The 224,904-nt window shown below is 40.5% G+C and overlaps 3 protein-coding genes across 7 annotated transcripts; 2 read left to right on the forward strand and 1 right to left on the reverse strand.

Annotated features, from left to right (window-relative positions):
• The first annotated feature begins 31,533 nt into the window (after nt 1-31,533).
• PPP1R9A (protein phosphatase 1 regulatory subunit 9A) lies at nt 31,534-174,095 on the forward strand. 4 transcript variants are annotated; one of them, XM_030511039.1, is made up of 20 exons: nt 31,534-31,726; nt 33,268-34,950; nt 107,089-107,221; nt 107,706-107,826; nt 112,701-112,805; nt 127,302-127,437; nt 134,807-134,962; nt 140,003-140,056; nt 142,440-142,669; nt 144,079-144,175; nt 144,303-144,471; nt 151,545-151,702; nt 152,265-152,565; nt 157,185-157,272; nt 157,375-157,452; nt 160,605-160,803; nt 163,369-163,488; nt 165,337-165,360; nt 166,560-166,742; nt 167,685-174,095. In XM_030511039.1, the coding sequence occupies exons 2-20, from the start codon at nt 33,484-33,486 to the stop codon at nt 167,895-167,897; spliced, it is 4,032 nt and encodes a 1,343-aa protein (XP_030366899.1). In that variant the 5' UTR covers nt 31,534-31,726; nt 33,268-33,483; the 3' UTR covers nt 167,898-174,095. The 4 variants fall into 4 exon arrangements, with proteins under 4 accessions (XP_030366899.1, XP_030366902.1, XP_030366894.1 ...); XM_030511042.1 differs by having other exon boundaries at nt 31,541-31,559; XM_030511034.1 differs by having other exon boundaries at nt 31,599-32,120.
• Nucleotides 169,797-193,706, reverse strand: LOC115619038 (serum paraoxonase/arylesterase 2-like). 2 transcript variants are annotated; one of them, XM_030511057.1, is made up of 10 exons: nt 193,563-193,706; nt 189,581-189,651; nt 184,867-184,922; nt 183,809-183,977; nt 182,514-182,640; nt 181,518-181,718; nt 180,789-180,870; nt 180,131-180,259; nt 179,053-179,220; nt 169,797-171,170 (listed from the first exon to the last, which is right to left on the reverse strand). In XM_030511057.1, exons 1-9 carry the CDS (start codon nt 193,634-193,636, stop codon nt 179,062-179,064), a joined length of 1,068 nt encoding a protein of 355 aa, XP_030366917.1. In that variant the 5' UTR covers nt 193,637-193,706; the 3' UTR covers nt 169,797-171,170; nt 179,053-179,061. The 2 variants fall into 2 exon arrangements, with proteins under 2 accessions (XP_030366917.1, XP_030366921.1); XM_030511061.1 differs by lacking the exon at nt 169,797-171,170 and adding an exon at nt 175,507-176,085.
• An 18,785-nt stretch (nt 193,707-212,491) lies between these two features.
• Nucleotides 212,492-223,602, forward strand: ASB4 (ankyrin repeat and SOCS box containing 4). Its single transcript, XM_030498907.1, has 5 exons — nt 212,492-212,705; nt 216,410-216,709; nt 219,499-219,989; nt 221,660-221,773; nt 223,414-223,602. The coding sequence occupies exons 1-5, from the start codon at nt 212,492-212,494 to the stop codon at nt 223,600-223,602; spliced, it is 1,308 nt and encodes a 435-aa protein (XP_030354767.1).
• Nucleotides 223,603-224,904: the final 1,302 nt, after the last annotated feature.

Raw genomic sequence — 224,904 nt, forward strand, 5'->3', positions numbered from 1 at the left:
TACATATTTATCTTGGGGCAAAAAGTAGTTCCAGAATACCAGAACCATTATCTGAATCTCTTAAAATGTCTGCCTGTCTTACTCAGATTAGACTACTTAGTCCAGTGTAAGTATCACTAAATTTTTATTTCATCTTTCAGTAAGTTCTGCCATTTCTAAATCTCTAGATTTGAATTTGGCATAATTTCTTGTAAATTCTGAATACAGAAGTTAGTCTAATGACTAAATTAGTTAAAAATTCTGAACTAACTCTTGAATCTTCATTGTTCATCAATTCTGAAGTTATCCACAAAAATTCCTTGTTTCAGCTCTTCTTGTAATCCATATCAAGACAAACCTCCCCCACCTGGGAAGGTAAGAGTGGGTGTCTGTTCAAAAGCATGTGTGAGATACAGTTAGCATAGTTAATGGCTGAGAAATGAGAGCTTCTAAATTCTGCTAACATGTGGCTGCCCAAAGCTGCTATGCACCTTTTGTGGATACTGTAATGAGTAAGGTCCTCTGTACTTCAGAGTCCTGCTTGTGGAAACGAGACTATTTATACTTTGAATTATTTAATTGTATTATTTTTTCCCCTCTTTTTAGCAGAGCATAGGCCCTGGAGTTCAGCTGCATAATGATACACTCCCCGGATGCATAGAAGGAATTATTAGAGAAAACAATGGGCTAGATGAGCACATTGGGAAATGCAAGCTAAGTGAGTAAATCCTCATCTCTGGCAAGAAGATTTTATTATTTTTTTTCCTGTGTATGAATGTCCATCTCTTCTCCCTTGACCAAATAATTTATTACAAAATTTACTGAAAAGGGCTGACATTATCCTAGAACCAGCACTTGTAGCAAATGTAGCTCCTGGCTCCTGGGAAATGTGATCTAGAGTGAATTTTGTGCGTTCTCTTTAGGGGTTTCATGCGCATTGTCATATATAAGTGAGACTGTGTATGTCTGTGAACTGAAATCCTTTATTGTGTTCGATGCAATAAATCATCAGTGCTTTGGAGAAGTAGTTTCTGTGTCAAGATGGAGTCTGTGAATAAATTGGCGGATGGAACACACCTAGCCGGAACTCTTGCAGGTGCCAAACCTTTGATGTCAGCATCGTGTTGGCCAGGTTATGCAACACACAGATCCAGCTTCATTATGAATTCTCAGCCCAAAGAAGTGGAAACACAGGCCAACATTGAACGAGATGTAGCTCCTCAGAAGGGGGTTGTCAACACCCAGGGCTTAAGGCAACAACTTTGAAAAAAAGCAAGTTAATAGCACATCCTAGATGATGAATAAAGGAGGGTGTTGGATTTGTACCTGGAGTCAGTTCTTGCCAAGAGTGTGGGAGTTGCAGAAACACCTCAAAGGAGCAGAGCAAATACTTGTGACAGATGTGAGTGTTATGTGCACATTTAAGAAAATGGTTTGATGAAAAATTGAATGTTTTCAGCCTGAAGGCATGAAATTTAAAGTGATGCTAGGAAAAAGGGCCAAGGTTTTCAGAGAGCAAAGAACAAGTTTTCTTTCTGTTCCAGAACAAGGTTTGCTTGGAGGAACAGTGAAATACTTTCATGTTTTATTTTAAATAAGTATCATGTGCTCTCCAGTGTGTTTGTGTGAGGTATTACTTTATGTGGAGAGAGACAGGTCAAAAGTAGCTGTTTAAGGGTTGCAGTTAAGAAAGACTAAAAAAATAAAGAGCATGCCACAAAGCACAATAATCAGGTTTGTAGCAAGAAAAATGTGGAGGCCGTAGTTTCAGGGCTGTTGAATGTGGTTCTGTCTAAACTGAGATCCAAAGGCGTGCCTTATCTAAACATATCTGAACTAGTTTTGATGAGTGCGCAGTTCATAGCCAGGATCTCGGGCTACTTTTGTGTCTTGTATAGATGTGGTTTTGTGAGATGTTTATTGACTGAGAGCAGCAAACATTAACATTTATTCCCCAGAGAATAAGTACCAAAGCAGCCAGATGTGTTTAGTTTTCAGGAGAAATGCCACATATAAACAAGATTGTGCTCAGGTGGCTCTTGTTTAACTGTCATGCCTTTTCACGTGGAGAGCTTACATCTTTTGGCAAGTAAGCCCTATTTTGTGTAGGAGAAGCTAATCATGTATCATTGTGTTGTGGTGTTGTCTGACTGGCAAAGTAGATAATTAACAGTTGCCAAACCTCTCAGCTTATGAAATATCACAGATCATGAGGGGGAAAAAGTAACATAAAGAGTTATTGAAATGCAGGATTTCATCTGGAGAGGTGGAGGACAAGCTGGCTAAAGGCAGGTGATCAAAGAAGATAGAATCTAAGAAGGAACAGCCTACACAGGGTCTTGTCCTTTACTACTCTCATTGACTTTAGTAGTAATTGAGAATCTAGCACCCTGGAAAATTAGATTATTTCAAATTTGGGGGCCCAAACAGTTAATGCATTAGTCTCTTCTGGGCATTCATGTTTCAATATTTTCACTTGCCAATCTTGGACAGGTTGTTTGCAGCCCTCTGTTTTTGCCTTCATACACATGCAGAGGTTTTGGATTATGTGAACCATATTATTATAATCTTTCTAGGTTTTTTTTAATGCAAAAAGCTGAGTATTGTATATTATAACAACATCAGGCTAATAAATCTGACCACTAAACATCATTAGTACCTACCTGACAGTCCTGGTTTCATAAGTGGTGTCATGCAGTAATTCCAAAAAAGATCTATAATGGATTCCTCAGGTTTCTATAAGAATTCTTTTAAGAATTTTCATATTATTTTCCAATAGACCATAGCTGTCTCTTGTTTTGAAGTCATTTTCAAAAGGTTGAACTTTAGCACAGCATTATTACAGACTTTTAAGTCAAGCTGTGGTCGTGATCTGTCATTTCCATCGTTTTTGCATTGTTAGCAAATCTGGATTTTAAATGTGGTTGAGCTTCATTGTTCTGAAGTGTTGTTCTGCACAATGAAAATCTCGATCTGTGCCATTTTCTCCTGCAAAACAAATTCTATGCCAAACAAAGACTATAGATATAAAGCTTCTTGATTTAATATTAGAGATTGGTTTTGCTGGCATTCTGAATGTTTTGCATCTTTTACTTGTAGAGTAAGACCTCCATTTCCCACAGCAACTCTGAATTATTTTGAAATTTGTTTTAAATCTCTGTTTAGCACACACACATCTTCCTCTCCCATCTGATAAGAACTTTTACCTTTAAATCTCTCAGTTGCTCTCAGTTGCTTCTCTTCAAATATTTAAAACGCCACCTTAATTTATGCATAAAATTTTAGTACAGAAAGGTTCAAAATAATGTTCTAATTTTTAATTATAGGTTCCTTGTCAATCTCTTCCTTCTTTTACTCCGCAAGATAATGTATGCATTGTATTTCCTTAAATGTATTAAATATACCCTGCTCTCTTCAACATGTTCCTGCAGAAATGGTTTTGCTCTTTCGTGTACAGATTTGCAAAGAGTGTGGAACAGTATTTAGACCTCTCTGCTTGTCTGTCTGAAGTCTCTCCTGCTTTTTCTTGCCACTACTCTGCTTTCATTTTAAAGGGACATTATTGCTTTTGTCTGTGTTTCTCTGATGTGTAGTATGGTAATGCTGTCCACTGAAGGGAAATCAACATGGTGCTGTAAAACTTAATCCATTCTAGCTACATTCTACCATGTGATGAATTCTTACAGTGCTTCTGGGTTTAAATCTTGCTTCTGTGTAACTGGCTGAGTACCCAGTTACACAGAAAGGGGCAGGCAATCCAACCAAGAGTCTGCACAACAAGCACCTCAGCATAGAGTCTGGGCTGGACCATTCTGGCCATCTTCAGTGTGCCTACAGGTCAGTGTTACAGGCGTGCACACACCTGGTAGTGTTTGACCCTTCACAGTTACTTGGTCATAGCCAGGACATGATTTGGCGTGTCTCTCTCACCATGCTTCGGAGGCCAGCTCAGGTGACTTGAAATGGCGATAGCATACCTGCCTCTGGTTTGCAAAATTCCAAAGGCAGAGGAGAGAAGCAGAAGCTGCTTTTTTTCTTCTTTTTTCTTTTTTTAATTCCTCTATAAAATGTTTCCCGGACCACAGTCTGGCACCCCAGCCTGCCTTTCCTATCTGCGAATGACTTCCCTCCAGGCTGCTTTTAAAAGCTTGTTTATTTGGGTTGGGGTTTTTTTCTCTCCTTGCTCTTGGTCCCCCTCTCCCTTCTTCCTTCTCTTAGAGGTAACCAAACCATCTTGCCACATCAAGATTCCACAGCGAGATTGGAGTTTCTTGGGCTTGTCATTGAAATGTCATGTTGAGGAGAGACCTTTTGACAGCACTGTGCTAGCTCCGACCTTTAATGAATGCCTGCAGTAAGCAGGTAATTGCTAAAAGATTCTGTTTTGGGTTTTTTTTTGTCATAGGGCAGGGGAACACTCCTGTACTCCTTGTTTTTTAAACTTGTTGGAGCCTTGCCAGCCTTCCCAATCATGGGAGGTTTGGGGCAGTGTCATATACAGAAGACTTTTGTTGGTTTGTTGGTTTGTTTTGGTTTTCTGGTTTTGTTTTCCAGTAAGGCACAAGTTTGATTTGAAACTAGAAGCTTAGTTAGAACACAGGAAGATCAACTTTTATTTTGTTGTGGATACACAATTTTATAAAGGCTAGACCACTTCACATTGTTGATCTGAAGAAGAAATTTGAATGTTTTCCCTATGAAACTAACATTCCATTTTAAGCATGTACCATCCCCTGGGCTGTAAAATTCTTGCCACTAGGCAAGCTAAGTCTTTTAGTTTAATTAGAGGTTTGTTGATTAACTTCTTTTTTTTGGGGGGGGGAGGGGCGAGAGAGGGAGGATAGTTTGTGTTTTCGGAAGAAAGGAAAAGGCAGGGAGTTATTTTGCTTTTACAAGGAATAAACATCATATTATATGAACTAAAGACATATGTTCTCAGTAAATTGTCAGAACAAAGACAAAATCTCTGCATGAGAGAGCTTACTGTGTAGGAGGACCTTTATGTAGTAGATCAGCTGTATTAAGCTAGAAATTACAGTATTTAATTCACTGTAAAGTTCTAATGTGAACCTGTCACACAGGCTGTGTAGAAAGCTGTGTGTGGAAGTTCCTGTTGTTTGGTTCAGGGATACTCAAACCCAACTTTTCTTAGGCAAAAAATATTCCTAGAAGAAGGTATGTAGAATAATGATATGTGTGGTATTGATATGTTTTGGGAAGGAGACATTGGAAGTTTGCTGCAGGGGGAGGACGTGACTTTGCATTACCAGTGGAGAATGGAGTCAGATTGGAAGTGTCAAGACAATTGAATATAGGATCGAAAGAAAAATAGGCAGTATTAAAAAGAATAGGATAAGCAAAACTGGAAATATTTGCTTGCTAGGGTGGAGGAAGCTAGTGAGGTGATTCATGGTTTGTAAGAGTGAATGCTTTTGTGGGAAGGGTTTATAGCAACTGTGGGAGTACCAAGTAGGAATTCGAAAAAGCAACAGAGGAGGTAGCAGTAGCTTAGGAACTTGAGAAGAAAGACTGTCAAAGCTCAGAGAAATGTTCCAACCACAGGGAGTAAGAGAAAGGACTTGCTTATTTTTCAAGGACAAGTGGGAATCAATAGGACTTAGCAAAATACTCAGAGTGGGGGGAGAGAGGAACAACTACAAATGATAGATGTGTTGTTCTGAAAAACAGGAGGATGCTGGAGCTGTAAAAGCACAGGAAAGTGTTTTTGAATGGGGATAACTGCTGTGAGATTATAAACATAGTCAGGTGGTAAGTATAGTTGAACAGAGCTGAATATTCTCATCCGAATTGCCAAACTGAGGATCCTGATGTTTAAGTAGGTGTGGCATAGCAAATGATGGCTCTTAATCGGCATTTCTGTGCCTTTCTCTATTGTTTATGCTTTGGAGCTAGGTGCAAAGAACCCTTAATAATCATGTAACATAAGAGTTTGGCTTGTGCAGACCAAGTGCGTAGTTTTTGTGCAAGCAGAAAGTATAGCATATTTGCCTAAGTGCAACAACACAGGCCCTAGCTTGCAGTAAGAGCTCACATATCACTGCTCAGTAATAGAAACACCCAACTTCAAGTGCTGGTAGTGTGACTGCCACAGTATGGCTGAGCTTTGTCTTAAAGCTTTAAATATTGGAATAGGGACGTTCACAGAATACAGGTGTCTAAAAGATCTCACTGATCTTCTAAAATTACTAAAGAAACAAAACCAAGGAAGCTATGTTTGGTTTTACTTCAGCTGCCTACCTTGAGTTCAACGAGCCATTATTCATGAGAACATTTAATATTTTTTCATGTTAAAATATTAGAGAAGACATCTCATGAGGAGCAGCTGAGGGAACTGGGGTTTTTTAGCCTGCAGAAGAGGAGGATGAAGGGAGACCTTATCACTCTCTACAACTACCTGAAAGGAGGTTGTAGCGGGGTGGGTGTCAGTCTCTTTTTGCAAGTAACAAGCAATAGGACGACAGGAAGTGGTCCTAAGTTACACCAGGGGAGGATAAATTGGATACTAGGAAAAATTTGTTCACCAAAAGCATTGTGAAGCATTGGAATAGGCTGCCCAGGGAAGTGGTGGAGCCACCATCGCTGGAGATATTTAAAAGACATGTAGCTGTGGCACTTGGGGACACGGTTTAGTGGTGGACTTGGCAGTGCTAGGGTAGTGTTGGTCTCGATGACCTTGAAGGTCTTTTCCAACCTAAACAATTCTATGATTCTATTCTATGATTTTTGCTAGTGACTGAAGACTTTGTATCACCACCACCTTCTTAATGTCTGTAACTTGAATTCAGCCTTGAAACAGTTTAGCAAAGCTTTGGCTTTATGAGTTCATATCAATGAAAAGAACATAAATTATATTACAAAATGAGATTCTTTAGAATAATCTTGGGCAGTGTGCTGCCAGTGAAGTTGTCCTTTGATTTTAAGATACCACTAAATCTTGAATTGATATTTATGTTTGAAAGCCTGTGTGTTGGTTTGGGGTTTTTTTTTCCCTCTACATTTATTTATGAAGAATTCTACTCATTTGTAACTACTTCAGTGTTAGGATCACTAAGACTATTTAGTGAGTAAAATCATGCTTAGATATGAGTTAAAGTTGCTGAAACTGAAACTAAATCCTGCCTGCCTCTTACCCCCTCTTCCACCCATTCAAAAAATAATGAAGAGATCTAATCTTTGTCAATGGTGCAGTTACATTATGATAAACTTACAAAGCATAGCAAGCTCCAAAATGAGATCTATCTCCTTTGAGTAGCCCTGGAGATGGCCACTGTATATCCACAAACAGGTTTTAGCACTGTTCCTACTGAAATTCAAATACAACTTAAAGTATTTCCAGCCTTTGACCAAGATTTTGCACATCATTAAGTGAGCAAGCAAGTCCTTCTTGGCAATCACCACAGATGCTTCTTTTTTCTGAGAGAATAGTAAACACTTGTTCTCTCTCTGCATGACTGAATTTCACAACAAAGAAACAAAAAGTTCTCTCTCACAATCTCTTCTACTCAATATTAGCTGCAAATTGTGTAGGACACTGCACAGCTTTGGTCAGCTTGTTGGGAAAAAAACTCATTTTTCTCACTGCCATTGTGTAACTTTGTTATATTGAAAAGGCAGGATATTAATTGCATGGCTGTATAAGTTGTTAATCACAGACTGTTGGAGTTCCATATTTTCTGTATCACAACAGTTATCCATTATTACTTCTAACAGACTGTTTCCTCACCCAAATATAAATGTCAAAATACTGAATGCCATTTACAGGAGCACTTAATTACCAGAACTGTTGGAGTTACTCTAGTAGTACTTTCTCAGTCCTCAACAGAATTTTAGGTTATCGGTGATGTTCCAATATTGTCTAAGTTACAAAGCATTCAAGTATCTTTTAATAATGCCTAAGCCAGATCTTAAGCATGTTTAACTGAAACTCAAACAGCTCAGTTGAGTGGCTTTTTCTGTTTCATAGCAGCTTTACAGTCTGTGATGAGAAAAATGGTTGTTTTCCCAAAAAGCAGAGTCAGTGCACAACAAGAAGTAGATGCACACTGGAATCTCCTCTCAGCTTCTCTGAAGAAAGACTGCAAATAGTAAAGCATAAACTTGTAGCTAAATCACATCACTGATGTGTTGTAAGAGATCTGATCTTTTTCTCTGCCATTCTTTGGGAAAAAAGATGGGATTTTGTCCAGGCTATGTAAATAAAATCGTCAAAGCTAATGCTTACTGATGGGTTTGTAGATTCATGTCTAGTCAGAAGGTCGTCTTTTTGCATAATCTCAGCTAGCTAAATTTTATGTCTCTATGCTCCTTTTCTAATAAATGAAGAGAGAGAGGTAGATCATACTAGGCTGAGATAGATAAGTCTCTTGAGATAAGCGAGATGAATGCCTTGCGGATGATGCTTATCTGTCTTTCCCTGAGGTCTCTGGCAGTTAAATGGCTAAACTTAAGTGAAATGTATGTCTTCCATAATGAAAACCTACTTGAACAAGGATCTAAAAATAAAAGTGATAATGTACTTTCTTAAACTTACATCAGATCAGTTTTACTACTGTTTGCTTTTACCATAGTACCTAGGTATGCATAAAGTGCTTGAGGCTGTATAATCACAGAGCAAAAATCCAGTCCTATTCCAAGATTTTACACCCTAAGTATAAAACAAGGTGACAGAAGAATGCAGAAACACAGAAGGATCAACATCAACCATCAGGTTTTGCAGACATCTTAGCAAAAGGGCTTTTCAGAGTGAATTGGAGGTTGGAGAGGATTGTAACTTTGAGGATGTTGCAGAGGAGTGCCTTTGAGGGGGAAAAAGGCATGGAGACAAACGTTTGGAAAGCAAATACAAGGTGCTGTGAACTGGTGGAAAGTTTAGACCCTGGTTTAGAGCAGGGTCATCTATAGCAGGATGCTTAGGCCGTGTCCAGTTCTGTTTTGAGTATCTGAAATGGTGGCGTTGCTTTGTACAGGTATTATTTATTTCCATCACTGGAGTTGTGCATATGACCTTTGCATAGTATCTTCAAATGAAAATTTCATTGGGTTTAGGAACAACTCCTGTTGAAATTGAGGAGCAGAACTGAATCTCATGATTCTGGAAAATAGTTTAGTTAATCTGCTGACAGTTTATGGATCCTGAGCTGGAAAATTGGCTTCTTGGCCAGGAGAGGAAACAGGCTGCCTGTTATCCCATCTGCTGCACACTGGATGAGGGAGAGTGAAGATGGCACCTTCTGTGAGCGCAACACAAGCTGCACAGTTAGGGGAGACTGGAGTGTGGGGTGGGACATGCAAGGGAGTAAGGGTGGTAGCAGGAACCCTATACCAAGTGAGAGGTGGGAAAACTCCGAAGTAAACAGCAGTGGGCCAGCTTACCTCCAGGATGATGATGATGACAATTAACGAGCGTGGGGACAAGGGGGAGAACTGGGTGGAGGTTAAAATTGAAAACCATTCCATATGCTCCCCTCAAAAAGTAGATAATATTGCATTTCCATGCGCAGGCTGATTTGGTATCCTTTACACTGAGCTGTAGAACCATTATTGAACTTACCTAGGTGATGTAAGTGCTGATGACAGGAAAAGCATGGAAATTTCTTCTGAAGTCAGTTGCTACTACTGATTAAAACACTTTGAGGTGAAGACTTTTTAGCAATGTATGTGGTTTGTTTGATCCAAACTTTCTTTCACTAAGCTACTGCCATTTCCTGACCTCATGCAATGGCACTGTTGAGAGCTGCACACTTCACATGCAATTCCAAAAGATGGCAACCTTAGGCTTCCAAACCAGGGCCTCTGCTGAACACCTCTGCAGCTCTGAACCACACACAATGGTGAATGTTAGAAAATTCTGGGTTCTCCCAGACTGAGCTTATTTTATCCATATATCCTATTTTTCATATTTTCTATATATTTCTACTCAGTTAAAAAATGGGCAGCTTCCCAAATGTATTTCTGTGCCTGAAGGAAGGGGAGGTTAGGAAACTTTAGATCTACTATCTCTGCATTTCAGCCCGTGACTTCTGTTATCTACAGGAGGGAGGCTCTGTTATCAATCTGTGCTGAAATGATGCTCCTGTGGCACAGTGATAAAGCAGAGGCAGCTCAGCAAAAGCATCAGAAAGTAACTGTTTAATTTGCTAAACTGTAGTGTATTTGCTCTTGTCTTCCTGAAGTATCAAGGCTTTATACACAGAGTCCACTAATCGTGTCCATATCAATGTATTTTAAATGGCAATGACTACCATTTTGAAACCCTGTATAACTCTGGATAGATACACTCTTTCACCTGAGACGTTATAAGGTACAGAGCCTCTTCATACTACATTCATTCTCATGTCTTCAAAATTCTGTCTTTTGGGTTTTTTTTTTTTATTCTGTTGTTAGTACTTAATTTCTACGTGGAATCATAGAATAGTGTTCAGTTCCTGCTTTTTTGTGTTTTTATCTTTAATTTTACTTGTGAGGACGTAAGAACAAAAACTTCACAGACCATTTCATCAAAAAAATGCAGGTATTTTAGAATGTTTTATCAAATCATGTCAATTTGACTGAAGTTGCATTGACAAAAAAAGAAAATTCTGATGGTAAAGTCTAAATTTTGTGTTCTTATAACAAATGCTCCTTTTATTGTACAGGATCATTATTTGATGGAAAATTAAGCATTTTGCTTATTTTCCGAAAGTCATGTTTGGAAACCATTAGCTTGGAAAATTTCATCTTGGTTTGGCTTAAAGCCAAAGATTTTGAAATCTCAGCTTTCGTGAAGCAGACATGTCTGTCCAGGCAGCAGGGTCGAAGTCTGAGCCCCACTCTGGTTTATGCCAAAGCTTTTCATTTCTGCAACTGTTCAGCTGCTTCCTCCTCTCCCAAATCCAGAGATAAAAAATTATATCTCGTTTTGGTTGTGCCAGTTCCTTATGATTTCCCCTTCCTTACTTGTGCTGCACTGCTCTGAAGGCATAAGTACTGGCCTAAGCTATTGCTGTCTTTCCTTCATGTAGGCAGCAGAACCGGGACAGAATTTTGAGGGTGGTTTTGCTGCTTATTGCTTTTCTGCAGAAAGCTTGTGATTTTAGTATAGCCTGTAGGGGTATTTTCCTCCTACAGTGTTGGTTGGTCAGTCTTTTTTAACCAACTCTATATCCTAATCATTTGGTATTGCTGCATATTACTCTCTTCTTTTCAGGTTTACTGCCTGCATAGGTAAGATTTCAGACAGAAAATTCATCTCTGAGGTTTATCCTGTGCTACAACCCTAATTACTATAGTAATGAGTATCAGGATGTTCAGTATATTTATCCTTGCTACCCCTGTGCAACAGAAGGCTTATTTTTTAATCTGGTTTTAGCAAATGGAAAACAGGGGCCTGCAAAGGCCGAAGGCTACATGAAACAGAGTGAAGAAATGGAAAATGGGCTCCTGTGCATAACTTTCAAGTGTTTGTCACCCTAATTACCTCTGTTAAACAGTTGGAGTGATAGATGTTGCATATGGAGAAGGGTGATCTGAAAGAGTCGGCACTCAGCAGGAAGCCACTCTGAGCCAATTAACGAGAACAGGGACAGCTCTGAAATCCTGCCTCCTTCTGCAGCTTTGGCATTTAGCTTCTTGTGGGCAATAGGCACCTCCTTCCCTTGGCACACCGCCTCTCCTGCCAGTTCATGAAATGCTTGTTTTCTGAGTTCTGGTCCATGCTTTTATTATTCTATGTATTTTATGAAAAACAAAACTACAAAAAAAACCCCACTAAACCCATGGTGGTTCTTCCTCAGACCCATTATACATGTATCGGTAATTTACAAGCATTAACCTGAGAAGTTTATGTGGGCTTGCTGCTCACTTGGGCATGTTGAAGTTGCATGTCCGAGGTCCTGAGGGAATGCCCAACAGAGCAGGCTGCCCCGGCGGGAGGCTGGAGCTGGGGAGGGAGCGGTGCTGCCAAGGCTGTGTGAGTAGGCTGGGAGGAATGCGGGAGTCCTGGGGCCCAGAGGAGAATGACTTCTGGCCTGGCTCTCCCGGCAGGGAGGGGTCACTTCTGGACTCCACTCCAGCTTCCAGACTTGTTTGTGCATTTTAAATGCAACTCCAAAACTAGGCTGAGAGGTGCAGTCTGTATTTTTGTCATTCAAGTGACAGCTCTAATTACTCAGGGGACTTCATGTCTTCTGTTCCCCACCCCCTGCTTAGTCTACCTTCCAGCTTGGTATTTAAGCATAGTTTTGAGGCAGGAGATGGAGAGGAGGCAGGAGAGGAACCTCTTCTTAATGAAGAGGCCTTTAGCCCAGGTGTCTCCTGTTTTTTCCCAGTGAGTGCTGTAACCAGCAGGATACTGTGTGAAAATGAACACTTGCAATAATTTCTTCCTCTCTGGCTGTGTTTTAAAAGAAAATGTTCCGTCTCTTCACTTTGTGAAGTACTCTGGGCTCCTCCTGTAGGCTGGGTATGTTCTGAGCACAGGTATTGGGCTCCTCAGGAGTCAGGGTGATACCTGGGGGTTTTGGGTCTTCAGGTAGAAGAGACAAGTGACAGAGCTGCTGAGACGCTTCATTTTCTGCTTGCACAGAAGCAGAATTTTTAGAAAACTTCCTTGTTTAAGTGGGAGGTGCCCCTGGAGCAGGTACTTGCAACTACCTGGTTTATGGGTTTGGAATTGGTATTCAGTCATGTAGGTGTTTTCAGTCCTCTGTTGAATGCAGCCTTAACTGAGTAGGGCCCCATGTTAGGAACCTAGCTCCTTTTCCTGCCTCTTTGCCTAACCTATTTCCAAATCTGTAAAAATAAAAAATATATAAAATAGTTGCTAGTCAGAATTTATGTAATACTTCACCTGATAATCATGTCTCTGCAATATTGTTCATCATTATAACTGCTTCTTTCAATCATCTAGCTTGTTTTAAATCTGTATAACTTCTTTCTACAGAAGATAAATAGATTTAATTTTAAGCATAGGATATTTTTGGTGAAGTATTGTCATTATTGAACCTATTGCTTTTCATTCATCAGGGATCAGAATTTAAGAGAGTGTTTATAAATTTTACAAAATTTTGTATTGAAGTGAATACTTGTTTTCCTCTAAGTTTTTTATTGTATCCCTTACCTCTATTTTTCTGTTGAGGATGCTGGGCCACTTCCAACCGTTATGTATTACTTCTTGCTCCATCAAATTAATTTATAGTACAGGTTCAGTGAAACATTCGCACTGTTTCAAGGGAGATTGTAGATGTACCTCTGCTGACAGATTTTTATCCATAAATTTAGACACAAAATCTCTCAGAAAACATTGTGTATTACTAGACTAATATCAGCCTAGTAGGGTACTCTTTATTTTATGCTGATTACATTGGTCTCTGTTCAGAGAAAATAACTTCCTTATTCCAGTACCCTTTTTCCCTCAAAATCTCATGAACTAAAAATCAACATGGCAAAGTACTCATTTCTACTTTTTTATTTGGCAAAAATGGAACTAGCGGATGATTTGCCATCCAGGGCCTGCATAACATTTGAAAATGACTTAAGATTTTCCCCTGCAGAAACTTAATTCTCTCCATTATTATCGGCATTTCTGCTGCGCACAGAGCCCCTCTCAAACTTCACTGGGGATCGTTTCCATGGGAACCAGAGAATGAGAACTGATGAGTCTTGAAACAGTCAAATAATAATCTTGCTTTTTACCAGTGGGCAAAGATTTACTTCTTCAGTGTTTAATGGGAGGCACTACAGCTTATTATGTTTTGAAGGAGAGAGAGAAAAAAAAGACATCTGGAAGGGGTCCAAGTCTGCTTTGTGTACCTGCTTTGTGTAGGGTTCGTTCTACCTGTATTAAAAGGGAAAACCACTATATTCTCCTGTGCTTGTAGGCTTCCTGAATGATAGAAAGGGAAACTGTGTTAAATCTAAATACTCATAGTCCACAGAAGATAAGGGGGGAGCAGAGGTCACAAGGAGGTTAGTTGCATGTATGCGTGGCAGAGGTACAGAGCCACCTCGTGAATGCAGCATTTTAGAGGCTACTGAATGATCCTGCAAGAAACGGCCCTGGAGATGGCATTCCAGGTGTTAGCATTGACTTGTCCAGAATTGACCTGTCCCGGGTTTTGCACAACATTGAGTATATCTTACCATGACTCAGTATTAGCTACAATGGGGGTTGTTTATTGTGATTCTGAGGGAGGGAGTTACCTAACACCTCCCTCAAGGGTGGTGTTAGGTAATGAATAAAGTCACGCTGAGGTCCAATGAGATGATCTGCTGAACTGGCCATTACTTGGTTGCCATAGTCATTGGGATTATCTTCCTGAAATACTGAGAAGAGATGGGGATACTGTGTTTCATTCTTGTAGAGAAAAAATGTGGAGAGGATAGAGCAGTGTTTGCCCTTTTTTAGATCTGTGATATCTGTTATGAAAGAGGACCTCCAAAAGGGGAAGAAAGCAGATTCCACTAATCTTGCAGCAGAGTTCCAGTTTTCTGTAAATGCTGATGCACAGAAAAGACCAGAAATGTATTCCTTACAGAGAGTTAAATTTGACCATTACCTTGTAGTTTTAATGTGGTACGAGTCCAGTTCGAATTATAAGAGGGTAAATGGCAAGGTATGGTTTAAAAAAAATACATTTTCTCTTAAACTCTTTTCTATATTTTTTTACCATTATCTGATTTTCCAGTGGTTTTGAGCTTAAGTATTTAATATGCACCTTTGTAATTATTTTGATCTCTATTTCACAAACATAAAGAGAGAACAAAGTAAAATGCATATATAGAGCATATTATAGTGTTTGGAAAAACTCCCCTCCCCCCCCCCCCTTTAGTTGAAACAATAGGTCCTGAGGGAGAATAGCTGTTCTTATTTCTGCACTGTATAATATATCAAACATATGTGATTAGTGATTTAATCCAGTGATTAAATTAAGAAATCCCATTTCTGTCTCTTACCAGTAATGAGTATGTTATAAACACTGAAGGCAATGACTATTTAAAAATGAGGGCTCAAATGTTAAAATATTTTTTCTTAGCTTGTGGATGAAGCAAAAATAAAATGAGATGCTTGCATTAAAATATCTGTTAAAAGGCTTTTTCAGCATTAAAGAAGTATTTTGTTGGGCTTATGAGATAAAAACCCAGTTTCATTACTGCCCGTATCAAAGAATAGCTAATGCAGGAGGAAGATGGGGTGGCAGATGAGGTGCAGTTAAGGAATATGTGAGGTTGACGAGGTGTTACACTCTGGGTTTGGGTGACCTTATTTGGGCACTCTTAGCCATGTGCAAAGAAACCCTGCAAGCAAGAAGTGTGCAGTTTAACAAGCAAGAGTAGCGCTCACTGTGTGCCTGAGTTCTAGTATCATATTTCCTACTGTATGTTTTAAAATGGCTTCATGTTAAATTACTGCCCGGTACAGGTGTGGTGGTCAAAGGTAAACACACATGAAGAATATTTCTATATTTTTAATGCCTAGAAGAGTTTATTCACTTCTTACTGCTTGGCTGAGACAAGTGTTTACCCAGTTCTTAAATTTGCTCTATGCAGCATGCCTGCCTCAACTTCCAGGCATGAAGGACATCAGTAAAATTCCTTATTCCTGTGGCCAGCTGACCAAACTGAAGTCATGCTGGGAGAGACCCTTCCTTCTCTTTCCTACAGTCCGTAAAACAGGGTCGTTGTGGATGTGGAATATAACAAGCCACCAAATGTTAATATTGGTAGATTGCTTAACGCTGTGTTCCCTACTGTTCTCTGAGTTAGGTCCCTAATTGCTGACCACAGACATTGGGTAGGATGACTACTAGAGAAGAAACTGAAGGCTGTTACCACTGATGAATCATAAATCTCAAGCACTTATTCTTTTGGAGAAAAAGGCATCAGGGCTGTTGCTTGTCTTGAAGGTCTGGGTGGTGCAGTGAGAGAGAAGGTAATGATAATCATATAAGAACAGCTGATAAACATCTGATAGGAGACAGTGGAACAAAGGACAGGGCTGATCCAACTGCCATTTCATCACAGCATGCCCAAATCAAACAGCATCGTTTCCTGGGAGATCGAACAATGCTGCGTGCTTATTAATCACGAGAGAAGCTCTCTGCTGTTCTCACAAGTCCTCCAAAACCTGTCTAACTCAAGTGGGCGAGGATCAGCCCACCCATGACAAACTGCTGCAGCTTTATCCTACGTACTGTATATTATCAAAAATGTTATGTCTGCTCTGAACAAAATGTCCAAGTGTGATAACTGTGGGCAGTGCTCCAAGACAGTGGGCTTGTCTTCATGCGAAAATTGTACTTAAAATCAAACTTTAAGTTGGTTAATTCATTTTAATTAGAATAATCTACAGACCTGCATGAGACACTCATTTTTTTGTAAATGTTGCTGTCACACTCACTGAAATAAATGTTTTGTGCTGCTAACTAAATTGGCCTGAAATCACATCAAATTTACAGTGACTTTCTCTAGCAGCTATGATTATATGCTGTGGTCTTCTCTACATTGGACCTTTAGTTCTCACTGTTTATTATACAAATGAAGGTGCTTTAGGAAAGCTTTCACCAAAGCAGCAGGCATCTTTTTCCCCCAAAGAGAGACTATATTTCTACTAGGTTGGAGAAGAACTTGTGTAGTCCTGGCTGTTGAAACAGCCACACTCTTCTCAAACTGCTGGAATTTATCTTAGTTTGATGTGGCACAAGTCAGGGTTAACGATATAGTTCTTCTTATTGCTGAAAATCTTTGTAGAACAGTACTAATATAAAATTCACTCTTTTGTAAAGTGTGCTGTCCCAGCAGGAGGCAAAACTATCAGATATACGTTTTTTTCCTGCCATTCCAAGGAAGGAATGTATTCTCAGTAACTAAACTTTTCTTTGAAGAAATACAAGCATCAATGAATTTAGAATCACTAAAAATCTGTTTATTCTGTGCTTACTCTCTGATACGCTTAATTGTCAGTTTTACTATTTGAAACTTCATTAGGAGATGAAAAGCTGTAAGTAGCTTTTAAAATGAAAACTAGGTTAGAAAAGGCACTGTTCAGAATGTTGCAAGAGTCCTTTAAAAGAAGGTTGTTACTGTGACATTCACGTCTAACATCAGTAAGCTGGGGCAGGTTTTTATCTGCAAGAATAACAGTAGTCATTTTAAATAAATAAATAAAACAAAAAAGCCTGATTCCCAGTGAAGGGTAGAAGCATGAAAGCAGAATTATTTTAATGACCTTGCCAGATAGGTCTGCCAGCAAATTTTGCATACTGGTTCATGTAGTCTTGTGTAAACCAATATTATTTTAATTGTTTATTTAAAGCATGCAATGTACAGTTTATGTTGTCTCTTCCAATTATGCATGCCAAATATATTTTACCTTACAGAAACCTTTGAGGCAATTATTCAAGAATTTGGCAAGAAGTAACTTAATGACCATTAAGTAGTCCTTCAAACAAGAAGTCTCTATGTTTGGAAGTTGTTAAACCTATGAAATGCAAACCTAAAAGTGTAAGTAAGTAAGGTTAGGTAAGAGGAGAAAAGAGTAGACTTAGTCCCAAAAGAGTTTGACTTCCACTTCTACAATGGTGGGAAGCAGCTCAAGAATTACAACCCATTGATCATTATTCCAGCTACTGCTCGAACTGTTACATTCCTCATTTGTATCTTAGGTAGATATTACAATGTGTGTGATGTATCCCAGGATTATTTTTACTACATAAGCATCATACTGTTTGTATCTGAACAAATATCAGGCCGTCCCTTTACCATACCACTTCTTGAGTTAAACTCACTGAAGTCTCTTTTTTTTATGAGGAAAGAAAGACTGCTAGATCAGAAGATCCTAGAGCAACCGGCAAGTAATTTGTTCAGGAGCAAGTAAAAGCAGCACCCAAGCAACAACTGCAATTTGATATGTTGGAAGCATAACCTTCCCCAGGACTGATCTGTTCCTGATTTCATGGAAATTAACGGCTGTCTTCGTGGCAGAGGAGTTAGGCTCACAGGAACTCAGCAGATGTTCTGGTGTTATGCTAGTTAAGCTGATGCAGAGTGACTCAAGCAATGCCGACTTAGGCTAAAAGAGGATCTAGGCTAATAACTGGGGTTACGATTTTGTCCTTGGCAACATGGCTGTGACTTATGCAGCAGTCTGCCAGGGATTTATACTGTGCTCTTTTCAAGAGGCAAAATGTTCCCACAGGTACTGGGTTTGCATGGCAAGGTTTTGGTAGCTGGCGGGGGGCTGCTACAGGGGTGGCTTCTGTGAGAAGCTGCTAGAAGCTTCCCCTGTATCCACTAGAGTCAATACCAACTGGCTGCAAGATGGACCCACTGCTGGGCAAGGCCAAGACCATCAGCTGTGATGGTAGTGCCTCTGGGTTGACATATTTAAGAAGGTGAAAAGACCTGCACAATAGAAACTGCAGCCAGAGAGGAACAACCCTGCAGCCACCAAGGTCAGTGAAGAAGGAGCCGGAGGTGCTCCAGGTGCCAGAGCAGAGATTCCCCTGCAACCCATGGTGCAGACCATGATGATGCAGGCTGTGCCTCTGAAGCCCATGAAGGTCCACAGTGGAGCAGATATCCACCCACAGCCCATGGAAGTTAACAGTGCAGCAGATCTCCACCTGCAGCCTATGAAGGACCCCACACTGGACCAGGGGGATGCCTGAAGGAGGCTGTGACCCCATGGGAAGCCTGTGCTGGAGCAGGCTCCTGGCAGGACCCGTGGTCCCATTGAGAGAGGAGCCCAGGCTGGAGCCAGTTTGGTGCAGGAATTGTGACTGCACAGGGGACCCACACTGGAGCAGTCTGTTCCTGAAGGGCTGCACCCATGGAAGGGACCCACACTGGAGCAGTCTGTTCCTGAAGGGCTGCACCCATGGAAGGAACTCATGCTGGAGCAGTCTGTTCCTGAAGGATGTACCCATGGAAGGGACCCACCTGGAGCAGTTCATGAAGAACTGCAGCCTATGGGAAGGAGTCATGTTGGAGCAGTTCGTGGAGGACTGTCTGCTGTGGGAGGGACCCCACGCTGGAGTGGGGTAAGAGTGTGAGGAGTCCTCCTCTGAGGAGGAAGGAGCAGCAGAAACATCACATGATGAACTGATCACAACCCCCATTCCCCCTCTCTCTGCACTGCTGAAGGGGAGAAGGTAGAGAAAATCAGGAGTGAAGTGAAGCTTGGGAAGAAGGGAGGGGTGTGGGAAAGGTGTTTTAATATTCAGTTTTTATTTCTCATTATCCTACTCTGATTTGATTGGTAACAAATCAAACTAATTTCCCCATGTCAAGTCTGTTTTGCCCATGACAGTAACTGGTGAGTGATGTCTCCCTGCCCTTATCTTGACCCATGAGCCTTTCATTGTGTTTTCTCTCCCCTGTCCAGCTGAGGAGGGGAGTGATAGAGAGGCTGTGGTGGGCGCCTGGTGTCCAGCCAGGGTCAACCCACCACATGCAAGCACTCCCACGCGAGCTCTAGGAAAACTGAGTCCATGACTCTGTTTTGGGAGACATGATTGTACCACTGTGTCAGGCCTTCTTGACCTCTCTAAACAGAGGTCCCAGGGAAAAATGCTCTGATTGCTTCCCCTCCTTGTCTGCTTACCCCTCAGTGGCCCTATGTACCTAACCCTTGTCTGTGTGCATTGGTAAAGAGAAGAGAACAATACTAGGAGCTCTGCTCCCCCTTGTATGAGCAAGCAAAGCTTTAGACTCTGTAGTCAAGGGGCATGGAGGTGACCTCCTCCTTGTTTTCTCTGTATAAACATGGCATCCCAATGTGGGAGGTGCAGAAGCTTTTCTCATGCTGCTCTCTGCTCTGTAACCATGTAGAGCAAAGCCACTGCATATGCAGTGGGATAAGATTATGCCACAGGAGGTGCTTAGTAGTTAGCTTTCCCCTGTGGTTTTACTAGGAGCTGTGATTAGCTCAACTGAGAAGTAGCAGGGAAAAAAGAGAGTTCCTACACCTACCTAGTGCGAAGAAGGTAATGTCTTTTGGTGGGTATTTGCTACCATAATGTAGCTATCAACATGGGCACAGCCCGCCAGCAGAACTCCTGATTTTGGTCTATACCCTTTTCCATTCAGGAAGTTTGAAAAGAGTTAAAAATTCAGGTAGGATTCTGGTCTGGACTTCACTGAATTTGTTTGTACAGGCTTGGTTAAACAAGAAACGAGCACAGGAAAATTAGCACCATCTCTGTAATTTCCTACTGTCTGACATTGAGTACACATACCAAGTCAGCTTTCAAAGTGTACCTAGAAGTAATTATGGCATTGCCCAATACTTAAGACTTCTGCTTTCTTAGCTTCCATCACCGTGTTACTTTATACACTTAGTTTTGCACAGGTTGAAATAACAGAATCAATTACACCTAAATAAGGTATGTAAAATAAATAAATAAATAAATACAAAATCAATTCCCTTCTCCAGAAGTAACACAGAAGAAGCAGTAGTGTGTGAGACGTGAATAGCTTTCTAATTAACGCGGATCTGTACTTTGAGAACATTTTAAGGCAGTACAGTCTGCAACAATTGCTCTTACTTAAAAAACAGTCTCTTCTTTGGTGATGAGTTATGGTCTGCTCTCAGAAGGCAAAAAGTTTAACAAATATTCTCTTAATCATGCCCAAGATTAGCACACTAATTAAAAAAATCCAGTTCTCCTCTGGGACATCTATTTTTCTTCTCCAATTTTGAGCCTTCCATGAAGAACACAGACTGTTCTGTATGTGTCCTCTTTAAAATTTCTTGTGTTACAGATGAATCAGTTAGTGAAGAATTCATGACTCATTCCTACAAAAAAAAATTCTTGAACTTCCCCACCTATGTGGCCTGAGGATCATACCCCTACTGACTTATCTCCTAGCGAACTTTCTCATTTCTTCAGCAACAAGTTCTTAATCTTCTTTTTGATGTTGTATCCATGAGGACCTTGTTACTGACTTACCACTGAAACGGATGGCATGATCAAACTCAAGATTTCTAGCTCTGCTGACTCTGACTACAAGGACGGCTGGTATGTATCATGGGTAACTATATATTCTGTGGTACAAGGTATTACAGGTAGTTTCAGCCTGAGAAATAGTGTGTATCTATCTCAGTACTGGTAGTAATTGCAGATGGTTGGATATTTGAGTTCAAGTTTATGCTTTTCAAGCTCACTACAAATGTAATGGAGAAGGCAAAAAGTTAAACAAGGCTACATGGTCAGTGATTGCCATTCAGTGCTGGATCAAATGGTTTACATCAACCAAGACAGTTTGAGAGGGAAGGCAAAAGCAGGGAGGAGAGCAGAAGGTTGATCTTCTCAAAAGTGCAATGTAGCAGAAGTCATTCTTTGCAATAAGTTGGTTTGATAGAGCAAAGGTTTTAGTGAAAGAAGGCAGATGAAAATGAAGGCCTCAATCTTGAGATTTGAATACCTGAAATTCCTGCTGGCATTGGTTGCCAGACTGCAGACTACAAGGGTAGAAGCTGTAAGTGCCATGTATGAATGAATGGAAACAGTATAAAACAGTATAAGCTTGTTTATGCTCAAACTAAGCAATTTTTCTAAAACATCACTATGAACAGACCCAGAAAAATTAAGGGGGAGAGGGAAGGATTTTAAGTGGACTACTTGCCCTTAGAGATCCTAAAGTGCCTTGTCCAGCCTGTCTTTTGATCATAATAGTTTTTTTCTCTTTTTGCTTCACAGTAACATGTAATGCCCATTGTCCTTTGAGGGATGCTTTACTTACCCTTTTGTACTACTACTGAACCTCAGTTTTACTCAACATATTAAAAGAAATGTCCAAGTGGTAATGTATACATCTGTATTCCCTAGAAATCTCCTTCTGCTTTCACTATTCAACAATCTTTCCCATTTTTTGTTCTATCACCAACAGATAATTCTGCTGGATGTTTAGTAAGTTCACTATTATAGCAGCACTGAAAGCAAGCTTCAGAAAATCTATTTAGAAGAAAACTAAGTGGTTTGGGCATTTAAGAGCAATAGGAAATGCTCTGCGCAACTATCAGAAAGCTTGCCTAAAACCAAGTAGTTTAGCTGTATGCACGTACTGCCCACACTTCTAGCTTTACAGTATAGGTTCAGAGTCATAAATGTAACTTTCAAACAATTCAGTGTTTTCACAGTTTGGGAGGTTTACTGACATTTCCTTTTCTAGTGATCAGGATGATTCAGTATAGTCAGAAGGACATTCCTCATTCTGTTTATCAGTTCACAATGTTACTGAATGTCCCGTATTTTTTAAACATAATGAATTCAAGGAAGCTGTAGAATAATTTGATGACTTAATAATCTTCATCCTGATAAAACCCAGAATTTGATGCATTGGTACAATGTAAATTTACAGTGGTTAAGACAGAATTTAATTCAGTGTTTTCTCTTTGCAATGGAAAAGATTTTTTTGCATGATTTTTTTTCTGGGAATTTGTCTCAGCTGTCCTTTTAAACTTCAAACAGTTAATATACAAGACCAACCTGGTGTGCCCTGTGTGCTGACAGTGAAATGATTCTTACACTGTGAAGTCATGAGAAGATCCTTGTTAACAAATAATCCATCCATGATAATGCTACCATCTGCTGTCTGGGGAGGAGGGAGAGCAGTGAAACCCAGATAAACCAAAATCTCAAGCTCCCTTACTTGGTGCAGACTCCCTCCAGCATTCCACAAATCTTATTCAGGCATCTGGCAGGGACTTGGCAGCTTTGCAGTTGTGGGAAGTGAAAAATGAACGTAGTTAAACTTAGGCCTAGCATTCTCCTATTTTTTACAAAGATAGTAAAATAGTAATGTGGTACCCGTTTGCAGGCATACATCTATGTATAGTTTTAGATGGCCCCTCCAAAGCACTTACAAATGGCTTAGAACATCATGCATGGGCGAACTGGAGTGCTACGTGAATTTAGGTTTGATCTAAACTCCCACTCTCTCAGCTGTTTCTGAAGACTTGGTGCACTGTGTTCTTTTTCCCTCTCTGAATGGCACTGTGCATTTACCAGTAGTAGCACCATGAGTTACTACTATCTCATACTATATTAAATATCCATTTACTTTTTTTCTTGCAGTGAAATAACAAATTTCTTTACCTGATGAGATTAGTCTCTTCACTGCCTGTATATGCTCTTGTAAAGCAGTTGTGCAAAGCTGATTGAGTAGGCTCTCAAATACAAGAGACTAGGAAAATGGTCTTTTCTCCTCCCCCTCTTTCACCCCGGTTACTTGTCTGTTGTTTCTGGGGTTTTGCCCTTTGTCGTTCCTCTGTGCAATCTGGGAGGAGCACTGCCATGCAAGCTAATCATTCCCTCGTTGCTCTGCCTGAGCTGCTTCCCTCCTTTTTCTTCTTAAAAACTTCTTTATCTATTCCTCATCATTATCAATGATGAGGCAAGCTGGAGCTCCTGAAGTACAAAGCAAAACTGTTTATCTACAGCTGGGATTTTGGGGCACTGATTAGATGGTGTCTTTACCGTACAACCTACCCCAACTGGAGCCGATGATTTCATGTCTGATAGGAAAGTAAGACACTGGAGAGAACATTTGTGCTCTAGACAGAGCTTCTGTAGAGATACAAATATATATAACTTTTTTCTTTCATTTTATTGGAATCTGCATCACGTCAAGACACTTACGAGCGAGTACATGATGCATTCCAATATTTTATTGTTCATATGCCATTGCTTGTTAGCCTGGTTTTCATCATCATAGTCAAGGCATTGGGAGAACTCTTGAAGCTGCTTGTAGAGAGGCATGGACATGCAGCCACCTTATCTTCTTTTGTTTCAGTCATTTTATTCCCTGTCTGAAAATTCCGCTACATCCAAAAGAGATAAACAAAACCGGTCAAGTTCCTCCTCATGCACTCCTTACGACTTCCCTCTTCTCAGATCTGACAGGTTGTTGTCAGTTTTGTACCCATCTGCATTTCCCTTCTGCCTCCACCTCCTCACCATCTATTCCTAAACACTGTTTTCTCTTTCACGTGGCACGGCATGAAACTAATGCAGACGGCTGGGTAGAAGGTCCACACTAGCTTAGACCCCTGTAATCTCACTTTCCTTCCTTCAGCCTTCAGTCCAGCCCTCTCTCCCCCTCTCTCTACAGCCATTCTTAGATTACAAGATAGTGCTTGGAAGAGAGGTTGGTCATTTGTAAGAGGTGTATTAGAGCAATGCCAACACAATACAGAGGAAAAACTACTTATATGACCTTATTATAAAGAATTTTGCTGTAAATGTTGAATTTATGCAAAGCCCTTGGAAAATCAAGGGCTTTGCATAAATTCTTTGCATCCTATTTCTTCTTGGTCCTGCATTCCCTCCAGTTCATTTGTAGATTCTTGATTTTGGTATGTTTATGTCTAATGCTTCTATTGGACTATCAAGCAGCCTGCTTGCAGTACCTGCTTTTGCTGCTCAGACACTAGCACATACAAACATTTAGGTCCAAGCCTTACTATCAGCTTAAGTGGTCTTGTTATTATGCTAAAGTGTGCATGACTGAATGCCTGACTGAATGAAAATGGTCCCCCTTAACGGGGGCACTTGAATAATCAATGGCCCTCTCAGCCCTGAGTGCCATTCATCAGATGCATCCTGGAGCTCTTCAGTCTCTTTGTCATTTCACAGTAAAGCTACAAATGACCAGATCAGACATAACTTGTTTGGTGACAAAGGATGGGTGGTTTGTGTGTAAATGTACCTTTCCTTGGTAGCAAGAATCCTGCTTGCCTCTGATTTAGACAGAAGCTTCTCCTCCTGCAGAACCAAGGATCCATTGCCTAAACCCCTTGTGCAGGCCTATTCTGACACTTTCTGATAGAAGTTAGAGCTTCTCAAGTTCTTCTACAGATGGATCACTTCCCTTCTGAGAGAGCATGCATCTACTTTGTTATTACCAGAAATATGTATTGCATCAGACTAATCGTAACAGAATGCAGCTTTCCAGAATGCTGTCCGTTTTTTGAAGCATAGGAAGTGGAGCTTCTAAATAATGGGTGTTTTCATTTTCCAGGTATTTTACGTGGAGTTAGCCACTGACTTAATAGTCAGAGGACAAGAGGTTCCCTTTGTCTGGTGATGCACTTTTCATTTGTACTTAGAGAGCTAATGGAACATAACTCTTCAGAGCAGTAAAGAAACTCAGTATTATTTTCCATGCTAAATTGTTTCTCAAAAAGGCAGTGAAACCACAAGGGGAGCACTGCCTCTGTCACCCAACAGCAAGAGCCAAAGAGCTTCTTGTCACTGACCTCGATGGTTGCATTTTGATTTTTTTTTATATATATTAATTACACACCTGAAAGTTTAATATTAGACCAGTTATTTGGCATGTAGAGCTGTGCTGTTTCTTTTCTCTCTTCTCCTGGTGGCTTGATGGTTTTGCTTGTGCAAAGCTGGCTACCTTATAGCAGCTATTCCTGGGTATTTTTGTCTTGGGCAATGGCCTGAATCCTTCAAAAGCTTGTCTCTTCTGCCTCATGCAATTACTTGTTCTGTTTTGTGCAAATATTTATGTAATCCTATTCCTCTATAATTCTATGCTGATTGATGTGAGTGTTCCTTCCCTTTCTTAAAGATGTTGTAAATTTGTGGACTTTTTGATTCATTAATTCTAATGTTTCGTGTTTCAACATAGAATCGTAGAATAGTTAGGGTTGGAAAGGACCTTAAGATCATCTAGTTCCAACCTCCCTGCCATGGGCAGGGACACCTCACACTAGACCATGTCACCCAAGGCTCTGTCCAGCCTGGCCTTGAACACTGCCAGGGGTGGAGCAGTGTTCTCATTTTTCTTTTCCATGGTGTGATGAAGTGGTCACCCTTCTTGATTTCTCTTTCTCTTTACACAAGTACTTTATTGTTAGCACAGAGCTCTTATTTATAGACACCTCTAACTGATAACTTGTATTTCTACAGTGACTGTGGCATGGTGATGTGGTTTCTATGCTTTGTCAAAAAGCACAGCTTTTCCAAAATCATTGAATATTTTTAGCTGGCCTGTGTTCATTGTTTGATGCCATACAGAAGACAGTAATTACATATTTAATGCTCTTTTGCGCTATATTAAACTGACTACCAAATCTAGCTTGAGAGAATTCAGAGGGAGTTTTCAGTGACGGTGTACTAGCAAGACAGTACCTGTAAGGTAGGGGGAAACACAATCCAAGTACGTGGCAGGGAACCAAAGTATGGGAAACTATGCTTGGTTCTACGCTCTCTAAGTAACAGATGATTGTTTTGAGCTAAACACCTATTTTCTCATTTGTGTTTACTCTAATTACTAGATTTTATTTTTTTTTTAAGGAAAAAGGAGAAACAAATTTCACTAACATAACCACAACCAGCCCACAGTCATGTTACTAGGAGGGCTTGGGATACAGACTACTACAATGTGAGCTCAAATAGAGGCATATAAATCAGCTTCATAGTGGAGCAATCCAGGCAAACATTTTTCCCACTTGCCAATAGATTGCACACTGCAAAGCAGCAGTAGAGTGCTGTATTTTGTGAACTCCAGCCTCTATTTCTCTCTCTGAGAAGTCACCTGTTGCTGTTTCCAGAATGGCTCCAAAGTGCCACTGAATTCAAATAGTCAGTCAGTTGGAAAAGGTGAAAGCTGAACTTGCCGTCTTCTCTTCATGGCACAAAACATTACTTGATTTGGCAAGGTAATGATTGCTGAAGTCAGTAATCAGATTTGTGTGTTATATACTGACAGTATCAAGTACACTCGTAAGCTCTGAGCATCAAGCATACTTCTCTCTCTTCTGCCAGTTTTCCTCTGGCTCACTAAGTGTTCTTTAAGAATAACAATGGATATTTACTGCACAAGAAATACTCTTGAGATAGTGCTTTTGCACAAGCTGCCAAGCCCCATTACTTTCTGTATTCTAGATTCTGACTGTTAAGAAAAAAATTCTTTTCAATAGAAAATTAATTTTGTTAGAATAAGAAAGTATTAATATTAATTATTAAATTATTATAAGGCTCCCAACTATCCATTATTTCTGTTTTTCTGGTTTGGAATAGTTGTATTAGTAATATTTCCAAGACTACATCTTTCTCATTGATGCTGGAGAGTTTTCTATACTGTATATGTATCTACATATGATACTTATCTAATGCATCAAGTATGTGACAGGTACCGTTCACCTTGGAGTATCTTACTCATTTTGTCAACTAATCTGTTTTCGGGAACGTTTTCTAACAATTTCCCCACCTGAACAGCTTAATATGAAATAGGAGTTTTGCCAGGATTTGACTCTGATTCCTAACAGACTGAACATTTAGCCTTTTCCTTTCCCATGAGACCATATATTTTCTGCAACTATCTGGCATCACTCTAGCTAGGCTGATAACTCAAAGTTGTCTGTGTTGTGCTATCAATTCAGACTTCAGTGTTGAGGGCCCATGGGAGAAAGCTGTGTGAAACACAGCTTTTTTGACCATTCTTAAGATTTCTAGCTTTTATCTAGGCAAACCCACTATTTCATACACTGTGCTATGAAAAAGTGCTTACAGTAATAGTGCAATGCTATAAGTAGTTGTATGCATACATGTATATATGAATTATACATATATTTCCCTTGTGAAAATTCTGTTTTCTTCTGGCCAGAACCATGCATTTCTTGAATAATTTAAAAGCAGAATGTTTAAGAATGGATGTGATAGTCTCTTCACTGTAACTGAGAAAAGGCTATTACAAGTCTGAGTTTAGGCCTTCACAGTGCTAATATTTGCCTTTCTGATAAACTACTAGAACATGCAGTTTTGTTATCATTAGCAGAGGTTTTCTTCAGATCTTTCAGGACAAAGTTATTTTTTTAACACCGTGCTTGAGCTTTCAAGTAGTTTGACACGTTCTGTGTAAAACCAGTACAATCTTCTGAAGGTGCCAAATCAGTGATACTAATGAGATCTCTTTTTCAACTATTAATGGCTTCCTGTAGAAAAGAATTACACTTAACTGCAGTCCCAGATTGCTAGTGTTTGAAACTAAAGGTTATCAACTCATCATTACAGCTGTTTGCTGTTTACTTTTAGTCTCCTGCTACTCTGATACAGGGGAACCCTAGCTTGGACATTCCTCGTCTGCCAAAATGTATGTATCTTGTTCAGACAAGACCTTTTTCTTTAAATTGGATTATGTAATAAGAATTCATGGCTGAGTGTTAAAAAAGAGAACTCATTTCTGTTTATGCTGTGATATGTATAAAGAAGAAAAACCTCCTCTCCACCAGTGGTTTGGCGGGATAGCAGAGAGAGGCTTTCTTAGCCAAAGATCTGGATAAGTAAATAGTTTCCATTTGTACGTGTACGTACAGATATTATCTTGGAAGACTTGAAAGACACTGACAGGAGACACATGATGGAATGACGTTTTCTTTTGCCCGAGCCATGTGGAAAAACTTGTGTTGCTGCTCTGCTGCGCAAATAAATCCCTATCTCAAAACCTGAGTGGCTTAGAGGCACAGAAGTGACTCAAAACAACCCATCAGTGACACCCAAACAGTCACGTTTGTAAGTAAATATAATTCACACATCTCAAAATAACAGAAAATCAATTATTTTCAGTGGTGGAGGACTGCCTCAAAACTGATTTTAAAAGATACTGGGTGTAATTTAAAGGAATGCTGTCACGTTAAACACCTTGGGCCTCTCTCCGTCATATGTGTGAATTCAGAATCATTTGAATGGAGTAGCTACACCGGTGCAAATAAAATAACAGTTGTACTGTATCCTATGTAAATCTTCAGCTGAAAAGATTTTAAATTCCCAGTAGGTGGGAAGCAGAGTTAATTTTGTAACTTCAGTGAGGTTACTCTGAATTTATACTAACATAGTAGGAAGGCCCTTGGTCTCTTATCTTCCCTGAAGTATGCTGTGCAGCATTTTAGTGTTGTTCGGGAATTAACAGAAATGTCAATCATGCTTTAGAAGAGCCTAAAAATACCTTCTAGTCAACTGGATTGTCACAGAAATACTGAAAATGTAAAAGGCCACACAATTCTGATTTTTACAGTTAGCTGCATGGCCATGCTCATACATGAAGAGTCTTGTCTTGAAAAGTGACACATCAATCAAAACAAAAAATATAATTTATTATCCTTGAGATTATAATAATATTCTTTAACATAGGAGCTGCGAAAATGAGGATGTAAATTGAAAATTTTTCTGTAAGTGATTAGTAAGTTTGAATATCTTAGATGTCAGTGACCAAAGCTGAACCTGTGTCAAAGCTGGGTATTGTCTGCTTGAATGTCTATGCAGTCTACTTAAAATGCATTTAAGGAGAACATAAATGTAATATATTACAAGGGCAAGGGGAAATGACTTTAAACTGCCAGAGAGTAGATTTAAATTAGACATTAGGAAGAAACTCTTTACAATGAGGGTGGTGAGACATTGGCACAGGGTGCCCAGAGAATCTGTGGCTGCCCCATCCCTGGCAGTGTTCAAGGCCAGGTTGGACGGGGCTTGGAGCAACCTGGTCTAGTGGAAGGTGTCCCTGCCCATGGCAGGGGGTTGGAACTAGATGATCTTTAAGGTCCCTTCCAACCCAAACTGTTCTATGATTCTGCGATTATCTCTCATCATGGAAAACTTGAGATTTCTTGTGTGCTTCTGCTGTCACCATCAGTGAGCCATCTCATTGCCTTACTTTCTACTGACATATACTGCCATGAAATGAAACAAATGTTTCTTGGGTACATTGTCTAAAATATATATTATGGGTAAAAATGGCCACTTTGCAGAATTTCTGTTAGAAAAAGGATTTAATATTTCTGGCTCTGGTTATGTAGATATGGTAATGAATACTTTCCTAATTATCTTTACATAATTGGATGTGAATTAGTCTCTTTAAAATTGCTTCAGTTGTTTCATAGATTGTTTAATGTCTGCTTGTGTCCCTTCTTTTGCTTGCGTATGTGAATTATCAAACTCTTCCTGCTACATACCTGGTACATGCTAAGCTCTTCAGCCACTCTGCATGCTTAGCCTAAATTCACAAAGGAAATAGAATGTTTAAATTTCTGCTTTATGCCTCTATTCTTCAACAACACTTGAAGTTCTCTTAATGTATTTTTATCGCCAGAAATCAAGTGGCTCTCAGAGTGTTCTTACAGCTCCACGTCTACAGAACCACACACCGGTAGAAAGGCACTGCCAGGAAGGCTGGGCCTCAGATCTGGCGTATCATCTGATGTTTAGAATTTAATAGGGAATGTCCTGGATAGTAGCAATATTTTTAGTCCTTGTATGGGGAATCACCTGCAGGACTCCTCACTGCAGGCAGCTGGGAAGCAGTTGTTCCCTCATTGTTCTGCTTTGGGAAAAGGTCGCAGAGGGGGAGCTTTCTGCAACTGCTTTTTAAATCTTGGGGGATGCCTGTATCCTCCCTCATTACACACCTCCTCCCATTGCCTTTTCCAGTGCCATGGCATGGCAGTGCTCAGCAGCCCATGGGGCACCTCGAATCTCCCCACGATCCTCCTGTACCCCCGTTCTCTGCCAGTGACAGCCTATGTAGAGACTGTGCCCCGTGCCAGGACAGGTGTCCTGCCGCAGTGGGAAATCTGCTCCTGGAACATCCTCGCTCTGTTCCTGGCCTCCTGTGCAGGTACTCACCAAAATGCTGGGGTTTGGTCTGCTGTACAAGGTTTGCTGTTTGCCTGTCAATATTAATGTGCTGGTTATTTAAGCTTTATTGAGGCAAAGAGTTTGAGCTGCATACCTTTGGAGCAAATTAGATTAACCAGACACTGACACCTGCGAACGCTTGGACTGGTGTATAGTACTTGTGCTTCAGCTGCATTTAAAACTAATGAAGTAAGCTTGTGAACCTATACACCTAATGTCTTTATTTGCAGTGACTACTGTCTTCATTCTGTATGCATAATAATTAGATTTTAGAGTTTGCAGCATACATCCCCAGGCCATTTTCTGGATATTTATGCAATTAGCTTAATGAACTTTGCTCAGGAATTACTATGTGAATAACAGCCATTACCTTCTCGCATTGCCAATTTCACAAATTACCTAGAGATTTCATGTTCCGCAATTAAGTTTTCTATTCACCGCATCAAGCCAAAACATTTTTGTGGCGAACTCGCCCAGCTAAGGAACAATAAAGGCGTTTCGGTGGTGCTTGTACTCTGAGGCCAGCCCGCTGTCGCCCGCCGGCTCTGTCGGCAGCCGCGGAACCGGGGCTGTTCCCGGAGCTGCTCAGCGGGTTACCTGGGGTCGCTACCAGCCCGTTAACCTCCCATGTGGGCCGGGTTAAGCGACCGAACACCGAGGGCGGGAACACGCCGGGTCCGAGCCGCACCGAGTTCTCGGCGCGCCCTGCGCTGTGTGGCGCCCCGCGGGGCTCCTGCCGCGGGAAGAAGCGGGGCTTTACCGGCTGCGGGACGCGGGGCCCAGTCCCCCCCGCCAACGGCTGCCATCCTCGGCAACGGGCGGGCGCCCAACCTGCGCGGTCCTCGGGGGTCAGGCTGCAAACACGCGTTCCCGGGGGCAGGACGGGGGCCAGCCGGAGCTCGGCGCTGGCACCGCGGTGGCGCGGCGCGGGTGAGCCCTTCGCCCGGGCGTGCGGGCGGTGCTCACCGCGGCCGAGCCCAGCCTCCGCCGCTCGGCGGTAACCGCCCGGGGCCGGACTGCCGCGGGAGCGCGGCTCGCGGCCTCCCCCGCCGCCCGCCCCCCCCCGGCGGAGCGAACCACTGCGGCTCGCCGAGGAGGTGAGGCACCTGTCACCCGCCGGCGGCGGCGGCGGGCGGCCCCGCGGCGGGCGGCGGCGGCGGCTCGGGGCGCGTCCCGCGGCGGGGGGGGCGCGGCGGCCGCGGCGTGGCGGAGGGGCGGGCGGCGGGCGGGAGCGCGGCTGCGGCGGGGCGCGGCGGCTCTCCTCCCCCGCGCTGCCGCCGCGGGTGTGCGCGCGGAGCCGCGTCGGTGCCCCGGCCGCTGCCGTTGCCTGCAATGGCGTTGAGGCGCCGCGGCGGTTGGTGCCTCCTGTCAGGCGGGCGGCGGCAGCAGCGGCCGTTCCCCACAGAGGCGCCGAGCCGCCGCGGGCCGGAGGAGGAGCGGGGTCAGCGCTGAGGCGGGAGGCTGTGGGAGCCCGCCGCGGCTCTCGGCTGGGTAAGGCGGCGTGCGCGCTCGGCGGGAGCGGCGCCGGGCTCGGCGGGGGAGCAGCCCTGCCTGTCACCGGGCTTTTGTTTCCCGGGGCCCGGCCGCGCGGGGGCGGCAGGCGCTTGCCTGGGCTCTGACCCGCCGCAAGGTGCTGCCGCCGGGGCCCCGCGGCTCCGGCCCCACGGCGCGGCACAGCCGCGGAGCAGCCGCCGCCCGGGCTCGGGTGAAGTTTATCGCCTCCGGCACGGCCGGCAGGAGCGGCGGGTCTGGCCGGGAGCCGCTGCCGCGTGGCCTCTTCCCTCGCCCGCGGCGATCGGCGCCCCCCACTCGGGCAGGGGCTGCGGGACGGGCGCCCCTCTCCCGCCGCGGCGGCGGCGGCGGCGGCGTCCCCTGCGCCGGGGCGAGCACCGCGTGGAGCGGCGCCCGGAACGAGGCGTCCCCGGGGCGGCGGCGGCTGGCGAGGAGGAACGGGCGGGAAGGGAGAGGGGTTCGGCTCTCGGTGAGCCCCTCGCGGGGGTGCGGGGCCGCGGAGCTCCGGCACGGCGGCCCCTGCGGGCACCCCGGGGTCGGGAGCGCATCCAGCCGCTGGCTCCGCATCTGCAGCCCCTCCTTAGGCACCCCCAGGCTCCTCCAGGTGCTAAAACCTTTGCCCGTGACAAGGGGCAACTTTACCTAACGGAATTTCGCTTCCTTTACCGTGTCAGTTGAGGGTGTTAACTTTGGGTGCAGTTCTTCTTCTTCTCCTCGAGTGCTGTTTAATTTGCCTTTTCTAAATATACCATGTTTAATGGTATTTCTGCCATTATGTTAATCTGAGGGAGCAGGGGTTGTCTTGCAGTGCCTCCGTTTCTCTTGTCACATTGCCTTTCCTTTGCGTGCATGTTTGTGGCATCATATGGTAGTTTTTGAAGGGTAAAATGTGATAATCCGTACTTTCACTATGGAATATTATAGATTGCAAATTATGCAACAGTCAGTTTGAAAAGTTTGTAATGACAAGTTTTCATGTGTCTGTGCAGTGTTAGGTTCTATTTATATAATTTTTTTTACTTTTTTTTTTTAGATATGTCAAATAATGGTAAATGGAAACGATGGCTTAGACTTAAGGAAGTACAAGTAACTGACATGATTCAGAAAACCCTCCTTTTTATTGCAGGTTAAATCCGCTGTTGTTCTTGAGTGTCCTTGGTTGTGCTGCTTGGTCAGAACTGGCCGCATGTGTTTAGATCTTTGCCTCCAGATCTGTCAAGTGGGGCCCTGCTGAAGGGCAGTGCCCCCTGAGAGCACTCCTCAGGCAGAATCACAGCTGAGAGACCACTGAGAGCAGTACCTCAGAAACTATGTAAGCTGGTTTTGCACTCCTGGAGTAAACATGATGAAAACGGAGTCTTCAGGAGAAAGATCAACCCTCCGAAGTGCCTCTCCTCACAGGAACGCTTACAGAACTGAGTTCCAGGCGCTGAAAAGCACCTTTGACAAACCGAAATCAGATGGAGACCAGAAAGCGAAAGAGGAAGGAGAGGCCTCGCAGAGCAGGGGAAGGAAATATGGCTCAAATGTCAATAGGATTAAGAACTTATTTATGCAGATGGGCATGGAGCCCACTGAAAGTGCTGGGGTTACCCCTAAAACCAGAGGAAAGGGTGGCCCTCCATCACCTCAAAGACGAGTTAGGCCCAAAGAATTTGTAGAAAAAGCTGATGGTTCAATTGTAAAACTGGAATCGTCCGTCTCAGAAAGGATCAGTAGGTTTGATACGATCCACGATGGTCCTTCCTATTCCAAGTTTACCGAAACTCGGAAGATGTTTGAGCGAAATGCTCATGAAACGGGACATTCCAATCGCTACTCCCCAAAGAAAGAGAAAGTTGTTTCCAACGAGCTTCCTGATGAGTGGTGCAGCGCCAAGTCTCACAGGGGCAGCACCGATTCACTGGACAGCCTTAGCCCAAGGACAGAGACCGTCTCTCCAACCGTGAGTCAGCTCAGCGCAGTTTTTGAGAACACTGACTCACACAACGTGATCGTTGTAGAGAAGTCGGAGAACAACGAAGAGTACTCTGTAACTGGTCACTATCCGCTAAACCTCTCTTCCACTGTTGCAAATATCTCCTCCCCGGTTGCAAACCTTGAGGGTTTCAGTCCTCTGAAAGATGCCAGCACGTGGTCTCCCCCAGCCAAACGGGGTACAGGCGGGATGTCTGCTGAGAACTCTCAGCAGAATAGCGTGTCTTCAGCACTGAGACAGAAGACTTCCACAGGCAATTCAGCAGGTTCAAAAACAACCGAAGAGATAAAGAAGGGTGCAGAGGCAGGTGCTGATGCTGTTGAGAGCTCTGGAGCGAATCAACAGGAACTGGTCAACGTGCTTGACAGTGAAAGATCTATGGACAGCTGTGCTAGGAGCAAGTCAAAAACAGAGGCAGAAGTTTTGTTGCAACAAAAGGAACAGTTGGAACATGCAGAGGGTGTCTTGGATAGATCTGAATCTTCAGAATTACCAAGAAATGTAGCTTCAGGTGGTGATTTTGCCACAGATGCAGTTTCAGATGCTACCGAGTCCCATTATGATGAGGCAAGTGAAAAAGAAGTGCATGAAGATGTGAATAATTTTCAGAGTTCCCACGTGTACATGCACTCTGACTACAATGTGTACCGGGTACGATCGAGATATAACTCTGACTGGGGAGAGACAGGTACAGAACAGGATGACCAGGATGACAGTGACGAAAATAACTGTTATGAACCTGATATGGAATATTCTGAAATTAATGGATTGCCAGATGAAGATGAAATCCCAGCCAACAGGAAAATACAATTTAGCCGTGCTCCAATTAAGGTAAAGTTTCTTTTCTTTTTCTGCAGTTGGGTTCATTTTTGAATGCCACTTTATTTGAAGTACATCTTGACAGCTGATCTTGGCTCTGAAAAGATTGCAGAGGATCTTTTGATATGCGATTTTGTTACAGTCAGCAAGCATAATCTTAAATGAAGTAAGGAAGCTGAGCTCTGATGAGCTTGTGTCATTTCCTAGACTGCTTGATGGCTGACTAAGCCAGCAGAAATTGAGAATGACAGCTGAGTTTGTGAAGTTGGACAATTTTAACATGCATGTTTTGACTTAAGTGACTGAACTGTAATCACATGGTGGAATGTGGAAGTGGGTATCTGGTGGCCTTTGTGCTGTTTGGTTTTATTTTTTCATTTGAAATCACAGCTTCTGTAGATCAGATGGCTTTTCTTCAGCTCCCATCGGATGTTCTTTAAAGCCCCTGCATTTAAACACTGTGTCATGAAATACAGTGTGATCCTGTCTCACTAGTAAGAGGGCTGTTAATATTCTGTGTCTGAATTAGTATCATCTTTTATAGTAGCATCATTACTTTTTTAAAACTTCAAAACTTTAATATATGTATATTTAATATATCTCAGTGCTACAGAAAGACAGACGCCAGTTGATTGAAATACCTAATGAAGGTTGGGTTTCTCATAGAGCTGTTGTTGGTTTGGTTTCAAGTACATTCAAATTGCAGCTAAGAATGTTTTTTCAAGTAATTTCAGTTCAGGAAGGAATAACTAGTCGTGTTTTGTTGTACTAGCTTTTCATTGCTGAGTTTCAGGGTTAAATATAAAAGTGGTTTACATCCAAGCTAGTTTTAGTGCATGTGGTCTCAAATGATCAATTGAAAAATACAGTAATATTTCCAGAAATGGCTCTTGAAACAGCAATATGTCATGGCATACTTGAAATCTAAACATTTTAAAATTAAAAATGTGTAATTGAAATGAACTTTAGTTTCATTGTGGGAGTTTAGCAACTTGAAGTAATGTGATTTCCAAAATGTGCATTTACACTACCTGTGGTTTAAGTTAGGGAAAGATGTCTATTTCTATTAGGCATTGTCATCTGAATGAAGCAACCAGGTTTTCACATCTGTTTATTGAGGGCTGGAGGGAGGGGAATGGCCTCGTGTTCTTCATGCTTTGAAAAGACCATTTTTTACACTGAAACAAAATATTCCAAGCCAAAAAAAAAGGGTTTTTTTAGGTTTTGTTTTATTAGTATTTTATTCAGGCTTGCGTCATGCACTAAAAATTCTAACTGCATTTGTGCTCCCTCTAGATTATTCCCATAATGGGGGAAATTAGCTGGTATTCTTTGGGTTTGGCTTGAGTATTTTTTGAGATGAAGTAGGGAAAACTTTTATTACAAAGGATTATGGAAGTTTGTGTCCCCCCCTCTGCCTTCTCCCTCAGGCTGTACTGACAGACAAGACAATGTTCTCTCTTCTGAAAGATCTACCAATTATGTGCAGAGGTTTGTTGTATTGAATTTATTATGGTTCCAACAGATAAGAACCCAGAAAGTGACTCCACTGATCTTATTCTTGAGATGGTTGGATTTTTCTGCTATTTCTATTTTGAAAGAGCTAACAGTGACATCCTTACTTCAGTATATTGCTGTCATCTGTCTGAATCATGCTGTCATGCCAAGTGCTATAACAGTATTCTCTCAATTATTTAGTTACACAATTTTTCTTTTCTTCTCAAGTTTTTCATGCTATGTTCATTTCAGATTATGTATTATCAACTAATAATAACAGTCCATCAGGAAAATGCTCTAAAAGTCATTTGTGTAAATAGTAAAAGAGTACATTTGTCATGGTTTTAAGCATAAAGCACTCTTAACAAGCTTATCCAAAGTAAAAGAATCGTTGCTTTAATTATTTTAGCATCTTTATTGTACATAGGAAGAAAACACAATAAAAGCCGCATTGAGAGAGAGCTGTGTAGGAGGGGTTGGGAGGCTTGGGAGATCCCCTGCTTTTGTCCCTGGTGCCTCCACTGTATGCAATCTGTTAGTCGTGTGGGGAAACAGAAGTGAGACCATGTGGAAGGCAGGCTGGCACTGGGAGGAAGGAGTGCAGTGAAAGGTGTGGAAAGAGAAAAGCTGCTTCTGGAGCCTTCCTCCCTTTCCTCCGCAGCGCTCTGTAGTTCCCTCGGCAGTGCCAAGCAGCGTAGGCCTGGGCAGGCCGCCAGTGGCATCAGGTCACTGCCCGGCCACACTGCTGCGGGCAAGGACCCGGGAGGAGAATCCCCCGGTGGGTCCTCGGCAGCTCGCGAGTCTCTGGGCTCCTGTGGTGCCTCTCGGACAGCACTGCCAGTCTGGCATGCTGCTGGGAGGTCATGAACTGGCTCTGGCAAGCGGTTTGTGCCCAGCAGATCGGTATCAGTGAGCAGTGCAGAGGGCAAGGCGGACCTGTGTTCTGTCCCCTCATGCAGTGATAGTGGATGAACTTACCCAGTTGCTTCCTTTACTCATCTCTTACGTGGGGATGATGCTTGCTAGGTGAATAGGCTGCAACTATTTAAGATTTTTTCTGTTCTAGGCAATTTTGTGTGTTAGTGGGCAAAAAGTGGTTTCATTAATACATTCCTAACGTCATCTCATGCATACTGTGACTGGGAGAAAAGAAAATACAGAGCAATGTAGGAGTATTTTCTGTACCATTGAAAAGTGATTTGTCTTTATTAAAGTGAAGCGATTTGTACTTAACAACTCTGCTAGATAATGGTGTGAAAAGTCCAACCCAAACTCTAGATGTTTAGTGCTGATTTCATGGTATCGTACATCCGTTCTCTGACAGGTGAGCTCTGAAATAATGAACAAAATTGGCATTTGAATGTGTAGCCTGCGAGATGAGTGGGTAGTTATTGCCACGGAGTTGTTACTTGAAGGTCTTAACAGGTTTCACTAAACACCTTGGAGCTATTTTTCCAGGGGATTTTTCAGGTAGGCATGTAAGAAGTAAACAAGAAGAGTGCTGAGACTGAAGAGCAAAGAGACTGCAGTTACCACCAAGGGTAATCCTATCTGTCCCTTTAGGGCAGAAGAGCTCTGGACTGTGAGAAGTAATGAAGTATAGGCAAAAGGATGAATAAATAAAATTTTACTCATCAAACTGATAAAGATTGAATTCTGCTCATCTCCCAAGCAGAAAAAGACCCAGTTATGGAGAAACTCACTATAAGGAGAAAGACTCAAGTCAACAGATGAAGGAAATTCTTTTCCATTACAGTCTGTAATTTCACTACCACAGATCCCGTGCTCCATGGGCCATTTACTCTGCTCTAGGATTATGGGTTATGTTTGCTGATCTCATCTATGTTGAAAGTCCCTTTAGGAGTAGGTGGCTGCTCAGGGGCCATTGTAGGCTTGGAGAGTTTTGAGGAATTTGGAGTGTGGCATCGCTGACGTGAGCTTTATTGAATAAAACATAGCCTAAAAGGGTCCAAGAATGGGTGCTGTTAGTGACAATGGGCATAAGTGTGTTGCTAAACAAGGCAGGTGCACATTGATAGAGCAGTTGATATGAGGGTTATATAGAGGCCTTCCTCAGCGCCTGCCTGTTATAGTGTCTCTGCTCGGGGTAGAACTGAAACTCTCCAAGGCAAGTGTAAGAGGTGAAAAAGTTAAGTAAATGTGATGAGGAAAAAAGTTACTCTAGTTTTGCCAGGGATACTTCTCTACACACAAAAAAAGCAGAAACTCTGTTGTTTATTGGCCTTTTGTTGAGTTTTGCAGGGTTTCCCGAGGGTTGGGTTCTATGCTGCTTCCCAAACGTTGCAGGCTAATTGGACAAGGTTTGCCAGTAGTGCAGAATTCATTTGTTCCTGGCTTTCCACACTCTAGCAAATGGAAATTTATTGATTGTTCAAACCATAGTCCTTTTTGAGCTGTACTTCCTCTATCCTGGATAGATTTGGGATGGAAGAGTCATGTTTACCTCTTCTCTCTCGAAGTCCAGAATGTCTGGTATCTTGAGAGCTGGTGGTTGCATCTGTGCTTAGTGCCCTATTTTTGGCACCTGGTACATGTTAAACCATTTAAAGCTGTTAGCAGCAATTTTGTCTCCTGCCGAGCCTCCTTTTGCAACCTTCTGCTCTGCTGACTTGGCTGTACCTGGCTAAGGGGTTGGGTAGTATTAGATCAGACAGCAGTGACTTGTGATGCAGTGAGGGGTTTTAGCCCAAGCTGCTGCTGCAGTTTTCAAGGTTCCATAAAGCTTCCTTAGGGTGCAGTGCCAGTGAAGGGATCTCTCTGCAGGCCTGAGTTTTGGGGCAGGTGGGAGAGTGGGTGACAGGAATGGAGGGGATAGAGCAAATGGCTCTTCCATGCTTCACCCAACTCCATACAAAGGGATTATGATCACCAGTGCCTGTGCCTTTTATGTTCTTTCTCTCTTTTGTCACGTACCACGACTGAATCTTATACTGTAAGACACCTCAGTTTTCCAGATTGTATTTTGTTCAAATGGTCTTCAGGAATTGGAATTTGTGCTTCTCTCTCTCTTTATTAAAGAGAGCCATTTAAAAGGTTTTACAAGGAGTGGTGCGACTGTAGTTTAGTGTAAAATAGGAATGGCATTTGTATTTAATGGTTATTTTGAAATATCTTATGAACTATATGGTGGTGGGTTTTTTTTTAACAAAAAAGTTCAAGGAGCAAGTCTTTATTTTAGTTATTCCTCATTTCTCTCACTAAAATGTATTCAGGAATGTAAATAGTGGCAGAGAAAGAATATGAAACAATGTGACACTGTAATTACTTTGGAAATTTCCACTCTAAAATATTATTGTTCTTTGTCAGCTAAGCATCAAAATAAAGTATGCTGGAAACATTTTCAAGTTTTAGCGTTGCAAAAGAAAGTATTTCTTTGCCTGATTCAATGTTTAGTATGGTATTTACCTGTTGTTAAAATGTTGACCAACTATTTTGCATCACAGAAGTCGTAAGTGAAGGTTACCCATCTGCAAGCACTGTACAGTCCCTGGCTCCAAACTTGCCACCACTTCTAATTGTGTTTTACTTAAGTGAATATGGAGTTGGATTTAGATGACCTCCAGATCTTCCTTTCAACCTCAGTGGCCCATGAATCTGTAAATAAAGCAGTCCTAGAGGGTGTTAGGACACTTACCGAAGGCGGATGTGGAAGACAGGACTTGCAGAAAGATCCTGAGGCTGAGTTAGATTTAAAGTGATTACAGAATATGAGAAATTTATCCACTTTTGAATGGGTCAATTAAGAAACCTTACAGATAAAGAAAGATGTGTAGCTTCCTTCTGAAATATTTTCCTTTCTGTAAGTGTCTGAGCTTTGTTTACAACATTAGGAGTGGATGGTAGTTTTGGCTAAAGCATTAAGGCATCAAGTAGGCTCAGGCTCTGGCTCCTGTAGTGTTGAATAAATTACTAAACCTTTGTGCTGATATTTGCATTCTGTAAAATGGGCAGCAAATCGGTAATTAATTCCATTAATCTTGACTTGTGAAGCAGTTTGACATGCTGAGCTATAGCTTGGGAAACCTTGAAAGGTGTGTACTCTGCTACATAAAATGACCTTATGCTTTTTCTGAGCTATTGCTTGGGTAGCTTGAAAGGTGTGTACTCTGCTACGTAAAATGACCTTATGCTTTTTCTGGGTATTGTGATGTATAGGAAATTCTACAGACTTAAGCAGTAATAAAATGTGTTGTACTAAGCAACAATAAGTACTTAAGCAGTAATAAAATGTGCAAGGATTGCGATGCTAACTTTAGTTATTTGTAAAAATTAACAATGTAAAACCAGATTCTTTGTTCTGGTGGTAGGATATATAGAGCGTTTCTGGGACCTGGTCTTTTATTTCAGTTACATTTATAGAATCATAGAATCAACTAGGTTGGAAAAGACCTTTAAGATCATCAAGTCCAACCGTTCTCCCAGGACTGACAACTCCACCACTAAACCATGTTTGTAATGAAATATCATCTTATGAAAGGCAGCACATTTTATATATATATTTGTCAGGGAAAGAAGTAAGAAGTAAATATTAAGGAATGAAAGATTGGATGCCCTCAAAGAACAACAAGGAAGGCATAAAGCATTCCAGAACAAGTTGTTATTTTCATTATTAAAAGGTCAGTGTGTTCTGTGTGGTTATCTTGTACATGAAGTGTATTACTGGGTAGGAATTGTGTACCTTCACTGGTTTTTCATACACTGTAATGTCATACAGTGTAACTTCATACACTTCATGCACTGTAATTTCACATATACATACACTGTAATTCATACACTGTAATTTCAGGTGCAAAAGAGTTTTCTTGTATTAAGTACATGTGGAATTATTGGAATACAGTAGCTGGAATGAAATTATTTGCCTGTCGCAGTATGCTATGGAGACTTTAACTCCTGTGTAGGTCATCATTTCACTACTAATTCTAGGGACCAGTTATTCCTGGATGCAATATTCACACACTGTTACTGAGCTAAAAAGAAATAATGTTGCTTTCAACTGGGTTTTATGAGCATTGAGGACATTCTGGAAGAGCCATCTGTAGAAACCCAGTTTGGATTGAATAATTGGCATCAGAGGTTTATGTGGTTTAGATTGAACGGGGTTTCCAATTAAAGGTTTTCAATTTCAAAAATGCAGACTGAAAACTGTAGAGAAATGGTCTGAAATTACCCAAACCAAAGAGCAAAGGGAGGTAATGGTGGGGTTCTTGGAACCTCTTTGATTCAGAATTAGAAGAAGTGCATAGGATTTGCATCCCAAGAAAAAGCAGAGTACACAAGCAGAATAATTGCAGACCTAATCAGAAGAAACGCTGGCCAAAGAGAGTATCAGAAGGCAGCCAAGAACTTGCAAGGAGTGGCAAAAGGGGTTGTTTGTAAAAATGAAAGACTATCATAGAGTTCAGAAGTCTTAAGTGTGAATAAGATGTTGCCAGACATCAAGCTGAGTTTGACCTTGTAAAGGAAAATAATCCCAAGTAGTAAAAATCTATTTATCCATTTAAAATGAAATGAGAAAGGGAGGTGGGCATTACGCTGTCAGCATGAGGTTTTGATCAGAGCAATTGTCTCCAGTTTATATTAATATTTTGCCTTCGTTTTTGGTGCAGTTGGTCTTATTGAACATGGAATCAGGAATAAGAACTAAATATGTGTATACAGATGGAAACTCTTACAGTGAAATTCTTACAGTGAAATGAAGATGAAACCTAGAAGTTCCTAGTGCTCAGGTTTATAAGGGCTTGGTGAAAGAAGTTGTATTTTGGGAAGTCTTGTAGCAAACATTTCAAAACAAACAGAAGACTATCAAAATAGAGATGGTATTCAACTGCAGAAGAGCACATGCAGTAGCTATTTTTTAGTAAGTAGTGGAGAAGTGGTTCTGGCAGCTTGAAAATCATTAATCTCTATTTTTCTATAGCGAAGCCATAGAACAAAACTTTGAAAAGAATCCAAGGCAGGGAGGCAAATGGAAAAGTGGAGTACACGTAGATGGATTTATGAGAGGTAGCGTATGTCAGACTGGATTAATGTCTGCCTTTGGTAACATAGAAGACCGTGTTAAAAATTTCAGTAGTTCTGCTTCAGAAAGTTGGAGCACACTAATGACACTTGCTTCTGAGAGAAAGTGGGGAAGCCTTATCATTGCATAGAATTACAGTAAATATAGGTGACTGGGAGGACTTGAGTAGTGGGGATGGATTTATGAACTAAGGAGTTTCGCGATAAACTAGTGACTCCTTTGTAAGGGATGGCAGCTAAGGAGAAAGCCGCTCTGTGACTTGCTTGCGTGGAATGACAGCAGTAACCTGTGGTGTGATGCAGCTGTGAGGAAGGGAAATGGCATTCTAGATATATGAAGCAAAATATTGTGGTAGCGGTAGGGAATTGTGAGTGTCATTTTATAACTTGCTAAGGAGACTTCATCTGGAACATGTCTGGTGGATTCTGCTTAGGGCTAGTGAGTTTGTAGGAAAAGCTGCAGCAACTTGCTGCTCTTATCTATCTTTTTCTTGGTTAATTCTATTGTAAAAGAGGGAGCTTAAAAAATGTATCTTGCTCACTGAAAGCCTGAAGAAGAGCACAGTTGCGTCTCTGCTATGTTCATAAAGAAAAAAGCACCTGAAGGCAAAGGGGCAGCTTTCCACTTTTAAGGTGAAATTGAGCATTTTCCGACTACGATTAAATAATTGTAATAGCAGGCATTCTTTTCTTGTGTTCCTGATAGACTACTGTATTGTCTAACACACTATTAATTTTGTTAACGATTAGAATTTCCTTCAGCACTGTTGAACTTGCAGGCCACAAATAATCTATTGAAAAAAGTCACTAACATTCATGTAGTTAAATGGTACAAAAGGATAGCTGTTACTCTGTGATGTCCTTTTTTGTATAGAAAGTATTCTATTGAGAGCAGGAGATAATTTTACTCACTGGATTTGATTCAAGAGACCTGTCACATCATTCAGATATTTCCATATGATAAAGTCAGTGGAAGGTGTGAACGCAGAATTTATGTCTGAGGCCCGTTTGCATTGCGTTACTACACATACAGCTACACTTCTTAGTCTGTGCACATCTGTAACTTTATGTTCCTCTCTGCAGTTTCCATCTGCCTTAGTATTCAGTGTATAATCTCAAGGGCATAAGATGCTGGTTCACATTGAAAAGATATCTTTTAATATTCAGACTTTGCTGCATGTAGACCTAGGGCCTTTTATTGAATAAATACCTGTATTTTAAATTTACTATTTATGTTATTTGTTTAAAAGCATTAAACTATAGAGGCTTTTAAAAGTCATTCTATCAAACACCTGTCTAATTCATCTAGATCATGGCCTTTATGATAAAAAGCATCCCAAGGTTTTATCCAGGCTTGCATTCATCTTTAAGATAGGCTCTGACATACTTAGATTCTGTAGATACGTAAATTCTGACATATTTAAACATTTACCTGTTAGCTGTGCCTTCTTAGGAGTCCAAAGATACCTGTTCGGTAATGTTGACTTGGGTGATTTTCCAGCAGATTTTATTGTTCATGGACTGCTTAAACAGAATACTTGAAATACTTTAATAATGTATTTTTTCACAAGGGCAAACCAGAGAGAACTCACGAATCTAGAGATCTAGAGCACTCTTGACATAGCTGTTAATTTAGGAGTGTGGCAAAGTGCACTAATGCACATGAGTGTTTCAGTATGGTGTTTGGGAGCGTGAGACTACCAGATCATGTAGCTCTTTACTCCTCCTTGCCCAGCCTTTTTCTCTGAAGCAGTTGCTCGGTTTTATCTCCCCTCTATTAACCTGGTAGGTTGACTAAAACCTGCCACCTTGATTGTTTTGCACATTTCTTTCATTTATTTAATTTAAGATGTGGGGAGGGAAATACCATTAAATAGAGGGTTTGGGTTTGTTTTTTTTCTTTTTCCCCTTCTGTCTGCATGGTAAATAAACCAGTTTCCAATCTTAACAGCTGTAGGTCCAAAATAACTGTCATAGGTCCAAAATAACTGCTAAGACTTACTGTGGTTTATTACAAGTGCATGACACAGTCATTACCGGTAAGCCTTGACCATTAGAAAGGGGAAGTTATGCTTGACGAACCACATAACCTTCTATGGTGAAATGACTGGCTTTGTAGATGGGGGAGAGCAATGGATATTGTCTACATTCACTTCAGTAAGACTTTGGACGTAACTTCTTTGCAGAGAAGCTAGTGAAAGTAGGGGCTGGATGAGTGGACAATGAGGTGGATTGAAAACTGGCTGAACAGAGAAGCAGGCAGACAGGAACCTCATGAAGTTCAACAGGGAGAAGTATAATGTCCTGCACCTGGTGAGGAAAAGCACCAGTATATGCTGGGTGCCACCCAGCTGGAAAGCTGCTTTGCAGAAGAGGATCTGGGGTCCTGTAGAACACCAAGTTGAACATGAGCCAGCATGTGCCCTTGTAGCAAGGAAGGATAATGGCATCCTGGGCTGTGTTAGGAGCACCGTTGGCAGCAGGTCTACTCTCTACTCAGCACTGGTGAGGCCACACCAGGAGTGCTGGGTCCTGCTCTGGGCTCCCCACTACAAGAGACTGGAGAGGGTCTAATGAAGGCCTTGAAGATGATTATGGGACTGGAGCATTGCCTGTGAGGAAAGGCTAAGAGAGCTGTGACTGTTTAGCCTAGAGATGATAAGGCTCAGAGGGATCTTATTAACACATATAAATACCTGAAAGAGGTAAAAAGGGCAGAGCTAGGCTTTTTTCTTTCAGTGGTCCCCAGTGACAGAACCGGAGACAGTAGGCACCAACTGAAACACAGGAGGTTCCCTCTGAACATCAGGAAACCCTTTTTCCCTGTGTAGGTGACTGAGAACTGGCACAGGTTGCCCTGTGCCAAGACTGCATCCTTGGAGATATGCAAAAGCCATCTGGACATGGTCATGAGGGGCTGGACCAGATGATCTCCAGAGGTCCCTTCCAGTGTCAGCTGTGCTGTGATTCTGTGGCTTCACTTAAGTCAGAAAAAAGAAATCTTCCTGATTTTCCTGAACTTCAGTAAAGGAAGCAGCTAAATTGCATCCAAGATGAACTATTTTGATTTTATTATTTACAAAATCTACTAAGTGATCTCATTTATGAAATTGTAAGCATGCATAGATTTGCCAATCCAGAGGTTAAAATATGAATATTTTAACAAGAGCTCGTTGAATACAACTTAAATAGAGGCCAAATACTCAAAAGCTCTGGTCAAACTGGTAGTAATTCCACACTGTGCTGTACACCTTCAGTGCAATCTTAAAATTACTTACTTCATACAATGTACCAAGGTGCTAATGTTGTCTAGTTTATTTATGAAATCCTTCTGATAATGATAGAGGCATTTTGCTGATTTTGTAAAGGTCAAGAACTCCCAGAAGAGAGGCCAATGTGTATAGCTGAAGATGACCAACAGTGATTAATACAACATGAGAGAGATTAGTAGGAAGTTTTTTGAGTAGCACTTTGAATAAAGGGATTAAAACTGAGCGAGTAGTATAAAGTAAATTGTTCTTCACTCTTTTGGCTTGAAAGTAGATCTGTTAAAGCAAGCCTTTTGTGGCCATATATGATTTATGTTATTTTAGTTTTCTAAACCAGAGGGTCGCTTGTGTCTCTTAAGCCCTGGAGAGCCCCCGTAGTTAATCCATGCCATTAAGAACTGCAGGTTTCTGAGCCTGGGAAAGCCGGATTTAGCTTCCAGCAGCACAGCGATGAGAACCATGAGTGCTTGGCCAGTGTGGTGGTGGAGCGGTGAGTGTATCCTACCCCGGGCAGGAGCCTCAGCAGCACCCTGCCCTGGCTGGGTCCTGCCCAGCTTCTATAACCCAGTGCAGTTTGTACATAGTAGCTCTGCACTTGAAACATTTAGGACTCAAAGATGCCATAAGGCAGGTTTGTGGCCTTTTTTTAAGAGCTGACCACTTACCACTGCATCAGAAGTCCCGCAGTATAATGTTATCTGAAATATGCCATTGAACTGTTTCTTCACCATTTTTTCTCAATTGACTTTCTGATGGTATCTCAGCATTGTAGTCTGCCTCATAGATTTATTTATATTTTTAAATGTAGTTTCTGATTGTCTTCTTTGTGATTTTTTTTTTTTTCCCCCTGGTATTGATTCTGGACACTTCCCAGGCTGCAGTTAGTTTTGTTGATGGCCTAGGACATAATTTCCTTTTTTTATCTTCAGTTTTCTAGGGCTACATACTTGACATTTTGCATTACATTGAAAAATAGAAAAGAAAAAAAAGAAGCTTCTTTCTTAATTGTCAGTTTATGGATTTTTGTCATTGTTTTACACAGAGCATATTCCTCACTCAAAAGGCTTTGTACTGTAGTGCTTTGTACTGTAGTGCTTTTATATCACTGAGTTTATTTTGTTGTAGCATTATCTGTGGGGTTTATTTATCATATTTTATTATTTTTGTCAAACAAATAATGTGTGAAATGTATAGTATCTCATATCCATAGAGGCTCTGTAAATGCTGTTCATTCTCTGGCTGTTCTTGTTCTTTCCATAGATCTTTCTATCTCATCTCACTTTGTGCTTTTGATAGCTTGCTTCTTTGTTGTGTGAGACAACAAAATCTAGATGTGCCATATGTTTCATCACAGTTTTCCTTAAAACTGGCTGTCACCTAAGAGGAGAGGAAGCATCTTCTCTGGGCTGTGTTCTGTGGAGTATCTGCTTCACCTGGCCAACCTATAGGCAGATCTGCTGCCACCCCTTTTTAGAGGATACACTCATACACCTAGAAAAGTACGAACTAGAAGAACAAACTTCCTTGTTCGTGCAGATACTTGAGTAATAAAATACTGTAGTAGTAATTCATCAGAAGACTTTGAAATGGAAATTTTTGTCTTAAAAACTTCGTAATTTATTCTTACATAATAAACAAAATGCTCTCAAGGGAGTTGGGCTTGCTTTAGCTGCAAGAATTTTTGCAGTGCAAGGTAAACCTGCCAGGAGGGTGTAGCAGCAATGTCTGTTAAGGGTAAGCATGGCATGACTTCTCTCTGGTATAAGGTATTTTTTGTTCTCTTTTAAACAAGAGTGGTACTATAATCATGAAATACTAGATTGAATTCTTTGTCTTTTATTAGCACTGGAATTCCAAGATACAACATCACTTGGTGACTTGCTGAATAGTTGTCTTTTAATGACTGGCTTGGATTACTTTGAAAGTGAAGGTCAAAATTTTGTCTTTTGTCCCACTATCTGAAAAAAACACCAGCAGCAGAAGGAGGACTGTCCTTCATCCCCTTTTCAGACCTCAGATTTGATTAAGCTCCTGAAGTGAGAAAAAATGCAATTGTAGAAGAAATTGTATTTAAAATATCTTATTTTAATCAGCTGCTTCTGCTAATATCCACGTCCCTGTATTTGGTGCAGACATCAATGATGCCATCAGAAATAAGATATTTTGGGACTTCCTGACATTCTGCAGCCCTTTGTCCTGCTACTGTCATGAACTTGAGCAGTAAATTAGCTTAGTAGTACTGATAGCAGATTTCCAGGAGTTACACTGCGGGCTGTGATTCAGTTCACTGAGTTTGCATGCGAGAATTCCTAATGGGACATGATGGGGTATCAAACCAAATTATATTGTACTACATATAGAATGCAAACTGTACTGTACAAGATTGGCAGGCGACAGTGCTGGAAACCATTATTACACCACCACTGAGTCATGTGCTGTCTTCTGCACCATTTGGTTGGTGCATAGGGAGTAGAAAGTAAGGTATCAGCATGCACTGATAACAGGGCAACTGGACAGACATGGTGATGGTAGTGACCCGAAGAAGTGCACAGATCCTGATTTTTTTTTGCCTTTACGCTACATTTGGCAGTGCTGAACGGAGTGGGCATCAGGAGAACTGCAAAACTGACAGGTCTTTTTCTCATGGGTGTGTGGCAGCAAGTAAACTCAAAAAGGAAGCAAGCATGAATGGGAAAGTTTGGCACATACACAACTTGAGAGTGGTGTAATACAGCAAAATAAGGTGGCATTTAATGTTAAAAAGCTTGTCAAACTGCGATGACCTAGGGGAGTTTTTCTTAAAGACGGAAGCATAATTATGAACATTAAAGCTGAGGGGGAACCTCTGCATGAATTGCCAATGCACTTGCCACCTCTGCTAAAGCCTAGCAGTGAGATTGTAGGGTATTTTTTAGCTAAAATCATAACAACATCTATGTCATGGAATAGAAGGTTTTCAGATTTTCTTTTTGGTGTTTCCACAGCACTGTTGACGTTTAATGTGTACATGTCTGCAGAACCACTTCAGTGACTTAGCAGTATTTTGCCTGTTTTACAGTTTCATCTTACTGATGCATTGATCTGCACTACAAAGACACTTCTTAACTTCTCATCATGGTTCAGGAAGACCATATAGCTTTGTCTACAGTCTGCTTTTAGAGATCCAACAGCTAATCAGCTAGAATACAGTGAACCAAAAAAAAAAAAAAGGAAGCTAGAGCAAACTGACTGTGATGAAAAAACAAAATCTGAGAACTGTGGGGAGTACTAGCCTTTTTCCTCTTTGCTCTGACTGTTTTCCCGAAGCAGCCAGCCCTGGGAATGGCAGTCTGTTCTGCAGGAAGCCTAAAACTGTGCAGTGAACACACTGATATAGTCTGCTGTCTTATTGTACTAAGTGCTGCTGAGATGGTCCCTTCATGCAGTTACAAGAATTGTGTCAGGAAGCATCTACTTCAGGTAGATTTCATAACAAAACCATGAGCTGATGCTTTCCTTGAAACAGTTTCAATATCTGGTGGTATTCAAAGAAATGGAAATCTACTTGGATAAGAAAACAAATTACTTAAAGTTCCTAACTTTCAGTACTTCTGATGTATAACTGAAAAAAAATCCTGCATTTTTGGGTTACAGCTTATAACAAATAGCATCAGCTTCACGAAAGAGTGTAGTGCATTCAGTTGAAAGCAGTTCTGGAGTTTAATTACTAGTCAGCAAGTCTCCTTTGTGTGATCACTTCACAACTCTATAAGCTGATCACATTGATGCTCAGAAAACCTTTGCTACCACTTAATGGGGTTTCTTTCTTACTGATCTTGGAGTGCATATACATTGTCTCATGAAGGCTAGCAGCTTTTTCAGGTGTGTTGCTAATCTATAATCAAATTTTACAACAGCTTTGGCTTGTCCATGCAGTTAATAAAAGAACTTGGAGAAAGGATAACCATCTTCTGCCCAGGAAGCGGACTTAGACCTCCCTCCATCATTTTTATGGAGTGCATGTACCTAAACATAATGCTGTAGGGTTACACTGTGTTCTTCCACACTTTCTGTTGAACGTGGTACCAAAAGAACTATCTATACAGAAAGAGTTTGCAGGTCCTGGCACTGGGAAGAATACAAGAGCAAATACGATTGTGTTGATTTAGACTTTTCTCCTTCAGCACTGAGGGCAGCTTTGGGATCTGAGATGTGCTGAAAGACCCGTTAAAATGACATATATAAGGAGCTATTAGATTTAAAAAGAGATCTTCGACTTAAAGGGAATTGAATTTTAACACCCACATAGCGGATGAGTGGTATAACCACTTGGCCTTTTATATGAAGTGCACTACTGTCATCTCTTCCTCTCCTGGATAGGCTCTCACAAAGCCTACCCGCTCTACCTTACCCACTTTTGTGATCAAATGCGACAGCCGCCTGCCTTCAGGAGGCAGTTGTAGGCTTTGAGCCCTGAGTAAAGAGAGGCATCTGTTTGCATCTCTTATTAGAGCTGTAAGCTGGAAGAAGTAGTCAGAGAGACTGCAGAACTCAATAAATTGATTCTTGACTCTAGGCAGGGCCTTGCTCAATGTTTGTGCTTACTTTGTGGAGCACCACCCCTAACACAACTTAATTTCCCTTTGGATTTTTAAGTGCTCAACTCCAATTTTTAATTTAGTTGGTACATAAGTGTTGTGTTTTGCTTTGACCAACTGGCAAGACCATAAATACTTCACTGGATTGTAGTCCCCCCTTAGTAATAATAAATAGTACTTTTTTTCTCAAACCAGACGCCTCTTCTGGGTGCTTTTCCCTCCTGTTTTCTTCATCTGCAATATCAATTGAAACCTGGCTTTTTTTCTTTTTTTCTTTCTTAGATATTGTCACTCCCATAAGGCTATTTGAAAGTGGTGGCTGGGAGGTGACAAAGACTAACATTTAACTTCTCCACTGTAAAGCATTTTGTACATGTAGCATTCCCCGAGGGAGGAAAAAAGATAAATAAAACATCAATGAATAAAGAAGCTAGAATCATGTTAAAGCCAGGATAACCAAGATAGGCTTTCTTATTCATGTCTTGAAGCTGCCCTGGTTTTGATACACAGTCAGAGCCTTATCGAGGTATTCACTTTGTGGCTAGAATGTCTCTTTGTCCGCATAATGAATATAAATAAGCCCAACAGATAAGACAGTTGAGAGAAAATAGAGGAAGACGGTAATGCTCAGTTATGCAACTGGGATTAGTGGGAGAGAGAGGAGTAGAACTGAGACCTTCAAATTTTAATGGAAAATAGAAGTTATAAAATGTAGATAACTGCTGTTGGGGAATCTTATGATACTGGTGAACGGATGTCACAATATTACAGTTTAGAAGTAAAATACTACTTGCTGTTTACTGTGTGTGCTCACTGACCTCCAGGTAAATGAGGTACAGGTGAGATCTGGAGAAAGAGCCAGGAGCCGCAGCTACGTGTGCTGGAGCGCTTGCCTCCTGCCTGCACCACTGCTCTGTCCTTCACATCTCAATTTGAGATCAACATCTCCAAAACACACCTCCCGCATTGTCATAGGTCTCTAGTGACTGTGAAACCAGGTTTCAGAAATTATAAGAAAATGGGTAATGTACTGTGGACAGAATTGTACCTCATGTGTAACTACGGCTGACGAGAGTGGGTTTGTTGTCAGTGATATCTTCAGCAGAGCTGAAACTGAAATTAATCTAGAGGAAGTAAAAGAAAGCGGCTTCAGCTTGTGGTTTGAGTTCCCAGTGATTTTGTGATAGCGCTGACTTTCTTCTCTGCAGTAGTTCAATGTGACTTGATACCTGTTTGAAAATATTATCTGTCATGGACGTAATTGTATGCTTGGCCAATAGAAGTCGGAAACAAGTTACAATTCCCAGAATCTGTACTCCTTTATATAATAGTATCAAGCTATGTCCAGGAAACAAAAGAGATTTAGGAGTGGGGGGGCTGTAATGGGGAATAGGTGTATATATTGCTGCAGGCAGCACTATAAATTAGGCGTACCTGAATTAAAATTAAACAAGACAGATTGGTTCCAAAAGTAGTCTAGGTGTAGCTCTTTGGTACTGAATGAAAGACTAATTTACTCTGCAGTGTAGTCATACACTTCGTCTTATTTTATGTGTTACATAGAATAGGCCAAGCAAATTCTCCTTACTGAGCCTGCCTGTCCAAATGCTAGTTGCTGATGGATGGGTATAGAATTTGCTAATAATTATATGTTCCTCACAACAAGAGATTGTGAACTTGCTTGATGCTTTCACGGAATTTTATTTATGGCAATTCAACGATGTAGTTGAGAAAGCTTCCAGTTTGAAGTCAAAATTCCTTTCATGATTGAATTGAGTATCTAGGATCCTGCATGCATGTTCCCCATATGCGAGAGGACACTGACGCAGACTTCTGGTAATCTTTTTTTCAGGATGCAGCATTTGAAAGATGAGAGATCTTTCTCTTGCAGTTGGAGGGGATGGTTGGTTCATCTTTATGTCATTCTGTAGAGGCAACTGTATGTTATGTCTTTTACAGATGGTGGCCTTTTTTTATTTTCCTGTGGTGGTTTAAAGCATGTTTACACAGCAAGTACAGCGACTCTTATGCTAACCTGTGACTGAAGGTGCTGGGAAGCTTGATGCAAAGATGTTAAGCTAAAAAAACTATTCCATCCCATTGAGAAGCTCTCTGGGCTTCCAGTCTTTTTAAGTATCTTACAGGATAATAAGACCTGGGGGGTTTTTTTGGTGCTACTGTGCATCACAGACTTTGATTTGATTTTTTGTTTCTGTTTTGCTAAATTGTGGGCAGATGTGGAAGGATGGTAGAATCCTGCTGTTAGTGAGACACAAATTAACGCCTCCTCCCAGTACAATGAATTCTCCTTAGACAAACTAAAACTTTGGGGCTTGGTGTTTTGGTTTTTTTTTAAATTATTTTTCCTCTCTCTGGGTATCTTAAGAAAATATTCTTTATTGTTTTCTTGAAGTAGTTTTTAGAGTCATTGAGGATTTAGTGTTTGAATCTGCACAAGGTGTTTTGCCATTATGTGGGGTTATCTTGCTGCTCTATCAAACTTCTTTCTGGTACTGCAAATTAAGAAATTAGTATACAAGAAGCGTGTAACAACATACAAGAATTTGATGTGATTTAGGACTATTTGCAATAAGTGCAAAGCTGTGCAAAGCTATTTCAGTTTTTATTTTTACAGAAGTCCTCTGAATTTTTGCAGTAGGTGATGGTGTTTCTAGATGAGAAGCAGCTTACAGGATTGAGTATTTCAGATATTATGAGCTGGTCTTTTCTCTGCCAAGTCTTTTCAAAAGCTTTCAGAAATGCTATTTGGAGCACTGAAAAGGAAAACTAGCATAGTTTCTCCACAGTATAGAGTAACAAAAGTGAGTCCATTGCATATAATATGCTACAGTGATCTATTTAAAATAAATAAAATTAACTACCCAATTTAGGCCCTGAGAGAAAGACAGACTTTGTCCCTCATGTGCCCCCTGTTTGCGGCCTTGGGTCCTGGCTGCATGTCAGTTTCTGCCCCATCTGGGAAACAGCAGATGCTTGGCAGCAACTCATCACATTTTCCAGAAAGCCCTTGTTCCACCTCTGCAGAGGAAAATGGTCCTCTCCTCCCTGTGCTGCCAGTGGCAGCAGGGTGGGAGGAACTTTCCTGTTTTGCATACAAAATCATCTTTTTTCAGACTGCCTGTGTGCATATATGCATGCCTTCAGTTAAAAAACTTGCCCGCAGGCATGTATTGTTCATGTTTTGCCTTGAATTCACGTTGCAGTGTGGATTGATACTGCAAATTGATATATGTTGTGCAATTTGTGCAAGAGGAAAAAGCGAACAACACCTGGAAGGCACTGTGTAAGGCCAGCTATTTTTATGTCTGTTATGTTTTAATTGTTCTAAATGACGGGTTTCTCTGCGGCTGAAGCGCTCATGCCTCTAGTTTGCACAGTCAGTGTAAGCATTTGCTGAATCATAGCATCCGAATAAAAAATTGCAAATGTCAAGTACTGTATTTAGTGATACTTAAGTCTACACATAGGAATTAAACGTAAATAAGCAAAATATTTTGCTGCATTGTTGCCTAACTGGATTTCTAGACATTGCGCTGCCTAAAGCTCTAAAACCTGGGAAAAAAGTCACCAGGCTTCTCAAGTTCAGTTTTGTTGAGTTCACCTATTTCCAGCAGCATTTGTAGTGGAACTTCAGTGGGGGCCTAAGCCTCATACTTCAGCCATCTCTGTGTTTTAAACACTTTTCAGATGCCCTGTTGCTGCCAGGATACATGTCCCTGATTTACCATACCTGATAGCCGCGCAGCAGAACATGGGAGGCGGTTTGGGTTGCACGAGCACTGAAGGGCTTGATCTCCTGCTCATGCTTGTAGCGTCCGGTGAGAAGTACCCTTTCCGGCCACATGTCAGGTTTTTCAGTCACTGTTCATGAACTTGGAGTTTAAACATTAGAAACACTGTTCTAAATAATCCTATTATGCTTTGTGTAAAATGAATAAATCTTAGGCTTATCCAAGTAGCTACAGTTCAGCAATTCTCTTCTATTTCTGCATGGTACCTTTTTTTGAGTTACTTATCACCCTGATGACTTCCCCATGGTTAGTCCAGTTACCTTGGAAACCAGTTTACCGGCACATCTAATCTCTGAACTGATGAGATAATACATACTGCCTGCAAATCAATTTTGAAGAAAGCTTTCTCCTGTCTTCATTGAAGAATGTTAATCTCTTTGTTCCAGAAGTATCAGAATTTCAAAGGTGGGGGTTCTTTTAGGTTCAAGTAAAATGTGCTCATTTTTCATTTTAGGCCTTGAAAACACAGCAAAGAGGATTAACCTTATCATATATTTTGAAAAATGATGTAAATATGTCTTAAAGCCAACTGCTTGCAAATAAAAAAAAGTATAGGAGAGGCACTAAGCTGTTTAGTAATGGTTGAGGCTACATCATGCAGCTGTTGAATCAGTGTAGTAGCAGAATTTAGCTGCGTAATGGTAGTTCAGACATGTCTCCTTGTGCGGCTGTAGCAGAGCTGCTGCACAGAGTTGCAAAGAGGAATTCGTGCTGGTGAGGAGCACTGGCTGTGCCTCTGCTCCCTTACCCACATCAGCCCAGGCTTCCTTGGAATGGACTATCAGCAAAGCTGTGTTTTTCTTGTCTTCAGTGAGATAGGAGCAAAAAGATACTATATTTATTTTCCCTTTAGCTTTTCATTTAGTTTTTTCTGTGTCTTGCATTCATCTCCACGCTGAGATTTAATTTTTTAACTTGCTTAACAAGTGAACACCAAAAGTTGTCTCCAGTTTTGTGGGCACGGTATAGAAATGCTGATTTTCCTCATTATCTTCTGTTAGTTTATTCTAAGGATATCAAGATTTTGCAACATAAATTTATCTGTTATTTCTGTGAGCCTTTCCTGAAAATTAAGCTATTGGTAAGAGAAAGCTGTCTCCCACCAGACTTCACTGTCGTTTCAGGCTTTCTAAGCAGGACTATCCGTGCTTTTGTCTTCCAGTGTATTTGAGATGATGTTCTCTGACAGTTTATATAGCATAATCATACATTGTGTGAGACGATTTTTTTTTTTAAGTAATTAATAAATTTTAAGTGTATGCTGAATTGTGGTTAAAATATTTTGTTTGCAGTGGTACAATAAATAGTTGATCTGTTGTTTTCTCCTTCATGTTTTTTTCAGTATGGTCATCTGCTTCTCCCTCTTTTTGACACATTTAGGTCACTGAAGCATTTCCTGAGGGTGATCAGGGCTTTCGTATATTGTTACATATGTTTATTCCAGAATTCAGGTAACAAAGTTTCATCCTGAAAATTTATGTAGAGTCAAAGAGTTTCTAGAATTTTTTGTAAGACTTTTTTCCCCACCAAAAGCTTTATCAAGTTTACAAACTGTTTAATTGGGAGGAAAACCATTAGAGAGCAGGATTTATATACTTAGCTGGAAAGAAATGCAGTTTTTCTTGTTTGATTAGTCTACTTATGGTTACCTGCTAAGATTCTAATAATTAGTGACCAAAGATTTGGGGTAGGATTTGAGGGGGAATTTATTAGGCTTGAAAATCTCTTAAAAAATTACGATGTTGATGGGAATGTGTGTAGAATCTTTTGTGATAAATCACTTCTTATTTTTCCCCATTCCTCTGGGAGAAAATAAGTGTGTGAATTGCATGACTTGTACTTCTTTGTTACTTGGGAAGAAGGGACGCCTGAAACCAGGAGAAAACATGCTATAGACTGAAATGATAGATTCTCAGTTGGTGTGAATTTACACAAAAGCAGATTTAACTCTGTTAATTTTTATCTACTAAAGTCCTGATTGCAGATGTGGTATTTTCCAATGTTTTTAAAATCATTTAGGTTAAACAAGAAGGTCATCGGGAATAGTTAGCATAGATTCACTAAGGGGAAGTCACACTTGACCAACTCGATACTCCCTATGATGAAATGACTGACCTGGAGGATGAGCGAAGAGCAGTGTATCTTGTCTGTCTTGATTTCCCTGGGGCTTTTTACACTGTCTCCCATAACATCTTCACAGAGAAGCTGATGAAGTGTGGGCTGGCTGAGCAGACAGTGAGGTGGGCTGAAAACTGGCTGAATGGCTGAGCTCATGGGAACAAAGTCCAATTGGAGGACAGTAACTGGTGATGTACCCTAGCAGTCAATATAGGGCACAGTCCTGTTCAACATCTTCATTAATAATCTGGATGATGGGGCAGAGTGTAACCTTAGCAAGTTTGCTGATGACACAAATCTGGAAGGGGTGACTGATACGCCATCAAGAGGGACCTGGACAGGAGAAATGGGTGGACAGGAACTTTGTGAAGCCCAACAAGGAGAAGTACAAAGTTCTGCACCCAGAGATGAGCAACTCCATGTACCAGTATACGCTGGGGTCTGCCTGGCTCTAAAGCAGCCTTGCAGAAGAAGAGCTGGGGGTCTTGGAGGACCAAGTTGAACGTAAGCCAGTGATGTCCCATTGTTTATGCATAAGGAAAACTGTTTACTGTGAGGGTCACTGGGCACTGAGTTGCCCAGAGATATTGTGAAGTCTTTGTCTTCAGAGATTTTCAAAAAGCCATCTGATCATGGTCTTGGGCAACTGGATGTAGGTGGCCCTACCTGAGCAGGGGGGGTGAACCAGATGGCCTCCAGAGGTCCCTACAAACACTGAGCATTCTGTGAATCTGTGAAACTTGTTTAAAGCATTTCTGTAACTTCAGTTCAAATAGATAACAGCATTTTTTCCTGCCAGTGCTATAGAATTCTAAATTAGGTAGCAAATTGGACAAACAGGTCATGTCAGTGAGTAGGCTGAAAGCAGAGCAGTCAGGCTGGTGATAAATTACTGGATAGACGTTCTCAGGAGTTGAAGAATGTTTTTGTTAGTGATACTGACCAAAAAAGGCAACTGTGGAGATAGTTGACTGTGTGAAATTTGGAGATGTAAACAATATAGAAAGAGAACTGGTTGATCTTGAAGATTGGTGTAACAGACGTGAGATTACAGTCAGTCGGAGGGCAATGAAGTCAGGCACTTTTAGGTTTATGACTGGCGCTTCCTGGAAACTCAGGAGAAAGGAGAAATTACCCGGATTTGCTGTTTATCACAGAACTAGAATGGTTAGTCTGTTGAGGCTATGTAGCCAGGTACAAAGCAAGTGTGTATTTAGAGAGAAACAGTGAGGTATTTCTAGTACAGGTAGTGAAGTGCTGGGAAAACCTACCCTGAGTGACTTTGCATTGGAATGAATGGGTGGACAGAGCTTACAAGAAGAGAACCATGAGTGAATTTAGGATGGAAAAGTAGAGGACAGTTGTTAATACCAGGCTAGTGTGCCTTGAATCTTCATATTGAGGTAGAGGCATAGAAAGGTGGACTTCAATTCATGTCCATGAGATTATAAAGTACCCTGAAGGAGCAGGGTTTGATCTGAGAATTAAAAGGGACCTCCTGGTTTCTGTTCATGTTACAGTGTCCTAAATGGCATATCTTAGCTTCTCTCTATGTGCAGGATCAAGCCAGAGACAGAATAAATCAATGCTTCCAGAAGCATGCTTTTCCACTTCATTTTGGCAGGTTTATCACACAAGAACTATGGATTTTTCTAATGTGTTAGAACTGACAAAGTTGTCAGCCGTAAAATGCCACTGATATCAAGTATAGTTCTGTTTGCATAGCAAAGCTCATTCTCTATGAAAAAACTACAGTAAAGCTATCCTGCTTTCTGTCAGAGGAATTAATTAAATTGAAGAAAGAAACTTGCAACCCAGGATTTCTGATGTGATAGCACCAGTGGATGCTGCCTCAATGTACAGGGCTAAATACTTCAGTGGACAGTTCGGCACCTTGCCGCCTTCTGCTGCATTCTTCCCCATATGCATTTCTAGGCAAATACACTGTGGGGCAGCTTTCCATCCTGAACGGCTGATTCACAGTCTCTCCAGGTCACAGACAAGCCTGAATAATGAGAAAAAGATGAAAAAATAAGAAAGTTATTCTGTTAGTAAAGAAGAAAGGAATTTTTTCTTCTTCATTGATATTTCAGAATTTTCACATATTTATGGGTAGAGGTGAGTAAAACATCTCTGAAGTTCATCCAGGTGTAATACCTCCATTTTTGTTTGAGATGGTTCTAAGCCATCTAATTTTGTATTCTGGATTGAAGTACAGGAAAAAAAACCCACCAGATTGTAAAACAGTGAGTGTTACTTCACTAGGAGTGGAAATGGTAGGAAAGTAGGTAAAAGCTGATGTGAGGTAGTCACTTTAAGGTTTATGGTCAATGACAATTTAGTCAGTATAGTCAGTGTAATTAATATCATCCTAGGGGAGATGTCTGAAACAGGTAGATGAATTAGTTTGCAAATGAGTCTGTTTCTTCTCTACATTGACTGTGAAGTTGGCCTTAGCTATTACAATGCTGAAAATCAAGGAAAGCTGAACGGCAGTGTGATAGGTCACCTGGGGTAGACTCTGCCATTACTTGACAGTTCACAGTAAGATGAACTTCAGATGCATTAGGGCTCTGTTTTTAATAGCATTTGTAACTACAATAACATTGCAGACTGTAGAAACATGTTGTTTCTCTAGATTCAGTGTCTGGATACCTAAGAACTCAAAATTAACATGGACTTTTTCAAATTATGTCATTGACAACTCCTTGGATTTGGGTCTTATATCACGGTTCTGTTGAAAAGATAGATTATCTTTACTCGTTTTTGGACCTTACTTTTTAAATTCGTAGATTCTTGTTGAAAAAGTATCATTAATGTGAGATTAGGTATGCACAGGGAAATGGAAAGTCATATTCTGCTGGGCTTTTCTAAATGTCGATTGCTTGTCAGAGCAGTCACAACAGTGGGATTATTACACATAGTGTTTAATGGTGCATTTCTGTACAACTTCAGACCTCCCTGGTAATTGGAACCATTCACTGTTTTTATTCCAGTAAAGCACCAAAGTACTTAAAGAGGTAGTATATAGATGTACGTTCCAAAATTTAGAAACAGCATTTGAGAAGAAGTAACAAAAAACCCCCCAACTTCTAGTGTTAAATTAATGTTAATAATTTGGGCAGAGTTTTCTCTCAGGTATTTCACAAGCCTTTTACTTCTTCAGTCTTCAGTAAGTTAAAATGATTTTAGTGTGCCTCAAGGGTGGGAGAGATCATTAATTTTCTCTTATTAGTATGCTCTACTACATTACCACATACTTGCATTTATTTTACCTTTTGCAAGGTGCTATATGTCTGAATAAATTATGTACTGAATTATCATAGAATCATAGAATAGTTAGGGTTGAAAGGACCTTAAGATCATCTAGTTCCAACCCCCCTGCCATGGGCAGGGACACCTCACACTAAACCATGTCACTCAAGGCTCTGTCCAGCCTGGCCTTGAACACTGCCAGGGATGGAGCATTCACAACTGCCTTGGGCAACCCATTTCAGTACCTCAGCACCCTCACTGTAAAGAACTTCTTCCTTATATCTAACCTGAACTTCCTCTGTTTAAGTTTGAACCCATTACCCCTCGTCCTACTACTACAGTCCCTAATGAAGAGTCCCTCCCCAGCATCCTTGTAGGCCCCCTTCAGATACTGGAAGGCTGCTATGAGGTCTCCACGCAGCTTCTCTTCTCCAGGCTGAACAATCCCAACTTCCTCAGCCTGTCTTCATGCAGGAGGTGCTTTAGCATAGGATACCAGGTTGGAAGGGACCTCAGGAATCATCTGGAACAACCTATCTCGACAAAAGCGCAGTCTAGACTAGATTTCCCAGCACCCTGTCCAGTCGAATCTTAGAACTGTCCAATGTTGCGAGTCCACCACTTCTCTGAGGAGATTATTCCAGTGGCTGATGGTTCTTGTTGTGAAACATTTTCCTCTTGTGTCCAACTGGAATCTCCCTGGGAGTAACTTGCACCCATTACCCCTTGTCTTTTCTATGTGGCTCCTTGTAAAAAGGGTGTCTCTGCCTTCTTCTCTGCCACTCTTTAAGTACTGAAACCTGGTGATAAGGTCTCCCCTGAGTCGTCTTTTCTCTAGACAGAACAAACACTGTTCACTCAGCTTTTCCTTGCATAGCAGGCTTCCCAGTCCTTTGATCATCTTTGTGGTCCTTCCCTGGACCCTTTCCAGCCTGTCCTCATCTTTTTTTGTATAGCAGGGACCAATACTGAACACAGTATTCCAAGTATGGCCTGACAAGTGCTGAGTAGAGTGGGATAATGACTTCTTTATAGGTAGCTGTGAGGTCAAGCACAGGTTTCCACTCAATATAGGTAGCACAGGCATTGGAAGTAAATAAAAAAAAAATAAAAGATACATAAAAATATAAAGCAGATTCAGTATAAATCCATTTTTTATGTGTGTGCTCCAAAAAGCTGCGAATTCTGCGTATCAAACAGTAATAGCCATAGTACTTCCCAAGGTAAGACTGTTGACACCAACTAATAATATGATCAATCTAGAGGCAGTCTGGAATGGTCTGTAAATTGCTGCTAGGTTTGTAGAGTGTCCAGATTGTGTTTCTTCAACCATATCTTCTGGTGGATGACAGATTTCTTCTGACAAAGTCTAACTTTGCTTATTGATAGTTTTAATCAGTGCTAGTTTTAAAACGGTGGAGCATTAATCTTGGAAGGGTGAATCATTTTCAAGTCCTTTTTTTTTTTTGAGGATGCTAATCCACTTCTGGGTGACACAACTATTTACTGTGTATCACAGAATTTATAGTTTTTAATTGTGAACTGGGCTGAATAATTATATTTTTAATGAAATGATAATTTTTTTTTTTGGCCAATAATATTTCCTTTCTTTGGAAAATGGAAACTGCTTCTTCCCCACAAAAAATAATTTGCAGTTAGTTAGTTATGGTGAAAACAAGTGTAGAGCTGAAAAGAACTGTCCAGGAGACATTGAAACGTTCAGTCTTTATTTAAAATATCAGAATGTTGTATTAGTTCCAGTTAAAACTGTTTTGAATCAATTTGGCATTATATCAGCCTCTTTAATGTCCCAAGAGAGCCACAGTTAGATGCTTCATATCTTCCTCCTCCCTTATGGCTTAGGCTACACAGCTGGAATATGTGTATAATAATTCACTGCTGCCAACTGATTCCTAGTTTGGTTGTGGTGAGTCAGGAAACGGGAAGACCAAGTGTCATAGGAGATCTTCAACCAAGGAATATTAAATTGCACGTTATGTTTTTGTATTTTTCGTTTGAACTATTATTTATAGGCAAAAATCAATATTTTTAGCTATGTTTTGCATAATATTCACTAAGGAAATTTTTATATTCATTCTTTCTCCCAGTGCTCAAAATTCAAACACTGTCTAATGGTTAAAAATATTGTATGGTGACCTCTGTTACTTTATTACAGTTAAAGTGAGCTTATGCTGCACATGCTACTTTGATTTCAGGACAGACACTGGGAAGGCAAAATGTGTAGCAGAAATTTAGGCAGATCTCTTTTGGGAGACCTTCTTGGTAGTGTATCCGTGCCTGTAGTTTTTAATGTAACTTCTGAAACTCACCATGCAGCATATATCAACATGCCATATCAATGTTCACTGCCTCCAATGCTTTATAGTTTAAGGAGGTCTTCCTCAAACCATCTTCCTGACTCCTGCACTTCTGTGTTCATCATGCCTATGGATGAAGAGGCTTGTGTCTCCCACTGTCTAGATTTCTTTCCTGTTCTAGTGCCAATTTTGTAGGGTTTTTAAAACATTAATTTGGGTTGGATTCTTTATTTTGGCAGGTACTTTACATTGTACTGACAACATAAAAGGATCAACAGAGCTGGCAGAAATTAGCCAACTTTATAAATTGAGTGTGTTGTGTTCTTGCTGATGTAACTATAGTTGCAGCAATTCAAGTATGAACTTTTCATTGCTACAAGTATTATTTTTTCAGTCTCTGCGAACAAAAGTAGTCTTTAGCAATGGACCCAGCTCTCTAATTCAGGTGCCAGCCTGGGGAGAGTCCTCGGTTCCTTTGGTTAATATTGTATGTCTGAGCTGACCATAACCTGGGTTTCTCACGCTGTAATTTTAGTTCATTTTTCTTTCAGGCATTTCACAGTAATTTTTCCTAACAAATTATCTCATTAAATTTAGTAAATAAGACCTGTTCCTCTTGGCTGCATGCACCATTGGTTGTATGAAATAACTAATTAGATGCACAAGCCATTTAATAAAAAAAACCCGAATTACGCTCTCCCAATCCCATAACCCAAACAATCTGACAGTTTCTGTAGCAGCAGTGAAGTGAGAGTTGCTTGAATCACCAGGAAGACACTACATTTGCTATGTAGTAAATTCTAATGGCTTTGTCAATGGAGTATTTTGAAGCTGGGAATTCATCAACATCATAATGTCTGTGTATTATTGTTTTCAAATAGCTCTCTACAGTTATTTGAAAGTGAATGAAAATTCTAACCTCAACCTTTGAATTCTTGTCATTTTGCTCGTTTAAGCTTTTGTTTGGATCCTTTTCCTGATGGATTAAGCAAGCAGCTGCTCTTTGATCATAGCATCTGTGCCCCTTATTTTGACTTGAAGTTTGAAAATGTGCAGTTCATGAAAGGTCTAAGCAAATGGATTTCTTTTGTTTGTCTTGTTCAAAAGAAAGCAGTTTGAAGACTATTAAGGGTATTACTATGCTACTGACAATGCTGTTATAGTTTATAACAGTACATGGATGTTTATAACAGTACACGGTTCTTGGGAAATGACAAGAAGTATTACTACCTGAGAGAAATCATTATTTAGTTGTCCATTAATGAAAGGGCTTTGGAGTAATTTTACTAACTGAAATGCCAGTATGGATCAGTCTGGTCACTAGCTGAGAGTGACAGAAAATACAGGTAGATTGTGATGATGCCATTCTTTTGATACTAACAGAAGAAACAAGAAGCAAAAGAAAAATAGCAGCCATTTACATACACACCATCATGTCCAGAGAGTAGTGAAAATGAAGACTTTGTGGGCCAGCTGTTACAGTCATAACCCTGTATGCCCTTACTTCTTTTATGTTCTGGGTTTTTTTTTTTAATTGTTTTAGACTTGTGTCCAACATGGATCCATTTTGTGGTTTGGCACAATAAATTGTACCCCCCCCAAAAGCAGACACAAGCAAATTTAGTTGCTGATGCTTAAATTACACAATACACAGTTCACTAGATTTTAGAATAAATATTATAGTTCTACCTATGTATTGATGTCTAGGGGTTTAGATTTGCAAATTCCTGGGTTTGTTTTTATTTGCTATTATTGCCCAAAGATTGCAAAAGGTGCTGAGTGTTGGAGCCCTCACCTCTTTCTCAAAACTGTGTACCTCTGAGTGCTCACAGCACAGGTGTAAACAGAGATTATTCCTAGTCCATCCAGCAAGAGTGAATTCTGCTCATCTTGAAATCAGCATGAAGAGGATGCTGTCAGTGATGTCTCCATCCTTTTTTTCCCCAGGTACGAAGGAAGGGGCAATTAAAAGTTTTTATTCTTTTTGCATACTTATGAACAATATCGTAACAGTTTTTAGGCAACCATCCGACAGCTGTAGTGGGCAGAACTGGGGGAGACGCAGGGTACCCAGGAGCTTAGAGGGACCAAGCTGCCCCTATGGGGAGAAAGGGGCAAGTAGAAGCAATTCTGGTTTTTGCTGTGTGCCTGTAAACCAAATGATTGTTGCCTTTCTGCTCCTACTCAGAGTTCGTGTCAGAGGTCACTTCTGTTCCTTTACTAACTGTCCAGCATATTCTGCTTATGTTGCTTCATAATTCACTGTATAGTGGTCATTAAATAGATATTTTCATTGACAAGAAGCAATTTCTTAATGTTTCTTTCCTTACATCTGTTAAGAGATGATCCTGGCAGCGTGGTGAGGAGAAGGAGCAGAAAGTGCAGCTAGCCATACGCAAAACGGAGCATTTACTTTTACAATGAAGATTCACATTCGCCCTCTCAATTTCTAACCTTGATGCCAGTTCAAGTCAAATCAAGCCTGCATTTATTGACTTGCCAGAGTTTACTGACAGAAAATGTTACTCTTGGCAAATTACAAAACGGCTCGGAGTATCAGACAAAATAACTGACGCTTCACTGCAGTAATATAAATGACCTAAATACCCAGTTCTGGTGGAGTCTTTTGGTGTGTTAAAATAGATCTTTTGTAGAGTACAAATTGCACACAGTGTAGAAATGTCACTGTAACAAAATATCTTTTAAGGAGCTCTATTAATCAAAAGCGTTCTCAAATAAATGCAAAGCCGTTGTAATTATTATTTTGTTGATGGTTAGTAGCATGTTGTCTGTGTGACCCCTTTGCAAGAATGTTATCTTTCATCTTTTCAACATGCTGGCACATCCCCAAGGCTATGAAAAATCAAGAGTCTGAGGATGCAGGAATTAAATGCATTTCCAAATGCTGCTTTTTTCCCTACATTTTCTTTTGAGTTAATTTATCTTTCTTTTTTTTTTTTCTTTTAACTCGAATACCTTTTTTTTTTTTTTTTCCACATGGTTTCTAAAATTGGATAGTACCTACTAATTGTAAGTGATTCAGTTTTAACATTTTTCCTTTGCAAAAGCACTGCCGTGGCTTGCAGAGATGTTGAGCACCCACCTCACTTGCTGATTTCCATGGGAGCTGGAAATGTTCAGCTTTCATAGAAATAGCACTCAAGATGTCTCAAGCAGAGGACTTAAAAGCTGTTGCTCCAAAAATGGCAGGCTGCTTTTGAAAATACAATCCTATCTTTGAAGTGGGATTTTTCTGCAGTAATTTGCTTCATTTTGGTTTGATTCTGCATCAGCTTCACTGAGAGAATTGGGGTTGGGATAGGGGGTGGCTTCCGGGCATGGATGCACCATGGGGGATGTGGAGGACAGGGGGATGATGAAAGCCCAGGGCCAGCACCAGGGGCCATAACTGTTTGGTTCGATGTTCCTCACCATGCCTATGTGCCCTTGCAGTATTCTGTGGCTGCGGCTGCTCAGTCTGATTCAGCACACTGGGGGCTTGTAATACTGGTCTCAGATCCAGCAGAGATGAGTATAAAGAACCTCTGTTTAGGATCCCATATTTTAATATGGTGATGTGTAGAGGTGGCAGAGCAGCCCTGGATTTCTTGGGGAATTGTACCATTCGGAGGCCGTGTGTGTATTGGGACTGTCTGAACCGGGTAACTGCACTAGAGCAATCAAAGGGATGAGCGCCTTGGGCAGATAGACCCTGTCAGTGCAAAGCAATGTTGATTGAGCATGGGGAACATGCAAGGGGATGGCACTGCTTTAAAATCCTGCCTGGTGTTGCCATAGCATGCCTATGTATCTTTTGAGGTAGTTGATTTAGTTATCAAAAAGAGAGTTTCAGTAATGCAGACAGGACTGCACCTTTCTTTAAGAAAGGCAGGTAAGCAGCTGATGTGCAGGTTGTTCTGCTTTTCCACGCCACATTTTCAACAATTAATTGTACAGAAGGGCTGCTGAGCAAGAGTGTATGTCTGCTTTGGTACTTAAATAATACATTTAGATGTCAAAACAAATTTTAAGTGCTGAGAAGAGAATAAACAAAAGGAGAGTTACTGAATGTAAAATTGAGCAATGCGAGGTTAGGGATGAAGTTGATGCCAGGGCAGTTGGTCCGATGTACTAGCCTGCCTTCCTTCCTGCTTGAAGGTGCAGTGGAGAGGAGGTAATAGGACTAGTACAGCACCACCCTCAGAGCATTTCTGAGTCATAAACTGAAGTGCTAAACATCTGTCAGTTTGGAAATAATGGGGCAAGATTTTTTGCCAGAAAGATTTCACATGGGTATTATTTTTTTCAGTGTTACTTCGAATTTCAGGTTTTACATTCGTATTTTCTAGTTTATTTCTGAAATTAATGCATACCTTTTAACTCGCATTTGTAACCTCCCTTGGTGCTTGTTTAGCCATACATCTTATGGAAATTCCTCTATCTCATTACTTGCATGGAGTTACACATATGCCACCCTAACCGGATTTTTAATTTGTGTTTCCTCTTGCTCTGCTCAGCCAACCGTAATACCGTGGAGAAATGTTCTGTCTTGAGGGCAGGAATAAAATTTATGGAAATAAAATTGATATCTGAGATCTGTTCCTGAAGGTCGTCTCGGCTTACATCTGCCCTCTGTTTACTGCAGTGATGGGGATATGTATGCATGAAAAGAAGGGTGAAACTCTCTGATTGCGTCCTTTCCTAGCAAATGCTAGTTAACAGCCTGTGTCTGACCATTTTAAAGGCCTGCTGAGCTGCATTACTGAAACTACAGGTCACAACTAACAATTATGCAAGTTAATTACTCTTTCCTCCATTGTGAAAGGCTTATATAAGGGTTTCTTTTTAAAACATGTATAATTGCAATGCCTTGAAGAAAAAAATGCTGTTATTTGCAGGAGAATACATTGTATAATAGAAGTCAAAGCAAGAATCTACCCTGAACTTTGCTCTCACAGAGGTAGTTTAGCCCAGATGCCCTAAAAATAAAGGCCTGAGGGGCAGGTTAGTGTGTACTTTGAACTTAGCTGCGTGACTAGGAGCTTTCTGCATTTTGAAACATGTACATTTTATTTCAGGGACCTGCAGTACTTTATATATATGACTTCTTTAGATATCTTTAAGCACTAATCTTAAACCAAAAATAGTATTACGTTTGTAGGGCAGCTGGGAATATTCAGAATCCAGAGTAACTAGGAAAATTCAAAACATGGCTGCTGTGAAACATCTATTTTCATACAGCACAAATAGTTTAACATACAGTTGTTTCCGGGTTCAGTTTTGGAAATGTAAAGTGGTTTAAAAAAAGCCACTAAACTCAGTACAAAAGCAGTAACTACATTCCCTCTGGAGCCAATCTGGTGTGTAACACAGCTCCTTTTGACTTTTACTATCTGTGGGTTTTAATGTAGGTGGAAAACTTGCCACAAAATAATAATTGGATAGTACTCGACATTTCTAAAAAACGTTGGTTTTTTTTCCCCACCAGATTTGCAGCCTACACAGTGAAGTTATGTACTTGTATCATGAGAAAATATAATTTAGGGAAGCAGGAATTCACTGATTATAAAGTCTCAAATGGCAAAGGGGAATACAGTTTCAGTATTAGGCTTTTAGAGAAGAAAAATGTTAGTAATCTTTTACCCATGCATTTATGTCTTGAATATTTACAAATTCATGTAAAACAGAATGTACTATGCGGATGTATTTTTCAGTACAAAGCAGTAGGTACCAAACTCATAAGATGAAGTAGAATAGAAGTAAAAATGTTTCTGATTTACCCAGAGAAAAGTCCTTTTTATGGCCACATAAATGAGATCTGAAATAGGCAGCAGTACAAAATTGGCATAATACACTGGCACAAAGGAAAACGTTTTCACTCTCCTCCCTTTAACTGCAATGGCTGCAATGCTAAAGATGAAAGTCTAAAACAAAAGAGAAGAATACAATGTAGAAAAATCCAGGTGTATTTAAATGTAAGATCTTAGAACAGAATCGCGGGGAGGATTTTGTTTTATTTTGTTTTGTTTTTTTTAACAAATGGCATTGTTTTAGAAAGTGTCTTATTAACACTTCTTATTTTGGAGTATTCAGCTGGTTTCAGTTCAGTTTTGCATGTGTTTTAGCTCAGATTCTCTGTTCTTCACTATATATGTCAAAAACTGTATTTGTTTTATTAAACTTCAGACTGGACATTCTGTTGATAAATAAAATTACTGTGGCCATTATAAACATTTTATTAGGTATTATAGATGAGGAGTCTGTGATGATGGTTACTGAGGCTTCTATGGACCCAGTTTAATGGTATCTGTGTCTCATTAGGCCAGCATGCTCCTAAACCATCTCCATAGAATAATAAACAATTCTTGAATTAGGAGCATACATAAAATAATGGCTTTAAAATGTTGTATCATGATTTGGTTGTTTCCAGGAATTCAGAACAACTGCTCTGCTACAGAGACTTTGAGGAGTAGAGTATGTAACTGCAGCTTGCTGCTGTTTCAGCCTTGTCTCATGGGTAAAATGGAGCAAAAGTTCATTAAATTCATGATTGCTTTAAAAAAAAAAAAAAAAAGAACTTTAATTTACGTTTTGCTGGAGGAAATGCTGTAAGAAGCAATTATATAGCCCCAGCTTGTGTGTGCCTACAATTGTTACTTAGTATCTATCGTATACCATATGAAATGCCTTTTCTCATAGATCCAAAGTGCAGCAACTGCAGCAATTTCTTCCTGTCTCAGGACAGGATTTATTTTAGTAGAAAGCATCTTCCACTATTGCCAGTAATATATTCTGGTCACGTTGCATGAATTCAACTCCCAGGTATTGCCAGAAAGAAGTAAATTTTTACATTATTCTTGAGTTTGTCTTGAGAAAATGTAAAATGTTTCATTAAGACTCCTGTTAATGTATCTGTTTGGATGTCTTCAGGTTTATTTGAAATTCAGAGCCGTTTTAATAGAATGAGTTTATTTGACAGTAAGGTTTCTGTTTTATTGGGGGTTATTTTGCTCTTTCTAGACATCTTGGTAATTCCTTGGAATAATTTTTAAAATGTTATCTTAGGTGACTGAATGCTTTTTGCTTCATTTTTGAACTGCCACTTATGCCTAACAGCTTTTTCACTTCTTTGATGTATTTCGGACTGTGTTTTTGTTAGAGTCTTGATAAAATTTTCATGCAAGAGCTGTAAGGCCATGTCTCGAACCTTCCCTAGATTAGAGATACAATACAGGTTTTGAGACGGGTTGGTGACAACTCTTGATGTTAACAGTGCAGCCGTCAAATCATAGTAGACAAGCTACTTGCACTTGCTCTTTTGTCTCCTAGAGGCGTTAAAGCAAGCAGGCCTCCAAGAGAGATCTTCCTGGGAAACATGGAAAGAGTAACTAAGAAAAGGAGAAGTATATTCACTGTGTCAAGCTCCAAAGCTATTACCTCTTTCTTACAGCTTATCAGGAGGAAGTAACTCTAGGTGCTAAAACCAGCTCAGCCTCCTAAACTGCAATAGATCAGCACCTTCAAAGAAAACTGGCTGTTTGTCAAGTACTGTAATTTATCCCCTTCTTTCTGAATTGATGACATCTGATCACACAATTGCATAGTTGCCAGTTGGAATGCAGAGGAAAACAGTGAGAAATACACAGCCCTGGGTGAAAGAGAACGGCATCCTCTTGGCAGAAACCTGCAGGTTTCAGCACATCTTCATCAAGCTTGTCTGGAAGTATCATGCAAGCTTCAGCTTCATTCCTATGCAAAGGGATTTGGGGAGGTTGTTGCATGTTGTTTGTTTGTTGAATATGTCTCAAGTTCTGAAGAAAGATTATTTCTCGAAAAGGGAAGATAAATTTGGAGGGATGAAGAATTTGCGATCAGAAGTTCCTTGTGGAGTTTGCTGAAAAAAAAACCTCAGAGAAAACACAACAAAGTTTCATTACATGTTTTTTCTTCAAAACTGCCTTCTGCTGGCTGTAGAGATATTACATATTGTTTTAAAAGAAAGAAGGTAGTTCTAAATCAAACTTTCAGTAAAAAAAAAAAAAAAAAAAAGGTAATTTGTAACAGTGACCAGAAAATTAAATTTGTCTAGCTCGGTGTCAGCATGGCTTTCAGGAGATGAAAAAAAGAAGACAAGTGCTATGTAGAATGCAAAACTGATCTCAGAGAGTGCAGCTATTCATCATTTTTAAGGTTTTACATCTGGTTTTGTAAGTAATAATTCAAGTAAATTAAATGAGGTCTGCAGTGTTCTTTAACCGTTTGGGAAACAAGCCCTTTTCTTTTACAATATTTCTTCTTCCAGTAATTGAAAAAGTAAAAATAGATCTGGCTACTTATTTTTGCCCAAAATTGCTCTCTTATTTCAAATTCAAAGGTTGGCATCTTTTGCTCTTTCTCTGGGAAAATTTTGGACAAGTTCTTCAAAAGATGTATATAAGAAGAAGGAAAAATTCTGAACTTTTAGATTTCTTTGGAAGTATACCCAGCCTATTTCAGAATACGAGTGACTCTTGATATGAATCAGATATATTTCCCTGGTTTTTGCTATTATTTGACTGGTTCTTAATAGCTACTGGTAGACACTGTAATGATGTACTATTATCTTGATCTTGATATCTTAATTGTTATAAAAGGAAAAATACTTTAAATGCTGTGGATGGCACAGCGGGAACCAGAAGAAACTCCTTCAGTGTCATTCTCCCAAATAATAGGAATAACACAGTGCTAGTTTTTCCACATACTCTACTGAAAAGAATGTAACGCTTTTCTAAACCTTTTGCTGACAGAGAAAACCTTCAAGGAGATCTTCTGTGTTGTACGGCAGTGTGTGTGTGCCGAGGCCTGAAGGGAGGTTGATGAGCAGCACGCTTCTGGCCAGCCAGGTGAGCAGGTCGGCCAGCATCTGAGAGCTGTGTCAGTGCTACCCAGTGACCTGGGTGCCTGCCATCAAGTGGTGAGGTGCGGGGGTCAAGCAAGGATATGTGTGAAATACTCTCTCCAATGAGATTTTAGATTTGTTCTATTGTCTGATATATTTTAATTGAAGATGGAGGGATGAACACAAAGAGCCTGTAGTAGAGAAACTAATATCGAATAATGCAGCCCTTCAAAAGAGAGGTAAGAGAAGTTTTCTGCTGGAAAACTTCCAGGAATTTTGGAGAATACTAAATTTCAAGAAATGACTGCTGTGTGTTTAGGGGAAAAAAAAAAAAAAGCTAAATAACTCTTTGAGGCCATTTGAAAGAGTATTGCACGAGACAATAGAAGTTTTCCTCTTTAATGTTGGAAGACCTGAACTGGAACGCTAAGAGTGGATTTGAAAAATGAAGTATAGAAAGCATGTACATGCTCATGCACCCACATAGTTGTATATTACACATAAATACCTGGAAGGCACTGTAGAATAAGTGATATAAATAAATTTATTGAAGCATTAGATCAAATTTAAAGACAAGAAAAATCTGCAGTGGTATCCTTTGGGCAAATATGTCTGCTATTAGAGAACTATATGTAGCTTATGCTTTAAAACAGGTGGAAAAAATGGTAACAGGACCCTTCCAGAGTCTCTGTATAGCTCTTATAGAATTCTCTGCATTAAACGCAGGCCTGAATATTTACTGCTTTTTATGGTATTCAGCCATGATCAACACCATATAAAAAGCTCCTGACCATTCTGTCCGTAATGACTTTGTGTGGGAGTGCATGGAGAGAAAATGACTTTGGGCAAGCCCAATAGCTATTAATACTTAAATAATATGTTCTTGCTTAAATTAAATATGCCCTGTATACTCCACACAAATAATTATATTTACCACAAGGTAATTTATTTCTCACTTTCTGGGGGGAGGGTGAGTAGAGAAGGATGTTCTTTTTCCCTCTGTTTCTGGTAATTTTCATATTGTTTAGTAGAGGAGAAAAGCAGATCATATGGAGAAAAATGTTTACTTTTTTTTTTAAGATATTTGTGGGTTTAAATTTAAGTCTTGGATTTTTTGTTGCAAAAAACTTGTCTTTGATTGTCAATGAAGACAAAAGCTGCATGAAACAATGTGCTTTTTCTCTCTTACTTCTAATTCCAAGCAAACTTACCTTTAAAAGTATCAGTATATTACTGGTTGTAAGAGGAATGGTGATGTTAGTTTAAGAACGTTTTCATATGATGGTAATTAGCACGTGCAGGCCAAACAGGGTTTGGAAATCACTGGGACATAGAAGATACAGTCAAGCCACTTGTGAGTGAAAACCTTGCTGAAAGGGTCAGATGCTGCTAGAAATTCACCTTGATACTTATGCTGTAGTTCATGTCAGATTTACCCATTTTAAGCTCTGTCCAGGAGCTATTAATTCAACTGTGAGAACTTGCTTCAAGCTAGTTTTTAAAACAGTATGTCAAGGTGGAAGACCAACAGAGAAATGGGTTCATCAGGTTTTGAGTTCCAGGAATCTTCAAACAGCCGCTGAGATCAAGAAATCTATAAGGGCCTGGTTGAATCTCTGTAGAATCAGACATTAAATCATCTCAGTTGAGACATGTTACAAAAGAACAGATGAAAATGATTTTAACTAAAAATTAGGTAATACATCTCTTAAGATTTCAGGTAAGTCTTTGGAGCAAATGCCACACTACAAAAACTCTATTATAAGGTCAAAGGATGAGGTGGTCCACTGCTTGCTCAGCATATGCTGGGAGGGAAACAAGTAGGAAAGAATAATTACCTTTAAATTAGTAGTCTAAGAGTCCAGGTAAACTTTTCCAGTGTGCTTTGATTATGGTGTGGAAGAGTCTCAGTGGCTTGTTATGGACTAAGCTGAATATGAGCTGTTCATTCTTGTGATTGCTTTATACTTAAGACTTTGAAGTCGCCTTTTAACTTGTTCTAAATAAATTTCTGACAGATCACTTATCATATAGACCAGCATGTCTTAGAGCAGCATATGCGTTGATCAGAGCTTTTTTTTTTTTTTTTGTCCTAAAAAAAGAAAGATGGTTTGTTTGGACTCATATTCTAAGTCTGTGCCTTTCATTCTAAGCAGAAACTGTCTACTTTCTTTAGCTGTAGTTGTAGGCAGTGATGTATGCTTTATTCTGCCTTGAATTAGTGACTGAATAGTTGGATGATCTTAAGGTTGTTTTCAACCCTAAACAATCTATGATTCTGTGATTTCCTCCTCTTGCCCTGTAGAAACCAGCATGTCCAACACACAGTGTGTCTGCCTACCTAGAAATCATAGAATCATAAGATGATTTGGGTTGGAAGGGACCTTAAAGATCATCTAGTTCCAAACCTCCTGCCATGGGCAGGGACACTTTCAACTAGAGCAGGTTGCTCCAAGCCCCTGTGTCCAACCTGGCCTTGAACACTGCCAGGGATGGGGCAGCCACAGCTTCTCTGGGCAACCTGTGCCAGTGTCTCACCACTCTCACAGTAAGGAATTTCTTCCTAATATCTAATCTAAATCTACCCTCTTTCAGTTTAAAGCCATTTCTCCTTATCCTGTCACTACATGCCCTTGTAAAAAGTCTCTGTCCAGATTTCTTTTAGGCCACTTTGGGTACAGGAAGGCTGCTAAAAGGTCTCCCCTGAGCCTTCTCCTTCTGAGACTGAACAAGCCCAACTCTCCTGTCTGCAGCCCCATACAGCCCTTTTCCCTGTTATTTCCATAGCTCTCCCTTGCTGTTGCACTCGGATGATTTTCACCTGTAAGGTTTAGTGTACCTGGTGGAAAACTGCCATAGCGTCCTTCCTGTATTAATTTGTATACAGTTCGCGTGCTGTGAAGGAAAGCAAGTGCTTGTTCAGCCAGCTTCCACTTCTGGGCAGTAGAAGAGGTGGTGAGACTCTTGAGTAAGTCCTTCACTTGAAGGGTTATACAGTAGTTAATAAAATTTATGTTTCAGCAGTATTTCCTTTTTTAGGTTTTATTTGTTCAAGAAGATTTAAATACTGCTCAAAGAGTAGGCTTGAAGCGTGGGAGCTTGCCTGCCTGCCTTCAGGTATCGGGAAGTGGGCTCGTCTGCCTGCGGGGCTGGGGCTGAGTGACAGCCAGCTCTGGGGCGTGGGCTTCCATTTCTGCTCCTAATGAGGTTTCTCTTCTTAGCTGTGGGGTGGAGATGCTACAGCCATTGTCTCAATAGGAAAGCTAGCTTCCTAACCTGAAATTACGTGGTGTGAACACTCCTCCCCTGAGATGTCGTTTAAGGAGAACAGGAGAATATAGGACAAAAGAGAAGTGGCATGAGGACTTCAGAGGGGATGACTGGTGGAGGATTGCAGAATCGATTCAAGTAATGCAGATGAAAGCAGATGAGTGAAGACAGTAGCAGAATGGAAGCAAAGTGGTTTGCACAGGAATCTCTCTTTCTCTGGTCCCGCCACACTGACATCCAAAACCATCTCAGCAGTCTGAGGAGCAACTTTAACTGTCAAAAATAATCAGTTGTAACACTGGTTGCCAGGTGGGATTTTTGAAAGACCAGCTGAGCTGGGTAATCAGTTGTTTTTAAACACCGTGGTTAAACAGACAAGGAAATTAATACCTTCCGAAGGGACTGATATTTTGACTAAAGGTGTGGGGTATAACCCGTGCATGAGCTCAGTTATTTCACTCAATGCTGTGGTGTTTTGTCTTGATTTAGATTTTGAATGGTGTTGATTCTATCAAGTCATGTAAGTCAATTTAACATTGTTCCTCTAAATCCTGTTTATACGAGGGTTTGGATAAATCCATCATCATCTCCACATTATCGCTGTCACTGTATTTTAGAAATCAGGCACTGTGTTGACTCGTGAATATAGTCTCTGCTGCAGCGTGGCCTCTAAGGTTTAGTCTGTGCCATAAAAAGCATCTTCCCTGGTTCTCCAAGCATGCTGTAGCACACACCACTACAGTCTCTGAGGCAGATAACGCAACTGATGGAGTGTTGTGTAAGACTTTGGTAAGTATTCCAGAAATAGCAATTCTTTTCATGCAGATAGGTCTTCCCAGTGGAAGCCCAGAGCTCTGGAGGCACTGCTTGGGTTGCTCTTGCAGATGCTGGAGTGGTAAAAGCAGCTTCACCTTTCTCTCCTTCCATTCTGGGGGTTGTTTCAGACCACCTTTGTTGGCCTGCAGCTGTATGCCATTACGTCCCAGCATGGACCTGAGCCACAGGACTGACCTGGGTAAAAAATAACCCTGCAAAAAAAAGATGAGTTAGTTATTACAGACACTTAGAGATTGGTTTACGTGGCACATAGAAGCAAATCCTGATCTCTCAGGCTTTGGATGGTTCTTAACACCCAGAGCACAACTGCAGAAATCAGGTGGTGTTTCTGCTCTATCTGCCGGAAACACACAGGATCAGATGCTGCCGATATTAAAATCACAGTCCTTTTTCAGGAAATCGGACTCGGTATCTTTCCAGGCCACCAAGTGCTATTTAAAGCACAAGCAGACAGGAAAGAAAAAAAACCGCAAAATACTACAGAAGTGAACAAAAATATCCTGAGTTAAAAGCAAAGCTAACAAACTTTAAGCTTGTTCCTGTGAAAGTAAAACTGTGATTTTGAAAGCTGTGCAAGAATTCATTCCCTCAAGATGTTTCTGTGGATTTCTTTCTGTAGAATGCTTTCTTCCTAATAGGATACTTTTGCAGCTTTACATTTTTGTGTAAAGTCCCCAAAAGGTAGAGAGATGTTAGTATAATTGAAGATATTAATTCCTCAGTAGAATTTCCTTAGATCTAACCAAGCCCCTTCTTCCTCAGAAGATGGATGTGACTTCAGTTGTTTTCTTTATAGCCTTTCAATGAGACCTATGGATTTAACAAAATCATTAGGGAAGAGGAATGTTGAGGTTATCTATTGGTCTATCAGCTATATGGAGAGTCCTGTCTTGTTTTGCTTTTCTGCAGTAACTCCCACTTTTCACGAACATCAGAGCAGAAGCCAAATACAGGATGTACAGGAAGCATAAAAAAATAGTTTCTTTTTTGCTAGAATTAGTAAATTGTCATAATATGTTTTCCCAGTTGCTTTTGCAGTGAAATTTGACTAATCAGCAAGACGCTTAAACTTCAGAACATGAAGTTTCAGCATATTGTATGGCATTTAGCTTGTAAAAAATGCCTTTCCAGAACAGCAGCAGAGGTCATGGCACATTCCTTTTCTGTGTGTTAAGGAAGAACAATGAAATATGTGTGAAATTCGTTTAATCTTCTCAAATTAGGAAAAAAGAACCCTGCCTGCTTGGGAAAATACAGAGCTCCTGTGCATAGCCAAAGTCAGATACTAAGATCTTGAAGGTACATGGTATGGGAAGTAAACTCCCCAAAATGGTTAAATCTATTTCATACTGGAAATTGATTTTCTAAATTAGCTTTCAAGTGGCCATTGTTATTTCACTGATATAATGAGAGGTGTGAGATTTGCCTGCACTGAAGTACACATAGCTCAGAATTGCAATTAATTTAGGAATGGACTTAAGCAGCACCCAAATCTGTTATGTTAATTAAAACATTTGAAAAATAAAGGCCATTTTGGTGACTGTTTTGTAGTTTGCTTCTGAGTAGCTACAGTGCTAATGTGATTGCTATAATCTAGCGACAGCTGTCACAAAGAATTAATTATTATTTGTCTTTATTCAGTATTTATAGTGTGTAAGTTGCTTGTTAGTATAATTACTCCTGTTTAGAGATTCCACTTGCCTTCCTGCCAAAGGTTTAGTGACATATTTTGTTTTGGCAATAATATCTCAGTCTTTCACTGTCTGCATCCAAGTTTATACCTGATGGCTTGGTTGTCTTATTGTCTTCTTAAATATAAGTATAGTTCATTGTTAAAGATTTTGAGGTGTCTTTGCTGCTTTGCTTCCTTCTGTTGTGTGTTATACTTCCTTATTCTTTGTTTATCTACCTTAAAAGACCAGTTATATCCCTTATCCTTCTCTGGCATGTATTTCTGGTTTTGTGATTTTTTTAATGGCTGACAATGGAAGGAAAGAAAATGTGGGGCGTGTAGCCTCAGCCAGCTGACCCTTCAGCAGTTTTGCAGTGCTTATGGTAATACAAACGTGGGCTGCTTCTAGTCATTTTAGCATGTCTGTCAGCCTGGTTGGTGGGATGTTTACTGCGTGACTATGCTGGCTTTAAACAACAAAGATTTTGGAACAAGGGTGGGTAGGAGAAACAGTGACTAGACTTAGGGCATTTCTCAGCTGTTTGAGATTTATTATGTTCAGGAAAGTCATCAGACTTTGATAAGATGGAGCACTCTGTTGAGTTAATGAACGGCTGGTAGAAAATTAAAGCCAGTAAAGCAACTTTGATGGAACAAAAATAACCCTTTTCCTGCTGAACTGTGAGGTTTTTCTGATTGTGGAAAGCCATTCATGGTGGTATCATTGGCTCGCTGGAGCGCAGAGGGTGGTCAGGGTTACTACCCTGGTTGGGCTTTTGGCAAGACAGACACGTGCAAAACCTTTTTCTGTCAACCTTATGCTTTGTTGCTGCTGCTAAGATTGTACAACACGCTTATGCAGACTTCTGATTTAAAACTAATTGCTACCCATTGGAATATGGGTTGGCCTGGCCTATAGGAACTGTAGCCCAAGTCCATCCCTAGGACAGCAGCCAGCAGTGTGGTCCAGGCCTGTTTCCCAGCAGCATCCCTGCAAGGGAGCCACTCTCCCATGTCATCTTCCATTGCACCAAATGTCACTCCTAGAAGTTTGGTAAAACACAGCATTTGATCTGTTGCTTCAGCGTGGAGAAAAGCATTAAAAGAGAAGAGGTGGTGAGAAACTTAACTGTGGGAAAGGGATGAGGAGAGGACAGAGCATAAGGTGAAATGATGGGAGAACTGCAGTTGTCTTGCTGAAACTGTTGTTCTCCGTAATTTTCCTTCTTACACTGGCAGGATCCTCCCAGTCTGTGACATGATTTCTCATTTGCTGGATACCATTCTTAGGTTGTTTTGATACTAAGTGAAAACCTCATTGAGACACAGTTAATGCATATGGCAGGATATTTGCAATGTTTAGTCATTTATACTTGAGAGAGGATTTCTTGTAACTATATTTTTTTAAATAGCAAATTATCTTTCGTTACATCTCTGAGTTGTAGTGTATTACTAGGCTTAAAGAGGAATCTATAGACTTCCTTTAATTCTCAATGCTCAAGGGAGAAAAAAATTCTAAAGACAGGATCTAATTTAGAATAAACAGATTAAAAACAAAAAGCAGAAATTAAGCAACCATTCTATTACTGGGAAGTCTCCTGTTGACTTGGAACAGAAATTGAAATGAATTCTTATAAGGCAGAAAATGTGCTTTACAGGTGTTCCGTCTGTCTCAGTCTTCCCAAATTCGCTTTCATAAGGAGTTTCTCTGCCTCTCGTGGCCTGGCCAGCAGCCCTTCTCCTTCCCCAGCCCCCCTACCCAGCAGTGTAAGCACTTTGCTGTCTTGGCAGTTTGCAAGGATATGCTTTCTCCTACGTGAAAGGACCAGTAATGCAATGGGATATTTTCAGTAAAGTTTTGCTGTCATTTTATGTACGTGTTGTATAAAGTAAAAGCAATGCCCTTATTTTTGTTGCTCGTTGCTCTAATTATTCTGGAAGCCATAACTGGCTATTGTCTTGGATTTGATTGTGAGGTGATTTATCCGTCCAAAATACCTTGACTGCTGTTTACTTCCGGACTTTGAGTGTTAATTCTTATGTGCAGAGCTTGCTATTGTCCCATAAGAATGGGAAATGAGACCAGGCAGCCTCTTCTTTGCATTCCAGATGTTCAAATGATCATAGAAGAGCTTGTGGTCAGCCTGACACCACAGTGTAGCACCTCAGACTGCTTTCCCTTTGCTCTGCCAGGAAGGATCCTTGCAATTGGAGAAGACATCTTAGAAGTCCATTTTAATTTTTTTTTCACTTTTTGTTGCAAATAACAACTACTTTTTTCTTGTGATGGCACAAACTCTGTAAGCAAGATCATCACAGAAATGATGAATAAATACAAACCTCACATACCAGTTTTACAATGTTAGGCTTGCAGTTTTCCTTTCACATTCATTTACATATTTGTTGGCACTGTGATAGCTGCATTTTTTTTTGACATATGCAGTTCAGTTGTAAATCAGCTAGATGTTTTATTTCTGTCCATACTTACTTATGACTGTATTCATTTTAGATGAATTCATCATTTAGGTGGTAGCTCCTGTTGTAAGTATTGAGCCAAGTCTTTAGCGCGGTAATGCTGATGTCAGTCAGTGATGTTCTGCCAGGGTCATGTGCACGGTATGTGTTTCGTTGTCTTTAATGGGAACTGTAGGAAAGATTAATTGAATAAAACCCCAGATGGCATTCCAAGATGGCATTCCATTAAATTGGAAGCCACCAGGTTACAGTAATGTGGGGTTTTTCGGTGGTGCTACCTTTTGATCTTTCAAGACTGGAAACTGTACTGTTTCATTTGAAACAAGAATCCCAGGCTTCCCTAAATGTTATTTCTTGTAGAAGAATCAGAGTAACAATACTACAGATTCAAGAAGGGGAAAAAAATTAAAAACCTGCAGTGAGCTACCATTTCCAGGTGTTAAAGCGTCCCTGGGAAAATACAGCCTTAGGATGACATTTCTCAAGCTTGTTCTAATACAAGTGTTCCTTTATTTGGGATTGAATTCAGAATAAATGAATTTAACATCCTAAGAACATTGAGGAAATTCCAAATAGCGTCATTTTCTTGAATTATTTAAATATACATATTACAATTCAGATTTCAAAGAGTGTAGGCACTTTAGTCTGCTTGCAATGAGGGATAGTTATCTACAGCCTCCACATTCTTTTTCAGACTCTTTTCCATAACAATATGAACATAAGAGTGCATATAAAATTTTATACTTGAATAAATGAAAATTTATTGTATGTGCTTCCTCCAGTAGATTTTAACTGTGATTTTAAAATGCCGTTTAACAAGTTTTGCAAATAAAACATTTCTAAACATTAAACATAAAAACAACAAAGCACTTCTTTGTTAGTTTTAACAATAACTCACATCTGTACAAGGAACCTACATTAACAACCCTTTCCAAAAAGCTACATGATGAATAAGTATGAACAGGGTATAAGTATGCCCTTGTTTGCTTTCTCGCAGATTACCTGTGCTTGGGTTATATTCAGGTAACACAATGAGATATTTACATACTTGTCTGTGGCAGAGACTTCTGTAATATTTTTCTCATGGTACCTAAGAAGTTTGCTAAACTTAGACTTGACAAGCAGAATGATCTGATTCTGAAGTGAGGGAGATGGAGAAGGAATAAGATCGCCATCAGATTCCTCTTGTATTATTATTGGGAATTTATTTTTATGTTTTGTCTATTTTAACAACTTAGAGAATTGTGTTAGCTTGAGAATTTATGTTCAGTTACGATTCCCAGTAAGATTTTTCATGTAAGCTTGCTCTTCTTCTCACAGGAGAGTTTCTGAAGCCCTTCTCCACTGTCCTCCAGACAGCACTGGACTGACACTCAGCACAGACTTGTGTGAAGGAGAAAGAGTTCAAAGAACAGCTATTAATCTGTCTAATGAATAAAATCCTTTGTAAGCACCATAACATTTTGAAAGGGAGCGAGTTCCTGCATACTCAACAGATCTGATTACCATGTGACAATTACAGTAGACTATTGTAGAGGGTGAAAAGGCCTTTAGAGACCTCGAAGCATATCATAATGTACTGGAAGTCGGCTTTAGTTTATTAGTAATATTGAGTTCAAGGTTAAGTTTTATGACACCTATTCCTTCTGCATATGTTCAGCTCTTGTTTTATCTTACAGTGCTAGCTTTTATGAGAGTTAATTGTATTTGATTTGACTTTTTGTTCCACCCGTCTCTTTTTATTAAGACAAGTCTTAGGTAGACTTCTAGTATGTGTTTGCTTTAAATGACTGTAGACTATTTGATGTATGTAGGAACATTTCTCCTCAAAGCTATATCTACCCTATGAAACTGAGCAGGGCTGGCATATAGGTGTGAGCACTGGCATGCAGTCATCCATCTGTACCGTTAAATTGCTAGGGTTAGTTATATACTAACATAGATACAGCCTGAAATCTCAGACCTTTTGTGAGTACTAGCTCTAGCATGAGCATGGGAATCAACAGTGGCATCTCAGGTCACCAGGCTATGTTTGCAAGAGCTTTGGAGAGCTGAGAGGTAGGGAAAGGAGAATGGTCTCCATGTGTCTGGCCCAGAAAAGAGTATGGATAGAGAAGGATACAAAGAAAGCTTTTTGAGGGTTGTTTTAAAGAAGGAGAGTTCATGGATCAACTCAGGAGGTGAGAATGAATTGACGCTGTTCTTTACCCAAAGATCCTTTGTCCTATCACCAAGTGTGTCTACATGCTTTCCTGGCAGTCTTGTGTTTAGAGATGAGTGGGACCTCACAAATCTCTCCCCAGCCTTACCTTGTGCTGGTGATGGTGTAGGAAGGCAGCACTGGCCATGCTGGCTGCAGTTTCAGCGTTGGTTTGACCAGCACACCTACTGTAGCCCTAAGTCGGGTTGCCATGAATATGTCCAGATTTTAGAATAGACAGGAATTGTTAAAAACAGAGGTAGTCAATCTACTGCTTTCAGACTCTGTTAGAGAATGTGGTGTTCTGGAGGTACTTCAGGAGATGTGGAACTCACAGTCAGCATTTGAACTGCCAGGATACAAATCACGGTGAGGCCTATTGCTGAGACCAGTCATAACCATGGCACAGCTCATTGTGAGGTTGCAGATCTGCTGCTAATCTGTTGTTACTGCTCTGGCAAGAAGAGAATACCACCGCAAGTATAGAGATTTTTGAATAAAACATGAAATTTCCACTAATGGATCAGAATTTTAATTACAGCCCAAGGACTTCCACTGGACTCTGGTTTAGCAATGCGTCTGGGATGGGCAGCCATGAACTCTGCAGTAGCAGCTGTAATTAACTGTAATCTAGGTTATTTGTATTGTTTAGTATCTGCACAGGATGGTTCTTTCCAAAATGAAAGAAGTTTGGCTTATTCTTCTGAAATTAACTTTAGGCAGACAATAAACTTTGACTTGTTCCTTCTTTGTACAATAAGTTATTTGAAATAGATACTTTTTATAGCATGGCAAAAATAACTGGGAACATTGTAAATGGAAGAATTGACAGATGCAGTGTGAGCCTAATGCTTTGTGCTCTCCCCATGCATCTTGAGAGGTTTTGCTTGTGTATAAGGGCAGATTTTGCTCCAAGAAGTAGCAGGCAAAAAAGCTGTAATAATGCAAGGAGCAGAAACTCCATGCAAAGGAGAATGTGTTTGAGCACTTGACCGGTGTGTGTGACGCAAAGGACTTTTCATGCTGGAATACTTGCAAACGTTGGAAAGTTTGGAAAGGTCGCCTTTGCTCTAGATGTTTTAAGCAGAAAGGTCTGTCTGTAAGATGAAGTATCTTCCAGTGGCAATCTTTACGTGGCCAATATAAGATTAAAGAAATTATTCTCAATGTACTTAAAAAAAAAGCTGTACAGCATTTTATTGTCTTTTGTTTCAGTGTCCAATTTTTATTTAATGGTTTTCACTTTCTATTTGCCCTCACTGCTTATCCCACTATCCACTGTGAATATCTCACTCAGTCTGGATAGGGTATTGCTGACATTTTGCTTTGATTCTGAGCCATTTGCTGAATAAACTAGTGAAACAGATTAAAGTCTATGATTTTGTCCTGTGCTTCTCGGGAAGGTGTATCGATGATGATGCAAAATAAATGCATTTGGAAACATTAAAATTTTATGTGAGACACTTGACCCCCACAGTGTCTCTGACGTCAAGCCGAGGTGGTGGCAGTCAGCCGTGATGACGTTTGAAAAGACGCAGTGTTTCTGTGAGCAGTGATAATGTAAAATGCAGATTAGGGACTGCAGAAGGTTAAGAAAGAATATTTCCATCACCCGCAACGTCACATATCCCTGCTCTTCCAAGCAGCCAGGGAGAAGAGAGGAATAAGGGAATACTTGCACTGGATAATTAATAAGTGTGTCCTGAATTCTTGTATTTTGTCCTCTCTATATGTAAAGACCGAGAACTAATGCTAGAAACTCCTTCTTTCCATTTGTTGGCAAAGCTTGATCTATGGCTTGGATAACTTATTACCTGAAATTGTCATGAAGAAATAGTGCTAATTAATTATAAGCAATGTAGCAGTGCCCTGTGTTTAAGAAAGGAAGTTACTCTCACTGAGGTTTCGATCTTAGTATTTGTGCAATCTAGTCATCTGTTAATGTTTAGGAGAGTACCTCCCAAAGAGATTATCCACATTTTCTGTTTATAGCTGGATTACAGATCATTAGCAATCTTTAGATTCCTGTGTATAAGGAAGTGCAGTGAGAACTGCATACAGACACGATATTTAATGCTGTGCTTGTGGGAAGAACTAAGTTAAGTTGATAAGCCACTTAGGTACTCAACAGATGGGGAGAGACTAGGCTAAGCCTTTCCTGATATATCGTAGCCTTTCACTGAACGCATCGGGTTCACTTCAGGCTAAAGATGATAGACTTTTGTTTATTATGTGTCTGGTTAGAGACAGAAACCTACAGGATACAAATACAAATTTTCCTAGTACTAATTTGGACAATATGCTGTTTGTAATGCTGAATGTTCTTTGCATGAAGCCCTAATGTGTTGGAGTTTTTTGTTAAATACAAGACACTTCAGAAAAAGGTTCTAAAGTTCTCATTTGGGAATTGTCTTGACTACCAGTGTGCGACTAAATGCTGATTACCTATGGCATTGATACAGAAATTTCCTGTGCCCATCCACAGGAGCACAGAATGGTATCACAGAACAGTTGAGCTCAAAAGGGACGTGAGGACATTCTCTTATCCATCCCCTGGCTCAGAGCAGGTGGAGGAAGACCAGTTTGCTCAGGGCTCTGTCCATTCCAGTTTTGCATCTCCCCAAAGCCAGAGAGACTTCACAGTCTTCCTGGACACCCTGTTCCCACATTTCAGCATTCTCACAGGGAGAAATCTTTCCTTACTTCTAACAAAAATCTCCCACATGCAGGCTTGTGTCTGTGGCCTCTCATCCTTTCCCCTGGGAGCTGTGATCCCTTGTTAATCCCATCCGTAGGGCAGCTGAAGATGGCGGTGAGGTCCGCCCTTGCCTGCTGTCAGCCATTGTGTGGTTTGGACATAATCCCATGTGTAAGAGGGTTGGCGCACTGGGTGACGCCAGCCAAGGTCCTTTCAGCATGTATGTTGGCCTCTGGACTGCTGGGAGTGCACCTTGCTGGTCAATGGGGATCATTCGTTTCTATCTCGGGATCTCTGCGGACGTTCTGGGAAGGTCTTCAAATGATCACTTTCTAAGTAAAAAAAACCAAACAATGCAAAAACCCTCCTGAAAATCCACTGAGGAGTAGTATAGCATCTTTTATTTTTGATATATTACCGATTTATTAGTGTTTTATCAAAATTTCCCTTCACTTTGAAATCTAGTAATATTTTCTATATTACATATAGAAATATATATACATATATACAATATATTTTATATATTATATTACATATTAATAAGACAAACAATAATATTGATAGTAAATAGCAATATACAAATGTTAAATATACATAATACATAAAATCTAAATCAAAGCATAAAAGACAAGCATACATAAAAATGTTGAACTATTCTAGAGATTAATGCAATAAAACTATATTACATTTACATAGCTTCAGCATGCATTTTATTACAAAACATCATTTCTTGAGGGGGGAAGGTTATTTTTTAAAATCAACATAGGAAGGATCCTGCCTGGTAAGTAAAGGTGATCTAGTGTTTTTAACATACCAAATAAATCAATTGGTGCATTAGGAAATAATAGGATTAGCTACTGTCTGACACCTGAGAAAAGGATTCAGATAGTTAAACTTAATCCTCCAGCCCTCTTCAATAAAACTGTGTTGGGGAAGGTTTATTCAATGTTTTACTATAGAGAAGCATGTTGAGGCATGGATACTAGAGCTCTAAATTGTTTTCCCACATGCAGGCTAAATAAATCTATCTATAACAGAAGATGTTGAGGTTGTTTTTCTATAATGTATAAATGTGTAATTATGTCTGGAAAAAATGTTTTCCTCAAAAGTTAGTAGAGAAAAAATGGAGTAGTATGATACTGGAAATATATTTTGAAGACTGCTTGTGTAATTCAGATCATCTCAGTGTTTGTTCACTGATACATGATGTTTTTTAAGTAAAGGATTGCCTCACCCACAAGATTTTTGCGTGTTCTCTAAAAGTTCTTAGATAAGGAGTGGGAGTGCAGGGCTCAGAATGTGAGGGTTGTTTTCTGGTTAGCATTTAAGCTTTTGCTGTCTGAACAACATTTGGGAATTAGTTTCTGCCTATCATTGTGAGAATGCTATTGTTATGGTTTGTGCATTACAGAATTTAGCCATGCAGGGGTTTTTACAGCCATGTGCAATTTACACATGTGCCATAGTAAAAGCAAAGTAGCAAAGTAGAGGAATATGTGATTAAAATATCAATCCAATTCTCAGGGTGCTGTATGCAGATATTTAATTAAGAGATTATCTGGATAACTGAAGAACAGAAATAACATCTGTTCTAAATTGCATCAAATGAATAATATCTTCTGCTTCTCAAATGTTTAAGAGAGAAGAGTTGAAAGATAAGTAGAAAAGGCAAGGAAATGGTCTTGTGTCAGACTCTAGATGAAGAAATCACATGGTTCTTTATAAAAGAGTAACTATCCCCCCTTATTGACAAAGAGAATGAGCAGTGGCATAACCTTATTTAATTGCTCTTTGTGTTAAAAATACAGAAAATAATTCTGAATTAGAAATTGCTAACATTATTCACCATGGTGGGGTCAAGACAGCAAAAGGAGTTTGTCAAAATCTTTGTAGCTCTCCTGCTTGTATATCAACATTCTCGTCTTCCCTGAGCATCAGTTGCCTACTACCTTTTCTTTGCATTTCATGTATTAGCAACTGGGAAGTTCATGAGCCAGCAAGGCCCAATTATGCTTCAGGGGAGACATTCCCTAAAGGAGGTACAGCTATGCCTTATCTGGGAACCTCTGAAGTAGTGTGGATGTCTTAGCAGGTGATGAACCTTTGGAAGAGCCTCACAATTTTACAATTCAGTGTAAAGTTGTGATTCCTGAATAGGAACAAGTTTTTTGTGCTAGGGTAGTAGGTATTTTCAGCCACTGGATATTAGCCTAATACAGATTATGTTGAAATTAATTGGAGATGTCTCTGTGACTTTTTGGAAAGCAGCTCTGAGTGCCGTTAAATTTGCCATGATGTTAATGGATTTTTGGGGGATTGAGCTTGTTTCAGTGTGTTTGAATTAGTACAATGGTACAAGAGTAGTTTGGATGGGGAAAAATGTGATTGTCTGAATCTCTCCTTACACTCATTACTGTATCAGGACTAGTTTCTATATTTTACTCAGCTATTGAATGCTCCCAAGGGCTGTAGATTGCTGTGATTCAGCGATGTTCAGTCAAATACCTGATTCTCATTTAAATTTTGTATGTATGAAGAAGAGGTGGGCCTGGAATTGTCCTAGTGGAAAATCTATATGGGCTGAACAGGATTTTTTAAACCCAGTTTCTTTGTAGTATCACATCTCCCTGGTCTATTGTTTCTTCTCCACTCATTTTGTTTTCTTTAAAAGATCTGTTGAGGTTGCCTATTGAAAAGTCTTGTTCATTTCATTTCAGTGTTTTTTATACCTTTGGCATAGTAAGCAATGTGAATCCAGAAGCAGCAAAAAGGCAACAAATGGAGATTTCCGATCTATGGATTCTTGCCTGGTTTATCCATTTCTGCTAACGTCTGTGTGTGTCTCCATACCGATCAGGGCTCTGATGAAACCCTCTGGATGTCACTCTGGCCCCCTACGGCTAAGCCTGAGCTCTTTGATAACTGCCAGTTGGTCAGCTTTCTCTCAGCAGAGGTATATTGATTCCAGAGACCTGTAAATTTTTTAACTCTAAGATGCACCACTGACTATTTGCTTTCAATTTAAAGTTGGATTTTGGCTCTTTCTGTTAATTAATTCTTTTGTTGTGTACTTCTAACAGTGTCTCCTTCCTGGACTCCTCACCTACATCTTGCATTTTCAGGCTGACTAGCCATCCTTAGAGAGATTTGCAAAACTGGGCAAAGAAGTGTTCACTTTGGAGTCTTTTTTTTTTATGTTCAGGAGGGCCTTAAGACCAAAATGAGCTATTAGGGGATTTTTATGTGTGCTTTTATATAGTTTAAGCAATAGTTCAGTTTACACTGGAACATAGTAGGTGAGTATCTTCAAACCAAGTATCTCACTGTGCCTTGGTGGCTTCCGAAATCCCCTTTCCCTACAGCCTACTTTTCTTGAGTTCTTTCTGTTGAAAGAACATTTTAGACAGTCATAGTTCACGCTAAAACTTCTGTGCCAGGGGTGTCTTACTCTTTTAATTTTGTTTTTATCAAAGATGAACTTACATCAACATTTACATTTGTGTTATTTCACTGCAGAAGATTTTTAGAGCTGGTGAGCATCAACATTTTGAGTTTACTGGCTATAACTGGATTCAAGGGTGAAAATACAATGTTTGCTCTGTTCTCAGCTTCCTGTGTTCACTTGTTTCCCAGATTTGGCTTAAAATATATCTGTTCAAATGTAAATTTTGGGCACTTAACTTTTCATATTCCAGTGTTATCAGTAAGTTTAATATTTTTGTATTAGGCAGCATCCTTTCTGACAGCCATTGTACCCCCATATGAAGATGCTCTGCTTACATATCAGTTAAATCCTGCAAGAGTTTGAAGAAAAAAAGTAATATTATGTGGTCAATTTTACTGTTTTTTTTTAATATTTTGAAGATATTTATACAAAGAGAAGACAATACAGACATTTTAATAAATTGCTGAAGTCTCATGAGAGAGAATTGCTTTTTTTGATGTAGAAAGCGCTGTCTTAATTCAGAGAAGAAATTGTGTTTTGGGAAAAGAAATCTTTTTAATAAGGTCTCTTTAATGGATGTCGAAAGGAGACCATAAATATGTTAATGTAGAATTATTAGAATATATAATTGATATTCGGACAATTATAAATGCTTCTTTTGAAATACTACTCTAATAGCATGTTATTGGACAGGTTTCTTATACGTCAGCTGTTAGGGGATATCTACAGTAATATTTTAAGTCAGGTTAGTTTGACTTTTCTAAGGGAAGAAAAAAATCAAAATCAGTTCTGATCTCATTCATGATACATATGATGAAATACAGTAAACTTCTGACCTCTTTAGTTCAGTTTGATACAGAGGACCAGAAGGCATATGATACATTTTTCATTTGCATTTCTTTCATCCTGTAGGAAAATAACATATGTAACTTTTAAATTAGAAATTGGTGCCATTAATTTCATTACAGATGCATGAGATTACGATGTAATGTGCAGCTGCTTTAGCACTGAAACTATTCTTCATAGGTCAAGCAGCCAAAATGAAGGTTAAGTAGGATGAACCCTTATGCCTACCTGCCTTTTGGGATCTAGGTCTCCAGGTAGTCTCATTCACTTGCCTGTTCTAAGCACAAACAAAGTTTGTTTTAGACGTGGTAAAGGTAACGGATTACTTGCATTGTACTCCATGACACATGTTGCTTTTGAAACACCTTTATTTCATGTAAAACTTTGACAATTGTAAAATGAGGTAATATTCGAGGTTGACAGAGCTCCTTGGGTAATAGCATTAACCTTTTGACGCTTATTTGAATAAATATACTGGATTTGTTTTCCTTCTGTTTAAAGTTGTCCAGAAGCATAATGGTGATTTTGTTTCTTTGACATTAGGGAGGTGAAGTGTTCCCTACCACCTTGCCTGCGCTTGGCACCAGGGGCTTGTCTCCTGCCTGCAGGAGAGGTGGGCAGTGGCGGCTGACAGGAGCTGTCTGGGGAGCACTGCTTTTCTCTCCTTGCTCACAGCCTGCCAGACCTTTCCCTCAGCAAGGGGTGCTGTGGGTCCCCAGGCAAGAAGAAGAGTGTCCTTGGGCTTTGGATATACTTGAGCTGTGCCTTAGTTAAACCAGGACTGTCCCTTGCACTGTCTGTAACCAGTGAATACCTTTTCCTGGGTAAGATAGTGTGTAGCACCTTGGCTGGATTTAAAGTAATGGGGAATATCATTAATAAAATACTGGTTTGGGGAATAATATTTATATATTAATTTTCTAAAACAGCTTACTTTTATTTGAGCCATACAGTTTTGACCTAGTGTACAAAATACGACTGATAACTTTGTAGCTTTGTTTCAAGACATTTCAGTATTTTTCAGTCATTTTGCTCTTAGATAATACTCAGCGTTTCCATCTGCCAGACTTAAGTTAGCTAGCCTTATATACTATTTTTCTCCTATTTCATTTCTCATAGAAGTACTTTTGAATCTCACCAAAAAAACCCCACTGCTGTTCTTCTTTTGAAGTTGTGATTTTGGCTTTTGAACTGTAAGCTTCATGCCGCAAATAGAGCTGCTACATCCCCTCTGGCCAAATCTGAGTTATCATCTGCAGTCTTTTCTCTGGTATTGAGCAGCCATGCAAGGTGTGTACTGTCTACCTTCAGTCTTGCTGCTAGCTGGTAACCCAGATGCTTATTTGATAGACACATTGGATGTCTCCTTACTGTAATCTGTGGTGTGGTCAGGCAGAGTTTGGATGGCTTACTCAGCGCTTCACAAAAGCACATTGCTGAACTGCTGGGACACCTTATTCCACCTGAATACCCAAACTGCAGTCAAAAAGAAGTTAAAAATACGAAGTCATGCTTTGAAGGGTTTTCAGCACTTAGGAGACCATTGCAAGAAAACATTTTGCTCTGGAGCAGGTTGAATTGTCTTTTTTTTCTTTTTATAAATATAGTTTAAGACCTTATTGAAGACAGACACATGGGACTGAGTCCATGGAGAATGCTGGTATTTGTATTATTTTATTAGTCAATACCTGCAAGCTGACATATTTGAGGCTTCTATCTCTTTCACCATAACTTGGTGTGTATTTTATTTTACCGTGTTAATAGTAATAGATTAGAAACTGGTGAAAACTACAGTTTACTTTAAAATTATTGCTTGCCTTTACTACCTATCTTACTGAGTTTTTTCATGACTATTATTTTCACAGTCTTCCGCATTGTTTCTAGCACTTAGGGCTGTACACAGTGACCATGATGACCGCAGTTTGAGGTAGCTTAGAAGGTTAACCAGGAGGGTTAACCTGGATTCAGTTATCTTACATTACGCACGGAGGGATTTTCGTCTAGATGATTATCATGTAGCAGTAGTCTCTTGTTGACTAATTTCTGGTTCCCTACATAAGTCCCTAGTTAACTAAGCATTTTTTGAAAAGCAATGTGACAGAACAATGTTTGAATTGTTCTTACTACTCGAGTGGAAGGATTTTTGTCCTGATCAGTATGAACCATAAGGCAGTTAAAGGTTTGTTATAACAAAGAAAAAGCTTGAGTATAAAGAACCACTCTTGTATCTGAAACGCATTTTGTGTGCATATGATGTAACCCATTTCATGCATCTTGTTTTCAAGCATCTATCCTGGAAAAAGCTCGGAAAAGTCTGCTAGGTTAATAAAACACAAATGGAACAAGTTGCCTATAGACGTTGGGGATGCCCCATCCCTGGCAGTGTTCAAGGCCAGGTTGGATGGGGCTTTGAGCAACCTGGTCTAGTGGAAGGTGTCCCTGCCCATGGCAGGGGTTTGGAACTAGGCAGTCTGTAAGATCCCTTCCAACCCAAACCCTGTTATGATTCTATGATGGCTTTTCCGTAAATTTGCCTCCTGTTATCTAGAAAGTCATAACATAAAGATATAACAATTACAGTTTGTATTTTTATTGTGCCTTCTTTATTGAGTCGCATCATGACATTTATCAGAAATAAAATTAAGCTTAGGGCATGGAAGGCAGTGTATATTCAGGCAGTGTAAGGCAGTGTAAATTCGAAAGTTTTAATTTAAGGCAGATTATGGCAGTTGCCCTTTTGGCAAGACAGATAGGCTTTTAACCTAAAGGTAGGTAAGCTAAGATTACTTTAATACTGCTTTTATGAGGCCTGCCTGATCAGATAAAATAATTTTTAAAACTTGAATTGAAGCGATGTCTCATACCTTTCAGGATAAATAGGCAAAAACATGCATGATATATTCAAGTGCTTTTAATTTGAAATACTGTCAAACAGTTTGTAGTTAACTGTCGTCGTAGGATTACCAGTTCTCTGCATCGTGTTCTGCGACAACCACCTACTGTTGATGTTCTGTGTGTTACCAAAACTGTTTAGCCATTTGTTTTAAAGTGTCATTTGGAAAGTTAGCTAAAATGATGAACGCCCTACACTGTCCAGTGTTGCAGTTGCAGTTTAAAACTTGACGGCCTTTTTCTCCTCCAGTATTTTGAGCACTGCTCTCCTTTTTTATGGTAACTCTGTGCTCTTTGCAATTTGGGTGCTTATGCTTCTGGAGATGTTTGAATTCTAAAGAGACAAGATTTTCCCTTTTCTTTGAAGTGGAGGTAAAAACCTCTATGTTATTTGGTCCAGCCCCAGAAGGGGAACCTGCATGGCCTCTGTGTGGCTTTTCTGCCCAGCTTTCTCACCCAAGGGTGGATGGACTTCAGTGCTCAAGCAGCAGGAACATCCTCACGCAGCTGCTCTGTATCTGTGGCTAAGCCTGTTGGTCTTGAGCAATAAATGTGTTTGGATATATTTTTACCTTCTGGCATGCACTTTTATTGGTTTTCCTCTTGAACAGTCTATGAAAACATTTCTTCCCTTCAAGGCTAATATGGTTGACAGCATCCTTTTAAGCAGTGTGGCTTCTATTCCTATTTTACTGCAAGGAATCGAAAGCTAAAACTTGAGCAGACTTAGAACTGTGTTTGTGGTTATTCTGTTTATGAGTACAATGGAAAAGGCTCCTTAAAATTGTCATTTTGGGCTATTTTTCAAATATTTTATTTGCAAGCGAAAGGTGCTGTTTTGTTAAGGGGTTTTTTAGGGGTTTTTTTGTTTGGTTTTTTTTTTTTTTTAGAATTTCAGAGTGTTTAATCAATAACAGTAAGGTTAAAATTAAAGTTTTCAAGATTAAAGTTTTACCAGCATGACTGTTTTGATGTCCAACCACATCTTTATTTTCCTACACTGTATCTAACTAACTTCCTCATTCAAGACAGTAGTTTTATCCACTATGTTTTTTTAGTGGTAAGAAGCCGCCAAGAGTTACATATGCTCTGTACCAATTGTCTGCCGTGCGGTTTCCCAGTGAATGCTAACGTTATCACTTGTGGTTTTCTTGAGCTAGTACTAACTTTTGTTAGTACTAGTATATTAAAGAAGGACTTTTAGAAATATTGCTTCTAATTGTTTTCTATTTTTCCTTATGTTTAACCTATGGAGGGTTGATTAAGAATAATAGCACTGCCCAAAAAAAGAAGCCTTTCAGCACTGACAGCTATTCTTGAAACCATAACTATAAAAGTCTTTTAGAAGATGTGCTTCTATAAAACTTGGACATGTACTTTTTATTTTGCTTAGGGATTCTTAAAAATAGCTATGGTTGTATGTGTAAACGTTTTCTAGCAGAGTTTTGTAAGATCAGTTTGCAGTCTTCCTCTGGTTGTTCATTCACAGCTCTTAGTTTAGGCAAGATTCACAGCCTTGCTATTTTCTTTAGACAGCAAACACTAGGTGACTTAAAGATATTTAAATGTCAGGATTCTTAAAATATTTGGGTATGTTCTCTTTATTCATTACATTAGACTGGAGTAGCCATTAAAATCATGCTAGGACTATTAAAAAGGCTTACTTTGTTGTGTTTATAGCCTGTCATGCGAAGATTATGCCCGGTTTAATTTGTAATCTGGAGTGTGTCCAGCTTCCACTAAATGGTGTCTATTTTACTTTTAAAAGAAAAGTGCAGCTGTTTGTAACCAGAGTACAGTAACTGTGAGTGACAGCGATACCAGCTGTGTGCTGCCCGCTTCAGCTGGTGCAATAACTGAACAGCGCTCTCATAGATCCCCCTGCTCTGTTCACTACGTTGACACAACATATAGAGCTTCTTCTGTAGCTTTCACAGTTCTCCGTCTCTGCACGTGATAAACAGCATTTTCTCCTCCTCTGCTTGGACAAATCTGGACAGAAAGCTAAGCCTTATGTTTTAGTTACCCTCACAAAGGTGGAATATTTGTTTTGAGCTTCAGTTATTTCTGTCTGAAGCAGGTCAGAAACTTGCGTTCTTGAAGACAGAAAGCTCAGAGGACTCAAGACACCGATAAGGTCTCGAGTTTGTTTGCCATATGTCTCCGCTGCTGGCGTGTGGCGGGGACAGCAGTGGGATCACATTTAACCCCATGTCTGTCTTCATATCCAGTATTGCACGTGTACGGACGTGGTACAAATGGCTCTGCCCAAATGGAGCCGTGCATGCTGGAACTATTAAGGACATGCCTAGGGAGATGCTTGGTCAACTCCAGAATAGTAAAGCAAGATGTTCCTGTGGGGAAAAAAAGTACACCAGAACTCTCTTAGAAAACAAAAAAACCCTCCCTAACTAAACACCAAGATGCACATGCATAAGTGCATCCTCCCCATTTCCCACAGCAGCCAGAACAAACCCATTTTCTTTCTGGAAGAGAGAGAGTGAGCAAAAGGGATGTATTTTCCACTCTTCATCTATTTTACTCCTATAGCCTCCCTAAGTTGTACTGCTGTATGTTGAATGACAGGAGCATGACAAGGAGTCAGGACTCTCCCATCAGGTGCTGGTGGAGAAAGTTCATGTTCACTCTTCAATATAAGGAGATGGTATAAATGGAGTCAACAAAGGTCTTTTGCTTTGCTTTTTTGAGGCACAGCAATAACAGGCCTGCAAATGACGTTGCTGAGCCTTATCTCAGTGTCTTTGGCACCGTGGCACAGACACATGAAGCCTGGTGAAAGAATGGGGTAGTTGTACCAAAAGCTGGGGGGCTCCATGGAGCTCCACAAACGCTTTCTCAGGATGGACAGCACTGGGTGCTACATTTTGCGTTTGGTTCTCCAGTATTTCAAATCCATCACTGATTGCTATGTAGGAAGCATCTATAAAATCTGAATTTACGCAGTAAATTTAGGCACAAAGAGTATAATTGTGTAAATACTTCAGGCAAGCAAAACTGATTGTAGGTCTCTATGCTCATTTAGTTGTTCCACAGTATGAGGGATAGAGTGAAAACCAATCATAATATGGACTCCCACTTCTTCTCTTGGGGTTGATGAAGTCAATTTTACTATTTATTTCAAGGGAGTAATATCAGGCTTTGTGCCTGATGTCATGGCAAACATTGAAGTTGAAAAATGTCCAGAAATAGTGTATTGAGTCACTTTAAATGTATTTATCTTGAATCCCCACTTTGTGGCATTATTGCCGTAGTCTCATCCCGACCTAGCATTATTCATTAATACCAGCTTATCCCCATGATCCTTCTTTCTCTATGTCTATTTGTTCGGATATACCGTGTGCACACATTTGTAACCTTCTGTTTCTTGCTCCGCTAATACCGTATTTTAAATTACACTTAGAGCTGGCATGTTAGAACCAGTTATGCAGTCAGAGGAGGGCAGCCCTATTCTTGGCTTGTGTTAGAGTCTCTGTTACCCCATGTGACTTATTAAGAGGCGTTAGGGAGACTAAATTCCTCTGGAAATACAGACTGTCTGATTTTTGAAGCATTGATGTGATTAACTGTAATGCAATACACTCGCTATGAATGCTTAATGGATAAACATTCTTTTGCTTACTCTAGGCAGTTTTACGTCTTACTAGGATGCAATTCATTGTGCTGAACTGTGTGAATGTGAAACTACCATTAGAAAAAAATACAGTCAGCCAAAACGAATTCTGCCTGCAGGTGCAATTAAAGGATTGGTAAGTCTACAATATGAAGTAATTGAGTAGTGATCTGGCTCTGAGAATGCTGGATTGCATTTTCCGTTTGAAAGATGTTTACAAAATACAGCAAACCTTTTGGTGTATTACAGAAGCTTTTCTGTTAATCCTCTTAGCCTCTGCCTGTTTGTCCAGTTTTATATACAAGCAATGGCATTAACAGGCTGAACGGCTGGGTTTTGGTGGGAGTGGGTGCAACACTCCTAGCGAATTAACACAGCACCCCATTAATTGGTCTCTTTTATATCACTGCATGGTGATGTTAATGTGAATGTAGCAATAGCTTACGAAAGCTTTTAGATTCCTTAGAGTCACAAGCATTTTAGTTGATGTAGAAAAATACCTGCTTGTACTAGAAACTGAATAAATACCCTCTGTAACATGTGCCACCTTAAATCAGGGGATTATGTTTTCCCTATACAGAGGCTGTTAAAGGGCTATCTTAACATCTAGTGTCATACTTAAGCTATGCTTCAACTTGTAAGCCATGTACTTCAGTAATGAATAGTCTGTGCGCTGGTGCTCTGCAGAGGAAGAGTTTGACACATCTCTTGAGTTTTTCTTACAGAATATTTCTTAATAGAATATAATGGAACTATATTATTATATTATTATACTGGAAAATAACAGTCATCTTAGGCCATGAAACTATCTTTTTTTAGTAATCCAATCTCAGTCAAAGAATTCATTAAATAAGAATTTATAAAAAAAAAATAAATCTAAGAATTTCATCATTTAAGATTTTTATATGAACTTAGTTATTGTGAAAGGTAATGGTGGCGCAGCTTTAGAGGTTCAGAAAGGCTCCTACTATGGTCTGGCATGGAAGTGCATTTGCTTATTGTGCCTTGGTCTGAGGCAAGGCTGTAAAGTTTTCTGGTTTCTGGCGCTAGTGGTAAGATTGCCAAATGCAGTAGCTGCTAGGAATGAGGCAAGGTGTATGAGAGAGTCATAAAAGCCTTGGGGCAGTTGCATCTTTGCGCCTCAAAAAAGCAGAATAGGATTTGTATTTACGATGTAATGTTGAGAAAATTGGACACCAGATCAGACTGTTTCCACCTAACTCTTTTCTTCTACCTCTGCTCTCTTTTCTGCCTGTAGTAAAGGGATGGATAGAAATGTGCACTATTTATAGTACATTTTCTCTCTATATATATTTCTATATATATAAAAGCATTGTATTCATTTTTGTTCAGTTTGTAAAATATGTTGTAAGTTCACAGTGAAACTACAGTTGGATGAATTATCTCTATAATTTATTCAGCAAATCTTCTAAATTAATGCCTGTGATCACTTTTTTGTGCTCCTTTTTTCCTTTGAATTATTTTCTTAACAATTCTGACATCTGTAAATGAATAAAAGGAATTGCTTGTGCAGTTTTGGTTTTGTAGATTCATTTGTAGTGAACATGCAGGTTACACAGTTTATCTCTGCTGAGATTTATTTTAAATAGAAATAAGAATGTTTTATGAATAGTCAGTGTTTTGTTTCAGGTGTTTGCCTCTCAGAACATTTGTGGCATTTTTACTTTGTGTTTGCACATCTTGATTTGTAGGCCGAGGGAGAGTGAGATTGCTGGGAGAAGAAACACTGACACTTTGATTCATGGTGACATTGCTACTGTATGGCAGTCTGTACTAATTGGTACCAGAAGCAGCATTTACTCTTGGCTAGCTTATGTGTCACGCTCTTAAAGGCAGAAGAAAAATAGCACCCTCAGTTATGATGTGAATTGGCAGCAATGCAAGGATCTAGAAGAAATACTGCAGCAAATTCAGGAATAAATGTCTAAGGACAGAAACTGCAACTTTGCTTCATGCTGTCCTATCCATTTAAACTTGTTTAGACACCAGAGGTCCAGACTTGAGGCTGTACTGTATTATAATTAATTTGTCAAACTCAGCTCGCTACATTCTCATTTGTGTTCTTATTTCCATGTTCAAAGATACAGTGAGTTCTTAAGCATGCTGGTTTGTTACCTTGGCAATAGAGGGGATTGCCAAAAGAGTGATAAAATAAATCTGCTTGGAAGCAGATTTTCTTCCTAAATATTCTTGTTGATAATTTTATAATTTTCTGTATAGCGTGGCTCTTGATGTACTGTTGTTGCAACTGCTTCTTTGTTCTACTGGATGGAGACACTCTCAAGGTGTAGGCAATTTTTTTTACTTCGCCCTGAAGCAGGGGTGCAGTTATAGTCAGCCAAAGCCATTAAGGTTTAAAGGTGAGTACTGCACTGCTGTTGGCAGTAACATGTTAAATTGCGGTACCTAGGTCTCTTATCTGTCTGGAATCTGTGAAAGAAAAGAAGTCTGGCAGGAGAGACTTTCTAAGGAACCCTGAGCTTTATGGGAATGCAGTGGTGGAGCTTCTCTCTTGGCTCTTTTCCCTGCAATTGTCAAGCTACTGTCGTGAAAAATACAAGGATATTTTTTTCTAATTTTTATTCTCTATTTCTACATTGTGGATCACTGACCAAAAATAGACAGTAGAAGATTTAAATGGTTTTTTTGTCAGTAACTTCCAGTAATACAAAGTAAAGTTAAAAAAAAGGCAAGGTCAGGACAAAGGAATGAATTGCATATGAAGTGTACCTGTGAAGTACACAAAACATAAAAAGTCTCCTCAGGATTCATACGTGATCAGTAAAACTCAAGGGAGTCACCTCACTAGTCATTTATTTGTGGTGTTATACTGTTGCTTCCAAGCTGCTGCATTACAAAAACCAACCCACTGCCCAAGATTTAGACCCAGGTGTGCAAAGCTCATCAGACAGAACTCAGTGACACACAGAAATCATTTAGTGTGTACCATTAATGTAAAAGAAAAATGGGATAGTATTGGAATTTCCCATTTGTAAGAATCGTTATAACAAAAAAATAATAGTGAGAAAGATGGAAAGCAAAAAAAACCAAAACACCTCAGAGTTGTAACCAGTCTTTATATGAAAAAAAAAATTCCAGGAATATTCAGATTAGACTACTCAGATGTCTTCGTCAACTCCAGGTTTCAGTGCACCATGCTGTTTTACTCACTACAACAAAACTGAGATGCAGCAACCCTAATAGCTGTGCAAGTTGCGAATTCCATGCGAGCCGCGTTTCGATACCAGTGAATCTTTTTAAGTCTGACCAGGGTGACCCTTTCAGAATGACCAAGTTGAGTTACTTAAGTTGCCTTTCAGCAAAAGGTAAGTCTAATGTTTAGATACTCTACAAAAGGTTGCTTACGGAAAGCGTGAAAAATGAGTTTAATAAAAACCAGAGAAATGCTCTCAATCTTTTTGTGTTGAAGTAATTCAATATTTGCCAATGAGTGAACAGTTTGGGGGTTTTAGGGTTGCTATGGGAAAATAGCTGAAGTTTTTCCAGGATTGGCTTAGAGGCGTATTTGCTCTCAGCAGCCTAGGGGCCATAATTTGTTGCCTGTGTAGAAAAGAAAGAAATGATGTCATCTGTGTTTCTCATGACACAATGTTCCTGAAGTTTCATGTGAGTAGGACTGCTGATCCAAAGGGTAGTCCTAGTCTGCAAGGAATAATGCCCATGAGAGACAGTTTAGTCTCCACTTTTCATTGTGCACCAGATCAAGATTGTGAACAGGGACACTAGGTGTTGTATAAGAAAAAGTTCTCAGTGTTTATGAGACCAGCATTGCATTTTGTATGGCTTCGTAAGTACATAACTATTAATTTGTTTTCAAAGAAGCTTATGTTGTCCTCAAGTCCCTTAAAAAGCATGAAGGAGGTGGTGGTGCAGGGCTATGGTCCCACTTGTTTCTAACAGGATTTGCACCCTAAATCCACCCTAAATGGATGCAGCATGAGAAAGTTCACGTTCTTCCATGATGAAATTTGTTTTGGTCAAGGTTACGGCGTAGGAGCAATTCCCTTTCAGCAGGAGTTTGCTGTCACTAAAAGCACTTGGAGTAGCTCATTCTTGAACTGCAGGAAACCCCCTCTCTCCCTGTTTCTGAACTGCTGTTGACAGTAGTGATGGGGCAGGCTGCATCTCGGATGGTTTTGTTTTGTTAAGTGCTTTATTGAAGTATTGTCTCAGCGCTCCTTGCTTTGCAGAGATCTCATGTTCCGAAGTCTCTGAAAGAGGAGCGTTGCTTGGCAATGGCTTTAAGTGTAATTAACAGATGACTGGAGATATCTGTGTCGGGGTAGCCTTAGACTGGCTCAGTGATACACACTATTGTGGAGGAAGGAGGTGGAGGCTTTGAAAAATACGCTACATTACAAAAGCACAGGTGAAGTCAGGGGTATCTGTTCCTCCCTGTGAAGGAGGTACCAGCTCTGCTGGCTCACTGATGGAGTCAAATGAGAACTGATGTCTGGAGAACAGGAGGTTCTCAGAACTCATCTGTGTTTTGTAAGAGTGGAACAGCTGGATTTTTTATTTCCCCCCCACCCCACCTTGGATATTTTCAGAAGGGAAAGAGGCCCTTCATAAAGAGTGAGGAAAACTTACCCAAAGAAAAGAGCATCTCCTGTCTTCTCATAGATCCCCATTAGAGTGGCACACGCAATATAGGATGTTTTCAACTGAGAGTTACTTCCTGCTATAAAAATTTACACTTATCTTCTATTTTACTTATCTCAGTAAAAATTTAACTTACCTTCAAGGAGCAAGTTTTTAGGTAACACTAATATGAAAACTTAGTACTTTCAGGAGATCTTAATCTCCTTTGTCATAAAACATCCATCTGTAATGAAACAGCCTTAGCCAAATAATGATCAGGAAATTTTTTTATGTTCTTAGAAATCACTCTATAAGAACAGATCAGTATTTGCTTTGGTTTTACTCTTCAGTACCAGGGCTTATTCATACTTGCTAATTACTCTGACCTGTAATTATGAGTAACAGCATGAAGTTTTCACGTGGGGCACACATCTCATTTCCATCAACAGTTATTTTGTATTTTTCTGCTATGTAGACAAGTAGTGACATGAATTGTAACAAAACTGGTACATCAGCAATAAAACAAGCACAAGCTGAATAAATAATAAATGAAAATAAATAATAAACTTTACCGATTCTAGGAATTTACATAGTGAAAACAGGTGTTTTAATGAAGTCACACCTGAAACCAAACTAAGTAGGGGAAACACAGGGTAAAAATGGTATTTGTATGCAGAAAATTCGAGATGACAGAAAAAAAGAGAAATCTGAAAATTTGACCTTCTACTTGATTTAAGGTGCCGGGAAGGCCACGTATCTATACCAATATGTCAGTGTTGAGCTGCATAGATTTTAAAATGCTCAGGTAAGGGATTTGTAGTGGAAGAGCAGTTCAATGCACTGCTATATATTGGTGCATCCTTCTTGGAAGGATGCAAGCGTTTTAGCTGGGTTACTTTCAGTCCCTGCAGCCCCTCTGAGCTGAAACAGAAGGACCTTCTGATTTAACAGTAGTGAATGCAGTGGAGAGGTCAGAGAGAGGGAGCAGGTATGTCCTCTCATCATAGCTGAAAGCACCTATTTCTCCTACAGAGCTTTCTGAGGGAAACCCCAAGCTTAGTTTTGGTGTTAAGATGATCAGTTTCTTTCAGTATTGCAACTGTCTAATTCCCATCTGTGTCTCATCCCTGCTTCTTGGGAAGATTTGTCTCCTTGGTGCTTCCTGTGAAGCGTTAGTGACAGCTGATGCCCACGCAGGCTTTAGGGGAGCGCGAAGCCAGGAAAGCTGGAGGAAGCCTGTGGTGGCTTCTTCTCAGTGGCTCACTCCCTTTGACTGTGACAAAGCGACCATGCTGTAGAGAAAAGACTCTTCAAAAAAGAAAAGAAGTCACCTATTTCAGGTGACAGAACTTCCTCTCCTCCCTAAAGATATGCTGTAGAGACTTTCAAGCAGAAGATAATGAATGGTCAAACTGATTTTTTTTCCCTTGAGCATAGCCAGGGAGGTTATCCCCAGTGCTGTGCCTGCCTCCTGCCCTTGTGGGGTGCAGTGCAGGGGTACTCATCACAGCTCGTGCTTCAGGTACAACACTTTACGTCAGTGTCACATCCATGAATGTCCGATTCTTCCTGTGGCGCTCTTATGGTTCTTCCTCACTTCTCTCCCCAAAAGAGAATTTTTCATCCTTAGTGGAGGAAGACCGGCAGTCCAGTTCAGTATATTCAAATCAAGAGGTGATTGTAAAACTGCTCTGAAGAAATTGGCAGCAACCCTGCAAAGGTACCTGTTCCTCCTAACAGAGGGTAGGGAGGTGCTGTTGCATGCTGTTCTAGACTTAAAGACTTCTCTAAACTGAGAAAGTACTGAAGGTGTCATCCACGACTTGTAGTGTTTTTCTGAATGTCCTATGTCCAAACGACTTAACCACTGTTTCCTTATTCAGTTTCTTGCTAACAATCACAACAAAACTTGTCTGAAATTCCAGATGTTACTGTAATTAATAATAATGCTTCTGATACAACATATTTATGGTTTCCATCCATGTCTGCATTAAAGACAACCTCTGGGTTTTCATCTTTCCCAAAATCAACAGGGTGCATGTGGTAGAACCACCCAAAGGAAATTGTTATTACAATTAATCTATATAATTAACCTATTATAATCAAGGCTGCCAAAGGATGCATCCATAGTGCCTGGTTGGTTAGTTCCCTTTAGTGTTTGTACATTCTTGTTTTCTCCCAGTTTCAGTGCAGGACAAACAAGTTTATTCACTGGGAAAAGAAAATGGGTGATAAGAAAGTTTAGAGTTTGTGGTCTAAGATCCATGCGCTTCGAATGTGGATGCTGTCTGTGCCAAGTTTTGTTACCTCCACATGAGAGTCCTCTGTGACTCCTCCAGCAAATACACAGCACATCCTGGAGATGACTTGCGAAAAGATAAAACTATAACATAGTTCTGTAATTGTTCATCTTCCTGTGTTGGATGTTTGCACAGTAATGAGGTATGGCCAAAAGAAGACCTTATCATTCTCAGGGCTTCTTACCAGGATATGTGGAGAGATGACCCATTTGGTTGCTGCGCTGTCTGCAAAGAAGGCATGGAACAAAGGTGTTCCAAATTTTTTAGTTTTGATAATGGTACACAGGAAGGCTAATACTACTAGTTATCACTCAGATGGAGCTTCTCATAGGTGCTAAAGCAAGCATCATGCACTACAGCAGTGAGCATTAGGTGTTTCTGAGTGGGAAGTCACATTCAGTCTCTTTACAGTATGTGGCTGCTGTTTCTGGAACCTGGTTCCATACAAGATCCGGGAACCCCAAATTCTGGCCTTGGTCTTGCCTTGATAGCTGTAAAAAATGAGAGGATTTGGGATCATCCTAAGGCTAATACCATTGGGTTTTTATGCCTGCAGGTGTGCCTGAAAATCTCAGTTCTCCGTAATGGGACAGGAGGTGTCTCTAATGGGTGTCTTTGTTTTCTCTTGCCCAGGAACTGTGATGGAAGGAAAAGAGGTAGATAGGTTGTTGTGCAGGTTTGAGAAGAGGTTTCATTAATGTTTACTGTTCACACAAGCAATACCAGTCTCTTTTGCTGGCAGGTGCTGTCTTCTGCTCATTGACATTTCTACATTAGCTAGAGAGTACTTCTGAAGATTAACTAATGATGTCAAGCTCAGCTTGTTGGTGGCCACTAGCAGCACATATAGTAATGGCAGTGACTGGGTCAGGATCACAGGTTGTAATAAGCACTCCATGCCTAGCATCACTTTCAAAATGGCCTTTAGCACACCAGAGTTACAAAACCTTTATCCTGAATTTTCAGAAATAAGAATATGTTGAGGAAAAGCAGTAGTTTATTCATCTTACATGGCATCGTTATGGTGAGGTAGGGGCTGTGACACCTACTCCCTTCCCCAAAGGGGGAATACAGAAGTATGTTCTCTTAACAGCAGTGTTGGAGTGAGCCTGTCAGTTCTTTCGGGTTTGTTTGTTTTGACATACACATTAAGCATTGATATCTGTTGTGTTGTCACCACTGCTGGGTGGCTTTTTATTTCCACTGTTGCTGGCTTACAAGTGCTGTTGTAAATCCCAGTAAACATCACAAGTGAATTCCATGGAAACTTTTTTTCCCCTAAGTATCTGGAGAGGTGCAATCAGAGATTTTCCTGAAAAAAACCCCATTTTCTTTAAGTAATGGCTCGGTAGACTTTATTGTAGTGGATACTTGGCCATTGTGACAGCATAACCAAATCTGTTAAATAACAGGAAATGGGAGAATTCCCATGAGTCTGAAATCACACACATACTGTAGGAAACACAGTGGCAACAGATGTGGTGAAGTAGATCTACTTAAATCAAGTTAACCGTACTTTAATGAAAAAGTTATAACTGTTTGTTTTATTTTTAGCAATGCAAAATCTTGAGTGACAGTTCTCATGACTGTACTGAGCAAGCAGTTCATTACTATGGTGGATAGACTGTTTTACAAAGAAAAAAAATTGCCAAGCACAAACCTTCTTTTCTTCCTTTTAACACCCAGAGATTCATTTAATAGAATCAGTCAACCATTAAATGTGATTGTGCAAAATGAGGTAAATGGCATACAAGAATGCCCTCCTTCTTCCTCTAGTCAAAAGATATGTTGAAGGCAGTGGGCGACATCATATGACCAGTGTACAAAAGATGGTGAGTTAATGCTAGGTAGGAAACATAGAATATTTTACCTAGATGCTATCAGTGATCCTGCAATCTCAGACTGAATGCTTAGGTAAGATACTAGATAAGAGTAGCATGATATATTTGGAGACAGAATGATAACTATATGTTCACCACCAACAGTATCTTTAGTTCCCTTTTTGTGTGCAGCAGTGAGCAAGATCCAAGAAGCTGTCTCTTCTGTGTAACCTCGTTCAAGGAGGATCACCCCAAACAAGAACTCAATATATGATGTGATGCTTTGAAAGAAAATTATCCAGTTAGATTGCAACAAATCTGAGACTGCTGCCACAATACACTAATGCCAGTCATTGAACAAAAGGAAAAGAGCAAGACAAGTTAGTATAATGAAAAGGAATCCAGAAATAAACTCATTTTGTGCCATATTTTTTCCTAACACTTCACCCTCATCTGTTTTTTGTCTTCATCAAGCAGTATTTATCTGCCTCTCTTGCCATCCTTCAGCAGCTAGTGACTGTATCTCCATTTTTCTTGAGGACATCTATCTCTGTTCCACATTCAAAACACAGGTCTCCCTCATCATGTTTTGTGAGAGAGACCAAACTCCAAACTAAACCGACAGTTGTTGTTTTTAACCTGTACTTGTTTGCATGAGTGCTGCATTTCAGACCTAAATGTTTGTGGTCAAACCTTCGCTCAGTAATGTTTTAGTTGGGTCTGGCTTTACTGATTGCTCCTTATTTTGCTTGGTGTCAGCATGAATGAGGTTGGGTTTGGATGTAGAATCGTACAATCATAGAATGGTTTGGGTTGGAAAGGACCTTAAGATCATCTAGTTCCAACCCCCCTGCCATGGGCAGGGACACCTTGCACTAAACCATGTCACTCAAGGCTCCGTCCAGCCTGGCCTTGAACACTGCCAGGGATGGAGCATTCACAACTTCCTTGGGCAACCCATTCCAGTACCTCAGCACCCTCACTGTAAAGAACTTCTTCCTTATATCTAACCTGAACTTCCCCTGTTTAAATTTGAACCCGTTACCCCTCGTCCTACCACTACAGTCCCTAATGAAGAGTCCCTCCCCAGCATCCTTGCAGGCCCCCTTCAGATACTGGAAGGCTGCTATGAGGTCTCCACGCAGCTTTTCTCCTCCAGGCTGAACAATCCCAACTTTCTCAGCCTGTCTTCATATGGGAGGTGCTCCAACCCCCTCATCATCCTCATGGCCCTTCTCTGGACTTGCTCCAACAGCTCCATGTCCTTCTTATGTTGAGGACACCAGAACTGTACACAGTACTCCAAGTGAGGTCTCATGAGAGCAGAGTATAGAACCCTTGGTGGGCATAGTCACCTCTGACAGCAACCCAGAGGAAGGAAAGCTGCCAGGGAAGGTTATCCACCAGCATGCTGCAGGGCTTTTTGTTGCTGTTGTGTGGGCTCTGACTGGTTTGATCTATTCTCATGTTCAGGTTTAGAGATGCTTTCCGTGAGTAGTACATCTCAATCAAGAGATAAATAGGATGGCCTTCTGTCCTGCACCTGCTTCTTTTTCACTACATACAGGATAGTATCATTAAATCTGTGGGTTGTTTTCTAGCTTGATATGGCCTACATAGAAAACTGTCTTAATGATTCTTCCTGTCTTCAAGTGTTTTGAGAAGCAGGAGGCCAGGGGTAGACTACACAAAGAAGGCCTTATCCTGTGTAAGAGGTCTGTGAAAGACATGGAATAACAAAAGACTTTTCAGAACTCCTTTGTCAGGCTGTTAAGCAGGTATGGATACCCTGCATTTTGTTTTCCATTTTAACTGGGAGTTCAAACACCCAATGGGGTTAATAACAGGAGGAGAAATTAATACATCATTCAAGATCTTTACAAAATACTAGATGCAGGTGTAGTTATTGCATCCACAAAGAGAAGCTTAGGGAAGGAGCCGAAGGTGATTGCTTACATTTTGAAGGGATTGGCTGTTTGATTGGCTTTTCTGTTTGTGTATTGTGTGGACACAACTTGGAGGTAGATTTCGCAGGTTATTTTCAAGCAAGTAAATTGTTACATTTTGTTATGTTTATTTCTGCATCAGTGTATTTTCTCCAATCTTACACATACTAAAGCAGCATAAAATATCCAGCAGCATTGGGCAGCATTTAGTATGGGACTTATTTTAATCAGCATTTGGATATTTTTATTAAGGCTTCTTAAGAACATGATTTAGTTAAAACGGCCTTTGTCTTGCATCAGTATCACTGAAAATCAATGTGAGATAGGTTTGTGTGTTCCTGTAAAACGTTTATTTGTTTGCTTGGTCTTGGAAGAGGCAAATGCTTCACATTGTAAAATACAGGACTTAAATTTCCCTGGAGTGACAAACATCTTTTTCTGTTTTGACCACTACTTTGTATGAAGCTGGGAAGTTTTTTGCAGTAGTTTTGTGCTAGCCATAACACAGTTACTATACTCATGATAGTATTTAATAGTATTTCTGTATTGCATCTTTAATATATTTACTACTTAAAAGAAATTAATGTGCACTGACAGCTTTTTGGGCAGGTGAAACCTCAGGTGGAAATGAGCCCAGCTGCTGTCATTGCACTGGGCAGCAAGCTGGCATGCTTGCTTCAAGGGCAGTCATTAAGAAGCCTCCAAGTGAGGCTTCTTCTTCTGAATATACATGTAGCTACATAGCATGGTGCAGTGGTTTATGTGGTAAGAAAAACAGTGATACAGAAAAACATGGCTATATAATTGTGTCTTCTGTATGGTGCCTGTAAAAGAGGAAGAGGACTTGTTTTCCTTTATTAGAAGTAATGAATATGATATATGCATGGAACTAAAATTCAGTAAAATTATTACCACTAGTTTTGTGTATCCTTTCATTACTGCTAAATGTGGACAGTTAAGTGAATTAGGCTGGCAAACTTTGACCCCTTAAAATATGAAAATATGTTTTTCCTGACTGTATGAAGTTCCTGAAGGTTTGGATAATCTCTGATTGAAGGCCGTATTCATGCTGAAAGCGTGATAGAAAATAGCATAAATAATATAATCAGGTTAATGCAGTTGATGTTCAAATTACTGCTTTAGAGCTGAAATAAACCTGTAAACCTGGTTAAAATACCATGGCTGTGTATGATGCTCTCCTAAAAAAGTTAATACATAATGTGGAGCATAACCTCTAATGATATCCATTAGTGGCGTAAATGTAGATCAGTAGTCTTCAGGTCTAGCTTTGGTTAGATGAATTCAGATTGGAACTTCATTAGGAGTAAAGACTGAAGCAGAAACTGTATACAGATCATAATTTCAGTGTATTTTGCATTTTCATGTCTGTGAATCTTCACTAATAGTGCATTCTTAATGAGTTGAATTAAGTATTTTAAATATTGACAGGTATAGACTGACTCAGACATTCAGTATCACCTTCTGCATTTATAATCACAAACAATAAAAATCAGTCATTTATACTCACTTGACTTTTGCAACCATACTTGTACTTTACTTGAATGAAAAAGCACAAATTAAAAAACCTGAAGTTTGAATGAACAAGAGAAATTTGTCTTTGAAAAGCCTTTTCAAACTCTGTAACATCACAGGATTAAAGCAGTAGCTATGTTCATAAGTTGGAAGTCTTTTTTGAGTTGGTATTTGAGTGATTTTTGTTCTGTTTCCACAGGTTTTCAATACATATTCTAATGAAGACTATGACAGGAGAAATGATGAAGTTGACCCAGTGGCTGCATCAGCTGAATATGAACTCGAGAAGCGTGTGGAGAAACTGGAGCTCTTCCCAGTTGAACTAGAAAAAGGTACATGGTCTGTGTGACATTTCCAGTTCCTGTGACACTGATCTGCAAGTCTGAGGAAGTCCACGCATGCCTACAGAACCTAATTTGAATTTCCGTGAATCTGTCATAGTCACGTTGGCTTTTTGTATTTCAGGAATTGTTCAAAAAGGAATTAAAGAAGCAGCTCAGGACATGCAGTTCTTTACTTCCCTAAGATAATTGTTTTGTGACATTCCATTAACACATGATTTTACAGAGTGTTTGATGTGATATGTTCATTCACCACTGGAAGAGTAAAAATCTTGGTGGTTGTTCTAAGCTCTTCATAAGGGTGAAAGTGATATTTTTTTGTGTGTAATTAAATAGATTTCTAAAAGGGAAGCAAAAGAGTATTAATGGCAGTGACATGGGAAACCAGGAGGAACCAGAGCACGTATGTTTACCTATCAAATAATTGTACAAATCAAATGTAAGAAGTTTCTGCTTTTACTTGGCTTTTTCACAGATGAAGATGGACTTGGCATAAGCATTATTGGAATGGGAGTTGGAGCAGATGCAGGACTCGAAAAACTGGGAATATTTGTCAAAACAGTAACAGAAGGTGGGGCAGCAGAAAGAGATGGCAGGTAAACCAGACCCAGTGTTTGGAAACCTTCCCAGCAATAATTAGTATCAATTATGATTTTCGTAGGGAAGACTTGTTTGCTTAGTGTATGTCATGATAACTCAAAGCTGTAAAATTTGAAGACTTCATTGGTACGGCCCAAATACCTGATGTGGTTATGAGAAGGCATACTGTTAAACAGTCTCCTTAAGGAGAACAGATTTGCCAAAGATGTCTGTTCATGACTACTGAAAACCCTGATGCTTTAGCATAAGGAAAGCTGGTGATTCAAAATTGTCTATCACTTTTGAAGGTAGCTTAGATTTTAAAGGTGTTGATCTCCAATGTGTTCTTTTGGCTTCAGACGAGCTGTAAATAATCAGTACTTATGAAAAAGACTTCTGCTCCACATTTGCTGAGGAAAATAATTAGTGTATCTGAATGCTTAAACTCTTACTAAATACACCTCCTTTCAAGTTTACTAACACAGGCTGTTACTTTGTATTTCTCACTATGCATATTCTTCTGTTCCAGAGTTCAGTTTTCACCCCTACAGCATTGAAAGTATGTTAATCAATTGGAATAGGAAGCTGTACCATAAATCTCGCCCTCTAAAGAAATACATTGGTGTTTGTAGTCTTGTGTGATAATCATATAAATCCTGGTTGCTTCTAGAATTGCATACTTAGTATGTACAGGTTAAAGAATTCCTTTTGAACATACAATATTTCCTATCATATGGGACAGAGTTATCTGTGTATTGCATAATTCCTCTCACAATCAGGCCAATGTTTTGAATTAAAAGTTAGAAAACCACTTTACTGTGTAACCATTTAATAATGAAAAGTATTCTTAAGCATCTTCCAATTTATTGGTTTGTCCCAGTGCATACCCTTTTTAAATTTGCATACAAATAACATATTGCTTAGCTGATACATTAGCAATTAAGTCTGCTTGTATGTCTCCTACTTCTATTTTTAACCATTAGTGATTTGTTATATTAGTTATATATAATACCAAACACAAGCACAGGTAAATAGAGTAACAATAAACTCTAAAAAGTCGATGCTGTCTTCTAAAATATGTAGTGCAGTAACATGTTCTTTACTGATGAACACCTATAACTTTTCAACCAAGCAAAAGTTTGTTCTGCTGTGGAAACCCCACTCAAATTAAATTAGAAGACTATACATGGCAGGGGGATGCAAAGTTTAATAACATCGCTCTGAGACTACTGAAGTATACCCTCTACTAGGTTGGGTTTGCAGGTATCTTTACAGATCTTGGCAATAAGATACCAGGTTGAAAGCCAAGTACTGATTTATCACAGGCTTAAAAATTATGAAGGGAAGTGAAGAAGCTGACACCTTCAGATGTCATGACTTCATCCATTACCTTAAATTTAAGTGAATTTTTTGTCTGAAAGGTATGCTTGAGCACAGCCAGAAGGCATTAAGCTCTCAACTGGCTTTCTGTGTGAAAGTCTCTGGTTGAAAATCAGAGTCACTCACTACTGGTCTGTGATGATCTGTATTTTCTGTTCCTCTCATTATTTACATGTTTGTGTGGGCTACAGAAGTTAATGTTCAATCACGAGCCTCTTCTTTCATTTCCCAAGATGGCATCTGAAAGGAGCTTGTCAGCTAAGAATGAAATAACATCTTTCTTTGACCATTCTAATATTTGCGTTGGTTTTCAACTGGCTGAATGTTCAGTCAGCTGAGAAACAGCCCTCTGATTTTCTCTTTGAGAGCCTGACTGATCATTCACTCGGGAAAGGGGTATGTAATCCTCTCAGTCAGGAGCAGCTGGTTCTGTAATAAAGTGCATCAACTGTAAAGGGTCCTGTTAACCTCATCTTTGTGAAAAGCCTAGTTATTCATTAACATCGATAGCAAAACAAAGTCTCCTAACAGAAAATACAGTTTTATTTCAGGAGTTGCATCAGATATTCTGAATAACCACATAGCAATCTTCAACCAGGCTCTTCTGAAACTACAATTTAAAACAGTACACTACCTGTAGGATAACACCCATCTTTTACTGAAAAACCCATCAAATCGTGATATAAAGTATGTGCCTCCCATGGAAACCCAAAATCTGTACAAAGAGGCTTCTCAGTGATTGAGCACCACTGGCTTGATTCATGTTGCTGCAAACAAACAGGTAGTGTTTAGTTGTCATATCAAAAGGCGTTGTGTGGCAGTATTTAACCAGGGAGGGTGCTTTGAGATGAATCCAAAGGAAAGCATGTTGATAAGTAATCAGAGATATTATTAATAGTGTGTAAAATATGAAATAAATAATAGACTAACGATGAAAAATAAAATCTTTAACTGGATGAGTTCATAGCTGCTTCTTTCAAGTTACTGTGATGATGAGTCATTCACATTTTAAAGTATTTTGATAACATTGAGAACAACAGTTTTGAAACATTACACAGTTCTTAACTTGAAAAATACTCTAAACATTGTCTCTACACAGGTTAAATTTTTCAGTTCATCATACAGAGCAGTAATTATGCACGTAACTTCAGTTGGTTCACTTCTGTAGTTGCTGCCTCATGGAAGTGCTGCTTCACATGGGCAAAGATTTGTTCTGAGCATTAGAAAACAATTGTCAGAATTACCATTTTTATTAGTGATAAAAGCAGTTAAACATCTGTAATTCAGGGTTTGCCAACCTGAGCCTAATTTTTTGTTTATATTTGAAATTAAATTTGACAGACAGAGGAAACCTTGAGCTCTTGATAGAGGGGACTCTGCAGGGCAGGTTCTCCACAGAGCATGGCTGTGACAGTATTGTGATCTAGATGGTGCCTGGGGTGGCTTGTCTGGGGGATTAGGGCTAGGCTACAGCCCCATAGAGCTGTGGTTGGAGTGGGGCTAGGGAGGGGGTGCCCGAGGAAAAGGAAAGAAGCCAGGAGAATATAGCTGTGGGAGTGTTTTATTCTAGGCAGTACAGAAGATACATGGCAGTAGGCAGAAAACTTCTCTTTTAAATTACATGTAATTATATAATTTGAAGAAAAATTAAGTTCATTATATGTTTTTTGATATGTTTGTATGTTTATATATAATTAAAAATATGTATGTATAGAAAGATAGGAGGTTTGGATAACAGTGGCCATAAAAAATAGTTGGAAATTAATTTAGGAGCTGTACAAATAAGAAAGAAGAAGATACAAAATATGCCCGAAAGACAGATGGAATCAGACTGAATCACAGTAGATCAAGATAGAGCCACTTATGAAGTTGCAGGCAACAGTTCACTGACATGAGGTTTCGTACCTGAAAGACTATAGCTATGTATCCATATGAGCACTGCTAGAACACTGTAAAGAGGTGTAGCTAAACTGCCATAAGAAAGGAATCCGTTGTTCTTCCACCATTTAGTTTTCAGCCAAGAGGGTGATGGCTTCCCACTCAGTGGGCACCAACTTCTTAAACTTCTTTTCTTGGAACTCCTGCATCCATCTGACTTCACCTCATGTTTGCTAAAGTAAAAAAAAAAAATTTTTACAGTATTGACATACAATATATATTAATGTGATTGGTGTATTTATGAAATGGTTCAGTGAAAACTGAAATAAGATTTTGAGATCAAAATGCCTGATTTGATTTTCAAGATAAAAGTTTATAGGCTGTTGCAAAGATAATTTTTTCAAGGTTTCTCATATACAGAAGGGAGATCCTGCCCAGAATACAGTGACATTCTGTGGTATGAGGCTGCCAAAGAATAAATCTTGTATTTCATATTCATCAATGGAGTCCAAAGAACTGCAGATACTGCTTGAACACATGTAGAACTGCAAAGCATTTCCTGCCTCAGACTTGACAAAGAAATTAGTGCTCCAAGTCAAAATGCTTCTGCCCTCTTTTGAAGCCTCTGTTGTTCTTTGAAAAGAAGTCTTATCATTATGATATCCTAAGATATTAAATTACTTGATTTGGGTATATTTGTATAATTTAAATGGGATTTTTTCATAACTATTTCTTGGACCTTTTGTAAACTGTATAGTTTGGATCAGTAGCATTCATGTAAGCACTTGAAAATTGCTCCCTTTGACTAGTTTTGAATGTGTTTGTTTGGTTTTGGTTTGGTTTTTTGAAATGATAGGAGTTTATGCATTTCTAGAGGACATTTTAGTACAGCAGTTCTCTTTCCAAGTATTCATAATCCAAATGAGTCCAGTGCCTGCTCTAGGGATTTTGCAGCAGTGCTTGCTTCAGATAAAAGCAGCATGTTTTTTATTCTGCCTAACCTTTCCAGCACCAAACAGTGTACTGACTGTGAATAGGTGTTTGGTTTCAGAGAGAGTCCTCATTAAAACTGTAGAAGGTCTTATTTTTATTGGGTGCAGCAAGATCACATTTACACTGGAAATTCATCTTTTTGGAGCAAGTTAGATGAAATATTTGAAGAGAGTATGTCACAATTAGGTCTGATGCACAAACTCTGTTCTCCACAGATGAGCAGGTTGTTTTAGTTAAATGCTGCATTTTTTTTCCATTAGCATGAAATACCAAAACTATGTCTTATTCTGTTTTTCAAGACTGGCTTAGGAAAGAATGATAGAAGAACCGTTCAACTATCTCGTCTAATTTAAGTCATATGACAAATTTAAGAGTTTGTATTGCTGTTTTTATATACAAGCAAAGAGACTGGATGATTGATGCTTTTAATTGTAATGGTAACTTTGAAGCTGGATTTATGAGATGTGGTTGTGCAAGGAAGGATGAATTTTGCATATTTATCTCAATTGTTTTATGACTGAGTTTTTGTTTAAAGTCTTTGTTTAAAATAAACTAAATCGATCCTTCTGTGCTAAGTTTTGCTGAAAATTCACCAACAATTCACACAGTTTATTTATATATTTATGTTTTCCCCTGAAAGGATCCAAGTGAATGACCAAATTGTGGAAGTGGATGGAATCAGTCTGGTTGGTGTTACACAAAATTTTGCTGCAACTGTTCTTAGAAACACCAAAGGGAAAGTCAGGTGAGTATTTCAGAAGAAAAAAAAATGTGATTGAATATTTAAGATTACCTGGCTTTTTTCACAGGAGTGTGAGTATGCCCAAGTGGAGTCAGAGTTTTTTGGCCTCTTTGTGTCTTCCCTCCTTTTATTCCAAGACAGGAATGAGCTATGGTATTACAGACTTTTGTTTCGAGTTAGAGTCTTAAAATATGACCAGTGGAACAAGCTGAGGTAGCACATAGAAGATGACTCTTCACTGGTCTAGATCTCCATGGACCTCAAACTATTTGTAGTAGCTGGAATGGTGAAAGTCATGGGTGTTAGATGGAATCTGCTGCCACTGATCTCCTCCCTACTCTCCCAGTGGAGAGACTGGCCATGTTACTGCCCCAGGGTTGGAGGAGTAAGGTCGTAAGCACTGTGGTGTTCACAGATGCCACCTCAGCACATAGAAGAAGAGAGTACTGGATGCAAAAGTGTTAACAGCTACCAGACTGTGGAGAGTAACGTTAATTCACTCAGCTACCCAAGTCCCTGCACCATCTCTGGGTTTCTCTCTGTTGCTGTGCTGTGGTTCACTGAAAGGCATCCACGTAAAAATCCATACAATAAAGAATAGGCTAGAAAATGTGACATATAGTACAAGTAAAATTCTGAATTTATGTAAATAAAGGCTGTAAAATGTTTGTAAATTAATAAGAACAGTGTTTCCCTAGAAATGAACTGTTTTGCCATTTAAAAACCTATGCAGTCACATAGCTTTTCTGTTTAATAGCTTATTAATTTCAGTAAAGATTTAACTCTGCAAAATAAATCCATAAATATCCTTTGCATATTGCAAAGCAGCAGCTATGCTGTAGTCACCCTTGGGTTCTCTCTCAAAGTTCTCTCTAGGAAATACAGCTGAATTCTGTAATTAATGAGTTGACTTCTTGTGAACCATAACTAAGCTACTGGTGGTAATATATGCAGTCCCCCTCAGATGGTGGTTGTATATGCTGGCGTGCACATTTCCTCTATAATTCCATAGCTGTTCCCACACGGCATTAAAGAATAATGTTGGAATGTGGATTCTGCAAAGAATCTTGGGGGTGGTTGATCAAGATTTGATTTGAAAGAGGTTATTTAGGAAAAATGTTATCAGAAATTGTAGTGTAATTACAGGTTAATATATTTTTGTGTAACATTTACAGTTTTAGTTTCATCAGTACTATTTCTGCAAAGGCTCTCACATGCTGTGAGTATTCCTACTGAGTTAACTATAAAAAATAGTATATATTTTATTAGGTTTTTTTCAGTTGGGATCTTAGAACATAAAATCAAAGCGAAAAATGCTATGTATGTTTTGTGTTTGATGTTTTAGCTAGAAGAAAGCACTGATATAAACGTATGTATTATATATATTTATAATCTGCTCAGTTCGTGTAATTATTATTGCATAAGTTACAGAATAGAATATTTGTTTCCATGGAAAAATAATGGATTTAGAGGAAGGAAGAAACATAAAACAATTTTCGCACAGAATGCTCCCAGAATCTTTTCTTGGAAAGCAAATTACAGTCCAGACTGGTTGCCATCTAAACCCTTTTGTCAGAAAATAGTGGACTGTAAAAAGTATTTCTTCGCTGTTGTTGAGCTCACATTGTCAAGTGTACTACGTATCCTGTGTGCTGGGATCATTAGCTTCTGACAGATCTCATTTATCAAGGAGAGATGTGTGAGCTTCTGCATTGTTCCTTGTAAGTAAGCTTAAGATATTGAGCTTTCAGTGGATAAATGACGCAGTGCGTTAGAGTCACAACTAGATAAAAAAACCTCATAAAATAATGTTAAAAATAAAATTTAAAATATAATAGGAATTATAATATAAAATATTACTAAATAAAACATATATGTATAAGAGTCTATATGCATGCTGGCATACTGTGTGGTTAGCAGCATCTTACTAATGTCTGTGTCTTAATTAGAAGAAATGAATGGGTAGAATTTGGTGCAACTCCTCTTAGTTTTATTTCACTTAAAACTTTATGGAAAAATACCTCAGGAAGACTGCTCTTCTGCTTTGCACAGCCCAGCTGAGAAATGCATGGGGGTTTTTTCTGGGGTATGGTAGTCTGGGAGCGAGACTTGAGATGCTAAGCATTGTGTGGCACAGGCTCCTGTCTGGCTTCTGGTCAGGTCCTGGGCTGTTGAGTTGTCTCAGCTGTTGAGTTGTCTCAGCAAATGGTGAGTTTCATCAGCATCTCTCTGCTGGTGCTGATGAACTGTACTGGTTTTAGCTACTCAAAATCAGAAATGCTTCCAGAAGGCTGTACTTTGGGGATGGAGATTTCAGGATACTTGACATTTTGGCTTCATTGTACATTTAAACATTTGCTTGTAAAATACTGATGAATTTAGCTATGAAAGAAAATTACATTTTTATCTTGCTGGCTGTTTTCCTTGTGCTATATGACAAAAGAACCCTGCCTGCTGCTTGTTTTGTGGAGAGAACAATTGTTTTCTGACAGATCCTCTTTCTCACTTACACCTTTGTTGGAGCTGGGATGGAGAAATCCCTTGTTTCCACCCTCTTTGGCAGGCAATGCTCACCTCTGCACCTGAACTGCTCCAGAACCTTAGGAACAACATAAGAGGATCTCCTGGGGCAAAATCCCTTGCTTGACCCCAGCCTAAGCTCCTGCCTGTTGGCAGTGCAGGGAATGATGCTACTGATGTTTGACTGTGCCATTCCCCTGGCAGCTGCCATTAATGATCCATGTCACTGTGGGAGGCAGGAGCAGTGGAAAAGATTGTTGCTATATAAATACCTTCTGCAGTTCCTGTGGTTGGGGTCCCAGCTGACCTTCAAGTGTGTAGGCAGTGTTCAATCACACACCCCACCTAATTCAAGGCAAGGCAACTTCATGAATCTTTCTTTCATAGGAGAAATCACATACATGCTCACGTGTCTGCTAATTAATAGTGTCAATTTAATGGATTTAATAGAACTGCTTTAATAAGCATAGTTTTCTTTGTGATTATAGCATCTGTGTGCACCTTTCTTCTGCCAGGTGTCCTGTGCACACAGAGATTTATGTGCGTCTCACTAACATTACTTCACATATATAACCCACAGCATTACATATAGAGAATTATTTTGCCCTTAATCTAGTCAAAGCGAATGCTAGATTTTGTAGCAGGGTTTGCTACAGGACATCAGGTGCAAAGAAAGGACATTCATGAACAGAATGACATTAAAGCTACTTCTTAATTCTTTGCAATAAATGCAGTCAATACCTCTTTAGGGAGCTGAAAGCTGGAGTACCAATACTTAGTGATTTATTTTTCTCCTTCGAGCTTTCTGAACACTTTGAATGATCCTGACAAAGGAAGTCGTTGACCTAGAATAGATTTTTGCAATGTTTCTGCCAGAAAAATGTATCCAGACTGTCTGTAGCTGACACAGCAAAGAATTTGTGAAAATGAAGACATGGCTTTTACCTTTTGAACTGTTAAGGTGAGGGTGAAGGGGGAGAAAAACAAGAGCGAATATAAGCATCTGTGATTATTTTATCGATTGTTTGAAGTATTGGACTATTCAAGAGAGTCGTCATACCATAATAGAAGATCACTGACCCAATCAATTTAGCTTTTCCAACGATAATAAATTCAATTATTCTTTGTTATAATGTTTTATAGGAAAGTAATCAGCACCCACCACATGTACTCAGGTAGCCTATGAGACAAAGGAAAAACAGGGCTTTCTTTCATAATCCCAGCTGGCTTCTGTTTTTAGGGATGAGAATTAGTGTCCTCGTGACTCTAATCTGGCAAATACAACTATGAATGCTATTTCAATTGCTGTAAATAGTAAGTCTTCTTTATAATTTTGCTGAACAATTTAGTTTGCCAATATATTAGTGGATTTCAGAGTTTGATTATATACAGGAGGGATTTTCCTGTGAAATGTGTGTTCTCTTTCAATAGCGTGGAGTTTTGCCCCTGCTCTGAGATTAATGGATCAGTCAGAGGGCAGCACCAGACTAATATCACTAAATGTTCTGTTCTTTTTCTGACCCCATTTAAGATGTAATCCATCAACTTGAAGTTTGTGAGTGGTGCCTACAATCACAAGCGATAGGATAAGGAGGCAGCTTGACAGTGGGAATCCTATCCTGTCATGGAGCTTCTCCTATGTTATTTTGCTTGCAGTCTCCTCATGAACTCATTTGAACCTCACGTGGTGCTGAGTAGCAGATCTGCAGTTTTTGAAGTTGCTTGGGTGATGTTAAGCCTCTGTGCTCCCACTCTTTTCCCCTGTTCTTAATCATAATGAAAGGGTGCTAGGGGATGTCTTCACCAGAGAAATCTCACTTGGGGAGTTGTATGCCTTCAGGGAATTTTATTTTTTCTTGAACACACCCACAAGAGAGAACATCTAGTTTTTTTACAGAGAAAACTTTGTCTTTTCACCATCGTTACCTAATCTCTGTCCCTCCTAGGACAAATACAGGAGCTTTTGATGGGAACTGTGCTTCTCTGCCTCACTGGATACAAAGATTTGTGCCCATGCAGCTCTGAGAGAGGCTCGGTCCTAGGAAAGGAGGACATGGTCCTGGGAAGACTTACTGTGTTGATAAATAGAAAGGACCTTTCATGAGAGAGAGTCATCAGAAAATCCCAGTCCTTCATATGCTGCTTATATGCTTTTATTATTACTGCTTTCCACCGAAAGGTTTCTTTTGAGGAAGTTAACCAAATTCAGTGTTTTACTGGTGAGGCGAATTTTAAATTCCATGTCCTCTTTCCGTATCCTGTTCTATGAATGTGACTAAGCATTTTCTCAGCTTTCCAAACGGTTGCTAGGCGCCGAGCGGATGCTCTCATGGTGCTTTCTGAGGCTGTTCTTGAGTTGTTAGAGAACCATACAGAACCTGTGCAAAACCTGTTTGGTTTCTCATGATTGAAAGTAATGAATGGCATTAATTCTAAACTGATGAGTTTACCAGTTTTTGTTTAATTAAAGTTTGCTGAAATGTATCAAACTCTTCCCATCTTAATAAAGAATATAAATAATTAACAAATTTAGCCATGTGTAATTAGTCTTCTAGAGCACTGAAGAGTAGGTTCCAACAATAGAAGTATAACTATTAAACCCTGGGGCTTTCCACTATAAACTATTCTCTGTTCCAGTAAAGAATCATTTACTACCATTTTTTGTAAAGAATCATTTACTACCATTTTTTGTTTAGAATTATTTACTACCATTTTTTGTTTTTAATTATCTGGACAATTTTAATTCAAAGCGGGGTTTTATCTCAACTCCCAGTTCACAGCCTAATTTCTTTTATCTCTTACTGTGCCGCAAATGCAGTCTTTCAGACAAAAATGAAGTCTTTTCTGCTAGATAACTCTTATGCAAGGAGCAGTTAAAGAGTGAAAAGTGAAAATACTTCTTAATTAACACCAACTTGATAGGGCATTTGTGCCTTCTTCAGTTAGTTCCTCACCCCTGAGCTGATTTTCTTCTGGAAAATATACTGTCTCAGAAAATAGCATTTGCATGCCTGCTGTTAGTTTTGTTTAACATCGCAACATCTGGAAAGGTAATTTATACAGTCATGTCTTTGCAAGCACTAAGACAGTATAGAGGACAGATGAAATCATCCAGAGGATCTAGCTAGCACTAGCATACCACTGTGGCAATGCTGTATGCTCACAGTAACAGTGAACAGCACCACTTTATTTTTGTGACTCTTTCCCCTATTCATCTTCTCTTCTTCCAGTGCACATGCTTGTGCAGATTTTCTCCTGCTCCTTCTTACTTTCTCTGCCTGTCCTCTTATCCTATGAAACAGCTGTATCCTTTAAACATTTGCAGTTACTCTCCACACTGCAGATCCACATTGTGGAAGAGACAGGAGAGATTTGCAGTGCTTCTCAATCCTGGGTTATGAGACAGGACCCAAAAGCAAAAGATAGCACACTCCATGTCTGATTCAGAGAGCTGGATTATGTTGTCTTTTATTCTGGCTGGGTGTGCTGGCTTTGTTCTTCCTTTCCTTGTCTGTTTTGGTTTTTTTCCTTGAATCCAAGTGCCGAGGAGAGAAAAAGAAGAAAGAAGAAGAGCCCTTTGCTCTGCGATGCTGATTGCTGAGCTGGGACTTCATGAAGGGCTGCTTAAGAAGCCATGTGTGCTTGGTGCACTTTCTGCTTCTTTGATACACCTGCGTCATGGACCCAGCAGAAACGAAATATGTCGTCCCATGTGCCAAAATAGTGTAAATTTCTCTTGTTTATTCCTCTGTGGTTATACTAAAGATTCTGTAATGTCAGCTGTTTTCTTTCTGGTCTCTTGCAAATAACAAGTGCTGGTAATCATTTTGTAAGACTACCAGGAGTAGCGTGCTGAACACTGTGAGAAATTACTCACGAGTACTGTGACCCCGTAGCACCGGTGAGGTAAGACTGCATTCATCACCGCTTCGCTGGTTTATGTTCCTTGGCTGTGCCTGTTGTAGTAGATGAACGGTGCCTCGGACTGTTCTTTGGTGCTGAGGCCAGCTGGCACTGAGTGATCAGGGCTCATACTGTTAAACTTTCTTACCTTTCAGAGCAGGGTGGCCATATCCAAATTGTCCATTGGAAACATCCAAGCTAACTCCTAGCTTTGCTAACTCCTGGACTGTGTCTGAGTATTATTTGGTAGAATATTAGTTAACTTGGGCTGAACTGTTTCAGAGAGCATTTCAGTGATTTAATAGTGTAGATGATCAATTACTAGTGCTTGGGAGCATTCCCTGGCACTGCTTAATATACTGGTATAAACATAGCCCCTATGTCCTGAGATCTTGCTAATCTGAATTTTGTGGCAAGTTATTCCTCAAAATATTTTCACATTTGGACAGTCTGAGTGTGAAATATATAGAGAAATCTTTATTTAAAAGATTTTGGCTGAATTATAAGCCATTTTGCTAGTTATCTAGAGATTTTTTAAAAAAATTAACTGTAACGTGAATTAATAAGATTCAGTAGAGCTGGATTTCATTAGGAGTGGCTTTTCCTTTCCTGGAAAAAGGAACAACTTGACAGGTTTTGAATCACTTCATCTTCATCTAAGCATAAACTCCTACCCCTGTAACTGAAATATCATCACACATGTTTTAGCTATTTTTTTTCACTCTTTCAAAGTTCATGATATTATGTTGTGGAAGCTCCCATCCAGTTTTGGTGCACCTTGATTAATGTGATACAACAGTGTAACAGCTGGGCAGCAATACCCACCATTCATCCTTGCAGGATAACTCATCAAGCCACAGCGAAGGTGCTGTAAGAGCATTTAGCTGCCTCTGGACTGTGCTATGAGGGTGGTCCAGCTAGCCTAGAATCTGGATCACCTAATCATCCAGATTAAGGACATGGTCTGAACTCAGCAGCTGATGTGTGGGCCATTGATATTTTCTTCCTGGATTTCCTTCCCATGGATGGCAGCAAGGGTGAGGAAACACAGATGTCACCTCAAAATGCAGTCAGGTTTTAGAAACATTCCTAGGTAGCACTTGTACCTTCTGAACGGAGCTGACGTATTGCTTCACTTGCATTGAGGTATGTTAAAGCATAGATTTACAAATGTGTTTGAGCTGCCCATTCTCATAAGAATTGTGTGGTGCTATAGCGAATGCTAATTAAATGATCATCATGTATTGAAGGAAACCTTTTATGCAAGCATTGTGTTGGGATACTGTCAGACTGTCTGGAAGAGATGGGATAGATTCTCTACCTTCTCTCAGAAGAGCAGAGCAATGTAAGGACCGGAACCTGGAGAGTTGCCAAAACATTGAATCCCTTGGCTAATTCTGAAGTACTCTTGAATAAAGCTAATGTGTCAGTGAGGCCCTAGACTGCAATTGATTTCTGTGGGAATAATTAATCTGAGTGCATTAATACTGGTGTGTGGGTTTTTTTACATGACTTCCTAATCATCTGACTCAGTATTCATTTAGTGTTGATAGCATAGCTTTTCAGAGGCTTGTATCCAGAATGCTGTGGAGAGTCTACTGAGGCTCTTCTGCCACTTCAGCTATTACTTTGCTGCTTGTCCATCAGTGCCATTAAAGGAAGACCTGGAGTATGCCTCTGAAGAATAGCCACAAGCAGGTTGAAAGCTTATGGGTAAGAATTAGAGACCAATGCAACAAAGGGAACCTTGTGGTTGGTGTCTACTACAGGCTGCCCGATAGAGGGGAGCGTATAAATATTAATTGCCCCTCTACTCTGCTTTGGTAAGACCTCACCTGGAGTACCATGTCCAGCTCTGGAGTCCACAGTACAGAAAGACACGGACCTGTTGGATCAGGTCCAGAGGAGGGCTTAAGTACTTAAAGGGGCTTAGAAATAAAATTGGGACAAACTTTTTAGAAGGGCCTATTGTGATAGGACATAGGGTGATGACTTTTAACTAAGAGAGGGTAGATTTTGCCTGGATACAAGGAAGAAATTTTGTAACAGTGAGGCAGGTGAAACACCATAACAGGTTGCCCAGGGAGGTGGTAGTTTCCCTATCCCTGGTGACATTCAAGGTCAGGTTGGACAGGGCTCTGAATAACCTGATCTAGTTGAAGATGTCCCTGCCCATTGCCAGGGGTTTGGACTAGACGATGTTTAAATGTCCCTTCCAACACAGACTATATTATGATTGTGTGTCACAGGACTCTAGGGGGTAGAGTGGAAGGGCATAAAGGTATTCTTCTTGATCACGCCAGTCAGGTAGGATTGGATGCAGGACAGCCCCTGGTGATGCAGCTGGTGTTGCAGGGGAGGCACTGGATTTTATAGACCTTCTTGGTATATGGACAAGATAACAGGTGGTGAACAGAAGTTGCAGCAAGAGAAATTCTGACTAGATATTTTTACACACGTGAAAGAAAAATGTACTATGAGGTTTCTCAAACATTGGAGCAGGTTGCATCCCATCACGAGAGAGGTTCATAACTGATCAAGGCCATGAAAAAGTTAGCCCTGCTTTGAAGTGGGTGGTTTGGGGTGGACCAGAGGTCCCTTCCAACCTAAGTTATTCATTGATTCAGAGTCTTTATGACTCTTAAATTTCAAATAATTTTATCTGCAAAGTGTAATGGAAGCTCATAGGTTAATTCTTTACGTCCAGTCCATGACCTCTGCATCTGAGGCTGCTGTTTTTTAAGGGAGCTTGATCTTGTTTGTGAAAACCTGACAAATTCCAGCTTGCACTGCTGTAACTAAATAAGACTGCCTTCTTACAGGTTCACACCACTGTTAGCACTTTGGATTAATTATATGACTATTAGCCTAATAGAAGCAGCCAGAGTAGGTAATTGAAGACATCTTGAAATAAATTAGATAAATCTATTTTCTAAAGCACACAGCAGCTTTTTGCTTTAAAATTCAGAGGAAAACCATTTTTTAAGTTCAACTGTAAAATCCCTCAAATACAATGAAATTACCTGTGCATTTTTATTAACAAAACTATATTTTAGGAAAGGTTAGAAGAAAACGTTGCAGCAAATCCTGTTGCTGTGAAACCCACATTCTTTGTTTCTTAGGATGAGTCTGCTGTATTCTTACTTGATTTTTCTTTAATTTAAGGAATCTATGCTAATTATTTTTAACTGAGCACTTAATGCCTGAGGTATTTTCAGGAGAAATCATTGACTCATGCCACTAAAAATCCACGCCGTAGAACTTCAGTTCTGTGTCACAGAGTTGGTGCCTTCGCACATTTTTCTAACACCAAAGTTCTATTAGAAATGGAAATATGTTTTAATTTCATTGGGTCTTATAATAATGTTTCTGGTTCTCATGGTTGGTAAAAAAATAAATAAATTCTTTTTTGTTTTTACAAGAGGCATAGGTCTGCAGATCCTCATTTAATAAAAGCTGGAAATACACAGAAAGCCATATATCAGGTGTGCTTTAAAAACATTAGATCATGACTGGATTGCAGGAGATGTAGGAGTTGCCACCAATTTCAGTAGAATGCTTTTCTTAGCCACCATTACTGTAGTTTAATTTTCAATTTCTCCAGATTCTTTTACATCTTTTTAAATCCAAGATAGAGTCAAATCTTGGCTTGGTTAAACTTCATAAGGTTGGCATTGGCCCACCTCACAAGCGTGTCAAGGTCCCTCTGGATGGCATCCCTTCCCTCCAGCGTATCAACCGAACCACACAGCTTGGTGTCATCGGCAGACTTGCTGAGGGCGCACTCAATCCCACTGTCCATGTCACCGACAAAGATGTTGAACAGGACCGGTCCCAACACCGATCCCTGAGGGACACCACTCGTTACAGGTTTCCAACTGGACATCGAGCCATTTACCACAACTCTTTGCGTGCGGCCATCGAGCCAGTTTTTTATCCACCGAGTGGTCCATCTATCAAATTGATGTCTCTCCAATTTAGAGACAAGGACCTACACCTGGGTCGGGGCAACCCCAGGCACTGCTACAGGCTGGGCAGAGAAGAGATTCAGAGCAGCCCTGCAGAAAAGGACTTGGGGGTGTTGGTTGACGAAAAGCTTAACATGAGCCGGCAGTGTGCACTTGCAGCCCAGAAAGCCAACCGTATCCTGGGCTGCATCAAAAGAAGCGTGACCGGCAGGTCGAAGGAGGTGATCCTGCCCCTCTGCTCTGCTCTTGTGAGACCCCACTTGGAGTACTGTGTACAGTTCTGGTGTCCTCAACATAAAAAGGACATGGAGCTGTTGGAGCGAGTCCAGAGGAGGGCCACGAGGATGATAAGAGGGCTGGAGCACCTCCCATATGAAGACAGGCTGAGAAAGTTGGGGCTGTTCAGCCTGGAGAAGAGAAGGCTGCGTGGTGACCTCATAGCAGCCTTCCAGTATCTGAAGGGGGTCTACAAGGATGCTGGGGAGGGACTCTTCCTTAGGGACTGTAGTGGTAGGACAAGGGGTAATGGGTTCAAACTTAAACAGAGGAAGTTTAGATTAGATATAAGGAACAAGTTCTTTACAGTGAGGGTGGTGAAGCACTGGAATGGGTTGCCCAGGGAGGTTGTGGATGCTCCATCCCTGGCAGTGTTCAAGGCCAGGTTGGACAGAGCCTTGAGCCACATGGTTTAGGGCAAGGTGTCCCTGCCCATGGCAGGGGGGTTGGAACTAGATGATCTTAAGGTCCTTTCCAACCCTTACGATTCTATGATTCTATGATTCTATGAAATATTAATTATATTCTTAGTTCTGTTCCTGTTTGTTTTAACCACAACCAAAGAGAATATTTCACAGCTGGTAATTCAGGTAAGTTGTGTGTGTCTGAATATCAAGGTCAGTTTATGCCTTGCTTTTCTGTGGTGGTCTTTCTTCTCCTTTTTGTGGACATCAGAAATAATCAGTAATGGCCTGAGATTTAGTACAGTGATTGCTTGTGGTACAGCATCACAGATTTGCTGGGTTTTATTTTCCGGTTGCTGGCTTTAATAATCAAGGAGAGTATTATCGTGATGAGGTTTAAAGCCTTCAAAACCCTCATTTGTCTCATATCCAGAAACATAACCAGCTTCTTAAAAATATTACTGCTGATAGAACTTATAGTTCTCCGTTATAATACTTTTGGCCCTTGAGTCTAATTAATCAAGTCTGAAATGCATGGGCTTAATTTGGTGAGCCAGAGTGATGTGAAATACATAATTAGCCACTTTGTTGAAGTGTGCATATTACGGTACAGTGGCTAATTTTCTGGTCAGTGAATCACAACCTTACGTCTCTTTTTCATATCTAAATACTTCAGATTATGATAGTTCTTGTATTTAGAGTTATTCTAGGTGTAAAGATCTAATTCGTGCTTACCATTTTAATAAGTGCCTCTGCTTTACAGTTTTCTAAAAGAGACAAATATTCATCTCTATAAACTTATAATCTATGGCTTATTTTAGTTACAAGTTAAACATGATTATATGCAGCATGGTATTCTTAAGGTCATGGAATGTAACATGACTTTAGGTTTGGTTTAGTTTGTAAAAACTGTAATTGTTGTCAATGTAGTATTCCATTTCACAACTCTACAATTCTTTACGTAGAACTGACATCAGTCATAGATTGAATGCTTCTAAATATTTATTTTCACTTTGGAAATGTCTCACTTTAAAGTGGTAAACTCTGGGAAAATAAAACATTCCTTGTGTATTTCTCTTCTGGAAACATTTGCTTTAAACTTTGACATTGCTTTGAGGCTTTTATTCATCTGTCATCTAACAGCTTCAGGTATCCTTGAGGAACTTCATTTTGACATATGATTCAAGCCTTGAAAATCACATCACGATAGCCTGTGAGTGGTTAGGCATGAGAATAAAAAGTCAATTAATAAGCTTTTACATTTTTTCGTCCTACCTGATCTTGCTTGTCTGTATGAAAACATTATTGCATTACAGTCTAATGTGTCAAAACTACTCCTAAAATGTCAGGAGTTACCAGACTTATATTGGCTGTTCTAAGTTTCCGGCGTACAAAAATGATTGTATGAGGTATTTCAAGTCTCTTATTTCCAAGGAAGGTGAATTATTAGGCAGTGGAGAAGAGGGAATATGATATTTGCATCCCTTTGTGTGGTTCCATAATTTACCACATTGGTGATCTCCCTTGTGTGTTTACAAATGTGATTCTCTTTCTACTGTGTATAAACAGTACATGTATAAATAATACACTCATGCATAATGTTTCTTAAAGTGTTCATTTAAAATAGAAGTTTAATTAGAAGTTATTTTTTTCCATATTTTCTTCTCATTTGTTTTTACGTTAGAGGAGACAAATACGTAGTGAATATGGGTTGAATCCTTTTTTACTTCATGTGGTAATATCAAAAGTTCATTGTTCCTCCCAGCTGAGACTGAAAACATGGCTCGTTTAATCTTTGTAATACTTGGCTCTAAAATTAAAATTCAGAGGAAACAGGATCCGACTATGAGTCAGTATGCAGAACAGTGAAGGATAGGGGCCATGAAGAAACATTCTTTTTCTTTCAGCCCAAGGTCTTTATCATTATTGAGAACCAATGTCACATTGTATAATAGTAGGATGTGAGTGCCAGACTGTGATCTGTTTTGATCAGGATTAAAATGCTGATGTTATTTCCTTAATTTAGTTCTATTTTCTGCTGTATTTTCTATAAATGCTTTTAAACTAAGAGACTTTCTTGCGAATATTTTCAGAGCACCTCATATCATTATATCAAATGGAATCACTCATTGTCACCTTTCTCATCCTTTTGGAAGCAATTATTGACTTGGATATTTTGATGATGTTGAAATAATCTCCAAATTGTATTCTGTAGAGTCTGACAAATTGTTTGGCATCGGAAATGGACTCAGGGTCATCCACTCATGGGAAGCTGGCTTACACATGAATGCCAAATCCCAAATGACTTTAACAGTGATAAGCAGTACTAATGAAAATCGTTTTCTTACATGGGATATAATGCACTTTCTACCTCTCATTCCAATAATAAATTAAATTCACAATTTGAACCAAATGTTGTGGAAACAAATAATCTGCCATATGTAGCATCTCAGTGTCATTTCTTTTCAGCTCTGCATAATACTTTTTTCACCAGTAATTACCTAATTGTCTTCCTAGCCTGTTAAGAAAATATTCCTTCAGTTTGACATCTTTAAATTGTGCTTTTGTTCAGTAGTTTACAGTGTGTTGGTACTGTATAATGGGTGTTTATCATTCATACTATAGATAGCAAAATGTCTAATTATGGTTATGCCACTGTGCTGAAAAGAAGTGTTACAATCCAAGCCAAGTCTGAATTGCAGTTGCTGAAAGCAAGATTAGGAAGCAGTCTTGTACATCTCAACCAAGGAAGAAGCACTTCCCTTGCCTTTTGTTAAGCCAAAAAAATGTGCTCGCAGTGTTCAGCAATAGCTAACAGTGAAGAAAAACACTCCTTAGCAACAGAAGTTCATGAAATAGAGATTTAAATGCAGCTTAAAATTAGGGAAATAGCGTCTGTCAAATTTAAAAATGTAGAAATAGATTCTCAGTTATAGACAGGAGGAAGGCAAATATAAAAGCTCAGAAATATCTTCTAAGTCAAGATGGAGAAAGAAGTGCACTCTGGTGCGTATTCCTTTCACTACAAGCTGCCAGACATGTGTCCATGCTGTTACTGTGCATCTGGTCTTCTAGGAAGTGCATTGCTCTAAAGGGAATGGAATTGATGATACATTTTTTTAAAAATGACCCTGCTCTAGTTCTGTGTCTGTAAAGTTCAGAGAATATTTTTTATTGAAATTTGGAGTGAAGTTTTTAGTAGTGACTTATTTTTTCACCCTCCTGTAAATACTGTCATGGCCTGATCCCTCCCTCTTCATCTTGCACGCAGTGCCTTTCTGACACGTGTCAGCCACAGAACACATTTAAAACAATCACAGCCATGTATCTTTGGAGGAAAAGGCTACCCTCTATACAGGACACAGCTAAACATCTAGAACTTTGGTAAAACCACAGGAGTAATATTTTTTTACTACTGTTTTGTATAGGTTTGTAATCGGACGAGAAAAACCAGGACAAGTGAGTGAGGTTGCGCAGCTGATTAGCCAAACTCTAGAACAAGAACGCCGCCAGAGAGAGCTGCTGGAGCAGCATTATGCACAATATGATGCAGATGATGATGAGGTAACAGACTGTCTTAACACTTCACTAGTTCTTGTTTTTTAATGTTCTGTTTTCTGTTCCTAATTCCTTCTTTTTAATTGTCACTCAGAGGTCGGCTTCTGGCCCTCTCCATTACCTCTGCTGCTGATTTTTACAGATTTTGATGATGAATCTTATTTGAAGAACAAAGTTACTGAGAAGTTTTCCACATGAACTTAAAATATTTATTTTGTTACGGAAGAGCAAATATCAAATTGGTCAGTGCTGCTGTAACCATTGCTCTTCCTCCGAAGGCGTGTGCTCTTCTGAAATAAGGGAATAAAGCTGGATTCTGAAACAGTAGCTTTTGTGAAAGTTGGTAAAAGTCACCTTCTGACTTTTAAGGGGTTCAAGAAGTTTTAGACTTTTTTTTTTTCCCCTGGAAGAATTTATGTTCTTCTTAATTCAGAACATTAAGAAATATTCTAAAAACTCCAGGTAAGACCCCTCCTTCCACAGACTTGCTTTTTGTTTCTGTGTGAACAGATACTCCATGGGATAAAGAATTGATCTACCTTGTCTGAAGCTTGTATTGATGTTCATGATTAGTGTCTGATGTCCCAATACAAAGGTTTTTAAACTATCAACTTTATACAGTAAATATTCCATAATATCTTTCTGTTCTCTTAAAATTCCTGATATGCCTAAATACCAAGATACTTGAAAAGATTCATGAGAGAGCTTTTTCAGAGACTACTGCCTGTGTTACTCGCTTAATTAGCTGCTGAGTTAAGGTAAAAGGCAGGTGTAACAAACCCCTTCCACATAGACCAAGCATACCACCTTCATTTCACACTATCTTGCATAATTTTATTTGAAATGCCAGACTCCATGTATTGGTGTGTTTTTGTCCTGGGGCAGACTTCATATGTTTTGTTTTTTTTATGGAAGGAGGCAATAGAGAAAGGGAGACAATAGGGAATTAATGCTATGCATTTATTTCAGTTTTGTTTTCCTTTGGGTATTGAGACAAGGCTTCTAAACACTGAAATAGGAAAAAAAATACTCTGAGATAAAATCAGTATACACTTGGATTTTGAAATACACTGTTGAACTAGCAATAGCTGTCCCAGAAGACTAAGTAAAAGTCCTATCTAGCCCCAGTGATGCTTTCGCTTACTTTAATATTAATAATATTACTGATATTAAAAATATTTCAATATGTTTTAGAATGAATCCTGTCATAGGTGCATATTTCATATTTAATGCATATAAATAAAATTGTACTTGTGTGTATTAGGAGTGCATACGTATGTGTGCCTGTGTGAGACTGTGAAGGCCAGAAAATCCATATCCTCTCTGTTCCTTCCTTAAACTATAGAAGCATACAAGTCTTCCAGCTTGTGTTTAGTCTAGAATTAAAATTCAAGATCTTAACTAATTTCTCAAAAGAACGCTGCCATCTCCTCAAAACCAAAAAGAAGAGACAATCCCCTCTAGCCTTTGGAACAAGAGACTTCTCATAACTACCACAGATTTTATTGGGAACCTGCAGCAATCCTGATTTATTTCTTTTTCTTTTTGTCACTTGCCATCCAAGTAAACTCATGTAACTTGCACCATTCCCAGGAAATTGACATAATGGAAGCTCTGATCTAATGCACATTAGGTGCAGTTCAAGGACATTTTTGGTCACCACAAGCACTTCTACTCCATTTACTGTTAAATAGGAGCATTACTACTTTGAGCTCACCTTGCTGTGTGAGGGCAAATGTGGCTGGGTTTGTGTTGCTGTATGCCAGACACCACTGCCAGCCCTGCGTTCTTTGGCTCTTGTAAGCAGGGCATCTTTTGGGCAAGAAAATCACAGTTTACACTGTCTGAATGAATATCCACAAATGTACAAAACCCCCTACCCTTTCAAGTCCATTTCCTCAAGGTGATAGTGATTCTGACTGGGTGAAACTCAGGAATATTTGGATTGCTGAGTGGCACAGAATTATACAGGAGTTGCTTAGTCTCAGAGCTATCAAACTGTCCTATTCATTTGCAGACAGTTCTTAAAATATGGTAATATGGATCTCCAGCTACAAAGCTGCATAAATAAACAAGAAAATGATCTTTATTCAACCCTCCATTGAGGCTGTCAAATTCTGAGCCTCAGAGACTTTACCACAAAGACAGCAATAACATACCAGGTTTCCGGAGCAGGAAATCAGTGATCTGTGTTTGTGTCCTGCAGTCACTGCTCCTGACTGTGTTTGGTAGAGCTGGTCAGATCACAGGAAGAGAACATGTGCCAGGCGTGTGCAAGTCCTGGTGTTTTATTTTGCTGTGCTACCAGCTGGCTGGATTTCCTCTGTTTTTAAACTTAGGACAGCCTTCATCATAGCCCAAGCAGCATTTAGCTATTTGAGAAGGATCTGAGTTCTTTAAAATAGCATCATTATTGAGACAATTTCGGCTTCTGCCAGCCAGTGTGCACTGGACTTGAGTCAGATGCTAATTTAGAGAGATTTGTTAGCCTGCTGTAACTTCTCATTCCATTGCTTTGCAGGAATGTTACATGACAGTTATTTGTTGGGGAAGATTCATACTACTACAGACAATGTTTTCAGAAAGATACATCATTTACTACATAAGTGATCCTGAAGGAAACATCATTTACTATATAAATGCCCTGCATCCTTGCACTTCAGAATCTGCTGTTATCATGCAGGTTTTCACAGGGTTGCAGGATGCTGTCAGATGTTCCTTCATTTAAATCTTTGCAAGGAAACAAAAGAACCTAGTGCAGAACTGACAAACACTAAAAGAAAAGGGATGCCCACAACGGGCAAAGACAAGCAGGATAAATGTGCAATAGCTCATGATGTGTTCTTAAGCTCCCACGAGACACGCAGGGCCACGCAGGGCCAGTAGTATCAAGTTATTTCTCAAGTACTACTTACGATAGGCAGCGTTGGCATTTCCAGATGAGCCTGTGCTAACTACAGTAAAGCTGGAGAGTGTGTTGTTTCAGGTGCTGCCCCTAGATAGCCTGCTGCCGAGTTTACTCATCACCAGTTCATCTAGCTTCCTAAAATCCCAAATTTTTTTAATTTATTGTATCCTGTCAGAAAAGAAACTCAAAGGCTTTGAAGTAGGCATTATCTTTGTATTTCCTACTTAGTGTATTAAGTATGACCTGAATCTGTATCCTTGACAGAAACCTTTCACATCCCTGTGTTAACGTTGTGTTCTGGGCACATTTTAGTCAAATTCTGCCATTCCTGGGAATTTTGTTTTGAACATGGTGTTATCTTCTTCATGTTCTACAGTGAATGGAAGAAGCCACATAAAGCAGATGACCTCTTCCCCTACAGTCTGCACACTGTGATGCAGGATGTGAAATTAGTAACATATTGCAGAATTTATTCACTCTGTGGCCACAGACATGTAGTTTTATGCAAGTGACATTTTAATGCATTTTAATATTACTAATAGTAATTTGATTATTTTATAATTTTTTATTGTTATTTATCAGGATATTCTGAGACCAAAGCAACATTAGAACCATTCAAGAAAATCTTGACACACACGAAAAGAAAAATGTTGCAATTTGTTTGAATGTCTAACCCCAAAGAATACATTTGTTAAACAAAATCTTTCAGAGAGTACTTTTCCAACATATGAAGCACTCTTGTAAAGCAACGATTGATACTATACCATTATATTAAGTAAAAGCCATGAAAAAAATCAAATGAAGAGGCAGGCTTGAGTTATTTTTATAGTTCTTGCGGTGGTGTTCCCTGATTTTGGGAAAGTTTCAGCACAGACAAAAGATTTAGCTTGATGCAGTCTTTGTTATGGTGATTTGGAGAAGGTCTGTCTGCATTACTCTGGCTGGTGCTGCTGCTCCTTCTTTCTGCTTGGGAGTGTTAGGCCCATTTCAAGAATTTACAAGGCAGCTAAACAATGTGAGTTACACATTTTGCCTTTTAAAGTGGGAAGTTGCAGTTCATGCTTATAAAGATAATTTCATGTTGTTAGCTGTGATAGCATATAGGAAAATTGAATGGCTAATACCAGAAGTTACTGCTGTGGGTTGGATGAGCTAAAGCCCTAGGTGCTACTGAAAGGAGAAATAGATCTTTTGCATGGATGAATTTTGTTCACCAATACAGACTGAAGAGTCCGAGATTTTCCTTCAAGAGCATGTAAGTTTTCATTGACTTTCAAGTTAAAAAAAGTATTATTGTTGTTGTCAGCTAAGAAAGCAAAATGTATTGCAAGGAACCTCAGGCAACTACAATAACAACTTACCTCACAAGGCTTTGTTATTTTGAAATAAAATAACTTTTGTCTGTGCCTTGCTGCTCCTTGTAAAACACTGACCTTCCCATTCTAAGCTTACTGGCTTACAGGGTCTGAACAACCTTCCGGTATTTTCTGGTGAAACAAAAGTCAGCAGAGAATTTTTTTAGGGAAAGCGTGTTTCATGTAGTTTATGACATACATTTCCTTAAAACACAGACTGGTTCTTTTGAACCTGTAATTTGTGTTTCATGTGATTATAAGATCAGATCGCTTTCTTTTGAAGACGAGAGCAAAAGTCCCATTTATTTCTGTGTTCTATAATGTGTTTATGTCATCCTGCTGTCTTGTTTACCTGAGCAAACTGCAGTGCTTTGCTTTGATGACTACTTTTTGCATTAATTGAAGCAAAAATGGCTGTGCCCACAGACACTCATTATGTACAATTTGAAGCAAGATTTTCCTTTGTGTTCATTTTTGGCTGCCTGATGGGCATCTTCAAACACTTCGGCTCTGGAGGCCAGGAGAATATTGCCTGCTCTTGAATTTTTCCCCCATATAACCTATTCCTTCATATGTGTTTGGTTTTCTTTTTGTATGCTGTACTTCTCTTTAGTTTAAGTCTTTGGAGGAATCAGTTTTAACTAAACTCATCTGTTTTATTCTTTTACCAAAACTGGAAAATCTAATTAGAATTTTGCATTACATTAATATATTCCTTTAAAATGCACATGTAGCTGATCTGGGTTTTTTTCATGAACTGGGCATAAGTTTGCTAGTTAATGACCCTATTTCTGCCTCCTCTCTGCATGCTTCAGAGATTTCCTTGCCACTGCTGATGGACCTGCCAAGATGTTTTTTTCATGTAGAAATGATAGTTGTGTACCACCTGAATAGTTTTTTCCAGACAAATGACTGCAAAATTGGCATTACATGGATTGGGTTGGTATTTTGTCCCCACAAATTCATTTCATTGAAATCTCACTGGGATTTTTGAGTTAGTTGTTCCACTTCTCATCACCCTAATGGTGTGTGAAGGAGGTGGTACGTGCTCCTGGATAAAGCCAGGAGAGTTAGCAGCCTAATTTTCCGTTTAGACAGTAACTGCACATAGCCATGGAGAATAAAATAGGAGCAGAAGTTACTACAAGTGTACCATAACAGAAGAAATTTGTGTGTGTGAGATCTACACATACAGAATGAACAATTTAATTTCAGTTGTTGTTTTGTTTAGCTGTAGTGCTAACATGCCTGAAAACTCCAGTGAGATGGATTGTGTGTGCTTTAGCTTCTGTTTTAAACACGGAAAAAAGAAACAAAACCAACTGTTAACTCTTTTTTTTTTTTTTACTGAAGACTACTCAGATTCTTAGTGGATGTAAAGTGTGTAAAATAAATTGTAACTGTATATTTAATTGGAGAATATGTAACTATTTATAGAGATAGCTCTCCTAAGGAGTGGCTTGCATTAACAGTGATGTTTTAAAGTTGCATGGGTCGTGCATGTTGGTGACTTACCTTCTTTTTGATAGTTCTTTTAACATCAGAAGATTTTACTAAGTCATTCTATGCTTTCTGTGTGGTTTGGCTTTCTTTGCTTTTTAAAACTTTAATGAGGAGAATATAGATTTTTCATTGTCTCTAAAGGCCCCTGCCAACCCAAACTGTTCTATGATTCTATATGCTATTAGTCCGAGAAATGGTGATGTCTTATTGCAAGTATACCACCCTACTGGATGCATACATATACCTTTTCTGTCTGTGTCTACTTGTGCACCTAGATTTAACATGCTTCCATGCACTGCTTTTTAGTTGAGAGAGATTCACATAAGCCTAAACAACAGCTGGGAAGCTAAATGAAGGTAGGAAGTTGAAACTCAAACTGTTGTTTGGACATTTGAGTTCTTAAATGTTGTTTTGAAAAGTTTTGACAAAAAAATGACACTAATAGATAATCCTAGTGCTACTGGGAATGTACTTCTGATAACAATGTTATGTGTCATCTTGGGAACTGAAACAAAAACTTGAGTAGTTTTGTCAAAATTTTGGTGTTATTACTGTATAAACATGAGAAGGACTGCACCCCTTCCCCCGCCCTTCCTTTTCCATGTATTTATTGAGTCTCAAGCTTTATAAATCCAGATGTGGCCCTGAGGGAAGTATTTGCTTTATACTATTTTTGCACAGTCATTTGCACAGCCAGCAGGCTATCTGTGATCCGTACACGATGTACTCTGGCTTCCAGAAGGAGCCCTGCTAAAGCAGAGTGGTACCCAGCCGCCTTAGGCATGGGCAGAGATGAGCACAGGTGTTTGTGCAAATGGCTGTCTAGGTAACTTGGGGTTTAATATTGCAAGCTTTTTCTTTTCAATATTATTGTTTTATTTTGTTTAATCTTGAGATACTGATTGTAGCTTATGATTTTTTTAAATCCTGTTTTGTCAACAAATTGTTGACATCTCATAGTTTAGCAGCCCAAGAAACACCTGCATTTTCTGTTTAAAACTAGCTAGAAGCAGCTCCTTATTCAGGGTGAAAATGCAATAAAAACTGACTTCAGTCTCTGAACTTGACTCTGACACTCAGTTTCTTTTTCCTGCTGTTGTCTTTCTGTGTGAATGTGACTTTTCTATCGTTGATTTGTTTATAAAGAACAAACCAATTGATTTTAAAATTTAACATGAAGTATCACCGGAGAATTACTTCCTCCAGATGGCTTACAAAAGACTAATCAAGATCCTGTCGGTCTTACTGTGCTTTTATTTCTGTTTGGAAAAGATTCATTGCTAAGTTAGAGATAAATTTGGGGAGTTCTTCCTAGGGAGAAGAGGCCTCACTTGTAAAAGGATGAAAACCATTGAAATAGGGAGCCAGTAATGCTGAAGCACTTAATCCTTGGTGCTTAAGACACTGTCTTCTCTCTCAATGTTTTGAAATACTACTGTGGAGTTGTATTTTGTCTGGTAGAATTCATAAGCACTGGCATTATAGCTGGAGAAAAAGATAACCTTTTTTGTATGCAGTGTGCTGTGTTTGCACAGTAGCTTAATTACTCTTTGAACAGTCTCTGCCTATAAGAGGGTAACTGGAATTTCTTAAATGCTATAAAATTAAGACAGGGGAATATGCTACAGATGAAGAAGATGACGACATGGGACCTGTCCTTCCAGGAGGTGACATGGCTATTGAAGTGTTCGATCTCCCTGAAAATGATGACATGTTCTCCCCGAGTGATGTGGACACCAGCAAGCTTGCTCACAAATTCAAAGAGGTAAGTTACAGATCAGAAAATATTCCTGAAATATCTCACTGGAATTAGATTTCTAGTTATCTCATTGCTCAGTGCTTGTCTTTCCTCTTGAAAACAAGAGTTGATTTCTAGCTGTTTGTATACTCAATACTTTTGGATGACTTCAAAAGTTCTGCTTAAAAGAAGTGGAACTATTCTTCAGCAGGAAAACCAAAAAGCAAATGCAAAATTTCAGTGAAAAGGGACATGTGGAGCTCATCCTGTACCATTACACAGCGACTCGTCAGTGTACAGCAATGTCATATGTTTGGCCATGTGTTTAGAAAGATGCTGTATTGGGGAAGCTGGCGTATTTCAAGCTGGTGTTTTACTAAATTCTGTGCTTACAGAGTTTGTATAGCATCCACTGGTACTAACTGGAGCTTGAGTCAGTGGTGTTCATTGCAGTCATTGAATTCGTATAACTTAACATGCCAAAGTACGGAGAAATATTTCTTCTGTATTTTAGGTTGTGCTTTTGGTGTGCTTTATTTCTGAGCTTTTCTGAATTCTGATGCAAATAAAGACATGAAACAACTGGCTTTATCTAAGCCCACAGTGATGGGCTGGCTGATGACAATAAAGAACATTTTAAATACAGGAATATGGAAGGTAGCCAGAACCTAATAGGAGATTTGAGCAGTAGAACCTGCGCCCATTTTATCCTTCTTCCCCTGTCCTCTCCCCTTGGCCTTCCCTCCACTCAAACCAAATATTTTATCTTCTGTAAGTATATGTCGTTACTACTCTCTAGTGGGAGTAATGTATGAAAAGGAATCAGTCAATGAGCAACCAGTCTTTCCCTTTTCTGCAGATACCCTTTTCAGCCTTTGAATGCATACTGTTATTAATTGTTGTTTCCTGAAAGTTTTTTACTTTACTGATAATTTTCTCACTCCCTATTTCAAGTTCCAGGCTCTCCTGCAAATTAGCAGAACAGTTTACTTCATTTTCCAACACTTTGCATCGTACATAGTGATACTTTCTCAAAGCGGTGGGAAGATTATGCCAGTGTACCAAGTCTGTGCAAACCACAGATGCAGTGATGGGCGGGACCCTCACCTTTGAATAGATTACCTGTCAAACTATGCCCGGATAGAGTTTCCGTCAGCTTGGACTGTTGCTGTACTGCAGCGTGTCCAGACTGATTTGAAGCTGTTTGCAGACTTGTCTGTTGTAATGGCCTAAAACTGCAGGTGTAGAGGAGATCACGTGGAGGGACTTTGGGACCTGCAGGTCAAGTGCAGACAAGAGTCTGAGAAGAAAACGTTAAATGCTCCTGCAGAAGAGCGGACTCTTTTTCACTAACCCACACAGTTACTGCTGTTTAGGAATATGCCGCTTTTGTTTCAGTGATTGTATTTAACAGTACACAGCTGCATTTTGTTGGCTGCTACAGAGTAAGTACATGTATTTTTCTTGGTATTTGCCCTGAATTCTTTCAACACTAGAGGACTTGTTCATGATCATGCTGCACAAGCCCACACAGTGTTTTCTGGAATTGTATTTAAAGAATAACTGTTCTTTCATGTTCTTACTCCAGAGATTAATGAAAGTATTGAACAAGTGGGTTGGACATAATCTTTAAGCGTAATAGTTTGACCTAATTAGTTGAATTCAGTCTTTGCAATGAAAAACGTGCTCACATGCTCTGAGAGCACTCTTATTTGAAATGCCTTGCTTTTGGAATGAAAGTCGGAAGAGAGATGGGCATTCCTGGGTGAATTGCTGTATTTCTGCAAGTCTTGTTTTCCTGGCTGTAAAACCGGAAAAATGGGCCAGATTTTCCCTAACTGCTTTGAGAAAAAAAGCTAGAAGCTTTATTTTAGCTGTGATGATTGACAAGAGACAAGATCTGTAGGGAGAAGGGACATCTTATCTAAGACTTAGGTATTTTATTTCATATCTTAATGAAATATATGAAAAATTATTATATGCAAAAATATGTAGTGAATGCATTGAAATTGTCATGCAGATTATTAGATTCCATTGGGTACTTCCTTTGCCAGTGTACTCTGGGTATTTTAACATTTGCTAGCATTACTTCCCATTCTACCTTTTGGTCTTAGGTGAATTTAGTTGATTTTCTCTAGATGTCTTATATTTTATAAAGTGTTTTATTGTTTTGAAGAAAATTAATCAGCTTTTCACATTTCCTTTGAAAAGGAAATGTGCCAAAAATTATCCAAAATGTCTTTTTTAAAATGAAGCCTTCACAGCTTCATTGACTAAAACCCATAAAAATACAAAATAGTTACTGCCAAGAATTTGTCTGGCATTATGTGGGACATGGAATAAGACATTTCTGCTCCCCTATTAGTAAACTTGATTGAAAATTTTTAACTATAGTGTCCAGATTTGCTTGCCAAACAGTTGACCTTGCCTGTTGTTCAGTCTAACCAATAAATGTGTTAGTATTTCTCATCTATTCTGCAAGCATAATTAGTTCTTAAAAAAGGAGAAGAAGAAAACAGTAGATGACCAGCTACACATTTGTCTGTTCAGCAGGAAAGTGTCTTTTTTCTTCTGCCTCAGTGGGATCTGCTGTACCGTACACTGATTCAATGATCTGACTGGGTGCTCAGTATTCATTTTTTAACTTAATAACAGAGTATAAAAATAACTGTTAAAACCATCTGTACCTGAGCAGATTGTCATTTATGCAACAATTTGGAGATTATTTGTATGTAATAATAAGCTGTTTAAGTGCTTCTTATGGGTTTGTGGGCTTTTAGAAGAGATGGGAATGGATTGTAAGCAGGTAGCCTAAGGCTTTGAGTCTTGGCTTTTGGATTTCATTATTAACTCTGCAAAGGGCAAAGTCTAGCTCATCCATCCTTCCCCTGATTTTATCTCACTCCAAAACAATGAGGTAGCGGAGTTAAGGAAAGGCCTGGGCACTTTATACACACCATACATTTTGAGATGGTTCTTTTGTAATTTTTCACTACCATCAGAAATGGAACGTTGGGAGAAAATAGTTCTCAGCTCTGAAAATTGCAGATCAGAGATTGGATTGCGGGAGCTCAAAAACTGCAAGTAACCTCTTGCAAATGCTAATTAAAGTATCTATCTCCTTAGTTTCCTCTACTGTCTTTAATTACAGAAAGGTATATATCCTTCTCAGCTTCCTGGTCTACTGGGTGGAGTAGCATCACCACCCACTTCTTGCCATTAACACCAGTCAATGACTGGCTTCATTTGAAAAGAAATCTTTTATCTGCTCTCACTGAGCATGTGAAGATTCATAGCAATTTTCAATGCAAAGTCAAAAAATGAGTGTAAGTAGCAGATGATCCTGGGGACTAGAAGTGCTTATAGTCTCCTCTGGACACAGTGTTCCTAAACTGTTTCTCAGGTGGAACTGGTTGTATCAGCATCTCCTTAATTCCTTCCAGCATAAATTCAGTAATTCTCCACAAGAAAGGACTAGGTTTATTCACTAGCTCAGGTAAGACTGACTTGCAAACCCTACTGCATCTGAGAATGTGAATTTCCCATGCCACAAGAAGTGCATGCAAGAGGTTCCATGAAGAGGGAATTCCAAAAGTAGCTTGTCTTTTCTCAAAGATTATTTTATTGATCAGTTCTGTGATGGCCTCTGTTATTTTGAAAATTATTCTTCTCCTGCAGAAGAACTTCTCTTTTGAATTATTTGTACATTTTTTTACTAACAGCCTGGTCTTCAAGAACATGACCATTGCTTCACCAGAGATGATAATTTCTGGTTCAGTACAACTCCCTCATGTACTCCATTAGCTCAATATGCACTATTCCCAAAGGCTCCCATTAGTCTTGTAAGAGAAGTAACCCCCATGTAAAACATGTGTTTCCTTAACTATTCCTGGTATTCATAAATAATGGACGAAGGCTTTGTCAGTGACAGCTAAGGCTGTAATGCAGGTTTTGCCCTTGCCCTCAACTCCTTACCCAACACACTTGGGTGACACAAGTCACTGATTCAGATTAAACAGTGCTTTAGATGTTGGTTTTGGGGCCTGTCAGAAGTTTGTCCATGCTGCCTGCTTTAAATAATAGAGCAGGAGGGTTTCAGGTGCAAAGCAGGATTGGATGCACATGCATGATCATTTCCACTTGTTTTAGGGTTATGCTGTTGATGCTGTGGTCTGATTTGTTCATCAGAGTGTTCTTGAAGCCTGTAAATAAGCAGACCTTTGGGGTAAAACTAAAGATTTCGGCATTGCCTAATACATACAAAGAGCTAAGGAGTATTCACTTCACAGGATCAGGCAAATGTAGGTTAGTCCAAAAGAAATCCCCCTGGAAAGTGTTCAGGTGGATGCCAAGTCCTCAGCACTGATCCTTTCACTGTACAGATCCACTGCTATTGTAGCATGCTGCTCTGTAATGTAACTGCAACCTTTAGCACACTGCCTGGGCTGTTAATCTACTTGCAATCATTTTGTGTGCTTGAATGCTGTTTGCTGATTTTTAGTTTCCCCTTGTAACTGCTCTCAATTGAGATTAGCTAGCTTGAGCAGATAACTCCAGCTAATGGTGGAGAAGGATAGCATCAGTTTATCGTTTTTCTTGCATGAAATAAACGTGTGGAATCTTCCCTCAAGGTTTTCCTGACTTCCTGAGTTGTTAACTAACTTATTTCCATATTTGCTTTTTTGTACTGTGCCTGCTTTTATCAATGCAGTGGGACTTCCTGGCAGCATTGGGACGTATTTCACATTCACATCAGAGGAGAGCAAAGCCCGGCAGGATAACATCTTTTTTCTTTTTTTTTTCTAAGCGTAAGACATTTGGTTTTTCTAATCAGATTGGATGTTCTGATTTGAAATTATGAGTGGTTAGACGGCATCCTATCTTTAATTAGGTTGCACAGACTGAGTCATTTTGCAAGCTAGACATTTTAATTTACAATCTACTGCAGTGCAGCACTCTTCAAGGCCTTCTGCTATGTAATAAGGTATTCAACTTGCAGCACAGGCTTTAAAAATACTGGAGTACTCTCTGTGACTTCACTTGTTTATTTTATATTTTCAATTTTAGTTGCAAATCAAACATGCAGTTACAGAAGCTGAAATTCAGAAGCTGAAGACGAAGGTAAGAATCAATATATGTCTCATACATGCTGTTTTTTTCCTCTTGTGCAAAATCAGATCTGAAGACGTGTATCTTTCTGTGGATGAAGAAGTCAACATCTTTATTAAAGGCTGATTAAGAAGCACTGTAGCTCAGCTAAATCTTGTCTCAGCGTATATTCTTTATTCAAAGTTTCAAGTAAAATCTTAAGTGCTGCTATTCAGAGAAACTGCCAACTTGTGTAGCTTCAATTAAACATACATTTTAAGGGGTATCATAATGACTAAATGGCAGACTTCTAATTTTACAATTCTAATGCATTTTCTCAGGTTTTTAAATTATATTTGGATGGAATATTCAAGACTAAGTAGGTTGTTTATTTACCAGCGATGTTAAAGTTTCCTGTTTATGCTACTTTCCTGGTTTTGACATTTAAAAAACCACTCTAAATTATTTAAAGGTATTTAATAGAAATGGCTTTTTATACACAGAAGAAAAAGGTGCTGTTTCATATTTTTGCAGTTCTCTTTAAAAGATGCTCTAGAAAGGAAAAAGCTTACCAATTTAACAGAAAACAGTATCTCACAACCGGTTGCTACTTATTAGATTGAATTTGCTATAGCAATAAAAAGGAATCGTATTTTCTGTACAAGAATAACCTTTATGGGAAGTCGACTGATAATTCAGTTGTTGAGTACTATTAGGTTTTATAATGACATCCTTCTCTTTGAGTTTGAGTATATTATGAAGGAAATAAAAAGAAGAGAAAATTGTACTTCAGAAAAAGATATTAGATTATTATTTCTTTCTAACAACATTTGCACCCACCATGTATGTTGCATAGTGTTTATCAAATCTGCATAAAGTATCATTAAAAACAAATTCAAAGGGCAACTATTTTCTGTAAGGACAATTTCTGTTGTACTGTTCCAGTTCAGAAACTCAGAAATCTTTCTTCCTCTGCTTTCCAGTCCCTGTTTAGGAATCAGAATCACACGGTCAATCCTTTGGGATTGTGCCAAGCCCCACTGACTTGATGGCAGTGATGTGTGGGTGTAAACATTCATCTGTGCAAACCCATTTGCAAGATTCGGTTCATGTACCTTTTTGTGTTGGACTTCTTTCCCTAGTGTTTTCAATAGAGCTGAAGAAAATGTGGCTAGTTGAGGTATATTACTGATAAAACTGCAAAACAAGTTATTTTCTTTGTGTGTATATCATCCATGATGCTAGCAGAACTGCCAAGAGCAAATTAAACAGTCTTGATAAGTAAACAGGGATGTTAAGGCATTTTTTATTTTCTGTAAATTCTGGGAGCTAAAATATACAAGTTGCTGAACAACCCTACCCTTATCCAGTACCAAACATTGAAACTCGTAGCTAGCTTCAGTTGGGAAGTGAGAAGCCTAACATGAAAAAATGTAGCCAAAAAACCTAGTGAAAGAGATAACGTTTACTATAAACTCAGCAGTAAAATTCAGACTTCTTTGAGGTCACTTGGAAGAGGTCATAAGGCTCCATTGGTGCCAAAGAGTGGAAGTAGCAGTGGAACTGCACTGGTCATAGAGTTAAGCAGTGCTGTGTTTAGCAGAATTAGCACCTGAAATCTTCAACAGCAAGGGCATGTTTTCCCCTTTCACATTGGCTCCTTATGACTCAGTAAGCAAGTTTAAAGAAAGCAAGAGTAATACATTTGTAACAGATTCTCTTCGGCCTCATAATAGTTCTGGCATAGTTTCAGTATTGGATGCAAAACTGTGCTTGCTTAAATGAAAAAAGACTCTTAAGTTATGACCTGATGTTAAATTTTGAATTGCTCCATCTTTTATCTGGCTTTCTAGATTAAGCAAGATTATGACATGAAAGCGGACATTGTAAGAATTCAATAGAATTTCTAACTTGGGTAATAAAGCAGATAGTTAGATCAGTTGCAATTGGCTTTTTTCCTGTTGCTTTCTAAATTGTTCTTAAATCAAATATAGAACCTGGAAATCAGATTCTCCCCAAAATAAAAAATTTCATCATTTTATGGAAATGTATGAATGCTTTATAACACCTGAGCCACATGCATAGAGCAAAATGCATCCCCAGTGCTGACTGATTAACCCTGCAGTTTGCCCGAATACTCCACTATTGACATTTTTGAAGTGTGTTAGTATAATGCAGAGAAGCATAGAGGCTGCACTGGAACACAGAGCAAAGGCTCTACTTCCTTCTATGAAGAAGAATAATGTATATATCAGTCTGATTTCTTTGTCATGGGATGCTCTTTTCACTACTAGCATATTACTATTATAGTTATTAATTCACAGATTTTCACTATTTGTGTCGTTTGGATTAATCCTGAACGATTAGGCTCCGCTTTGCAGCTTTTTACTGACTGCATCTCCACTCTTTTGTTCAGCTGCAGACTGCTGAGAATGAGAAGGTGAGGTGGGAATTGGAGAAGACCCAACTCCAGCAGAACATTGAGGAGAATAAGGAAAGGATGATGAAATTAGAGAGTTATTGGATTGAGGCACAAACCCTGTGTCATACAGTGAATGAGCACCTCAAGGAGACGCAAAGCCAGTATCAGGCTCTGGAGAAGAAATACAACAAGGCAAAGAAATTGATCAAGGATTTTCAGCAAAAGTAAGCAGCTACGCCAGGCTCAGCAAATGACTTAGTGGCCAGATAGGAAACATGTATGTTATGTATTTTGAAATATGAAACCCACTATTAAACACCTGTAAGGTAAACACTATTTTTTCACTTTTTTTTTTTTCCCCATGAAAAGCATGGGCTCTTTATTATGGCAAAATGTTAGTAGTGTTCAAGTATTAGTTTAGTATTGTTGACAAATAATACTATAACTAACTAAAGACTTAGTCTGTAGTAGTATTCTGACTTGGAAAGTATGTAGATAACTCAATGTGATAGCAAACAAGCAAGAGTAATCATAATAAAGCATTTGATTAGCAAAGTTGCAGCAATTTATATCGGTATTGTGTCAGCTGGATTCACTCCTGCTGTGTTCTCATGTAACATCAAAAAGAAAATTGTTTTGTTACATTTTACATTTGATTTTTCTTCTTCTTGTAGATGCCAAGAATATTTGAGCTGAGTTGAGCTAACTGATGATTACCTGGCCCCCTCTGTTTCATATGGTCCCCTCTCCCTGATGGCTAGCAAGAACAATAACATCTTACATTTCTATAACAGCTTCCATTTTCCCCAGTTTCTTTCTTTTTTTTGCAACAATGTTTCCATTTTCTGCTGTAATATTCTCATTTAAAGAAGAAAACTCAAAAACGTACAGTACTGTCAAGTGACAACTGGGAGTGCAGAATGGAATATCCTCTCCCATTAAAAAGGGGTTTAAATAGTCAAAGTGTCACTACATAGCTTGGAATTTTGTGACTGTTCCAGAACTAGCTGGCATATTGTGTGCTTTCTATCAGAAACATCTTAGATTTTCAAAATAAAAAGAAATATGGAAAACAGCTAGAGCGTGGATAGGCTTTCTGTTGTTATTCTGCTTTATATTAGTAAAAGATCTAGTCAATTGTTTTTAACTCTCTCAGACTCCTAAAATCCCCTACAGATCTCCTTATAGCTTACTAGAAAACTAGATTTGTAATTGGAAACTTACGGATGTCCTTTCTTTGAAGAAGTGCAGTCATGCCCTAACAAAACAGAGATTTTGCTCCATTTCCTAGAACAGAACACAGCATAAACTAAGCTAACATAATTTTCATTTGTAAATACAGATTACGTAAAAAGAGAGTTTAACTGTTTGGATTATCAGTTAGAACATCTGAGATCTTTTTTCCCCCAGAAAAATTCGTCTTACCATTTTAATATCTTCACCTAGCATGTTCACTTCAACTAAGTAATTGTTCAGTTTTTTCCTAATAGCAGTTTCTTACTCATTACTAGGTTAGTATTATTTGTTAAGGACGGATTTTTCTGATGCATAGCTTAAGATACATCAGAACAGTTTATTTTCTGTTTGAATCTGATTGCTTTGATGACAGCAAATATATCCTTTTTTTCCTAAGAGAACTTGACTTCATCAAACGCCAGGAAGCTGAACGAAAGAAAATAGAAGATCTGGAGAAAGCACATCTTGTAGAGGTTCAAGGCTTACAAGCTCGCGTGAGTAGTATTTACTCTCATATTTGAAGAATGATACAATTATGTCTGATATTCTGAGGAAAAAAAACCCCATCTCTAATAGATGTGTGTGTGTGTTATGGGTAACACTGTGTTGTTTTTCTTTCAGATACGAGACTTGGAATCAGAAGTTTTCAGGCTAATGAAGCAAAATGGGAGCCAGGTTAACAATAACAACAACATTTTTGAAAGGCAGACATCTTTTGGAGAAGTTTCTAGAGGAGATCCAGTGGAAAATCTAGATACTAAGCAAGTGTGCCTGGATGGCTTAAGTCAAGGTTTGTTTGAACCAAACCATAAACTCTTATTAATATGTATGTAAATAGCGTGGTTGGCATTTAGGATATAAAAGAAACAATAATGGAGGGTTTTTTTCCCAAAATTCATTATCTAGTGACAGCTGTATCAGGATTATACCAAATAATGCCAATATAGAGTCCCAGAATAGCTGTGCAATGTATATTCTTACAGAGATGGAAATGACTAAGTGCTAATGAAGCAAAGAGCATTATTTATTCCTTAAGGCTTCCAGTGGGATGCTATCAACATTTAGGTTTAGTTCGACACTTCTGTTACGTTAATAAAGTAGGAGAAAACTGTCTTTTCTCCGGTATTCCTAAATCTGTCCTTAATTACTCAACCACCAAAGATCACACAAGAACAAAGTTACCAGAATGAGAAAAACAATGTTAAATCCACCATTTTGAGCAGATCTCTGCAGGTTTTGATCCCACCTTGGTGCAAACATCAGAAGGAACCATGTGGGAGGCTCTCACCATTTCTCAGGACTGAGCCTTTTGTGAATAAAATGCAAATTATTTGCTAGCACATAAGCTAGCAAATAATCTGAATAAGATTTAAAAATCTTATTCAGCTATAGCACAGCCTGATTTACATATTAAGACTTGTAAGACTTCATTCTACATTACCAAAGAACCAAAACAATTTGTTGCAACAGTGAGATCTGGAGAGATGCTGTCAGCAGGGTGGCTGTAATCTTTACTTGTATTGCATAGGAAAGATTGTTCCCATTTTTCAGGCTGTGCCAGTGAAAATATACAGTAAACTTCCACAGCTTCAGTTAAAGTTCTCTAATAGTGAATAGCTCCTCACTTTTGAAGAATTTGCAGAATTAAAGCCAATTTTAGGTCCACAGCCATGGAACAAAATTGTTTGGCACAGGAGCAATACTTGCTGTCTGTTTAGTAACATCTGCGGAATCAGGTGTTGGAGGTGTTGGGATTCTGACAGGGAACCACCAGGCTCTGTTCCTATATAGGTTTAATTTTAAATAAACAATTATATTACTTATTTCTCTGGTTAAAAAAAAAAAAAAGCATTACTTTAACAGCTAAATTAAACTAAATTTAAACTAAACTAAACTAAATTTCTAGCAAGCAAAGAGGTGTTTTAATAAAATTTATGTTTTAGCAGTTATTTCATGTGTAGACCTAAACAATATCACTCAAATCAATGTGAATTACATTTTCAACAAAGTATGTGTAAAAAAAGAGCTAGTCCTGCTGAAGCAGTATTTAGGTGATATGCAGACCTTGAGGAATTGGTTTTCAAGAGCTCTTTCTTTCTAGCAAGTCTTTATTATACTGAAACCTCTGAAGTTCATAAAAGCACTCAGGATAAGAAAGTCTTTATTTCTGCCATAGAGAGACTCAGTAAGTGTTACAAAATATTTAATACTTAGCAATGCTATGAACAAAAACCCTTTCATTAATTTGCATCAGGAGAGGAAAGTCTGTTTTCTTTACCTGACTCACAAAAAATCATGTTTACACTTACTGTTGTAACAATGTCAGCACACATCTATGGCTCAAGAGCTGAAATCCAGGAATTTCTATATGTTAAAAAAAAATAAAAAATTGTAAAATTATTTCTCAAATTTCAAAAATTCTTTGCATAGCATTAAAACTCTGCATGCCACTACTTTCAAATTATATTTTTCAAATGATATATTTGCATGAAAACTCTCATTTTCCAAGAGCTGCCATTTTTCATTGCGAAAATGTTCCCCTGGAGAAATGTTACCAGTGTTCAGTATTTCTGAGAGTTAGAATAGATGGTCTGTGAATTTAATGCGTGAGTTTAACCAGCTGAATACAAACACAAATCATTTGCTAGGAAAATAAACAATCAATCAGCAGTGATTTTTTGAAAGCAGAAAAAGCATAATTAGACCTTAGATTCCAGGCTGGATTTGCATTTTTAACAAGAGAAAAAGAAAAGTCCTTTTTTAAAACAAAGAGATCCCTAAATATGCTGTAACAATATTTGACTTCCATATACCTTTTCCAGTAAATTCTCTGTCAAAGTCTCTGAAGTCTGTATCAGGCTGTAATGCAGTGATACTTGCCCTGCAAAGAGCCCATATCACCTTGTGTGAGCCTTTTAAGAAAAAGACTTGCCATTGTCTAATAATACCAATGACTAATAGTTTGTGTATTTACTAATCAATCCCTGGATGTTTGCAGAGGAGCTATAAAGGGCAGGGGAGATGTCCATGATATTCTTGGAGGGTGAGCAGAGTTCCTCTGGGTGCCATGTGTTGTGCACACTGTCTTTGTGACATCCGCGCAAGTGCTCCAGTCTCTTTCCTGGCTTTTGTCTGGCGAGTGTAACACACGCTGCTTTATCAGGCCTTGGCATTAGGGTTGTGGGGTGGGACTGCATGTACACGGCCACATCCCCTAATTTTTGTTCTGAAGTTTGTAGGTCTGTCTTCCCTCAAAAAATCAGGTTATGTAAGAAACATGTATTTTAATTAAAATGATACCAAGTATGTTTTTTACTTCGGTGTGATCTGAGGTGTTTATTGCATTCTTGCATGGTAATAGATTTTGGGAAGAAGTAATGGATGTGACTCAACAGTTGCATACATACGAGCATAGCTGTCCCTGCCGCTGCAGGTGCTCCAGCCGTGTTTAGCATCATGCCAGGCTGTACAACTCCTCAGGCTGTAACGTAACCTCATACTGAGTTTGAGGGGCTGCCAGTAACATCAGTGGAAGTTAGAGAGAAAATCAAAACCATTATGGCACACAGAGTTCTTCCTTTGCTTTGCTGGGGAATGCTAGAAGCTTAAGAATTGTGTTTCTTTTCCAAATATATGATTTATTCTGAGATTCCAGAAAAAATAGATAAAGTACATTGTAGCTTTCTGGTTTAGTGGTCATGAGCTGTGTCTGCAGTAGAGAATCAAGCTATTTACTGGAAGGAACCAGTGGTCTGAAATCTAAATAGCGCAGTGCTGATGCCGACTTTGACAGTATTTGCTCATCTCTGTGTAAATGCCTGTTCAAGCTGCTTTGATGGCTGTACTTTCTGGGTGCCTTGGGAAACCCAGGGATGCGTCAGTTCACAGAAGGAGATTTTGAAATCTGTCAGTCTGTGTAATGGAAAAACAGTGGGAGGACAGGTGAGCTGTTTCCTGCTCCACAGTGGTACTGAAATAATTCAGATGGAAGCCCATTGGAGTCAACTGGTTGAATGCGTGCTGAAAGAAAGTGTGATTATATTGTCTCTGAGAGCAAAATAAAACCTGTTAGGACTTTATGTGAGAGATTTGTCATGCTCTCCAGTGGGTTGGGAGATTCCTAGGGAAACATGCGGGGTGCATGTTTGTGCTGGGGAGCAGCAAGGGCCAGCAGCTCTCTCCAGAAGAGGGAGCTGGGACTGAGGGTGACAGCACATGTGGCTGGGGCAGAGACCACCTGTCAGCAGCCCAGTCCCACTGCACCCAAGCATGGCGAGCAGTCCAGGTCCAGTGATGGAAACCAGGGTCAGGCGGGATCCTGGGCAAGCTAAGTTCATGGTGGTAAGGCAGGTCTGAGAGCAAGCAGGGAAGTCTGTCCATGGGCTGTGGCTTGAGTCTGTACCCGCATGACCCAAGGATGAGAGCCCAGCTTAAATGCAGCTGTGATGTGTGAAGGAGGGAAATCTCTGCTGATGCTGAGTGAGCTCTATCTTTGCAACAGGCCAAACCATGATCAGGTACCTGCAGCACAACAGAGAGCCACTGAGTGCAAGCAGCCGAGCTCAGGGGAGGAGGGAGCAGTAAGCTCCAGGCCCAGGTGGTGTTTTGCTTTGACCACTTGTGTGAATAACCATTTGCAGTGCTGTGTTGGTAGTTTGCATAATTTCAGCAGTGAAAGGAAGGGATGTATGGAAGCGCATACATCTGAAAGAGCAAATATAAGCAGTTCAAGTCACGACAGCGTGCAGTTATCCTATTGAGTACTTGCAGTGGAAGCATAATTACAAGTCAGATAATGCTAATGATTCTGTAGTGTCATCTAAATGTAGAATTTAACTCTTATACAAGGAAGAAAAGCAGAACATGGTACTGGAAGTCTTTGCAGTGCTTTAAGACAACATAAATCTGCAAAAATAAAAATGTGGTTGAAGAAGTCTTACTCCTCAGTTATTTCCTGGCATACTAACTCAACCTGTGGCTCTGGTTTCATGAGACAGTCTGAGCTGAACTGACAGATCATTACTGTTGATATGGCAGACCCCACACCATCCATGCCTTTGTCCAGCCACCTGGTTCTGCCTTTTCCATTGCCCTGTTCGAGCACTTACACACTTCTGTGCATACTGATTCACTGGAACAACAGAAAATGACCAAGAGGGGAAGAGGTTGGAATGTCAGACTAAAATTGGATAGTGTCTTCTGGGTCAGTCATTTAGATCAGCAAGCTGCAGTCCAAATCCTGGGGGACTGAGCCAGTGGTTTGTGACAGCAAGAGGAAGAACAAGAGCTCTCAATTTTGGTGGTGAAAAGTCACTGAGTCGCTTCTACCTTTGGTGAAATGACATTCTCTGAGACTGAAGGTCAGGATGCCATGGGAAGCAATGAGAAAAATTCCAGGTTAGCTCAAGTTGGTCAGTGGTTTTTTCACTGGCTTCAGTGAGGCTCAAATGTCTCCAGTTATATTTGTTTAAAGCAAAAATGCCTGTAAGATCAGCTTCTAATTAATTAGTGTGTTGTGAATGCAGTACTTACTTAGACAAGTAAGTAAGTCTAATGGGTTCTGGTTTGATTTGTACTATGTGGATTTGAAAAAAAAAAAAAGTGAAAACCATAAAGAATCTGTTCCTTGTCTGCTGTAAAATGCAAAAATATGTTTTAAACTGTTTTGTCTTACTGCAGCTTTGTACAATGTTAAATTTGCTGAAATACGTAGATTTCATTTGAGTGGATGATTGATAGCTAAGTGCAGTTATGTTAGCTCTGTAGAGGCAAGCTGTATAGGAAGTGTTTAGTATACTTTGCTACAAGAATTCAGGAATAGGGTGGCTTTGAACCTAGGCAAGTAAGATGGTTTCATTGTTCGATTTTTTATATGAAATATTTCTCCAATTTTCATGTATGAAATAACAGTGTTTGGGCAGTAGATGAAAGGGGAAAGATTTGAAACTGCTTTTCCTTCAAAACCAAAGAAATAGGGTTTTGTGATTTTTCTAGCAGAAAGTTATATGTACAGAGGCAGCGAGTAAGCATGAGAGTGACAGTGTCCAGCTCTTTTCTGATGATACATAAAAATAGTGGAGCACTGAGGTTTGAGGGGTTTTTTTTTCCCATTTCATTCTGTTAAACTCTATATGGTAGAAGACAACATCTGTGCAAACCCCAGATGTTCAGCAAGTACAGCAACTTTGTAGAGTTAAGAAGAACGCATCACCCAAATCTTCTCGTGACATTTTGTTGGGTTTTGTTGGGATAATTACTGCTGCCTTTCTGCAAATCTCTCAGACAGTTTTTGAGCTATTAGATCAGGATAATGACAAGTCTAACAGTCCATGTCCTGCTCCACACCATATAGTAATTTTTCTAATCAGAGAGAACCAGAGTCCTTTCGCTCCCGTAGAGATGATGGCCTTCCCATTCCTGCCTTGAACAGATGTGATTCAGGATGCCTTTCATGGACCTTCTGCATGGATTAATTTCATTTCGTTTTCACTGTCATCATAAATTTTATGCAACATCACTTACAGCTGGTTGCATTGAAAATTTATTTCAGCACTTGCAGGTTCTTCCTTGCTAATGACTTTGCCAAAACATGTTGCCGTTGGAAAGCTGAAACCAGACAACTGTAGTAGATGGTGATGATCACAGTAATGATCATGTCCTCTAGACTACTGTTTAAGGAAAGGGGTTTGGCAGAGTGTCTTCCGATGTGATCTGAGTGCAAGGAGGCACCTGAGTGACCTGAGTGGTCTTATTGAGCTGAGTGAGCTATTTGTGTTAGGTCACTTAGATCAATCTGTTTGTATGAGGGACCACGATGGCTGGTGCCGACAGAGATGTTTTACTTAAGTTTACCTGGGTTTATGTAAATTTTAAAAGTTTGAAGTAACTGCATAAAAGAGAGAAGAATCTACAAGAGAAAACAAAGGTTCTGAGGACAGTGTGGCAAGGGAGAAAGTAAGAAATGAGTGCCAGGTGCTAATGAAAAGATGCTTTTACTTGCAGAAGAATTGGGGTGAACAGTTGAGGTCATGTAGAACTTTGAACAACAGATGACCTCAGAATCCAGTGGAGGATTGAACTTTCTCCCCTTCCTGAGAGGGATAGCGTGGTAGACTAAGCAACCTGTTTCACTGTAGATCCAAAGGAATGAGTTTAACACTTGTTTTGTAATCCTGTGAAAGGCTGCCTGTAAATCAGTCCAATCACAAATGGTTATCGGATTATTTGGATACTACCTGTATCACTTTCTGTGTGCTACTGACTACAGATACGCTTGCTCGTCTTTTGCATGTATTGACAAGGCTATTTTGAGGACATTCACTACAGGAGAGAGCAAGTCATGTTATTTAAATTTGTAAGCCATTCTGATTATGATAAAATGTAGAGCAGCCTGAGGACTGTGCTAGATATTTCTTCTGTAATTTGAGGAATAGTTGGCATAACTGTTGAAGTAATAAGGAAAATGCTTTGTGGGGCATCTGTGGCAAAAAATGGCCATCCAAGCCGTCCACCTCAGGTGGCTTAAAAGGGCAGGATTGGGGAGAAATTAATTAGTCCCCTGGGTTTAAATTGGTGTATTCATCCATATACTGGGAAATGTCCGTCAAAGAGCAGTAAGATGAGGATTCCTTTGCTTTATGCCCTGATAGAGGAGAACTCTCTGCAGGCCAAGCAGATGCAAGTCCCTCTGAGGGAGTCCAAGTGGACCTGCTTTCTGGGCTAGCACAGCTGGTTTTGTGTGGTCCTTCACATAACAGTGGGAATCATTGCTTGAACTTTTAAATATTTGCCGTTGGTCCTATGTTAGGAAAAAGTAGTCAAAGATTCTTCTATTAAATAGCTTCAAATCATGTTTCCATACAGATTTCAATGAAGCAGTGCCAGAAACGGAGAGGCTGGACTCCAAAGCTCTGAAGACTCGAGCTCAGCTTTCGGTGAAGAACAAGCGACAGAGGCCTTCTAGAACAAGGCTGTATGATAGCATCAGTTCAACTGATGGGGAGGACAGCCTTGAACGAAAGGTGAGAAGGACTCTACCCTCTTTTTCAGGCTTCCTATGGAGTGCTAGATTGCCCCTGTAAGTTATTTTGTCCTCTGTCTTTGTCCTTTCATTGTAGCACAGGCAGTATTTATTCCTCTGTGGCCAGAATGCTCTGAATGTCCTTGAGTGATGTGTGAGTCCGGTCTCCTTTGGGTCAGCACACCTGGTTTTTTGGTTTTGTTGTGTTGTTTTTTTAACAGGAATCCTGGGTTTTCTGATTTATGTGTGCTTTATAATACAGAGTGAGTCCTTTCATGTATGCAGGAGGTGAAAGGAACTTGAATCATGCATTTTTCTATTTGTTAATTTGTTAACACTATACAATAATCACTTGCTGCTTTGTCCTATTCTGACTTCTGTCTGAAAGCAAATACCAATAAACAACAGTGTCTGGTATCGAAAGGTAATGACATGAATTGCTAAAGCGTTTCGTACAAATAGAAGGCTAAATAATGAATAAAAGAATTGCATGTTCAAAGTAAACCTTGCTCTGATTGGTTACTAAATGGTATAACCTGCTTTATAATCTCTTATACCAACAGCCATCAAACAGTTACAGTAGTCCCATGCACATTTCAAAATCACCACTGCCCTTATGTATGAGAGCATCCTCACCAGCATCAGATTCTGGTGCTTCTTCCCTCTCCCCCGTGGCTAGCAGTGCAACAGTCTCACTTGACAACCTAACTGAAAACCAAGAAGAAGGACAGCACCACAAAGGAGGTGTTCTTTCCCCACATGCTCGGGGAGACACTCCACTTTCCTCTCCTTCAATATCTGGGCACAGCTCTGAAGCATCTCCTTTGCATCACCCAGCTGGCAGGAATATTATACAGGATAAAGGTATTACTATTTTCTACAATAAATTGATGCATCATTTTGCTCCCATCTACTTTATGAACTTTCGTTGTGTGGTAGGACCTTAGCAACTAGAGGGCCATCATCTTAGAACTTCTGTTGCCTATCTGGAGATCAGAAAATTACAAATGACCTTCTATGATGGTAAAAGAAAAGAACAAAATTTAAAATGAGATCGAGAACTGCTTCCTTCCTCTTTTGGTTTGGTTTGTTTTTTTGTCTTTCTTAGAACTCACTGAAAAAGCTAGGGGGAAGTTGTCTTTAAGAAAATCTTGTATTTTGTTTAAAAAAAACCCAAAACAACGAAACTATTGGACCTTGGAACATTTCTATATTAGAAACATGCTTAACACAGTATACTTAGCTCAAATTATGTGATTTTGGCACTGCTAGGTGATTTTTTTGGAGGGTGGGATAACAGATGGTAGCTTTTAATTGCTGAGAGGTGGCGTAGTCTAAGATCAAACAAGAGGTTAATGTCTGGAGACTTTTCATTTACAGAAAAAAATACCAAGCAATTTGGGGGAGGTTGGCCGCATCATTATTTATTTAATTCGGATTCTTTCAATGTAAGCTGGATAAAACATGATGCAATCTTACCCAGCTCAGGTACATGTCTCAGGCACCGTTTATTAAAGGCATTAGCAATAAGATACAGCACAGAATACTGAGCCCTCCTTTTCAGAAGCCTTGTGAAGTGAAAATTAGCATTTTACACAGCTTCAGCATTCTTAGCTATGCACTTTGTATTCTCAAACTGTCACATAAGTTAAAATATGTGATAAAAATGCTTTATGAATGAGGACTGTGGGAATAGGTCTGTATAGGTTCATAACAAACTTTGCCTTACTTAAATTAACTGAAAAGAACCGTATGTTGAAGATTTTTGTTTGTCTCTCTGTCTGAAAAGACTTGCTATTGATTTACAATTTGTTTTTCTTCACCTTCATACAGGGCTTTCACACAGATTCTTAAAATACAGATTAATCAAGTTTTTTGAATTTGGGATAGGTTAATATAAGCTAGTATTTTACATGGGTTCTGAAATTGCTACTCTAACTGTATAGTTTCCAATTGTATGATTCTTAATGAATCAAAGTTGAAGTCAATATTTGAGTTTTGCAAGTAAAAATAAGGGTGTGAACATAAGAATGTGACTTTCCAAACTTGTTCTTCAGCGTGAGTGGTCACGAACCAGGGTTGCAGGTGCAACCCTGATTGGTTTATCAGTGGACTCGTAAATCCTCCATTTCCAACTGATGTATGAAAAATATCTGGATAACAATTTAGTGGAGCCCAGCCTTGTAGTGTAAGGAATAGGGTATGATAGTCCACCCACTGTGTCACTCTTTCCAATTTAGGTTTGAAAAATAATCTCTGTCTAAATATCATGTCATGTTTTCCCCACTGTGACTGTTAAGTAAACAACCAGTGCTTTTGGGTGTATCAGATTCTGATGAGTACATGAAAATTAACCAGAGCAATTTAGTTTCAAAAGGAAAATTTGCATTCAGAAAGTTCTACAAAAAGAAATATCTTAGAAGCAGCTGTGTGGCAACAAGTGTTGTAGCGATATTGTTTTAATTGATAATTAATTTGGCTGTCAATCTCTTAATAGGTTAGAAAACAAAAAAGGCCATTGTGTTTGTTCTGTGTGTTCATGAAGGGGTTTTTTTTGAGAAGGAAAAAGAGAACATCTGTGGACATGTGCATGTCCACTGATTAATCTCTCATTAGCAAAAGTGAGCATTAGCAAGCTCACGCTTGTCTGTTGTTTTTTTCTTATGAAATCCTGCAGTGTTGTAGGAAGAGCTGAAGTGGCATATGATCAGTTTCATTGCAAAATGATGAGGAATTTTGCTTATTTGTCTTCTAAGTACAACTTTTTCATGTATGTGTATGATTAATTTCTTTTCTTCAGTTCTGCCTGTTTGGTGCAGCAGCACCTTTGTCAAGGCAGCTGAGGTGGACCCCTGTGGGCAACTCTGCGCTGATGTGAGGCTGGCTGCAACTCTTGTGAAATTGGGGGAGAAAGTTATGTCTAGTCTCCTTTTGCATCCATCAGCCAGAGATTACTAACACCAGCTCCCTGAGCCTAAAAGTGACGTATTAAACAGCTTCTTTGTCATTTACTCTGACGAACTGGCTCTCCCTCACCCTCTTGGAAGAACTAGAAGGAATCGGGGAAGATGCACCCATCCAGGGTGGTCACAGTCCCCTCCTATTGAGGCAGGGCACCTGCAGCCCTGGTTCGTGACCACTGCAGTGTGCACTGCATAACTCCATTGTGTGTCCAGCAGGTCAGGGAGGTGATTCTCCCCTTCCGCTCTCATGAGACCCCACCTGGCGTACTGCGTTCAGCTCTGGGGCCTCCAGCACAGGAGGGATGTGGATGTGCTCAACTGAGTCCGGAGGAGGGCCACAGAGATGATCAGAGTGCTGGAGCACCTCTTCTATGGAGACAGGCTGAGAGAGTTGGTCTTGTTCAGCCTGGAGAAGAGAAGGGTCTGGGGAGACCTTTTAACAGCCTTCCAGTACCTAAAGGGGGCCCACAAGAAATCTGGAGAGGGACTTTTTACAAGGACATGTAGTGATAGGACAAGGTGTCACGGCTTTCAACGGAAGAATGATAGAATCAGATTAGACATTAGGAAGAAATTCTTTACCTTGAGGGTGATGAGGCACTGGAACAGGTTGCCCATAGAACTTTTGGCTGCCCCATCCCTGGCAGTGTTCAAGGCCAGGCTGGATGGGGCTTTGGGCAACCTGGTCTAGTGGAAGGTGTCCCTGCCCCTGGCGGGGAGGTTGGGACTAGATGATTTTTGAGGTCCCTTCCAACCCAAACCGTTCTATGATTCTATGTGTGCAAGACCCTGTAGATTCAAATCTACTCTGCCACTGAAGCTGATTTTGGGACCCAGCCTATCCATCTTCCACTGTATCCCATATCCAGCATGAATGTTTTCCCCAGCAAATTGTCATTATTCAGAGGACCCGGCTGGGCCAAGCTGCATATGACTGGGAGCATACTGATACAAGAACCCAAACAGAAATTTGCCATACCAGCTAGCAATACACGTCCCTTCTGAGCTTTCCAGACTGTTTCTTCTACTACAGCGGCAAAACCTCCAGCTACTAAATGCTTTCATTATTTGCCCACCGCAAAAGCAGTGTACCTTGGAGTTTCATTTACTTCCATTAAGAAGTTTCTCAAAAAAGTACACTGCCCCCTGACCCCCAAGCCCCACTTCCCTGGGAATAGTTAGTGTGAAAATAAACATTACACAAATTGTGGGGCTGACACAAAGTGTGTGTTGCCTAAAGTTCTCCTCAGCCTCCCTGGGGAATGGGTTTCTTCTCAGGAGACTTCGCCTTGCTTTTGTCACTCTTCATATTACTTTTTTTTTTTTGTTTGCTCTTTTGGTATGAGGTTACTTGTCAGTTGTTCTTGAATGTTTTTTTAGTATAAGGACTTGTGTTGGTAAAATAGTATGGCTTTTAGAGTGTGGGTAAGCAAGAGCCTTATTTTCCTGCTTTTCTCAGAATTTATGAAGCAGTTGCACATTGAATTTTTGGCTTGAATAAAAACTTGGCCAAATATTATTCACAAAACAACGTACAAAGTTCTGTACACATAGTTGACTATGTGATAGTGCTATAGTATTTTAGATTAATTCTGAGGGCTTAATTTATGTCAGCTACAGTAGGAGAAATCCTCAAACTCAGCAGTACTTTCAGTTCGAAGTCACTGTACATCTGAGGTCACATTGTAAAAGTCACAAAACTGAAGTGACATGAACGACTGACCTTCATTCGCTTCCTCTAAAGTATTTGGGGACACTCAATGTTTAAGAATCACAGAAACTGTGTCTGAATTTTTCAGCTGCTGTGTGTTTTCTTTTAGCTGCCATATAGATTTCACAGGATGTTTTGCAGACTCAGATTCATTGTTTCGACTTTATAGGTACTGCAGGCTGTTTCCTCTTTAGGCTTTAACAGTGTTTGTACAAGAGATCAAAAATTGCTAGACATCTCAGGGCAAATTTATTAACTAAGCTACTTTTAATGCTTTTTAAATTCAGAATGGTTGGATTTCAAGTTAAATTTTTATTTTAAAAAAGATGTTCAAGCTAAACAGATAACTATTACCTAGCATGTTCATCATAAAAGTTCAAGAAAGGATTTCAGGAGTCATTTTGGAAGCGACACATACATACCGAATGAATTCTGTAAAATGAAACTTAAGCAGCTACTGCTGAATTTCCAAATGGATTCACTGTAATCTTTACCTGTACATCTTTTGTATTGTTTAACTTACTACATATTGATTAAAACTCAACCAAAATTAACTTTTCGTTTTCTTCAATGAAAATAAGATTTCTTTGTGTGTATTTTCAAATTCTGAAAATATTTATTTGTTATTATTCCTCTTCACGCTGTCTTCTTAAACGTGAGAAGAATTAAACTGTGTACTCACACATGTGTACATGCATGCGTATCTAATTATGAAAAGTTACACAACTGTTCTGGATGGAAAATGGAATAGCTATCAGTAGCAATTAAAAATAATAATATACATTCTTCCATGTACAAATGTATCCTAGATGGTGCCACATGTGCTCAGGCAGCAAGAACAACTAGCCCTATTCTAGGGCATACAGAGAAACTAAAGCGAAAACTTGCAGATCTTGGGTAAGCATCTTTTTATTTAAAATACTTATTTACTTTTTTCATTAAAAGGATTGAAAGTAAAATTTCAAAGAAGTTTCCTGATGTTTTCTAATATTCTTGTAGGGCTCCCTTGAGAAGGAGTTCAAACAAGGGCAAGAAGCGGAAAGAGAAAGAAGCTATTAGGGTGACCTACTGCAGTAGGTATGGGTAAAACATTGAGGATGCACGAAATGATATGCCAGTAACATTGGAAAAACCTAATCATCTTAGCAGATGGGAACATTAGCAGTCTCACTGACTTCATGTAAATAAGTGTTAAGCTTTGAGATAACCTTCTGAGCTTACAAACCCATATTTCTTAACTAATGAAAGGCTAACATTTAATCTAAAAATACTTCAAGGCTTATAATATCGTGGAGTCACTACTGCTGTTGCATTTGCTAATGGGATTTGCAGAAATAGGTTATTGGAGCTGGCCAACAAGATGCACATTCAGTTAGCATTCAGTTAATAATACCCGTGAACCAGAAATCTTGACACAAATCCACGTACTGTTTTTTTAAAAGCCCCCGGAGCAAGGATGGGCAGCAGCTGTTCACTGCAGCTTCACAGCACCCACATCAGGCATGCTTTCAGAAGGGTTTGGTTCTGAAAGTGAACATCATGACTTGAAAATAGATAGGAAAAAATGCTGAATGCATTTGTCACATCACCAACTCTCAGGGAAGGAATTTTGAATACCTTGTGAAATCTGATGAGACCACATCACCAGCATCTGGACTCTGAACAGATGAATGTTCAAAATGGGAGGAAGCAATCTTCTCTGCAAAAGCTAGTGTAGATTTTTACTTTCCTCACATACTGGTGAGTCTAACAAGATCATGGCTACAGGGTTGGTAGTTCCAGGTATGAACTGGTTCCAGGTGGTTCCAGGTATGAACTACAAGTTAATATCAGGAGCACTAACTTACTACATTCCAAAAGTCTAGAGAGAACATAGCAACTCAAAAACTCTCTTCACGTAAAACAATGCAAAATAAAACCTAGATGATAAAAGAGCTATCAGAAGAAAACAAACTTTGAATGCTACTCAGAAAATCATTGTGGTAGAAAACCAGTATGTAGCAATTTGTGGAGTAGTTTTGCTGGCAGTCTAATATATGGAGACACAGTGACAAGTACATTGTATAGCTCTGGAAAATCAGAAAAGCAAAAAAGCCTTAGACTTTTGACTTACTCCCTCCGGCACACTCTACTGAAGTGCCACGTTCTGTCTCAGCATACATCTGTACATTTGTATCCTGTAAGTATCTGGCAGGATCTTTAGTGATCTTAGGCAGCAGTCATTGCTTCTGCGCTGGTGTCAGAAAACCTGTTCCACTTGGTTCCACTGGTGTGTCTGCTTGCAGTGTGACCTGGACTTACTGATGTTCGCTGCTGGATGTCCCTGGCAACAGGGAGGGATTTGTTAAAGCAAATTCTCTCCACCTCTGTGTAGCTGTAAGGCAGCTAGTGCCCTTAGCAGAGTATTACATATCATACAGCATTTAAACACCAAGCTACAGGGTGGGGAAAATGAATGTATGCTTGTTTGTATACTTGAACTTGTTTACGTTCCTTATAGCAATATAGTATGTTATAGACATTTGTGAGATCACATAGGTATATTACTTAGAGAAAGCAGATCTCAGTGTAGAGATCAATTGCTTATTAGACCATTTAATAAGCCAGTTATTTGTATTGTTTGTTAATATTTCCGATTAGGGTACAGTTACTAAAAGTAAAGTTTAATACCGTTTTCAAAGTCAAAATTCATAACCATTTGTAATTCTCACTGTGCTTCTTTAAACTGGAATGTTATTCTTTCAGTATAGCATTTTAAACACCCGTTGTCGCTTCCATTGTTACTAACTCCAAAGAATTTGCCTCAGAACAAAATGTGAGGATGTTTTCTGTACAGACCAGTGCTGTATGAGTTCTTTGAAAGAAGGAAGATGATGATCGAAAGACAGCATCCTGTTATAATTATGTCCATTACAGTGACTGATTGAGGTAGAATTAATCACACTGTCAGATGAATGTTGCATGTGTTATTTTGACATTGCCAAAAAGCAGCACTCAGGATTTGTGAATAAATCCTCAGTTATTTCCTAAGACTACCACTAATGTTGCATATATAGAAAATTCCTCATTTAAGTGGGGAATATACATTCCCCTGCCTAAAGCTAGGTGATTTGGGCAACATCATTTGTTTTTTCTTTTTGCTTTCAAGCAAGATTAGAGGATGAGGAAGAAGTACAGGACTGGGTCAGATACATCTACCTTTCTTTATGTAGCTAAAAGGGAGGCAGGATTCTTCTGCTTCCATGGGTGAGGGCCCTTTGACAACCTCAGTTTCGTCCATACACAAAAGAGGCTTCACAATATAAAAAGGTCTAGTGATTGTGATAATAATGATTTAGAAGCTTCCAGAAGGTAGAAGTTGAGGGGAGATTTACATACGTGCAGTTTACTGGTGGCTGCTAAGAGCACTACAAGTTTAATGCTCTGAAACAGTAATATATACGTTAACATAAATAAAAGGAGAATATGACATATGCAGAAGTTCTTTGAGGCGCACACTTGTCGTAGTTATTTTTAATTTACATACTGTACTGTTGACATATATGTAGTGAATAATTTAGGCATTTATTTTATTTTATAACTGTTACCTTTGCCTTGATCACATTATCCACTGCAATCTTTGTCACTGCAGAGGAGCTGATAATATCACAAAAGTGTTTCTTTCATTTTTTCTGTATTAATATTTTTAATATTTAATAACTTTAAATTCAAGATAATAATATTTTTATCAGTATTTAGCTGTTGTAACAAAGGCACATCTCCATAGATGGTTACAGAAGCACCTGATTCATTCTGCCTGTGCTCAAAATCCAAGCCAGACATTCTCTGGGAGCCAGAGCCCACTTGGGTCAGTCCTGAGTCTAATCTCTTTAATCATGCTGAGTTACCACTGGGGCTCAGAAAAGTACCAACATAACACAAGGCTTCTTGAGTGGAGCCGATTCACATCTGAACGGTGGGAGTACAGGCATTTTCAGCTGCTGTCTGTCTCCATTTGCTGGGTGTATGTTGTCTAAGAGAGCTTAAGTTAAAAAACTGAATCAAAAGAACCCACTTTTTTCTTCTGCTAAAAGAGGGATTTCAGGCATGCCCCTACCAGCCATGTGCCACTCAGTTCTTTGGTCACAGTTACAAGGAATGTCACTCTTTTTACAATTAACTGCCTCTAGCATTTTGTTTTCTCTTATTTTATAGTCTAACACATATTCCTGCTCCTTTCTTTTAAACAGGACCATCAGAGAGATGTTGCAGAAATCAGCAAACGCTAGATCTGTAGCAGATCGATCCTCCTCTCTCCCACACTGTGTACCATTCACATGGTATGGAGAGAGTGGCAAGGGATCCCATTCTTCCAGCAACCTGCCATCATCTGCCAGCTCAACTGAACCTTTCTCTGAAAATATAAGTCCAGCTAAAAAAGGGTCAAAGGTAGAAAATAAAAACTACCTTATTCCCACTGTCTTGAGTGGCATAATTGGCTTCATGTTTCTGGAGAAAGAACAAGCCAATATGTGACTACTACAATAAACAGAGCATGGTGTTCATTGTACGGTAAAAGCACATCCAAACAGAACATCTCTGTCATTGTACCATTCCCCATTCTACCTTTTTACTCTGTCTTAATGCACATTAATTCCGTAATGTAACTGTGGTGTGCTGTACCGTAACAAAAGCAAGTGGTGCCAGTGGAAATTAGCATTTGGATCCACTGAACAAATGCTAGATTTGTGTATTCAGTTATGGATATTTTCTGCATTCTTCAAGACTGATTGTGGGAGTACCTACCCATGTTCAAATGAGGTGTTTGCAAGTGAAGAAATGCTCTATGCCGTCAGTCATCTGCCTTTTTTCCCCCGATAATGAAATCTGTCTGTCATGCATGCTGGATGTTGGATTTAATTTTCTATATGAAGATGCTTGAACTGTAAACATGAAGTATTGCAATTTAATACATCTGTGTGATTTCTTTCTATGTGCATGAATGTTTCAGCATGATAACGCCTTAAATAACCCTTAGTTATAGTAATATACTTCCTTTTTCATGTTTATTTTCACTTCTGGAAAATATTTCTCTGCCTGTATCTTCTTATAACTTGTAGGAGTTGACTTTTTATATTGGTCTGATAAAAAGAAACAGATACAGTTCTCAACTTTATGTACAGGAATATGAATCAGAAATCTAATTTCTCTGTCTTCTACCAAAAAATGCATGTACGTAATAGTAATTTGCACAGGCATTTCTTACTCTTATGGTGCTAGAAGCTGGTGATACCTTAACTTCTGCTGTGCACAAAGGTGTGCAAGGTCATAGCTGTGCTTGTATTATCTGGTGGGGAGAGCAACATAGGGCTGACCAGTCCAAGACTGATAGAGAAGACCACAGATGAAATCTCTGAAGTTTAAGGAGAAAGTAATTGGTTACCCAGTTTCTTTTGAAAAAGAAAGATGAGGATTAGACATATAAATCCTATTTGTGCCTTTAAACAAGCATTGTGTAAAAGTAATTTTCAAATGGGGAAAAAAGCACCTCCTTTTACAGTTAGTATTAGGTAGAGGGTTTTTCTGGGGGGTTGTCTTGCTATCATAACTATTAGCAGGCCTTGGCTATCCTGTGTTTTTCCTATAGAAAACTAAATTTTAAAGACTTCAATTCATTGTAAAACTGAAGCTTGCACAAAATAGAGGTGAAAGAAAAATCCAAGTACTTAGAAAATATGTTCTTCACACAACAGGAGGTAGAGCTGTTGAACTCCTGGCCTAAGAACACTGTGGGGGCTAAAAGTTTGCATATTAAGGAAGCTGCTGATTTTCTTCTCCTCTATAAAGAGTTTGGAAAAACAGAACAGAAATTCTCAATGTAGGTGTGAAAAAACTGACTACAAAAACATTTTGATGTTCTCTGTAAAGTTTGCAGGCTCTTAAATTAACAGTTCCTATACTGCTATTCAGGTTTTTAAAGCACAGCGTGTACCAGTATTTGGTTGGATTTCCATCAACACTACGAGGACCAACACTTGATATTTTTGAAAGACTTCTGGTTTTCAAGAAGTATCTTGGGAGGGGATAAAAAGATAACATTTTTAGTGTTGTTTTTGATTTTGATGTTTGGGTCCTTTTTTTGTTGAAATTGAATGTCAAAAGTGAATTGAATTTTATATTCATTTAGATATTAGAGTGGACATTAGAGGTCTCTCTGTCATACAGTGTGTATTCAAGTTAAATGAATATCATGGTGTCCTTATTTTTTTAGATACAGAGATTTGAGGTTTTTCATGGTTCTCACTCTAATATGAAATACTTGTTAATTTTTGTCTTCTTCTGATGGTAATTTTTCTGCATTTCTGGAAAATACATGCATTCTTTCACCGTTCTTTGCTGTAAGGTGTGGTGTTTGTTTTGTGGTTGTTAGTTCAGTAAGTAACACTCAATGTCCAAAGATCTCTTATACTTTCAATTTCAGTTTTCTCTAAAGATACAGGCAAAGAGTTCCTTTCACTTTTCTAGGCAATTATTTGGACTCAGAAATGTATTCACAGGATATTCTCCGTTTTCTCTCAATAGCAGTTTTCACTTCTCTCTGCTAATTAATCCTCTGTCCTATTCTTTGTGCTACTGCCTGTGCTACACTTGTCCTAAATATTTGGAGGACAATAAAATGCTAGTGATTAACCCGCGGAAGCAGTAATTTAGTTCGAGGATGAGAGCCAGCATCTTAAGAGGGAGTCTGGAAATTGCTTTCAGACTCCTTTGCTGTTTGTTGACTCATTAAGCTGGCAAAGGTGTCTCTTGAAGTACACAGTGGTAAAAATACAGGGTATTCTATAAATATTAACAATACTAAAACTTAGGCTTCCTCATGCGTATTATAACTGGTTTGGTGAATGATTGAAATCACTCCTGAACTATGCCAACCTGGAAGACAGAAAGCAAATTTCCCTTTTAGATATGCATATGAGATCATTCATTCATTCTAACTCATCTTTTTCTCCACAGAATTTCACGTTCAACGATGATTTCAGTCCCAGCAGCACAAGTTCAGCCGATTTGAGTGGTTTAGGAGCAGAACCTAAACCTCCAGGTTTCTCACACTCCTTAGCACTGTCGTCAGATGAGGTATGCTGATGAAATTAAGGTGTGAAACAATTATTTTCTTTCCATTAGCATTTTGCTTCCTAATTACTCAAATAATAAAGGGGTATTTTCTAGGCAATAGAGTGGGAGAAGAAAATTAATCTTGGTTTCTAGGTTATGATTTTTCTTGTTCATACAATAATGACTTGAAATAAAGGTCCTATGGTATTACTGTAGGAAAGTAGAATGCAGTTTGTTTTCTAAGAGATGCTATATCCTCACACATTTCAGTATGTTTTCTAAATATGTACATGTGGACCCATAGATAGATATAAACATACACTAAACTAGACATGGTTGAGACAGTTTTGAGATGATAAACGTACAGTATAGTTTGGTAAATATAGTTGAGATGTCAGGCACTTTCATCTAGACTAATTTTTACCCTGATACATTAAAATAACATGTGTGTTACTGTACCTGGATGTATGTACATTGGTTAGAATGTATATGTGTTAATCCACTTTGCATTCTTCGTGCTTGCTTTGCACAGTGGATTTGAATTCAGTTACTTCAAACCAGAGTTTTTTCGAACAATGCTAATGTGAAAAAGCATTCCTAACCCTGTAAATTGGTGACATAATTGAGCTGAATTAAATATATTGAAAATGTTTTTCTTAAGATACGAGTTTTGTAACTCTGTTGTCAGTGAAGTTGCACAATTTGACAGTAGCTGACATGTCCTTTGGACTCAGGAAACCTGTGTCTTTCTCCTTTTACAAATCCTCCTTAAGAACTTCACATCTTTCATGTGGGGTTGCAGCCAGGGCTTTTTACTAGAGAGGAGGAACTTGAAGTGTATACGTCTCATTTTTTGTGTGATAGGTAGGTTTGTTCTGTTACTGCCTACATGTTTTGCATGGGTTTAAAGAATGAGAGTTGGTCCGTGCAATCCCATTTGACAACATGCAAGTCTACAAACCCAATCATTCTTCAGAGGTTATGTCCTGCAGGTAATAAAGGGCAAAAATTTATAACAATCATAGGAGAATGTAGACACTCCCATATAGAGTGAATTCTATGAATTCTATATTTCATGAATTACTGAAAACCACAAAGTTGTCTTTTAGACTTTATTTAGTGTTAATACTATCTCAATAGTATGTTTCATTCTCTTACCATGTCTCGTTCTCCTTATATTATGTATTTTATTGTGACAGTGCTCTGCTCCCAGTGGTATTGAACTAAAAGCTTGAAAATGCTTTCATTTTGCTTGTTCAGCTCTCTAGTTTATCACTTCTAAAATACTGAGCCTGAACAGGTCTATAAAAATGAATGTGTTTTCCCCATCCTATGCTGCTTGCCAAATTGCAGCCTCTGAATCAGGCAGCATGTTCAGCAAGAGCTGCAGTGGAAGCTTCCACAACCACTCTGGCAGGGGATTAGGCCAGCATTGCCCCTCAGCCTTTCCTAGCCTATTGCTGCAAGCACTCCTTCACTCAGGCTTCTCTGGCAGATCATGATTATTTGAAGGAGATGAAAAAAGTGAAAGGGTTGTTCTCCTCTAATAAAGGAGCTTTTGCTATTGGAATTGGAGCCATCAGGAAGATGCCCAGTGGTTTTAGGGTGTCAAGACTAGAAACTCTAAGGGGGTTTCACTGACATGGTCTCAGGTTTAGCTGCCAAATCATATTTGTGCTGAGCTTTCAACATAACCTCTCTGCTTCTGGAAATAATTTTTTTTTAAGAAATCTCTTTGGTTTTGAGTAGCCATATCTGTTTGCAAATCTTGGTGCTGCCCTTGCCTGAACTTTTACATGCTGTTACATGTTCTGTATTTTGTTTCTATAATGCTTTTCTTTCCCATTTCTTTGTTGCTCCCTCACTCAGAGCCTGGATATGATTGATGATGAGGTGAGATACTAGTGTGCTGTTGTGGTGAATCGTGTGACCATCGCGTGGCAACGTACCACCTCATTTGCGGATTCACATTCCTTGTTTTATGATGTTGTGTGGCAAACCCCCTTGTTCGAGCAGAACACGCAGATGTCACTGGCTCCTCTCTGCTTGTCTTGAGTTCCCCTCTCCTTTCTGCTAGCAGTTTTCAAGGCCATAGCAAATTGCAGATTTTGCAGTATGTTGGAAGGGGGCGGAGGGTTTGTGTCAGAGCAAATCCACCAGGCCAAGCATCAGCTGCACTGAGCTCCTGCTGGCAATAGGAGAAGGAAAAGAGAGTGCTTGAACCATCTTTTCCCCAGCCCTGAGAACTGCTCAGCCAGAAGCTGATAGAGCTCCCAGCATCATCTAACACAGCGTAAAAGCTGCTCTAACAGCGGGCAGCTGCTGCAGCCCATAGCAGCTGCTTTGCTGACCATGGCTGGGACAGAGTAGCTCTTGTTTTAGGCCCCACTGACATACCCCTGGGTGAAATAAAGTGGCAGGGCAGGGATGTGGGGCTGCCCCAGCAGCTGACACCCCGCCTGCCCCTCTTGGTGCTTTGTTCATGCTTTCCTCTGCAGCAGCAGTGGCACAAAGTGATGAGAGCAGGGCCAGGGCTGTGGGATTGCTTTGTGTTCCTTACCCCTCCTCTGTGTCATCTCATAGTCTTCCATAGATACTATCAGTCTCACTGGTTGTTTGATGTCATCACTTTGAACTGTAGAGTGGGTTTCTGAGGTTCCCCCTCCCTGAATTTCTTGATTATAGCTTAAAAATATCATAAAAGTCTGTGAATGAGCCCAGGAAGTAGAATGCAGAATTCAACGCATCCTTTAGAAATGTTCTAATTTGAAGGATAAAAATCTTGTGAGGGCACGAAAGCATACCTGTTTTGAATTGTGCCACCTGGCCATTTCAGTTCCTGTTTGGGTTAAAAGGAATGTCAGTTCCTTTATCTTCTTCTATTTATAGATAGAAGACTTTTTGGGTACCTTGTGGCAATTCTTAGGTGTCTGGTTAGATACAGATGTGATACAGCAGTGTGAAATTGTTATTACTGTAGTGTAAAGATAGCACAGATATACCTTTGCTGTAATGCTGGCGGTTTGTACACAAAAATGTTGTTATTCATTGTGTTACCCTTTTAATAATAATGCAGCGTGTTTTTGTCACAGATCCTTGACGATGGCCAGTCTCCTAAGCACAGTCAGTGTCAGAGTCGCGCTGTTCAGGAGTGGAGCGTGCAGCAGGTGTCCCACTGGTTAATGAGCCTGAACCTTGAGCAGTATGTTTCCGAATTCAGTGCCCAAAACATTAACGGGGAGCATCTCCTTCAGCTGGATGGGAGTAAGCTCAAGGTAATTGACTCACTGGACTTCAAGACTAACTGTAGTATTTGTTGTCACTTCAGGTAATCTTAAAGGGAGTAACTATTCAGTCAGAAAGCAGTGTATCTCTTTGTGTGGAGTGCTGATAGGCTAGAGTAATAAACACAGAGCAGAAAGCCACAGCAACACTTTAAGAAATTCCCATATGGATTCAGAAGCTTCAGGAGTAGAGGGCATTTGTTTTGTCAAAACTCTAGGTGTATATAAAGTACCTATATTTGCATGTGTAGAAGTGGTATTCGTATGCATGTATTTCTCTTCCAGCTGTTTTGTGAAAGGGTGATTCAGAGAAGGTAGTAAATAGACATACATCAGAAATAGCAACTGCAAGATGGATTAGTGGGAGACTGGAGGCATAAGCTGACACCTGTTGCACTGTTAGAACTAAAACCAGTTTTGATGTATAAAGTATGCATTCTTTCATGTAGTGAAAATATGAGCCTACTTTTGTCAAAAATAATTACAAGAAGGAGTTGTGGAAAGCTCAGCAGATCTGAAAGTCCAGGTTTAGTGTTTCCTTTCAGAATTTTTTTGCTGGCATTTCGCTAACTGGGGGTTTTAGAAGAGAACAAGTGAAATTTTGACTAAGGCGTAGCAGTGAGAATTGGGAAGTCTTGTTCTGTGTAGACTTAGATGGCCTCAAGCAAATAGTTTAACCTTTATTTGCCTCATTTGATCAATGAGATTTGTGGTGGCAATGAGATAGGATTTTTTAATATTCTAGAAGTGAAAGGCATGGAAAGCAGCACAGAAGTGTCTTACACATCAGTCTTGTATCTGGGTCTGCCTCAAATTTGCTTAGTTGTTAGAGTCTTCTGCCTAAGAAGAGTTATTACTAGAATATGAAAAAAAAAAAGAGATTAATCCATATGAAATTCTTTTTCTTTGTAAATTTTGTTTTGCCCACCTCAGGCTCTTGGTATGACATCTTCCCAGGACAGAGCAATCGTTAAGAAAAAGCTGAAGGAAATGAAAGCATCCTTGGAAAAAGCTCGCAAAGCTCAAGAGAAAATGGAGAAGCAAAGGGAAAAGCTTCGGAAGAAGGAACAAGAACAACTGCAGAGGAAATCGAAGAAAACAGACAAGACTTCATCAGATGCAACAGAGGGCACTAATGAGCAGTGATAAGCAGAAGTGCTGCTGTGTTAGGAAAGTGGAGGCACTTCAAGGGAAGAGAAACTCATATCCACGCTGATGCCCCTTCAGCTTTCTTGTATTCATTGCCCAAGAGTGTGTACAGAGAAATGGGGCTATACATAGAATGACTTGGGAAATTTATATTGTGTAGTTTTATTTTCCTGCATATCCAGTTCACGCTCGTTGCTGTTGCCATGTGAAACGACCCCAGCCTCTCAGTTTGTTTTGTTGTTGTTGACAGCTAACAGATTTCATATTTGTGTGGCAGTGTTCCCTTCCAAACTCCTCTTCTCTATTGAGCTCTATGTGTTTGGTCACTTCAGTAACCAGCATGATGCCAAGGAGCATGGTCCACTGCTTCACCTCTTCTGAATAGGATGGCCAGTCAAAACGATTGGTGAACGTTGCTTCAGCTGGGTAAAAGGAGTTGTGCTCTGTCTGATAAGAGTTGACTTAACTTTCTAACTGGAAGTTCAGCTTCTTTACAGTGGTTGGATACTCAGTTCCATCTACTGGAGTAAGATTCGTCTTGTGTCAGTACCTTGAAGCGACACTGCTCTGGAAACACAACTGTTCAGTAACTTCTTATACACTGGAGATAAAGACAGGAGAGTCGATATTCCGCCTGGGTAAAAGACAGGAGGTGAAACTCTTTCTGTTAACTGTACAATAGTTAATCCAGGAAGGAGGCAAAGCCTTAAATGATTATGTGGGTTTACACAGAAATCTGGGGATAACATTTATCCTTTAGATATCTGAGCAAGGATGAATTTCTAACTAGAGCACAGCGTATATATCTGTATAAATTTCATTGTGCTCCCAGTGTGTAGGCAACTTTCTTATAGCACACTCCGCTTTCTTTTTCATGTGTTTTGAATGGGAAACTGGGCTTATTTTGTTTCAGGTTTGTCTTTTTCCAGAAAAAACACCACATCTTCAGATTCATTCTCCAACAAGCATTGGGAGAATAAGCTTTGTGCTGTGCTGTTATGAAGCTGTTGTTGGAAATTATTATCAAATGAGTCAGCTGAAGATACTCAGTTTTTACAAAAGTGCACTTTAAAAAGAGGAAGACGAGGGATTCTGGTTAAAATTAAATGTAGTACATTGCTGTTAAGATCAATGCTGCCATGGAGGTGATGGTCCAAAGCTGCCATATATTAACTGTTTTGATTGATGTGTTTAAAGAATATCCCCACCAAAACCTGAATTTTTGGGCATAGGCTGTAGAATGTTTTGATGGCTTATCATATTACATCCTTCAGAGATTCCTGTTTTCCTGGTTTATGAGGCCATTGGTGAAGCCTGCTGTGTAGTTTTGGCTATGACAGAAGCAGTGTATAGCTCGCACTGCATGGAGTTACTGCCTCTTAAGAGCAGCATTAAAACACTCAGTATTTCTTCAAAAGAATAGACAGACAACATAGACAACAGGCAAATATCCACAATGAGAAGCTAGAGGTATTAGCTTACTGCTTTATAGTGGAAGCTAACTACATCACAGCATTTACAGTTGAGAATATAGTCACCTCCCTTTCATGCATCCTGGAAGTTGCAGCCTTCATCTAGTCATGCCGATGCTTAAATTGTTTAAGATGTTGATGCAAAGTTAGAATCTTGAACTTAAAAGTTTGCCAGACTAAAAAATGCAAATACTAAATTCTTTTGAAGAAAATCTTTGGTTTAGTTTGTCTTGGCTTCTCTTTTGCTCTGTACTTTATGGCATTCAGATTCGTGTCTGTAAAGTTCTCTGAAGCTCAGATTCGAAACAGTTGGGGTGCAATGTTTATAGTTAAGTTTCTTTTGATCCTAATAATTTCTTTGATGTCTAAAATGGTCTGTAAACTGAGAGAGCCTAGTTCATTCAAAATTAATACACAACAGATCTACTTAACATTAGCTTTATTTTTTCTTCCAAATCCAATTTTTGCAAGTTTCTGATGTATATTTTATTCAGATCTAAAAATTAAATTGCCAGAAAAGATAACTTCCTGATATTTCTAAGGCTTATGATATTTTTCTTGAGATAGAGCGCCAGCAAAAAAGTATCCCTGCTAACAAGAATTTCACATTGCAATGAATCTCTGCACTCTGTAGGAGAAAAATAATACAACTATTTAATAGCCTTGTAAAACTAGCATTCTGTTATTTTAGGAGGTTATCAATTTATATTTGAGTAAGAGAACTTATCTGGAAGAAACTGGAAATCTAATATTTTAAGTACAATGTTGATAAATGCATTCAATGGTGATTTTCTTTGTAAATTATGTTTACATTGTTGTAACGTTTAAGTGGTCATGTATAGTAATCTAAGATGGTGACCCTGGTTTATGTTCTTTGTTTTCTTAGAAACCTGAGCAGACTGCCTGGCATTATATATTCAGTTTTCATTCTTGATGCTTAGAACAGCGCCTACTTAATCTCTTTGTAAATCATGTTCTTCCTCTGCAGAATAAGTAATTTGACTTAAGTCCTTTAAGTATTCAGGGGGTTTTAACTGTGTTGTGGTAATTTTATTTGATTATTCTCAGACTTAAAAAAAACCCCAAACAACAAAAACCTAACTAACTTAAAAAAACCCAAACCCTAGTGGCTTAAATTTAAAATAAAACCATAAAATGCATTTGGACCAACACATAAACTAAGCAAGCCAAGCAGTGTCAGGAGTTTTGCTATTCTTTCTGTGATAAAAGAGATTCATGTGGTTCCTTTTATTAAGTATTGTAACTCATTGTTGGGATGTGCAGAAGTGTCACTGGATAACAGATGCAAAGCTCACTTTGAAACTCTTGTTACTGTTCTGTAGGACCTTTAAAGTTGTGTTGCATTTTTCCCCTTTGTATTGTGTAATGACATATATGAAACAAAATATGTGGATGTCTCATCATTCTTAACTTCAACTTTTGGTAAACCACTGTTAAGTCAGACTAATGCGGGGTTTCGATGTAATAAGAAGAAACAAATATTCCATACTAAATGACTGGAAAGACTTTCTCTTTTGGCTCACCTGCAAATGTAACTGTTGCCTACTTTTGTGTATTTATTTGTGGAGCTAAAGCAATTTTGAGTATGCTGGCTTGCCTGGCCACCTTTAAGCTGCTGTGCAGGAGCTGTGGTGTTTCCATGTGTGTCTGTGTCATCTTTTACACCCAGGTGAGCACAGGAAGTTAACTCCTCGCTGGTTACAGTGGCAGGCCAGTTCTGTAAGCTCTAGTTCTGCCCATTGCTGTGGTGTTGCCAGGTTGTGAATATATTGAGCTTCTGAAACGGTGAAGAAAGAAGAGTTAGCAAAAATGGAACTCTGAAAAATAGCAAATAGAAGATAAAACACTGCAGGTTACTTTAGACCTAAAAATTGTAGCGTTTATACTGAAATTGTGGAGAGAGTGGTGGCTCCTTGCTCTGTCCAAGTTAGCCAGACATACTGACATTACTCGCTTCCAGCTTGTATTTTCCCATGCAGCGGGTGCTGCACCTATGTGACTTCCATGTTAAAACTCCCAATTCGGTTTCAGTCAGCCCAAGCAGGTCGGGACCAGGGTGTGAGGAAGTAGCTGAACCTGTTCATTGCAGTGCACAGAGTATTGCCCACTGTTGCAAAGGCATCTACTGTGCCATGACTGTGGTCTGTTGCAGGGATACCACAAGAATCGAGCTGTTACTAGAATTACAGAGCAGCTTTCCTCTGAAGCTTGCCAGTCCTCAGCTTTCATTGACATTCAGAAGTGCTCGACACTGGGCATCGGGTTCCTCATACTTCATTGCTTCCGTCAAAGCCTCCTGTCCTCCTGAGCTGCGCTGCTATCACCTCCTGGCTCACAAGTAAGAGATGGGAAATGTGTGATTTCTGAGAATGAATTGAGTTACACTTTTAAGTCAGAGAAAGAAATGCCACTCTTGTTAATAGTGCAGAATCCAGTTCTACAGTAGAAAGGAAAAGGATCATAATTTAGTTGGGTACAACCAAGAAGTACCATTCCAGGTACCAACACTGAAAATCAGAAGGAAAGATTTGCACAGATACAGCTGTAGTTCTTTACAGCATTTGCACTGCAGTCTGTACCGTTTCTCAGTGCTGAAATTTAGGGGAAGTTTACCAGGATTAAGTCTTGTGTTGATTTCTCAGCCGTGTGTTTACAGAGAGAAAATACTGTCAAGGCAAGAGTAAACCCTGATCTTGCTCTTTTTAGGTGTGGCCTTGTCCCCTGCAGTATCATCAAGCTAAATGATAGAAGGGCTGGAGGCTTTTTATAGCACTTCCATCATTCTGTGCTCTCCCTCACTTGAAAACCTCACGAAAGCTATGTCATGGTCTAAAACACTGAAAAAACAGACATTTGAAAAAGCAGCACATATTTAATTAAGTTGTAAGTCTTTTTAACAGTCGAAATGAGCAGAGTGCACAGAGCAGTTAGTTGGTGTTGGCTTAGTTTTATTAAATTAGTAATTGAAAATAATGAAATCAATTAGGCTTTCTAGAAATCTTTAAGTGATATGTGGCTTGATTCCCTCTTTAAATAACTATGTATGATTTTGTGTGTCTGCGCACATAGGTACGTACATGGATATTCACACAGATTCCCACTGCATTAGTAGCAGTTAGCACATGGGCAGCTGTGTGTCATGGGGGCCATAGGCACACAGTCTGTGCAGGACAAGGACGGCCCTGGGACCATCTGCAATCTTGGAGGAGCAAGGCACTACCCCTCAGAATCGCCATTGTTCTCACCCCTGTGTGTGCTGGTAGCTTTGCTCACTTGTGGGGTTTTATGTATTTTGCATATTAGAGGATTTTAAATGTTTGCTAAGAGCACATACAGCATGGTTCTCCACAGGTCCTTCTGTGTGTTGGCTTTGGGTTGATTTTTCAGGGTGGGAGGTTGGCAGGACTGATTTATTGGAGCATCAGTATTCTAGGAAGGAAACCTTTTTTTATATTTTAAGCCCTAACTTTGATTTCTGTTGGAGCTCTTTCAGCAGCTCGTTTTTGAACAGGATTGTGAGTGACATCTGAGGTGACTTACCCATTCACCACAGTGGAGTGTGGGTCATATGCACATCACACAGTCCCTCTTGTTAACCTCCTGTATGGATCTTGCTGCACTTTTTCCAGCTGTAAAACTGATTTTTCAAAGCTGTGACACCTTAGTCATGACATTGAGCCCTCCAGTCCCTCATTATAAAATGAGTTTTCTGTTACTAACCAGCAGTACTAACTGGTACTTTTGCTGTCGGCATTAAGTGATGGTTTAAAAAATGTGCATCTTGTTGCAAGGCTTGGCGGTGGTGCCTAGAGCTGCCTGTTACTTTGGGAAGTTTGGACTGTGTTAAGAACAAGCCGTAGTTATGCTGAGTTTGACTGCTTCCAGAGTGGGGTGAGGAGGGCTCGCAGCTCCTGAGCTTGGGTCCAACCCACATAATCCAGGACCATCAGCCTCCTGCCAGGTTTTCAGTGGGACCTTTGACACCAGTGGAAGCAGGTTCAGGTCCTGGTGCAGAAGCATCTGAAGGAAGGGGGATCCCAGAGTACTAGACATAAGGAGCCAGCAGCCCATTTGGAAGTGGGGAGTGCACAGTGAACCTCTTCTGAGTATACTTTCCCATACACACCATCTGAACAACTGCTTTCATATTTTCCAGTCACGTTGCAGTGGTAACTCACTGGTCACTGACAAGTGTTAGACATATTGCTAGAAGACCAGGCAGCTAAAAGACTCACATGCACTGTGCTCACTGTAAAAATTGGCTTCTTTTACATTGTTTCTTTTTATCTGGTTGAAGAGGTGGTTGCACTGCAGATTTTTTCCTTTTTCTTTTAATTTTTTTTTTAAGAGGTCAAATGTATAGACGTGCATGTTATCCTGAACTTTTTCTTTGTACATCTTGGTGTCTGATCATCTGCATGGAAGACAGTAGTGCCATGTCTGAGCTTGTTCTCTTGTGCTTGGTTGATATGAACTTCTCTAGATTGTTGCGTTTTCCCCAAAATAACTTTGGTTAATATTTAGTTATTGGGACACATAAAATAAAACCATCATGGTGGCCCTTTGTTTTCTTACAGTTTAAATACAAACAACAAAGCCTTGTGGTTTCAAGTTAATTTGTTAGTGTAAATAAATTTCTTGCCAATGAGTATTGTTGTTAGACAACGAATGCAATAAAATGAGAAATCCGGAATCTTTATTAGAATTTGTATCGAGTCCTCACTTTCCTGCCCCAGGTGAACACAACTGGACAGCTGTTGCTACATGGGTTGTACAGGGGGTGAAGGAGGATATGGACCTTGCCCTGCTCGTTCTTTCCTTCCTTCTGCTCAGTGCTGAAGATTAGTTTAATCCCAGCTCTTCGCTAAATTGGCACAATTCACAGGCCTCCAAGTGGGTCTCATTTACAATCTGTAATTATGCAAAAAGAATTAAAAAAGAAAATAGAGTAAGGAAAGAGAACGGCCTTTTCTCTTCATCTGCAGATGAAATGCAGCATGCAGTAAAAACAGGCTGCCTTCACATGGATGCTGGTCCAGGTTTGTCCAGAAGACCTGAATTAGTTATAGTATATAAAAACATTTTACAGTTTTACACTTAAGTGTAGGTTAGTTATAATGGGCATTTTATATGTTCAAAGAACAGCAGTTCTTTGGCTAAGCATGTTTAATATGTCTTTATTTTTATTTGACTTTATTAAAGCATTAAATTGGAGAAAGCAGAGGGCACAGACTGTCCAATTTGTGTAGTCATTTCAGTGGATTTACATCTGGCAGAATCTAGGCCAAATACTCTGCACTTAATATCTCTAACCCAGTCTGTGTTTCCCAGAAGCTGATTCATAAATCTGCTAATATGGGTATCACCTGCAAGAAGATAAAGGAACTCTCAATCCATAAAATTATTATCTTAATTAAAATAGATATGTTAAGAGTCTGTAAGTCCACGACTGACTTGTAAAATGTGTCTGCTCAGCAGCTTCCTAAGCCTGGAGCCATCTGTACATATGTCCCCATTGTTTGTGCAAAGTGGTCTCAGGTAGCTGCAGTTTGGTGTCTGAAATGCCTAGAACTACTCCCGACTCTACAGTTTGCAAAAGATGATGGGTTATGCTTTCCTCCAGGCTGCAAACCCAGGTTTTCCCTGTGACAAAGGTCACTTTGTAATAGTGAGGCCAGGCTTGAGGCATATCGTACTCCACTGCTGTTTCTGCACTGAGGCTGCCAATGAGTTTCACCAAGTGGTGATTTCATGCTGAAGGGTAGAAGCTGTACCCAGCACTGATTTTGCTGCCAAATGCATGCTTGCTGTCTGTGTCCTGCCCACCGCCACCTTAATGCACATTGGCTCAGCTTCAGCTCCCAGTTCTGCACTGTGAGGCTGGGACATCCTTAGAAACTGACAACAGCCTTCCAAGCTACTTGCCTCAGGTTATTTACTATTAGTAAAAATTATTACTATTAAAATTATCAAAGTAATTTAAAAAATTTTACTATTAAAAATTTTACTATCAGTAAAAATTACATTGGCAGCAGGTACTAAGTCCTTCCTACAATCTTCCTCTTCTCAAACGCTCTAGGAAACGATAAGGCCAATCGCTTGCATATGTTTCTGTCTGCAGGCAGACAGCTGGGAAAACCTCCAGTACAGGAATAGTTTAAAAAAGAGGGAAAAAAAAAAGCCAGTGATGAGTGACAACATGCTTTATTTTCTGAAAGGCCAAAAGCCAACAAAAAAGTAGAAGTTTGAAAGGTCCAACGACATGTAGATTTGCTCATCTGAAGATATTCAAAACTATTGGAAAACATGAAATTAATGTTTTGATGGGTTGCTCCTACCTCTGCTGAGAGAAATGATGGTTGTTACATTTCTACAACCACAGAGTAAATCCGAGACCAGCAGAGTGACCGCTGTGTTACTGCCACTGCTGCAAAACTCCAACTCTTTAAAAGGCGGCATTTCATTTACTTGAGAACAAACAGTGGCAAAAGCCTAACAATTATTCTAAAATGCTAGTGTAGGATGGCTAATCACAAACAAGTTAATAGCCCAACCTCTCCTTACTGTGAGAACCTCCTTCAGGGCAGCTTTTCTGCTTGGGCTCTGGGAATAATATCTGCTCCTTGAGGCTGAACACAGATTACAAGTTCCTGTTGGAAAGTGCACCACTTCTCAGGGAAGCTGAAAATGTCCTGCAGGGAGAGAAGTTGCTAAGGAAGGAGCAGCAAAGCCAGAGCTATGGTAAATTCTGTCCTCAAGTGCTTGGTTCAGCTAGCTGATGCCAAAGGCAGGTCCAGCAAAGCCATGAGACAAAAGCCTCCCTCATTCAGGGCCAGCTCAGCTCTGTGGAAGGGCTGTCTGCATGTTGTGGTTAGCAGAAGACTTGAAACCATGATCTGAACAGATGTGTCCCTGTCACCAGGGTCTTCAAAGGCAGACAGTAAACCCTGAGCAGTGCTCAGGTTCCCAGATTGACTGTAAGCATTTTGGAGGGGAGCTACTAACAGTTTGTGTACAGACCTGCTAATGCAGGGCTATGCCCAAAATACAAGGTCACTTGGCTGCATGGTTAATACTAATGCAGAAGTCTCCCCCTCTAGCCAGCACTAGACCCTTGCAGCATGTGCTGTTTGTAGTCAGAACATCACAAACACCACAACCACTCTTGTGCAGGGTGAGAGCTGCCTGGCATGGCAGAAGTGGGAAGCTGTTGGCATCGGGAAGGGTGCAGTGATCAAGCCAACATGCTGCTGGCTCAGTTCTTGAACCTCTCAGAACAAGAGACGTGCCTTACACCAGTGTCTGTGCCTGTGAGCCAGTGGCAGTGCAGGGGCTTGGACTGGAGCAGATACTCTCCAGGGATAGGAGGTGATGTGGCAAGACCCACAACTCACTGCAGCTGTGCGGAGGAAGGGGGATGGCACTGTCCCTCTCACACAGGAATGCAGCCCCAGCCACAAGCTCTGGCACCAACTCCTTGTTCTGGTTAGAGCTGTCCCTTTGCCTTGGAGAACAAGCAGTAACTCCTTTATACCAGTGGATGAAAGCTATTAGGCTTGTTTGTATTCGAAAGGCATGGCGCAGGAGCCAAGAGATGCCAGCACACACTGTTCAGGGCTACTGCTCACCCAAACCTTATCCTGCAGTAATGCCTCCTCTCAACCAGACAACCCAAACACAGAGAATGGTTTGCACATACTCTGGTTCCTGTCTCCATGTTCAAGCTGCTACAGGTTATTTGCAAGTTATTTAACTTGTAGACAGAAGCACTCCTGTGTTTTCAAAGTACTGGACTTCCCATGTACTCTTCAGATTAGAAGGTGCTGTGGCTGGTGATGAAGTAGACTACAGGAGCGAACTGCAAAGCTAGAGCATCAATTAGCACCCAGGGACTGGCTCTTTCTCCTCCCGAGCTCGAATTTCACGAGCAGCCTGCCTTCTTTCTCCACACGGGGGTGAAAAAACAGCAGAGAGGAAACGCTACCACATCAGCTGAAGGATGCAGAGGGGATGGTGGCTTCTGGGGAAGGTCTGTCCAGTGACACCATTCGGAGAGGCAGCAAAGCCACTGAGAGGTGCCAGCGCAAGCAGCACAGCGGCAACCCCAGCAGGGGAGCCACCACTGATGACACTGAGCCTTTAGCTAGATGTCAGCATCATAGCAGCCTTCCAATATCTGAAGGGGGCCTACAAGGATGCAGTAGAGAGACTCTTCATTAGGGACTGCAGTGATAGGACAAGGGGTAACGGGTTCAAACTTAAACAGAGGAAGTTCAGGTTAGGTATAAGGAAGAAGTTCTTTACTGTGAGGGTGGTGAGGCACTGGAACAGGTTGCCCAAGGAAGTTGTGAATGCTCCAGCCCTGGCAGTGTTTAAGGCCAGGTTGGACAGAGCCTTGGGCGACATGGTCTAGTGTGAGGCTTTCCTGCCTATGGCAGGGTGTTGGAACTAGAAGGTCCTTTCCAACCCAAACCATTCTATGATTCTGTGATCTCTCACAAAACTGGAGCTGTGATCAGAGCTGGGAATTCGGAGGATAACCAAGAGCAGCAGGAGCTACTCTGTGGGTAAGGGTGTCTATACTAATGCAAGGAAACCAAGTGGTGGCTCAAACTAGGGCCTTGGTCAGACTGGAGTCTTGCTGTGCACACTGGACAGCACAAAACTGATTTCCAGCTTCAAAAGACACACAATTCAGTTTATTGCATGTGATTGCTAACTAACACCATTCTAAAACCACCAGCTGATGGAACCCTGGAGAAGTCTTTTAGCAGTGCACAATGCTATCAGTAACTGCTGCTGGATAAAACGTGCAGCGGGTACCTGATGCACAGAAGCACAGTGGGAATCAGCTCCATGCGGACAGGAAGTTAAACAGAACACACGTAACCAACACTCGGGGGTTATCACTGTAGCAAAGCACCCAGAAATGCTCCGTGTTCTGTGACAGATGACAGTAACTTTTCACTGAAGGTGCTTGGGAGTTCTTTCCCACTCTTTAAGAAAAAAAGGGCTTTTTTAAACCCCCTTTGGACGACTCAGTAAGAAACCACTCTGAAGTGGTGCCCTGATCATTGTCAGTAGGATTAAGAAAATTTATAGAACTGAAGTAGTGGTAGAAAATACCTTTAAGGGGGAAGAGGGAAGAAATGAGACTGAAGTAACATTTATTCTCCTTCCAGTTATTTCAGAAGCATTGAGGAAAGCTAACAGGAGGGTTTGGAAGAAGAACACTTAGTACAGTCATAGGGAAAGCCTAGGGGTCAGTGACAAGAAAGCACACCACACTGTTAGTAAGCAATTCTCATTTACAAAATCAGTTTTCTCTGGGAGGAAAAATCAACAAACATACAAAATCACAAATCCAGTCGCAACAGATCATTCAGTGTCTGACAGTTTAGTCGTCTGTAATATGAACTTAAATTTCAAAGTTACCCTTTGTTACTGGCATGGGGTCCTCCCCATTACACAAAGAAGCTAATTCCTCACCCTCAATTTCCTTCACAATTGCATAAAACTCTCATTTTGGAGAGGAAGACTAAAATACATTTCCATGATTCTAGTTAACACTTATTGGAACAGTCTTCTTGTTAGCAAGTCTAGCAGAAACTAAGTAAATTCCTGAGGAACTAAATCCTTCCCACCGAAGCAGATCTTACTGGGGCGAGCTATAGCTCACAGTAGAGAGCTCTGTGGATGACTGTGCCAATGAGCAGTTTTCCCTTGTAGATGGATGCCACGGTGCTTCCCTGCAGCACGGAGCCATCATCGGCGTAGATGCGTGTCACCTCAGGCTCCTCCGAGAGGATGTTCCGGATGCGGAGGACCTGCCAGAGGAGAGGGATACAGCTGCTGAAATGGCCGTGGGTTCCACGGATGGAGGGAACATCAGTATGTTAACTTAAACAAATGGGTTAGGTTGATTGGCTGCTGCTAACTTCAGTCAAATGATCCCTGTTACAGGGACACAATTCTGCTTCAGCGAAGCATGGTCCATGAACACTGATTATTTTTTAAGTGGTTGTGCAACAGAGACTCCATCTCAGTATGTAAGAAAGACACTAGGAATGTGCTGTTTTTTCCAGCCTAAGAGTTACTTAATATCCTCTTACTTTCATGCTTTTTCAGAGAGTAAACAACTGCCTGGTACCATAAATCTACTGCTACTGAACATGATAGTTTTGAAACATGTCTTATGGGGAGCCTCAGACAAGGCTAAAATCAAACAGGTACCAACCACCCACCTGTACTAGCACGCTGATGCCAGTACCTTATTGATTTCAGAAAGAATTACAGTGTCACCTACTGATGAACCACACTTGCACAGATTAATCATTCCAGTGTGAACGTTTCTCATCATGCTTTGCACTCAGTCAACTACTTTTGTTTGGCAAAGAGGTGCTGGCTTGGTAATTACTGTTCATCAAAATCTGATTGCACAGCCACAGCTGCACAGAAAGCAGCCCGAGGAGTCCAGAATGACTCAGCTACTGGGTGGAAATTACTCGGTTGTGTCCTAAGGATCTGAATAGGTGTTTGTTAGTGGGTATACACCGTTCCGGCTTTCCACTTGAGAGCAGAAGCTATAAGCTGGAAGACAGCTCGGTCTTTGCTTTCACAAGGGTGGGCAGGCACTTCTCTATGTAATGCAGAGCTAAGTTACACCGGGTGATTTGAACAGAGCAACTTTCTGGCACAGACACAGCCAAGAGACCAGTAACATTTCCCAAGAAGCACCTCAGAACCAGGCGGATTCTCAAGATCGTAGTGGAAGAGCTTGAACCCATTGGGATGACATCCTGCCCAGACATCGCCAGTGGACGGGTCAACAGACAAATTATCGGCCAGAGTGTCCAGCTGCAGCGTCTATCCAACACAGCGGCAAAACAAGAAAAAGAAGGAAGTTAAAGCTATCGGAAATCCTGGAAGTAAACTGTAACATAAGCAATAGACTTGCCCAAGACTCTCATCTGACATAGCTTAGACTGAGTTTTTAAGAAATATTTTCTCCCCCCAAGTGCTATTTTTCTTTCCCCCCCAGGATGCTTCATCCCCCTTTCTGTGCCATGAGAAACCTGCTTGCTGCTCCCCCATCACCTCATTCACACCTACACTTGTGTTGATTACTTCAGTCAGAGCTCTGTGGTTTGACCCGCAGTGACTGAGGCAGACTGCCAGTGCAGCTCTACAGCACGCCCAAGGATCCCTCTGTGGTTGCTGGTATGAGGGTGGAAGACCTAAAGCTCTTTAACGGGGCACACAGCACCTCTGCAAACCCACAGCAGGAGCCATCCAGACCAGAACTGCACACATGATCAGGTTGAAAGCATTCATGGGGACTAATCTGTCCAAAATTCACATATGCCTTTTTATTTATGGAACAGCAGCACCTTACCTTCACATGGGTTAAACTCCAATTTGCATGTTTTTCCATAACATGGATGTTATGATCACCTACATCTGCAATGTAGATGTACCTTCAAAAGAAAGCACCTCTTAGCAATGTGTATGAGTAAGGAGACACTGAAACCAGCCACCTCCTCCTGCACAAGCCCAGCTCTTCCCATGAGGAATGCCAGCTCTCAGCTCCCACACAGCAATAGATATTGCAAGCAGGCCACAGGGCACTGAACTGAAGCCAACCTGCTGAGACACTATTGTAGCTTCACACTGTGCCAGCTCTTCCGACACTGAAGCAGGCCTTGGATCGTAAGAGCCACAAATAGGCTGGTTTTTCAATTTCAGATCAGCTATCTACACCACAGCACTGGGTACTTCAGTCATACAGACTTTAAAACTGTGGAGAGTTCCCCACTTGGCAGAAACCCCGCCCTGTTAATCCTTGCAGAGCAATATACACAGACTTCTGCATCGGCTGGTTCAAACGCAGCAACCTTTGACCTTATTGATATAAACCACCCCGCAAAGCAGGAAACGTTGCCTCTAGTTGAAGCCTGAAACACATCACTTCTGTTCTACAGCCCCTCCGTATCGCTTACATTGCACAGCCCCTTGCCTTACATGAGCCACTTCAGACACTTGACCAGAGGTACCGTGTGTACAAATTATGATTTCAGGATTCTTTTGTGTGATCAAACAAAATCTAAGGCAAGAAGAAACTTACTTTCTGTCAGGTGAAATGTTAATTCCATTGGCTGAATAAAACCCAGCTGCTACTTCTTTCACTTCTTTAGGACTGTAGTAAACAACATTTGACCAAGTTAAACCCAAGAACATCTCCAAGAACATAAAGATGAAGTCAAAGAAGTAGTGGTCATTGGTAACATAGAAGCTGTCTGGTCCCACAGCTATCACATCATTCGCGCTAAAAAAAATAAAGAGGGAGAAAAATCAATAAAAGAGTGATGCGAGAGGTATGAAGGAGCATTTTAGGACTGCCCAGAATCCAGCCAGGACATGGTCATCCCATAGACATAAAGGGGCTGTAATTATAGATGATGCTTCATATAGACACATATATTTTCAACCTTTTAACTTCTATCTTCTTTTATATGACCAAGGACTGTGCAGGGCTGAGACGTGAACAGGACTATAGGGCATCGGCTAGAGATCTGGCTACCTGTCCACAAATCCATGGAAATTCTTCTCTCTTTTGACTACATTCAAGTGGGAACCAGAGAACAGGTAGGAGTTGTGACAACTTTATCTATCGGGCTCTGTTTATCTTACAATCTTTTTGCAGTAGTATAGACCAATAAAATTCTGTATGCCACAGAATAAAAAGATAAAAGTATGTTTGTTTTTACAATGTAGCAAATTCAGAAAAATAGAATATCTGAAGACTCATATCTGCAATGACCTGAGAGTGGGTTACATGACAGAAGGAGAAATGGATGCCAAGCTAATTCGCTGCGTCAATCACAGTGGCACTTAAGACTGATTTAGTGATACAACTATTAAAAATCTCATTTACAGAAGAGATTGGAGAAACACATTTTTCAATTACACAGGTAAGAAGTAATCAATAAGAGAAACGGGAAAGCTGGTTATAAAGAAAATACCTCATATTAATAATACCCTAAAACCAAAATCATCCTACTTTGGATTTTAACAAAGCAGCTTTGTTCTTCCGGGGGAAGACAGTATGTGGCTCCAGTACCTTGTCAGAAGGTCATGTCGAACGGTTTTCAAGTGCACAAGAGATCTGTCATCTTCTACAAATTTAAACAATTCTACTGTGTTCTGCTGATGGGGATGGTTCACAACAAAGAGGTACACGGTGTCATCTTAAAAGAAGAAATGGAAACAGCTGAATTCTCTTCAACAGTTTGTGTGGCTGAGCACACACAGCCCTGAAGCAGCCTCTAGTACACAGCACATGTTGGGTTTGGTGCATTTGTCTCGTGGCTCTTCAGAAGCAGAAGGACAAGTAGCAAAGTAATGCAGGATGCCACTGCAACTGGATCCAGATGTCCAGCTACTCTTCCTCCTGGCTCACTCTAGGGGGAACTGATGCGTAAACTACATTTTTGCTATTTCTATCAAGGAAGAAAGAAATCATGGCTTCTTCCGCGTGCCCAAGCCATTAGGTTTTGCAGTCTGACACACTACAGTGAGTGGTTGGATGAAATAGGCTTAGTCAGCTGGGAAGGAGGGCTTGTAGCCCACACACTTAGGGCTCTTTGGTTTATTTACCCCATCCCCTGAGAAAGCTGAAGGAGCATCCTTCTCCCATACCCTGTGTAAGGCTGCAGTTCTACCCAGCCCTTCTGGTGAGACCCTAAATTAGGCACCATCGATTTCTCCAATACCTTCCCTGAAAGGGTGACTGTACGGGGACACAGGTCAAGCTGCAGCAATAGTTCTCTTTCTTTTAATGTTTGCAGACTTCTCGTTGTTCTTCTAAAATACCCGGTGAAGGACAGGGAAAAAGAGAGGAAGGAGAGCGTGCAGGATATCTTATTGGTAGTCAGAGGCTGCTGTAGGAAAACATGTCTTGGAGAGGAGAACACGGCTTAGCCACAGAGTACCAGAGATTTTGGTAATGTGCAGAGAATTGATAATTTACTGTTTAGCCACAGATGTCTTCATTCTGGTCACTACTCATCAGTGAAGCATGTGTCTCCTCAAAACCCTTGACCCCGGGATAAGACAGATGTAAACTGGTAAAATAAACTCTGTGTTGTTTCCAACTCCTCAAACTTTTCCCATACTTTCCTTCCTTTCAGTATATAGGACATCCTTCTCTCTCAGACAGCCTTACATTACATGCAAAGGTGTTTGCTTTAGCAGCCAACATCTAGAAAGGAGCCCAACAAAGACAAAAAGTCCCAAAACCTTTCTCTTTCCCAGCAAGCACAAGCTATTGGGGTCCAATGCAAGGCTGCAAAGGGATTTCTGCTTATGCTCTTTAAGCTGAGATTTGCAACCACCTCAAGTTAAAAGTGTCTTTACCTTTGTCTACATAGGTGCTGATTCCATGAGGGTTAAAGGATGTCACATCAAACCCTCGGCTGAATCTCAGTTCTACCGCTTTGGGATTGTCTTCATTCAAATCCATCAAAAATATTTCACCTGGCTTGTCTGGTAGAAAGCTCTTCTTTAGTCCTGGGTATTTCAAGCCCTGTAAAATCAAAGTAATTCCTGGATCAAAGGTAACGGGAAGCATCACAGGGCTGAAAACACTGGAGTTGTTTGGGCTTGCAAGCATGCATTAGGATGTCCCTCTGCTTCAGCCCACCACGCCGTGATGGAGGTAGAGGGACTGGCTCTGCTCTCTTTGGTGAGCCCTGAACTTCAGTGCAGAGGGAGCAAGCTGTGTGGAGAGCACAGGGTCCATGGAGGGCATACCCAAGGCACCACCAACCACCCAGGCGGGTGCTCCTGTGTGCCAAACCACTCTGCAAACAGACAGTAGGGACAAGCTGGAAGTATGGCACCACTGATTGCATCCAGCATGGTAAAGCCATGTGGAACAGCACCAGCGCGACAATTTCTGGCATGAATTTTGCAACGTTATCATTCCCTGGGTATCCCTGGAACACATAGCTCAAAACAGCAGCTTTTGTTTTAGAAAATAATTGCTAGCTATCCTGATTGCAAAGAAAAGCTTGAAAACCTACTTCCCAAAGGCTAAAAAGAAAATATTGGGAACAACCAAATCAATACACAATCTGATTTTCTTAAAAGGTAGTGAGTTAACACACCTTAACAAGGGAGATTTCAAGGAAGCAACATGGAAGGAATTCAAGGTTACATGGACAATTAAGCCAGCACAATAGGCTACATGTGTAAGAGCCACCACCACTTGTGTCAAGAAGTGGACTTGGTCAAGCAGAAGCCAAGCTAAGGTGAGTCAAGAAACGCCACCTAAAGTCACACAATTCTGGGCTGTTCCTATGGAGCCAGACAGTCCTGTAGAAGAAAGAGTCCATCTGCAATTTTCACCTATGGCTCCTGTAGATACGAAAGCAGGCAAGCCCCTGCACGGAGAGGGCCCATTGGGCACTTACTGAGCTGATGAACGCCAGTCCGTTGGGAAGTATGTCAATGTCTTCTGAACCACTTTCTGCAAGACAGGGATAAGCAGGATTTTTCAGACAACATTAAATATTTCCCATTGAAAAACTAAAACACCTTTTTAGTACAATTCCAGCTCTCATGAACATCCCTTTCTGAAATCACTGAAGTGATGAAGTTCAGCGGAAAAGATCACATTGCATTAGAAGTGGCAGCAGAAGGAGCAGCACATAGATTAGGAAATAGTACTGGGGTTCACCTCTTTCTGGGGGTTCAGGGGTGCCCCCATGGTGCCCAGTCTCTCAGCCAGCTCTGTGTGCCCTGTGGCAGTGCGGGATGAATGACCCTCTTTTGACAACAGTGTTCTGCTGCAAGCGATTAGTGCAGAGGATGAGATTTCCAGCGCAGGACCATACCCATCACTCAGCGTACATGCTTGCATAAGGCAGCTCTGGGAACTGCACACACTAATTCTCCTGGCTGAGCTGAGAAATTTCACTAAGATGGATTGCCAAATATTTAGTTAAAGCTCTCAAGTGACATAGAACCTACTACATCTTTAACAGCTAAGGGCTTTAACAGTTAGACCACACTTTTAATTGCGGGTAATCATTTCCAATATTGTCAGTTCCTGTAGTTCCTGTAATAGTTTTCCCTGCTAGGAAAATAAAATAAAATAGAAGTAAATTAAATTTAAAAATTAAATTAAATTAAATTTATAAAATAAAATAAAATATAAAGTAAAATAAAATAAAAAATAGAAAATAGAAAATAATAGAAAATTCTTAGTAAGAACACTAGAACAACTTTAGGCCTTGAGCAAGCAATCTACACAGAGCTTTTAGTCCAATGCTGAAGTACATTTGCCATCCCACATTTTCACCACTCCCCTTAGAAGCCTCCCCTCTCTTCTCCAAATCACCAACACAAGCATTCCCCACAAGCCACCTTCCAGACGATGGCTGGATTAAACCCAGCCAGAGCATTTGCTTAAAGGAGGAATCTGTTCTGCCTGTTTTTATTAACAGAGCCACCAGCACAAAGGTTTTCCACCCAGCCTGTCCCATCTCTCCACATCCTCTTCTGCTCGGCCACAGAGCACCCATGCAACCATGTGTGGGTCACACCATCCCTGGCACCTCGGCACCTCCTCCTGAGGAAGTGCCTTCAAATTTGAGCTGGGTTACCGTTTGCTTTTATGCAACTCTTACTTATCCCACACTAATTCTGCCAGGCTGTAATTTATCCTGGGGCTGCCAAACAGCCCTTGTGCAGAGGAACCAGATCCCCAAATCCACTCCTCCAGGCAAGTCCTTCCCCAGCTCAGCCCTGGGGAGATGTAGGGGCATGACTTTTCCTGCAGGGACAGGGGACAAGGACAGGGATCCTCCTCAGCCTCAGCAAGCCCCTACTCCACCCCACTACGCTAAAAAGCAGAGCATCTCTGCCTTCTGAAGAGCAAAAGGTCTGATGACGAATTTCAGGTGGGAGCTGACCTGGGTTTTGGTTCTGAATTTCAACTGGGCTCGGGCAGGAGGCAGACATCTGCTCCGATGTGCCCAGAGACATTCAGAACCTGCATTTTCCAACTACAATTTTGAATTTGGGGTGGTTTTTTTCAGCTCAGCTCACATCTTGGTTGAAGCAAAAAGCCCCTTTCCTTTGCCCAGCTCTTGGTCTCTCCAAGTCTGGGCTCATTTATAACATGGGATGAGCAGCAATTCCCCACTTCTCAGGACTGCTGCAAAGATAACAACATAAATAAATGCTGAGATGCTCAATTGCCACGGTGATGTAAGCTGGACAAACAGCTTTTACTAGCAGAGCACTCTGGTGAGTGAATAAACAAGAGATATAATAATTTATTGCTATTGAATTAGTGAGACTGCCAAGCAGAAAGATGAGCAGGCTAACTGGGAGCAGATAATTAAAACCCACAAGTTTCTGGTGGAAGGGGCATAACCAGAGCCCTGCACCCAACTACTCTGAAAGAAACTGTCCAGCAAAGTACTTTTTGGCCACTTCTCAGCCACGTTCTGGTATGTGGGGAAGACAGCCAGCGCTGTTGGAAGAGCAGTGAAATGCTGATTCAGCTCAATCCTACTGAGCTGGCACTGCCAAGGCAGCAAGGAAGGGATGGAGATGCACAGCCGGATGCAGAGAAGCTCCCGGGCTCTCCCTGTGGGCCCCATTTTGAGAGGGCTCTGGGCTGCTGTCACAGGCACTATATGGGACAGGAGAACTAAGAACTGATTTATGAGGTATTAGTCATCTGTACTGTATTGCGAAATTGTATCACTGAGATACAATCCAGGGGATTAGCTGAAGATGTTTAAAAAAAAATGATACCAAGAAAAATTACTGCCTACCACAGAAATGCTTTTTTTTTCCCTCTTCTTTATTTTATTTTAGTATGATGTATTCCACAGGTGCATCTAACAATAAACCGACCTGGATTTTATGTCCAAAAGCAAGTGACTATTTCGCCTCTATGCCAGGAATTGCTCCAAGATGCAAGTACTTCTAGCAATTTCTATAGTAGCTTCTTAAACTTTAGGAGTTAGTACAGGATATATAGTTATTTTATTATAAACCAGTAACATGATTAGACACTAATAGAATTCAGAAGATACTGTTCATTCTACAAATACAGACTTTCCTACGTATTTGTGAAATGAGGCTTAGGACAAGCTGCAATTTTTTACTGGTTTGTTCACTGCATCTGTGCTTACACTGCACAATATTCAAAAAGCAGAACAGATCAAAGTCTTAATAAAAAGAGAGCTACAGAAAGGATGGAATTGTGCAGACAGAAAAGGTACACTAGAGAATTCTTCCATTTACTCAGGGTTTGTTTCCTTTACTACGGATGCATTGCTTTTAACATAATTATACTAGGCTGTACCAGATTCCTGTTCTTCTATGTACAGAATGGATACTGTAAGATTATTTTGTTCAGAACTGATCCAGCTCATTACCTATGTCCCACTTAACAGTTCAGAAGGAACTTGGCCCAGGAGGCCAAGATATCCATACAGAAACATATCCTCACACAAAGTCACCCACGGGAGCAACCTTACGTATCTGAGTACAGCAAAACCCCTCGTCTGAATAGTGCTACCTAGGCTGCATCCAGACATTAGGGCTTCCTGGTCTCCCTGGGTAGTAAAACCCCCTCCAGTCATAGTAAATGAATTTTGGAAAACATTTGCATGAACATGAAAACTTTAATTGTTTTATCACAAATCCTTTGTTATTTGACTTTCTGCTGAATTATTTTTTGGCATTTTAACTTTTCTAGGGAGCAGCAAATGACAGAGCGAAGGCAAGGCAAGGTGGAAAGCTCCATGTGAAGGGACACTGCTGTAAGAGCCCAAGAAGAAGCAGAAATGAAGCTCTGTAAATTGATCCACTGCCACCTCTGAGCACAGGCAGGTTCTCAGAATTCACCTAATCTCCATGTAAATGTCAGGCACCAAAAATGAGATACTGTTTGGAAATTAAACACAACTGTATTAGCAATTTACAGGTTTCCTTTCCTCAACAGGACAATCATGTTGCAAAAAGTCTCATAAAGACTGCAACAGTGATATGCTTAAGTGAATTACTCAGAAATGATTCTTATATTAACCACCATCATTGTTCAGTCTCTTGTATGAGTAAATTACAGCTCAATCTAGAAGACCTGGAAAGTTTTTTCAAATGCAATTTCTTCTGCACACAACCTCAGGCAAAGGAACTCTGCCCAAGCCCATTTATGGCAGTAATTTGACTTTACAAAGATATTTGATACCTGACACAAGGAAGAAGCAAGATTTATGAAATCAACACAGTGACTCAGCAAGCTCAAAGGCAAATCTCATCCAACGACACATGCAAAATCCAGGCAAATTTCAACAGAATTCAAGACATTTAAGAAAATATTAAGGAAAAGAAAACCCCCAGCTACTAAGCCTATGTTAGGCTTAAAAATTATAATTTGGAGGAAAAGGAGACACAAAAAACATTATCAATTGTGAAACCATCCATTTTATACTCTGGTTATCCTAAAGGGAGAGAAAATACAAACCAGAAACATTGCTGTGTGCTGAACACTTCACCCATAGCCACTGTGTTAAACCTCTTCACAAACCAGACTAAGAGGGCAAATATGACTCCCCCACGCAGCTGAATTGCGCAACTGCACCTAGCTCCTGCCTGCTTGTTTGCACAGGGTGGCACCAGTCTGCTCCTAAATCTCGGCAAAATGAGGCGCTAAGGCAGGGGATCCTGGTTGGCATTTTGCAGCCCCTCCTTCGCCACATGCCTGAGCCCGCTTCTGAAAGCTTCCACCCCTGCAGCATGTACCGGCTTCAGTCACCAGCTGACAGCCACCTGTAGGTGCCTGCCTGAAGAGCTAGTACACCCTCACCTAAAACCAAATAATTTCCTAAGAGCCTTAGCAAAGGACAAGTGTTTGCAAGGTACTTATTTGCAAAGATATAGAACAGAAATGTCAATACCAAAGGCAAGAAGTACTATACCAAACTACCTAGGCTTTCAATATAATTTTCTTCCTGCAGTTTCTTCCTGCCTCAAAGTCCAAGTAACAAATGAAAGCCAAATTAGCACTTTGTTTTGGGGATAAGGCTTGGAAGCTGGCTTTCAGAAGCAGTTGCAAAATAAGGCTGGACAAAAGCAATACACTCAGTTATTTTGAGCACATACCGATCCCTTTAATGAGCTGGCAGTTCGGGAGGGGTAGTGGGTCTATTTCCCGTGAAGCATAGCTCCTGTTCCTGCAAGAGGAAAGAGCAGGGTTAACAACATGCAGCCGTATCACAGCAGCAAAACAGCTAATAAAACACTGAATAAACAAAACCAAGAAGTGACAACAGCAATTGCTTCAAATCACTGTGATGGTTACACATGTCCAGGGATTAAGTGGTTCTCCTACACTGAGTAACTTCAGGAACTTGACTTTGTGTGTGAGCTTCAGAAACAATCTTTCATGACACACCATAGTTCAAACCATAAAATAACATAGCCACGCTTTCTTCAGGTTTCAGCCATCTAAATCTAGCAGCACCCTGCAGTTAGAACCAGAATTTCAGGTGAGGAGAGGGCAACCTTCTACCCCAACCCACTGGCTATTTTTGGTGACCAGGCCACCAGCAGTTGCACTTTCTTCATCTCTTAGTCCACATTCAAAGTCAACGATAGCATTGTTGCAAGGCAGCAACAACAGGTAGGACTTGGTTGATAGTACGATTTTCAGCAATTAACCCTGTCCCTTCCTCTACTCTCCTGGTACCCACCCAGAGCATCATCCTTCAGCAGTGCTGCATGCCCGCAAAATCTCATCGCTGGCGCACCCTTTACTGGACAAACAGATACAGACAGGTAACTACACATGAGTTTCTATTTCTCCACCTCCTCCATTCCAAGTTGTCTACAATTCTACATGAAAGACACCTCAACACCAGGACTGCAGTGTTGGACCATGCTGGTCTGCAGTGCCATAAGAAAATATGCTGTGTTTCTATGTAAAAATGTTAAGCTAGCGTACTAGAGTATTTCTCCCTTCCCTCCCCCCCCCCAAAAAAAAAGCATTTAAATTAACACAGTTGTTCCTTTGCATGCCTATCATGCGCACATGTTGAGGCTGTACTTGCTCCAACCACAGGAAATTCTGAATGCAAAGATTCCAGAGCAAAACATAGCCGTGTTTATGTTATAGTTTTAGGCATAAACACAAACTGAAGAGCAGTATGTCTGTGGTATCAAAAATATGTGATACAGCTGAGCACTGTATGGTATGTCAGTCCTGTATGGTTTTTAATCACTTAATTATTAATTGCTTCAGTGCTGTACCATGGACACAGGTTCTTAAGATAAGGTCAGAAAACAAGGAAGAAAAAGGGTAACAAGGGCAGAGGACAGCATGTGAAAGGAGCCAAGCTAAATTCTCCCAAGCCCTCTCCCCTAGTTCAGGAGCCCTGACAGAGAATTACACTGGCTCCCAGCCCACAGGCAGCACAGAGGGGACCTCAGCTCCTCCCTCGTCCCCTGGCACAGAGAAACCTACTTGGCCCCCAAGGGTGGCTTGGGGTGACATTGCCCTGAGTTTGCACTGCTGCCTGCTTAGGGCTTTTCCCTTCCCTATTTGCTCCAGCTTTTCCTGGGCAGACTGCAAGCCACCCAGAGCCAAAAGCACAGCAGGAACTCAGCCAGCAGCCAACAAGGGATGATGATATCCCGACAGCATTCCCAGCGAAACACTTTATGGGCTGGAATGAGAGTAATTCAAAAGGACGCTGGTCACAAGCCTGCAGCACATACAGAGGCTCTTCCAAAATGTGACAGTTTATCTAGCTCAGACAGCCTCAGCTACTAAGCCAGATGGCCTAGATAACTAACTGGCCATGCTAAAAACACAGCAAACCTGTCAACTGTGGGGCGTGCAACTCCAAAAAAAGCAGGAATTTTGCTACTTGGTGCCACCCCAGTGCACGGTACCTTTTCCCACCCAGTTCCTCCTTCCAGTTTCAGTCCTCCGCTCGCTGTCCTGCTTGGTGGGGCACGGACCACAGGCATTCCCCTTCCTTCAGCAGCAACCTGTTGCATATTCAAAGACCTCGCTCTCTTTCAGCTTTCTTCTCCTCTAGAGTAACCAGTCCTGGATCTCTGAGGGTTTTTTTTCCTGACAGGAATGAAAATCACCTCCTACTTTTGTTTTTGCTCTCAACTCTTTTCAAACTGTCAGCATCTTTCTGGAAGCATGCTGCAGTTTTGAACCTAGCATGCAAGCTGAGCTGTATCAATACAGAGCGTTATGAAACGGTAACATTGTGTGCCTAGATATAAATACATAGATCTGAACAATAGCATCATGTGCATATTGTCCTGAGAAAAACAGTAACACAGTGTAATTCGCATTCAAAAACCTTGGACCTTTCTTCAGAGAAGAATTAGCAATTTAAAATGCCAGTACAAGAATCAGTGCGATTTCAGTTCGTAACACAGAACTTCACCTGTTTTTCTGCTGCACAAGCCCTACTCCAGTCCACTTGGTAGCTATCAGCAGTATAAGAGATGTATAAACCAACCCAATATAGTTTGTAAGAGATTGCAACCCAAGTTTGTAAGAGATTTGTAACAATTCTTCAAGCCTTTTCTTTTCAGCATTTCAGAGATTCTTGTGTCATACTATACAGACACAATATACCAAGCTCAGAAGGAACAGCAGAAAGTCTTTGCTGGCTTCCTGCCTTCTGGGTGGGGGATGGATAACCTGGCAGGAGTTAAGACTACCCCCACTTTCTCCTCCCAAGACTGTGTTAAATGATCTTAGAGCATTTTGTGATCTGAAGTTCTGTGTTTCCAAACTCTGCAAACATCTGAAGACTGCTGCAAAGCTGCAGTTTGCTGAAAACACAACATAGGAAAAACTCAAAGAGCTACAGAGACATGGGGACCCTGCTTCTATCTGCTTTACCAGATTCCCAATATTGCATTTGTTCATTTGATCTGGAGCTGACGTGGGGTCCCTGCTCTTCACAGTGCTTTGAAACGGCTTACACCGCTACAGCCCAGGGGGTGTTTTCTAGCTTGTACAACTCCAGGGCAAGAGGGTTTCATTACCACTATGGTTATCACTAATGCTTGAGGTGGATTTTGTGCAAGATGCAGACGCACCCAAGCCAGGTACGTGGGTCCAAGGAGTATAGTCCTCATTCTGCAATTAGCTATAACTACTATCTACCCAAAGATCAATTAACTGGATGTCGTTGCTTTGAAGTCAGGCATTTGGAGTCCTTGTGGACATGATCAAAATGATAATGACATAGCTGCCTTGCAACACAATAACTCATCATCACTTTGCTGGCCTGAAACAACCAGTGGCATATTTAGTAGCTTTCAGGACAGAAGCTGCTGTAACATCAGTGTTCACATTCACACCTCATGATATGAGGTGTATGATACAGAGCACGATATGGCTAGGTATTTTAGCTCACAGCGAGTGGGGTCCCAACTTACCATCACAGAATTCCATGCTCCTCCAGAGGAAACCTCATGTACGCAGGGGCTATTGTTATCTGGAGGTCAGCTTCGGGAGCAAATAACAAGTTTCTGGCAATCTGATTTTCACTTACTGTTTGGCCAGTCGGCAGGAGATGAGGTCAATTTGCAGACACCAGGTTTGGCACAGTCCTCTGCAAAAACACGGGTACCAGCCCCCCTACCCCAGGGCACCCTCTCACCAGCATCTTCATGGGGAGGATTTCACATGCCCATTACCACAATAGGCATTTCCACCGGACAAATGCTCCTGAAGTTAGTTTATGCCTGACAGAGGACGAGAAGAGCACTGCTGAGCGACCCGGTACCTAGTTTTCTCTGGAGAAAGCCGTTTCCCTTCATGCTAATGGTGATGGCGATGACGGTGATGATGAACCCTTCCCCTCTGGCCACAACCGTGCTTGTGCAAGGGCAGCTACTCGCTGAAGTTACGTCCCAGATAAGGCGCCGAAGTGCCGAGGAGGGGTGCACCCGTGGCGGGCATCCCGCACCGCCGGCACCGGGGCCCGCAGCTCCGACAGCCCGCAGCCCATCCCGCCCGCGGTCCGGTCCCGCCCGCCCGCACCCCCGTCACCGGCCGCTTCACCCGCGAACCGCAGCTCGCCCCGCCGCGCGCCGTCCGGCTCACCAAAGGGTCACCAGCCGCTCCACCGTAAAGGCTGCCACTATCCCGACGACAGCCAGCGTCACCAGCTTCCCCATGGCCACCCGCTCTGCCGCGTCCCGCGCCGCCGCGGGCCGCCCCGTGGCACTGCGGGGCACACACCGCCAGCAGCCCGCCCCCAGAAGCACAGCGGCCCCGCCCGCGGGCGGTGGAAGCGCGGAACCGCCCCGGGGCCCCGGCCGGCAAGAGGCGGGTCCAGGGGCAGCGGGACAACGGCCCTAGGAGGCGGCAGAGCTGATGCTGTTCTGTAGGATAAAGCAGGTGGAATAAACTCCAGATTCGGTTATAAAAAAAATCCCATATTGTTAAAAATACTTGTGTTAGACAAAGACTGCATGGTGCAGAATGTACACCATGTAAGTAATCCATGTACACCTCTATACTAAGTTATACATGCTAATACCTGTGTACTAATACCAAAGTTTCCCCTCGGAAATGATGCTTGCTCTCACTGTCATGCTCCCACCAATAGCTTTCCTCTCTGTGCAGGAAAACAACTACAGAGCCCACCTTCGGGGTTCCAGGGTTCTTCCATGCAGCAAGCTGCTTTCGCATCAGCTGCCGCACTGGCCTCCATGTGCTTTCTGCTTTTCTGGGGAACACGCTTTGGTGGGTTGATACCCTCCCTCAGCATTATCTTTCCCTCTTCTGCACAGGGAATGCCCTCACCTGTAAGGCTCACATTCCTTTGAGCTTTTCTGAAAGACTAAGAAATCGCTAAAAAGTGCTTCTCTGCTCTTCTTGCCCTTGTTCTTGAGGCCAAGCAGATTCTCCACACTCAGTAACATGTCAAGTAAAGGTGTGCCAGGGAAGAGGAAGCACTCTAAAATACCTTTTCCCATCGGTTTTGGAATACCTCTTTTCCTTTTTCTGGTCCTTGATTACTTTGGGATTATAGGTAGGTGAGGTTTTTTGGGTGGGACGGAGTTAGTTTCTTTGTTTGTTTTGTCTGTGCATACAAATCTCACTAACGAGGTCTACTTCAATCCTAGAAGTACGTGGTGGGATGGGTGGGCAGCAGTGTTCGAAGTTTGGGGATATTTGGGATGAAAAAGTTCAGTAGCCACTGCTCAGATGCTAGATTTAATAATGCTGCCAATCCTCCATGGCCACGGGCTTTGCCTTCTCTATGAACACTCGTACAACTTGGTGTCATCTGCAAATTTACTGAGGGTGCATCTGATCCCCTTGTGCAGATCATTGGTAAAGATATTAATCACAGCTGGTCCCAGTACTGAGCCCTGAGGAGCACCACACCAACTGCATTTGTCTCCATTCACCACCACTCCAGGCTTAGCCATCCAGCCTTTTTTTTTACGCAGTGAAGATTACACCCATCCAAGCCATGAACAGCCAGTTTCTACAGAAGAATGCTGTGGGAAATAGTCTCAAAGGCTTTGCTAAAGTCTCAATAGACAACATCCACAGCCTTTGCCTCATTCACTAAGTGGATAACCTTGTCACAGAAGGAGATCAGGTTAGTCAAGCAGGATCTGACTTTCATAAACCCATGTTGACTGGGCTTGATCATCTGGTTGTCATGTACATGCCTCATGATGGCACTCAAGATGATCTGCTCCATAACCTTCCTGGCATTAAGTACCTCAGCTTTTTCCTCATCCTTTGTCGCTTTGTTTCCCCCTGGAGGGGGATGAAGAGGGGAAGAAGACCTATTCCTGCATGACCATTCTCAGTCGTTTCCATGCTTTCTAATACATTAATAACCCTTGTGTCTTTTCTGCTGCACGGATTTCCAACCCCTGCCTCCACTGAGGCAGCCCAAAGGCCCTCCCTAGTACGCCGTCCCTCAAACACTGGCATGCTTCCCCCGGGCTTGTCTTTAGCTAAACTGGTTTTACCTCTTCCCCCATTCAAATCTAGTTTAAAGCTCTTTCAATAAGTCCTGCTAACTCCTGTGCAAAGATCCTTCCCCCTCTTTGAGACAGGGGTACCCTGTCTGTCACCAGCCAGCCTGGTGTCATGTAAACTGACCCATGATCAAATGCCCCAAAATTCTGCCATCTTACACAAGGATGATTTCTTATCTCAGCTTGCTGCAGCACTGCTTTGCTGGCATAGCATTTTTTCATTTATTTGTTTACACCACAGTTTGATTTACAAGAGCACATACTGCTTGCCGTCTGGGTCTCAATGTTGGCATGAGGTGGGTGCAGTTCATCTGCTAAAATGTAAATGTCTACAGAGAAGATGGAGACATCGGAGCTAGTCATAAGATTGCAAGAGTGTCCCTACTGTGTCAGACCAAGGGTTCATCTAGTTCAACAGCCAACAGAGGCAGTAGACAGGGGCATAGGGAAGAGTAAAGAAATGGGGGGCAAGTTGCCTAAACCCCAAGTTTCGTTCCAAGCTGCTAATTATTTTCAGCTCAGTATGATGAGCTTTACATATTTAGTAACACTTAATAGATTTATCTTTCAAGTACTTTCCTGTCTTCCCTTGAAGTGAGTTGTGCTTTACGATATGTTTCACTGATGTCAAGCTACCTAGGCACCCTGTATAGTCAGGGCAGGAAAAGTTACTTTAAGATAGCAATTCACATGAAAGGTGCCTAAAATAGATCAAGAAATCTTCCCTAAGAAGTGTCCATTTCTCTGCAAAGGAGCCTACAGTGACTAACTCCAGTGCAGAAATCTGCTGTGTGGATGCCTGAAGGTAGATGGAGTGAATCTCCCTTGAAGTCTCAGCTCATCAAGTCATCGTTGACTGAACAAAGAGCCTGGGTTTCTCAGCAGCTTAACTCCTCAGCAGAATGCCAGCCAGCCTGGGGCCTGCCTATTGGCACTGTCAGCATCCACTGTGGTTTCCACTCCCCAGCACCCCACCGCCTGGCTGAGTGGCTGCAGCAATGCTGGAAAACACCCCACCGGCTGCAATTTGGTCTGTTATGAGTTCGCCTGAGCTCTTTGCCTTCGGGGCACTCAGGAGAGACCTGGGAATCACTTTCTGCCACATAGAATAATGACTAAAAGCAGGAATGAGTTGTGTGCACATAATCAGCTGCAGAAGGATATGTACAAAGCCTGGGAGGGGAGGAAGTGAGCGGGGCAGGGAGACAGGATAAGTCTTACTCTCATTTAGTTATTTAGACTCCTCTACAGGCAAGGAAAGAAAAGAAGCCCTCTTGTGTGTCCAAGGAGGGGATTTATTCTATCTGGGGAAGCATGGGTGAAACAGGACAAGTAGCATTCTGTAGATGCCTAGTCTTCCTCTCTCTCTCCCAGCTCATATAGAGGGAAGACAGACAGCTTGCTGAAAAAATAAAAGGTAACATTTAAATGACTAAAGGTAAAGGGGATTTTTCCTACTCAAAGCTTTTGAATCTTTCACTTGTGAAAGATATGCTACCTACATGTGCTTATCTATCACATATCATCATCTTTTTTTTAAGAGATAAGATACAGAAGATACGTACACACAGGTTTGGATTTCACAACAAACTATTTCAAAATGCATCATGCTCGAGTCATTAATGAAACACAACATGTTTTACCAAACAAACTTTTAAAAAGCTGGAACTCTTTTTTAATCCAGATTTTTCTCTTTTACCAGTGTTAATCTGAAGCAAATTCACTGATATCTGCACTGCTGGAGTATTTACTATGTGTCCTGGTTTCAGCAACAGCAGTCATTTTTCTCCTTCTTAGTAGCTGGTGCAGTGCTGGGTTTTCAACTTTAGCCTGGGAACAACGCTGATAACACATCAATGTTTTCAGTTGTTGCTAAGTAATGTTTACTCTGATCAAGGACTTTCTCAATCTCATGCTTTGCCAGGGAGGAGGGGAAGCCGGGAGGAAGCAGAGACAGGACACCTGACCCAAACTAGCCAAAGGGGTATTCCATACCACACCACGTCATGCCCAGTATATAAACCGGGGGGAGTTACCCGGAAGGGCAGATCACTGCTTGGGTAGGGCTAGGTATCAGTCAGCGGGTGGTGAGCAGTTGTATCCTTTCCCCTTGTTATTTCCCTTATCATTATTATTATTGGTGGTAGCAGTAGTGGTTTTATATCATACCTTAGTTACTGGACTGCTCTTATCTCAACCCGCGGGAGTTACATTCATTTGTTTCTCCTCCCCATCCCTCCAGGAGCGGGGGGGAAAGAAGGGGGGGAGTGAGCGAGTGGCTGCGTGATTCTGAGTTACTGGCTGGGCTTAAACCACGACACTATGGATTTACACTGAAGATTAAAGATCATATTATTACTCTAGAGCACTCTGGGGCTGGCCTGATTAAATACAGAAGCCTACAATGCAGACATGATGATATTAACTAGACCCTTCAGCCCATGGAAGGCATTGTGGGACCCAAGCTAGGGAGGGCATTGAAGGCAAATCTGATCAACAACTAGCGAGGAGTCAAAGAGCACTCATTGACCCAGAGCTGCTTGACAAATACTGAATCAAATTCAGAGAAGGACAGGTGGGCATTAAGACAAAGCAGACATGAGTAAGCAACTAGAGACCAACCTCTATGTTGCTATAGTTTAACTGCAGGAACAAGCAGAAGATGTCAACACAGTGTGGACAGTTTCAAAGAGAGTCTGATGAGATCTTAAGCCAAACTCATCAGTCTTGCCAAATGCACATCTTAGGACTGGGTTAATGAAAAGGGCACATCCCTCGTGTGGGGATGTGCTGCATCAGGTTCTGCATGCAGGTGCTGCATCAGCTTCAGGTAAAAATAAAAACCGGCAGGCAAGAAAGCTGCTTACCACAAAACAAGGCAGAAATCACAAGCAAAGCCTGTGGTTTGCATACTGAAAGATGAGGAAAAAAGCTTCACAAGCTGCCGATCATAGAAATTACAAGATTCTCTACAAAGGCTGTGGCCTAAAACCACTTTAACTCTCTATTACCTGATCAAAGGGAAATTGCAGTTGGCTTGCTCAAGACCTCAGCAATTTCTTAGACCCTGCATTCTTCAGCTGTGCTAGAGTTAAAAACCACATCTCAGCTCCCTGTTCAAAAGCAGGGAGCAGAGATTTCTACAGCTGCTGAGCAGCTGCTGCAAGGCAAGGCAAAGTCCCTGCTCACACCCTACTACTATACATAAATACAGTGTCACCAACTAGTTAGAAAACTGGAATTCACCACAATCACCTGATAAAGAGATAGTACTTCAAGGGGTTCAAGGATACAGATGCATACTGCCTTTTACAAGGGAAAACACAAAAACATTCCTGCAGCGACAGCAAGGTATATTGATTTTCTTAACTGCTGAGAAAAATCTGTGTCAAAATGACATCAATAGATTTGTTGGTGAGGGTGTTGAAAAGGCACTCGCAGAAACAATCTGGCTTTCAGCCTTGTCCTACTTCAAAGCAAGCAAAGGTCTCTACCTGGCCTTTGCAGAGCTAACTAAAAACTCCAGCACTGTCAGCCACGAGCAGCCCAGAGGCATCTGCATAAATTTGGATGTCCAAGTAAGTTTGCGAGCACATTTTGGTTATTTCATGATGGCGTGAGGTAATGCAAAGGCTCTCAGTGATGACAAGATGTCAGAATATGTCACTGTCAAAAACTGCCCCGAGCAAGGCTATGTCCTAGCCCAACTCTTGTTTATTGCCTTTTATGCAGCACTGCCTCGTGCTGCATCTGGAAGCAGAAGTGAAGGGAGCTGCTTTAATTATTTTATAGGTGGCAGAATTGCTAACCTGGAGAGATGCCAAGCTAAATCAAAAGTCAGAGAGGTCCTCTTGGGCAATGTGCCCTTTGTTGCTGACAGTGCGCTGGGTGTGCAGAATATTACTGATGGCTTTGATTGCACTGCCATGGCTCAGCCTGGTCACAAGCATAAAGCAAATAACACTGACTTTTTCCAGAAGGATGCTGAGCTAGTAGTGTGCCTTGGCAATAAAATGCTTAAGTCTTGCAGGCAAAATTCTTCTTCATATCAAACACCATGACTGATAATGGTCATTCTAAGGAGAGAGAGAGCCATGTGGCTTTTGAAAGATTAAATCTGTGTATGAAATGAAGGAGGTTATTAACTTCAAACACAAGTAAAGGAAAGCCATGTTCCTGTCATCACCACTCTTCTGTACAGCAGGACTCTCAGGTGATACACAACAATTTCTCCAAGTCTTAGACCACTCTATATGGACTACTTTGGTGCCCTTGCAGATAAAATAAAAGTCAGGGCAACGTCTTCAATGCTGAGATTTGAACCACTCTCAAGTACTAACCACTGCCAAAGACTCTTGCAGGCTTAGCTCCACTGCTGTGAGCATGGGTGCATATATCAGGCAAAGCATTGTGCATAGTTGTGCTGTGAGGTAGAAGGTGAAGTACAGTCCAACACAACCTTACAAGCAGGTATCCAGCACTGATTTTCAGTTGTGGCATTAGTTTCACAACACAGAATGCTCATTGCTAGCTGCTGTGGTAGGGATGACATACTGATGCCATCGCAGCCTCTCACTGAAGTGGAACAACCCAGTGACACAGGAAAGGACTAAGCAGGAAATACCCAATTAAGCATTACTCAGTGCTACCCCTATTTATTTATGTATTGCAAATATCAGGGACATTTCTCAGAAAAGAAGCATCAAAAGCTGAATTTTCAGGATGCAATATCTCAGCAAAAAGATACAAAGTGAAATTTAGAACTTCAATGGCTTTCAAAATATTTTAACACAAAGAAAGGGAAGAAATAGCCTTGACATAAATACAGTTAATAAAGAAGCAAAACTTTTATACACACTATGCTAAGAAGTATTGTGCTATATGAAATACAAGTGTAATTAAGAAATTTGGTATACAAAGTTTATTTATAAAATGTGGGCTTCTTGAATTGTATTAGCTCCATGAAGCATTTTGAAAACAAAAGGAAATGGAAGTGTAGAACCAACAGAGAAGCGTACATTTCTTCATGAACTATGTTTCCTACACCTTGTTTCTCACTTTCCGGACTATCCTACATGTACACCCCAGCCTACTTTCAAAATTACATCAGTGTAAATCCAGTATAACAAGATTAATTCAACCTTATCTCATAGCTGCAAGTCCTGGTACTGGTGTTACTGGAGTTGCTTCAAATGCACGAGTGTAGATCTTGGCTATGGAGGCTCTTATATGACTCAAAGGTAAGGAGACCTTCAAATCAGACTCTTCTGGTGGAGTAATCATCAATTCTAATGCTGTGGAAAGTACTTCATACTTCTTCATTGGAGGGCCACAGCCTGAAACCGTACAAGTGGGTTGGGACTATATGCAACATGTGGCTGGAATATTTGGGTTTCAGAGAAGCAGCAGAGACACTCAAATTAACATCCTTGCGTCCAGGTGAGATGGCATCAGGGTTTCAGTAGTTCCATTTGGCCTGATCATCCTGTGTTCACGTAGCTAGCTGAGTCACACTTGTATCATGTAGGTTGCTTCATGTTCAGCTTCATGCCTAGATGTAGTCCCGTAGGAAGAAGCACGGGGTATTGTAAGGGGATCAGGGAGGTTGAACTGAGGTGTCTCCCTCACCAGCATGGGAATCATAGATGCAGAGAGAAGCCAGAGTTGCTGTGGTCAGGAGATCCTATACATAGATAAAATGAGACATGCATGCACACCATTCATTTTATTACCAGTGTACAGAGCAAGGTGTTTACAAACCTGAGATCAACCTTGCAACTAGCAGCCATTTACTTCAGCAGGGGAATTATCCCTAGCAGGGGAAGTAGTTTGGAGGCCAAGACAGTAAGACAGAAGAGTCAGTGCATGAGGAGTAACAGAATCAACTTTGTTCCCATTTTCTGGCAGCTTTGAGTAATTGCAGTCTTGAAAGGTATTTGGCGGTTAAACTGGGTTATTGCAAAGCCAGCTCACAAGCCTATGTAAACACAAGCAAAGGGAATAATGTATCCTTATCATTGCTTTCAGTGGAAAGAACTTTACATAGGTGGTGTTTGATTGTTTTTGCCTGTGTCTGGATTTGTTTTCTAAATTTTCAAACTGTTCTGGTAAAACTGATGTGAAAACTAAATATACTGTATGAAAAAAACCCTAAATATACATGCAAAAAATACTGTTATCTAATCCTTTGGTTATATTGGGCGGGACAGACAACTGAATACTAAAGTGTATGCACTTAAGATCTGATCCCTACACAGAACATGATTACCCACCTTCCACTGGAATTAAGATACAAATAAAGTGTAAAATTTTTCCACTAAATTTTACTTTATAAAAGCAAACTGAAAACAATATTATCCCGGTAGAAGAGGCTGTCTAAATTATATACTCACAGTAAGTCTGAAAAAGCCAAGAAATTCCTGCAATTATACAACTAAGTAGAGACAGTTCACCTATTTGCAGATATGTTCTTAATATTTACCTTTAAAAATACTTTCATTCAGGTATGACTGTATATATATGGATACACACTGTTATAATGGCATATAACCATACAGAACCATAGAATGGTTAGGGTTGAAAAGGACCTTAGGATCATCCAGTTCCAACCCCCCTGCCATGGGCAGGGATGCTTCACCCTAGACATGTCGCCCAAGGCTCTGTCCAGCCTGGCCTCACAAGAGCAGAGTAGAGAGGCAGAATCACCTCCTTCAACCTGCTGGTCACGCTTCTTTTGATGCAGCCCAGGATACGGTTGGTTTCTGGGCTGCAAGTGGACACTGGAGCTGGATCATGTTCAGTTTCACATCAATCGAGTCCTTCTCTGCAGGGCTGCTCTGACTCTCTTCCTGAGAGTCTGACAACCTGTAGCTGTGCCTGGGATTGCCCTGACCCAGATGTAGGACCTTGCACTTGGCTTGGTTGAACTTCATGAGGTTGGCACTGGCCCACCTCTCAAGTGTGTCAAGGTCCCTCTGGTTGGCATTGCTTCCCTCCAGCTTATCAACCAGACCAAATAGCTTGGTGTCGTCAGCAAACTTGATGAGGGCGCACTCCATTCATGTTCCTGTCCGTGTTGCTGACAAAAATGGTATAATTCATATACATAATAGATATAATTCATATTCATAGATATAATTTATATTCATAGGTATAATTAAGATTCATATATAAAGGTACTATTCATGTGGATTCATAAGCTATTTTACTGTTAAGCATAAACTGCGAACAGATAATGTGAAAAAGACTCTAGGACCTAGTCCAACACTCACTGAAATCACTGAGAGTTGCTACATCATAGCTCCTCCTCTGCAAACATGTGCCAAAGAGCAAAGAATGGGGCCTTGGTGGAGCCAGAGCCTTTGTAGCACCCAAAACCAACCCCCATCCCCCTCATCCCCCTGCTTTTTGCACTCTTCTTCTGTGGGCGAAGCGACATGTGAAGGGTAGATAGAGAAGGCACCCATGGGATGCTGTAGAGCATGGCCAGGTGTAGACATTCACCTTGCTCACAACCTAATTCAGCTCAAGAGCAGGTTGTACATGAGTCCCATTAGGCTGTGATGGACCTTATAGAAAAGAAGCTAGACTTGTCTTTTCTGCCTAATTTCATCACAAGGAAAACACAAAGAGGAGCTAGAAGTTGCACAGAGCAGAGTGTTGTACACTCGGCACCCAGAGACACCAATATTTCTCCTCATCTCCTTGGAGTGCCCTGGGTGTCTGGTCCGAGCAGCCTTCCAGCAGGTAGACAGCTTGATCTATGTGATATTAAAATTATTAGATTCTGGCTGCCAACCGTTTTTAGGAGACATTGAATGAGTTTTTTCTGTGGTTCACCTTTTATTCTACCATGAGCATCAATTTGAATTCTAAAAGCAAAATGCAAATTTCTATTTAATATGAAGAAAGAAGCAACAAATATGTTTTAAAGCTTTGATTAGCATCTTTGAGGGAAGCTTAAACTTTCTGATCCCAATGTGGAGGTACACACAGTGCAGAACATGTTGTATTCTAAATTTTGACCACATTAATTTGACTTACAGGTATCATCACAATAAACAAGAAATAAATTAATTTACCTTCATCTTTCAGAAATCTTGCGTACAAAGATCAGAAGGCTATAGAGTACTCCCTAACCTGTTATAAAACATTACTGAGATCTACTACTGAGGTCTCATCCCAATATGTATATTCTGATTTTTTGAATTCTATTATCCATATAAGTGGGTTTGGGTGTTTTGGTTTGGTTATTTTCATACTAGTAGCTTCAAAAGTTGTTGGTTGAATGTTTTATTGTAATCTAGTGTCACAATTTGGTGATTCAATAAAACTGCATATGGTTGAAACTTTCAGCATTCTTCCTTGAGGCTGAGGTGGGGCTTCAAGAGCTGTGCGCTGTCTTCATTGATGCAAGTAAGTGCTTTGCAAAGCTCAAAAGAAAGTATGGGCAGATGACTCTGCTGGCATCGGGCTGCCCTAAGGTCTTCTCTGCATAGCAGGTCAGATGCAACCATGGGCACTTAGGCTGTCCCAGCCAGAGCACAGAAAACATCCTCAGCTGGACACTCATGCAACTGGCTCTTGCTGCTTCCTTCAAGTTTTCTGTCAGTAGTTAGTTTTGCTCTGAGCCCTAAAACCCTTTAAAGTTTTGTGTTTTATGGGGATGGTGCAGGGATTTGTCGCAGGAAGAGCACTTACTGGGTTGTTTTAAATAAGACCAAAAGTGAATGACCTTAGAAGGAAAAGTAAGATTTTTTTTTTTACACAAGAGAATTGTCTGATTTCATCTGCAGACCTCTACTCCAGAAATCAGGCATATTTGTATGATGACTAGGTCTTTCAGTGCACTTTCCATTGGCTCAGTGATGAGCAGTTAGATTAAGGAAAAAAATGTAGTCTGCTGAATAGCACAACAGATTTTGTTTGATTTTGCAAGTTTGATTCAAGTGTTAGATAAGTAAGTAACACATTAAACTAATATAAGAAAAAACAATAATGTTCTATTTCTTCATAGTATTTGAAATTCATTTTTAATATCACCATGGCACATACCTTATTTGCTGATTAACTTTTCTTTCTGCATAATCTTACTAAACACGTTCTAAAAATTAACTGGTTGAACTAACTATTGATTAAATTCTGCCTTTGACAAATATCTATAATTTACTTTTAAAACTATCCTCCTACAGAGAGTTATAAGGAACCCAGATTATATTTGGCTTACTTTATACTTCATGGAGGAAAACTAATATTTCTAGAATATTTCTGGTCTGGTTTTGAATTCCATCTTCAGACAAGTGAGATTGTACCCTAGAAGCATTTCCACAGATTCTCCCAGGAAAAAATGTGACAAACTCAAGAGTCAGATATCTACACTGTAGGTATTGGTGTTTGGACAAAGGAGGAAAAATATTCTCTTGTCTGATCTGAGTGCTGTCATGCTGCAAGAGTCACATAATCTTCCAAACTATCTCACTCTGGTTATGTCTATCTTTGCATAGGTTTTTTATGCTTCTCTGTGCCTATGAAGGAAACAAAAATCTGGTCTTGGGAAAGATGATGGCAAAATGGGTAACTACATCTCCCCTGTCTACTTATACTTGCTTAGGAAATGTTCTTATGTGTCTCCCCATGCAAAAATCTTCCACCAGCCTCAAGAGGAGAGAATACAGTGATGTGCAGGCTCTTTAGCCTGTTCTCTTGGAGAAGATAACGTAATTCAAGCAGGAATAAAAACACCACTTTAAGTTATCATTTCTTAGAAGGAGGTACATTACTGGCAAGATTTGGGCTGCAACAGAGTGATAAGTGGGTTGAACTTTTTTAAAAGATTTGGTTTTAAAGAGTCTTCTTGAAATATCAAGGCTTTTTTCCAAGTGCTTTTCAGTTTAAGAAGCAATTCACTTTATGTTTGACATGACTTTTACATTGATATGAAAAGGTATCAGATTCCCAAGACTTATGATACTTCAGGATGCCTTCTTATATTAGGTCAGGGTGATCTGATGATGATAAAGAAAGCCCACAGTGTGCAGCATTGTATTCTCCTGTTTCTTACATAATTACCTAAAAGGAAGAGCCCAAGTCATGATCTTTATTTTAAACTCAGTCAGAACTCTTACTGACTTAATTGAGAATATGGTTGGAAAAGGACAGACTATAAAAAGAATAAAAATGAGTTAAATGAGGACTTGGCTCAGAGAATACAGGAGAAAAAATAAAACAGCAAAAATTAAGCCTACCTCCAATTCCTAGACAAAGCTACCGAGAAAGTTGTGATTGGTCACTATGGCAACAGATTTTTAAATGGAAATAAAATGCTTTTGATACTGCAAGCACATTTTTCTACACAGATCTAGTAGATGAACTCAGACCTTATTAACGTGAATGTAATTTTACAATAGGTATTCTCTATAATGTTAGAAACACAGAGAATCAAAATATAAATAGCTATAAGATGTTGATATTTTTACCATGTATTACTGGTTCAGTCATTCAGAGGCTCAGGAGGTAAATGGTAACATTAGTTATTTTCTTTCCCCAGGGAACCTTTAATAACTGGTGTAAATCAAGGCAACTCATAGCTTAAATGAGAAATACTTGCTTTTGTTTTCTTGACTTTTATACTAATGGACTCAGGTGAATCAACATATTAAGCCCTTTTCCATGAAGTAAGAATTTGTTCATATAGACTCCACTCTGATGGAGAAATGTATCTCACCCCCTTTGCTCTGCATCCCTCACAACAGCATCAAGGACAAGCCAGCCTTATGTCATTCATGCAAATTTTGAATGTTTGTCAATAAGACGTGGAGTTCCTGAAGCAGGAGCAAGATTTACGCAGTACAGTACCAATAAAACCAGCATCTAATATGCACATTCTGATTTAAACTAACATAGTTATATTGTCACTTCTGCACCTAAAGACTTGGTCTGTCAGGTTCAGGGAAGGTAGATGGCAATGCTCTGAAGGAGCAAGCTTAACAGTTTATGTTGTTTAGAGAAGTAACAAACAACCACTCTGTATCAGTGATGGATTTATCAGGAAAGGGTGGGAACCACCAGCAACAGCAGAGATTGAAAACATTCATCAAACCCACTGATGCAGTCATACAGGTTCAGAATGATTGTGGAGCCACCACAGACCTGTGCTGTCCCTATTTACCTCATCCCTGCATCCAGCCTTGTTTGTGATGCACTGCTGATTTCATGATATGGCGTCTTCTCCCCCCACACATTCCACCCTTTCAGCAGATTCTTCCACATGCTTTATTTTGGCATTGCTTCTGCTTCAGTACTTCAGAGCAGTAGTTTAATCCCTAGACCTCCAAACAGCTGGCTGCTTGATGTCCCTTCAAAGAATACCAGTACATCTTCTGCTGAATGTGATTGTGTTCCTTCATACATTAGTATTTTGATCAAAGAAAGACTGGCATTTTAGATCAGTTGCAAAACTGGAGTTCCTTTCACACTTTGGCTGTTTGCCTATCCTAAACCCCCTGTCACTGTATTTGATACCTATTTAATATATAGGAACCATCTCACATATGCCACCTCTGCACAAATTTCACTTCGGCAGGCAATGCAAAAGTTGCTGGGAAGAGCCTGATGAGAATGTCTCATCTTTGGCCAACTGTCGGAGTTCAGCCCTGGCCAGCCCTGCCAGGGAGCATGGCCAAGCAGCAGGCAGCCGGCCAGCATGAGAGAAGATAGGAGAGACACAGCCGCCTGCGGGGCTCTTTCTATGAGCAATGAATTATTTCTGTCTTGCTCCTGCAAAGGAATATTTGTCTTTAAAGAATTGCTTTCCATAGGCTTCATTTAAACCCATAGTCCATGCCTCACTTCATCAGAGGAAAGAAGTGGAAGAGATTCACATTTTAAGTGTGGCTGCAAAATTCCGCTGTTTTAAATACTGTCCGATACTGTGACATCAAGCTTCAAAAAACATGAGAATATTCCACTAAGCATACATAGACAAGATTTGTTTTTTCCATGCCTTGAAAATACTGTCTACCTGATTTGAATTTCTGTCTGTGTACATGCATCCTGTTTACAACACTCTTGCCTTTTGAATCAAAGTGAACCTATGAGCATTGTGGCTTGGTAAATATGGTGCTTGTTTTAAATGTTTTGCAAAATAACTGCATTTTGTGAATACTTTTTATAGGACAACAAACTAATAACTTAGTAGCAATTTTTGAGAGATTATTCCTCATTTTAAAACATCCGAAATTCAACAACTAATACTCTAACCTCAGTAGCTAATCCAGCCTTGCTCTTCTGGACATCCTAATAAATACACTGATAGTAGGAGTTGGAACAATGTGCAGGAATGAAGAAACAGATCCCTGGGGCTGAAGATGGCAATAGCAGGCACAAAAGCCAAAATGACACCTGTGAAAGGATGGGCTAAGCTTTTGCAGTGAAGTCTTCAGTTGTGAAGTTCTGTGAGAACAAATTCAGGACTGTTGTGTTCAACTTTTGGGTTTGTAATGTGTATTCCTTAAGGCTTTTAAGCACCTCACTTGATCCATATTTCTAAATTATACTGAAAACAAAACCAGAAGGCCCTGACTCTCACAGATACATAGATTCCCAGCTCCTAGGAATATGACTTCCAGTGATGCGAGGGTTTTATGTCTAAATGCTTTTGAGAAGCTGGGACTATTTTTCTCCATCCCTAGCAAATGAGAACAAAAGTGAAGTAATACAGCAAAGAATGAGAGGAGGATTCCAAACTAATGATACTAAGAAGGTTTCAGGTTAACCAGCCACGGGGATGAATTTACAGAGAGGACTTTTCTCAAAAGATGATTTACAGCTAAGCACCTGGAGAAAGTAACCTGCACCTGGCATAGCTAAACAGCTTTTTTCCTACTAAGATATAAAGCAAGAAGCATGGAAAGATTTATGTAATCTTCACACTCAGAGTCAGCATCCTGGAAAAAGAAAAACAGATAAAATATAGCAATGGCTAAAGCAGACAGAAAGATGTACAGCAGTGAAAAATATCAATATTAGTATTAGCAAAAAGATGTGTGATATGAATAAGTAGGAGGGCTGTACTTAATTCAGCTTAGGAACTGAGAGCTGTGGAGAAGAAACAAGGGATATACTTGCCAACACGGGGATATTGCCCACACAGTGGGCAGCAGTGTGGCAGACTTGGCCTGATGCTGAAGGTGCTGTAAGGGCAACAACAAGGCGAGGAGATTGTGATCACTGCTGCAACCGTGTTTAGAAGAGATGAACTGTTCAGGAGAAGTGTGGGATTAATTAAAGGATCTGGTTTTTGCTTCAGGCCCACAGCAGCGATGATCAGTATCTTTTCCTCCTTAACATGTAAGGCTTCAGAGCAGGACAGACCGCTTCACACAGGGGCTGTGTGACTGTTGCTTAAGTGATCCGCTTCAGCCAACGCCCTGCTGTAGGAAGGAAAGGGCAGAGTTGAAACCTCATTAGCTGAGTGTGCTGATGACTGCTGCAAGGCTCAGAGCTGGAGGTCACAGGCAATGTTTCAAGGTTCCCTCTGTAAATGGAGGGGAGAACCTTTGTAACAACCCTGCTAATGCTGCAGGTAGGTGACCTTGCAGCTAGGACTGCTCTTGGTACCCACCCCACTGGTAAGTGAAGTCCTTTGGGATAGGTTGCTGCAGAAGAGGCTGGCTGGCAGGAGGCTGCTAGGCTTTTCTGTATTGCAGCTCTAAACAACCCTGCTGCTCCAGTTGCACCACCACCATTCTTCTGGAGCATTTCTCCTTTTGCTGGCTTTCTGCCTGAGCCCAAGATGGAGTTCAGGATGTTGGTTTTCACCTCCAAAACTCTGCTCCCAGCACTGTTGTGAGCTATGTAGCTGCCAATAGATTGTTGCTGTATATCAGCAAGTGCCAATGGAGGGGTCCTGGCTCCTCAGGAGACACTGCACAGCCTGCCAGTACATCTTTTCTCATTTTTTCCTTAAGGCTGTCTTTGTCTTCTGCTCACAGAACAACTGATTTTCGTACACATCCTTCTCACAATACCACTCTGACAGTGTCCATGCAATCACCTCCTGGCAGCTTTCCCTGGCCCAGCTCTGCTGCTTGATGCCCAACTTAATAAAGGGCATGGCTCACTGGAATAAGTGTAAATACTTCCCTTGACTTCAACGGGCTTTGGAGCAAGCTTGTGATAACCCTGATGGAGAGGATCCTCAGCAACCCATCTGAAGCTGCTGATGACAGTCCCATTGCCTGAAGTGGAAAGCAGTGTGCACCCCAAGAGCATTGTCTGCTCTTCTCTTGCTTGCTGTGCTCCTTCACACTTGTTTCTTCTCACTTCCTGTAACCACTTGCCAGGGGCAGATCCAGCCTGTCCCCATGAGGTGCAGATGTTTGAGTGCCTGTGGCTTGCCCCATGCACAGGAGTGTGTTGTGTGGCACTGTGGGGAGCAGAAGGAAAGCATAGGGGCAGGAGTTGTCTCCCCAGTAAAAATGTGCCTTTGCATTAGCTTATAATTTAGGCAATTGATCCTGAATGTGCTAACCAGGTTTTCTTGGTGGATACAGTGTGTGAGTGCACATTGCCCATCACAGTGGCCTCAAGCCTAACCTATAAATATAATAAATACTAGTACTGATGTTTATATTAGACAAGGGATGAGCTATTGTTTCACAATGAGATATTCAGAATATTTGGCAGCCTTGGGGCTTGGACGACATCAGTTTTGACTTTCAAAATCAAACTGCCACCTTGTGGTATAGTGGGGGAGAAGTCTGCAGGAAATACCACAGCAAAAATGTAGATACGTAGTAAAAACTGGTCCCCTTGCCCCACCAATGACTTACAGTATTTATGTATTCTTAAATACATTTTGACTGTACATGGGGAAAATTAATAGACCTTCTTATGTTATGCTTTAAAAAGTAAATCTTTTTGTGATTGCCAGTCTAAAACATAGAACCTTATGCTTCTATGTTGTACTGAAATCACTAGTGCACTCATGTGAGTATGTTTTTCAAGATTAGACCCAAATGCAGCTTACAGGAAAACACTAACTATAAAGATATCTACGATTGTTTCTTTTCTCTCTTTTAAGCTCATTAAAGTTAGAAAAAGAATTCAGTGAGTCAGACCAGGGCCTTGCAAATTGCTAAAGGTGAGCAAGTCGTAGTGCTCGTCATCTGGTCTGAGGTGCTGTTCCTGTGCATGCTTTTGGAACGTGATGAATGTAAGGTAATTTTAATCAGCTTTCTCTTTCACTGAGGGCCAAGACATCACAAATTCCTTCACCTTGCTTGTCAACCAAGAGCAAGTGGAATGGATCAGCAGATGTACAGTAATTTGTTACAGCAACATGCTTGTGCATCTCAACGTTCGAGCAGCAGACAGCATGGGATGTACTGGCATGATCCTTTCAGCTAGATTGAATGTCCTTGTGTCATCTAATACTATTTATAAAGGTGATAGATGAATAGCTAGTCCATTTCAAATCAAAAAGTGTACCTGAGGTGAATGATTGTTTGCAGCCACATATCAGTGCTTTCTGCACCCCTGACTTTTCAGGAATTTAGTGGTTTAAGAAAAAAGTGCAGATCACAAGAAGCCTGTAAGATCTGCAGTTCAAATCTTGTCCCTCTTGCTTATGCCAGACTAGCATTAACACTTTTTTTTAAAGCATGAAGTGGAGTCACATTTGCTGAACACTGGTTCTAGGACAGAGCTAGTGTGCATTTCCATGGACAGGAGACTTGCACATCCTCATGGGGCTGCCCAAGAAGCCTGGCCCCTGGAAACCCTAGGAACACACAGTTTGCTCTGACTCCCAGTATTACGTGGCTAACTTTTCCCCATCAGCCCACTTGGCAGCCAAACTCCCAGGAAGGATAAATATGTAATTTTCTTCTTAACAGTTGCAGTAGCATCTGCTTTGTTGGGTGATTTAAATCAAAGATTGATAGTCTCCTTCTAGCTATGGTCTCATCTAGCAGCCCAGGTGGGTGCAGGTGTGGACCACTTGTATGTGACACATGGCAGAAGCTCATGCTAGCTGCGTGTGGATTTGTGTCTTCACAGACTACTGTTAACACAAGACAGGATTGGTGAAAACAGCAGGAAAAGGGAGGGAAGGGGAAGTGTTCAGAAGGTGATGGGGTTATGAGGGAGAAGATCTCAGTTTAGATGAAGGTTGGGCAGAGGAAGGAGAAGAGCCTGTGGACCCATGCAGCCTCCTGTGCTTGCACCTGAATTAATTCATATGTAAGCCCCCTGCAGTGTGTGAGATCCTCCACCCCATAACATGGCTGTACAGCTCTGCAGCCCCTCATCCCAGCGTTTCTCCTTCCTAGGAACACTGCTTGTGACCCCTGAGCAAAACTAAGGAAATCCTGTTGCTCAGGGTAGTAAGGCGAGCAGGCTAGATCAGCATGATGATCCCTGGGGTCTTTACAGATCAGGGTACCTGTGAGACCTGTGGGGAGCTCCTGTGGAGCCCTGCCTGCTGGCTGGAAGAATGAAACCAGGACCAGCACGTGGAATGCTGTCTTGGGGAAGAGCGTGCTACCTCCCACAGGAAGAGTGCCAGGGGGATTTTATTTAATTTCTTTTTTCTGAAATGCACTAGTTAAGAGGCATCTGCAGGCAGACCATCACATTCCATTGCAGTCAATAAATCAGCAATGGTAACTATGAAAGGAAATGTGAGTGCTTCTCCAGCTGAGAAACAACACCCAGGACTAATGCCTTTTAATGTAAGTGTATGTCAGGAGCAGAGGGTAACCATGTGGTTTAATGAAGCTTAATGTGTATAAAGCCCACGGAGATAACTCTTATTTTGGTGTTATTGCTAGTGTGTCTGTCCTCGCTTTCATAAAAAGAGTGTGGTGATATCCAAGAGTGGCATTTTGCTCCTTATATAAATAGAACAAGCAGATCAGCATGACTGAGTGATAAAATTACCTTCAGGTCTTTGGGAACTTCAGCATGCAACTGTGCTATAGGGACCTCAGTGTACCCCTCTTCACAGCACAAATACGTTTGGAAATGGATCTAGAGGAGACATACAAGGAGGAAGATAATATGGAGGGGACAGTTACTCGAGCTGCAGCTGCAAAGTTGGTGAAAAAGGCTTTTCTTGAAGCCCTGAAGAGCAATGACTTTGAAACACTGGAAGAGCTCTTGAGCCAAAAGAAAATAGACGTGGACACGGTGTTTGAAGTGGAAGATGAAAACCTGATTCTGGCATCCTACAAACAAGGTAAATGTGGCAGCATTCACCAGCCAGGAAGTAAGTGGGTTTGAGTGATTTTAAAGAAACTTTTCTCTCTCCTGACGCTACAGAGTAAGCTGATTCACAGGCAGTAATGTCTCAGTAGGCTCATACAGCTGCAGTCACCGCAGCAGGGGAGCTTATCAGCTGTGCGTGTTGGGCTTCTTGGAGGGCAGGCCAGAGAGCAGCCTGAGCCTCTGTGCCACTGAGGCAGCTGCTGCAGCTCCAGGGGAATCTGGAAAGAGGAGTCCTTTGCTATTTTTTCACAGAGAACTCGGTTGAAAAGCCCAGAATAGACACATGCAGGCCAGGTGTAGTATATTCATTTCTTGCATGTAGCCAGTCACATATACAGACCATTTAGAAACATAAAAATTCAGTGTCTTCCATTTTCAATTTATAGTAGTAGTACAGTGAGTTCTCCCTAGCTCTGGAGAGGGAAGGAAACCCTGTGGACCTTGGATGTTGCTGGAGGGGAGGAGGTTTGTTTTTCAAACTGACAGAAAATGAGGATGTACTAATCTATCAAAACAGAAAAATCATCTGGAAAAACACAACCAGGAAAGACATCTGTTTTGGAGTGTAGAAACCCCAAACCAGTTCTCAGCCAGACACTGGTTGAGTTTCCAAACACTTACAATTTAAAGCAATAAACCAAGTTTGCTCTCTGCTAAAATCAACATACCTCATTACCTACTTGCTAGCAGAGTAGAATACAGTAATGATCAGCCTCTGCCAGAAGTTAATCATATGTGAAGATAAATACCCCCAGTGCCAGCAGCACAGCAAATGCACTTTCTTTTCTGTGACATAAAGAAGGGACAGAATCCCACCTCTTCTCCTTTTCTGTGTTTACCTCTAACTTAATGATGGCTCTTGTTCTTTTGATTTCATTAGGGTGAGGATGATGCAGTAACAATGTACTTCCCTTGGTGACAGTGTCTGAACTAAGCCACGCAGTGATGAATATATCTTAAAAGACCTTTTCTTCTGTCCTCAGCAGGCTGAGATGCATTCTCATTGTGGTTTGAGACTACAGGATGAATGCACAGTTTTTAATTGTAGATCATTTGACTATAAGCATTAACCTGTCTCTTTTGGAGAAGTCTCTCCTTTTTTGAAAAAGTAGAGAGGTAAATGCACTGTATGGCCTAAATCACAGCAGTGTATTCATTTTGTCTGAAAGGCAAGAGACACTATATCGAGTCTCGTGCAAGTTTTATTTTTATTCTGAATCCTAGATAAATGTGATATGAGAAGGGAATTTCCTTGAGGAGGAAATGGGTATTAACAATTAATCCCTACCTTCTTACCATTCAGACAGCTGGAGCTTTGCCATAGCCCTTAAGGAATGAAGTGGACAAGAGATGCCATAGGTGACAGACTGGCTTTGCTTCCTCTCTTCCGAAGAGGCTGAGAGCTCTCAAGAACACTGATCTTGCATGCACCATGGCTTCTTTGTGTTTCTAACCAAAGAAACAGGCAAGCTGAATGAGACCTTCCTTGGAGCCCATGTCTGCTTCCTGCTCAGTGCCTGGTCCCTGTCCCTCTGGTCTCAGAGATGTCTGCAGGTTTGGGCAGAGGACATAAGAGATGCTCCCTCAGCATGTCACAACACAGCTCACCTGTACCAGCACAGGCAAAGGAAATAAATGGTGGTCTCTGGCAGGAACATTGTAGCTATATAAAGCGATAACTTGGCTTATAAGGACCACTTTCCTGCTGTTATGGCTCACATCTGGCCATAAATGTAAGGCCCAGCTCCGTGAGGGATAAGCTAGCAATGCTCCACAGCTTGCTGGTAACAAGGGGGAATAGTACATGTAAATTCAGATAGAGAGGTGATTCAAGAGACTTGTTCTGCTATATGTGTAGATTTTGGGATATAGCCCACCTACTTTGTGCCCAGTTTGGGGGCATATGATGGAAAGGTTGTCTTACTGGAGTTGCCAGCATAAGCTGCATAGTCAGTGGGTTGAGAGGGGGTTGAGTGGCTGCAGAGGAGCCTGTCACCCTGCTTGGGCACTCAGGTGCCTCAGAACTGCCTGCTGTTGCCATTCACAGCATGGGTTCCTTGGGGACTGGCTTTGGCAGTCCCCAAAATTTAGTCCTAGAGTGGATGCCATGGTCTATAGACAGTTTCTCACCCCAACATCTCACACACTGGTAGCAATAAATGCTTATTATTATTATTTTATTATTATATTTTATTTTATTATTATTTATTATTTATACTTATATTTTATTTCCATTTCATTTATTATAATGTTATTATTTATTATTATTTATTATTTTATTATTACTATTGACCAGGAACAAGTCATTGCATCCATGCCAGAGCAGGATGTACAGCTGATGTTATATCTGTAACCTTTCAGTGGAAATACAGCATTTTTCAGAGGCATACAAGAACTGCATTACTGGCATCTACCTCAGAATGTACCTGCAATTTAACTGGGAGGGAAGAAAACCTTTAAGCCAAGTTTCTCCTTTCCAACAGCACTTTGTTTCGATCTACCTCTTTCCTTCTTCTCCATCTTCTGTCTAATAAAGCATACATGAACACTGTAAAAACTGTACTTATAAGACATTAAGGTTGAAAAACTATATACAACTAGAGATTCAAAAATGAGGGTCTGAATTAATTTGAGCTCATTATACATCTTCAGTATTTTTTTTTCTGTCTTTTACATGGTAGCAGTATTCAACGAGGCACTTGTCCAAGGAGAAACAGATAAATCAAACCTAGAAAATTTTATAGGCACATTCTAGCTAAGATGCAGCTGCTGTATCTAAAAAAAACATCAGAAGAGAGAGAGAAAAGAAGAACTTTTAGATTTCTCCTGCCCTTCTGCACATTATTATTGTGGTTTACTTTCTTTTAAACAAATGATTATAGTAATCACTTCTGAGACTGTCTCTGTGCAGTCATTAAGCATGTAGTCCTATTTTTGGAACAAATATTTAAGTGTTATTTGGTCTTACACCTGTTTGTAAGTAAAAAGAAAAATCCAAACATTTGTAAGCCAAATTTCGTGCTAAAGTGTCACTGCTTCTATTTGGCTCTTCAACCTAATTTAAATCAGCATCCAAACTCCTCACTCCATGCTCCTCAGGGGCAGTACTTGGCAGGAGGTCTGTGATACAGCTGCAGCCACATTGCCAGGGATCATCTGTGTGCAATACATCACTGGAGGTGTGAATCCAGCTCCTGACATGCAAGATCCTGCCATCTCCCACGCAGAAACTGTAGGATGAGCTATATGTTGAGTCACTGGCCTAAGTAAATGATGCCTTCTTATTCCAATGCCACCTTTGTTCAGCTATTGGCAAGCTGAAGATCCCATTTCCCCCATATTTTTTAGGTGGTGGCATTTCAAATCCTCTAAGCATCCTTTTTTTTTTCCCCCCAGTTTACACAGGTCACAAGAAAAACAAAAGTTGCCTTCAGAGTACACCTATATGGGAATTATTCCCCAGATGGCAGGCTATTTGGCACACATAATAAAAGTGCTTAATGAAAATGAAGTTCTTCTTGAGAGAACCTTGTGCGCACTAAGCTGTAGCTGCTGAAATTACAGTAAATTAAAGCAAAACTCCAACTTTTCCTTCTCCCTCAATTATTCTCAGTAGGTGGATAGCCCAAAGTCAAGCCTGTGCCAAGGATGGTAACACATTTTTGCTTTGCATAGGGTACTGGCTGCCTAGCTACAAACTGAAAATATCCTGGGCAACTGGGCTTCATCTAGCTGTCATGTATGGACATCTGGAGAGTCTTTTGGTCCTCCTCAATCACAAAGCTACAATCAACTGCCGGCCCAATGGAAAAGCTGCAATCCACATAGCATGTGAAATGGCAAATGTTGAGTGTCTCAAGATCCTTTGCAACCATGGAGCTAAGCTGAACTGCTTTTCAATGAGTGGGCTGGCGCCCTTGCACTTCTGTACGACACGAACATCCATGCCTTGTGCCCAGCAGCTCATTTTGAGAGGTAAGGTAAAGCTCTGGAGCATCTCTTGTGGCATGGCGAGAGATGGTGGGCATGATCTGTGCTTTCTCTTAGGAGCCAATTTGTCAAAGTACATCTGTAGTTATCCCTTCCATCTACAGCTGACCCATGTCTTCATCTCAGACTCCCTTTCTCCATCTCTCTGATCGGAGGAAGTTTCTCCCATTCTAATTCCTCACCCCATTTCTCCTTACCTCTCCCCGGCCACCAGCCCTTACTCCAGGATCATTTCCTATTCAGTGCCTCCAGCCCACTGCCCAGTCAGTCCCTCAAGAAGAGCTCCTCTGAATCAGGGAGTTTCTATTTCTCTATTTTTGCCCTGTCTTTTTCATTTAGGTTTACTACTGAGGTGTTTTCACATGAAAGTGTGCCCCTCTCCTGTTCTTTCTTGTTCAAATTTCCTTCTCTCATTTCAGTAAAAAATAAATATAATTATATATATAATATATATTTCAGTAAAATTATTCCAACCACTTGGTTTTTTGAGACCTGGCCTTGAGAAACTGGACGCAGCTTTTCATACTGTCTTTTCAGTTGTTAGCAGCCACTGAAACTCCTCCATCTGTGCAGGGATTACAGAAAAAACAAAAAAGGCTAATATATATAAGATTTTTGTTTTCCCAAAGTAAGATACGTTGCACTGCTGGTCATCCAGAACAAATGAAGCTGTGAATACATGTAATTCCTTTCTAAATATATTGGTCTCTCACACTATTTCCTTAACAAAAGGTTGCTGACTCAGGACATAGTAAAAGACAGTCATAAAAGGTACAGCAAAGTCAGGCAATTCAAGTCTTGAGTTACAAACAGAGAGATTTCCCTATTTATCACACTGTGCCTTGGCAAATACAAATGGTTTTGTTTTGGGGTTTTTTGCTACATGTGTTGTTATTGAAAGCTTTTCCTGAGATGCAGAGCCTCAAAGTATGCTTTGTGGGCAAGGCAATCTGCAGTCCCAAATGAATAACCACATCACTTTTCTTCTGCTGGAAGGATACATATTATTTTGTTTGGTAGAAAGGAAAATAAATGCTGCCAAGTTGTATCCTGCCCAAAGCAAACAGTCCTGACAGCAGGAGTTGAATTTTCTACCATGGAAAAGCTTAAAAGTCAAATGTACTCTTATAAATTGTAGCATATGATGAATGCAAATGAAAGGATGTATTCTATAGGCTTTCTCCACCCACCCATCAGCAACAGAATAATAATACTTTACAAGCCACCCTTCATCCCAAAGCACTCAGTAAACTTGAATTTCCATAAGAGCTACATATAGAGACTCCAAACAAAATGGGAAAGGTCTGGAGCACAATGTGGCAGAGTGCATGTTCACATGGTAGCACGACCCAACAGCCAAAGCCAGGGTTTTGGTTAATGTCCCTGCACCAAAGTCTCCAAGACACATGTGCCATCCTGCCATGTCCACTCTGTGGTGTCACACTGGGTCAATTCGGGTAAATGTAGTTTAACCACTTCTGGTTTGGGCAACTCCCAGCCAAGCAAAACTGATCCCATGTTCGTTTACCACCTCAAAACTTAGATTGCCAATACTGTCATGGACATCTAACATGACTTAACACTCAACATGGTTTAACATCATTAGCACTCAGGTTTTCCGGCCCAGATGTAATTTCTGACTGACTCCTCTTCCTTCCTCCCAGTCCTTAGTCTTAGTGTAAGTTTGGGTATGTAAGGGGTTTCATGAGCCTGGAGAGAAGAGGGCTGGCCACACAGCGTGCACTTGCTTTTGCATAAGTACATTATTGACAGTTTGCCAGGGTCGCATGTTGAAGGAGCCCTTGTCTGCCTTGTCACTTTCAGCACCCTCCACCTTGGAAGAAGCCCATCACCCCCCTCCAGCCTTCCAGCCCTGCTGCTGCTCTACACTGCCGATGGTCCTGCTTTGCTCTGGGGAATGGGCTCTCAACAGCTTTCCCTCTTTCCTAATAAGCCCTGTTCCGTGTTACAGGATGCCCCATCCCTGGCAGTGTTCAAGGCCAGGTTGGGCAGGGCTTTGAGCAACCTGGTCTAGTGGAAGGTGTCCCTGTCCATGGCAGGGGGGTTGAAACTAGATGATCTTTAAGGTCCCTTCCAACCCAAACCGTTTTGTGATTCTCTGACTATTCCTGCAGTGATTTGCGTTTCTTAAGACCTGCGGCAGGCAGCTGGGAGCGACGGCAGCGGCCGGGCCCCGCCGCAGTGCTCAGCAGATGGTGCTGTTGGCTCAGCTGCGGCAGCCGCTCGGCACAGGCACCGTGGTCCTACCAGTGCCCCCCACCGCGAGCCGCTGGGAAACAGGAGTAGACCAAACATGGGGACCTCGGCAATGGGGTTTTTACATCATCTACGGGTCTACCATAAAATGTCCTTTGTTCCAGGTATGCAGTTACTGAGGTGCTGCAGGAAGTGTGCTCACGGTATAGAGCAGAGCTCTGGAGCAGGAAGTAAAGGTCTTCTTTTTGCCTTAGTTCTTAATTCGTAGGGGAAATAAACACTTTGCACAGAGATTTGGACCAGCATGCAGCTCCAAAATAGAATGTTCAGATAAGGTCTTCTGCCAGCTCGGGACCAAGTTATCACATCTGAAGCTGGACCCAGGAACCTGAAGTTAATGTTTTCCTGGAGGCTTAATAGCTATATGCATTTCCATGCGTGTCTTTCCTGCCAGTTGCCCACCCTCACCTTCTCCTTGGGTAGCAGGGCTCAAGCAGAGAGATGGCCAAACCAGGATTTCATTGCCTTCATTTTTTCCCATCATCTTTCTTTGGCAGGAGCAAACGTGAACATAAAAACAAACAACCAAGATGAGGAGACTCCTCTGCACATCGTTGCACGTTTGGGTGTCCCAGAGCTCGTGGCCCTTTACATGGAACAAGGAGCACAAATTGATGCTCTCAATGCCTACATGGAGACTCCCCTGGCCTGTGCCGCCTATTGGGCCCTTCACTATAAGGATCAGATATACAGCCCGGATCATCACCTCATCTGTCGGATGCTCTTAGACTATAAAGCTGAAGTGAATACTCGTGATGAGGATTTCAAATCACCTCTCCACAAAGCCGCCTGGAACTGTGATCATGTCCTGCTGCATATGCTGCTGGAGGCAGGAGCAGAAGCAAACATCATGGATGTCAATGGCTGTGCACCCCTACAGTATATCATAAAAGTGACATCTGTGCGGCCAGCTGCCCAACCTGACATCTGCTACCAGCTGCTACTGAACCACGGAGCAGCTAGGATATATCCTCTGCAATTCCACAAGGTTAAGGATGACTTTGAACAGTAGGGATATGGAGAGAGGTGATGTCTTCAACAGGAATGTGATGAGAGATCTAAACTTCAGGGTTTGGTGCTATCTGGATTTGCTGGAGTCCTGTAAACTGGGGCCCAGAATGCTCAAAACCTTGTGAGCCAACCTGTTGTAAGAGTGGTATCATTTAACTGACGTGAAATTATAGTTGCTAATGCCAGAAACAAGACCCAGATCCCATTTTTATTCTTAACCAACCTGAAATCCCAAACTCTAAATGCCCGTTCAATCCTAATTTTTTAGAGCTGATTCACTTTCTCATTTCAGAAAACCTACACGCCTTTGTCAAACCTCCAGGCTCCACACAGGCTTAACTGGGTTATACAAAATACATATTTCATGGCGTCTACCAAAGACTGGAGATTGGACTAGCTGATTCAGTTTGTCACATCTGACTTTTAAAAGTCTATTAAAATCTATTCAAAATCAAATGGATTTCAGTAAAGCTTTGGCTTATTCCCAGGAAATATCAGAAATCAAAGGAAAATGATGAGCCTGGGCTCACAGTTGATGAAAAAGATGAAAAAAAAATAAAATGAACTTCAGGATCCCTCCCAGAGAATTTCTAAATATCTGCAAAGCCCAAGGCACTGACAGAAGTATCTGACACTCTGATATCAAGGCAACTAAGCAAGCTTGCCCAAGTCAGGACTTATTGTCTATTTTCCAGTGCCCTGAGCAACATTTTGCAGCTCCTCCACTGCATATGTAAAGTTTTAACAAGCTGAGCAACCAGAAACCTTTGAATAAAACACCAGACTTCTGGTTGTGCCCTCTTAAGTGCAGTATGAGCTGCCCCATCTGTAACAGCGCAATGCTTAGTCCCCTAGAGCTTGTCTGAGAACCAGGTCAGGGGTATCCTCTTCCTGCTGCCACCTTTCTCCTGTTGTATGGAGTGGATGTCCCTTCCAAACCATCATTTGCCTATCTGTAAAATATGCAGGATGATATTTATCCCAGAGGGATATTCTACAGTTTTGTTTGTGAAAGCCTGGTGACCACGTCAGACAAAATTGTGCATCATATGGTGTGAATGCAAACTGATATTCCCTGAGTCTGAGTGACAATAGATTTACAGGTTTTTTTCCTTCTGAGCTAAAATTACTGGGCAGAGCAGTTGCCTCAGGGCCTCATGTGGCTTGGAAGCCTTACTTCTGAGCTGTGTTATCTCCCAGCCTTCTATTAAATTTTCCTGTAACAATGCATTTTTAATTCATATGATGGGATTTTTTTCTGTTCCCGTGCGGCATGACCTGAAGCAAGGACTTTGTGCATGGCTTTGCCTGGTGTTGAGTCTCTCAACCCAGATATGAACAAGTTATCTCCAGATCTGGGTGATAAAGGGCACACTGTCAGCAAGCTATGCTGCTCCGGAGAACTAAGCCAGTACTTCTCTATGGTGTTAAACTGGGGTGTGTACAGCTCCACTGAGGGCTAGCCTGGGGTTTCTTGCTGTACTTGCACTTAGTGTAGACAGGGCTTGTGTCTTTCGTATCTCCAACCTTAACTGCTTGTAATTCTTCAGCAGTGTCGGCCTCAGTATGCCACTGCACAGTGCCAAGCATCCAGGCTGGTCCCAGCTCCTTGGTGGTACTCACAGTCTCTATCCATCCTGCCTACAGGTGCTACAAGCCTGTCATTCCCACCCCAGAGCTGTGGAGGTTGTTGTCAATACTTATGAACATATCAAATCAACATCAAAGTGGAAAGCAGCCATACCTGACGACGTCTTTGAGGTAAGCTCTTAATGAGTTGTAACCAAGTAAAATCCAAGCTTGTTATTTGCATTCTCCATATCCCGCCACAGAAAAGTGAGAATGCCTTTGAAGAGAAGAGCATCTTAGAGGATTCAGGACTTCCTCATTTAATATCACTCACTTGAGAAAAGCATATCACTCACTCACAAGAGATGTATTTTTGAGAAATTTTCATTGCAACATTATTCTATGGAAGCCTCTGTCAGGAGTGCAGCAGGAGCTCACCTGTCCTGCACTCAGCAAGTGCAAAGGTTCTGGCTGTCGTTGGTCTTTCTTCTGATCTGTATATTTATATTTTTTTTAAATCAGCAAATGCTTTAAAAGTATTTTAAAGATACATGGGCATGACCATGTATCTTTAGGTTCTGTTGCATGGGTTGGGTTTTGTAAGCAGGATTGGTTAGCTGCAAATACAAGGGAGAATTTAAATGAAAAATAAGAGATCAAAGAGGAAAAGATGTTGTCAAAAGGCAAAATTGTGGGATAAACTGCACACTTTGACATAATTATCCCTTTAATTCAGAAATCCTCATAGTGCCAATATTCCAGCTTAAACCTAGTTTTTTATTAATACTGGGCTTTTTCAAAATTTTTGAATCAGTGCTGAAGTTAAATGTACCAATAACTGCTATACATCACTAGTAATGTTTAGGGAACTCCATCCATATTATAATGCAGACTTAGGTAGCCGAGGAACTATGAGATTTTTGGGGGTCAGAATTATTTTAAAAAAAAAAAAAAAGGGAAGAAAAGAAAAAAGAAATCATTTGGGCGAACACAAAATTGAAAGTTAAATGTCTTGTTTTTACCTTAATTACAACAACAATAAGAAGAATTTGTCTTCAAACAAAAAAATTAATCTGAAATATTGGAACATTCCTATTTGGAAAAGTCCACAGTTGCTCTATTTCTTTGTTGAGATTTTCATTTTAGTTGCCAAAGCTATTTGCTGAATTTGACATGAAATTGAAGAAAACTTTGTTGACACAAATTTGTACTTTTCCATTCATACAGTGTATCAGAAAATATGTGTAACCAGATCTGTCAAGCAGCAAGATTATAAAATAAGATCAAGTCACACATAGTCACACGTATTTACTGTTTGTTGCTTTTATTTCAACATCATTTGCAAGCATCTGCACTTTTCTCCTTGTGGGAATGCAATTTTATTTAATCTAAAAGGCTGCTGGGGTGACGAGTAACACCAAAAGTATTTTGCCATTCACAGCCCCAGAGAACTCATTGGTAACACTGGCATTACGCTGCCTCGCTGCCCACAGTGAGGTTTAGAGGATTAACTCATCCACATGCACTTACCCTGAGCGTTCAGGTCAGGACTAACACCACAGAGGAACCCCCACCTCCAACTGGTGGCTTTAAGATGTACCAAACCTGAAGATTTCATCGTGGTCTTTAACTTCACGCTAAATCTTTGAGGCAAGCATAAGAATTTTGTGCAGGCTTTTGGCTAAACCAAGTCCCTAGTGCTTGATGTGCCTCCAAGGGGCACGACAGTTGTGCTTTTTACCTTGTTCTGCCAAGGGCTGCATGTGGGCAGGGGAAAGGGAGGGAAGGAAAACAGCATCATTGCCCTAAAACACGCTTGTGTTCTTTTACAGCGGCACAAGAATTTCTATGACTCTCTGTTCACTGTGTGCAGCAATTCACCACGGTCGCTCATGCATTTATGCAGATGTGCGATTAGGGCAATACTGTCAGAAAGGTGCCACCGAAGCGTTCCCTTGCTCTCCATCCCCCTGTCCATGAAGAAGTACTTGCTGCTGGAACCAGAAGGAATCATCTACTGAGCTGCAGCAGAGGGGGCACTGGCGTTTCCCTTCCTGGATCCTTGTGCCTCTGTGGGGTGCTGGAGATCCAGGCACAACCCTGACTTTTGACAGCCCTTCACTTTTGACAGTCGCAGGCCAGCCTGAAGCTGGGCTGGGGTTTACTGGCTCTCCTCGGACTTGGAGCTGCTCTCTTTCCCTGCACTGAGGAATCGCAGCTGCAGGCTGCCGGTTGTGCTGGGGAAGGCAGAGCTGGAAAGGCCCGTGCTCCAAACAAACGCAGGAACACATACTTCCACGCTTTATTCAGCCTGGCTTAAATGAAGCTGCTGCTTCCTTTGGTATTTATTCCACTGCCTGCTAGATAGCATTAGATTGAATCTGCACAACCTTTGATACTGTTTCATTGTAATTAGAAAGGATATTGTAAAAAAATAGAGCATTTATTAGAGCCATGGAAATGTTTTCCCAGAAGGACATGGGCAAACTGCTTTGAATTGTGACCACAGACAGGATTTCAGTAATTTCCATATTTTCCTGTGGATTGGCTCTCAATTCAATTCAAATGTAGTTCACTGTTCACTACACCTGTCTGTATCTTTTAAAGCTTTGTCATAATAATACCCTTTTTAGTGGTAGAATTTTTTCCATTATCAATCATAGTATGTGAATAGGACTGAAATAGGCAGCACTGAAATTTCTGTATGTTGATATTCATGCTTGGGTAGCTTGTAGCAGATGCTGTCTCTGTTTCTACTCTCACTGTGACTGATGATAAATTCACATCCTGATGTCAAGAAACAGGTAGAATGGACTTGCTCCTGCAATCTGCACAGCTGTACTTATACCCATCCATATGTCCCTCAGAATGGTGTTGGATTGGATTTAGGAAGAATATGAATCCTTCTCTTCATTGACTTTAAAAGGAACCTAGCCTGCTAACATGGACTATACACCCTATTTTTGGGTAACTAAGTGGAGGTGAGAGGAATACCACCTTAACTGGAAGGTGTTCCCAAGATGCAGATGTGTTGTGTGCTGTGACAACTTGCCTTTCCCTCTGATTTGCAGTCCTGGTAGGCTTTTGGACCTGCCAGAGCTTGTTTCCCTGCTCAGCAGGAAAACTTTACTCTTGACCAAGCTACTGTCTCCAGTCCAGGAGCATGAAATGCAGGGCAGTGGCAGTTCACACACCAAGTATCCCGTATCAAAGGCAAGTGTGCGATCTGACCTACAGATAAACCCCATTCTTCTTCCCTTTTTTAGTTTGATACAATCAATCTGGGCTGTTCCACTTTTTTTTAGACCCTGACAATTCAGGGC

The sequence above is a fragment of the Strigops habroptila genome, chromosome 1, assembly GCF_004027225.2.
Source record: "Strigops habroptila isolate Jane chromosome 1, bStrHab1.2.pri, whole genome shotgun sequence".
Lineage (NCBI taxonomy): Eukaryota > Metazoa > Chordata > Aves > Psittaciformes > Psittacidae > Strigops > Strigops habroptila.

Excerpts from the sequence above, each read along its gene's own strand:
- PPP1R9A (XM_030511039.1), top strand. The coding sequence starts at position 33,484 with ATGATGAAAACGGAGTCTTCAGGAGAAAGATCAACCCTCCGAAGTGCC. Across the intron at positions 134,963-140,002 it reads TTGCTCACAAATTCAAAGAG|TTGCAAATCAAACATGCAGT; the intron begins GTAAGTTACAGA and ends TTTCAATTTTAG. Across the intron at positions 163,489-165,336 it reads TAGCACTGTCGTCAGATGAG|AGCCTGGATATGATTGATGA; the intron begins GTATGCTGATGA and ends TCCCTCACTCAG.
- LOC115619038 (XM_030511057.1), bottom strand. The coding sequence starts at position 193,636 with ATGGGGAAGCTGGTGACGCTGGCTGTCGTCGGGATAGTGGCAGCCTTT. Across the intron at positions 182,641-183,808 it reads CAGCACCTATGTAGACAAAG|ATGACACCGTGTACCTCTTT; the intron begins GTAAAGACACTT and ends TCTTCTTTTAAG. Across the intron at positions 179,221-180,130 it reads AGAATCCGCCTGGTTCTGAG|GTCCTCCGCATCCGGAACAT; the intron begins GTGCTTCTTGGG and ends CTCCTCTGGCAG.
- ASB4 (XM_030498907.1), top strand. The coding sequence starts at position 212,492 with ATGGATCTAGAGGAGACATACAAGGAGGAAGATAATATGGAGGGGACA. Across the intron at positions 216,710-219,498 it reads CCAGCAGCTCATTTTGAGAG|GAGCAAACGTGAACATAAAA; the intron begins GTAAGGTAAAGC and ends TTTCTTTGGCAG. Across the intron at positions 219,990-221,659 it reads ATCCTCTGCAATTCCACAAG|GTGCTACAAGCCTGTCATTC; the intron begins GTTAAGGATGAC and ends TCCTGCCTACAG.